Below are 236,693 nucleotides of genomic sequence, written 5' to 3' on the forward strand. Positions count from 1 at the left end.
TAAATTATTCTCCACAGACATATTGGTGTATCCTATCTTTAATTTGTACCTATTAGTTATTTTACTGAAACATACAGTAGTATGTTTTTAGTATGTTACTAGAAATCATAATTTAAGTATACATAATATTTATAAAAGGTAAGTTTGTATAATAAATAAATATTAAAAACCACAGTTTTCACAAAACAATTTGAAAAAATAAATCTCGATATATATCGTTAGTAAAATCTGACTACCTTTAGAATAGTAAGGACAACGAGTTCAAACTGAATTGATATTTATTTGATTTGTTTTTATAATTATCGTGAGGAAATCTGCATGTGGCAGTGTATCCACCAATCCGCATTGGAGAAGCGTGGTAAAAAAATTCCAAACCCGTCTCCTCAAAATGGAGAGGAGGCTTTAGCCCAGCAGTGGGATATTTACAAGCTGCGACTTTACTATTTAATGCCGTATTGACACTAGATAGAATAATGATTCTGATATAATAATATATTAATTAACATATAACAATTACATAGTGTAAAACAAAGACGCTTACCCTATGTATGTTACCCCTTACTTATTATTATTTTTTTATTACTTATTATTATCTTTAAAATTACACAACGGATTTTTTTTAATAGATAGATTGATTCAAGATTGTTTATATGTATAATACATGCACAATATAGTAGAGAAACGCTGATAATTTTAGAGGTTTCTGAAGTAATGTCGTAAATTAACACATTTTTTGCGCTAACAATGCAAACGCTGGCTGAAACCTACGAGATCTAGACACGCGGTAGCGTGTCAGCCAAGTTCTAGTAACAGAACTGGCTAGTAGCACCGTGTGTAATATTACACGAACCATTTGGAGCCACTTTTGACCTCCTCATAACTCAAAAACTATTTGACATAGATGTGTCAAATTTGGCTCATATATTGAGACTCGCGAGATACATATGTTTTCCAAATTTCATAAACGCATCTCAAAGGGTTATTTAGATATTAACGTCTAAAAATCGTCATTTTTATCACTGACTGACCTATAGATCAAAACTATATCCTACTTCCAGGTGACCTAGAAAGTTCAAATTTGGCATGCAGGTAGATAATTAGGCCAATATAAAGGAAAAAATCTGAAACTGGTAATTTTTTATCATTTTATTATAATTTTTCATTTTATTGGGTCTATAGGAAGACTTATATACTTAGTTCCTGTAATAACTGTAATAATAAAAAAATTATGTAAGAACCAGCAATCAAAACTTATGACAGCCGGTCTTCATGTGGATTTTAAGGTCTTCACGTGAATATATAACAAGTTGAATACTACCCTTAAGTTTTTTAAATCCAAATATTTCCGTTTTAGTACTTATGAGTATAGCCGACTTTCGTATTTATTACGTTATTAACTAGCATTTAGCGCACATCAATGGTGCCAAATAATTATACTTAAAAAAATAATAATAATAGGCATTTCGGTACACGGCGCGCGACGCGACGCCGGAGCAGCGGGTTAGGAGCGTTGCGATTAAACCTTACCGCGGACGTGTCTGAGCGAGTGGCAACCGCGCTCATAAGAATTATTTCAATACCTTCCGATGGAAACTGCCTAGTCTATTCGACTGCATATTTTTTGTTTGAGTATACTAGTATACAACAATAAAATAGGTTTCGTGAGATTGTAGTAGAGTATGTATATCGTAACTGGAATGATTTAAGTTTGTACTCTAGCGCTACAAACGGGGATCCTTATTGCTTGGAAGAACAGTATCGAGCAAGCATGCTGATGTCAGCAAAGGACTGATGAATGGGTCCAATGGAAAAATAGAGAAGGTACATTGGGGACGTCGATAACAGCAATAGCGCACGTAAAATAACAATTCAATTTAAACATAATTTAATTTGCGAACTAGAAGTCAAAACCAAGTTACAGATATTAAGTAATGTACATATATGTTCAAAGGAAATAATTCTCTATTTGCTTAGCATATTCTACTATTATACACAAATTACAAGGCCTTCGCCTTGACGGTGCTCTTTTCGACATAGGCTCCTCTATATTAAGTAAAGAGCAGGCTTACGTTGGCCTCTCTAGAGTTAAAACCTTAGATGGAGTACATCTTATCAATTTAGGTCCAATTCAAATCAAGACACAAGAGAGCTCTATTGTAGAGTACAACCGTCTGCGCACGTTATACCACCCCTACTTGGCCAAATTAAGTATAAACAGAAAACGCGTAAAAAAAAATCCGGACACTGAATGGACAATTCACTCGAACATTTCAGAGGTACCTACAAGAAAAATAAGAACGTATCAAAAAAAAAACAATTATACCCCGTAAACGTAGGAAAATAGAATAGCTTAACAAAAACCATTTGGTATTAATTTTGTTAATAATAAGTACCTATTAATAATTTATATACAAAAAGTAGTGATATCCCATCAAAAACATAAACGTAAAAATGAGAGCCAAGTTAAATATTATGATATATACCTTGGTTGTTGACTTCAACGACAAAAGAAGTGAGATCTAAATTTTTGCCAAGTTAAATAGCCCTTCTGAAATTTATTTATAACTACATAAAATAGCATTTCTTCTTATAACTTGGGATAATATATTGTTGCCTAAGGTCTGACTTGGCTAGTTCTTATATGTTTATAAACACTACTTGTAGTTTGTGTTTAAAATAACAAATTATAACTCAGAACATCTAAGAAGAATGGAGGACAGCTCAGTATTGCTTAGTTAGTATATACGTAAATTAAGAGCTGCGATGGTCCAGTCACTAGAAAACAGGAATCTTAACCAGATATTGCGAGTTCATATATAGACAAGTACCATTGAATATTTGCGTGCTTAATTTGTGTTTATAATTCATTTGTAAAGGCTTAGAACTTACGAAGGCTATAATATCATTCTTATATGAGAACTAGCCAAGTCAGACCTTAGGCAACAATATATTATCCCAAGTTATAAGAAGAAATGCTATTTTATGTAGTTATAAATAAATTTCAGAAGGGCTATTTAACTTGGCAAAAATTTAGATCTCACTTCTTTTGTCGTTGAAGTCAACAACCAAGGTATATATCATAATATTTAACTTGGCTCTCATTTTTACGTTTATGTTTTTGATGGGATAGATCATACATTGTGCATTTAATATAGATCAATATGGGTATTTACAGCATGTAATTTGAATTAATATTTTTGAAGATAGTTCAGATTTAAAGCGCAGGGGATAGCGGTTTGTATTGTCTAATGGAGGAAAAAACTGTGAACGTTGTAAGACATTCTGTAGTATATTTAGTATCAGCATTGCACCCGTGCGAAGCCGGGGCGGGTCGCTAGTTAATTTATAAAAAAAAATAAGTAGTTACATAGATACTTAATTTGTTTCTCTCGTATATTCGAAAATTGTCGTAGATGAAACAAAAAAAGAAAATAATACAAGTACATTGAAATGTCCACCGACTCAATTCAAATGACTTTTAAATTCTTAATTTTATATTCAACGAAATAGGGTTAAGGGAATGCGTACGTCCTGTTTTCTAGATCATTGGTAATTCAAATAGCAGTCAACGAATTTTGATATGTTTTTCAATGATCTCTGAAGTTTACAATGTCTTGTTGAAAAGTTAGATACAGTGATTATAGGTAGGTAAATATACTGTCCAACTCAAAATCGTTTACATAAATATATTAGCAATGTTTAAAAAATATATTTTTTTTAAATAATAATGTCCAAAGTCATTAATTTTTAATTCTACTTCTATTTTAATGCTAATGACACGAAAAATTATCTTTAAAGACACTGAAGAAGAAAATTAAACTATGTGGTTATGTAATAGGTGCGTTTGAAAATGTGTCATTTTTTTTTAACAAAAAGTAAATTGGGACCAGAATAGTAACTTTACAACCTAATAATTGAGATCTGCGGCCTCATATCTAGCTAGTGGCTAGGCAAACCAGGCAGTCAAGTCAATCTTTATCCTACGGTGGTATAGCTCTACTCGTCACGAAGCCGTGCCACTCCACGTTAAAATACGCGTAAAACTTTAAAACAAAGGTACTCATATAAACTAATTCGTATTTTTTTTGCTGCCATCTTATAAGGACGATCGTCACTCAATATTAACATAGATTATAAACGGAAGTGAGTTGAGATGGCCCAGTGGTTAGAACGCGTGCATCTTAACCGATGATTCGGGTTCAAACCCAGGCAGGTACCACTGAATTTTCATGTGCTTAATTTGTGTTTATAATTCATCTCGTGCTCGGCGGTGAAGAAAAAAAACATCGTGAGGAAACCTGCATGTATCTAATTTCACCGAAATTCTGCCACACGTGTATTCCACCAACCCGCAATGGAGCAGCGTTAATATGCTCCAAACCTTCTCCTCAAGGGAGAGGAGGCCTTAGCCCAGTAGTGGGAAATTTACAGGCTGTTAATGTAATGTAAGAAAAGGAAGTAATCTTCGGTCAACAGTACCACTATGGTAATAGTGGTAAAGGAATGTAGTCCATCTCTCAAAATTATTATCTAAAACTTGCGGTCGATTATTATCAACCTGAGAACTACGATACTTTAAACACATGTAGTAATTATTCGGAGTCTCATCTAGCTTACCACTTACACACATTTATTTTTGTGAAGATTATCACATTTTTCGTAGTAAATGCCAAAGGTATTCCTTACAATAAATGTAATTCACATGTCACATAAAAGTCGTTACAAAACTACATTTGTATAATTATATTTTAATAAGTATATTGTTTTAATTCTTAGTTTTTTTTTTCAAATAAAAGTATAGTAAGGTAAAAATGTTACAATATTTATTAATATTATAATTAGGTGATAAATAAATATATAAACATTCTCGATTTGTTTTTGTTTAAATACCGATGTGGAGAAGCCTTCTACTCGTTTTCTCACTTAACGAATCGATTTTAATCGTGTTGTGATAAGAGAATAATTACGCCCATTAGATAACTTTAACAATGCTATTGTAGATCTTAAAAGGATATTTAGGTACTATCTGGTGTAAAACATTTTATCAAGATGTTGATTAAAAGATAATCGGTAATTTATTAAAATTAAAGGAAAAAACGTGTTCATGAGTAAAGGGCTCATTAAATATCCACCTTGACCAACACGCTGTAAAAAAAAAAAACTTATGAATATGTATAAAGTATAATTGACTTATCGTCTATATAGAAATCTATTTTACTTTTATTATATGTAACATGTTATTCTAATAAAATAGGGGCGTGGCCAAACTGTTCGGACTAATAAGACACGCTGACATGTTATCCGACTGGACTGATTGCCCGCTGATCCCCGCGTTCGACTGCGGGGGAAAGGGTATGTACATTTCACAGTTGCTGTCGGAGAAAAGTCTCTGGGTTCGCTTATGTCTTTGTATCATATCATGTTTGAGTATATTACAATGATTCGAAATTGAATATCAATTATGAAATCGCAGAAGACAGCAATATTTTCTTTGATTTTTAGGACAGAAGATCCAGATTAACATAAATTCATTCTGATACCGCGTCTGCATCTGATAGGACACTCAGGACTTAAAAACCAGTTCTTAGGAGTTAGTAACCGGCTAAAAAGATCCTCTATACCAATTACTAGGATGTAATGGTGAGGTAAAAAGTTACCTAATTGAATCAAACCGATGACCTTTACAAGTTAGAATCATTCGCGACTTAATCAGTGTCAGTTGTTGTGATACTGTTGTACCAGAAACAGCCTGATCATGTCCTACCGCTAAGATAAGCATTCCTTATCGTTCATAACAAGGCTTGGGAGTATATTATTGAGTTAACAAAGTTTTTTCTAAATTCGATACCAGATCAAGGTAATTGATTTACAAATTTGATCCAGGCTTCGAAATACAATGCAAAAGATCAGTATAAGCAGATGACTACATAATCGTCATTTTTGTGATCTCTATCGAAATATTTGCGAACGCATGGAACCGGCCTTATTGTATAAGTGCATGTGGGCGTTGTTGGCGCTTTCTTCGGCTTAGGGCTCTGACCAAGAAGCGAAATTATAACGCACAGTGACCGACAGAACTTAAGTGACGTTTAACGGTTTAACTACGTACTTTTATATGACTCAATTATACAGTATTGTGTGTTACATATTATACTCGTATAGTTATAAGTGATGAGCTAAGAACAGCCTCGCCTTGATACAAGTTTAAAACAATTTCAACAGTACAATATATTTCCCCATTTAAAAAACATGAAATCCAGATTACTGTTCTAGTATTCTATGAACATTTTCTTGTTATACCTTTCTCCTTCCACGCGTGTATCACAGGGAAACATATGTACAATTCCTTTCATATCTTTACTCTCTGGTATACATCTCCGGAAATTAAAGGAAGAAAATAAACGCTTAGCGTGTGCGTAGCCTTAATACCGGAATTGCCATCGTCACGTGCTTGAGTTTATTACTTGTCGATCTGACAATGTTCTGATAAATTTAACAGAGAAACCATTTTCGGAACGTTCTAAGAGATTCATACTTCATTATACTTTTTATTTTGTTCAATGTTACTATAGAAAATTATGATGTTTTGGGGTTTGTTTTTTATGCTTTAAAAAGTATGACCATCCTTGGAGTACTAGCTTACTTGACACCAATTTTCAAATTCGGTTTAGTGATTTAGCTAACAGACAGACAGATAGAGTTACTGTAGAATTTATAATATTAGTATTGATTACGAACGGTTTAACCGAATTATCCCGATCTCCTTCTAGTTGCGTCGGATAGCCCTCCCAGTAATTGCACGTGCTATATATATATATATATATAGTGGTCACCGTGACGAAAATCCGTCGGCAGGACCTCATCATTAGATATTTTAATTTTCATCGGATAAATTTCAATCGGAACATAATGCTCTCATAATATTTTAATTAAACGATCAAAAAACATTAATAAAGGAAATAAAAGCCGTATTATTTATTAAAACAAGTTACACATTAATAGAGCAAAGCGTTTTTATAAAACAGATTTTAAAATAAAACTTTGAAATCAAATATTTTATACGAAAATACCTATGATTGACTTCGAGTTGTTATCTACGTGTTATTTTAAGAGCGTTTTACTGCTAATTATTTATTAATCATCGTGTTTACTACTTAGTAATTGAATAAACGTCGAGTTCAAGTAGTTACATGACTTTTAATTTTCCTCTTAATACTCGTAAGTAATCACTACATGAGTATATCAAATTATATTCTAAGTGAGCTATTCATTGATATAGTTTATGTCATGATTTGTCCAGAAACTATTTCTTTTTTTTTATTTGTATATAGTTAAGGCTCTCGTGTAACAAATTTTTTTAATTATGAATAACTAGATTTATATATATAAGTTAATATAATCAGGCATTATTAATCTTTTAATATATTTTATTTATAGGTCAAAGTAAATACTATTTGGTTTTAAATAAGGACTAAATAGACTGCGATAAATCGATTGAGCTTAATTCTCATATTATATTACCACCCTTAAGTACAAAGTTTACTTGTCTGATATAGTTCAGTCAATGTTTGCTTGGAAAATGCTTGGACGGAGACGAATAAAATAACTGTTAGAGTAAGTTGATTTAATAAGTTTTATTTACTTATTGATATCTTCTGAAACTATAAAATTATGAAAGTTATACATCAAGCGGATCAATAAACGTTAAATTATTAACGTGATAAAATAAGTATACAGGACATCTTGTAGATGAGGATAATATTTATAATAAGTATTTTAAACTAGTAAGGAACACATTAGTTAATTATTATTTTTTTATTATTAAAATTGTGTCATGTATGTTATTTGCCAATCGGCATCCATAGCAGTCTTTAGACTATTCCAACCACAAGAGAACAAAAGCCAGATAAACAACATTTGACATCAAATTGACGGCCTTCTTTGGTTGAGAGCTGGAGACTGGAGTAATCTATGATATTCATTATGGTTTTTCGAAAAAGTGGCGTTTTGAACGTTGACGAATCTGTAAGAGGTAAAATTAAACTTGATACAAGTAGTTTAGTGGAATAGTGTTGAATTATACTTAAAGATATAATAGTCAAGAACTATTAACTATTTACTGCACAATATAGCTGAGCTAGAAAATCTCGTGGCATACGTAAATAAAAGGTTTGTTTATTTTTATTCCTTCTTCGATTGCAATAGACTATACGTAGACAATTTTTACTGAACTTAAAGAGAAGATAAAAATAATCCATTTATTTCGTCTTCGTCCGTTGACCATTACAATATACCACCAATCACTGTAGGTCGGACGGAGAAGAAAGTTGGTAGCAGATTTGAGCTCCACATACACTATGATAAAGATGATACACAATTTATTCGGATTTTTTTATATGTTATATTTTATGAGTATCTACAAAATGAAATATTTTTTAAGCATATTTTTTTTATAATAACATAAATAACTAGTATCAGTGGCGTGACTTATTATAACAAATAAATATGGAGTAACTCAAAGTAATATTGTGTTTAATTTCAAATAAAGAAAATTTAAAAGCGATGATAAAACAATGAAATACGGGTTTTATATTCAAAAGTCCCACAAAAGTATGCGCATTCTTAAAAACTCTTTTAAACGTATTTTTCCTTGACGAAGCGGTTTACCCACGCGATCCCATTACTTCTTGTTGCAATCAGAATGGCAAATAAATGTGAATGCATTTCATAAATTTTGTCGCTTTTATGTTTTATTTAAAGTAGCAGTCATCGTACGTTGGCGCACGCTGAATTTGCACAGATAACTTAAGTACGCAGTCCCAAATACGTCTTTAATTTATTTTTTAGTAAACAATGGTGACCACGGTCACAACGATATGTTAAATACTACAGCAAATATATTAGTCTTTTTGAAGTCTGCTAAAATACATGAAATGTTACCCCACAGATAATGCAATCAACGCGCTTTATAAAAGTCATAATAAGATGGACAGCTTCATGTATAACTGTTCGCGCCCAAAAAAAGTTTCGCGGCCAGTAACTCATATGTCATGTCATTTAATCACATAATTCAATGAACTGTCATGGCGGCCGTATTTGGCGGGAAAGCAATCCGCTTAAACCAAAACGGGCAAGCGCTGGGATACCGCTTGGATCTTTATTGCATGATACGAGCATTGCATAAGATTTGCATTTTTTTCAAGTAAACCCAGAAGGAGTGTTGATTCTATCTTAGCTTGACACGAGTCGAATAATTATGTTGCTCCGTGTACACTTATAATAAACGTAACTGGTTTTAGATTGGCTAATGCGTGGAAAGATCAGTATCAGAAGACTATTCAGTGTATATTACTTTTGTCAAAATTAATTTGTATATAATTTTTCTAGAAAATATAAAATAAAATAATGAGAAAAACTAAACAAGTTTTTACCGTTCTATTCAAAATATACAATTCTAATACTAACAATAAACTAGACTTCTTAGAATATAAAGTAAAAATAAGTAGAAAAATTGCAAAATATTAAAATCAAAGTTGGTTATAATGTTAATTCTTTACATCGGATTAACTACGTTATTATATTTTTAAATTGAAATTTAAGTAATTGAATTGAATTCAAACAAAAGATTTTCGAAATTCAAATTAACACATTTTTTATAAACTTTGAATATACATATCAAATATAAATTCGATTTGTTTGTATTACCTAATAAAATATGTTTTTGCACTACACGTACCCTACGTGTATTCTTATTTCGTTTTGATTTGTTATGTTATTGACTAAAATAAACAAGTATTAGTTACAGCTCGTAAATATCCCACCGATTATTTTATCAGGTATGTTTCCTCACTATCCTCATCGCCAAGTACGAAACGATTTTTTAAATACTAACTGAACACATGAAAATTCAGCGATGCTTTCTAGGCTTTAAACAGCTATCCTCGTTAAATTCTACGTTTGCTCACCATGCTGAATTCTGATTTAATGAAATTAAAAAAATAATGAAGGTATCATATATACAAGATTGCTCAGAAATACCATAAACCTTAACAATAAACCAAGCAGTAAAATTATTTAAAAAAAAAATTGAGACAGTGCGTAGTGTAATTGTAAGTATTAAGTGATCTGCAATTATTTATTAAAAATTTTCTACACTGAAATGACGATCGTAAATAATATCTTTCTTACTCTTAATATGAATGAATTGAATTGATATTAATGACCCATTTTCAATGAATTTGTAGAACCTTTGTAAATTATTCATACATTTACCAATATCGTTACCTATATATATTTTAATCATATGTGACTCAATATTCTTAGCTGTAATTGCGATTGTTTATTTTAAACAAATGTGTTTAAGGTCATGAGTATAAAAATTTCGATTGGATTTAAAAAAGAAAAAGAAAACAAAATTAAACGTTCTTATAAAAGTATTCAAAGTATGTTAATAATTATTAATTAGGTGCACGTTTATAGTTTATTATACGTAGTTATCTTGGTATAAGTTTTAAGTAACGATATGCACATATTAAGCCGTAGTTAAATAACAGACTACAATAAAAAGGCGAATGCATTAATCTTCCTATCAATCGACAATACAATGAGAGATCAATGCGTGGGCCCGACTGCTTATTACGACAGGGTTTTATCTTCCGTGACGCGTGTCTCCAGGTGGAACCGTGTAGTAGTACATTGCCCACGCTTCCTTATTTACTGGTCGCGTTTCGCATCACTACACTGAGACTATTGAGCAATGTTAATTTTGAACGATTCATCTTATAATGATACTTATTACATTATTGTGTTCGTAAAGTAATGTTCTGTTGAAGCACCAGACAAAAGTATAACAGAGGAATTGAATGTCTTAACTGATTTTGTTAAACGAGTTGATCAAGTGTGTTGCGATTTGTCCGAGTGGCTAAGCAGTCCATTTAATTCTTGGAAAGTTGGAAGAGGTTGGATATTGGCATTAAGAAAGAGTTTATTGTTGTCATTGTTATTTTGATTATCGACAACATCGATAAATCCTGTAATTGTAATCTTGTATTTTTTAGAAAAGAAATTACCTTTATATATATAACTAACTTATTATATTTTACGTCGAAAGATTACAATATTAGGTGAATTGTGTTTTATTATTACACGCATAAAGTTTTTTCTGTTAAATTATTCATAAATATATAAATAATATAACTATCTAATACAATAAAAGACTTCAAATGTTAATCTAAGCAGTGTTTTGATTTAATAAAATGCCGTACTCCATAATAACATCTATAACGTAAACTTTTTTGTTAAATGGGCTATCAAACGTAACTTTGTTTTCTAAATCGGTCTAATAGATAACGAAGCGAAATAAACACACAAACAAACAAACTTCAGTCCAAATTTATAATGTAAGTTCACTTAGCATTTAACAGTATATATTAAATGGAAATCATACGGCATCTTCATTATACAGAATAAAGAAATAATAATAATTAGTTTCCGTGTTTTCCTGGATTCATGGTAAAAGTATGACTACTTATATATACTTAATCATAACTTTTACGTGATATAAGTTTATAATTTATATAATTAAATAAATTTATTTAAAAGTTATAGTTTAGCTGCAGAAAATATGTTAGTAATTTTATCTTTATTTTTATCAAAATATTATCAGAAAGAAAAAGTTTCTATGGGCTTTTTTCATCCCTTGAGACATTTCATCTTCAAGAGAAATGTCTACGACATCGTATTTTTACCTTTTAAAAGAAAAAAATATTGCTTATACTTGTAATTAGAATTAGTAGTAGTTTATGACATATTAAAAAAACGTTTTAAAGAAATAACATTTATAAAAAATCCACGTTGATTAAATATAGATAAAAGGAGCAATAGACCTAGTACTATAGGTACTATAAGTATTGGATACAGGCGGAAAATTCAAGGCTGTATTTAAATAATATAACTATAAATAAATCTGAAAATATACCTACTTACTAAAGTATATAAGAAATTATATTATACATACGGAGGCATGTAAGTATGTAAAAATTATAAATATTACAGATTTGCACAAATGTCACGATCACTACAAAATATAGATCTCACTCACGCCCCCCGCCGACGTTTATAAACATAACATTATATGCTGTTAAATCTTTTATCCCCTGACATTTAATATATTTTAATATGTTAAAATAATCTCATGATTATGACGTCAAATAGCGTTTCATTGATTATCATTTTTTGTTTTTGTTGGACTTTTATACTTTCAGTTGACACTAATAATACAAGAAATAAACAAAATCATTTCTGTTATTCTTACGGCAGACACTAAAACGCTAGTAAGATATTTTAAAACATATATTATATTTCATTTAATATTGCACAAAAATAGTTTTTGTTGTTCAGATATTTTATTAAAATAAGAATATAAAAACATATTTATATTTATTTTTTAAAACCAGATAAAGTCATATCAAATTAAATATCATGTGAAGAAGTTAACGTAAGTATAAGATTATTGACGTACAATATTGAAAAAAATAATTAAGATCATATAAAAATTTGAATAACGTTTATGCTAAGATTTTTTATATATTTAAATCTATGGGGATCCAACGTTAAATAAAATATTGTCCCATTCAACAAAAACAATTTTATTAATAAAACAAATAAATAAAATCTCAAAAACCTCACTCGATAAACTATTTATAAAATTAATTAATATAATTAATATGGCAAAATGAGAATTGAGGAATACCTAATGAACACTCCAACACTTCACTGTCACGAGAATGTCCTGTCAATATACTCGTAGTCGAATTCCGCGAAGAAGGAGTCAAATGGCGACAAGGAGTCCTCAGCGAATTCCGACGGAGTTTCTTGCTCAGTTGAGAATTCTGACATTTCAGAGCATAGTGGTGAGGGCCACCGATCCGGTCGAGAAGAATCGGTCTCGGGGCTCGTGTCTCTTAAAGCAGAAGATAACGCCGTAATGTATCGCATTGCCAAACGCAGAGTCGTGATTTTGGTGAGCTTCTCGCAAGGAACGGGTGTGCCAGTTATTTCTGCAGCGGGAACTGCTCGCCGCAGAGCTTCAAAAGCGCGGTTTATCTCTCGCATCCTGCTCCTCTCCCTCGCGTTCGCTGTTTTCCTCCTGTATTTGCTGAGGGGCTGTGGCGTTCGGCGCGCACGCGGCTCGCGGGAGCGCGCCGTGCGCGGACGCAGCTGATACTTGTCGTGATCGGGCATCGAGTGCGAGCCCCACGCGACGCCCGCGCCCGAATTCCGCTTAAAAAATACGCTCACTCCGCCCACTTGCCCCGCTCCGTTCATGTATACTCGTGATGAAAATTGGAGGCTGTGTAATGTTTACGGTTGTGAAATTGATGCCTTCATTGATTGAATAAAACTGATAACTGTTATCATTTTTATTTATTATTCTCAGTTTTGCATAGTCATAAAGTTTTCTTTTTGATCAAATAAATCGACCTTGGGCATTAATGTAATTGTAGTGTCATTTCCTTTTGCTATAAATTCCTTAGCGAAGATGACAACATCAACAAATCTAAATTAATGTACCTACGTAGGTGTTAATGGTATAAAGTGCATTTAATATCCGAGTTCAGTCTTTTAGAGAATAAGTATAATTTATAGTGATATATCAACAGGACTTCATTTATTATAATAACATTTTATGTTCTTCTAGTAGATCTTTCGCAATGTTTGGTAGATAGATACTTCATATCAATACTTCCTATCAATTTATCTTAAGCACTGTAACATATTGATAAAAAGAATTTAAAGAGATAAATCATGGTTGTTCGACTACGTTCACAAAAAAATGTCTTAAATTTTTTCTTAAAATTTAATAAAATCGAAATAATTAACGCTTAGTTGTATTTAATAATACATATATAACACAAAGTTAGCACATAATATATTTCCATAGTCTAATTCACTTAATCACGCGAAGATACTTAGACACAATGAATGGACAAGGCGCTAAGCCATAATAGTGATCATTTTAACAGATTTAAATATTGGTATCGGCATTTCCGTTTAAAAAGAAATCTCAAATGTTAGCTAATTGTTAATTGACCTTGAAAGAGACCACGGTATTACAAATACTGCGTAGGCCAAGACATTAAGTATACCGTCAGCGTAGGCGCTGTAGCAATGCCTTCAACATTTAGGTTCTACCGCTAATGCAAATTAAATATTAAGTATCGAATTTAAGCGAGGTGTATTTATTTAACATAACACAACATTGAATCGACTAAAGTTACTAAGTTAAATGAATAGAAACAAGGACCTATACCTATAATTATGCATTTTGATATTTTTTTTTATAACATCGTTAGGCGGATGGACAAATTAGTCATCTGATGATAATTGGTCACCACAGCTTATAGATATTGGCGCTGTAAAAAATATAAACCATTGCGCCGATCACTAAAACCTTGGCAGTTAAGATGTTATGTCCATTGTGCTTTGTAGTTAGTCTATTATAACCTATTTAAGGATTAAATAAATAATAGAAGATATTTAATATATTTAACAGTAATTCTTTACCGACGTTGATTTTTCTTCAAAATGATTTTATGATAATACTTTTAGGAATAACTTCAACAACTTAAGGATCGTACGAAATTAAAAAAAAAAATGTTAGTGGGAAAATATTATCTTCTAGTTATTCTGTTCTGCAAGTAAAATATTTTATCCAAGCAAAATGAAACTTATTTTGAAAATTTTGCTATATTTAGAAAAAAGGCGTTTTTTAACTGAAATGAAGAGTCTCTGCGAAGTATTCTTAGGAGATTTGAATGAGAAAACATTACGTAAATTTCCACCGCTTAGATTTTTGCTTGAAGTCGACGTCATAGATTTACTCGATGTTTTCCCCGATGTAGGGGATTTTTTAATAAAAGAACCGCTCAAGTGGCAACGATGTTGTAATGAAATTCTGTTCGCGTGTCTGAAATCTTTAGACAATGACATGATTCAGAATATACAAGCAACACAAGTTGGCGTTAATATTAGATTTAAAAGTATGCCTTATTTCTTGACGAATAAGCATCGAAAATACGAGAATATAGTTTCGTTACGTGGATTGCTTGTCAATATTACGAAGCCTACCAGTTACGTATATCACACGGTGTGGTCATGTCCAGATGAATGTGAAGGCAATGAAGTTATTATGCATTTCATTCCAAAGGTTCCTCCAAAATGTTATTTATGTAGGAATACACTTTTTGAGAATAGTGGTTTAAGAAGATGTGGAGACCAGGTTCAAGCAACTTTTAAATTAAATAATGAATTACTATCTAAAAATTACACTATTGTTGATGATCTTATTCCAAATTTAAAAATAGGAAAAAAATATGTTATCAACGCTGTTATTCTGAAGAAATTAATAGCTATTTGGTCAATCGAAGAATTTCAAATTTTACCTGCACCAATCACAACGCCTGTTCCACGAGACATAAGAGAACTATATGAATCTTGTAAAGGTATTCCTTGGAAGTTCATATATTGTCTCGCTTCTAGCATTGGACTACACGTTTGTCCTTTAAACACCTTCATGAATATTAAAATAAGTCTTTTATTAAGTCTGGTAAGTGTTAAAGCGAACTCATTGACTAGCTCACCTATAATTCATTTTTTGTCGGGTGGATTTGATACAGGTTACATAGGCAAGATAATGGAACAAGCTGCTTTATTAGCAGATTCCTATACTTACTTAGGAACTACTCACAATTCCACAACAACAACGTTAATAGGAGCATCGGGAGGTGTTTGCGTAATGGCCTTACCTTTGCAAGCTTACAGTCAAAATCAAATACATTCTGTATTATCGGCAATAGAAACTGGTGAAATTTCTGACGGAGTTAATAAAACAACATTGCAGTGTGCCGTATGGGCTCAAGGAATGGACTTCAAAAAAATTATATTATATAATGTTGGCAGTATTTTTGGGTTTGTATGTCGTGGTGATTATGGCGAATATACCGATGAGTTAGTTGACTACGCTTTAGAAGAAGCTATAGTTCTGCCACAAACAGATAAGCACGAAAGACAAGCTTTAAAAGACATATCAATTTATATAGATTTGGTAGCTGGTCTTAAGGTTAAATTGACAAAAAGTGCGGAAAATTTATTACGATGCTATTTCTTAACTGCTAGAAGGGAAAGGCCGAAGGTGGTTACAATCGGGAATTTGGGAGCTCTGATCGCTATTTGTGCCACGTCGGCAAAGTTATGCCGTCGAGATATAGCTAAAAATGATGATGCGATTTTTGCAATTTGGTTACATGTGAGTGGTATGCCAGAACCGAGGTTGGCACCTGATGAGTATCTTCAAACGCCTGCGGATATAAAGAAGCTTAAAAAAGTCATAGACAATTTCTATTCATGGCTTGAGCAATTTATAGGTTATAGCATTTCTGATCCAAGTGAATAACTTTATTAATAATGTAGTACATAATTTAGGAATATCAAGAGTTTAAAAGAAAAGACTAAATAACTTATAAAACATGTTTATTTATAAAAATGAATATTAATTACGCAAATTGATTTAAAATACATATTGGACAAAAAATTATATATCTATATACCTATGTCATAAATTTTGAATGCATGACTAGACCGAAACATTGTTACATAAACAATTTAATTTCAATATAAAATTATATTATATTTACTGTACACCGCATAAAAAAATAATCTTCATTTTGACTAAACAATAAACCTAAATTAATTATAAAAAAATATTTCTCACAAAGAAAAGACATTATTTTGTTAGGTACTTCATGATGATGAAATTTATAAAAATCTTTGTATCTCTACTGATTTGCATATATAAAATGATAAGGCACATAATTTTTACTCACAGTTAAACAACTTTAATACTAACAAAAATACAATTGCACTTGAAACATTGTAAAAGTATTCCTATAAACTAAATCTCAACTTTGTTAAATACACATATAAAGTGTATTATATTTACAAACAAAACAATTCAATGATCATTGTGAAGTATCATTTAAAAACGCAAAATCAAAGATTGTTTGCTGCAACATTTTTTTTTGTGAATTTAATTTTTCACAAAGATTTGTGTGATTTTGTCTCAAATTCAAACTCTCTGATATCAAAGACTTCACAGTATCTTCTTCCCTGTGTGCTACAGGTATGCAATGGTGAGACACAGATTCTCCTATTTTAAAATCTCTCTTTTGAAATGAAACAACACTGTAAGGAAGATCGGCCATGTTGTCTGCATCTCTTACGACTACACTTATTGTGGACCAAACACAACTTGTGAATTCATCCATTGAATTTGATAAATCAGTACTCAATATTTCAATATTATCAGTTGCCTTTGTTATAATGTCTGAGATCTTGGCAAATTCTATACTCAAATCTTTCAATTTTAAAATAAACTGTTGATGTTGTAACTCTTGTAAAATTTTACTTCTTAGCTTTAAAACATCATAACAAACTCTCACAATGTCTGGACACTGTTTTTCTCTTTCTCTGTTTCCATTGTAAAATTCACTTTTCTTATGAGAAATAAAAGTTTTGTACGCATTAGAAAATACATTTTGGTAATTATATTTTGCTACAAAGCTGTTCATATCTGTGGAAATTCCATCATTGCTACGTCTTGCGGCAGACTGTACTCTTATCGACAACTGTGACCAAGCATTTTGTATTTTTTGTGTTTTTTCTAATAAAGCATCTATTTCTTTGAAAATCTTGCCGAAACCACCTAAGAAATTTGTCCCTACTTCACTTTCTTTTAACTGCTCAATATGTTTCTTTCCTTCTTCAGTCATTTTCGTGAAAAACTCTACTTTAGCCAGGAATTGACCCAAGTTCTTGTCTACTGAATTATGTTTCACAAGCAATTGCTTACTTTCTTGTTTCAATGATTCAGCTCTAGAGAATATTCCATTTATCAAAGCCTCATAAATGTCCATTTGGTTAATTACAAAATAGAAAGCATTTCTATACAAATTTTGACTATTTTTATAATTGTATAAATCTTTGTGGTGTTCCAAGCACCTTTGAACCGCTTTGGGTACATTTGGTGCACAACTACTATCAATTATTTGATTTTTGTTATAAACATACAACATTACAGCACTGTTTTCATTCCAATATTTCATGACTAACTCTTCATTATCAATATCAGTATAGGATGTTGGTGATATTAATATTTGATTTTCAGTGGGAATATTAGTGTCCTTACTAATCCAAGTCTTAAGGGTCAAGATTGTAGTCGAATCATTTATTTCATAGGCCACTTGAGAAATAGTTGTAACGGAGAAAATTTTGATGATTTTCCTTGCAAGTATCTGTTCCAGTAAAGTAAATATTATTATATTACTTCCTGAATTATTTCCCTTTTCTTCAGAAGGAATATCAAATGTTACTTTTGATGGAGTATTTCTTCCTCGCATTTTAGGATCCCATTCCAATGCAATTTTTAACCATTCCTCAATTAAAGCCTTGAATGGTTTTGATATATGATTTTCAGCAAATATCTCATTTGAGTAACTTATATCACCATGAAAAGTTTCATATACACATATATTATCATGTGTCTTTTTTTTAACAGAAGGCATCCATTCAACTGGGGCTTTAAATGGCAAAAAAGGTCGTGTCCCACAAATAATTTCAAAAGCAAGAAGCCCTAATGACCAGAAGTCAACAGAATTGCTGTAGCTCTTGCTGTAAAAGAGCTCAGGTGCCAAGTATTGCAGAGTACCAACAAAACTAGCGCATATTGAATTTGAATCAATTTCTTTAGCATAGCCAAGATCAATTATTTTATATGTCACTTTCTTGGGAGTTTGTTCCAAGCCTACAACATCGTCCACATGCATTACGATATTTTCAGGCTTAAGGTCACGATGAGTAATTTTGTTATTATGAAGGAATCTCATCGCATTTCCAATATCATTGAGTATTTTACGAACTTGTATTTCTTTTAGTCCGCAACATGCATCTGCTCTTGTTAATACTTGCCTCAAATCGCCACCACTACAATATTCCATACATAAAATAGGTAAGTTGGAGGGATTTGCGCGAGCGAGACCGGCTACAAATTCAGGGGGTAATTCTTTTGTAGCAACGATATTCGGATGATTACAAATTTGCAGCATTTCGACTTCTTTAGTCCATCTCTCTCTGTGTTTGGTGGTGAGCTCATCGCCCCACTTACACGTCTTGATAGCCAATTTCTGTTCATTATTTTTGTGTTTCCAAAGTACAACTATACCAAAACTTCCAGATCCCAAAACTCTGTCCTTAATCCAATCGCCAATAAATACAATGTCATTCATCGCGGAATATCAGTGGATACTGTAATCGCTGATTGATTAATAAGTAATATAGCAAAATTAGACAAAGTTTAAAAATAACTTTCTTTCCCTGTCTTTTGTGTATTCACTATTCAGAGACTTCAGAGAGTATATAAACTTAAGGCAGACAGATTCACCCTTTTAATTGACATATGACAACTAGTGATAATCTTGTCTGTGGGTGTTTACATTTTGAGTAAACTGTAGAATACTAAATTTTTATGATTGTAATTATCATCTAAAATCGCTAGTATTTTAATTGAATTAAAATGGATTGTATGCCTACATTTGATGAACATACAAGATTGCCGATTTCTTGATTAGTGATTTTATTCTACTGCAAATAAGCCCGCCTGCTTTTTTAAAGTAAAAGGTAATACCGGATCAGTGGTAGAGAGTGCTTTTTATCATTACTATTATATTTTTATTATTTATTACATTTTTTTTTCTTACTTAATATGTTATTTAACTTGTCCATGTATTTTTTTATTTTGGCTTTTATTTGTGCCATGAGAGACTCGTCTGTGTAATAGAAAATTTAAAAAATAATAAGACGCTGTATGGTGTATACCTATGTTTTTTTTTAATGGAAAAATATGACAAGTTGTCAAAGGAAGATGTCACTATAAACAATGTTATTTCGATATTTTCATTTTACCTTTTGATAAGTTTTGAAATTAGAAAAACAACAAATGTTTGAATTTTATTAAATAAAAATAAAGATTATCTCTACATTAAATAACTAAAATGATAGATATCGAGAAAACTTGTCGGACTTGTATGAAAAGCGATGTTTCTTTGGTGGATTTGTTTGGTCCTATTAAAATTGAGAATAATAGTACTTTAAAACTGGCAGATGCGTTAATGGAAGCTACTCCTTTACAGGTAATTATAATACAAGTTTATGGAGTTCTAGTGGGTATTATTTTGTAGTTTGACAATTATTAAAAATAACTAAAAGCAATAAACAAAACAACGAATTATAGTCAAAGTTATAATGTTATGATAATTAACCAACGCTAAAGTTTTAATGGTGACTTCATTTATAATCTCTAGATAGCCAAAGAAGACGGCCTCCCACAAAACCTCTGTGACGAATGTGTGAAAGCATTACAAATAATGCATATATTTAGAACGCAAGCTCTCCATGTCGAGAGTGAATTAAGAAAACTAATTCTTTCAAGTGCTGCTATAAAAAATGAAGAAAATGACTATGACTTAAAAAATGAATTTGATTACATGGATGATTACGATGATTTTAGAATTAATGATGTACTGTCGAATGAAGAAACAAAAGACAAAACCACATACAGCTGCAATACATGTAAAAAAAAGTATACAAACTATGAAAAATATTTAAAACACAAATCAGTCCACGAACCGACTAAATCATGTCCAAATTGTAACAAAAAGTTTTACAGGAAGTCTTTATTAAGGGAACATATGAATAAGAGTTGTGAGCCTAGTGATAGTAACATTGAATCTCTAGGAGCTGACATTGAAGAAGATTTAGACATTAAAGTTAAGTTGGAAGATGAAGAACATAAATGTCCAGAATGTTCTATAACTTTTCAATCACAAAAATATTTACTGTTACATTTAAAAGAGCATAAGAAAACGGATTTGGTGGAACAGAAACTCATAGACTCAATACAAGAACACAACGGAACCATAGACAATCTAGAGGCAGAAATAAAAATAGAAAGTTCCACTGATCAGTTTAAATGTTCACAATGCAATCTTGTATTTGAAAAGTATAGGTCTCTTATATCACACTCGAAGAAACACAAGAATCTTTCTAAGAATGGAATTTTTAAATGCAACTACTGTGATAGAGGATTTTCCTCTAAAGGACCTCTCAAGAGGCATTTGTTACTTCACTCCCAAGAAAGACCATTCAAATGCACGAAATGTCCAAAGTGCTATGTTCGCAGGGATGCTCTTGTTGCTCATATGCGTAAACATAGTGATGTTAAGAGGTACACCTGTGAACATTGTAATAAAGGTATTATATACATTTACATAGTAATTTAAGACATTCTTTTAAAATATTAATCAATTGATATATTTTATGAAATAGTTATTTAGCAGATTATACAGCAATGTAACTATTGATTGCAAGGAACCTTTATGACAAAGGTTGAACTATAAGATTTGAAAAATTAGTGCAGTGTAATTTTTGATGACTACAAAAAAATTACTAGGTTATATAACATAGACGAAGCGAAAAAATGATCAACAACATAAAAATTATAACAAAATATTAGTAATAAAAAGTACAAATATTTGTATACAGGACATATCTAATTTAAAAAAAATTATATTAAATACATACAAATAATCAAGTAGATTAACAGTTGATTTCAGTAATAATACTTGTAATTTTTAATATGTTTCAGCATTTATCCAGCTATGTACTTTAAAGGATCACATCAGAACTCATACAGGAGAGACTCCATTCCTCTGCTCTGAGTGTGGGAGAGGCTTTAAAAACAGTTCCAATCTGAGACAGCACTTAGCACGTCATTCGGGACTCAAACCATTTGCATGTAATCTGTGTCCTAAGACATTTTGTACCAAAGGTAATAAATTAATTTACAATTAATGCATCCAGTATTTAAGTTTAAAGGTACAAAAAATGTGCAATACATATAACCAAATCTACTTTTTTGTTTGTTTGTTTGTAAAGATATTATTTTTAAACAGCACTGTACTACTTTGACAAGTGAAAGTTTTTTTGGTTTATTTTTCAATTAAATAAATGCAATTATTTTTAACCTTTTTCAGGCCAAATGAAATGTCACATGGTGTCACACACAGGTGTTCAACCGTACAAATGTAATGAGTGTGGAGCATCTTTCACAAAGGCAAACTCTTTGAAAAAACATAAATTAATACACCTTGGATTAAAACCTTTTGCTTGTGATAATTGCAACATGAGGTAATATGTGAGAAAAGGAGACAATTACTATGAAATAATTATTAATCTACTTTAAAAAACATGTGGTTCTATAAATTCGAAATGTTATATTTTTGGAACATGTTTAAAATTCTATGATAATCTCATTGGATATGTCACAAAGGAGTATTTGATTTGTTAGATTTTTTATTAATATGACAAAATATTTAGTGGCTAGGGCTATGTGAGGAATTGTAGAAAGCGAAAGGAGTTCTTAAGCAAGTCATGTTGTCGCCAGGTTCACGGCGAAGGACCACCTGACGCGCCACGTGCGCACGCACACGGGCGAGAAGCCGTACCGCTGCCCGCACTGCGCGCGCGCCTTCACGCAGAGCAACGACCTCGCCAAGCACGTGCGCGCGCACGTCGGGCAGAACATCTACCAGTACGTGCACGAGTTCATATACCCCCCACTACCCGTCCTACATAGATATATTATTGGAATAAAACAATATTCTGCATAATATACTTTGTTCAAATCCTTTCTATTGAGCTATTCGTAAAGAATTTCACTCTGTTCACATCGTTAATTTCAAAATAGTATAAAAAAAATTAAGTAAAGTAAAGTGCCAGGATTTATTTTTCTAGATAGGGTTGTCAATATCGAAAAATAAAACCGTTAATCTTTCCAGTCTTAAATCTAAAATTCATAAATAATTTTAAAATGTCATTAAATTCTGGACTAAAAGCTAATAAAAAGTCATTAAATTTTGTAAGGTTAAGTAAATTTAGTAATAAATTACATCTATCCTTTCAGATGCACAGTTTGCCAAGCCAGATTCAGGCTAATGAGAGAATTAAGGCTTCACTACCCCGTTCATTACGCCGGCACCGAATCCGCAGCACTCACCGACAAGGAGGAGCCCTTAGTCATACTAAAAGGATGTTCTGATTCTAACATCGATAATAATATCGATAAAACGGCCACAGACGCACAAATAACTATTACGTTTAATAGAAATATTCTCGATAAAGATGGTACTGGTGATATTACTATAAATATTGGGCCTGAAAAGATTAATTAGTGGGTTGCTTTTGGCAACGTATACCAAAGGACATAAAAAATAATGTATACTCTATTCCGATCGAAGGAGTACCTAAACAAACCTTAGATTTACATATTATAAGTTTCTAGGCTCATAAGTATGCTATATTATGCATAACAAACAGTTCTTGATCTTTAATAATAATTGCGACAATATCAACGACAATATCTCACTTTACTGCTTACTTTTTTTGTCAATCCATAACGAATACCATAGATTATTCAAGATCTGATTGATATTATTTATTATGTCAATTGAACACAGATGTTTTTAAATTTTCCTTTAATGAAGTTCACTCCTTCTGTTGGAATAGGCTATACATATGAAATATAGATTAAACTACTACTCATTATAATAATCTGACGTATAGCTTTTAAAACACAGATCAAAATATAAATCTGAATGGTGATTGGTCAGTGTCAGCCTATGACGCAATAAGCGACCAATGATAATTCAGTATTTCAAAAACTGGGGGTAAGTTTCTTAAATCATCCAAAATCGAAATTGACTCTCTTAATCGGATGTTTAGAATGGATTGATGAACAATGTTCTCGGGGAAAATGGAGTGCGATGATGTTTTATTAGACCCAGGATACTTAGGGTCAAGGGTACTTAGTATAAGGATACTTAGTAGTCTTGTTAACGGTTTTCTCCTAAAATTAAACGGCTTGAACAGGCGAAATAAAATGGTACGCTATAAACGAAAGGCGTGTTTTGCACTAGGAATAATATTGCATAGTAGCATTTTAGTTCAGTGTCTCCCAAAGTTTCCTAGAACACATAATCTGGGGACTAGACTACGTACGTAAAATAATATGCATTGTGTTATGTAACTGGGGATATTATAGCCCCAATATAAAAATATTTTTTCAACGTATGTAATCAACAATCTCTATTTATTTCTTCATATGTAATAAGTACAACAATGTCTTTATTTTTTAAGAAGGTATACTGGCAAACAGTTCAACTGACGTTGTGGTCACTAGATATTAGCTCCACGAGGTCTATTAATCCTCCCTTACACAAAGGCCATCAACGTTGGGAACTAGGATTTTATGTCCCTTGCACTTTTATTTAGACTGGTTGAATCACTCTTCAAACCGGAACACAACAATACTAAGTATTTTGGTTTGGTGATAGAGTATCTGATGAGTGGTACCTACACACTACACAGACAATCTTGCATAAAGGCTTTATGCCAGACACCAAGTAGTCTTTATTTGATAGTATTAGTAGTAAAGATTCAGAAAATAATTGCTTAAGAGATAAATATATTAATCGAAGCAGGATCTCGATATAAATATGCATTCCGTGCATATTATGCAAGCTAAGGACCAAAAATTGTAATTTTTTTACATATCCTATTTTCTTATATTATTCTTTTATTTCAAAATTTTTTGAAAGTTACTAAACTGAAATTCCAAAAATATTTCTTTTATTTATAATAATTAATAATAGTTAGCAGTTACATACAGTTTGCATGAAAATAATAATTATAAATTAATATTATGTGTTTATATTATGGTAAATAGTTTTAAATATAGCGACTAATTAGACATAGAGGACTTTATTTGATAAAATATTAATTGATTATGGTATTTCGTAAATGAGCTATAATTTTATTTATTATAGAAACAGTGTTTGAAACTAGTTTTTAGAGAAAAATGAGTTTAATTACCGTCGTGAAACATTTCTACAAAAACTCCTCTCCACGATTGGAATTCGTAGGGAACAAAATACTCGAGCCAATCCTCTGAAATATTTTGACCAACAAAGGTCACGCGCATTAATCAAAGAGAGTACAGTACAATTTCTTTTGGGTTTAGCGTCGTGGAATGGACTTTAGTTCATATAATTCTGTAAAACGCATAACACGTGAAGGCTAACTAGCATGCGCTTTATTTTTTATCGTTATCCTTATTGCCAGTTGTAAACGCATGCTGTCACATTTGCTCCACCAAAAACATGAGAAGAAATGTTTCATAAATAATCCGCCAGGGGCGCTGCATGTTCCTGTATATTTAATTCACGCCCAGGAAAAGTTCCTCTTATAATATTCTTAAAATAGTATAATAATAACGTATTCTATAGTCGATATACCGACAGTGATAACCTGCCTTATATTTTAGCTCTCTAATATATAATTAATATATAATGCATCTTTTATGCCCATATTTTTTTTATAACTTAAATTCGTATTTATTAACGTAACTGTTAAGAGTTAAGTTGTGTAGTTGTCGGACCAAAGGTCGATTTCAGTGCTAAAGATCATCGGTATGAAATTTAAAAAAAAATTTAAATCAAAAAGCGATTTAAGCGCTGGAATAATTTGTTTGATTCAAAATAACGTGTATATAATATGATTATTTTAATGTTTCCTTTTTGCGAGCACGATTTTTGTATTATATTGAAACACGGTTGGTGCTTTTTAATATACTGATTTTTTATACATAATATGCCATAATGTTGCTACTTTTCTGTGTAATCAGTTTGTCATTATTATTGAATAAAATATTAATTTCTTTAAAAATATTTTTCTTTCCTATGATGTATTTACCTGCGTCAGAATTATGGTATTTTATTTACTTCTGTTATTTTCTTCAAGTACTTTTAAATTATGTACATATCATTACTAAATAAATGACTACACCCCGTTTTCTTGTGGCTTTGTCGTCATAGCACGCCAGTTTGGAAAAAAAATTGCGAAAATTGAAATTTGAAATATTTATAGTGGTTAATTTACTAAATTAATAAGGATTAGTATAATGAACATCCTACGTTTGTTTTATTGTTAATGTACACATAATATAAAATGAGGAGAAACGTCAAAGTACCACCGTCAGATTACCGCCATCGCGGTCTTCAACATTGGAAGGATTTTCATACACACCATGTTTCATGTGTCAAGACCGTTTTTTCCGAGCAAGTGTTAGTCATGGAATGATCATTCATCAAAAAATTCCCGGAGCGCTATAATATGAAAGTTTTGAAACATCGAGTATGTCTTCAGGTTCCTTCAGAACCCGCAGCGCTTTAACAACTCTCTTATGTTGCAGGGGTCCAAAGTCTATTGGTTCTGATTATAGGCATACAAAAAGCCCGTATATCCAGATGTTGTCATAAATTTTCCCAAGTACATTCGTTAGTCATTTTCCTTCTATCCCTACCTATCGTGTGGTCGATACTATAAATAACTGGGTCCAAGAAAGGCAAATTTTGATACTCTGTTCTATGAGTTCTTAGTATTATGTAGTTACTATTTATTAATTGTTACTACAGAGACTCCCAGCATCTTCCAACCTAGCCTTCAAATATATCTATCAGAGACAATGAGACTTAGACAATTTTACTAGTTTTTAATAATCTTTATCTAAACAAATTTTATAAATGTGAAAGACTCCGTTACCTCTTCACGATTAAACCTGAACTGAACCAATTTTGATAAAATTTGGTACGGAGGACATGATCATTTTTTTAATTCACCTCAAGAGTATATAGGTTTTTTAAAAATTCGCGCGGGTAAAATTCAGCTAGAATGATATATTCCAAACAAACATTGCATTACAATATAATACATATGTGCCTGTAATGATATTCTGATTATTATAAAACCAACACAATATCACATTTTTGTAACTCGTACTTTAAAATTAGTACACAAACTGTCCAAGTAGATTTTATAAATTACGATTTAGATTTACGATTGAACTGATTCAATATTCATTTTAATCATTTTTGTTAAATTTCGAGGTATGATATATTTTAAGAGGACTACAAGAGCTAAGTGCCCTTGAGAATCGCACGCACACACTTACAAAATCGACAAAAACGGCAATCCCGTGTACTAAGGGTTAAGCGAGGTAACGAGATTACGCCCAAATATTCTAATAGATGGCGCCAAACCGAGCGACGTAAGATCAATCATAAATCTCATAAAAAAATAGATAGGACAACAGAATTATTTTTATTTCTTTCGATGTTAGTTAACAAATGATTATAAAATAAAACTGATTCAATTAAACTTACAATATTTTTATTTATATTTTGTATACAATAAAATAGACAGTTAGTTTTAACCTTTTTTTTCTATTATTTATATTATTATACCACAATTAGTTCTTATACTAAATATTGAAACATACCAATTTTTAACATTTTATAAAAGTTTAATGATCTATTTATATAATAAAATCGTAAGTGTTCGAAATCTGTAGTGTAGTGACCGTGGGGTAACATATAGCGTAGTATTTGTTCGTTTTATTAATATTGGTTCATAAAGAAAAAATATATATTCAATTTAAAAAAAAAAAATCTAAATATTTACTAGAAAAAAATGTTGTCAATTCGATTTGGTTGAATCATTGATGAATGAAAGGTTAATCGTAATAGGTTTAATCATAAATCTCATAAAAATAGATAGGATATTAGAATTATTTATATTGCTTTTGACTGTTATTCGAAAATGATTAAAAAATAAAACTGATTTAATTAAACTTAAAATATTTTTATTTATATTTAGTACTACAAAAAAAATCATTTAGTGTTAATTTCTTTTTTAAATTTTTTTATTTAATTTCACTTGTATGTATTAATGTTATTACATATGTCCTGGAATCTTGGAATAAATATTACACCCACTTTCAGCTGAAAGTTGGCACACATATTTAATCTCGATGACAATGCACGATTCATGAATTGCTGCTATATTCAATCCAATATGGCGGACGTTACAAAAAAATTTAAATTTATGAATTATGTACAAATGACACTTCTAAATATTCTAGTTCTCTGGTTCACAACAATTACATTTTTTTTGTTAAGACTTTACTTTTTTTTATTATTATTAAAATTAGTTCATACATAACTTTAATTCTTATTATAAACAATCGATAAAATTAAACTCTTACGCAATATAAATAGCTTCCGTGTTATTGTTTTCGACTTTCTTTATTCTGTAAAAAATAAGTATATGTTAGTAATTACATTTTTATTAATTATAAAATTATGTATTTAAAAAATATGTATCTTAATATGTCATAGTAGTTATAATGAAAAAAAAATGTTTCGAGTTCATGGGGATCGAATGTAGTCACTTGATCCCCATGAAAGTCAATTGATGTTTTCCTTCCTTTGACCAAATACTCTATCGTAATTATTAAGAATGGCTTGAAAAATCTGATTATATGCGAACTGATTGCACATTTTTCTAATAGATGTTTTCAATATTCATAATTTATAAAAAAAAAATATGTTTACTAATTATATACTCTTACCTTTTAATATCGTTCATATGTATGTTCGGCGCTTGATTTATATAAACGTTTTTTAATTTTCCTCACGCGTTTCACTTTATTTCCCATATTTACACAATTAAAATTTATAACAAATAATATAATAAAAAAACAAATGCCCAATTACTACTACACTATTTTAACTTAATATATTTATTTACAAGAAAGAATAAAATTATTATAAGAAAACATGAAACAATGAATTTACAATTAAAATTACAAAAAAATATCTCGTAACGTAATGAATGATGCGGCGAAAAGATCGACACGTCTGTATAGCATCAGGCCTCGGCCGGCATTGTCTGTACACGGCGTTTACGCACACATGCGTACGCATTTTGTTCGAAAATAAGAATATCGGATTTAAAAAAAATCTATTGATTTTATTAAAAAAGTGACACCCAGGTTAAATAGTATATTGCTTGTAGAATAATCTGACAAAAAACCAGAATTATGGAATGTATATAAGTATAGTTATTATTGATTAAAAGATCTTTTTAGAGGTAACTTTGTGATTTTTTTCTATCGTACCAAATTAATTACATCATGTTTTCAAAATAACAAATACTTAGCATGTATCCTGAAGATTATCATATATTTTTTTCATTTGGTTTACTGCATTGGATCATATACTTTTTTGCATTATAAAACTTGCATTTAGCTCATGTAGTCCCCTTAATCAGTGAGAAATGTAAACACATTTAAGCTATTTGTATATGGCGTTTTGAGAGTTTGTAAGGAGTATGTTCTATAAAAAAATATTATTAGATTAACACTGACAATATTTATAACAATATAGTTTATTTTTAATATGAGAAGTTTTTATGCCATTTCTAGATGAACTGGCCAACCTACCTGATAGTGAGTGGTCACCGCTACCCATAGATATTAGTACTGTAAGAAATATTAGTCTTTCCTCATATCACCATTGTGCCACGAACCTTTAGAACTAAGATATTATCCTTGTATCTGTGGCTCTACAGTACACTAGCTGTTGCGCTCACCCTTCACCTTTTAAAACGAAAAACGACGTATATGAGAGGGGACCTACCCAGACGGGATTGCGCAAACCCCTACCAAGTTCATTAAAACTACGGTAGATAAAAATTAATCTTAGATATTTTTGCTTTTAATTATCATATAACAAAAATATTAACAATATCTTATGACTACGTAATTAACATCTTATAACCCTCGACTCGGCGCAAGTCTATGTAAGTCAATTATATTACAAGGCAAGGCTGCTCTTGTGTTTCACATCTATTAAGGCGACATATTAATTTAAGAGCATAATGGTTATTAGTTGCAGGCATGACACTAAGCTCCTTGATAATAAACGTAGTATAGCGATGTTATGCTTGGTTGTATACATAATGCTTTGTCTTCTTCTTTCAAATGTCAAACTATTGAAAACAGAAAGAGATAAAGGCTGTATGCTTACGCTCTTCGCTTGATAAACGCGGGTTCAATTTCCGGTAAAGGCAATATCTTCGTGTTCAAGATTCATGCAAACGAAATGGTAGCAATGTCTAACGTAGTTAACGTTTATTATTTCACTGAAAAGCAATAAAAAGGTTATTTAGATAATAGACTGATAGGTTGATAGGTTTCGAGATTTAGCAACCATTATACTATATAAAGCAATATACTTAATAAAAAAAGTAACAGTCTTCTAATGCCCCACTGCTATCAAAGCATTTTCTCCACACAAGAAGATTGTTTAGAGCATATCCAACCACGCTGCTTCAATGCGGATTGGGGCATTATACACATGACTGATTTTCATCCAATACACAGGCTTTCTCACGATGTTTTCCTTCACCACCGCACATAATTAAGTCTTATCACAAATTAAGCACATACAAACTTTTTTGTGCTTGCACCTGTCTCATCTGCGAAGCGTATTATTTGGTTAAGAATAACGTGTTGTAACTACGCTATATCGTCTCAAAAAATTAATAAATAAAAATTAGTCGAGATGAAAAGTAAATTTAATATCAATTTCTACACAATACTATAATACATCCCAATCAGTCTTATATCACTTAAGAAAGGTAATATGAGAAGTGTTCTCGTATCAAGGATGCTCTCGTCTCGGCCGACGTGACCCAATAACTGAAAAGTTAGTACGACCCTGGTGCCCGACATTATTTCTATTATTAGGCATTTAAATTTATTTCATTTAAATTATTATTATCATATTTTACATTTAATATATTTTTTTATTTACTATTTATAATAATACCTACATAAGTACATTTTAATTAAGGTACAATATAATTGCTAAAAGCTAAATGCGTCCTATGTTTTGCACTCTTGTAATATTGCTTTGTTATAAATCTTAATTTTTTTTAAAAGCTATTATGAAATTATTTTGATAAAATAAATAGAACTGCAAATATAAAACATGTAAGATACTTTTTTAGTCTTTGACAACTTTAATAAAAAAGAAAATTATATGCCGTTTTCGACTAAAAGAAAAAATGTCTTGAAGAATATTTTATTTATTGAGTTAACTTATCTCAATATAATCTGATTTAATTACTATGCTTTTTATTAATTTGATATGTCTTTCTCCACAGACATTTGCATTCGTTCCTTGGATTCCATTTTTAATTTATTTTGCATCAAATGTAATTTTATTTTAAATACAAAAAAAAATTGGTAGATTGATACCGTGAAGGTTCTACATATTAATCTATGAGGCTTGGTCGGAAGGCGGGCGTGTCGTTATCACAGTGCGCAGGGAACTGCCGTGGGCGGCGCACGAGGTAAGTGAAATTGCATTACAATGACAACACTAGCACTATTTATATTTAACAATAAATCGTTATGGAATAACAGAATATCGTATAGGGTAAATCATGGTATTTTTTTGATTAATTGGTTGATTTTTTATTTGAAATATTCATTTATTGAGACATGTAAAATTGATTACTCGTTATTTATATTGTCCATGGAATAAGGTACTCAACAATGAGTTGATTTATTTTTGCTAAAATTGTGAAGCTCTAACGGGAATTAACGATTATTTATAAAATATCTATGGCTTTTCCTTTGTAATTATTTTAATAATTACATTGTTTTGTTTTTAATTTAATTGCTTGAATGTTAATTGCGTCCTATATTGCGCTCTTAGAAAATTCATATGTTGAATATCTTTACTTTTTAATTAATTAAAATATATTTTTTAATTTGATAAATCTGAAATTAGGTCTGCAGTAATCATCCTCCGAGCACTCCTTTGTTTTTCATTGTTTAAAAAGCTTATCTTGTTATCTATCAAAATTATATAAATATGAATGAAATCTTATATGATAGTTTTTCCTTATGCATATAAGTATTTTAATGTACCGATTTAAGTACTTTTTATTCAAATAATCTGTAGTTATGTACGGCTTATTCGTACATAAAATTGAATATCAAAACGCCTGTCGTATATAAAGCTGTCTTGTAACCCCCGCCTTTATTTTATAAGACAGGGTACGGCTGTCATAAAAACATATTACGTTTGCGTTTCGTTTTTAACTTTTGTATTAGAACTCAAAGTCATTAATATAGTAATAAAGAGGTATTAAATAAACGTAAAATACAATATAAAGACCCGTGAACCTTTCAAATTTTGAAATCATAAATATTCTATTACAAATTAACACGAATAATTAATAATTTAAAAAATATTTTTTGTAACGTATATTTTAATACTGGCCGTACTCAATTTGAGCTCGTCAAAAACATTCTTGCTAATGGGTCGGAACCCCCGGCGTCCTCTTGGAGCCGGTTCAGGATGTGCTAAACAAAAGGCATAGAATACTTTAATTTAAAAATAAAAAAAAAATCTTGATATTTTAAGAAAAATAACTGTCAACTTATTTTTCTTTGTTATATTAATTTATGAAAATTAATTATAAATGCTAAATTAATTCAGCTTAAAGCTTATAATTAAGGAATAAGAGTCTTTAGTGAGTAGTATTCACCATAATAATGACATATTTAAAAGGTAGATATAATTACGAAAACTAAGTAGATACATATTATTATAATAATTAATTAGTAGTTTTTATTTTTGTTTTGTAATTTGCACTGTAATCGTTGATATAATTAACTATTTAGAGTAACTTTAACGGTTGGAGTTTATTAATAAAATCGTGAACTCAATATAATATACGCTTATTTTATATGGCCCCACGATCTGCGACAAAAATTTTCAAGCAGTTTTAATTGTACTTATGTGTTCATTGTTATATTCACAAAGGAGTTCGCCCTTATATTTAATTTTTAGAGGACATAAATTTTATGAAAATAATTGAATACTACTTTTATACTCGATTTAGAAATAAGTTTCAACTGCAAACCTATTTAGCGACCTACATAATATCCAGGAGAGCACAGCTACATTGCCTAGGGCCGTCTCTACGACTTATTCCGTGCCTGGGTTTATCCTTGAGTCAATCAATATAAAAGGTTTTAAAAATGCAAAGGCAGAAATTACCTCTGAAGGTGTGTCGTGATCCTTATTTTTTATTTTTCCTACCGTTACTCAAGAACTTGACCGATTTGAATAATTGAATTTTAAACTTCATTCTATTGAGGGGTCATTTATAATTTTAAATCAACATGTACAGTATGACAGTTTGTAGTACATAGTTAAGTATAAAACCTTTAATAAAAAAACTCAATTGAATTGTTTAGAGTTAGATTTTTGTTTTAAGTCCGTATGTTTTCCTATTAAAATGTCTTGTAATTACGTTTAAAGAATTAATTTCAGATATTATACAATTTGAGAAACTGAAACTCGATGATAAACTTACGTTTATATTTTAGAGTTGACACCGTTCTTTCCCTTCTGGTATGTAAGTGATATTTTAATCAGTTTTTTTTTAAATAATTGTATGCCATATCCATGCGATATTTTCTTGTTCATCTGTAATGCTTCTATTGTCACCACTTTACACGACCCTGAAGCAAACGATCCGTCGCCGAAAGTAATTAATTACGAGAATAACTTGGAATACTGAGGCTCTATTGTAATTTTGAATAAATTAGTTAGACTATATTTATTAAATGCATTAATTTTAGACTCAAATTAATTTCATTTAAATCAATCTCTTTTTGCTATAAAACTTGGCTGGTTTGGTTTAAACTATTGTTATCAGCACATATTATATTATGTTTAAAATATATTGAAAACTAGTTGGCTTGAAAGCTATGCCTTATTTAATTATAAACTTGGGTCTTTCTAGTTTGTTCCACGAGTATACGTCAGCGGTTGCATATTACAGAGGTTGTACTGAATAAAGCCTATTATTGACTTTGTACGAGAAACTTTGATGAAGTGAGCGGTACGCAGAAGCTCTATTCCCTATTTCTTCATCAATTTATACAATTTTCAACCTTTATACATTTTTATTTGTGTATTTTAATATGATGGTTAGATGTATTGATTTATTGAAGTTCAAACACCGGTTTAGTTCGTTTATTTTCAACTGTATTATTCATCGAACATGACATAGTCAGTGTCCTCTTTGTACAAATATAAGCTACTCAGATAGGAATTTAATTGATGTTATTACAGGTTCGAATTCACAAAATATTCCGCTCCTAAATTATTTCTTTATAATTTTACCAAATTCATACTTTTGTGGGTTGTTTATTAAATATTTGCATATGTATTTAAGCTTGGTTTTTAGTATTCTATGCATCCTATTGTATTCGGTTTAGTTCATACTTTGTAGCTGTTAAAGGCACTCATGCAGGCTTTCTGGCATAGTATCATCAGTGTATAGGTAGGCAAAGGTTATATTAGTATACCAAATAACAAAAAATATAATAATCACAAACATTACAATTTAATTAAATGTTATTAAAAAGAAAACTCTTCAAGCGAAATCAGGTTTGCCCAACAGTGGGCAAAGTTCTGGCAGTACAGGCTGATACTGTATTTTTTTACATACGTTATAATATTTTAGACCAATCATTCGATGATCACGATAAAAAGTGTATTACACGATTGTACATTGTATATGTATGTTTTGATAATAATGTATGTTGTTCCATTAGGATCGAAGCTATCAATCTACGTCCAATATTTATACAAGTCCACGGCCCGGTTCGAAGAGCCTTGACCTGGGACCCGGCTTTATTAAAGCTCCCTCCATGCTTTCACGATAATGTTCTTCTAAATTGAAATTCCACTTCGTCGATGGAATTTATCTTTTATTTATTGTTTAGCGAATCTCGAGCCTATATCTGGCTTAGGAAATAATGATGGCTTTCGTTCTTATTCTCTGTAATTAAGGGTTTTTATTGCTTGATATTGAAAACTAATTAATAGACGAGGAATAACGTACTGAGTTGGCTTTAGAAAAATAATTTATTATTATAAATATAATTTCTATATTCAAGCTATTTTTACATGTTTGCATGAATTTATTTATTTCTCCATGGAGTACAAATTTAAGTAAGTTACATTATCATATATTTGCGGTGAACGGTACCTAAATAGATAGATACTGTACATTAGTACAGTATCTATCTTGTATATTGTATTTAAAAAGAACCATACCTAGTCCTGTGCGTTAAAACATCGTTTTTGCCGTTTTTTCTGGCTTCAAGGCCGAACAAGCATAGAGTGCAGAGTTTAATTGTTTATTACTTGTGTTTATAATTCATTTCAAGGAAACCTGCATGTGTTGGGTAAAATTCTGACGTATATAATGTTTTCAACAAAACATTATCTAATAAATAACGCCAAACCTTTAAATGGAGAGAAGGTCTTTGTCAAGTAGACAAAAATTTACGAGTTGTTGTGTAAAATATGCTTTTAAAAGATGTAATGTTTTTTTCACACTTAACAATTTCACTTGTACGGGAAACATAAAACAAACCCCAAAATTAATGCTTTATAATTAAAATGAATCGTATTACTAGTAAAATAAATGGAAGAGCCGAGATGGCCCACTGGTTAGAACGCGTGCATCTTAACCGATAACTTCGGGTTCAAACCCATGCAGGCACCACTGAATTTTCATGTGCTTAATTTGGTTTTATAATTCATCTCGTGCTCGGCGGTGAAGGAAAACATCGTGAGGAATGCTGCATGTATCTAATTTCAACGAAATTCTGCCATATGTATATCCTCCAACCTGCATTGGAGCAGCGTGCTGGAATATGCTCCAAACTTTCTCCTGAAAGGGAGAGAAGGCCTTAGCCTCAATTTTTTTTTACATTATAATAACCTGAAAGGTTATTATAATGTAAAAAAAAATTGAAGATTGTGAAGCGTCAAAAACTATCCATAGCCAGGCTATAATATGATGCACCTAACATCAACTAAAACGAATTCGTATTTTTTTTTTCATATTTCTATAATTAAAAAAATCATTAACACATTTAAAGGGATTAATAAAATAAGTATGTACTTATATATTTTAGTCATGGTGCTTTACACAACGATTACGCCTGAGATGAGCGACGCAGTGCTCCGGCACTTGCGTGACAGTTTCTTCGCCGATGAGCCCCTGAACAAAGCCGTTGAACTCTGCCAACGTGGCCAGCCGCACGCTGCCTTAGAACGGCTGTGTGCTGCCACAATGGCCGATGGACTATCCATTGCTGCTGTTGAGAGAGATACGGTAAGATAAACTTTTCGGTTTCTTTTTAAAAAATATGGCATATATAACCAAACACTTCAATAATTATAATAAATAAGTTGTCGCGGCTTCGCTCGTGTTCAAGGGGTTAGTATTATTTCGTCAGGTGTTAAGTAGAAACTATGTTCTTCATTGGATTTCAAGCTTGCTTCATACAATATCATCAAATTCGGTTCAGTGGTATGGTTGTGAAAGAGCAACGGACAGAAAGGCAGAGTTAATATCGCTTTTATAATATTATTATAGTTTAGTATAAATAGTATAGTTGTATAACATCTCTATCTTATATTTCAAGTTAGTGTTCTGCGTTGAGTATCTAGTTTGTTTTTAGGTGCAACTCTACTTGTAGAAGGTAGGTTCGTATATTGCCACTAAGTATCTATGGAAGTTAGGTTTGCGTTTAAAAAATAAAAAATATTGAAAGTATTATTAAAATAAATATTTAAAAATAATTATAGATGCTAAAATTCGATTTTCGTTGTAAGTTACTCATAATAATAACGTGACAGGCTACATATGAAATAAACCTGGCGATAACGGTCTGTGCGCACACGTACGTACAGATAGGAATTACTCTAATGCTAAACTAAGTATTAGTACGTAAATACTCTATATTACTGTGTAGTGAATAAACTGTTGTCTTTGGTTATCAATATGTCTTATTTTCTAGGTATTGGGAGTAGCCTTAAATGGCATATTGTGACCCGGGGACATCGAACAGTCCATTGAAAAGATCCACCAATCATCTGATGAGAAATACAATAAGGTATATGTTTGTTACGTCTTATGTGTAATAGTAAATTGTGTTTAAAAATATATGATTTTCATTAGCCAACTTTCAAGTATTTCGTACCTCCTTTTTTGGTGGTACTACTGATAGACCAGATCAAGATAATCAATGCTTATTGTTGTTTGGTATGGTGTTCAGTGTATAACGAATAAAACACTTATAGCTTTTTAATAAAGACGTATTTAATATTTTTTATACTATAAAATTATAAATGTTTCCATATTTATGAGCAATGGAACTTTTTTTAATGATAGAAATATTATTTTGTGACACTAACAATACTTATCATTCACTATATATACACTTGGTACAGCTTTCGTTGTGGGGCTTTGTGTTAGCCTGTTTGGGTAGGTACACCCACTCAAATATGTAGAATATACGAAAGATAATATAGATATAGAGTTCCCGAATGAAGGGGGAGTGCACGAGGGACATAACATCATTAACATTGGCGATCTACGGAATTATTAATATTTCTTTGCCAATATTCTTTAAGTGGTAGTAACCACTTATACTATTAAGTGAAACATTTGTCAGACCAAGTACCTTCATATTTTTAAATAAATATATAATTTATAATTTCAGTAGATCAGGCTAACAAAATAAATTCAAGGTTAATAATAATTCTCCAACAAATATCTTTCTCAAGCCCTCACAATCATCCCCTTATTTTTCGTGACAGGACAATCGTTTTTTTTTTTTTTTAAATATACAATAAAATATATTTGTGCCAGTCTTAAATACCTATTATACTACATAAAATAATATTATTCAAGTTTAACAAAATATTAAACAATTAATTACAATAATTATTTTATATAGTATAATAATTTAAAATAAATAGTTTAGTAATAAGTCAATAATTACATACTTATATGTAATAACAATGTGACCATTCATGACCACATCTTATGACATAGTACCGTAAGGCTATATATATATACATATACCTATATTTTTTCATACAAAATACTTGGTATCTTGTCATTCTAGTAACTACAGAGATGATTTTTATTTTTTTAAAAAAATAATGTGAGGTAAGTTTTTATTCTGAAAATAAAACATATTAAAAACAAAATAAAACGATTGTTTGCATAATTTTAAAGTATTATTACATACGAATAAAATAATAGCCATTACATGGCTACCTGAACGCTTCGGACTTATTAAAATACCTTTCTAAAATTTTTCAGATCTTTAGTATTCTTTACACGGTGAGTCGTGACCTGGATCTATTCAACACGTTTCAAGTGGATCGCATTCTTGAATGCCGAATCATATCTGTCTCTCAACAAGCGCGCGGCAAAGGACTCGCCAAGGAACTCATGAAAAGAAGTATAGAAAAAGCTATGGAACATGGATTTAAGGTTTGTTTATGATAATATTGTCTACAATTGATTCTAAATTCAAATTGTTACTTTAACAAATGCCACCAAATCGTTCATAAAATGTTTTATAGATGGCGCTGTTGTAGAACAGTCCACCGTCTCATAATATTTTAAAAGTGGAAGTTTTATTATAAAATGGTCATAAAACTTTCTTAATAAGCATTTAACTGTCTAAATTATCATTTATCTATTCTAATACTACCGGAAATCTAATAGATAATAGAAAGGAGTTTTATTTTAAAGCTTTCCTAGTGTTTTCAGAGCTTACTCACTAGATGTCGCTGTACTATATTCGCTACATTGTACATCGCGCTGGCAAGATTTTTTTCCTATTAGTATATATGCTTCGAAAATTATTTTGATTATTACTCTGGTTTCCCTTCAAAACGTATTAATCTTTCGCCTTTTACTAAAGATTTCCGTGGAGGGGAACACTCAAATGAGTCTAAACATATTTTTGAAGCCTCACTCTAGGGTGAGGTTAATAAGTGATCATTTTATAGAGTCTATTCTGTAGAACTTCGACAATTTGGCCGACAGCCGTCGAGAGTTGACTTCGCAGTTCGCAGGCTTCTCAGTAGATTGATAATTCGATACTCGATAGTACAATAAAAAAAGTAATAAACAATACTACCGACAGTATAGATAGATAACTCTTCGGAGTAATTATAATGATAACAGCGATAATTTCGATATGCAACACTAGTACAGATATTAGATACTATACTTTTAAACATTGTATAATAAACTGAAAATAACCACCATATTGCGAGTTGCGACATTTAGATTTGGATATTTTTCATTAATAAGTATGAACTAAAAAAAGCAGAATGCAGTATCTATTAACGCCATATATTATTATTACAAAAATATTTACTGCTAGAGATTTATTTAAAGTAGTTGTCACTTGTGTTTTTAAACAATTTGTTTTATTTAAAAAACGAATATAAAATTACAGTTTAACTAAAAAATAAAATCAAAGAAACTGTTAAATAATTTAATGTCATAAATAATGATTAAGGTTTCCATAAAAAGTAAATAAATAAAAGGAGCTTGCCAAGCTGCCAAGAGCCCAATATTCGAAGAGTGCGCACTATGCAACAGCTACGCTATGATAAATAAATTTGCACTTAACATTGTACATAATACTAAGTCATAGCGAAACAATTTTATACCTTTTTAGTTGTTATCGTATCTATCCTACAAAATAAGTATTCCAAATAAAATCTTGCCAAAGTCGGTAAGGGCGCTCATCGTGAAATTGTAAACACTAAATGCGTCAATGTAAATATAATTTCCAGCTGTTTAAAGTGGACGCGACCGGCGCTTACTCGCAGCGCATCTGCAGCAGTCTCGGGCTCCGCGTGCTGCAGAAGGTGCGCTACGCGGAGCACTGCGATGCGGGAGGAGCTCCCGTCTTCAAGGTGCCGCCGCCGCACGACTCGCTCTGCGTCATGGCTTTAGAATTGCCATAGTATGACAATCTGAGTTATAATGTCTTATTGAATACATAAATATTTATAAAAAAAAATATATGTAATTCTTCTGATGAGGGATTCGGAACTTAACGACACTTATACGTTGCTCTACCTATACAGTCTTTTCGGGATGTCGTGTTGTCTTGAAAATGACATGACACCAGAGGAAGCTCAGCAGTAGGGTTTGTAGTTTCGTGTGGTGTTTCGATCGAGGATTTGATATTCACCCAATTGTGTTTTTATCTTTTTTATATTTAGCACACTCAACATAGTCATTCTTTTTCGAATGTTAAATTTAAAATGACGTATCCGCACAATAAATACTATCTAACCGTCGCGTCGCTGACTTAAGTCATTATTCGTTCAAGTTCAAAATTTGTAATGACTAAAGGTGGAATCAGACGGCTCATTTTTGTGTTTCATTTTGCATCTTTAACTCAAAGTGACACGTCTAAACACAAAGTGAAACAAAAGTTCCGAATGAATTCATTAGTGAACTGATCCAACGACGTTGGATCGGTTCATTCGGCATCTTTCATTCCCACTCCGAATGAACGAAAAATGAACAGTCTGAACAAAGAGTGAATGTTCACTCGGATTTGGCTATTTTGTCTCGAACGCATTTTTTTAAATCTTTTTTTAGCTCCTTGATCAAATGATAACTAATTAAACTTATTCCAAGAGACACGACTTAATTCGACGCCAAGTTGAAAGAAACTACGGATGAATGTTCTTTTTTACGTCATTCCAGCTAAGCCGTGTGAACATGGAATGAAAGAAAAATGAATCATTCACTCAAAAGAACCGTCTGATATCACTTTAATGATACTTCTCAAACCTCGCGATTGCAATTCATACGTGTCTGAATTGCAATGGGCCCTCATGGTTGTTATATATATGGTCTGGTACTCTTTCCTAAGATCGATTAATGGTGTTAGTAGTTGTTCATAATTAATGTTTTGGAATATGGATGGAAACAAAATCTGTGAAAAATCATTTATCAAAATACTTGAAAAGTTTTTGTAAAAAGTCAAGTTATTGACGTTAAAAAATATTGTAGTTCAAAATTTCACTACAGATAAAATTAAATTGTACGCAATTCGACCGGCATTTTAAATTAAAACATATTTATACTTCCTTCTACAAATTTATAAATAAAATTTTCAAGTTGTTCCAGGAAAGTCTAGTCCTTCCTGAATACGCCCATGATGTCTAGTTTTAAAATCTATTGTGACTTTTTTGAATAGGAATATATCTATATGTCTATTTTTATCTAAAGTAAGAAGGGATACATATTACTGTGAATGTTCTTAATATATTAAAAATGATAACATTTGTAACTCTTAGAATTTGTAATCTGTGGGTAGAATTCTTATTAGAGTCTGTCGCATAAAAATTGATGTCAAAAGGACCTTTGTATTAAATGATTCAAAGTATTTTTTGCGTATATTTTGATCGCATCGCACACAATACATTATAATATGTAACTCTGAAATTTTGTAATATTTTTTTTTTTTATTACACGTGCTTGTTGCCAGCTCGAAATATTAAATTTGCGACAGACAATAAATAAATATAAAAACTAAATGTTAAATAATATTTACGAATGTTTGAATGTATTATTAAAATATGAATAACAAGTTATAACCTATTAACGATAAAAATAAATAAAAAAAGAATATTATAAGTAATTACTTGATGTTTAAAAAATTAAAAAGAGTATTTATGGCCACATAAATATTAAGAAAGCCGCTAACCGCACAAATCTTTAATGTAAAACATAGAAGATTCTTTGCACAATAACGAAAAATTCTATCGATTTTAATTAATATATGTTTAGATGATACAAATGTATATTATTAATCTTTCAATCCTTTGTAATAAAACCAAAAAATGACGAATTTTATTATATTTTTACACTCAATACACTTTTAAATATAATCTGTCTGTATTGCAACACAAAATATTTTCTGTATTAATAATTTTATGAAATACTTTTTGTAATTCCTTTACAATGTTTATAGATATTAAATCGTAACTATAATAAAATATTTATATTCGTATATACCTTAATATATAAAAACTATATACACTAGAAACTCTATATGTGTTAGATGTTTGATGTAGACATTTGAAATTGTTAATGTTGCGTATGAGAATAAATATAACTTATAGAATAATAATTGGTTTATTTCCCTACTCGGTGATGATAGAACATTAAAAGTTTAGTTAAAGTTTTCCTATATTGGATTACAATAATTCCATCAGAGATTGACACAAGGAACGCCCAGAAATAAAAAATGCTTTCTCTGGTACGTTTCCGTGGCGGTTTCGTCCGCCTGTGGAAAGGGGCAGGTTTTAGTGGTTTTTTTTTTTTTGTATAAAAAGTAACGTGTGTGCTGTTCCAGACTAAAGAACCTCTGTGCCAAATTAATTTGAGATGCATTTAGCCGATCTGACATGATTGAATAACAACATCCATAAACTAAACTTTTGCATTTTTTATGATATAGGTTGGCGGACGAGCAAATGAGTTACCTAATGGTAAGCGATCACCATCGCCCTAGCACCAAGAGAATTTATAATATTAGAAAGATAAATTTATTGATATTATCGGTCTCTTAAAATAGATAATATAGACCAATGTGGACTCCAAATTTATATATACCTATGTGATATATAAATGACAAAACCATAAGAGAACTTGGGTTTAGTTAACTTAAAGAATTGTACATAACAAAGTGACAATATACCTATAACATTTGATAGGACGTATATCCTTATGCTCCGCATTTAGGTCTCGATCTTTTGAGTCATAAAAACATCTACAATATATTCTTATTTTTGCTATATTTTTGTATTTGAATAATTTAATTGATCTTCTAAATTTTAATCCATATAGTGTTCAATTGGAGTTCCAAGTGGAGCTAAATTCCGATTTGAAACTGTTGATTCCCGTGAATTTTTATTTTCACAAAAAAGTAATATTCACAAAGAATTACTTTGTAATAGTTCATCTTTTCCAACATATGTTAAATGATACTTTTTGCTAGCAGCCATAAAACAATTTAAGTTTTGTTCATGATCATCTTTATTCGTTCCACACACTGCACCATCATCTAAATAGCGAAATGTACCTTTCAAATATTTTGTTTTAATTATAAAATGTCAACTTCATTGGTGTTGCTACTCCATTTCTAACTCCAAACGGTATTCTGGTAAATTGGTTACCACAAGTTTTGTTTTTTTTAAAATAAGTATTTTTTGCAACTTCGGATATTATAATTTCTGTATTTGTAAGTTGGTAAATAAAGACACTGGTGGCACACACGTATTCATTTCGTTGTATATTTTTGAAGGTTCTCTATTATATCTTACATCTCTTAATATACATTCTAAATTTGAATGATTTATTAGTACGGCGAATAATGATGTCCACACAAAGATTGTTAACCCTTAGGAGTTAACGTTCTATGGATAAATATATTGTTTTATCTTGACCGTTACATGACATGTGCATGTCTCGTATCCTACGAAGGATACATCTGAGGTTATTGTTGTCAACCATGCTAAGATTGTTGTTTGTTCGCAGGGTTTTATTTTAAAATTCATTATTTGTACTATTTTTTTATCGATAAAAGTGACGGAGCTTCCTTTATCTATCAAGGCACCAGCTTTCGTTTGAATATAGACGTACATGTCTGAATGTAGTAAGAGCATATGCATTTTGTTGATTACTGCTTTTTTTTTATTGCATTGGTTGGCGGACGAGCATATGGGCCACCTGATGGTAAGTGGTCACCACCGCCCATAGACAAAGACGCTGTAAGAAATATTAACCATTCCTTACATCACCTATGCACCACCAACCTCGAGAACTAAGATGTTATGTCCCTTGTGCCTGTGATTACACTGGCTCCCTCACCCTTCTAGCCGGAACACAACAATACAGAGTACTGTTATTTGGCGGTAGAATATCTGATGAGTGGGGGGCACCTACCCAGACGGGCTTGCACAAAGCCCTACCACCAAGCCCTTCGATGAACCCTAGCAAAATGGCCTTGTTTAGAACACAGTTGACATGTTATTTTAAAAGCAGGACATTTTATTCTTTCACGTATATCCCCACCGCAAAAGAAGCCGTGTTTCCGTTGTGTAATAAATACGGCTACATTTTGATTGAAACCATTTACTTTATAAGATAATGCATTTAGTTGCAAAGATTTTGTGTTACCAGCCATTATTTCCGAATTTCGTTCCTGAAGTTTCTTATATAACTTGATTTAAAGCTTCATCCAAACTCATTGTAATGTTTTTTAAAAGACACTCTCCAAATTTCTCAAAAGTAATACCACTTTTAAACTAACAACAGGCTAACAAAATATATTGTTTACAGGACTTTAAAATTGTTTCATGAATTAAAAATTCAAATAGAAAGTTTCAGTTTATTATACATAGATGAGCATATTTATATATTTAGGTATAAGTGGTGGAAACATTGGTGATTATTTTTTCAATTATTTTATCTTTCCGCTTTAAATTGAAACAATGAATGTTATAACAAGTAAAAAAAAATTATATTAAAAACTGTATTTGAGCAATTTCAGCTTTACAGGGCGTTGAGATATTTAATTCCCAGGTTTGGTGGTAGATTGGCGATGTAAGGAATTGTAAGTATTTCTTACAGTGCCAATGTCTATGGTCGCTGATGATCATCAACCAGGAGGCCCATTTCCCCATCCGCCTACACATATCATGAAAAAGATACGTGAAACAAATGAGATCGAAATTTGAAAAAAAAATTAAAAGAACTATCTTGACACGAACAATGAGTTATCCTATATCTTATTAGAAAGACTTAGAAACGAACAGAGATCCCATAAAAATAAAGCATTGTACATCATAAATATATCTTATTTCGTCTCGTAATAAAATAGAAGACTCAAATCTCTCAACAGTTCGACTCAAAGACACTAAAGTTTAAAAGAACACTCACCTGCCAATAACTTACTTATGCAATTACAAAAGTTTTATTGGCTAGACATTATATGATTGCATTCGATAGGATTTTGTTTTAATGTATTGGTGTACTATGATATATCGGAACTACGGTGTTATTTATAGATGTTTTTAGCGGTTTATTTGTGGAAATGTTTTATCTCTTGCTGTCAACACTAATTTTACATTCAAAAAAAGAAGACAGAATTGTTTGCAGAAGTACCCAGCGCAATACAGTTCAAATATACTTAATATTCATATAATATCTCCTTTTTGATTCATTCGGTTTCATTCTCTTCCCTTAAAAACATATGGAAAATAACAATAGTATTCAATATATTAAAAAAAGTAAAGTCGCAACCTGTTAATATCCCATCACTGGGCTAACGTCCTTTTGAGGAAAAGTTTCGGAGTTTCCACCACACTCCTCCAAAGGAACAAAATCGATGCTTTCCTCTACCGCCCAGCACGAGATAAATTATACATACGAATTAAGCACATTAATTTAGTGGTGCAAAGTGTTTTAACTCAGAATAATCAATTATAGTTCACGTCTTGTCATCATGGCTCACATTAAATGTATATATTATTTAAATCCCGCTAATTTTCATGAGGGACAAAACGGAAGTAACAAATAACTATCATCCAAAACACTTGAAGCGTGAATTTACATCGTATGTAATTATATGTTTTTTAACTTAAATTATTAACAGAACTCATAATTATAGCACTTTAAACTTGTCTCATTAGTTACCGCGTACTGTTGTTATTATAACCGTACATAACAGATTTATTATTGTATATATTTTTATCAATATTAATATATTGCCTGAACAATTGACGGTCAGAGACTGTGTACAGAAGATAATTATTATGGCAACCTTTCTGGGTAGATACCAACATCTCATCATACACATATTCTACCACCAAGCAGTTAAACTTCGTATTGTTTTATTCCGTTTAAAGGTTGAGTGAGCTAGTGTGGCACAGGGGTTAACATCTTAGGTCCCATGATTGGTGGTGTATTTGGGATTTAAGTAATGGTTAAAATTTATTTTTTCTATTCATATACAATTACGTATCTAATTAATTTGACAAAAAAATAAGACCCTCTGAGTTTCTTTCGCCGGTTCTTCTCAGATCAGATCCTTTTTTCCGAACCGGTGGTAGTGTTTAATTTGACCATCAATAAGTGTAATGCTTCTATGTTGAATAAAGGAATTTTGAGTTTGAGTTTATTACGGCGTCAATGACTATAAGCAGGAGTGATATACCATCAAATGGCGAATTAGCCCGTCTGCCTAATAACTTTATAAAAAAAGTTTGTGAACTGTGCTTAAACAGCTGCATTCAATAATATATCAAACTCAATATCTGATGGAAGCTAAGAGCATGTTTCTACGGAATGGTAGACTAATGTTATCAACTTTTGATAAGCTTGTTATGGACTATGAATCAGAATTTCTTGATTAGTCTGTTAGATAAGATTCTTAGTACAACTGCCACTCGACCAACCAGACTATTTTATGGGTAATATTCATTGTAATAATAATATATTATAATTATAATAATAATATTCATTCCACAATAAACATATTAACTTAAAATTGATAAATAATGGTTTGAGTCAATATAAGAGACCTAGGAGCTTACTCATAGCACCAAAATATTTTAATAGTTATATATTATATAGTAATATAAAAATCAATTTTTGGCTGTGCCTAGCATAAAAATCACATAATTAAAATTATATAACAACACTAGCTGTGCCCGCGGATTTAACCGCAGTTATTTCAGTTTGTAACTGTAAGAGTCTTATTGTTACTGAAATAAAATAAAATGTTATTGCTGGATAATCGGCTCAACAGATTCAGATTTTATCTATTACAAACAAACAAATCTTTATTCATAATATTATTATGTACGACTCGGTCCGCAAATTCTGCCACATGTGTAAATTCTGCCACATGTGTATTCCGCCAACCCGCATTGGAGCAGCGTGGTGGAATATGCTCCAAACCTTCTCCTCAAAGGAGAGGAGGCCTTTATCCCAGCAGTGGGGCATTTACGGGCTGCTAATGCTCGGTCCGCACGGTTCACGTTAAAATATTTTTTATTATTATAATAAAACATCCCTCCTTATAAATATAATAATATATAATAGTAAGTAGTTGATTCAATAATTCCTATACTTAAATACCATTTAAATCCTTCTGCCGTAATTACTTTAACAACATTGGATTTACATACAAGCTACCATCCCTTGGTTTAACCCTGAAAGGGGGTTGATTTCTAAAGATACATTATAAGTAAGCCTCCATACCATCTTTAGAGCATACATTTTAAATTTCAAGTCCTTCACTTAAAAAACATAGGACTTTCATACAAACTTCTAACCCCCGTTTAACTCCCTTTAGGAGTGAAGTTTCGTAAAATCCGTTTTAAGCGGATGTCTACATCCTATAAGAAACCTACCTGCCAAATTTGAAGTTTGTATGTGTTGTAGTTAAATTTCATGATAAATCAGTGAGTGCTATTTCGCTTTTATATATTAATAATAACATAAAAAAAAATAGTTATACATATCTGCATTATATAAAATATAATTTAAAGAAATTAAATAATAATAATATCATCTCATCCTCCTGCCCTTATCCCAATTTTACTTGGGGTTGGCGCAACATGTCTTCTTCTTCCATACTTCTCTGTCGGACGTCATCTCACAAGTAACATTCTTTCTAACCATATCGTCTTTCACACAATCCATCCATCGTTTCTTGGGTCGTCCCCTACCTCTATATCCATCTACATCCATACTCACAACATAATATTAATAATAATTTATTATGAGCCGAGATGGCCCAGTGGCTAGAACGCGTGCATCTTAACCGATGATTTCGGGTTCAAACCCAGGCAGGCACCACTGAAATTTCATGTGCTTAATTTGTGTTTATAATTCATCTCGTGCTCGGCGGTGAAGGAAAACATCGTGAGGAAACCTGCATGTGTCTAATTACAAACGAAATTCTGCCACATGTGTATTCCGCCAACCCGCATTCGAGAAGCGTGGTGGAATATGCTCCAAACCTTCTCCTCAAAGGGAGAGGAGGCCTTTATCCCAGCAGTGGGACATTTACGGGCTGCTAATGCTAATGAATATTAATCAAACCTTTAAAGAAATGGTTGGAAAAAGTTAAGGCTAAAAACAGACTAAAAGTTTATGCCAACAACGACAAAACTATCGGCCGATACAAATTCCTCGATTCACTCTCTGTAACCGGCGCCGTACAGTCGACGGTCGTACCAACAACTGGGATACTGCCAAGAATTGATTGAACGCTGCTAGACTACGTGACGCTGGTTTGTTTATTATCTAACAATGTCGCCGCTTAGTTGAGTTTATAATTATTTCAGTCACGTTTAATAAAAATGCAATAACAACTTGTTTGAGATATTAAGACAAAGGGTTGGGTTTAGTATAATTATTTATTTGTTTGATATAGCATTTCATCACTGCAAATAAAGGATGTACTTAGATATCATATTATATAAAAATGTTTTTCGACTTTAAAGTACTTGAACCAAAAATTACGATTGAATATGACTGTTAACTGCTTCATTATGTTTTTTTGACTTAATTCGAGTGGGATATACGTATCAAATTATATAAATTTCCAACAAACGCTTGTTTCCTGACGAATATTTCTTTCAACATGCACGGGGGGACTAATTGCAAACACATGATGCACTTGACCGGCTTCAACTTTTACATTGTTTTCTCGACTGTTACACAACAAATACTTATTAATTATTATTTTTATATATTAAAAATCATATAAATAAAATAACAGATTTTAAATGTCTTGCTGTTTTCCTTACGATGTTTTCGTTCAGCAAACACGAAAAGAATCATAAGCAAAAAAGTGCGTGAAAACTAAGTCGTGTTTGGGTCCAAACCCAACTCAATCTCCGGTTAAGATTTACGTGTTCTAACTAACGGTATAACTCGACTCTGAAATTAGAAAAAAAAACAGTTTAACGTACACAAATTAAAAGAAATTGTAAAGGAAATAATAATTCATATCAAACGGTGACAAGTTCGCAGCTGGACAAGAAAATCGTACTAATTTAATATTGCGTCTGTGTTAATGTTACTCTTAACGATAAAAGATCATATTAAGCAATATATTATTATATACTTATTATTAGTGTCCGCCGAGGCTAACCGGGCGCAACTGTGGCAGATTCTGTGTTCTGTCAAGCCTCCTTTATTTTAAACATACAATTGTTAATTCATTTAAACAAATAATAAATTATATCTTTTCTAATCTGATAAGTTATACATTGTAATAAATTTTGTATGTACAATAATAGTTCATTGTTGGTTAATTAGAGTGTGTAGCGTTCCGTAGAATCGTAGCACGTCTACAGCGTAGCTCATTCTATTTGCTAACGAAATTAAATCGTAGGTTAATTATTAATATAAACATTATTAATTTGTTTGTTTTATTTGGCTGCGAAATGGCCAGAGATATCCTTTTCTTACTTTATTTGAGTTGATTTGCTATTAATTTGATTGAATTCAAAATATATTTTTTTTATAAAAGTAATTGCTTCGATTACAATTTAAATATGTACTCCTAAATATTTAAATTCATTCATAAACATGTATGAATGTTATTATAGTGCCCAAAATAGTTTTAGTATTTGTGTAAATATTTTAAACATACTTTTTATTATGCCAATTTGTGGTATTATTACATTTTGAATAATCAATATTTAATTTAATAATCAAATAAAGGTAAAAAAAATATATGTAAATAACGTACCGACTTTGACCTCCACGACAAAAATACAAGAATACTTAAAATCTTTATCGAAACGCTAACGATACTGCATTCTTAAGAAATTAACAAAAAAACCCACCCCAGCCAACCGCTAGCCGCAGAAAACTTGCCAGCTATTTGTGAATCATGTCCACCCCCCGGAGTATATAAAGCGAGGGTTTCCCAAGACAATTCAGTCGCGTTACATTCACCGTCGGGGAAGGCTGCTCGTCGCTGTCAATGGAAAACTTTTTACGTAACTCGAACGACGACAATTTTCCTACGTGAAGGTAAGTAACCTTTTGAAAATCACATAACTAAATGATACAAAAGCACTCGCTCTAGTAATTTATGATACTATGAATGCGATACTTTATACGTCGTATTCATTTTTTGCTAAAAACTTTATTGAATAAATAATATCAATCTTTTTAACACATACAAGTAATGAAGTATAATAAAATTATTTAACAATCATATATTATATAAATACTATTAAGTTGTAGACGAATTCAAATTCACTTCGCAGTAAATTTAATTGATCAAGTTTATGTACACTAATAAAAATTTTAACTAAATCACATAGAACTGGTACATCTTTAATTCCTAATTATAAATCTAAATTCAACGTTATAAAAGTTTATGAAGTGAGAGACTTATTGTTCAATATAAGAAATTAATGAAATAAGAAATGCAGTAAATGCTTTAATACAATATTTAAATGAATGATAATACTTTGTGACGTCCGTTTCATTATGTATACATTTCTAATTGTCAATTAATGACACCATACAAATACCCTCTATGTTATTTATCTTCTTAACATTGTAGTATATAGTAATATTTTTTGTTTCACTTACATCCAAAATAACTCATGTACACAATTTATTTGTAATTTTATCATTTTTTTTTACATTAGCAACACTGGTAGTGCACCTCTGACCCTGAAATATTAATTGCATAGTCAGCGATTCCGCTAAAATTCATTACACACTTCATTTCGTATGTAATAAAAAAACAAAGGGTTCTAAAAATATAACTTAAAAATTTTAAGTAAAACTTAAAATTGTTAGGTACACTGAAACTAGTAACGAGCATTTGACATAAATGATTTAAATCTTAAACACATTAAAAAGTTATGACCGTTGCAGAGTCGGATCGCCTAGTCCATTAATAAAATGAAATAGTACGCTTATATCTAATATTTCCGTTCCGAGATAAAATCATGTGATATTATTATAAATAGCGTAATCTCTTCAAACTTGTATAAAAGTTGTGAATTTTGTTTTTCTTTTAACTTTATTTAATTTGGCAAGGAAACGTAAATTTTAATTCAATTATAAGTTTTCTTTGCAGAAATAAATTTTAAATATATGTAGGTTAATAGTCTGCCTTAATACAGTCTCTATTAGTTAGTTTATTTACACGTATGTATGTTTATTTATTTTAAATTACTAGTCTTAAGTAAAGTTTTATTAGCAGCCTGTCAATTTCCCACTGCTAGGCTTCCTTCTCTCTCTTTGAGGAGAAGGTATGGAGCATATTCCACCACGCTGCTGGGATATTCATGTGGCAGAATTTCATGTGAAATTAGACACATACAGGTTTCCTAACGATGTTTTCCTTCACCGCCGAGCACGAGATGAATTATAAACACAAATTAAGCACATGAAAATTCAGTGGTTGAGAAAACCTGCCTGGGTTTGAACCCGAAATCATCGGTTAAGATGCACGCGTTCTAACCACTGAGCCATCTCGGCTCTCTAAGTAAAGTATTTAAAGTTTAATTTATGTTACTATTTCAAGTTGTTAAATTGTTAATCAAAACGATTAAAATATTATATATTGTTTCGTTTTTAGTTTTTAAAATAGAGGTTATTTTATTTTTGTCAAATATGTTTTGGAAAAAACCAACATGGCGAGGTCTAGATGAATATTTTTTTACATAAATTGTGTCAATGCTTATATCCTTTAACATTCAGCCAAATCGCTATCTTTGGTCTTACGAAAAATCACAGGAAATATTGTTATGTTGGATTCTTATAATTTAATGATTACGTATATATTTTTAACATCACGCCGATATTTGTCGGTATTCTGTTGATTTTTTTCATTACTCATTTGAATTCAAAATTCAATTTGTTCACTAGTAAAGTTTTAAAATAGATCAGAATAAATTCTATTTTAAATGAAACCTAATTGTATACATATTACCGGAGCTTAGAAATGTTTCGAAGTGATAATAGTTATATTAGTTTATTTCTTTTAGTTATCTTATTGTTATTAGCAAACTAAGACTAATTGGAATATAACCTTTTTGAAGAAATTGGAAAGTCTTAACAAACTACGTCTAATACTACCAAAATTGTTTACATACTTAACCTTACTTTTTAATTACATATATTATTTTATTCTAAACTATTTAAAAAAAAAATACTCAAATATCATTATTTTCACCAGTTGACAGTATTTCAACCAAATGAAAATGACAACTATTTAAAGGTTTCAAGATATTGGTATATAGATTAATACTAGCTGCTTGTCCCGACTTCGAACGGCTTAAATTCATAAAACCCCTTTATTTAAAACGTCCAAAAAGATCATTTCTAAGAGAATAAACCTATGTTACAAATCTCTGCTTTCTTTACTAAATAATTCTGGCTGTGCGTTGATAGATAGTCAGTCAGGACAAATGGTTTTATAATCATAAATTACTTTACAGATATTGAGCAAAGAGATAAAATATGAATATCTATTATCACAGATATTATTTTTTTTATAAAACTACAAATCTCAAGGGTTTGTTCATTCGTTTGAATGCTATAATCTCAATGACTAAACATTTTGAAGATTAGCTACAACCGACTTGTGATAATAACAAAACACAATTAATAATGATTTATCTTCTTCTTTTAATGTAGGTACATAACTTATACATAAGAAATTCCTAATAATAGCGTTATATATTCTAGAATAAGGTCTTACATTACTTCGTGAAGTTTGTTATATTTTCACACGCCTCTTTATTCAATTGTAATTGTTAGGGATTATGAATAAAAGCCTTTCATTACAGAATATTACAATAGACGCTAAATTAGGTATATACTTTAACAATTATTTTTCTATACAGAGCTGAACATATGTTCCTTCCCGCGCTGAATCGTTATCTTTTATTAAAACTATGTATTGTTTAGTGGACGCAATAATCTTAAAAATGAAATCTTTATATAATATACATGAAGATTTTATTTGGCTATATAGACAAAGTCAACAATGCCTTTATGATTATGTATATGTCTATATAGACTATCAAAGATGAGAACTGAAGCTCAAGTTTGTTTCAATTATTTTGCAGTGCAACAATCTATCTAATAGATTTAATCTAAATAAGTAGTTAAACTTTTTATTTATCTTTTGTTTGATAGTAAATTTATAACAATTTTTTTTTAAATAAGGTTCGAAAAAAAATCTGTTCGATATATGCCACCAGTAACGCCAATAGTATTAAAAATAACTAGTGAATAATGTCACTGTTTATTTTTAATACTTAACGTGTACTCGCTAAAAATAAAGATTAAGATGAAAGGATGAGAATTAATAGAAAAAAATTATAATAAATGTTTTTTTTTTTGTATAAAAAATATACTTAATTTTTTTGTATATAATATAATTTTATGTATATTGTAATTTATATATTTTTTAATTTCAATCAAAAATAGCAATATCAATCGCTATCAAATTATTATATCGTTTTTTTTTTTAAATAATCATAGCTCTTTTTCTGCCAGTTGTATATTTGTTATATCTTTAAACTGAAACCGAGTCCGAACTAGTCTCGGCTTTGGAATATATTATAATTTGGGTACTAATAACATAAACACCCGCCATTCTCCCCTTTAATATGCCTAACTAAATGCCTAACAATAATATGAGAAAGATAATCAGAAATAAATTATTCTAGTATTTTTTAGAGTTCTACGAAGTTTGCCTGGCCTTGATCTAGAACAAAAACATTCAGCCTAAACTCAGGCTTTTATTATTAAAACCGTACTACATCGAATAACATCGGCTGACCCTTAATTCTAATTGAACGATAACATAGCCGAAACTGTGTTAAAATAAGTAATTTTTGATTAATATTTACGTGGAATTAGCATAATATTTACGTTAACGATTTTTTTAAGAGACCAGGATTCTGCTAATTTATAAAGATACCGATACATTCGCGATCGAACTTCGACTTCATAGAAATAATTCTCATTCGAATCGTAACGGTCGCCTAATTCTAGTAGTTTATAATGGTGACGATACACTGCAGATTCTGGAGTAGGTACCACCCACTCATCAAATATACTGCCGCCAAACAGCAATACTCAGTATTGTTAGACAGTCAATGTCTGTGGGCGATGATAACCACTTACCATCAGAATCTGGTATAACATAGCATGTACCTTAGAGTATAAATCAAAATCATCGATAGGAGCGCGCGGAACATTATATTGTTGGATAATTCTCTTATCTTTATTATTTTAGATGAATATCTGATTCAACCTTTGGACAAAATCTTTATAAATCATAACATTTATTAGGTTAGTCAGAATCAATCGTTTTATTCAAGTAGGCTCGCAGTATTAGGCGAAGATTTCTCACCATTTCGGGACGTAGAAACTTACCGAAAGGAACCGACAGGAGACTCAATAGTTATTTTATAAACCGCGTAAATGCTATGGTCCGCGTAGACTTAGATGGATTTAGTAATTATTAGAAATCATCGACACGCAACGCTTTGTATTCACACTAGGCTTTATAATTTTATGTAACAGACAACGAAAACAAAACGGCTTAAAAAAAATTATACGGAGATATCTACATGCGCTTAAGTATTTTATAAGATTGATGTAAAATGAACACCAGAATTTTCTATCATTGTCGCCAACCAACTCAACACAATTTACAATTCATGTATTTTGCATAAAAATCAAAGAATACTAACTCGATACAATTTATAATCTATTCTATAGGAAAAAAGAAATTTTTTATCCTGTACCTAATAATCACATCAACATAATAATTTAAAGAGCTTGAAATCATTATTATTACATAGTATAAAACAAAGTCGCTTACCGCTGTCTGACCCTATGTATTCTTAGATCTTTAAAATTACACAACGGATTTCGATACGGTTTTTTTAATAGATAGATTGATTCAAAAGTTTATATGTATAATTAATGCTTAATATGGTAGAGAAACACAAATCATTTTAGAAGTTTCTGAAATGATGTCGTAAATAAACACATTTTTTGAGCTTACATTGCAAACGCTGACCGAACCCTACGAGATAGATCAAAATGTACTACAGTATTGTACACCTTAAAAAGTTCTTCAAAAAAGTCCGCGATGGTATATGTCTCTTAGGGATAACTCACAATAACCATTTTTTATCCTTTACTTTTTACGAAAAATAATGGCTCATTTTCGAAGGAATTTTAAACAATACAGCATTAATCTTTATCCAATTAAGTAGGTACCTTAAATACATTGTGAATTTAATATAGCCCTTTACAGCATGTAATTTGAATGAATATTTTCGAAGATATTACAGATTTAAAGTGCAGGGACATAGCGGTGTGTATTGTAAAACATTCCGTAGTACATATATTTAGTATCAGCATTGCACCCGTGCGAAGCCGGGCGGGTCGCTAGTATATAATAAAGTGAATATAAAATGATCCGAGTATTTCATTACTCAGATATGAATAGACTGAAAACAATTTAGTTTTAGGTTTCTGTTTTTTCCGAGTTTTTATTAAGGATAATATTACCTGTGTTCTTCTTTAGGATTAAATAAAAAAATCTTGTTTTATTTTTAGCTATTTTTATAAGATATTGTTAACATTAGTTGAAGCTTAAACTTGGAACTTGTTTTGTGATGCTGCCTGAAATAGTGTTTACGTGTTTACGTTTGTGACGATGAGAGTTAAGGGCGTAGTAATTATGTAATATTATAAATTCAAAAATGGGTTTGTTTATTTGGTTATTTACCCTTTCAAGTTTTAACGACTCAACCGAGCATCATAAAAATTTGCATACGTGCTGTCAGGGGTAGGAAAAGGTCATAGGATGCTTAATGCCTCACTTCCGCATTTGTAATACGAGTTTGTATTCCATATTTGTTTTGTATATACTAATATTATAAGAGCCGAGATTGCCCAGCGGTTAGAACGCGTACATCTTAACCGATGATTACGACTTCAAACCCAGGCAAGCACCACTGAATTTTCGTGTCCTTAATTTGTGTTTATTAGTCATCTCGTGCTCGGGGGTGAAGGGAAACATCGTAAGGAAACCCGCATATGTCTAATTTCAAACATTGCCACATGTGAATGCACCAACCCGCACTGGAGCAGCTTGGTGGAATATACTCCTAACCTTTCCTGTAATATTATAAAGAGATAAAATTTATTTGATTGTATGTAGCAAGTAAACTCCAGAATTAATGATCCAATTTTTTTTCACTAAGAAAGCTACATTATTCCAAGGTGCTATATTCCAGAGTGGGTATAAATTACACTTATATCATGACGTTTTCTTTTTTAATATATTTCATCCGTGCGAATCCGGTTCGGATGGCTAAAATTTTGATTTTTTAATCAAAATCAAAATATAATTTATTAAAGCACTTGTGAATCATCATTTAACAAACAATATAATAAGTGAAGCTACCGTATAGTATATGATACTTAGATAACATTAAATCATTTTTATTTGATTAAAGCGTTAGAGGTTTTATTTATTCACATGGTCAATAAAAATGAACATATTCCATTTTTAAATTATTTTTTATCCAATAGAATAGATTATAAATTGTGTCGAGTTAGTATTCTTTGATTTTAAAGTAAAGTTAATTATAAATAGTGTTGAGTTGATTGGCGACAACGATAGAAAATTCTGGGGTTAATTTTACATTAATCTTACATACAAGCGTAGAAATTTCTGTATATTTTTTATTTTTTTTTAAATCGATTTGTTTTCGTTATCTGTTACATAAAATTATAGAGCCTAGTGTGAATACAAAGCGTTGCAAGTCGATGATTTCTAATAATTACTAAATCTATCTAAGTCTACGCGGACCATATAATTCTTCGCGGTTTATACCTAAAAATTAACTATGAAGCCGGAAAAAGTAAAATCAAGACATTTCTAATGGAAGAAGGGAATATGAGTCACGCAACTAAAGGTATTACTATTAACAATTAACGCGAAACGTAAAACTTCGAAGAAAAATAATCGTGATAGCGATCGCCGCCTAAGGTTCAATGGCCTGCTACCTCAGCAATGAATATATTGTGATTATATAATAAGTAATATGATTATATTCTTATATATGTATTTATTGTTTTATGATATATATGATTTCGTTAACTATTTACTTTTCAAATAAAAGAATTAAATGGATAAACAATAAAAATTCAAAAATATAAAAACCGATTGTATTTGTGAAATTAAAATATTACTAGGTCACTTATGCAACTTGTTTCGTATTAACTAGGCTATTTATAATTTAACTTTACTTAAAAAAAAACTTAACATTTTTTTTTACGTTCACCACTAACACATAAAAGTCGTGTTAACATTTTCTTATTTTTTGTACCACACAATATATGTCCAAAATCCTTAAAACCTCTTTAAAAGGAACTTTATTTTATCTTATTATAGTTTGTTATTTGTATGTATAAAGCTAATATGTTAAAGATAAAGTAGTATAGTAATAAATTTTGCTGACTACAAAATCTATTGGGGTCATCTGTCAACCTCGTTAGGTAGGCTAGCTTACTTACACACCTACTGGCTACTTTCAAGAATTTTCGCATATTATTAATTTATATTTCTATTCTTAAGTTTCCTAATAATTAAAACATAGAAGACATGAATGTTTGTATCAGTATTTAAAACGGGAAATTCACCATTTTTTTTATTTTTATTTGGTGGAGCTCGATATTTCGACATTATCTACGAATGTCTTGTTGCGTAAAATCTTATATGAATGTTTGTGTCGTAAACATAATATATTCTCCGAATATATCGAATTAATAAAAAGTGTGTCCAAATCTCACTGTCTTTGATTAGTATTATTATTTTATTAGTATCTTTTGTATTTGACAGTAACTACGTTAGAGAGCTATGTTTGACTACAGTAGGTATAGACCCAAGAACTCTGTCATAGTATTACGTATACATTAAATACCAGTTTGCTTAACTCATATACTTAATAGTGATAACAATTTACTTTCCGAAGTAGTGTAAACACTGAAATCTTTAAGAGAAAAACTCAATAACCTTTTATGGACTCAAAACGGGACTTATCTAGCACCACCACCTTATTGATTAAGCTAGTTAAAATTGATAAATGTTAAATTTTAGTAATATACTTCTACTTCCGAAATTCGGTATAAATGTCGTCAACAAATATTTTTATTTTATTTGTGCAATGGTTTTCATTTTTTCATATAAGACGTTTTTCTACCAATAAACGAATCTCTTATCATATTTTCCTCTAAAAAAAATAGAAAAAATCGTCGAACAGTTCTTGATACACTAAGAGGGAGTACTTAAGAGTTTTGCTATTATAGAATTATTTATTAATATCAGTTAAATCTCTCCACGTTAGATTATTTAACGTAAGCAGTTCGTTCTGAATGCCAATGTTACGGGGCTTACAACCAATGCATAAAGTAGATCAGATATGGTAGTGTACTGCAACTAGCAACGCCAAATGAGATAAAAAAAACAATGCCGTTTTCGGTACAGTTTTCAAACGATAAAGCTGCATACCTTTTTCTCATAACTCTAATAAAAGTAACTAACTAACTAACTTCTAAGGACTCAAGGATTAAGCAGAACTTTTAAAAAGTATCACTTATTTAAAATTTCGCTTGTAACGTTCACTTGCGTAGAAAGTATCTGACTACGTTTGCTCGCTTATATAATTACAGAAATCAGAAGTGAAAAATCAGTTCTCTCTCATATTACTGAACATTTTTAATTTTAAAACAAGGTTCTTTAAGGTTTTCTTTAGATTTGAGTAGAGCATGTATGGAATAATTTATATTCGGAACAACGGCAACTTTTGTTAAGAAGGTTTGCGAAATACCTATTGTAATCGTGACACACTTGACACAAGCGATTTACTATTTTATTAGGCGGAGCGGAAATTGCAAAAAAAAATCTGATATATAAACGAAACTTGTACGGGTCTTACCCATAGAAACGTTTCTATGTGTTGTTGGAGTGAAACGCGTCTCACGCAAATAAATAATTTTAAATAAATTATGTACCTATAATTATATTTAATTCGACTAAAGGGCAATGACCTTAGTATGTTTTATTCAAGGTGAAATGCTGACTTAATTATTGTTTTTATCATGTATTATATATAAAATTTAAACATTAGATACATTCATAACTTTCTACCTTAAACTAAATCGATCACCTTACTAAACTCACCCCTAATGTACCTTGGCAGTAATAATACTGCGTTTGCAATTGAAAGATTGATCAGGCGTAATTTAGCACTTAACTACCTCGCTGAAGACCTATGTGAACGTGCTTAGTTTTCGTGTAAACTAAATTAAAGAGGGCATAAGAATCGATATAGTTTGTTGCATAACATTGCACTAGCGACACGTTCGATCCACTGCCGTGAATTATTCAACCCCATGTAGGTACCATGGCTAATTTTAAACTGGCCAATTGACCGCCTTAGTCTTTACCAAGCGATTTAACGTTGAATATGAAAGGCAAGAGCAAAGTATGATTATTAATTCAGTATTTATTCATAACTCGGCCGCTACAGTCCGATTGATATCAACTTGGAATTGTTTGTATTTAATAAATTTCGTTTTAATTGTGCCAAATAAAGCACAACGAATAAACAGTGCTATTTACTAAACGGACTTCGATAAAAAAAAAATTGAGTCTTTAAGAATTCACGATATTCATTCGTATCGTATCGATTTAATGACAAGACAATTGATTTTGTACAATTTTCGATCATTTAGAAAATTAAACTTTATTTAATCTGTGATATATTTATAGTTTCTTTTGCGAAAATATATAAGCTTGTTGGCAAAGAGGAATCGTCAAAGGCGTTTTCATGGTGTATATTTTTTCATATTGTTTTATATTATAAAAAAGTGAGCAAATATATAAGTCGGTCATATTCGAATTTAGTTAAACTCTTCCTTTTATTGATTTGAAATCGGAAGGCAAAGAATCAGCATTGATCATCCTATTAAAAATAAACAAACACATTTATAGATGAAGGCGGTAAAAGATTTATATTTTAAAATATATTTTTAATGCATTCACAATTTAAATGAAATCTCTCATAACAAGTCTTGCCTAAGTAAGATGTTTATAAACAAATCTTTTACACGTCCTTATTACTTTTTTAAAACCCCTATCGAATTTGCAATAGTATCGTCTTAGTGAGTGACTACGTCATGAAAGGGACCTACTCTCTAAGTCTATGAAACTTACCTACAAACCTTGCTTCAATGGTTTCAGATCTTCAACGATATCTCAACTAACATGTTCTTTAATGTGATAAGAATATACTTATTATAGATTTTTGGACTGAATTACAGTCATAATAAGTAAATTTATTTATAAATGATTAACTGTTGATGAGGATTGTCAGTTCGAAAATTATTATTTTACCTTATATCAACACGCTTAAAGCCGTAGATAGTTTAAATTATATTGTAGATATTTTAAAGTAGATGTCGCCTACGGCTGCAAATACGTTGTAGGCTTTGGTCGTCAAGTATTAGAAAAAAATATCTAGCCTACAACAGGCTTGGAGTTCATGCTGGCTTCATACCATGGGATTTGGTTCAGTGGTTTGGCCATGAAAGAGCAGCAGACAGACAGATAGACAGACAGAGTTACATTCGTATTTATAATATTGGTATAGATAAAATATTTTAAAGCAATTTTTTAATGTTTTTTTTTTCTTTTCAGGCATCACAATGCGCAGATTCGATCGCCTGCGTGGGGTTCTATTTGCACCGTTGGATATTCCGTAGTCAAAAATTTTCATATATTTTAACGAGTATAACAGCTGCTGTGACGGTGTTATTTAAATTATATTTTCCTCCAATCATTAGGTTTTTCTATTTGATGTCGGCGTATGCACGGTAACGCGCACCTGAATCGGCGTGTGTATTCGTGCTCACTTGAACGAGTAGACACGGCGACCGGGCTAGTGTAGCCTACAGCCATAGGCGACAAACGTGCGCACCCGGCCTTACCACTCCATCCTTCCTCACGCCTCACAGCTGCTGTTCGAGTCATTTCGCCTTAGGTAGGGACCATAGGGCCACTTTTTAGGAAACGCATAGAATCGTGATTTGAATTAGAAAGTTTTCTGTTATTAGGTGAGACGCTAAATGGTCAGCGTCTTATCGAGTTCCGACTAGGCCAGGAAGCAGAGTCGGAACAGGGGCTGTCAGTAGCGGCAGCCGAGTTAATGGTGCGCGCTGAAGCGACACCGAAAGCACGCCGTCTACGCTACACGCTCTGGGCGTTCACCGTTCACGGGAACTCGAGCGTAGGCGAGCTCGCCGGCACTACAGAAGCCGGGGGTGCGTTATTAACATTATTATGTTAACCTTCCATATTTACAATGTCTCTTTTCGCTAGGCTAGAAGTTAGATGTCAAGGACAAACGATATAAAAATGTAGTAGGTAGTATAAAGGCTTATTTTACTTATCAAACAATTAATCAAATTAATGCACTTTCAAGAGCCGAGATGGCCCAGTGGCGAGAACGCGTGCATCTTAACCGATGATTTCGGGTTCAAACCCAGGCAGGCACCTCTGAAATTTCATGTGCTTAATTTGTGTTTATAATTCATCTCGTGCTCGGCGGTGCAGGAAAACATCGTGAGGAAACCTGCATGTGTCTAATTTCAACGAAATTCTGCCACATGTGTATTCCGCCAACCCGCATTGGAGCAGCGTGGTGGAATATGCTCCAAACCTTCTCCTCAAAGGGAGAGGAGGCCTTTATCCCAGCAGTGGGACATTTACGGGCTGCTAATGCTAAAAAAAAAAAAAAATGCACTTTCGTTTGTTTCGCGTCCACAAATAAACCTTTAACATATATTTTAAATATACAGTGATATTTTATAAAACAACATCGTTAAGGTGGTAGAAGCGGTCGAGGATGGCAGCGTGTAGACGTAACGGGTGCCGCGCGACGATGGGCGGCGGCGGGCGCGATGGAGCCGCTGCGGTTGCTGGTCGACTGCAGCGGATGCGCGGGTCGCGTGCGACTGCGGTTGGGCGGCGCGGCGGCGGCGCGACCGCTGCTGCGACTGCGGGTCGCAGCTCGCGCGCCTCGACGTCGCCGCGCACTCGACTGCGATGCCGCCGCCCATGGCCGCTGTTGCAGACAGACATACTACGTGAGCTTCCGCGCGCTCGGCTGGGACGACTGGATCGTCGCTCCTGAGGGCTACTACGCTAATTACTGCCGTGGCGCGTGTGAGCCATACCTCAACTATCACTCGCAGGTAAGATTCCAAGGTTTCACTGAGTTGTTAAGGTATATAAATTGTTTTTGTATAATCATATATACGTATTTGAAAGTGTTCTTAACTTATTTCGTTAATGAATGTAGGTGGTGGAGGCGGCACGGCTGGAGCGCGCCGCGTGCTGCGCGCCCGTGCGCTTCTCCGCGCTCTCGCTCATCTACTTCGGTGCCGACTCGAACATCATCAAACGCGACCTGCCCGAGATGGTGGTCGAGGAGTGCGATTGCCCGTAGCGGCTCTGTACATAGCCTCCGCCGCGTCGCCCCGCCTCTCTCCCGCCGCCCATGCGGTAACGCTTTCGCCGCTCGAATCTGATTTAATCCGAATCGATTATAAATAATATTCTCGACTTGTGTAATATTTTGTTCCTCGCGTTCGAAAGACTGTATCCTAAAATCGAATAACAAGACCGTCTGCGGTCGATTCGTGTCTCGGGTGCGGTGCCGCTAAGACGTTTTGCATTCCAGTGCGGTGCGTCACACGCGTGCTATCGAGTTCTGTTGCGTTACGAAAACGTACCTCAATGTCGCAACCTGCCAAATTCCCTCGCAACCACGTGTGTGACGAGCCGTTGCTGCGACCGGCAGCCGCACGCCGCTGGTGCGTATCGTGTGTAGACGGCCTAAATAATTAAATATGCCGTTTTCTTTCACCCCGTTTGGTGATCGCTTGTAATTATTGTAAACTGTATTATAATAATTATTATAATTATAATAATAATAAATCAACTTTTTCATAATTATTACGACTTCTTTTATTTTATCATCACCTACAAAAATATGTTTTGTTTGTATTTATGTAAATATATTAATGATAAAAAATTATTTAAACCGGCCTTATCTTAATCAATTGCCATCTAAAATTATAATCAATTTAAAATAAAATATAGGCAAATAAAGTTTATACAAATTTCTTGTATAAATACAATAATAAAATATAATTAAATACTTATATTATTACAACCTCATAACCTAATACCCTTCCTTTACTTTGAAAAATCAACATCATATCAAGAAATACGGATGATTTCTTGGAAAGTTGATAATGGAAAATTATATCAAACCATTAATACTCACTTACACGAGGAAATAATAATAAATGAGATAAAATAATAGTGTGTTTTATAAAAAAATTAGCTAGATTGTGAATTGTCGATAAATTATAGACCGTGTATATTGTTTTTATAACGGGCTAATTTTAATTAAAATTATAAATGCCCTAAACTAATCTAGCATAAAAGATAAACTGTCGAAATTTTACTTTTACTCATTGTAAATATTTTTTTCGACAGTTTACACTTTCTCTATATTGATTATTTAAACTAACCTTATAATTTTACTGTGAGTTTTGACTTAAACCCTACTTTTGCATGTTATACTTTTTTTCAAGATTCTAAGAGTAGATTTGTAAATAATTAATCGAAATCATCTTCCCAATCCACCAATCCGCATTGGAGCAACGTGGTGGAATATGCTCCAAACCTTCTCCTCAAAAGGAGAGGAGGTCTTAGCCCAGCAGTAGGCAATTTGCAAGCTGTTAATATTGTATGTTGTATGTTCCCAATTTGTTACCGTCTCTCAGTTGTATAGAACTTTTTAATTACTCTAACTTTTATGACAAATATAAATTCTACGTATATCAAAAATACAATGAAAACGATCCTCACAAATAATAAAGACATCTTATTTAATTTTTACATAATTAATACATTCCGAAACCATTATAGCGTCTTGTATCCCATACTTTTTTATGTATTAAGTAGGCGGACTGGCGAATAGCACACGTGATGTTAAGTGATCACCAAATTGGTGCTTTAAGAAATATTAACCATTCCTGACATCGCCAATGCGCCTCCAACCTTGGGAACTAAGATATGATCCTCGTGCCGTAGTTATACTGACTCACTCACACTCAAATCAGAGCACAAGAATTACGTAGTATTGCTTTTTCGCGGTAGAATATCTAACCTACCTGTCGGTCTTGCAAATCGCCCAACCACCAAGTAAAAATTATAGGAAATATATTGAGTTGGCAACATTGTAATAGCAATTATTTGAAATGTCACTATTTTTTAAGATTATTATGTTAATCGCCTCGCGTACTCCTTACTTCGGCTAGGATTGTTCGAGTAAAGACTTTTAGAATAGAACAGAATATGCTTTATCGTCTCACGACATACGCAGGATCGCCGGTAGAAGCTGAAAGAGGGAAGCAGAGGACCGAGCACGTGGCGCGCTCCAGGGGAGGCCTATGTCCAGCAGTGGACAGCAGCAGGCAGATGACGATGATGATGCTTTATCGTTTACACAAAGCATATGAATAATATAACTTATAAACAACAAATATTTATATTTACAGACAGACAGTCGCTTTCCGCTTCTATTCGATAGAACCTACATTCCAAACGGCAGCGCTATGTTACATTTGAATCACTCACTTAAATTACGATTCATAAACTAATAAGAAGCCTAATTGAATAAAACGAATTCAGGTGGTGATATTAAAAAAACACTTTACATAGACAAGTGATGTCCTAGTTTAATAATACACAAGCTTCGTCTACTTCGCTAGGCGTAAATAATAACTCAGTAATTATAGAGTTCGTACTTTATTATTAAAGTGCGAAGTCTTAAATTGTAAGTCGCTTTATTTGGTGGTGGGGCGATGTGGATTAAAACCCTAATAAATTATTAACCATCTCCCATAGTCGCATTATTCTTATTTATAGCAAGATAACAGACGCTGTACAACCGAGCCATCTGATGGAATGTAATCGCGGCCGTTGTCATAGAAATTGACGTTAAGAAATTTTAATTATTCCTTAAGCAAACGTGCCGCAAATGTTACGAACTATGACGTCATATTTCGTTGTGATTGTAATTAGACGTAGTAATACCGGGTTAATATATTTAGGTTAAATCGTTTTTCTAGGAATTCGTTTGCTTCGTTCCGTTTAGTAGAATTGCTTACGCGGTCATAAATTGGATCAGAAGGCTAAGAAACAGATACTAGTGTAAACATAAATATACGACATCCTTTATTTTGCTATTTGATGGTAAAATTATGAATGCCTAGGCGGAATATAAGTCCCCATAAGGACGAATCTTTTCAATAAAATCACAAGTAATACAGCCATAAATTTGTGTTTTATAAATATGTAAATTTCCCACTGGTGGGCTAAGCCCTATTCTCTCTTTGAGGAGTAGGTTAAGAGCATATTCCACGACGTTGAATTATAGTAATAATTATTTGAACTAAATTAACAAATACTAGATTTACGCTTTTTATCACATGTATGTATTTTTCCGATATTAGTAAGTACATCTAAGTCTACCATATCATTTTATCTAACGGTTTTTTAAGTATATCATATTCCTAGTTTCTCGTATAAAGGTCATCGCCCACGCACAAATATCAATCAAACGTAATAGACAACGTTTATTATATGAAAATGTTAATAGAAGTAGAAAATCCCGCTCAATATAATAAATATGTTGGCATGTATCAATTCCTTCCTGAGGACCTATTCTAAAAAGTTATCCGATACTATTCATCACAAAAATAATTTATCATCATATTATTTTCGGCTGAATCGTAACTGGTGACCAACTCCTTGTAGTAGGTAAGGTAAGGACGGAAACGCACCTCTAATCCCCGGTGTTGCAGATGTTGGTCGTCAATTTCAATAAATTAAAAAAAAAACTGCTGTTACAATACTTTCTTGATTTTATTTCGATCCAACTTCGACTGAATCGCAAATGAACTGTTGTGTACGTATAATATTAAAACGCGATTACGTTTCGACTCATTTGTTAAAAATACATTTATAAAAAAGTATATTATTCAATACAAGATTATATAGATGATAAAATATAAATGTGGAGCAAATACTTGTTGACTTTCGGGCAGGATATATTTTACGTTGGCGTAGGTTGTTGAAAAAGAGGAACTACTGAGTTTCTTGCCGGTTCTTCTCGGTAAAATCTACATTCCGAATCGCTGGTAGCTTCACTCAATACAGATTGTAAAATTACGATTACGAAATTTAGGGCTTGCCTACTTGAATAAAGTATATTTTGATTTAGATTCGATAGCGATATAACTATATTTTATTCGTAAAATTGTACTTCATTTTAAGTACAAGTTAGTTAGCTTACAAGCTATATAAGCGCGCGATGGAACATAAGCGAAGTTTTAATAATCATTTTGTTATGTACATAATCTTTTATATTTAAGGTATACATAAATTAATTAATTCGTGTAAAAAAGATTAGATTTTAATGTTTAACAAAAAATATAATTTCACCTATAGTAAGACGTCATAATCAAAATATACAACTGTTTAGAAAATAAATTAAATGTAAATACATAAAAATTGACTTCCGTCACACAATTCAACTTCCTGTCAACATTTCCTCAAGCAAATATAATGCACGGACTTGGTACAAAGTTAGCAAACAATTGTTTACGAACAGGCGCCGGCGTGTCGAGAGTTGTGCGATTCGGGTGCGTATTGCGATCGATGGCTCTTGCAGACGCACCGGCGCCGGTCCGTCCAACTGTCGGATGCGACATTGTATGTAACGGCCTGCCTATTAATTTAGGACAATTTAAATATTAATGCTCATAAAATTATATCATAAAAGAATAGTAAGAAACTATTTCAATCATTTTAAACGCAACAAGATATTGATAATTCACTTGTTATTATATTATAACTTATGTTATAATTCATATTGTAAATCATGGACGCAGCCAGGAATTATTTTCGGAGGGTCAAGTAAAAAAATTTTTTTAAGTTAGAATATTATTTAAAAATAAATAATACATAATTTTCCATAGATACAATTTAAATTCAAAGATAATCTACGACGAAGATGATGAGTTCGACAAAATGAATTCTCTTTAAGGCTTATTTAGTTAGACGCGGCTGTTCAGTGCTGTTTCTCAAAAATGTTTTCTGCCTCCTCAACGCGGTAAAGTATGCTCTAGTGTTGCTGTTGGCGTTACATGTTCACGAGAAGCTTATGAATACAGTTGTCCAGAGCTTTAGTGGTAGTGACTTAGCGGGTCCTTACACAGTAACTATTTTTGACCACTTTGCTTGCCACACTTTATAGTGTGGTGTATACCCCACTTCAAAATTTAGGGCTATTAAAAGTAGACTGCGCTATGCAGGTCACAATGCTGGCTCTAAACTTCTGTGGCATTTACAAAAAATATTATTATTGAAAAAAAAAACATCAATCAAATTGTTGGCCATGTTTAGATTGATGAGAAAATCTTAATATTGAATCGTGACCAGCAATTAGTTGAAGCTTATCAAAGCATGCGTTATAGGCAAAAGAATTTCATTAAATGGCATAAGACTTTTGATTGATTCTATCAGTACAGTCGAACTTAGTGCAAATGTGTGAAATAAAAATCACGTCACAAGTTTTAGTACCTAAATCCTTAAATAGCATTTTTCGAACTAAGTGAATTACAATACAAGTAAAGTACTCGTGGAAAATTTCTTCTTATTACAGTTTAAGCACTTATGAAACTTCTACTAATCGCTGAAGCACTATCATAGCCTTTAACAACACAACTTGTAGTACGTATTCCATTGATTTCTACCCGGTTAATTATGCATGATGTGATTGCCTTCGCCAGTAAGATCAGAAATAAGGAATAATTGTAGAAAGTTCTAACGTACAAGTAACGTAAATCTACAATGTTCAGTTCTAGAAATGTCTATAGTTTCGTCAATCAGTACTGAAAAAACTAACTTCCCCACACTAGATATCTTGAAGATATCCTCGCAGATATTTATAATTTAATTATGCAAAGTAGCTCCTCCAGGCTGTTTCAAACAACTAAAATATACTTATCATTGTACCTACATGGAAAATGGTTAAAAAAAATAAAAAAAATATATCCCGCTGAGTTTCTTTCGCCGGTTCTTCTCAGATCCGAGGTGCTAAATTCCGAACCGGTGGTAGATTTTTGACAATCAATAAGCAAGTGCAAACACTTCTATATTAAATAAAGATTTTTGACTTTGACTTTGACTTTGAGCGCTGAAGTATTAAGCATTTATGCTGTCACTTTTCAAATGTGACTTCAGTGTTTCATATCCTGCTTCCGAAAAAGAGGACCGAAATGTACCGTCATTGGTAATGATTGCTTTTTGTCTAAAATAAATATGGCGTAACATTGGATTGAAAAGAATTTAATGATTCAATTTATTTATTAACAATTTACTACACTTCGATTCTACTATCATAAATCCGACGAAGGGCCGAAAATCGGTAAACTTGTGGTGTAAATAAAATTAATAATAAAGATTTAAAAAAAAACAATATATTTACAAAATTGTGTATTTTTAAATTAAAACAATGATATTAAATTAGTTATAAATAAATTAGTTCGTTTCTAATCATTCGGGTTTAGATAAGATGTACATAACTGTATTACTTTATGTTGAACCCCCAAATCCCCTCCCCTGCCTACGGCTATGTTGTACATAATAAGTTACATAATTATTACAAGATTGTTACTGGGTGTTTTGGTAAGTAAAAAAACAATATTTAATTTGTAACAGTTTTTATTTTTAGATTAGTATTGAGATTATAAGTTAATTTATAAAGATTGATTAAATTGTTCTAATATATAAAGTTCTGAAAGAAATTGTTACAGTTCTGGTTTATCGTCAAGTAGTTGTCAAATGCCAACTACAGACCGCAATGCTTCCCAGCATCCCGGCGCCCGCCGTCCTGTCTACCGTCACGTGTAAACAATCAGTAAGATAATACACCACAAACAGATCTCAGCCTGCCGCCTTGCATTATTACGATTGGTCGTTTGTATTAATGATCTTTTATAGTCCATTTTTCGTTATATTGCACTTTTGCTTCTAGGGATACATAGTGGAAATAATACGTCAATAAATCTTCGTCAATGTTCATATACAGATAAAAATGACAATTTTTTTTAAATTTATTTATTGCCGTTATTTAATTTTTGCGTCAATATGAACCCAAATTTCAGTATTACAAGTTTTTAAAATTGGAAGACTTAGTTTATTGAGACAAGTCTTGTACCTTTATCAATTAATTGATTTGTATAGTTTGTTTTATAATACTTTTTGTATACAATATTGAGTTCAGGTTTCAAACTGTGTTTACTGCTCGTGACTTTAATATTTATATTTAGCTTTTTTTACCTTTTGTGCAATTCCTCGTTTCGCATTATGTATACCAGACAACGACAAGACGTACACGATTATGTTAATTAAACAGCGGCATTATAATCACGATCTTTACCTCTAATTTTATGATAAAATTATTACTAAAACAGTAAACATGTCAAATTCTATTTAATGTATGTTTCATTTAATTCTTATTATTAACTCTTAATGTTTGTGTTCGTCTAGGTTAAGGATTAATAAGGAAATTGTTACTACTGTGCTAGTCTTCAAATTTTAATTGAGTTTGTTACCTTAACCGTACCGATTCCCCATTGATAAGTACACCAACTTTTACATTTTGCACAATTGCACTAAATTTTACAATTTATTATTTATTTATTTTTTTTATTATTCAGCCTAAGATTATTTACGCTAAACCAGTGTACTATGTCAGATATAGCATTGACAATTTTTCGCAAATCCATAATAAATATTATAGATTATTCGAGCTCTCGATCAATTGCGATATTGCGTCAATTCGATGTCAAATGTTGTTTAATAATTATTTGGCTTTCGTCCTCTTGAAGTCTAATTGTGTGTTAGTGTAATAAATTAAAATTCACATAAATAAGTTTCGATTTTGTCCGCAATCGTATTTTTATTATGTATAAGTATTTAATTTAAATTTATAATGATTATTGTAATTATTACAGGGAAGTATCAGTGGGATTATTGTAATATTAAGGGAAATACACAGGGGAACACATAATATGTTGTGGTGTTAATAACTTATTAGTAACTATGTTTGTGGCTAATTGTAAACCAACTGCATTGCATTCCTTGAGGTTTGTGCGTCAGCATAACATTATGCATCCAATGTCTATAGATTAAGTAAAATAAATATATAAGTATTATAAAATATTGTTCAAATTTTACATAGATTATTTTAAAAAATACTTGCATATACGTTCCTCTATACTTATGAAGTGTGTATAAAAAGTTTTATTTATAAATTAAATAAAAAAAATAATAATAATGAACACATACCTAATGTGTTTTTTTATAATATTATTATAGTACTACCTACAATCTACATACTAGGTTTATGTACATTTGACCCATTGATGTGACCTTAAAAAGCCAGTGTTGTTTTAGAAAGTTATAACCGTCTCTTTCGTACTCACTGCGATTAGCTCTATCTCTTTTTATCTTGAATGAATCCATTCTCGGCGTATGTGCAGAGATCTCTGCCCGTACGCATGTTTTGCGGCAAAAAAAAAAAGAAAATTGTGGTTTGGTTAACGATATCGTAAACGGTTTTTTGGTGTATAATATGATTTTAACAATTAATTCAGAAGATGGATAAAATTAAAATGAAAGAGGAACAATATAGGGAGGATGTAAGTTTTTTTTTAATTTGTTTGGCTAGGTTTAATGATAATTATTTTAATGTAGTTGTAATTAAACTACATGAAGATGCAGATTAGCTTGATCACTTCTTAAAAATAGCGCTTTTACGATTGATGTAATATGGTTACACCGATTTTTTATTAAATATTCATTGAAACTAATTTTTTTTTTTACCACATATAATAAAAGTAGTATATCTTAGATTTATTCTATTTATAGAAATATATATTCTGTTATTTTATTTTAATACAATAAGTTATATCTGACTAGAAAGTTTATATAAGACTTTCTAAAGAGTCGTACATCCTTACTCTACTTACATACATAAGTGATTTCAAATGTAGAAAAATTAATAATTAATTAATATCTGATCTCATCCGACGTTGCATTTAAATTTACCTAATTATAAGTCACTGTACCTCGTCAGAATATAAGACCGTCTATAAGGCTTGAAATCCCGAGGTCCGGGTTCGAATTATAGTTGCTTGTTAGTTTCTATCGAATAAATCCTAATAATTAAAAAATAAAAAAAAACCCTAAGTTTCATTTAAAAAATAAAGCAATAAATATTATTATTATTAATGAGTGCCATACTTAGTTGTGGTCCAGTTGGAAGGGTGAGTAAACCAGTGAAACTGTTAAGCACGAACAAAACATTCCCAATGTTGGCGGCGCATTGGGGATGTAAGGTATGATTAAAATGTCATGAAACGCCAGTATGTATGGGCAGTGGTGACCAGTTACCATCTGGTGACCCTTTTACGTGTTCGCCAAAAAAAAAAGGTAAAGGTTTTACCCGTTACTCGAATACAATTCAAATTAAGTTTACTTTATCAAATTGTCTGTTACTAATAGTAGAGTAAATAAGGATAACTTCAATTATATGCCTAGAGATATATAGATAATAAATGACGATTCAATTTTTTCTTATAAGAATCTGTGCATAAAATACCTTAATTTTAATTTAATTTCATAATTTTGTTAATCCATTTAAATAGATATCATCATCATCCAGATAGTTATCCTAACACCGAATTTGATCAAAAAAGACAGACAACGTTTTCTAAAATCAACATTATACTTTCATTCTGTAAAGGGTATTGTTACGTTGTGCCTTAGTATAATATATAGAAAAAAAAAAAACTTAAATACAGAATGACTTACGTCCATCACATTAATCAGCTAATATATCCTTCCCAAAATACCCATTGAGTAATGATACATAATAGACCATTCAACTAATCCTATTAATTTATTTTTAGAATAAACAATTATTAGATCGGAACGAGAATATACCAGAAAAAAATAACGAAAAGGAAAACGTCACGAAAGTATACAAGTATAAAGGAATACTGACAAGAAATGACACAAATACGAATATATTTTTTGTGATATGTATAATAGGTCTATCTTCAGCGATACTATTAGAGATAATAAACGTACAAAATAGAAAGGAAAATATTTACAAAGATCATGAAACGAACAGAAGGCGATATTGGGTGTATTCTGCCTATAATGATGTAGAAAATAAAAATGGATTACTGAAACACGTTCATTTAGTTCTAGAGAGAATTGGTTATGAGAAAGCTACCAATAAAACTCCTTGGTCACTACTATGGTCTCACGATTACCCTTTCAGAGTTCTATATCCAAATTTGCACAGATTAAAAACAAATCAGAAAGTGAATCATTTTCCAGGCACGGGATTCATAACAAACAAGGTTGATTTAGCGACATCGGTTTCCAAATTTATTCCAAAAGCGTTCAAGATTCCAAAAAATACCAAAGAATTTTTAAGTTACGCGAGTGAAAATAGGAATGCAGTGTTTTTGGAAAAGCACAATCAACATCGAGGTGTATATTTAAAGAACGTGACTGCAATTGATTTATTGAGTGGTGAAAGTTTCGTTCAGGAGTACATACAAAAACCTTTCTTGGTGGACGGACACAAGTTCGACATTGGCGTTTATGTGGTACTGACTTCTGTTGATCCTTTGAGAGTGTATTGGTACAAAGGGGATGTACTGTTCAGGTGAGCATATTTAAATAAAAAATTCTATATCAAAGTAATATAATAGATTCAATAGATCTATAAAGGTGAGCCTCTCCACATTAAATTTCTTCATCTTCAATAAATTAAATTTAAAAATAATAGTTAATTTTTTTTTATATCATTTCTCTTACTCCTCTCACGCTCACTAAGTCATATTCTCATAATCTCCATGCTCATAGTAATGCATGCCTATAATAATAATTAAACGTGAAGGCGCGCGTGCGCCTTCCTGAGCTTAAGATCTATAACATCAAAATTTCAAATATAAGTAAGAAAAGAGTTGATTATACTTCTAGGTCCTCCTTTTAATCATTTTTTAACGTAACCCAAGTTCTCATTCACAGATACTTAGTAACAATATGTACTCATACATGTCGAGTTGTGATAACAAACTGGATACTCACACTAGATCACTAATGTGATATTTCACGTTAGTGATCTGCTGTGAGTGTTTAGTAATATTTCAGAAAGTGATATGGCACATAGTCTACAATATTATTTTAACACTTCAAAATAAAGCACCGCAAGTCAATTTTCAATATTTCACGAGTGAGATATGAAATATATTCTTACAGAAGAATCTGCTGAAGTTGAATAAATAATTCATATTAAAAATACTTTTGATTTTATACTATTAATTTAGACTAACTTATGAAGTTGAACCTAAGCCTCATAATACATTGGATAAATGATTAATATATATAATATAGATGTACATATATATATATATATATAAATAAGTGAACATTAACGTGATTAGTAATCTCCACAACAGGATTATCTTTACAACAAATTTAGCTTGCATTATTTTGTATTTATTAGTGATGTTATAGGTCTTATAGGATTTTTTAAATTAAACAAATGATATCAAAAAAAACAACTTCGACCAAAATCGAGCTTCCGTCGAACGCTAATCATGACATTTCGTTTAATTTCACGCTTACTAGAAACCAAAATGTGCTGAAGTTATGGCCGAAACCTATGGTTTGGTTGAAGGTAATTTTTTTTCAAAGCTGGCCGAAGTCAAAAGTTCAGTCGGACAGTAGATATAAATCATCGGCAACTGATCTATTCACCTTTTACTTTGTCTAGAACACTCAGTATATATTTTTCATCAATCAATTTAAATTTTATTCTTAATAAACCGTTTCCTTACCAAGATACGCAAGAAGATTGGAATGTGTAGTGCTCTACCCAAACCATTGGAGTAAGTTTATAAGCCGTGGGATCCTTCTGCGTCTAGGCCTGTTTGAATGTATGTCTGTTTAAATATTTCATTATGTTTCTAAAATGATCGGTTCCAATTGCAAATATTACATTTCATAAATGATGTAGAATATCGTTATTTTCCTTACGTCAAGTTATTGTAATTTCGACATTTCGTCACTATGGCAATAGGAGGGGTCTTCCCGAAAAATTACAAGTATTATATAAAATCATCGATTTCCAGTCTAGAAAAATAATTTTTCAATGATCTAATCATATATAGTTTTTGCTTGAAAAATACGATTGTATAGCAATATTAGGTGTTAGTCTTGTTTGAAACTCGTTGTAATTTATTTATTTACTGTTAATTGATTTCATCATTTTTGTAGGTACCTAAATAAAACACTTTAATTATATTTTAAATGTAGTTTTAACAAACTTTAAATATGTTTTAATTTCAATTTCAACTATTTTTGTTATATGTATTTTTACAGCAGAAATAAATTTTATTTCCCAATTAAATTATAAATATTTAATTCTGTAAAATATTAAGATATAGCTTCACTGCAAAGTTTTTCAAGATTGAGATCCTACTAAGATAATTTACATTATTTTGGCTTCGCTATCATATTTTATTATACCAAATTAAGATAGTGCACAATTTTCATGATACTAATCAATATTATCATATGATAACGCTCCGTATATACCATTAATTTTAACAAGTGTTTGGAAAGAGGTTCATAACCTGATTTAATAAAATGTTGTTAAATATTACCACTTTTTAAAAATGGAAACTGTACTTTCGCCGCTGAGCAAAATATGTTAAATCAACTTCTGTTCACTTTTGTATAAATACTATTTTACATAGTGAACAATTTGGCTTTACTAGGGTTCGCTCAACAACTGATGCTGGAATGACTCTTATACAATATAAACAATGCATGAGATAAATTACAGAATGCTATTCGCGTATTTTGTATTTTATTCAAAGCATTTGATTCTGTAGAGCACGGAATGATTTTGTACAAGCTTAAACATTACGGTGTTAACAGTAAATCTCGTGATCCCATTGCTTCAAACTTAAATATATGAATTCAACAGACGAGTAATGAAATAAAATCTTCTGTATGTGTACTCAGAATGGGTACATAAGGATCAATTTTGGGTCCATTTCTATTATTGCTATATATGTATATAATGATCATCTTCTTGTTTATATTGAAGGTATTTGTGATATTGTATCGTTTGCTGACGATACTTCATTACTTTGCTAATTATGACGATGTAAACGCATTGCATTATCAATGATACAAATTTGGTTTACAAAAAAATATTTATTTTTTAATGCCAAAAAGACAAAATGCGTAGTGTTTGTTTTACTAATGTAAGAAAGTAAAATTTAAAGAATCCTCAGTTTATCGTTAATCTTTAGCTCCATAGCATACGCGGTTAGAAAAGTCAGACTACCTGACGTTGATGCTGCCCAATTATTAAATACAATTGTTATTTTTATAGTATTATGTCAGATAATAAAACTTTCATGCTACAAAAAAGAGCTGTCTGGTCTATTTATAACCTAGATGCACAAGCTCCCTTCGGGGTGTATTTAAATGTTTACACTATATATGAGAATTATTAACAATAAATCCCTAAATCTATACAAATATTAATTAAAATAAGTTACTATATAAATTTGGACCGCGTGGAATGGCGGCAAGAATGCTAGTAGCATTTGCCCAACGGACAATCGCAATTCGCAATTCCGATTCTCTAGGCAAAAATCAAATTAGCCCTTTTGTCACCAATGGGGGCAATAAGGCGAGGTCTTATACTTTTAATGAAGCTTTTTTCACTATTACTTCAAGATCCATAATATGGTCCATACTACAAGGTTCATAACAGGTAAACTTATCCTGGTTTCCAAGTTCGCAGAATTAAAACATTCCATCCCAGGGTATTCGTTTCTATTATAATATCTCATTTAACCTGGATACATAAATTTAATTATACTTTATTTGCATAAATACTAAAGTCTGATAGTCCAGACCAATGATAACTTTAAATTTAATTGGAAACCGTAACATGACGATTCAAAAAAGCTTTTATGACCCTACTTTAATAAAGAATATTTTGATTTGATTAGACTCTAATCTGATCAATGACTGCGTTTTTAATTATCTTGTATTGCAAGACATTATAAAATAGAAGTGATATCATTTGGGAACAAAACTCTTTTACACTAATGCCAATTCTAACGTACCATGAACCTACATACCATAACTTAATTTTCCAAACATCAAGCGCATATTTAAAACACTGTTAATTAAAATTTTCAGATACTGTCCGGCAAAATATTACCCCTTCGATCCAAAAAACCTTGACAAGTACGTGATTGGAGATGATTATCTACCTACATGGGAGGTGCCGTCCTTAGCACATCCGTACACTGCTCTGGGATTCAGTATGAAGGAAGCTTTCGACCATTATGCCATGTCTAAGGTAAATTTGATAATAAACTTTGATGGACTATTTGTACCGGGAAACAACGAGTTAAACAAAATGTTATGCTATAAATTTTATTTACCTAAGATAAATATTATATTATGAAATAAACACCTATTACGATTTTTTTCTCTGTCAAATATTCTCACCTATGACTCGGTCAAAGTTGACAATGTTATACTCCTGTGCATGAAAAGTACGTAAAGTTGTTCCTGCTAGTTTCTCTCCGAGAATGTTGAATTATTTTAAAGTGAGTGAATAGGGACCATTAACAGTACAGTTTAAGATTGGCTTTCATGGAATAAAATTCCGTCAAGATGAATTTCGTTTTGAATTAAGTTTACCTTATTGTCAGATTAAAGGTCTCAAAAACAATTAGGCGCGAAAATTATTGCATTCTGACAATTATTTGGTTTTCAGAGTACAAAAAAAACTTGACAAGTACGTGATTGGAGATGATTATCTACCTACATGGGAGGTGCCGTCCTTAGCACATCCGTACTCTAAATCCGTACCTTATCTTGAACTTTAGTAACAGCTGAACTGATAAGAGAAATTTTGAAAGTATCCGAATAGTGTTAAGTCTTAACACCCTAAGTAGATGACCTACCATTCGTATCATCGCATCAGCTGCCGAAACTTATGGCTTTTGTACATTGTGATCATATATTGTCAGGAAAACTACGCCACGAATTCAGCTTTGTAGACTTTTTGAAAAAATATTACAACGCGTTTTAGCATTTTTTTAATATCCATAACTCACATATGGTTTTATGAATAAATTAACATAATTGTATACAATTAAAGTTGAACATCCAATCCTAATTAAGTTGGGTTAAACCCATAAATCAATTTATGCAACATTGTAAACTTTAGTTCGGATCCAGCCAGCATTTTTCTTTTGTTTCATTTTAATTACTAAACAGGAGTCGAGTGTTTAACGCACTGGCGTTGGCTTTTGCCATGTAAATCCGTTCAGCAGACGATAAATAACTCGACACCATGATACGCACTTTAAAAAAAGGGGAAAATAAGGCCACCAATACACGATGCGTTACATACAAGACGATGTTTTATGTTATATAATTATGAAGTAGCATAACAGACAGGAGAATACTTCAAATGATAATAGTGTAAATTAAGGAAATATGATTAAACGTTAAACATAACATTAACACTTAGTTTAGACTTTTACATTTAGTTATTCAGCGATTTACACTAGACGAGATACTTTAACCATTAAATTGATCACTGGCAACTTTCCTACCTACGTAGTGTACGTAACTACACATACGTACGAACTAGTTCAAATCTTCGAGTACCAGTCGGTGCAAACATAATTTATTTGATGGCGAATACTGGGTGCCACTGCCATTCCATATTTTATCGAACTTTAGGGCCGGAACGCTTACAATTAAAAATACATATATGTAATTGCGATTACTTTGATCGGACCTGGGCTCATACAGGCATGTACATTGTATATAGCCATGTGTGTGCAACCTATAATGATTTAAACGTCGTTTATATACGTATTATATACCCAAAATAAGATTAAAGGATTGCAGACATGAAAAACGATGTTCAACCACTTCTCAACACATTTTTTTTTAATTGCATTTTTATTTTTAAATATATTCAAGTTTTTTTTTTCAGAACACCAACGTACACTTCATATTATTTGACTATTTATAAAAACAAATAAAAATTGAGTATTCGTTTCTAATGATAGGCTTATTAAAAACAAAAGTAGGTAATGGTTTTGAGTCGCTTGGAATTAAAAGTAACGTGTGAAGTCAGCATACGCTTAACCTGGCGCCACGTTTAGCCACTACACGTTAATATGTCGATCACCCCACCGACACGAACGCAATGGGATTAACGAATTAAGCCTTTACCATATCGATTGTCATTCAACGTCGACATCCCATCTCGTATTACCTTGTAGCAACTATGACTATATGATTAGACCTTGCTGACGCGGAAATTCTTTGATGCGATTTTATAAAAAATTCAAGGTCAAATTTCAATGAAATCATTTTGCTTCAAAACTTTTATTTTAATGTGCTAACAGGATTTAACTTATCACGATAAATTGAGCTTTTATTCATTGTATTTTTATAAAGACCTCAACACCTGGTTGATAACACATATAAATACATACTTCATCCGATAAATACAGGTTTCCTTACGATGTATTCTTTCATTGTGCACGAGATAATTTATAAACAGAAATTAAGTACATGTATTCTGTGATGCTTACCCTGGTTTGAGACCGCAGTCATCGATTAGAATTAGGTACGTGTTATTGCGGAAAATATTATTCTATAAAGCCTAATATGAACAGATTTGTTAACATTCTTTATGGGCTTCATACTAGCATTAGTTAGTTTAAAGCTTCCTGATATACAAAATACAGCAGCAACACATTTAATAATCATAAAATATTCATTGACACTACCAAAATAAATGATTTTGGTAGTGTCAATGAAAATGTTAACTGTTTTAAAATGCATCACTTTAAATTTAAAGAGTATAAAATCATCATTCAATCAGGTATATACAAAAAAATGTTGTGTCAGCAGAATACCTTTTTTACTAAAGTATAGGAACGACAAACCGGAATATTAGTTTCGCATAGCTTTACGTTCGTCAAAAACATATAAATATGTAAATTAAAATTATAAAAATGATCACTCATAAAATTGTCAATTATTTGAAAGTATTTTTAATTGCAGGGTAAGAACGTAACAAGAATGTGGGAGGAGGTACAGGAAGCTATAACAGAAGTATTTTTGAAAAAGGAACACTATATTATTGAGGCAGTGAGTAATAACGCTTTAATTCTCTTTCTTTCTTAATCTTTAAAACATGAATAAGTTTCATAATACGTACTTATAGAAAATGAATATTAATTGCAGAAACTATAAATTTATTTAATTACATTTCCGTATATGTGTTTAGATAACCAATAAGAAGTACTAATACATTGTCCACAGTTGAAAAACTACCCGTCAAAAGACAACTTTTTCGAAATGATGCGTTTCGATCTCGTTTTAGACGAAGATTTTAAAGTGTATCTGTTGGAAGCCAACATGTCTCCTAATTTAAGTTCAGCTCACTATCCTCCGAACCAGCTTCTATACGAACAAGTCCTGTACAACCTGTTTAGTCTTGTTGGAGTTGCAAATTTTGTAAATAAGTAAGTATTATATATTAGTAGGACAATAATAATTTAAATATACAAATACATTCATACATTGCGCTAAGCGTTTTGCCCCTGTAAGATAATGACTCCTTCGTCAGTGATACACACATATTCTTCGATTAAAATTCCAATGTGGCCAATGATGCGCCATCTGTCTCTAAGAGCCTGTTCTACATTTAAAATAATACATGCAAAAAAATACGTCGACAAAAAATGTTGTCAGCTATTATATATGATATATAATAAAACCTTATGCGAAACGCATTGCATCTTCTGGTATAAGTTTGATTTAGGAGTTGTTTTCAGATAAGTATAAAAATAAAATAACGTTCATGCATTGATTAATATGAGCCGCTTACAGTTTTCGAAATTCAAAAGAGCTGCTACCCATAATATATATATAACATATATGTTATCAAATTGTTTTAATCTAAAATTTACTTCTAGAATTCCATATTCAAAAAAATGAGGCCAATAATTGTATTTAAATAAATTTCACTTGATTTAGATATTCAGCTGGCCTTTAGTATTTTCGTATTCTTAGTGACAAGCCAACATGTTGTACGCTCGTTATACTTTTATGGTACATATGTCAGCAACAATTTTTTTTATACTACTGACAAAAAATCATGTGCCTACCATGAACATATTCGGAGATAAATATTATTAAAATTACATTACTTATAACATGAAATATTTAAAAATAATATATTAATCATCTTTTAAGATATGGTCGATTTTTATGAATTAGTATTTATTTAATTTACCTGTTAGTATAATATCCGGCCATAAATAAAAAAAAACAATTATCATTTCAGTAACAATGCAGAGGCGAACATGATATCATCGCAAAAAAATATAGCAGTTTACAGCCACGAATGCAGTACGATATGCAAGGACAATTGCGAGGCGTCAGATATTTGCAGACTATGTAAACCATGCCTAGAACCTAAGCTAAAAACAAGTTTACTGAACGCACACAGAGAATACCTGCACAAAGGAGATTTTAGAAGACTATTCCCGCCTCCAACGGTATGCTATAATTCGAAATTCGAATAAATGTCAAAAAAAATAAGTACCTAGTTCAATGTTGGTCTTTGACGCTGGATTCGACTCAAAATTTTTATATTTAAATATTAATATTTATTAAAGACTTATAGGCTTATAACAATCTAGATTCCGTCCGCATGTTTGAGATTTCGTTGAATTCGGTGGTGACAGACATAAAAAGTTAATTTTACATTTATAATATTAGTCCAGATAGTGTGTTATTATAAATAATAATAATAATTTATTTTGTCAGTTATATAAACTGACATTCTTCTAATCAATCAAACGACATAATATTGTTAGTTCAATTTCAAATTAATAATTAGTAATAGGATGGATGCACTCATACAACACTCAACTATATACATTGTATATCTTATTAAAAAGTACTTATAGATATGTACAATTAATTAATTGAATTTGATAGTATTATTTTACTAATTATAGTTGTATAGTAAGTGTCATTTTATTTACAGATGCCAAATTCAAACAACTTAGAACGAATAAAAAACACAAATCGAATGAACAAATTACAGTATTTATGGTTTCAAGGAAAATGCAATAACGACATCACTTGGTGCTTGTAAACAAAACAATTTTTTATTTATTACCCATTTATTAAAGATTTGATACGAAAAATAACATTTCTTACATTACTAATAGTTACTGGACCATTGATTGTAATAATCCTAATATATAACTACCCAAATCCTCATCCTGATTGGTCCACGACACATATATACTTTTAGTATTATCATCATCACCTTCAACTTTAATTAGAACAGATTCGACAGATATATTACCATCAGATATTGTTATTGACCATCCTTGAAGTTTCTCTGCTAGCAATGTTTTCAACTTCTCAGCAGTTTTTACTGCAGAACCAGGATCATCGAAGCGAACAGTACTTGTAAACCTAATGACATGTCTATTTATACCAATTTCATCACAAATCTCATCTATATCTAAGAATGAAAGTCTATTATCTTTAACGCATAAAACTCCATGAACAACTCTACGCCTTTTTGGATCAGGAGGCTGAGCATTGTATCTTACAGCCTCCGCCTTCAATAGCCTCAAAGATACATCAATAGGTATCTTTGTTGGAGTGTTTATAATAGCTGTTTCACCATTAGCGGGCATGTAGCAACTTATCTTAAATTCTTTCTCAATTTTGTCTTTTAAGAATTCCATTTTTTGAGCCTCACCGTGTACTAACAAAACATTCTTTGGTTCACAATACTGAATCAATTGCATAATTCCCTTTGCATCCGCATGTGCAGAAAATGACATGTACTCTACTGCCATTTTAACTTCTACTACTTGACGATTTTCAAATTCAATCTTCTTTGCTCCATTCAATATTTTGTGTCCAACAGTTCCTTGGACACAGAAACCGGGCATAATTAACATGTTCTGCTCATACGGGGCCCATTTCTTAAATATATTCAATGATAAACCAGCATGTAACATTCCAGGAGTAGCAAACACCACCATTGCACCAGGATTATCAATGTATGATTTATCAAATGGTTTGATGTGTTTAAAATCAAACATATTCCTTTGGACAAATGTTTTGCGAATTTTTTGATTTGTCCATGTGATAAACATTTTGTAGTAGTTGTTGGCTTTTTCTGTTAAACCCAAAGCAAAGTAGACAGGATACTTTAAATTCATACGCTCCCAATATGTTTCTAATAAGATACAAAGTTCTTGTGCTCTACCTAGTGCAAAAACAGGAATCAAAACCTTTCCTCCTTTTTCGACACATTCATGAACTTTCTTTAAGAAATCTCTCTCACGGCAACGCTTAGAATCTCTTATTGTTGTTGCATAAGTGGACTCTGAAATTAGAAGATCCGGTCTGCATTTATCAATCCATGCTGCTCCCAAATGTCTATCTGGAGTCATATTGTAATCCCCAGTATACACCACAGATTGGGATCCAACTCTTATCCAAAACATGGCAGCACCGAGTACATGACCTGCATAATAGGCTTTTATTTCCAACTCATTATCTACCATAACAGATTGATGTAATGTTACAGCAGTAACCTTCTTAATACAATCCTTTATCATTTGAGAAGTAAAAAAGTTGGATTCTCCTTTCCTTTCTACTGCAACCTTTCTCATGTCTTCCAATAGAATAGGTGCTATAGCCTTTGTGGGATGAGTCATATAAATTGGACCCGTGTAACCTACCATCTCAGACATGTATGGCAAGGCACCGCAATGATCAAGATGAAAGTGTGAAATAATGACACAATCAATCTGACTTGTTATAGGGCCCTCGGGCACTATGTAAGAGAAATCTGGAAACCGCCTCTCGTCATTGTATCCCATATGCATGCCACAATCCAACATGATGTTTTTGCCGCCCATAGACAGCAAAATACAACTGCGACCAACATCTTGGCCTGCACCCAGAGGGGTTATCTTAATCTCAGGCATTCCAATGGATTTATGCTGTTGTCGCTAGTATTAATATATATAGTAATAATAACAGTATTTGAATTCGCAGGTTATTGCGTTTTAAAGATAAACACTAACGTATATCATGTTTTTATGATTTTTTGCAACTTCACGAATATTATTTGGTCTTATTTAGGATTATTGTCATGGCAGCACGTATTTTTACAAAGTAACTTTTAAAAAACAATTAATCTTGAACCTTGATATCAAAATCAAGTTTACAATAATTAATATTCAATAATGTCAGATTAAAAATACCACCTAGAACAAATGTCAGATTATGAAGTGTAGAGTATCTTCATGTATAAAAAATGTTCCTCAAAATATATAAAATTCAGATGGCGCTACTGAAGGTACAGGTTGAAATTTTAAAGAATTAGCTGAGTTAGCTGATGCTTGAAAACAAGCTTAATATTTAAAGGTAGACATCCAACCTCAAAAGGCCCTATTTTTTAATTATTTTTTAATCAAATTTATTAGGATTTATAATAGATATGCACAATAAAGTTAAAAAGCAAGTCTTATCAGACAGCCTTAAATATTGTTTTATGTTACGTAAAATATAATTACACAAGTTTCTAGCTTAAATATTGACTCCTAATAGTATTCCAATTACTATATTATGCAAATGTAATAAACAATTTTAGTCATAAGACTGACTACTGGTAATATTAAATTGCTTGTTAAATGTAATTAAAATATTTTAACCATTGTTAGTAAAATTATTGTTAATTTAAAATGTAGGCACTATCACCACCGCGACATTTATTTCTGTGCAAATAAAATTTTAGAAAATTGACTATTCGTAATAACTTCACAAAAAACAATGAGTACCTTATCTTATCAAATAACATCAATTTTTTAACTGGACTACGTTTTATTTGTATTCACTATTCAGTATTACTGCAAACAATATATCTCGTCATTAAATGTTTTTTATTTTTTACTTATATTGTCATATCTGTTGTTGAGTTCATTCTATGAAATATTACTTTTGAAATTGTAATAAGCTTTAATAAACATATTTTTTGATGGAAGTAATTATTATTTCTTTTAATATGTCTTCAAAATTCCTGTACATTAATCCAGAAGCAAACAAACAGCAGCAAACCAATTCTTTGTTTATTCGTATATTAAGAATAATTTGTGTAATATTCATATTTTACTTTTATTCTTATATATAATTCGATACGTAATCGTGATCAAATTATGTTTTTGCTTGTTCGTGAACACAACATTTTGATTTTGACATAAGGTTTCATACTGCAGTTTTGTTTATTAAAAGTACTGAAACATCTAATTTCCTTGAATCGTTAATCAAAATACATGGTTTACTACACTCATATTACTTTAGTAATGTTAAACCATACAATCAAAAAGTAAATTCAGTTATATTGCGTGTGTAATTGGTGTCGAGTATGTGTACGAGCGTATGTGATAAGCTTATCATTATTAAACGTTGCCGGCTCGAGAGTTGTGGACGTGTTTTTTATTACGTTCCCCTTTTAGATTAAAAAATATACACACAAAATGTCCGGCGAAGGGTCTAGCACTAACGGTAACAAGAAGGTTGCTTTAATTACTGGAATAACTGGACAAGTAAGTTTTATTGTAAAGTAAATTTAAAAACAAAAATATAGCAGTTTTCGCTTCGTTGGCAAAAAGTGTACAACTTTTTTAAAAATGCAATTGTATGGTGTCATAAAATCTTATAATGATTACATTAAGTAATTCATGTAAAAAATAAAAGGCCCTTATAAAAATTGTAAATTGAAAAAAATTTAATTAAATATCTTTCTTAATAATTGATTAATAAAGCATTTTATTTGTTTATGAATGTAATATATGTTAGGTAGAAATAATAAATTAAATTCTGAATTTAAATGTTTATACAAAATGTCATATTTGTTTTAGGATGGTTCCTATTTAGCAGAATTTTTAATTAAAAAAGGCTATGAAGTACATGGAATACTTCGCCGATCCTCTTCATTTAACACGGGTAAGCTCCAGATACATAACATTGTATACTCATAAATTTGCCTAAAATAATGTGTGTAATAAATATTTTTAACTAGTCGAAATATCCATATTTGACTGTTATTCAGCTGCATTTAATTTATTATAATATGTATCTCATATTTCAGCCAGTCTGTTGTTCTATTTGTAATATTAATGTGTAAAATATGTTGTTTCGTTGAGTACTCATGATTTACTGCCTAACAATGAATACCTATTATCCAATGATTCATATTAAATTAAATATATATGCTTTTGAAAAAACAGGAATTTATTTCAATATTAAAATGAAACCCAAGATGCACACGGAAGAGTATTTAATGGGAATAATTTTCACATTTCATAGGTAGAATCCAACACTTGTATGGACAGCCGGCTTGTCACACAGGTGGACAGATGCACCTACACTATGGAGACCTCACAGACACTACCTGCCTCATTAGTATTATAAATAAGGTATTTTTTAAAGATTATTATTTAACTTTCCGTTCCAAATATAACTGCCAAAAAAAAGGAAGGCTTCAAACACTTTCAATTATATTATGATATGACCTTTTTAAAATTTAGTTATTTAAAAAAATAAATTCGAGCCACCATAGTGCTTGTAATTTGTTAAGTTCTGGGCTAGCACTAATGAATTTTTCATGTTCAATGTGAAGGAAATAATTGTTGGGAACTTGCATGTATCCAATGAAAATGAACCAGCATTACTAGACCCATTAGTAAAATAAGAGGAGGCTTTTCAATAGAAGAGGTCTAAGCCCAATAATGGGACACTAACAGACATTTCATAAATATTTATTACTATTTTTGTCATAATAGACTACTTTGTAGCCATTAGGAGGTGAACACACCATATTATTATGCGTATAATTTATTCAAGGCCTTGAAAGAACAATTGTTGATGGAGTTACTGTGTAATAGTCTCTCTGTGTTTATAGTACAGAAATATATCTATGTACTGATTCATTGTAACAACATTGTCCTTTATATTGGATACAAATATGACATCTCAAAGATGGATAAAATTTAACTAAATAAAAATCATACTCTTACTTTTATAATTACTATATTGAAAGTATAAATAGGTAAATGGTATATGGTTCCATTTTTACCCAGTCACGCATGGGGTAAAGGGGTTGGGGCTTCGATATATATATAAATGAAATTGTCTTGGGGATTGAACCTTAATAATATGTACATGTATGATATACATCGAATACATTTAAAGTGCAGAGTTAGTAGAAATTGGAACTATCGATAATTTATCAATATATATTTGTACCAAGATTACAGATATCGATAAAATATGCTAGCTAGCAGAAATGTCTTAATTTTGATTTATAGTATAGCTATACAATGCCAATTTAATAGCTGTTTTATGCGGTTTCATAAGGACGCCGTAATTCGTAACGTAATGTTATTTAGTATATATCTTCCTCAATATATTGGGCTTTCTACTTGGTAGTCGGGCTTTGTGCAAGTCGAATCTACCGTCAACACTTATAGGTCACCATTTGTCCATCCGCTTACCTATATTATAAAACAAGACCAAAAATATATTTCCGATACATCTTTATATACAATCTATTGAATTAGTTGGTAAAATGTTATATACGGTTCTGATTTGAAGTTGTGTGAGCCAGTGTAATTACATGCACTAGAGATTAAGCATCTTAAATAGCAAATAGATGATGTTTTCTGTCATGTTTCTGGTGTAAGGTGTGGTTAAGACTTGTAATGCCAATATATATGAACAAATGATTACTTACCATCAGATTACTATGATTACCACACATAAATTACCCATCAGATCAAATTGATTGCTCGCCTTTTTAAAATAAATTATAATATCAAATACTATCAATAATAATCTAACATATCAGATACCAATTTTATATATTTTTTAAATTAAAGGTTACATGAAAACTCGATTACCTTTATGATAAAAAAAAATGTAAACCGAAAGCACGAAAGTTATAAACAAATACGAAACCATAACGTAAGGTGTGTGTTTGTTTTATCTGTGAATAACTGAGCGGAAATGACCCGGTAGATATCGATATCAAAAGTGGATCTTAAACAGAGATCGCGAATTAAATTATGGATATTTATCACCTGATTTTCTTTTGTGCCTGATTTGTATTTGATTGATCTCAAGTTCGTTGGTAAAAAAGAAAATTACCAGCTGCATTTGTCGGAAGAGATTCTGCCGTATCCGCACTCAAATGGCAATATTCAAACCTTTAAAATAGGAGATCTTTGCCCAGCCCTGAAACATATATGGGTACTTAATAAACAGCTAATAATATGTATTTATTAAAAATTACGAAAAGCTTATAAATGCTATAATTGTTTCAACATTTTCTTATCGTTTAACAAACATAATACTTTAACCGATAACATATAAATTACTTAGAAATATATTTACCGAATGTTTAACACGATATTAATCTTAAAATAAATTATAATAAGCTTATAATGTTTGTGTTTAATCTTAATCTCGCATTTGGGTATAAAAATAAAATTAAAACTAATACTCCGTCCCAATTTTTTTACGGATAAATTCGTACAAACAAATGTCTCCCATTTTCCCTCTTTAAAGTTGACATTTCCAAAACTCCTTTGTGAGCATCGTCTCGACGTCTCGAAAGTATGCTAAATTTCAAGCCAATCGGCAAACCTATAGTGTTAGGTATATTTTTCGGGATAAAAATGTAGTCGATCTGCTACGTCAAATATCATTCAGATCCGTCGAGCCGTACTGGCTTGATTGTGTAACAAATATTCATCACGTCACCAAGCTAAACATGAAAATTTGTCATCCACACAAAACGAAGGCGTAAAATAAACAACAAACATGGGATTCCTGAGTCAATGTACGATAACTGTACATTTTAAATTTCGTTTAATTTTTTTTTTTTTTAAAGAACAATCGAAATTTCAAATGTCAAATCAATCTTTTCAATACATTTGGTCAGTTTCTCACTATTGGGATTGCCCTCCGTCGTAACAAAAGTACTGCCTCTCCACTTCTGGTTTATGTTTACAATTCGTCTGATGCGTCGAGGTTTCGCTTCCAATATCTTTCTTCGCCGCTGAATAAATGAATTACACAAATGAAGCATATGAAAAATCAGTATTACTTTCCCAGATTAGAAGCTTGTCCTTTCGTCTATCTTAGTTCTTGGTAATTTGTCGAGTGTCGAGCCACATTATGTTCAGTCCCGTATTTATTTCAAATTACAAACGTATAAATTTATTTAGATCGGAAAGAAAATATGCCGTAATATATAGACACAGTAAAGTAATCTTTTTCAGATTAGACCTAAAGAAATATACAATTTAGGAGCTCAGTCACACGTAAAAGTATCCTTCGAACTGAGTGAATATACGGCACAAGTAGATGCTTTAGGCACCTTACGTCTTCTGGAAGCAGTCAGAACTGCAGGATTAGAAAAGGAAACGAAGATATACCAGGCTTCCACGTCAGAGCTATACGGAAAAGTCGTCGAAGTGCCACAGACTGAAAAAACACCCTTTTATCCAAGATCGCCTTATGGTAAGTAATGTAGGCTATAGAATACACATTAATAATTAGAGCAGTAACAGCTATTTTTAGACAATAGATTAGTCAACTTATAGTAGTCCCAGTAGTCTCTTTCGCCCAAAAGCACCGTTGGATTACATAGCAATCTGATCTTACCTAAGAAATATTTCCACAGCGTGTGCAAAACTATATGGTTACTGGATAGTTATTAATTACCGAGAGGCGTACGGTATGTTCGCTTGTAACGGTCTTCTCTTTAATCACGAGAGTCCTCGACGCGGGGAGAACTTTGTGACGAGGAAAATTACCAGGGGAGTTGCCAAGATACAACTCGGTTTGATGAAGCACCTAGAACTCGGTAACTTGGACTGCAAGCGGGATTGGGGACATGCCAAGGATTATGTTGAGGTGAGATAATTGTTTACGTAGTTTTTGTTTGAGAATTCTTTTCTTTGGCACTTTTTAGGTTGGATCTGTTAGGGTAGAAGAGAATAGTCCTGCGAGGCGTCAGGTGATAAAGGTGCCAAAGTGATATTCAGCGATACCAAAGATATTGATAACTTATAAGCGAAATAATTCATAATTGGTAATATTATAGTATTAAGAAACACAAAGTGTGGAACTGAAGTCTCAGGGCAATTAGTTCTCAAATTTGTGGTAGTTGGTGGCGCATTGGTGCTTTATAGGATTGGCTGATTCTTGCCGCTTCTATCCCCTGTAAGAATTTAATATTAATACCATCAAGAAATATACTATCAATTGAAAAATACGTGTCAACTAGTAGCTAGGGTTAGATTTAATCTTGTGTAATGTAAAATGAATATTTAGGCCATGTGGCTGATGCTCCAACAAGAGGAACCGGAAGACTTCGTAGTCGCGACAGGAGAAGCGCACAGCGTGAGGGAGTTCGTTGAGAAGGCATTTTCATACGTCGGGAGGAAAGTAATCTGGAGAGGGGAAGGTGAAAACGAAACTGGACATGATGCGGACACGGACGAGTTACTGGTCAAGGTCAATGCTAAGTACTTCCGTCCTACTGAAGTGGTGAGTAGCCATTGAGAATAGTTGGGACTATTGGTAAGCCCCACGCGATCACAATGGGATGCGACCTTTTAGAATTGAGACACGCACGGTCCTGCCGATGGCTTCGTAACCTCGCAAGACGATATGACGTGTTGTTACTTGCTTGGATTTTATTTCAGTAATTAGAATATTAACTCAGTATGAGTTGAAATTTTGAAAAATCATTACATAAATGGACAAAATTCGGCTTATATCATAACACCTTTGCGTTTTCCCAGAGTCGGTTAGTTATTGTTCGAAACTTCTTTCCTACCGTTCTGTCTGTAATTTTCGATTTGCTTTGTCAAGGTTCCAACGCATTCTGATCACGCGTGGATTACATCTGAGCTTAACGAATTCAATCTTATCTTCTGACTACAAGCTAATATAATAAATTTAATAATAATATCGTATAAACGGTGAAAAGACCAGTAACTCGAACACAGCAGATTCTCAGTACTGGATCCCCTAAATAACTGAAGTTTAGTTACTATTTTTACGGTGTTCGTTTTGAAAGCGACAGATCAAACGTCGATCATAGTCGAATTAACTTATTTTGCTTTAATCTCTTGACTGATGTAGTCTTTTACAAGCGCTTTTAATTCTGATTTTACGTTATTGTATTAAATTTTAAGCGACCACATTGTTTTATGCAACAGATAACTAAAGATTGTTCAAATTATAACCAAATTAAATGTTGTACCAAGTGTTACTGTATGATCTCAGTAAGTAGAATAATTCCTTATGTTCAAAAGTCCGATGTGAATTTTTCCTTTACACATTCAATAGCTTAATTGAATATCTTTTAAAAAAAAAAGTGAAAATATCACTTGGACACTTTTTTGTTTTAAATGTGACACATTAGTAAAAATTAGTAAATTGTCTATGAGAATATTTTATTATCTTTGATAAGATACGAGGTTCGGTGTGAGTGTATAGTGAATTAGTAGTCGAACAAGATTAAAGTCTTAATAGTGATAATTATTCATTTTCCTAACTAAGGTATTACTTAAATATTCAGTCTACTATGAAACTCTGAATTCAAATAAGTTATACTTTGTAACTGTTTATATGCTCACTTAAAATACATAATTGATGCAAAATAAAACTCACCATCCGCCAGGACCTTTTGCTGGGTGATCCTTCAAAAGCCAAACAGAAGTTGGGATGGAAACCTCGCGTGACCTTCGAGCAGCTCGTCAAGGATATGGTGGAAGCTGACCTACAGCTCATGAAGAAAAATCCAGAAGCGTAGACAGATAGACTTGAAAATGCATTATATATATAGCTGACTCTAAACTAAAACTAGAACTAAGTAACACATTGCCTTTATTTTATTGAATTCATAATATATGTGCGTATACATGGTTGTAAAAAGGATTGAAAAATATATTTACTTTTTAACTTTTTTTTTTGTTACATTTTAATGAACATATTCAATGCAAAAGCTGTTTAAATAAGTAAAGATACTTATTTAAACAGCTTCGCGTTTTAATAATATAAAAAAAAGTAAATAAACTTAATTAAACAGATTTTTCCACGGAATTCTCTATGAATATATATATTTTTAGCCCATTTAAATCGCATATGTGTATTGTTACATTTTAATTAAATTACATATTTCACTAACTCAAATGAAGAACCGAGAGAGTCGAGATGGTCCAGTATTTAAAATGTGTCAGCTTTATAATTGCGTGTTCAAACCGAGGCCCCTCTGCAGTTTCGTGTGCTTAATTAGTGTTTATAATTCATCTCGTGCTCAACAGTGTTAAATCGTGATTCCTCACGATGTATTTGCCTGAAATTGGACATTAAGAGGCGAGGACAGCCCAGCACGGTGACATTGAGAGACTTATTACAAATAAAAGCATCAATAATTTTACAGTTGCATTATTTTTACTTTTAAATGAACATCATTCTAATTTGATTTTGTCAATATTTTGTACAATTGACAACATTTAAATGCAAAAATATTGGACGACTACTTTATAGAGTTCTGTTTGGAATAAACAAGAAAATATAAATTGTTGATGTAATATATTAAAATTGTTATGTTAAGATATTTCTCGTTCTCTCGTAGTTCTATTGAGAAGCCTTTGTTCGAATGTAAATGTATTACCGACAATGGTATCAGCTGCTTAGTAATTCTAGGACGAACTTAAACGCTAACCGTTACGTTTGCGTTATCAATTTGAACGAAAATATAAATGTTACATCGGTTAAATAGCGTCAAAAACGTTTCTGCGAACGTTACATCCAAACGTTGCACACAAATAGAATTTAAATCTCGTCTCGCAAACTTGACAGTTTTCGTTTAAAACTAACATATTATTCTTTGCAAAATACAAAAAAGTTTACAAGTTTTTTTTTTTTCGGGGTTATGTGTATGTATATATTTATATAGTGTGTAATATACAAATTTACGTGAACTGGAACTGATAATCAGCGCGTTAAAAAACGTCAAAGTAATTGTTGATATTCTTTGGAGTAATGTAGTTGACCTTGCTTTAGACAAATAACGAATACACTTTGTCTAGTCCGGGGCTCTTGTAGGTCGTCTAGAACTAAAATGGAGCTCAGTAAGTTTATTTTTCGGAGCTTTACGTGTTATACTAACATAGTACTAATATGAAAATTAATATTATATTTTATTTATTAACATAGAATTCATAAAAAACTAAAATGTTTCAACATAACATTGCAGTAAAAATAACATCAAATATTACACAAGACACAATAATAAATATTTATCCTTATTCCTAAAGTATTCAACTAATATTTTTCAAAGAAACAAAAAAAAATACGCTGAAAATATATATAAGTATAACAAGAATAAGTCATGAATTACAAATTATTACTGGCAACTAATGTAGTGTTACCATTACGCGAGTGTTTGAAAATAATTTATCTGTGACAAAGTTAACAAAGTGTAAAATAATTGGAGGGTACTTTCAGAACCACTAAACCAGTTCAAACTAGTTAAAGATAGTTTTATGTGTCTTATAAATATTCATTTATTTTCAAATATCAACTGCCACATATGTTGCTATGCATATTTGCTATCGACCTTCAACAAAATTTATTATTTTTGTTAAATTATTATTTAAAAAACTTTTATTTACCTTAAAAAGCCTTGCTTAAGATATATTAATATCCAGTGTTAATCTTAAATTTATTTTTTGTTAAGTAATTATTTAACAAGTAATTAAGTTAATTAAGTATTAGACCGAGATTTGAGCTAAACACTGTATTAGAAATTAGAAGACCAAATAAACCAATTAGTATGTCAAAATAATATTTACGTAAAGCAGGGATAAAATTGATTATCAAGATAAGTCATATTGATTGACCAATGTTTGCCAAACGTTAAGTGAAAATTAACAACGACAATTTTAATAGTAATAATAACTAAACATTTGCTATTTTTGTTCGGATCGTAATTTTGTAACTCCTAATGGCCTCGACAGGTCGGTCGGGAGAGAGAGTCGTAAATTCTCAGCTTCAAAATATTCGTATGCGTATTAAATATAAATAAAACTTCAAGTTATTTTTCTTGAGAATAACAAAAAGGAGAATTCTTTAAATTGAGAAATGTTTAAAAATTAACCAATGTTATGTTATGTTAAAAATAATACGCGGGCTTCCTTGCAGTTGTATCCTTGATTGTATTGCACGATTCATCGTAACACGTAATTGAGTATCGAAAAAAAAACCTTTGAAATTTTAAACTTTTAAATTTATGGTTGACTGAATAATGAATATATTTAATATTAAACAGAATATTAATTATGTTGTATTTGCATTTAATGATAAAACTTAACTTTATCTTCGTTATAAGAAATGATTACTTCATCGAGAACGTAGTATCGCAGCTGTTCTGCCACTAAGTATCGTCTACAAAATCAGTACAATCTTTACTTGAGACATTGTCACAAGGCCCCCGAAAAATTATATTGTTGCATTATTTTTACTTTTTAATTAACATCGCTCTAATTATCGAAAGGTATACTGTAATTTTATTTTAATGATAACATTTCAGACTGTGTGCTGTGCTGTGCCGAAAAATAAGGGCAGGGCACCATCTAAAAAATTTTTTGAAGTAAAGGGTCTCGAAAGAAATAAAAAATGTCATCAAACAGGTTTCTCATGCGCCCCGGAGCGGGTTAAGACGGCCCTGGGCATTATTACGATTGAGCTATTTGTACAGTATAAATATTTTACAAATACATTTCTATTTATGTTTAAACTTATTTTATTTTCTAAGTGTGATAAAGCTTGTAATATTTATATGTAAATAAATATATTGTGTATAAATGGTTTTTTATTATTATACGATACGCTATTACATAGAAATCAGTTTTATTAATGCACAAGTCGTTTGAAATAATAATTAATTATACATCGGAATCGATTTTATAGGTATGTATACACACTTAAACATGTTGCAGCTTTAGTTTACTATAGTAAATTTGTAATATGATATTTGATTTATCGCTAATTATTTTGATGTTATGTATTGTAACAGTATTCTACAATTAAACAAAAATGTATATAAAACATTCATAAATAAATGTAAGTAAAACATATATAACCTTTCATTTATATCTATTTTTTATTTATTCATGCAAAATGTTATCAACATTATTATTAGTCATGCAAAATGTTGATAACATTTTGCATGACTAATAATATCAGTAAAATATTCAACGTTTAAATCGAATTAATAAAAATTCAATTAGTTTTCCAAAATTACTTTTCGAATGAAACCTTATTTATGTAGCCATTTATTAATAACTCATTTTTTAAATTAAATACTACATTATACTATAACACAACTAATTTGCACATATTTTTTTGTTAAAAACAGCATAGAGAGGAAAATTAAAAGAAAAATAAAGAACGGAATATTTTATTATCTACAGTCAACAAGATTGTGATGATTAAAATTAAATTACAAATAGGTAAAAATAGGTAATAAAATAATAATTAACATATTATATATATAATAGAGATTATTAATTATTATATTTATTGAACATATTTTCTCTATTTAAGTTCAAAATATATAACATTAAAATGCAATAGACGTAAATTTTATAAAGAGGTAAATTTGTTTTTTCTTATGAATATTTATGAAACTTCCATCTTATTTGAATGAAACATAATCAGGGGTTGCCATTATTTTTATTTAAAGCATAGTCGAGAGTGTGATTCTTTTCGATCAGTGTTAAATCTCGATAAAAATAACGTAATTTAATTTACACGGTGTTATTGGATCTAGTAATTTTAGAAATACTACAATTTAGGCAGAAATTTGCATTTGCACCGCTATTTTAGTCGAAGTCAGGTGAGTTAATTATTTTAAAAATATTTTATATTTTGAACTTAATGAAAAAGTAGCACAATATAAATTAAAGTTTCTTTAACTAGAATTTAAAAGAATAGATTGTAATTAGAGATAAGCTAGAAAGAAAATATGACAAAGTCGAGCTTATAATAAAATTAGGTACAATATTATAATAAAAAATACACTGGTATTATTAATAAACAATATCTAGTTCCCTGATACCTAGATCAACTAGATATTAATGAGAGAGCTATTGTACAAAACAATTGTTTTCTCATATACATTTTCTTCTTTTTACACCAAAACACTATTAATAAGTAAATTATTATAACACCATTTATACAAGTGTAATATGACAAAAAACAGTTATCCGAGATTAAACGATTAAGGCACTTTGAGAATTTACAAGAATGAATAATACGACCGAAACAAAATATATGAATGATTAAAACATATTAAAAGATAATAAATACGATATAACTCATATCGTGACTTATCAAGATATATCAGAGTCGGTGCGTTGGAACCCAGTTCGGGTGGGAACTTTGTCAAAGTATATCGAAAATGACGGTTCATTAGCGAAGGAGCGTTAGGAAAACAGTTCGAACAAAAAAAGCAAAACTAGAACATGATTTTGACGAAATATATATATGTCTAACATAAACATTGCATCGGATTAACTGTCGGAATTATGTCGCGTGAACTGTACTTTCAAAGATTTACTGTTTCCACGCTTGATGCGTGAAATATTCCAAAATTATCGTACCAATCATAAATCTCTATAATAATGAAGTGCTAGATGAAACCACCACCAGCGAAAATACAAATTCTGTTTGCGCGCAGATTATATCGATAGATTTAGTTTTTTATATAAAAATATTTAATTCTATGTTCAATAATAAATTGTATATAATTACAAACGATCAAAATTAGTTGTTCGTATTTACATAATCTTATCTGATTTCGTTTATTTTTGCACAGATTTGTTTGAAATGGATTGATTATATGGCCTCTTGGTCATGACGATTGCAACAAGTGTATATAAATAAGATATTCATAACTTACAATAACTTTTCTTATATCTTCTCTTTAGGTAAGTCTTAATTGTTAGGCCAACCTATTCTTGTCTATTTCCACCCTCTGTCGAAGAACTCCCGCCAGAATGAACTCTGTAGATACAATGATAGCGCCTTTTTTCTTAAGAGCTGGCCAGAGCGCCTTATCCGCGTTTGCCGACACACAGATCCAGTTCGGTGCCTTACTCTTCCACGTACCGCCGGAACATTCGACTATTACTAGAAAAAAAAAAACTGTGCTAGCTCGATTTTTGACTAATTAATTTTGCAAATTTTTTTTTGTTAGTGTCATTATCTTCCATAGTCAGAAGTAATACACGATTTTACAGTAGATGAATTTAAATGCTACTCAGAAATATATTTGGTTCTAGGTAAACATATTTCTTTACTAAATTTCAAATATAAATTGATTTATGGTCCACACCCACCGGTCACGTCATACAAAAGCCAAAGTCACAAAAGTGACATACTATTTAAAATGCTTTACCAATTTATCTCTTACTCTATACTTTCTAACCCTAATGTATTTTAAAAAAGTAAACCGTTCACTTAGTGGCTGGACTTTGTACAAGACGTCTGGGTAGACCCCCATCAGATAATATACCGCCAAACGGCAATATTTAGTACAGGTTTGAGAGGTCAGGTAACCAGTGTTACTTCAGGCGCAAGGGACATAACATCTTAGTTCTCATAATAAACATAAACAAAATATTATTAATATGTTACTTCAAAACAAAATAAAATAAAATATTTACATTGCATTTCTTGCGCGCAGGGCGTCACACTGGGGGTGGATGATATGTTGAAGCCCTTGAGGAAGCCGCGACGGACTGCAAGCGAACGATCCAAGTTAAACTGGAATCGCTTCTCGGTTGCCTCGTCCTTGATCAAGTGCAGCCAGGGGTCTGCAAGAGATTATTCAAAAGCAATAACAATTGTATCAAAATTTGTTTTTATTCCACTACAGTGAAATGTATGCCTTATTTTTCAATTACATAAATTATAAAATATAAATTATTTGCCCTCACGAAATTCACCACTCGAAAGTGCACTGGTTTTCAATCTTTCTGAACACTGAACAGAAGACGGAGAAAATTTTATTCCACGTGAAGATTCAAAGTTACAAATGGCCTAAGAGTGTCTCCTGCGAAAGCGCACCTTGACTCAAAAGGTTCTCTGAATGGAAGAACTTCGCAAAGTTCGTGGAGTCTATAAGCAGAGGACCTCGTTTCCTGTCGGCGGAGACGTTGACGTTGTTCGTATCAGTCGAGTCACTGCTGAGGGAGCGCCGGTCGTGTGTCACGGTAGATCCCGTCTTGGGCCCCCTTTATTGTGGACATTCCGGTGTCCAAACCGTCTCGTTCAAAGAGAAAGTGTTTGACATGGGGCACTAACGATTACTCGTCAAAGTTAAATACGTGAAATGGTTTTACTTACCAACAATCATATTCGTGTCTGCACAGATCTGCACCCAAGACGGGCCAACTATGGGTTTTCCGAGCCCAAGTGCACACAATAGTTTAAAGGTACGCTTGATTTGCATCGTCAGTACCACAGTGCACTGCATCACGTCGGTCACTATTTTAGCCCCTTAAATAGAAAATAACATTTGATTTCTTAGCGTAATATTATTAATAATATCTATGAATTTCTACCTTATGGACTAAAATGTTTTGATTGCGATTGTATACATATATAATATAGGCCCAGTGGATAAATTTGGATTCAAAACTGTGCAAGGACCACTGAGTTATTCCGTGCTTATTTTAACACATTTCGCTTTCGAGTAAACACACATACAGGTATGTGGAGAATGATATTCTGCCACACATGTATTCCCTTGTACGACTGTAAGTAATATTAATCATTCCTTACATCGCCAATGCGCTACCAACCTTGGGAAATAAGATGTTATGACCCTTGTGCCGGTAGTCACACTGGCTCACTTACCCTGCAAGCCGGAATACAACAATACCGAATACTACTGTTTGGCGGAAGAATGTCTAATGAGTGGGTGGCACCTACCCAGGCAGGCTTGCACAAAGCCCTACTACCAAGTAAATGACACAGACAGATACGAACAGTTATCAATTCAACAAGAAATATAGAAACTGTTCAACTTGTAGTTCGGTAAAGATATATAGGCATTAGAAATGCAAACTAAAATGGACCGCCATTTAGTTTTTTGGTTGAATTACAACTATTATATTACGAACTCTCAGAAGCTTATTGTTATATCCTTTATATTTGTGAGATATGATAATAATAATGATATTCAGTATTGTTTGACAATTGTATCAAACAAAATAATTAAGTTCAAATATAATAGTTAACATTACCTAATTTTTCTAATTTCACCTTCACTTCCTCGCATGGAAATGCTGTAAATAAAACATGATGAGTTTTGATTTTCCGAGCGGGAGTGGCTCTCAAAGAAACATTATTAGAATTTGTTTCTGTCCTAGTTTTCTTTGCACTTGGAAATTCAATATTTTCAGTAGCTGATCTCTTAATCTTTGCTTTATTTAATGAACCGAAGGAAATGTTATAAACCGCACTTTGTTCAAGATCGCTTTTGGAAAGGTTTGCTTTGGGTATGGTATCGTTCTGTGTTTCTTCTGTTTTTTTAGACGATCTATGTCTCCTACTTCGTGTTACGATTTGTAAAGGTGATTCACTCTTGTCTGTTTCTTTGGTGTGTTGACTTTTCTTATCTGTGCTTTGTTCTCGAGTTTGTGCTTTTTCTTTCTTTTCCACTTCTAATTTTTTGTCATTTATAGCTTCTGATTTTTGGTTACTTCGACTACGCGTCCGTCTGTCGGTAATTTCTAAATAATGTGATATATCCTTTGTATGTTTTTTATTATTTGCTTGTACAACTGTTGATTTTGTTTGCTCTATTATTGGTTCGCCCTTTTCTTTAGTTTTCTTCCTTCCGCGAGACTCATTCTCTGATTTTCTCTTTTCTACCTGTGTTTTATCATATGCTTTTTTGCTATCTTTTGTTTTATTTCTTTCATCAGGTTCAGATTTACTTTTATTTGATTTCTCTTTTACATTTTTAATTTTCTCAGATTTAGTATCTTTATTTTTTTCTATTTGTTTGCTGGTTGAAAGTGTTGTCATAAGCACATTGTCTCCGAGAATTTTGGCGGTTTCATCATTGTTTTGCATCATTTTCATTGTAGGTTTTCTAATTCTTGTTATTTTTCTCGTGGGTATCGTTTCGTCTTCGAACTTTTTTGTCAAACTCGTTTTTGCTTTATATGGTTCCTTTTTACTGTCACGAAATTTGACTGGGGCATTATCATTCCCTGGTTCTGATTCACTCGAAACGTCCAATTTCCGATCTTTATAGAACGATAAACTCTTTTTGATTTCTTCTGTATTTGGTAATATGGTGTTCATTAATGTGACAGGGTTTATTCTTTTTGGTGTTACTTCAGAATCTGAACTGCTACTCGTCATTTTTTTTGCACCTGCAGCATCCTTAATTTGCGAATTAGATAAAATAGAAACAAAGTTATCGATTTTATCGTCAATGTCACTATCATCAGTTGAGTCTTGGCCTAACGGTTTTGAAGTGACGGTTTTATCTGAAGAAAGTTCCTTTACTTTATTTTTTTTACCCACTTTCGGTGCCTTGGAAGGAGTTTTATTTAATACGGGAGAAGGCTCCCTTTGAGAGCATAAATCATTAAATATGTCCTGTGTCGCCGCATAGTACTGTTTATCTTCTATATCAATATTTTCATTAGAGTGTCTTTGCTCATTGTTTACTATATGGTTAACGATTTTTAAATCTGAATTACTTTTTTTTTTATTTTTTAAAGGGGTTGTTTTTGGAACATTAAAAGGAGGCACAATTTCTTGGGAATAAATTTTTTGTGTTAATTCTTCTTCAAAACAAATATCTTTCAATGGTTCTTCGTCTATTATTTGTGTAGGTAGGTCTTCGAAGTCAACAACAGTTTCGTTTCTCTTTAAATCATTTTTATCTTTTTCAACATTATTTAGTGTCCTATTTTTATTATCTTTTATTATTATATTACTGTGTTTAGTTTTCGTGTCCTTTTCAATTATTTGCGTATCTAAATCATGAATTTGCTTTTTGGATACACTCAAAATATCTTCATCAAAATTATCTTCACAATCAGTGACATCGTCATCAATAGCAATAATTTTGTCCTTTGTTGGTTCATTTGTTTTAGTTATAGCTTCGGTTTCGTCTTCACAGTCAGTAATATCGTCATCATTTAGTTCGGGTATTTTTTGGGTCATCGCAATATTTATATCTTCAACTTCACAATCAGTTGAACTATCAGATTTTATTCGGTGTACTCTTTTAGTACATTTTTGACTATGACTTATTTTCTTGGATTCCTTATTATTTAAATCTGGATTGTCATTCGTCAGGCCGTCAAATTCTGGGAGCAGTAATGCTTGTGATTCAAAGTTATCCTGCAATGGTTGACTATCAATTTCTTCAAATAATATTTCTTCATCAGATTCATTGTTTTCATTTTCAGTACTTAAGGTATTAGGCAGTATATTGTTAATAACATTTTTATTTATATTGGGTTCTATCTGTGTTTCAGCATTAAATATATTATTATCATTTTCTTTGTTTTCTGTAGTAAAATTGAAATGAAGATTGTGTTGATCTGCTATTTTGCAAACTTCTGGTAGGTCTGTTGGCACCTGTGTTTCCATATTATGTATTAAAGGTGCTGATGTAGTTTCTATAAACTGTGTATTAGCATTATAAATCGAATCAATTGTTTCATCATGATTATCTGTAATTTGTGTGTTAGCTTCATGTATATTTGTTTGCTCTGACATGTTATCAACTGGTGGTACTTGTATATTGTTATTAGAAATATTGGATTGAGAGCTAAACGATTCCGACTTTTTAGAAGAGCTCCAGAACACATTATCAATTTTATTTGAACCAATTGGTTTGATTGATATTGTTGTGCCCGATGTCTTTATGAATCTGTTGTTTGGACTTTTGAACATATTTGTTGGCTTTGGTTGTGATGCAACAATGAATGAATCATCCTGTAATTTAAAAATAGAATCTATATCAGACATGGTGACATTAAGCAATATTTTAATTGTTTTTCTACGCCAAACATGATTGATCACATCATCATCAAATCAAATCTCTTTTAATTTGGCTTTTAATTAAGAATTCTTGCTTGGTATTAAAACAGTAGTGAGTAGGTTAGTTAACATAATTAAAATAAGTATCAAAATCAAAATATCCTTCCTTACCCTATCACTAACATCAGGTGACTCTGGTATTGTAGTAACATGTATTGTATTCAATTTGGAGATATGTCTACTATGTACTGGTGTCTCTGGAACATCAATTGCTTGTGTCATTGGTAGGTCATTGTCCTCTTCAAATAGCCTGAACACCCCAAAAACTTGCCCAAACTGTACCATATCCCCATTTTTCAGAGGATATGGTATATATGCTTCTAATGTTTTCTGAAATGTTATTAGTTGGAAAGATGAGAGACTCAGTACAGGGTTAAAAATTATTTCCTTTGTGTATTATGCTTTGTGCTCTATGTAAAGTTAAAAGACTGTTAAAGAATGTTCTTGTGGTGAAGTAAAGGTGTAGTAACATTAATAGCTTCATAGGTGATAGCAGCCTTGGGAATTAACGTCTCCAGGTGGTTTCAAAAATAAATAATTTTTCATTGTAAACAAACATTTTAGACAAAATGAAAATTTACTTAGTTCCTTTCTTTGTGTCTGGTTTTAGTCTGAGCTGTTTCTATGTCAGATTCTAATACTATGCCATGTTGAATGAAGATATTAAATATTTAATTTTAAAAATCACTAAAGAGATTGAGTGTGTGCATTTGTGGATATGTGCGGTAGGAATATGAGCTTCATAGGTGATAGCAGCCTTGGGAATTAACGTCTCCAGGTGGTTTCAAAAATAAATAATTTTTCATTGTAAACAAACATTTTAGACAAAATGAAAATTTACTTAGTTCCTTTCTTTGTGTCTGGTTTTAGTCTGAGCTGTTTCTATGTCAGATTCTAATACTATGCCATGTTGAATGAAGATATTAAATATTTAATTTTAAAAATCACTAAAGAGATTGAGTGTGTGCATTTGTGGATATGTGCGGTAGGAGTATGTGCACATATGAGTGAGATTGTTTATGGAAAAATGGGAATGATTACTGTATTTTTTAAAAATCATTTTAGTAAATGTAAAATAATAACATTTTCTACTCACATCACAGAGTTTGGTCTTGTTCGCCGAATCCAAGTCCATGAGCATGTATTCATGGTTGTTCAATATATTTATCACAGCATGCTGCCTTGATATTGACTGCAAGACAATTTTAAAGGTAATTTACCTTTTATAAGAACAATTTAATTGAAGTATTTAAAATATATCTATACATTTATATATATAGTGGTAAATAGTCTGTTTATCAAGGAAGGCAATATACAATTATGCTATAATTAATAAGAGCGACATATCAATGAAAAATATTGCTAAAACTTCAAGAATATTCAAGTAATAAAATAATTTGATCACAATAAAATATATTTTTTTAAATTACATGAGTTAAATTTATTTACTTTGTAAACAAAGCTAATACATTAACTTGAGATTTTATAATCTAGTGATTTTTTTTAACCTTATTTGCATAAGCTATAAGCTATCATTCATATCATTTATTTATGAAATATGTATGCGAAAAGATAAGGATAATTATTTTATAAAATCTATGTTATATATTTCTAATTTATTACCAAGTTGGTACTTACGTTTAGGTTTAGATTAATATTACAAGTGTCAGGATCTCGACCGATTTTATTAGGTCCTTTTTTCAATGGGTACTTTTTCCCGCAAATACCCAAAAATCCGATCTAAAAATTAAATATATACTTTAATATTAGTCAAAAATATTCTTATAGGGTAACAAAATTTTGTAAGCAACGCGAGACCTGATCGGGAAATTCCTTCTCAGAACTGTTTGGATACAATTCTTGTGTACATTCTAGCCGCTGTGTTAACTCCATTGCCAAACAATTTTTTTGTCCATTAGCAGAGCTGTTATATAAAATATTTTTGCGCCAAAAATCGGACCGCAATAAAAACAACAAACACAATTGACAAGTCAATGTGATATTGTGATTTGTGATAGCAAAGACCATAGATAATACATATATTATACTGAAAGACTTAGCAAAGACTAAAAGAGCAGATACTTTATATTTACGTGTCAATGCTATCGATAGTATCGATACTATCGATAATTACCCATGAGCAATACTATTGATACTATCGATAGTTTTGTAAAAACCATTACTTTTAACCTAAACTATAGATAGTATCGATAGTTTGGTGCTGTCGATAGCCAGTAATTTCCGATAGTATTGCTTTCTCAAGATAAGTAATTTAGTAGGCCAACTATAGTGTATATTTAAATAAATCAAATTAAATTTACCACAACACTTGTTTTTAGAATAAAGTCATTTTGTCCGGAATAAGGAATAATGAATAATTTTAATGTGAAAAATGTTGTCAACCTTTTTTGTGTTTGATTTATGAATAAACATTATAAATAATCATAACATTAAAAAACTTTTATGAGGTTGGTGGCATTACATTGAAACTTTTTGTAGTAATCATGAGTCTAGCAATGAGAATAAATTACGAATACATTACTTACATTAAAAAACCAATACTATCAAAAAATCGCTGGCTATCGATAGTCCAAAACTATCGATAGTCCAAAACTATCGATACTATCGATAGTAGCAATAGTATTGGTACTACCAATAGTATTGCTTAGCGATGCTATCAATAGTATCGATAGTATTGCCACAATCGATAGTATTGCTCATGGAGAGCTATCGATACTATCGATAGTATCGATAGTATTGATCAAACCAATACTATCGATAGTACTATCGATATCCTGAATAGTTTACAAGGTCAACTATCGATAGTCAAACTATCGATAGTTCTGCAACGCTGCTTTATAAACTTCCTAGCACAGAATACATAACCACTAGAAGTATTTTTGTGGCAAAATGTATAAACAATAATAATTGGCGTTGGTGAAAGTAAAGTAAAAGGGCAGAATGCCTTAATACATGACAGTTGTTAGGCTAAAACGAATCAGAGAGAAAATATAATTAGCCATCCGCGAAAGGCGCTTTTTTCACATTAGTCTGTTTTAAAACTCTATAGCTTATAGCTATATAAATTTATTTCATACATTTTGGTAGACAATTTAAAGAGACGGGTCCACTAAAGATACCTCTACACTCAACATACAATATCATCGATTAAAATATATATTAAATTCAATAAAATCAATAGCAAAGTTGCATGTGAAAGGCACTTTTATGTTAGAATTTATGCGGACATTAAAAGTCATAGGACTTTAATTCAACTCTATGGAATAACAAGTAAGAGACAAATCAACTCAAAAGTTAAAACATAAAACTCTGTGGTTGAGTTGACTATTTGTGAATTGTGATTGACTGATTGCTTTAGAGGGTTCAAATTGTAAACCTTTGCAAAAAAGGAAACTAAATTCGATCGTTTCAATAGTTTAAGGGTTATGTAAATGTATCATATAATTTTTTTGTTCTACTTATTTGATGTATTTTTACCTCAAATAGTGAATTTATAGTGGCCGTATTTGCATGTTGCAAGTTTTACTATTATTAAGATTTTATACTCTTTTTAGTAGTATTTTATTCGCGTACTTCGGTTTGTACGTAATAATAAAGATTAATATTGTCCTTCAGTTTAATAAATTAAAATAGTATAACCTAATGGAAAATCATAGAGGTTCTTCTGATGGTGAAGATATTCCGAGTGATTTCTTCGATGATTTCAATAAGGAAGAGTTCATGGAAGGTCTTAGTGTGATCGATAGTTGGGACGATGAAGACAAAAAAGCGGTCGGTACACGGGCGCGAAATATAAATTTAGCAGTCGATAACGTTCGGGATTTAAGAGAATTAATAGTTAGACAAGAGGACGACACCAGAGAAGACAGGTCAAAGTGGAGGCGAAATAGATCTCCTTCTCATAACCAACAAAGTAGTCGACATAGACCTGAAAGTGATCACTTGGATGACTATATTAAGCCTGGCAGTAGACGCGATCCAAACAAGACAAACGAAGCCATTAGAAGAGATAAAGAAGTAAAAGTAAAGGAGTACTTAGCTAAGCATTTGGAGTCTGGTAGTGACTTATGTCCACCTGGAACTGAACTTGAAGACTATTTTGAAGATCATAAAACTGTTCAAGCCAGAAAACGTTTATCTGTTAATAAAAGTGATGCCATTTCACCAGTTAGAGAACATCGCTTTAAGCATGCGCATTATAGTGGTGATTCTCCCATGAGGCGACGAGACTCGCCTCCAAGATATAGGCGTAGCCCTCGACGACCACATCATAGTCCACATAGAACAATGCGGTCCAATATACGATATCATAGTCCATACAAAAATATTCGTAAATATCATAGATATAGTCCTCGAAGAGTAAGTCCAGAATACCGTCGAGATCATCGATCAAGATCACCTTACAAGAGATATCGTCATCAGTCACGATCACGTTCACCTGATCGAAGACATGAGAGAGAAGAACATCATCGATCGCAGTCATCAAACAATAAATCAGGGAGAGATGATTTCCTTTACCCCAAGGATTATCTTCCCCCACCTGAATATTCCTGTGTTAAAACTGAAATGCCCTACCAGGTTGAACCAGAACCACAGTACTCTAATCCCGTCCCTGTTAAGTATGGAGATGCACCTAATTATTCCTATACACAGGTTCAAGGGTACAGTGGTTATGGAATTCCATATGAATATGGAACTCAACCAACTCCACCAATTGTTATGCCAGTTCCTCAACCTGTACCACCCCCAATCATTCCCCCGACATCCTCAGATCCATCACTTTTTAACCCCGTTCAACCAACTGCAAGCATTCCTCCGCACCACACCCCAGCAGTTTTACCGGCTATGACAAATCAATCTGCAATCCAAAATATACCAGACTCTATGCAGAGTACACAAATAGACGCCTTAGCAAAAGTAATTATATTTCTTATCTGTACAAATGATGCATTCATTATTCAAATTTACATAAACTTTAACCTTACAGCTGGTTGCAGATGGCAAATTATCACGTGAAGACTATTTGAAGTTGGCTCCTAATAAAGGTATAAATATTTTTACAGTACTAATTATTTTATCTGTAAGTCTAGATTTCTTATTGTTAATTTATATTTAATTACCTTTAAATATTTTGTTTAATTTTAAAGTCTGCATTAAACCGTTTATGTTCAGTAATTTTATTTTAATTTTTATCATTACAGGTTTATGCCAATCTATGGATACCCATGCAAGAGTAGCTGGTGGGTAATAATTTATAAATGTTTACATTTTTGAATTAAATAATAATATTTATTCCTAAAGAATCAATCTTTAATGAAAGAACAGAAATATGGAAAAATCACTCTACAAATATTAATTATTTTATTTTAAATATCTTACCCCAATCTTTGAAAATACTTTTGATAGATGCTCAAACTCACATGCAGTTTATTTTAGGTACTTTTTGCTAAACTTGACTTTCCTTACTATGGCGATAATGTGAAAGTCTTATGTTTTAAATAACAGAACCTGCAACAGTATTCTAAGTGTTACAAAGTAAACATTCTCGAAACTTCTGTGTTTCCAGTTTTGAACCGCTGCCACAACGCCATGTCTAGGCTTGGCAACATTATGGTGCCAAATCAACTGTTAATAAATAACAGTCTTATTGGCCCTGAACAAAAACAAATTGCTCCAAAGTTTTGTTCACCTCTCAAGCGTCAAGAAACTATGGATTTTCACTTCACCAAACATGATTCATCAGCAGTCGCTCGGCAGAACAAACTCATCGTAGATTCTATCATAGCTACGCTCGACATCGAGAAGGTTGTTGGAAGAACGAAAAAGATGCAGAAGGATACAAAGGATGCAGCGGTGCAAACTACAAGGCCTTTCTGTGATGTGTGTGAGATTCGTGAAAATACAAACTTTAGAAATGCCGAAACATCAATCGATCGTGAACAATTTTCATCTACAGTTCATACGCAGGTTGAAGAACAACATTTGGTTAGCTCGAAATCTATGTTCAACCCAACTGGTGGTATAGCTGAAGGTGCGAATATTTCGATTGCTCACATGACTCCTGCGCAACTTGTTTCACAGCTTGCAGCACGAGCCAAGACATTGAAGCAGACAGAACCAGCACACTCATCGTCCCAATTCCGTCATACGCAAGGTTTCGACTACGACGACAGAGGGAGTGATAAACAATATCGCAATCATTACAACTATCGCTATTAAATGTTAAAGCGGAAACGAAGTCTCGATTGTAAGCTTTGTAGCTGATTATTATAGAATCCAATTATAATAAAAGTTTGAGGATTTTATCCTTGAATTAAAACAACGAGATTTTTGTTTGTGCTGAATTTTATTACTCTGTATTATAATTTATCATTAATTCTGTCTTTCGTCACAATATGATGTAATCCTAATATGAATTTCTTTGTATATTATCTTAATAAATTATTTTTATTCTATTTGTAAATAGTTTTTGTGTTGAACATTGATCTGCAAAGACACAGTCATTTATTTCATGGATTTATTAAGATCCATGATCGAGTGTAATTGTTACTTGTTAAAAGTATTTGTCAACTTCTGTAAAATAAAATGTTTTTAAGTTTATTAAAATTCCTTATCTTTCTTGGTTTTATATTTTAGTATGTACTAGTGTCTTTAATTATGGTCTATTTTTTTTACTTAACTTGCATATAAGTGTGGAAGCAGTGGGCAGTGTAAGTATACAAATTTTTAAAGTCACTAAAGTAGTTTAATATTTCTATCAAATGTTTTTTTTCTTTAATTTACAGTTGGGATAACATACAACTTGATACGACCTGAGTCAAGACATTGTTTTTGTGATTAGTAGTTGAATTTCTGTGTTCTTATTTATGTACCTATTGCAATCGAGTGTGTACAGTTCTGTATATTCTATATTAAAGTGATGGTTAATATGCACAAATAATTGTTGTGAAGTGATTAAAATTAAGGCAATACATTTAAAAACTATTGCCTTCGACGTTTTCGCCAGGAAACTAGTCATCGCCTTCAGAAACGATGGGACAGGAAAAAATAATATGCAGACAAGGAACAAGACAATTAGACATTCACTGTGACTTTATATCATAATAAACGTTAATATGAATAAAAGTTGTGATAACAACTACTAAACAATATATTAAATAAATATATTGTTTTGGTTGTTTGTTTTTTTATAAGTGGAGTACGTATAAAAAAAAGAGGTCGCAAAATTATAGCCGAATATTGTAATCAACATTCTAGTAAGTTTAATATTAATAATAAAAAGTCAACGAAGCGATGAATCGTTTTTTTCCCCTAATAATTTATAAGTAATGATATATTTTTTATAACTTTAATTGTACTACATATTAAAATCAGCCTTATAATTTTTGTATTAGTTTCTGTAAAAAACTTTACCTGCGTTAGTATTTTTAAAACAATTTGTACGTGAAAAGAAGAGATGATTTACTAAAACTGTCTATTACGCGTAATTATTTTCCATTTGGGTTCCAATGTCAGAAACCTGACCATCGTGTCTTCTGTAACCGTAATTGCGGCTCGTGATACGTTGCATAATATGATCGGAATACAATGTTTCCTAAGACTGACATATATTTTGTTTAATTCGAGTTCAATTTTATTTAGTGCTCACCACGTTTATTTTTGCGGGATGATATTAAATAAAAAATATCATTACATAAAATTTAATTGAACTAGCTATCCGTCCCGACTTTGTGAGTTCTTCGTGATTCATCACCATTCCATTCACACAGTTTAACTTCAAGGAGAAGTACCCTCGAGTTGCAGAAAACTATGCTAAATTTTAAGGTAATCGGATCTAAAGTTTCGGAGATAACTATGTTCTTATACCGTTCGTACGTTGCTCGATAATTTTTTATATTTTGATTAGACATTTATTTTGAATATCATTTGATTGCTCTCCCTGATATTATTTGTTTTCTAAGTTGGTAAAAGATTTATTAACAGAAATTATTAAACTACGATGCCACTTATAGCGCGGCCCGGGCCTCGGTTTGGCCCTCCCAGATCCTGGGCTGCAATAACTATATATTTTGCCGGGTAATATAGCAGGATAAGTCAATAAAATAAAGGGGTCCGCAGGTTGACTATATATATGAAGATATTTTCCCGGTGAAAATTTCTAATCCTCATAACTTATATATATATGGACTAAATTTGTGTAAGAATGAATAAAAACTGGTAATATATGTTTTCAAATAAAAAGTTATTAAAATGTACAGTGTTTTATTTATATTACCATTATATTAGGTACTAATAACATGACAATAAATAATTGTACAAAACGAATTTAGACATATATAAAGCTGGTGTAAGTTGTATTATGGTTGAACGCGCAATATTAACGCTAAGCTTCAAAAAAGGCTATAAATAAATATCAAACAACTTTACAATGCTAGAAATTAATATTAATGAGATGAATTTTGAATTAAGAGTACATATCGTTTGTTTATACACCTATGTTATCTTTTTCAAATATCACTCGTTTCCCAATATGAATATTTTGATTTCTAGTATGCGAGTATGTACTCGGCAATGAAAAAACAAACACGACCAAAACTGAAATCTAAAGAACCTGGTAAAGATAAATAAACTTAGGCTTTATATATTAAATGCGATTTGTTTATAGCTTTGGTGTATTATGCACTACAGACAGTTCTTGATTAATATATTTTTACATATAAGGCAACACTAAGTCCACTCCACTACTTTTATCCACTTTAATTTTGCTTCTTAAGTTCCGATAACAACTTTGCCGACATTCAAAACGTAATTTTTCGCGAATCCTTAATGAACATCATAGATTATAAATGATCTCGACGGGTGATCCACGGCCTGCATCTGAATATGTTAACCATCCAAGAAATCGTCAAGCCATTTTTCGAGATCTTCGGGAGATTCAATTATTGGATTTTTAGGTGGGTCCTTAGGAAGATTGATTGCATAATCTTTTGGTGCTGCAAAAATAAAAATAATTAGATTTTAAAGCGAAGATACCAAGTATTGGATTCAAACCCATCAAGCGCAGATATTCATGTTCTTAACTTGTGTTTATAATATGTAATCCCATGAAGGCCAGTCAGTGAGAAGAAAACATTGTGAGGATGAGGTGTTTTATGTCGGATATAATTGATACACAATTTTTTTTTGGCAATAATATAGTTGAACAGGAAAAAGTAAGAATTGAGAAAAATCAAGGAAATTAAGTGTATTATTATTTTAAAAGTATGAACATTACCTTTTGGTAGTTCTATAGTCTTTGGCATTAAGTTTTCTTGACTTAATGTAATTTCTGGTTTAACTTTAGTAATATTTTCTTTATCACTAACAATATCCTCTCCTATAACACCAAAGTCACTACTATCTACTTCATTTTCTATAGTTTTATGTTCTTTCTCAGCAACTGTTTCAGTCTCAAGGGGTATGGTGGTATTATTTTCCTCATGTATAGTTATTTTATTTACATTATTTATAAAATCATCTGAATTATTAGGTATATTTTCTTCTACAGAATCTTCTTTTGAATCTTTATTTATATTATCTGTCACAGTTTTAGTAGAGAAAATATTTACTGATTCATAATGTTCATGTTCAGTATTTATAATTTCTTTTTGATCATCAATTACATCATCTAACTTTGTATTATTTTCATGGTTATTACTAGTTTCACTGTTATTGTCAGATCTTGTCAAACTATTTAATATTCTTTCTTGAGCCTCTAGATCTGGTGTTGTGTATTTCTTGTCATTATAGTACTTTTGTTTGAATTTTGTGGCTCTGTGATCCATGCTTTGTACATCACTTTCACTAAATAAACTTTTATCAAAGTCATTTCTTTCATAAAATGGTATTGTTAAGAGAGCTACATTAAGATTTTCCATATTAATGTCAAAATATTTATCATATGGTGTTGGTCCTGTTGTGATGTCCCAAGATTTCTCATGTTTAAATTGGAAATGTCCTCCTACTGAGAAAGATGCTTGAATGAGAGCCTGAAAAAAAGTGAAATTTTGAGTAAGCTATTAAACATTGATTTTAATTGGAAAAGAATATCTACTGATTTTTCTTGATGGTTCTTCTTGGTAAAATCAACCTTCCGAACTAGTGGTAGCTTTTCATTAAACACACTACTGCAAATCGATCAAAGTAATTAATATACTGGGTTCAATCAAGACATTAGACAAGGAATCATATAATGAGAAATGATAAAGTCTGGCAGTGCATATCAATAATAATCAATCAATTTATACAAAATCAAATAAAAACCCATTTTTTAAATTATATATATAATAATATATAATACCTCATAGTCAGCCCCTAGATTTTCTTGTTCTTCAATTTCTTCATAAGACTCAATTGGCATTTCATACTTAGCCCAATTACTTTGAATTTCTTTCTTCTTATATTTTGCATTAGCTTCTTCAGTAATTTTTAGTATCTCGTCTGTTTCCCTTTTCAGGCTCTGGTAAAATTCAGGTCCAGGAGGTACATAGGCGGGTTTTTCAGGCTCTACAACTGTAAAAACAATATTTAACTGAATTATAATTTATAATTGTACTATGGTATTTTTTTTTTAACATTTTGTACAATATTTAAGGGTTATCAAGTTACCTAAACAAATAATAATAATTATTAAAAAAAAATTATACAATGTTGAAGTATTACAGTTTGTTCAGTTCTTTAAGTGTGAAGAAGAATTTACACAATTATATATAGCTATCTGAAAATGGACATACTTTTGTTTTTTTTTTAATCTAGGGAAATAAAACCTAACTACATCTTTTAAAATTTGAATTGAGCAAATGTAGATATCCCATATTAATATATTATTAATAAAGGGTTAAGTTGTATTAATGACTCTAAACTACAGCAAAACCAATATTGAATGGTATACAATTAATTAATTATAGTCATACATTATTTTGTTTGGTGTACAGTTTTTGAGTTTGAATAATTGTCTTTTGTATTGATAGCCAAAATCCTAATTAACAACTCAAAGAATATAATTTTAAATACCCACCGAGTTTGTGTCGTAAGTATGTCTATTTAATAAAATTTTAAATGAGATGTAAAATTTCATAGGCAACAATTTAACTTCAGAATTCTAATAATTTTGAATTGAATGTATAAAATATCAAATTTTAATTGTTTTTAATTTTTATTTATTTTTATTTGGCCTCCCCTAATTAAATTTATTTTGTAGGTTGTCTCGATGTAAATGTTAATGTAATGACATATATATTTTAAAATAATATCTACCTTTTGGTGGTTCAGGTACTTTTTCTATTTTCTTCTCTGCAGGAGCAGCATTATGCCGGCCCTGCCGTTTTCGTCGCTGCTCTTTAGGATCACTCTTGCCTTTTTGTCTGCAATTCGTTTTAGTATTTATCATTTATGGTACAACGCACGAGAAATCTACGTTATTATAAGTATACCTTCATACTTACGAAGTTTTTTTCGTGTCTTCGGGCATAGTGCCTTATTTTTATTAAATTAACTTCGAAGGTATTTCAAGCCTGAAGGCTTTTGTGCAAGGAAATCTTTTTAGAATAATATGAAAACCTAGAAAATGCTAACGTTGAGATTAAACATATGTTATAACTGACGTTTTGATATCTGAAGAATGACAGTGACAGATTGTTGACTGAATACTGACAACTAACATTTTATGTTACATATTTTTTTAATCTATTAATTTGGTTTAACAAGCCAGAAACTGTCTGACGGTCATAAGCCATATATAAAGTTAAATGAAATAAATATATATTTTATTTTATGTTCTACTATATTAAGAAAGATGCAACAAAAACCCTATTGGATTTATCCGTACAAAGGTGTTCGTTATCAACGTTGTTATAGAAGAAAATTAAAAATTCTCTACTTTATGTTTCTAGAGCCTTCCTTGAGATTAAGGTTATTTTTATAGTTACTTAAAATCAAAAATGCATAAACAGCACTCTTAGAGATGTATTCATCATGTACTGGTTCACAGACTTAGCTGAAATCAAATCAAACCAAAAGATATCTCACCGCTTCTTATCATCTTCTATCCTCGAGCAGTATCAATGTAGAGTATGTGGTCATTGGTCGGCGGGGTGGCACGCTTGCTTTATATATTACAGCATTTAATATTTACCTAAATATGCTTAAAATAGTAAATAAATATGCACGTAAACATTACATTGTTATAAATTTTGATCGACTATACCTACCTATTTATATATACATTTGTATTGTTTTGAAGATTACGCCCCACAAAAAGGACTGATGAATTAATAAAAATAATACTTGTTTTATTCTTGTAATTTGCGAAAAGCAAATAGCCAAAAACACAAAAATGCACTTTTTTTGATATCACAGATAATTACATACTTATATATATTTTTTAATTTATATCATTCGTTGAGCTTTTATAAGCTGTTATAAATGAAATAGTATTATTTTTACAGCTTCATAGGATGAAAAACACACAAAGGGGATTGATTGGTAGCCATGTACCGGTTATTTTAAACTAGTTCTTACTTAGTTGCCACCAACGAAGTTCGAAAAGGGCGAAAACTTCGCGTCTTGCGTCGTATCCTACCGGTCGCTAGCGGCCGCTGCCAGCCGCTGCCGGCCTCTGTCGTTCCGGTGTGAATCAGCCCTAATCCTGACACATATTACTTCAAGTCCACACTTTTTATATAATACCGTCTTACAAAGTTTTTATGTGGTTAATTTCTGCTTTCATAATTGACCTTTGACGGTCAAAGAAACATCTTGTCCTGAATGAATTCTGCAACTTGAATTACGTATGACGTATACCAACCTCAAGAAAAATGGTATAAAATGGTGTGTATCTTTATTACAAACTCACATCAATATTAAGCATTGCTGTTTGGCGGCAGAATATGTGATGAGTGACGGGTACTTACCCAGATAGGCTTATACAAAGCCCTGTCCACCAACTTAAGAAAGTATTCGTAAAATCACAATGCCTTAAGTGTTTTAGATTTCAGAACATAGTAAATAGCTTTTTAAGACGTTTACGACTCTAACGACTGTACCATTAATATCCTTTCGTAATAATACTATGCAATTTTATACTGGTTTAAAGATAACTTGAAAAGAACCTTCCTTAAGTATTTGATCAATCTCCAAGAAAAGTGTATGCGAAATACGAACAAACAGAACGAACGAAAGTATAATGGTTTTATTTTTGTTATTTGGCTACGAAACACTAAAAACTTAATAAATGAGCTTAAATAAAAAATATTAGTTCCAGTGATATATATATATATATATATTTAAATATTTATGCTAGCATTCAATACTAAACAGTATTAAATTAACTAAAATATTACTCCTATCACATATTACTTGAATTCCACACTATCTATATAACAACGTGATACAAAGTTTTTATGTGGTTAATTTGTGTTTTAACGATCTCCTTTGGCGGTGAATCAAAGAAACATCCTAACCTAACCCGAATGAATTCTGCCACTTGAATAGTGGTACGTAAGACGTATCCACTATCCATCAACCCGCAATGGAATAAACTCATTTTCAAATAATTTCATCAAAACATTTTTTCTAGCAGTCAATCATTTATATTCTTTGCGTTACTTTATACTAGTCAAAGCCACTAAATAATATAAGCTAAGATATTAAACTTGATTTGTTCGAAGATTAACTAAAACTAAAACGCTTACGTCATCCTTATTTCAATGTTTGAAGACTGATTTTTGAATGACTTATTAAATATAAACTTACTAGTAAAAGGCTTCAATGAAGACGCGTAGGCAAACTGCCTGAGTGCATCTCTAGATCATGTCTCCACCCACACGTGTAAAATCATTGAAGGATTTGGCTTTTAACGTAACCAAGATAATTATTACGTTTTGAATTACATTGCTTCGTATGAACCGCTTTCAATCATTGTGATGCTTACAATTACAGTAGTGCACATTAAACATATTGTTGCTTATAAACACTCGTAAGCTAATTTTAGTAACATAATAGTAACTAATGGCAGACAGCTTCATTGTATATTTATGATGAAAACAATAAAAAAGGGCCCTCAACAAGTAGAGGGGAAAAGCGACAACAAATCATCTATTGTTGGTGGTGTTCTTTGTATTTTTGATTATACACTGAGTGGTTATGAACGTATACTTAGTAAAATACGTACATACCCAAACTAACTAAAGATCAAAAACATTGGGCCTTATTATTGTGCTATCGAAAAATAATATTGCGAGTAATCTATATTTTATTGTAGTTGTTACAATTGTTACATTGAATGAAACTAAAATATTTTTTTCTCTAGGCGGTGTTGGCTAAATCATATAAATTCATTTATTTATTTATTTACTAAGTAAGTACATATTAATGTCATTCTTAGAGAGTCGTCTTGAGAAAATATTAACATTTTTAGGAAACTATTTATAATAAATAAAAATGTAAAGTAACTCCGACATTTACTTATTTCAATGTTAAAAAAAAATCTTATTACTATATATTTAAAAAATCTTTTCAGTTTTATTCGTACTAATTTATATTCGAGGATATCGTTCGTTTCTCAAGCTATGTATCACAGATATCTTCAATAGATATTTGAAAATTTTTGTTTCGTAATTTTTTAATTTAGTACAATAGAAAATTATATGTAGATGTACTGTTTAATACGTTCATTAATCTGTGGCTCGTTGCACCAGGAACAAGGAAGGAAGGATGGGAGCGCGGGCGAGACAGGGGTGACGCAGTGAGCATGCGTCGCACAAGGGCGGCTGCGCGCAGTCGCCACGCGCCCGTCCTCAAAACAACATGGCGTGCCGCGTCCCTCAAGGACATATTTGACAGCCCCGAAAAAATATAACCAGCTGTTGTTTTATCCATAGTGCAGTATAATAATAATCTAAGTGGGTGTGTTATTTTCAGTGCAGTGTGTACCATATATTTATCATTTGGAATACCGGCGTTTTGCACGCCAGTTGTTTTCATAAGGTAAGTAAGATCTAATAAGATGTATAATCATTTAATCGGTTTATATTTCGGAATTTGTGTACACGAAACTATTTATTACTAATTTTTGATGATTGACTCTACCCCTGTTTGAGTTTTACATTTTGCAGTTCCGCACACGCCTATTGCCAAAATCTGACCCTCTTCAATGCCCACAAATTTGATTTACTTGCTTTAATAAATTACATTTTCGGCTTTAGTCATCTATTAAACGTCGGTTCTTCTTGGTAGAGTTTACATTTCGAATCTGTGGTAGCTTTACATTAAATAAAATAAAATAAAATGTAATCGTATAAAATAACAATTAAAAAGAGCTCACTTGAATAAATTGCCTATATTTTGATAGAGATTTCGAATAAAGATAATAAATAATATTATTAAATGAACTAAATTACTAGATAAGCTCACTATAGCAGTATAATCGTAACCAGGAAAATGTCAAGAAAGAAATCGACGTAGCATAAATAACCATATAAATAATTTCATTGTAATCACTTACGACGTGATTGGATTTATATTTAAGCTGAATATTTTATTTGAAAAAATTCTGAATATTCAAGCTAGGCAAGATAGCTAGCTACTGACGCCGAGAAAACAGTAACATACAAATCCAAGAAAGACATTAAAACGATGCAGTACATTTGTATGCAGAATACCTATATAAATAACTAGGAAAAGTAAACACTAATTTAATTTTATTAATAATGTATATTTTAGTTACAATTGCCATGCAATTATTGTGTAAATTCTTAAATTAACTAAATAATGGAATTCGAATTTACGTGATTTTATAAAAAATGTTCTTTTTATTTATATCTTTTTATATCTTTTTATTATTATATTAAAATAATTCAAATTAAATAATTTTAAATAGGTCGATTTACTTTAGATTTATGAAATATTATACGATTATTTTCCTCAGATAAATACTAAAAGTAACAATCTCATTCAGCAACGGAAACACTTATACTGAGGTGATGAATACATATTTACGATTCTCGTTCTAGTTTTTAAAATGAGCAAGATGTGAATCACTTGTTCCTGGTATCCATAATCCAATGTATAAACAGATAACATCCAATCCTTAACACGATTTCACAATATGAACTATGACGAATTCAAGTGGATTAACTAGAAATTACGATTTTCCAACGTCGTACAAAAGTTATAGCCTCAAATATGATACATTTCGTGATGATGTCCTCGTAACTGATGTTGGCCTGTCTGGGTAGGTACTATATATATAACTATATCTACATCTACATCAACATCTACCGTCAAGCAGCAATACTTAGTATTGTTATGTTCCAGCGTAAAGAGAGTGTGCACCAGTGTAACTACAGCCAGAAGGGACATAATATCTGAGTTTCTTAAGGCTGGTGGTGCATTAGCGATGTTATGGAGAGATAATATTTCGAACTGTGCACGCCTATCTGCCTACCTAATTTAAATTAATTAAAATAACTACGCAGGATATATCATAGAATTCGAGTTTGTGCGCAAATTCAGGAAGACTCTCTGTATCTCCATTTTATATCATCCACGAGATCCTACACGACTGGAGAGAGTTTAGGCGCAGGATCAACGGTTTTACGTAATTTTAGGGTCACGGGAGAGTCATCACTGTTAACTTAAAATCTCCTATTCTCTAGAAAGTCTCATTTGCTACTGTTACTATAGTTACTGCAGAGAATTTGGGGACACAAAAATCCAATATTTTTTATCAGCGATTTGGGGTTAGAACCCAGGACAGATCTATAACCTATAACCAAGCATGTAATAATCATGTATAAAAATCACTATGACGAATTAAACTAACTATATTCCAACCAAAACAGGAAAAAAGCCACATAAACAACATTTGACAGCAAATTGACGCGATATCATTGGTTGAGAGTTTAATTAATCTATGATATTCACTATGGATTTGCGAAAAAATGGCCTTTTGATCGTCGACGAAACTGTTATCAGAATTTTGTTCATCATCATTGTGTATCAGAAGTAAAATTAAAGTTGAAATAAGTAGTGTAAGTAGTAAGTGTAATAGTGTTGTATTATAAATAAAGGTATATTAATCATAAACTCTTAGTAATGCACGATATAGCTGAGTTATTAGCAAATCGCATGAAATACGTAAATCTACGGTTTGTTTATCTTTTTTCCTACTTCCATTGGAATAGGCTATAGATATGATGATATTTCAACGTTATGCCTTCGAATATGTACGTATATACAATTTATCGTGCGATGACACTAATTGAGACAGATAAGGTGACACATTGATTATTTTGATGGTGTAGTTCTAGATAGATATTCATTAGCCGCTCGCACTTCAAAGTTACTAATTAACCATTTGAAACATACTTTTTGTTCGGGTTACATACTGAAATTGTATCCTACGATTATGATATCCTCCTGACCTATTTCCGCCAGCTATTCTCAAGGGCACAAGTCCATTCCGCGCGATATGTTATAGTGCAAACACTAATAATCTCTATACCGCCAGTCTCATAATATAGGTCGGCAATCGGACGTGACCAGTAAATTTTAAAACGCAGGACGGAATGCCGTGCTCATAGAGAAACGGGAGACTGCCTATTCCCTAAGCCCAGGCTGCTAACGACAATTCCTTAGCCAGACTGGGAGTTTGACCGAGGATGTGGCTGTCTAGTCAGTTAGTCTTAGGATTAAAAACATAATTTATGAAAAATGAAATTATTGTTTGATAATAAGTATATATATAATATATGTTCTAGCTTGTCGTTGAGTACAGCTTGTCGTCGTGTGCAAACATACACATTTTTAGATTAAGATAAAGCCTTATGAAAATTAACTTGCCGACAGTCTTGTATAAATGTACTTTGATTTTAATATAAGAATTACAAAATTATTAAAATGGCCATTATTTTTTTGTATACTAACGCAATCAAAACTTATTGTACAGTATCGCGGGGTTCCGCCCTTACTGTCCTCCCCTTAATCTGGCAATGCTCAATGCGTATAATATATGCGCATAATACTGCATTCCATTTAACTATTGATCTATATTTTACTCTTCGATGTAGGTTATTAGGACTTTTCTATTTTGCTTATTGCATACTAAAACCTCCGTCAACAATAAATATGAAACTTTTGTCAAATACAAATTAATTTAAATCGAATTAAAAACAGTAAAAATAATTGCTATGTTAACAATTTAGGATAAAGAAGTTTTTTATGTCTTAATATAAAATTCCAAATTATTCTATAATATACCTACGTATACATAAGGAGATATGGAGGTGTTAAAATTATAAATTTGGCGAATGAAATCACATAGTAAACTGTAGTAAGAGTTTGGTATCGTTATAACGTACCTATACGTGTATTTTCTATGATTCATTGTTACTACTCTGAAAATCGTGTCTCAGAGAACGAGTTAACGGCAAATTAGTATTATCCATTTTAGTTACACAATTGAATTGGTTAATAAAATTATAGTAGAATTAGCATTGAAAATAATTCATTTAAATTTTTTAGATCAATTTACATTGAATAGAGCAATAGTAGCTTACTTGGTGGTAGGGCTTTGTGCATACCTGTCTGGTTAGGTACCACCAACTCATCATATATTCTACCGTCGAGCAGCAAGACTTAGTATTGTTGTCTTTGGGTTTGGAGGGTGAGCCGGTCTAACTACACGCACAAGGAACATAACATCTTATTTCCCAAGGTTGGTGGTGCATTGGCGATGGAGGGAATAATTAAAATTTCATACAGCGCCAATGTATATGTACGATGGTGACCATTTACCAACAGGCGATCCATTTAGCCGTCCGCCTACATATGTTATAAAAAAAATTTACAAGTTTTGCTGATGTATTTATTAAGATTTATCTCTATTCTTTTATAAATAAATGATAGATTTTTCAAATTAATCATGTAGATGACTAGTGTAGTATATACGAAATGTACGTATTTTTCAATATGATGACTAATTCTTACGACTCGCATTATTTATACTTACACGCAAAAAGTACTTACGAATATATCTGTATAAAAGTTCATAATGGTCTCGTTTATAATATACACATGTGAAAAAGATAAAGGCCATTTTAAATTGCTTAATTTTAATTGCCTAGAGATTATACAACACTGTAGCTATGGTTATCAATTGTAATTTTGATCACAAAAAACGACTCCCGCATGGCTAAAAAAATTGGAGCGTTTAGACTAGGATATAATGATAGATAATGAGGATATTACTTAAATTATTAAAATGAATCACAACGTTGACTCATCAGTACAAAGGATGCTGAATAGTGCATCTAAGGCTTGCTCAGCCGGAGACATTAATAAACTTGGGTGCATGCCAAACGACAAGACATCCTTGCATAATACTATCTAGTGACTCTATAAAGTATGGTTTCGAATATAAACGTAACATTTAACCATACTTATTACGTAAGAAAATACATTATTATAGGTATATTAAGATATTCACGAATTTATTATTGTTTAGGTTTTATTGAGAGGATATTCATTATTCTTGATTAATTGTTTGAAAACTTTTTATTGCGAAAGTATTTTATTTTGTTTGTTTCATTCAACATTAACGTTAATTATTTCATGTAGGTAAAACTATTATGAATACAAATGTTCTTTTTGCATCGTCTAAATAAAAGTTATTATTTATTTTTGTCAATTATTTTGGAAATATGTTTCATGCAGAGATAAGGCCAATTTCATCTTAATTGCGTGTCACATTAATGTCTAAAAAAAATTTTAAAATTTGTATTAAAAGTATTAAATCCCATATTTTTGAGAGAATAATGATGATTATTGAAAAAACTTTATTAACAAATGCTGTATAGACGAAGAGATTGTATTATATTTGTTTTTTTTTATTAATTCCTTTAAATTTGCCATGAGATAAAACGAAATACAGTAACCGTAGAGTATTATTTTTGGCACGTGCACTAAGAATTTGTGTTTATGTTCCATGTCAATATCAATGTCATTATCAGCCCCTAAACTTGCTTCATCTAAATAAATGCCTACATTATTGAGACACAGGCCGGTTCGCCAGGTCTTTGAACCTCGAAATTCCCCTCCAGTGTTTAAACTGCTATATTTAGAACTGCACGTTCTTACCAAATTGGGACGGTGTTATTACTTAAAATCTAGGAATCCGTTTATAACAAACTTTAATAAAATTGTGTTTACTATGTTGGGTAACCGCTCGGCTATTATAAAATACTCTCGCTTATTATAAAATATTGACGAGACAAGCGAGACATTCTTTTAAAAGCATCTATCACGTTAAAGTCACTTCCAGCAAACCGTTTAATAATGCATGTTTTGTACGCGTTGTCTTTAAGGATTATATTATCATTCCTAAATATAGATTGTCAAGTCTTCATAATCATCTGCATATATATAAGCGTTGTGCCTTGTATCAATTATCTCTTTGTTGTTCGAGTTGAATAATTCTTTACGAGCGCCATACGCATCTTAGTCAACGCCAAGACAATGCGGTGAAACAAAAAGATATAGTCGAGAATATAAATCACATATTCTGCCTCTGTACGGACTATTACTTGATCTCGTTCGTCGATTGTCGGGACAGCTTTTTATTTGAAAATCGTTCTTGCCTCATTGTATCCTACAGATGATCTTGTGTTCGGTCGTCTTTTTGCGATCCTACTGCCTTTGCGATTTCTCTTGTTGCCGATGTCGTGATCGGAATAGTATGGTCTTACTTTAGAACTATGCGAAATGTTCGGAATAGTTTTTGTAAAAAAATCAAGTTCATTTAAATTATTATCGGTTCGCATAAAGTATGAAGCTGATAAATATAACTACATATTTAAAAGATTGATCGGATTGTTTGAAATTTTAAAATCTATTTGTCTCTATTTCTAATCCAAATAATTATGGAGAAACCTTAAAGGAATTTAAAGCATCATATTGTTTCCCCCATAAGGCAATGTAATAGGAAACGACAAACGTACTGGCATATAGGATTTCATTACGTCTTACGTATCAATTTTCGTTCCTCGTGTTCAAGTATGTTTGTATCTACTATGTTGTCTCTTTCGACTCCAGTGTCATTTGCATTAAAAAGAAGTTCGTATTATATTATTATGTTGAATGTTAATTTATTTTTTTGTCGCTTTGAATGCGCGTAAGTGAAGTCATCGAAATAATTTTGTCACATCCGTTATTATTTCCGTTGACATATCATTTGTGTGATTAAATATTTTATTAAGTCATAACTAATAATAAAGTGTAACATTTTACTTAAAGTAGATGATCCTTTGTCGTCTAAAGGACTCCACTCATCTTTAAGAAGAAAATGTGTGGGATACACTTATACATACATTTATAATCATTCGATATCTGCAGGTTTATTTACGACCCTTTCTTACATCCAAACCCAAGATGAATTATAAACACAATATCTAGCATATGAAAAATATGTGCTTATCGGATTTAAATCCATTTTTAATAACTACATGGGTATACTGGTTATATCTCGGCCTCGACAGCACTAATACCACCTGTAACTATCTTTCTTTACTTTTTAACTTTTTGTCGAGAAGTAACAAAGTTATTTAAAATTAGATTTGCATTCATAAAATATCAGCTATGAAAAGTTACCTAGAAGAATTTATTTGAAATTCGAACAGTTGAATCCAGCCAGAGATAAGATTAACCAACGAGTGTAAGCCGAACAGTTGAAATAAATCCAGTTAATCCTTCCGAGAACACGTGAACTCGTGCTAATTGCGTTACGTACGTGTTATATCTGAGAGAAGTTGCAGGAAGCATGCTTCCATATGGCTATCACTGCACGTGCACTAAAGCCTCCATATCATAATGATCCTAAACTATTATGTCGTAACGACTAAAATACAATGCAGTTCTCACGTTCTTTGATACATGTAGCATACCATTTGAGCACAGGGAATTCGACTCTACAGCATTGATTATAAGAAATACAATTTAAAAACTTTCAGATTGCCGGCTTTTTTATTCAGTCGTTGGCGCCACCGGACTTACCAAAAAAGTCGCTATCAATGTATATGTACGAAACTAGGTGATTGATCTTTTATATTTTACCTTTCTCGTCTACGTATAGTAATGTAAAGGGAGAAAGTGTGTGTATGGGTTATAATCTGGTAAGACAAGATTGGTTCAAAGAACTTTTTAAATAATAATAATTCTAATTTTTAGTCCATTCATATATTTTCAGCATAAAAATTAAAATATTTTGTAACCTGATAGAATAAGTCTTGACTAAAATATAAGAACTTCGATAAGTACGACAAAAAGAAATACGTTATCGATCAACATTTTACAAATCATATTAACCTGACAAAAGATTAGTTTCGAAGGCAAATAAATACTAAACGTATAATTATTATTTACCCGTTGGTTCTATCATCGTATTTAAAAATATATACATACTTTATATTATGTGAGGAATTATACAAATTGTAATAGTTGGTTATTTGGATAAATTGCTTACTATGAAAATGGGAAAGGATTTTTTATTTTTACTTACTTTGATTAACGTTTTATTTTTTCGGGGTGATAGTTAAAGAGATTCCTTCAAAGTGAAATCTTTGTGTGTGATGTGTAAATGACTTGTTCGAGCTTGGCTAGTTTACACTGAAGCAAAAACAACGAGGGTAATAAAACGATAAATAGGATAGCGTCGTTGCGTCGAATAATGAATGTACACGTACTTGTTATTGTGACTGACTTGCGTTGCGTACTTCAAGACCTGTGTTTGCACATGACTCACGTGCACTAAGTAAACTTAATCGAAATAAAAAAATTTTTATAATTATTTCATAATATGAAATTGGTTTTTGTATTTAGTTATTTCAAAGATTTGTTGTATGTAATATAGACGTACGTCAGATATTGAATAGAAACATAAAAGAGACTACACTACTATTAATTGAAATGCGTAGTGTTTTATAACATGCGATTCGATAAATTATTCATAATTTCATGTTCAAGTAATCTTAACAGTAAATCAACTGGAACGATGTAAAATGAGCAATATGGAATCAAACAGCTGTGTGATTCACGCAGCTGCATGTTTTTGTTGCGGCAGGAAGCGCCTGCGCACCGTCGAGCTTAACTCTCACTCTCGCGATCATTGCTGCGCTAAAATCGAACGGACTAACAAAACGATCCACCCTGTATTTGTTATAATTGGCGTCAAATATGTGTCACGTTTAATTATATTTATGGGAGATAAAATATTAATTATACAAACACAATATTTTTTATTGAATAAAGTACGTTATTTTTTGCCAAGAGCTAATAATACAATAAAATATTTTGGTTAATTTGTATGTTTAAGTAATGGTAACATAAGGTAGGTATACCTACTGCTACAAATTAAGCGCTTATTATGTGGGTCAGTTTGGGTTTAATTAAAATATTTACGTAATTATGTTGTTATGCTAAACGTATAAAACACGAGAGTTACCACACTTCTATATGTGAGTATATCGTTGTCAGGATATAAAGCTTATCGATTATCAGTAAAATTTTATTGTTACAGTAAAGTTTACTATTCAAAAAAGAAATGTAATAATCATAATTAAACCTAGTTTATACTTTATTATACTTAAATAAAGAATAAAACTAATAATCATTTAGTCGTAATATCTTTATTGAGCTTTTGTTTTGAGCATTTTTAACTAAGGATTAACTAAAACAAATACTAAATAAAAATTATATCATCAATGTAATCAGTTTCGGTTGTTTTTTATGGCTTTTTTTATGAGTCGTGCTTATTATAGTTCCATTTGCATATGTCAATTGGCTAAATTACGTGTGTATAGTGTGGTTTTAGCATTTAGCGCCTGTATAATAGACAATAGAAATAATTTTACTGTGCTTATTGCTTTTAAACGTTGTCAGGTAAATGTTGATTTTTCTTTTGTATAATAATATTAACATCTTGTTAATAATTAAAATCTGGCATATTTTAGTGATGTGAGCTTTATACTATTAGGATATAATACGGTTTAAATTTGTCATATTATAATAAATTTAAAGCTTATATAAAAAAATATATTAATAATGTAAATAAATTAGTAATTATTATCCATATTATTTTGTAAAAGATTATTAAAGTTAGTAGTTAGTTGATTTTTATCCACGATATATACATATATTAAATATTCATTTATAAATAAATATTATTATAGGTAAGAAAGAAGAATTAATGATTTTCTTGCAGATTCATCTCGGTAGAATGTGCAGCAACTGATGGTAGGGAATATCACTTTTAATTATGTTATAATGTAAAATTAAGATTCGAAATTCAAACTTTAAAAGCCTATTGAATGAATTATATTGAAATTATTTTAATACAAAGTTTTAAGTTCTTAAAGACCTTTGAATCTTCTTTCAAAAGTTAGCTATTATCAGGTCGTGAAATTTGTGTTCGCTTAAACTTGTAAAGTTATTAAAATTAATGTTCATTGTGCAAAAGATTAACGATATTAATTACCTTTACTATATAAGGTACAGTCAGTTAATTTACATTGTAATGCACAGATTAATTGAGCAATTATTACTTTGAGACTTTCCCCTTTAAACTACGGAAACAATTTATAAATGTTCTGATTCTAAATCTGTATATGGTTAAAGCAATAAACGTATAAAAACTTAGTGTAATTAGAAGTAAAGTACAAATAAAACGAAACACGTAAATACAAATAATTATGTAAATAATATACGCTAACATTTCGTGGCTTTTTATTTAGAACGTGTGTGTAGTATTTTTATATTTAAAAAATAAATTCAGCGCAATTTTACTCTAGGAAAAAAACGCTTTTCCAATGGAGGCCATACATGCTAGGGTGTACCTAAAAGGTTTGCTTGTTAAGTTGAACTGTAAACCGAAGCATATGTTGCGCAACTTTGCACCGTACCTGTACAGTTTTGGTTTTGGTACAGTATTGGTTCTGTAGAGTTCGATAAAGTTATGCTTTCACGGCTGAACTATTGAACTAAATTTGATGAAATCTGTTATGAAACAAGCTTGAAGGAAGGAAATACAAGGAAACACAAAGACTTAACTTGAATCCCACGAGTCCCAAGTTAGGGAACTTGGACGAAACCTCGGGAAAAAACTAGGAGGATATGTTTTTGTAAACATATAAGGACGCAACTGTTATGTATTTCCAAAATAGCCAAAAATCAAAAGTCAAATATGAAATTTAAACCAAGTGTTGGTCTTAGCCAAAGCAAATCAAATTGAAATATACGTATTTTTGTAAGTATTAACCCTTACACAAAAAGTAATTTATTAAGTATTGATATTAAATATTATTTTTTAACTTTTATTTCAAGGGTGCACGCAAGCAATTTTTGCAGTCGGCTTATGTTATCTTATTTGATAAGCGTTAGCTTACCCACCTGAAATTAAAGTCATATAAAAATGAAAAGTTTGTACGCTCATGCTTGATACATTATACAATTCGATTAGACATGGTGACATATATTAACATAATGCAAGCGGATAGATCGTATAGATCTGTTCAACTTATCGACTATAAGTACAGATTGTATTATAATAATATTTGATATGACATTTTTTTAATAACTTGGATTGGCTGACGAACTAATGGGCCTCCTGATTGATAGTAAGTAGTCACCACTGACCAAATACATTGGCGCCTTAAAAAAAAATCTCTACATCGCTATTGCGTCACTAATCTTAAGAATTTTGTTTCGAACATTTGAACTTTGATGGTGCTTTTTGTGAGCCCACCTCGGTGGGTATCGCCAATGGTAGTGGTGAACTTTTATCATCAGGTGGCCCAATTGGCAGTCTGCCTACCCATGTAATAAAAAAAAAACATTATGTAACGATTAAATTAATAAGGCATTTTAAATAACATGATACTTTTTAGTGACGCATGTCTGACGTGACTGGTGTGTACGTACCTTAATTCGATTCATATAACTTTTAGTATAGATTGAAAGAGAAACTCGAGAAATAAAGAAAGACGTTTTATTGTTATGTTTTATATCAGAAGGAAGCAACATAATTTGGTGAAAGGGGACCGATAGCATGACTACAGAATAATAATTAGTTTAACATCCTAGTACGATACTACGACTTGAACGACTAGTGAGGTCGATAAGGTCTATCGATTGTTAGCATGTGTCATGTCGATAACGTGACATGTATTAGCTTAATCAGAGATAAGACCGCGATAGCTTAATATGCGAGAGAAAGTAACACATGATAAAACTGTTCAGTATTGATACGTTTTATTTATTAAACTTCATGTCGTTCCAAAATGTTTGGTAATTAAATCTTTCAATTTTAAAGCAAATAAAAAAAGGTTACAATGAATGTGTGTATTGTGTCGGAGCAATTAAAATGACCGCAGTCGATATTGGTACAATGGAACAATGCGTTACATCATGCCACAGCGATGTTCGATATTTATACATAATCCTACGAACATGTAAGCCAATTTATGGAGTGGTCATTGCAGTTTTCTTGCCTGCTGTTGTAATATTGTTAACATTGTAATATTAATGGCAGGTCATGATCATTTCTTGTCATAATTCGAGTTTAATAATTACGTAAGTTTAGTTATGTCACTTATAGCTTAATAAGATAAATAATATAATATAATAATAAATCTATAAATACATTTAAAATGGTTTGGGATATTTCCTTCAAAGTTAATTTATAAATACGTACATATTTGCGAATATAATATTATTTTTGTTGTAGTTTAAGTATGATATACTAATCATATGTGAAGTATTAATGGCGCATTTATATATAAAAATAAAGTTCGTTACATTATTTTCCAATTGCAAAATTTTAGTGTAAATAAATTATTAATTTATCGATAAAGAAATTTCACAGCACTATCGGCGCCGTTGAATACGGCTACGCATCGAATGCACAAGATGCAAAACTAACCCGAAGGCCGTCAACTACGTGCCCATCGAATGGGGGTCACAGACGACACGGATGTCGAATGCGGGCTCCGCTTGATACTGATGTTAACCTGAGAAATTATTGTTAAAACAATGCTTTCAAATATCAGTATTATAAGGAACAAAGCCTTTTCACAACATGCTCTTGCTCTTTAGATAATATATTGTATTGTCAGATACAAGTGTTTTTTTTAAGTTTTATCTCCATTAGCGGGGTAGAACAATTTAAAAACCTTATTAATTTGACAGGAATCGTCTTCTTAGTAAAATTAAAATTAATATTTATATTTATATAACTGTTCTCTATGCGTACCTTAATAATTCTTCCGATCATAATGAATCTTCATTGAGTTATTCTGCGTTTTCCTGTGTAGGTTCCTGTTTCAAAAAAAGTGATTTATCTTTGGATCTTTTTCCTTCAACATAAACGATTTACTAATGTAGAACGTTAATCTACCCGTGCGTTAAATGCTTACTACTATGAACTGTATTGTAATATTAGTAACCAATGAGATCGCATTCGGGAATTTTGGGAATGTTACGGTTTACATTGGGATTGATGGGTCCATTCTGTAACAATGGGAGACGTAGTCGTAAATAATATACGAATATGTATATTATATTAGTTATTAATTCTTCAGATCGTGTAAATAAGAGCGTATTATGTAATATTCATAATATTATGTAAGGTGGAGCTCGTACGTGAGTTTGTTTGAATAGCGTTCTACATGATTCAGATAAATAGTATTTTAGATGATCGCTCGTACGCAAAAGATTCACCTATGATTAGATCGCGTTTATGAATCTATAAATACGGCAATGTGGTAGCATAAGGATAAATGAAAATAACGCGGAGCTATTTTTTGTTTTTGTACAATGATAGTAATGGTTGACTATAGCTATAATACTGCCATTCCTTATCGGGACGTGGACTGTGTGGCAAATCTCTTCAACATTTTTGGACGTTATATGGTTAACTCTACGTGGTATAAAATAAATTCGCTTCCCGCCGTCTGTACGCTTCGATCTTTTGAACTACAAAACGGATTTTAATGTGGTTTTTATCAAGTAACAGAGCGGTCAATATGAAGGTTAACTATGTATAATACAATCGTAATAGAGAAAATAGCCCATCTTTTTCAAATTCTTTTTTTATGTTTGTTCTTTAATCTAAAAGTTGTATTCGTGTGAAGCCGAGCTAATATAAATATTTGTTAATATGTATATACATATTTGTACATATTGTCGTCTCCAGTTGATCATGAACATGGTGCTATGGTATGGTTTTGAGTTTAAGTAAAATACAAGTAAGAGTATTTTTATCTCTAGTTTGGCATGATAATTTTTTATACCATTGATAGGCGGACGGTCAAGTCTACCTGGTGGTAGGTGGTCATCACTGCCCATAGACATTGGCGTCTAAAAAATAACAATTATTACATCGACAATGCGCCAACAATCTTGGGAACTAAGATGTTGTGACCCTTGTGCCTGTAGTTACACTGGCTCACTCACCCATAAAACCGGAACACAAGAATACTAATTATTATTGTTTGGCGGTAGAATATATGTATATATAACGGTTTAATCAGTTACACTGCTTACGTTTGTTTTGTAAGAAATTTTGTCAAAACATATAATCAGATCCGCATTCGGAGGCATACCGGACTCAAACTATGAATGGCGCTAATTAGAGAGTTGTATCTTTTCAATTGTTACGTAAGTTAAAATGTAATGGACAACTATTATTCAGATGTTTGACCGGTTTGATCGGAGGACCAAAACTCGATATTTATAATGAACTAGCTGTGCCCGCGACTTCGTGCTCGTTGTTTGAATTTAAGTTATTTTGATATTGTAGCGTGATTTTATTTTTATTCTATATATAATTCTAAAATAAAAACCTAAGCTACTCCTTATTATATCTGCTATCTGCCAGTGAAAGTCCCGTCGAAATCGGTTCAGCCGTTCCAGAGATTAGCCGGAACAAACAGACAGACAAAAATTGTAAAAAATGTTATTTTGGTATATGTACCGTGTATACATACATATGCATTTAGTAAAAATGGGTTATTTTAATATAACAAACAAACCCTTCAATTTTATTATATGTATTGATAGGTTCATGGTTCAAATGTATATATAAATTCGAAAGTGTGTTTGTTTGTTAGTTAGGCTTTCATGTTTTAACTACTTGACCGATCATGATAAAATTCTTCATGTACGTTATCGTGTTAGGTGTGCAAAAAATAAAATAGGCGACCTATGCCTGCTCCTCCCACCTTACAAGCTGAAATTACCTATTTTTCACACAATGCGACATGTAGAACAATTGATTTTTATTTCTATCAGTAGTTGTAACACTAATAAAAGGAAAAAGTCTTTGAACAGCACTGCTGGGTAAAGACCTCTTTTACCCTTTTGAGGAGGATGTAGAGCTTAGAACTAACTCCACCACGCTGCTCCAATGCCGGTGGGAGGTTCTCCTCTACTATGTGCAGGTTTCCACACGATGTTTTTCTTCACCGCCGTGCATGAGATGAATTATAATGACAAATTAAGCACATGAATTCTGTGATGCTTGCTCCAAACTTGAACTCGGAATCATCGATTAAGATTCACGTCTTGTAACCACCATTTTGTTACATACACCAGTTAATACCAATGCTTAACGTTAAGTTTGAATCAGGAGTGGATGCGACAAGAGTCGAATGGGGCAGGATTGAAACTGTAACATTCTCTTATATGGCTAAGCTTACCGCATTTGGTTTTTGTACCTTTAGTTGCTCGTAAAATTTAAATGCTTGATTGTTAATGCGTCAAAGGACACACCTATCTGAATATATGTTGATTTTAGGAAATGTTTACATTTTCACATAGCGTAGGTATAAATAAAGAAAATAAAAAAAGTACTGCTTTTACTAAGATTAATTTAATTTAGACAACTTTTTGTATGTACGGTAAATATGTGCCTACAGTTATGTGAAAGACGATATACAGGCCTATGCTTGGGGGAGGAACTGATAGCTGGCTACAATCTCTTTGTTACTCCTCGCTCGCTAATTGCACCCTCCAAGAGTCTTGTATAGTTGTTTCATGAGAGGTTTTTGAATGTGAAAGCTAGCCAAGTTATTAGCGATTCGATTTACTATTTAACGCGATACGTATCTCGTGTCGAGATATTCCGCATTGATTAAGTGTTATCGAACGCTTGAAAAGTGCCTTAGTACTAAGATACAGGCGATTGAAATAGATAAGCTTATTTTAAGTAATAATTGGCTGGAGTTTCATGCATTTTTAACTTAGTTGGTTATTATTAAAAGAATAGCGATTTCACACAAAACACAAACACAAATTCTTGTAAAGTATGTTATAGCCTGTATAAATTAGGTTGTGGTATTCCGCCAACCCGCATTGGAGCAGCGTGGTGGAATATGCTCCAAACCTTCTCCTCAAAGGGAGAGGAGGCCTTTATCCCAGCAGTGGGACATTTACGGGCTGCTTATGTTTATGTTATGTTATATGTTTTTGGTTTCCCTTTATCGTGCCGCATTGGTTCGTCGAGTTTCAAATGACGAAGATTCTAAAGAAGTTTCAATTCAAATATTTTGTGTATGAATCTAAAAATATTATAAAAATTTAGTATTTTTCTGCATTGAAAAACAGTTACGGTTCAAGAAAGCGTTTAAAATATATTTTATAAATATGTTATTTTTATTTATGAGTCCTGGCATATTTCTTCTTCATGAGAATTGTTATTGTAGGGTTGTCAAACATTTTTATTAATTATTTTATATATTTTGTTATAACATAATAAGTTACAGCTTTGCATTCTGAGGATTTAAATAAAGTATTTTTATTCAGCGAATAGTCAAATATATTTTGCTTCGACGTGTAACATACTGTTTTGTTTTTGTGTATTTTGTTTTATTTTTCAATAACGTAAGATTTACATGGATTGACCGAGGAATAGAATATGTACTATGTAGTTCTCATAGCAATAAGCAATTGAGCATATAACAGATTAAGGAAGCTTTTTTAAAATGTAAACATGACCTTGAAAATGAAGCGCTGGCAACCCTGGTTGTTTTGCATGTATATGTTACAATCGTACACAATGGGTGATTGAGAGTGTTACTGGCGTATGCTCGACTTGCAAGGTCCTCGATTGATTTGTGACACCCACCCATGACTTTGTTTCAGTTGCTTGTTATAGGGTATGAGATTAAGCGAATAGCGGATTGATATTTTGGGGATATCCTCCGTTGGTGATTAGCAATGGCTTTGTGCAAGTTCGGTTTGTTCTATTAGAAAACAATTAAAAAAATTAAGCTACTTAAAAATTTTGTATTTTGCTTTGAAATTTTCGTCAGTGTCACTTAAGAAACTACACTGACTAACCTTTTAAAATTTGTTGTATTTATTAAAGAAGCAAGGAATGCTAAGGTAAACTGACGATTTGTTTTATAATGGCATAATAGGTGGTCATGCTCATATACTTGGATATTATATTTAAAAAAAACTCATTCATGTGTAAGTATATAGAAGACTACATAGAAATCTTAACTATTTTGTTTATAACTATTCTTATATTAAATAATAAAATACACGAGTTAAAGTTTGAAATTGTAAACAAACGTAGGCGCTTTACTAACGTGTTCAACTTGGAAGTTTTAACACATAATATTTGCTGTATATTAAACTCGTTTCGCCTCCTGGCTGGTGTTATTACCGACAACCAAATCAATTTGTTAATCCTACGCACTAATAAACAATTCCGAATACGAGATCTTGTTTGGCAATCAATATAACTGTAATCTGTAGTTAAAATGTACTTAATTCTAGTATTATTTTTTATAAAACTTATGATACAATACCTTTGCCTTCTCCAAGAAAATAGATTTAAATAAAAGAAAATCACAGTCATAAATATTATAAAACAAAGTTGCTTTCTGTTTCTGTCTTAACCTTGGCTTACGTGTTGTAAGCCACTTAACATATTTTCATGTGGTTTTCAAATATAGAAAAAGCGATATATGATTAAGGTTTTTATACATCATTTATAAATATATGGTACAAAATACTTTAACTATTGCGATGTATTATCAAAAAAACGTAGGCACGTGCTTTCGTATGCTTACATGGCTAACGCTGGCTTAACATCAAAACAAAGTGTTAGAAAATTATAGGTCTAGAAATGCCGACATGAAACTAGGCAATAGCATGAGTCTATATTATAAATTACACTCATACTATTTTATATTGGACAACATCACATACATTACTCTGATCCCAATGTAAGTAGTTAAAACACTTGTGTTATTGAAAATCATAAGTAACGACCACAAACACCCAGACCCAAGACAACATAGAAAACTAATGAACTTTTTCTACATCGACTCGGCCGGGAATCGAACCCGGGACCTCGGATAGGCGTACCCATGAAAGCCGGTGTACACACTACTCGACCAAGGAGGTCGTCATACTAGTGGTCGGGGATGGTTGTTCATTTAAAGGCATATATTTAAACATATCAATTAAAATATACTTTTTCAAAATATTGTCTTTTATTGGCACTTTTGTATCGTCATTTTACAGAATAAAATTAAATGTAAAGCTACTAACGATTCCGAAATACCAACGATCCGCTATTAAAGAAAAATTTACAAATTTTTATTTAGTACTAATTATGAAAAATAAATTGATTAGTGAAATGCGTTTAAGTTTGATTTATAAGCTATAATGGTGATTAACATGACTTAACGGTTTCCAAGCTTCAGTAAGTTGATTGGTTTATCGTTTAATTGTTTTATTGCTAGAAATTTAACATTTGGGGCATGATTGTTGATTTATATGGTCACCTACATATTCGGATGGACGTAGTTTTACAGTAAATCAAAAATAATATCATTAAAGTTATTATTTTGATTAGAAGTCCACGCAAACAATGTTTCCATCAAGTTCGTTTAAAAATGTAATATTCCTAATTAGTATGTTAGCTACCCGTCTCGGCTTCGCAGGGGTAGAATAATGGCACGTTTGTATCAAAATAGACATTAAAGAAAAATTATAAAAAAATACTTATATAATACAAATACATGCAGTAATCGAATTTGATATTTTTCAAAATACGTTATATTTTTAAACATTCATACTCATAAATATAATAAAATTATACTGCTGTGTTCGTACGTAGGTACATGAATTTGTTAACGTTAATTATATACATATATTTATTAAAGTAAATAAAACTATTTTTCAATGTTCTCCAATTGTTCATGCACTACATATACGTATAATATAGATATTTGTAATCTATCTTAATCTTCAATAAATAAATATGTTTAATTTAATTTAATTATATTTTTTAAATGTATTTTAATGATTCGAAAAATACTTTAATATTTTAATATGCGGGAATGTCATTTCTATTCCAACACGTATCGGGTACGATGACTTAAAATCTTTAACGTGTATTAACATACTTATTCCAAAGAAAATGTCGGTGATGATTTAATTTTTTTATCCATGCGTTGTAACTTTGTTTTATCCTCAAAATTTCTATAGTCAGAGTCAGTCAGAGCAAGTGTCCTCATGACCGGAGTGCGTCTCTCCTCGTTATCTGTCTGAGCACGTGTGAACTTGAGGACGAAGTGCGTGGATGTGACACCACTTTACAAAAAAATGTTCAACGAAAAATCGTTGCGATGACTCTTGGACTTTCGCGTATTGTCTCAAAGGCACGAGGTAATCTCATTATATGTAAAGCTATAATTGTTTTGTTTCATTAACACTTTCGGACGAAAATTATGCTTTTATCCAATCCATTCGAACCAATATTTAATTTTAATTTTATCAAAGGTAAACATGTGTCATTTTTGGTCGAACTAGATCAACAGAAAAATCAGTGCGACCTTTAAGAAGGGTTGTAAAATTAATTAATAAATACATTTTTTTAAATAATTTCTAAAACATTTAATTACTTTAACAGTATCCATGTAGCTGGTTTGTGTCTCTTCATATAGATGATTTCGTAATCTACATTAAATATTATATGGTTTATGTGCGAAGTTTTAGAACGAACACGACATATATATATATACTGACTGTTTTGTGAATATATATATGTGTGCGTGTTCAATAGCGCAATGGTTAACGGGCCGCCTAGCGTATATCTATGTATATTGAATCCTTGGGCTATTGTCGTCCCCACTTGTCAGCACAAACTTTAAGCTTAAAATAGGGCATTGCTACTACTATTACTACTATTCTTATTAAAATATAAGTACCCTAGTAGTTTAGAAAGTATGATCGTCGATTACTCCATCGAATTGTATCAGAATGTAATACAAAAATCTATAATTTGTGCTTCTGTAAGAACCAAATTTCTATTAGCCCTGCCGTACACACCGAGTCATATAATAGTTCTAAATACAGATAGTAATGTCAACTTTGTATTCATAGTTCAGTGTTGTCTTTGCCCTCAAATTATGTTTCCTTTTCTGTCAGCAATAGTGGCTCATTACTTACTGTAAAGGCTCTTGACACGAGACAGCGCGTCTGCACTCCTCGTTACCAGTTTGAGCACGTGTTAAATCGAGTACGTCGGAGCGAGAGTGTAACTAAAAGGAGTTTCAGTGCCAAAAAATGTGTACAAGATTTTTTTTGCTTATAGAGACTGCTTTGTGAAATTCCTTAAAATAAACATCAGAAGCGAATGTTCTGTGTTACATAATTTAATTTCAAATCGGTTTAAAATAAATTGGATAAGTTTAAAATACAGTAGGTACAGTCGCTTCATAAAGTTATATACTTTTTCAAAAATATTTTTGATTAATTTATAATAATGAAAGGTTAATGTTTAATCGTTTCAACCACAAGCTTGATACATTTTCATAATGGGGTATAATGAAGTGATAATTAAAATTTTATTCTTTTGAATTAATACAAAGTTTAGGATAAAATCGAGGTACATACATCAATAGTGCTCTTAATTTTAAGACTTACTGTACATTGGACAAGTTAAATCAATTTTTTTTATGAATAATTCGTATGTCGATCATTTATCATTAAGGAGAAGGAAAAGCCTGAGGCGGCACTTAGAAACAAGGTCTCCAACGATATTGAATTATGTAAAAGTATTTTTACTGCAATCAATATGATAAATGATATGGGTAAAACTTTATTAATTACCTTTGGTTTTATTGTATCAAGGTATGTATTGATTGAGTGTCTGTGAAAGTTGAATACAATAGTTATATTTCACCATTGAGTCCCAAAGATTGTTGGGATTATTTTATAATTTAAAAAACTTCAAAGAACTCTATATTTTCAATAGCAATATGTTGTGGACTCAAAAAAGAAGGAAAGAAAACTGATCTTTCCATGAAAATAATATTAATTCTGTGTCTTAGTGCTAAAAGGGCCAAAGTACATTTTTAAATAAAAAAACACATTTCATCATTTGACATATAATTTAAAAATAATAATTTTTTACTATTACAGTATAAACTTTACCAATGCCAGCTAGTCTTATTCTTTATTAGTCGAGTCTATTCTGATTATCAAAAGTAAGGGTTATTTATATTGGCCTTTTTAGCACAAGACCACAGAATTTTAGTTGCGTATATTTTATTAGTTAAATTACGTATATTTTATTAGTTTATAATTATATTACTGGCTGGCTCAAGTGAGGCGCGGTCAATACTTAGGGTGACGTAAACATGAAATAGGAGTGTCCAATGACTATTTGTACTAATCACTGACTTGCTTATTACAACAAAAACAGCTGACCCTTCGAGCGATGTGTCCTCGTCGTTAGATTTCTAATTGGAGGAATTCCTAAAGAATTATCTATTATTAACCTCACTATATTATGACTAAATGTTTACTTGGTGGCAAGGTTTTGTGCAAGTCAATCTGGGTAGGTATCTCCCCTCAAATTTTCCTCCAAACAGCAATACTTAATATGGTTGTGTTCCGGTTTAAAGGGTTGTGTACAGGCACAAGAGATATAACATTAGTTCCCAAGATTAGTTTAGCATTGCGATAAAAGAAATGTTTAATATCTATTAGAGCACCTGATGAGCTGTGGCCACATAAGGTGGCCCATTTGCTACATGTATCGTACCAAAAAATTGCATAAGTTGTCGGTAAAATGCATCTCAAGTTCGAAGGAAAACTCTTCTATTATGATTTTGGTTGAATTTAGACCATTTAGCGAACACTAGTCTACAGAAATGTATGACTGCTGAATATATTTTAAATAGATACATCACAGTAAACATATTTATGTTTCATAAAATATAATTTTATTACAATCAATTAAGTGTGACTAACAAAGTCACACTTAATTGATCCTTATCAAACAAAATTAAAATTTATATCTCTCATTAAAAGTTACTATTTACGCTTTGGAATTTAGACTAGTAGTTTTTTAAATAAAAACATGTTTGAATAAACTCATAAAAAGTAGTGCTTAGTTTCTAAATCATTATAAATTGATCTGGGTAAACCCTTTCCCTGTCTTTTCAGTCACACATTTCTCATGGTTCTCGTTTAACTACTGTGTCTGCTCTTTGGACAAAGAACGGGTTTATAAAATTCCATGCAGTAAAACCCTTACTTTACCATTTTGAAGTCTGGACTGGTAAGTGTTATAGTCCGGCTATTATCTCGGTTAAAAATTCCCGAATAGATCGAGATATTAGATTTTTCTTCGGATTCGTATATTGCTTACCGCTAGGTTGCTATATTAATAAATTATACTCAATCTCAGATCCCAATTAAAATAATAAAATCGAAACCAAGTCCCACTGGTTCTTCTGCTCCAAATGCGATATGTAAACCACGTTTAAATATAAATTAAACTAACAGCTCTTGCTCAGGTGATCACTTAATTTCCGATAAGAGAGTCACTTTGGATATAAAAAAAACACTTTCTCGAGCAATTTTTACAATGGAAAGCTTCTGTTTTTGAATACTGGCATCGCACTATACAATTTGGTAAGTTATCAGCCTAACAGTTACCAGTATGGTGTCGTGAAACAATTGTTTAACGAAATACGGTAGAACTTGAAAGGATAAATGCCGAAAATTTAGTTTTTTGTTTTATATTCGGCGGGATATTATCAGGATTCGGCGAAGGTTCGCGTTGTCGAGGCACGTCTGACCAATTAATTCGAGAATGATTTGAGCAATCTTGCGTAGTCATTGTTCCGCTGTCGGTAAATAAACGCACATCAAAGTTTTTTGTCGGGACGTTGAAGACGATGCGAGCGACGATACTTCAAGTTCTTCAGCTCGAGCGAAGAATTCGCAAATGTCCAAGGTATTATATTACAATGAAGTCCATTTTATGACTATTCACTGAAATTCCAATCACAACAATAAACATTTGATATACGACTATTGGTTTCAATTTAGCAGATTTCGTTTCGACTTTGTTCGTTCGTACCAATTGAAATTTGGTTGGACTCGGCGTTATCAAGCCATAAAGTTTTATCGCTACAACGCGAACCTTCAGCTAATAATGTGACTATTTTATTGCTTTCCTCTGATTTATTTTTTAATTTATGTCATAACAGATTGAGCTGAAGCTGACCTTTTTGGTGACAATAGAATCTAGTGTATAATGTAATAATACTTAATACAGTAATTGTTGTTCGAGATAGCCGCCAACTTAAAGCTTGGTTTCAAAACAGGTTTTTTTATATTAAAATATTTTTACTCCGTCTCGACCAACACAAAAACTAGGTTCGTCCAGTCTGTAAAAGAAAGTAATATATTTGTATGAAAATAGGTTATGATAGTGCATCACCGCAAGAATTCCGATAAAAAATATCAGGATAAAAAGTACGTCCGTATAAGTGTTAAACTATCCGTGTGCTTCAAGGTTTAGTCGTTGAGGCGTGAAAGCCGGATAAACCAACAAAGTTTAGCAATTTTTATATGAATAACGATAAGGATATCTTATGGTATTTAGTTTTTATATCTATTAGTTAATGTCCGTTTAGTTTACAAGCATAACTAAATTAATCTAAATGTTAATTTGATAAATGTTGCCATAGCACGCTCGAACGCTTCCGTGTGTTTTTTTTTTTTAATAATTAAAAATATTTGATCATGATCCGATATTTAAGTTGGAATGTTAATTGTATTATTTGTTTAAAACTTTAAAGTACATGTGATACATATTAGGCGATAATTTAAAACTATTTTATACGTTAACTTTATTTATAAAGACTTGAGGTTTTACGATTTAATTAATGTAATGGAGGCGTTTGTTTGAATTCACTTTGAGAGAATACTACACGTTTTCCTTGCTTGTCACTTCCATATCAAAATACAGACATGGCAATCATAGAACAAAGTCTATAGAAATGATAACAACGATTGCAAATAAAAAAAAAATAGGGGTTTACTCCTAGCAATTTTATTCAATATTGTTATAAATAAATATTATATTAGAATCGGAATTAAATCGATCTACCCGCTTGCACAGGGCTAATACATCATAACTATGGCAAAATTATTATTATCATTGTTGTGTTCCGGTTTGGGCGGAGAGTAAGTCAATGTAAATACATATCTCAGTTCCTAAGGTTCGTGAAGCATGCGTGAAGTAAGGGAAGGTTCATATTCCTTACGGCGCCAATGTCTGTGGTCTATGGTGACTTATTTGCCTGTAAGCCTAACTACTATATATTAAAACAGAGAGAAAAAAAAACAACGCACGACACACGTCCTTCATGCGACAGCCATGACAAGACGTAAGTATGACATTTAGAGTTTATTCAGTGTTGCCATTTACGCAATAAATAAACAAAGTGCATTAATCATTAAACTTATATCAATAATAGTTACTCGTGATCTTTCGTTATGCTATTTTCATTGCGTCTTTGTTCTTTTAAATAAACGTCGAATAAAAACTCGTCCTGTCTTTAATCTCATGTTAATTTTAGATCACAATGTATAGGAAATAAGACGATTATATCTATACAGATGAAATGATTCAGCTGTTTAATATATGTCGTGATGAACATGACTACTTTTTATAACGTTTGAAAAGATAATATAAATATTTGAAGTATGAAGAAATATATGTTTGTAATACGTTTATCTGATATAATTGTGTAGACTTAAGTTGGAAAACGGAATTGCAGCGCTATTTTTATTCGAATTTTAAATATCCACATTTCTTAGATTATTTATTTGTCTAAAAAGATTGCCTAAGATGAGTATGCTTTGGAAAAAATTGTGGTCAACTCTTGACCACTAAGTATCCGCACACTCGTTGTATGACGTTTAGCGAGTGTTAGCGCAGCCGTCACACACACCAATGTAATAAAGTTGCTTCGTATTTATTAGTTTTTTTGTAGTGCAACACTCTATCTAAATATATAAATTATCACATTTAATATGCTGCTTAAATTACACCTAAATCTGTAACAAATAAATAATAAAGTGCATGTCGGAACGTTAGATATATTACATTCTCTACACATAAAAACTTTGCACTAAATCTCGACCTTGAAATTTTACTTTCATAGTTTCTAAGAAGTTTCAATGACACTTTTACGACCAGCTCTTTTACTATAAAAATGTCGTTACCTTGTGTTGAAGAGACAATTTTCCCTTCATCCGTGCACTCAATGTCAAACATACATTTTGTTCCATATATTCTTTCTCCTTTTCATATCTTTGGACACGGTAGTGCACTTAGTCTAGTTACAATTCTGTGTTAACTCGTATTGGATGAATATTCATTTAGTTTTTGGAAAAGGGTTAATGGATTAAATGAAAGGTAATCGGCTTGTTTTTATGTCTGTGTAAAATTGTTTTGATATTTTATTTTATAGATAAGAAAGAAAATAATAAAAATTAATTTACATTAATCTTATAATTATTTTCTTTAATATATTTTCCATTATAAAAATATGTAAAATTATTATTAGTTATCATAACGGGCAAATCTTATTCATTTGATATGTTATTTGACGCAGTGTGCTTCAAATAATATATTAAATATCTAATTTTCCTTCTATATTAACAAAATAAAATCTTCCTTTTAGTTTTATTTTTTTAATTCTGTGGAACCAGCTTTCGTCGGCGGTTTTTCAGAACCGATACGACTTTGGAACCTTCAAGAAAAGAGCCTACACGTTTCTTAAAGGCCGGCAACGCATCTGCAAGTCTCCTGGCGTTGCAGATGTCCATGGGCGGTGGTATACTTTGACTTTGACTTTGAAAATAGAAGTTGTTAAGATGTAAGTGATGACGTCATATTTCGGTTGGATGAGCACTTTATTCCAACATAATCCTTTCACCGAAACCTAGCGTGCTATGTTTTATAGCTAGTTTAATAAATAGTTAACGTACTACTTGTTTTCCACGGTGATTAGTTATCGATTATTTTATAAAAAAAAAATATAGCATGACGATAAATACAAAACTTCCGTTGTATTTCCTGACGCATAGCTGTTCTAGTTTAATGTACATATCGTAAGTGGGAAGGAAGAAACGCTCAAGCATCGAAATCGTGCTATTGGGAAATGAGGTGTTTTAACTTCAACTTTAAACCTCATTTCCCAATAGTAATATTTTGGCGCTTAAGCCTTTCTTCCTTTTCAATGAATATATTGGCATTAAAAAACATTGTTTTTTTTTATGCAATAAAATTATTAGGTTAACGCAATAAATCATTTTCCTTAATTACATTTATGGCGTTCCCTGATGATAGCCACGGTGATCATTACGAGGGAGATTCAGAGATTATAAATATGTACAAAGTAATCAAATACAGTATTAAACCCTGGAGACCTCAGAACGTTGATTCTATATAATAATTTTGTCAAGGATGTGTTTCATAATCATGTTAAAAATGCTGTTATCCTAACTAATATTTATCTATAAATGCAAAACCGTTGACCCCCCCCCCCCCTTCCTCCTAATAAACTTAATTAATCTCTCGATTTTATAAGTGACGTTAAGGTTATTTTTGTCTCCTTTTTAAAAATATAACAGGGTATCGTTTTATTCTTAATGTGCATGAGAAACACGATGTAAATCACTTTAAACGGGTTTACGACCCGTGGCCTGGTAATAAAATATTTTATTATGATATATTTTAGGATATCTATACCATATAAAGATAAAGAATTTTTTTGTTCGTTTGATCAAGCTAACATTAAGATACCAAAGCTAACATAACAATTTAAAAAAATGCGTTTGATTCGTCTACGACCCACGGGGGTGAATGAGTGAGTATCGTTAAACGCGGATGAAACCGTGAAGTTAAGCTATGTCATGGTATATCAGATTTATTTGTTTACATTTGGATCGTTTGAGGACTCAATTTTCTAAAAAGGAGCGCTTTATAGTAATTTGTTCTTAGAATTTTAACCGTATTAGCGACAGAAGCCTTTACAACAGGATAAATTCCTGGCTAGGAAAATAAATGTTTTAAAAACATAATCTTTGATTTTGCCATTCTGTTTTTTTCTTTCATTCTTGCTATTGATAGTAAAAGCCTGTTAATGTCTTGTTAATAGTTCTTCTGTGGAGAAGGTTTAAAGGTATAAAGGCAATGAGATTTGGTGGATATACGTAGCAGATTCGTTCAAGTTTCTTCACGATTTTATTTTTTCCTTCATCCCTGAGCACGAGATGAATTATAAATACAAATTGAGCACCTGCATTTAGTGGTTCTTACTCCGGGTTTGAACTCAGAATCATCAGTTAAGATTCTCGCCTTGTAACTGCTGCGAAGGCAAATTTCTAATTATTTGTAATCTCTAATGTAGTCATTTACGGACAATTTAAAAATGACTTAACCTCCTATAGAATAAAGAATACTCAATTGTTTCCGATGCTAAAAGTATTTTTTCATTTTAATTACAATATTTATAATTTGTTTATTTTTTACACATATTTATTATTACGGTACTAATACAAATGCGGAAAGGTTATGTGCTTGGATGTTTGTTACTCCATCACGCTCGAACAACTGGACGGATTGTAATTATTATAGAAGACGATTACGTCGTTGAATAGGAAATAAATAGGTTTCTATTTATTTATAATAAATTAAAAGTATAGTTGTTATATTTCAGTAACAGCTCGTTATCATTATATTATAAATAAATAATAATAATAAATATTTGACAACATCACATATATTACTCTGATCCCAATGTAAGTAGCTAAAGCACTCGTGTTATGGAAAATCAGAAATAACGACGGTACCACATACACCCAGACTCAAGACAACATAGAAAACTAATGAACTTTTTCTACATCGACTCGGCCGGGATCGAACCTGGGATTTCGGAGTGGCGTACTCATGTAAACCGGTGTACACACTACTCGACTACGGAGGTCGTCAGACTTTTATATACACAATATATAAAAGTTTCTTGCTGATTGCCGGTCTTTTAGTAGAGCGGAATGTGCAATCGCTCTAGGCGCCATGGGGCGCCAAATTGCTAATGACAATTTCAGCGAAGTATAATATTTTGTAGACATTTTTTGCGATTAAAATCGTAATCTCAAAAGTCGTAATATTTTACGGTTCAGCGGGTTTACTTACTTTTGATTTACTATCTTATGAGTTTATTTCTAGACTACCTGTGCCTTGAGGTTTTAGTCACGTCAAATTTTTATTATACATGGAATATCATCAACTCCTAAAACAATAATTTTTATTCAGTCCTGGGGGAATTCCGAAAAGTACTGAAAACAGTTTTTAATACTTATAATTACGTACTCTATGTATACGATACGTAAATTATACGTAAATTAATATGTTTATACATAACCTGTATCTAAGATTTATTTAAAATCTAAGTCTAGTCTAGTCTAAACGGCACCTTAGAATGTTCCCTGTAATAATAATAATTATGTATATTTGTGTGTTCGTTTTGAAGATGAGTTTAAAGAAACAGACAAGTTGTTTTAGTTATTTGCAAATAGTTCATATAAATTTGGAAATGAAAAGCATTCAATTTATTTACTTGTTACAAGAAAGTGACATGATTTAGTAGTAATGGTCAAGTCTTGGGAACCAAGGAGCGTTGAAAGACAACCTCAATCCATCACGATTGAGGCCCAATTCTGGAGATTATGATTATTAAATCGAAGACTTTTTATTAAGCCAGACCTGTAAAACAGTTGAAAGTGTATTTGAATTATCGATACATAAGATATAAATTAAGAAAATTTATAGAATATAGATATATATCTATAAACGCTTGATTATTGTATGATATCTTGATTAGTACGACGGAATAGTTTATTGAGGTTGGTTATAAAATTTAACACGCACGATTGCGCACGCTTGCGATTGCTTTTATGAGTAAGTTTTCGTGTACAAATCACGTAAAAAAATATTTGACAATTAATTTTTAATGTATATTAAAATATATGTAGCTATTAATTCGAAATATAAGACCCTCATTATTTTGTTTTTATATTACTCGGGCGGTCGATCACCGGCAGCACTCGCTTGTGACAATATACATGTAATCCGATTTTAAGCATTACTGATTGACCAATACAAGATTCGATTTTGAGTATTCGCCTGCAGTCAAGTCAGTTGTTTTTACAATGTATTGCTCGATTCTTCTTTCTTACTGATGTTTGAAATTGTATCATAACAGGCTACGCCCTGTAACACTCAGTTTTTCTCAATCACTTATGTAATGCTCGAATCTCTATTGTTACAATACAGTCGAATATTTCCAGTCAGGGACCGGTCATATGCTTCATTTGAATTGATTTTAAATTTTATACCTATAAGATTGGGTATACTGCCCTGCTACTAATGCACAGGCCAAATTAATGACTCTAGAAAGCTCAAATCCGCCTCTGTATAAATTGTATCCGTACGAAGTCTGGACGCGTTGCTAGTCAGAATGCTTTTAAAATGGAACCTTTCTGAATGTGACGACTCTTATCTCATATAAATCAACGATTCAAGTTTTTATATTTTATGCAATTTTATAATTTTTTAATTTAAAAATTAAATGTATTTTTATAATTTTAGAAATATACATAAAATGTTATCGGTTTTAAAATTATGGTTTACCTTTTCCAGACAAGGTAATAATTTAAATTTATAGTATTTTGTTTTATCCGTAGTATGTTCCTGGCAGTTAGTGTTGCGTGTGATGAATAAAATCTCAACAAATGCTTCGTCATAGTCTGTGTCGTTTTTATTCTATGATACGGTACGGTACGGAACGGCCTGTCTTTTGTTTTGCTTTATATTTTGATCTAATCTTATAATCTTGCATATATATTTGCTCTGTATATACGATTTATGTATCAACGTGATATATTTATCTATCTATTATTTGATCAGATATATTCTGTTTAGATACGACAGAACACGTTTACTTAGCTGATTGACGATATTCGACGTTAATTAATCCGACACATTACAAAGACTTGATTGGATTATGGGCTGTTATTAATTTGTTAAACATTTGATTTACATATATTTGAATAGATTGCCAAGAATGTGTGATATTGAATATTTAAATTCTTAAAATGATCACGCCTCATCACGCATTTTAGTCTTTTGCATTTATAAAATAAAAAAATGTGATTAGGTTTTTATATTTTTATATTGTGTGAAATGGTCTTGTTAATGTAGTGGGTAGCTTTTAATGCTACCGATCTCGAGGTGCAGGGTTCGGGTCATTAAAATGTTATTATGTTCAGGTATAAAATCTTCTTTTATCTAAAACATTTTTTGTATGTGGTATGTATGTAAGAATTAAAGTATCAACCTGTAAATGCCCACTGTTGGGATAAGACCTTATCTACATTGAGGAGACCGCGCACTGTTTCTGCAATGAGATACTACTAGTATATAAATATACTCGGACGTGCGATAATAATTACTTACAAAATCCAATTTATCGTAAGTTATTGCGAGTTGCCAAAAATACTTTATAGAGGACTCTCTTACTTTAAAGAGGTCGTATTGGACTATGTGAGTCCAATGCCAACAGACTTGTGCCAAATTTGACGATGAAATCGGTTTCCGCTATTCGGAAGTTCACTTGATTGTCATCCAAAGCATACAGTTTTTCTCAAGATGTCCTCCTTCATCGCCAAGCACGAGATGAATAATAAACATAAACACTTTAACTCATAAAAAATCAGCGATGATTTGAACCCTGCATCTGCAATCTTCGATTAAGATGCAGGTGTTTTAACGACTGAGCTATAACGGTTCAAGGTATGTATGTAATGTGATATTGGTTGTGTCATTAGCGTGATCAAAAGCTATAAATTATTATTGATAGTGAAATCATTTTTAAACAAACATGGCGTCTCGTGAACGTATAAAAAATGGTGATTTCGATAAAAAAAACAGCTCGAAATAGAGTGTTTAATCTATTGCGATAATTACAGTTTCATTTCTAAGAAATAAATATTCCTAAGGAGTATTTATATATTTAAGCGTCATAACGTAAAATGCTTTCTGGTTGACATTTTTTTTTTGTTAATAATTCGGTTCTGAAATAATACAATATTATGAATGCGAAAGTAACTCTGTCTGTTACTTTTCACGTTTAAACCGCTGAACCGATTTAGATGAATTTTTGTATGGAGATAGTTTGAGTCCCGGGTAAGGATGCAGGAGGACGTAAAGTGAGGGGGTTTTTGTACAATAGGTAAAGTTCTATATATTACGCGCGAGTAAAGTCGCAGGTTCATCTAGTAAAAAATATACCTGAGACAAATTTAATATGTACTATTATATAGTGGTATCGATTCATTTACGATATTGTAATTCTAGACGCGAGATAGGTAATTACTGACTTGGTTTAGACGTTCGTATCGCGGCGTTAATTATAACGCTGGACATTAATGATACTGATTTGCGTTCTAGACATTCATAAATGTCTTATGGATTTCTAATAAAATAGTAAGCAATTTTTTTTGCAATTCTACAAGGAAGTAATTTCGTTTGTAACCACAGATCAACCCAAAGACCAACGTTTTTTTATTGAGCCAACCTTGGGATATCAATCCAAGAAGTTGGGATCTGCAATCACATAAGATAGATCGTATAGTAAGTAGATCGACGGAGCAATTAGCTATAATATTACCAATAATTATTATTATCAGGGAGATATTATTACCAAAATTAAAATATACTTCAGTCAAGTTTATTTTTACATGCATTTTTGAATAGTCAATTTAAAGGACTATATTAACTACATTAAACGCCGAGATGGCCCAGTGGTTAGAACGCTTGCATCTTAACCGATGATTTCGGGTTCAAACCCAGGCAGGCACCACTGAATTTTCATGTGCTTAATTTGTGTTTATAATTCATCTGGTGCTCGGTGGTGAAGGAAAACATCGTAAGGAAACCTGCATGTGTCTAATTTCAACGAAATTCTGCCACATGTGTATTCCACCAAACCGCATTGGAGCAGCGTGGTGGAATATGCTCCAAACCTTCTCCTCAAAGGGAGGCTGCTAATGTAATTAACTAAAGCGACAATAAACTCAATAGTTACTCATTTCCACCAATCAAATTAAAATTGTGTTATCAGGTCAACTCGAACTTTCTACACTTAACACTTGATGCAAGTCAGCCCAGCGAAGTACGTCGTGGGTGTCCGAGTTTAACATTCCTAACTCATCTTTCGCTGTTAATTTTAAATTTGTATTGGAAAACGATGATTAGTTAATTTTTATGATGGTTAATTGGTCATAGCTGTTCTTTATTGCACTTAAGTGAGGTATTAAAATTTAATAATCAATAATTAGGTAAATATTATATCTTTATATACAAAATTGTATGCACGTTCGGGTATAGACATTTTGTTTATTGACCGATTTTTGATTATTTGATTAGGATAGTTCCAAAGATAAATTAAGTTCAAAGCATTTATTAATAGTTATATTGGAATATTTTTTTTCAAATGATTCAACTCATTAAACTCAAACCCGTCTTAATTCATCTTCCGGAACATTGCTAGCACACGGGCGCTTGTTGAGCTTCAAACGGAGCTGGTTAAATTTAAAGTCTGTATTGCTGTGTCATAGTTTGAAGGCTGAGTTAATAAGGGTAGCAGCCAAATATATGACCAGATGAATAAGGAGTGGTTTATTTTTGTATTCAGGTTGGTAGGTTATTTCAAATTTCGTTAAGTATTATTTAAAAACTTAACGAAATTTGAACATTTAATTATATTAATTATTTAGCGTTTCATGTTTCGTCAGTATAGTTACCTCTTCAACTTCTCGTTATCTAGCTTTTTATACGCTATCTTATTCGAAAGGGCGCTTGTAATCGGAGTAAAATTATGTCTAGTTAAAAATAAGTTTTGCTTGACGATTTTTAAAAAGTAGAGCAAGCCTACAACTATTGCATAGTATATTTATGTTATATAAAGAGGAAAAGTTTAAAATATCGTTTATTCTAATGATAAATCTTCTGTTTAATGTGTTAATAATAATTATTATTGTAATGTTAAATGTTATAGGAATTCTTAGTGAAACACATTTTTTTTATTATACACTAAAGTCAAGTATAATATAAAGTATATTTTATATCTGTAATAAATTCAATTTGATAGTATGATGGGTTTGTACAAAAATTTAACCCTTTGAACCTACGTGACTCGCGGCCTTTGTTGTATGATACTTATCGTAATATATAAAAGAAAGTTAACTTTATATGTTATAAAAGTTTAAGTTTAAAGGTTCACATATAAATACTTTTCCAATGAAAGTAAATAAATGTTTTATATGTGAAATCGAATTCAAAATCGTAACACGGATTGAGACTACAGCATTTGCTATATATATACATTTGCGTCATGTATTTCCTTTTTTGTCTTAATTTTACAATGATTTGCCAATTGTCTAGTTTTAAAAATGTATATCTTTGTTTGATATACACAAAAATATTTATGGTCATTTCCAGTATACAAACATACGCTTGAGGACGATACTACGCAGTTATGAAGTTAACGAACGAAACTATAGGTTTCGAATTTAAATTCGTATAAAAAGTTTGAATATTTGGTTACAATGTTTATTGCAAAAGTATCTTGAATATTGATGCCGTTTATGAGTCTGTTAGTGTATTTTCGTGAATATAATAAAATATGATTGTAATGTATTGGATGATATATTTACATGAACAATAAACATTATTCATCTATCTATGACATATACAGTAGTACAAATTACATTTAATTAATCTTCTTTTGTCTGTGCCAAAATCGCGCGAAGATTACTGTAAATAAAATGTGATATATTGTATTTTTATTTTTTAATAGATTATTTTTAATAAAGCAGAAGAGGGTTAAGCCTAGTCGTGTGATATGTTAAAGTACATAGGATAGTGACATCGCGCGGTTTTTTTCAGCAGATCTCCTACTGTTCGAGTTTTTCCTCTCGACTGTATTCAATAATTATCTGTACAGTATCATGACATATATACCTTGATTCATGTGGTACCATTGTCGTGTTCCGTTATTTGTAACGAACGCGGTGTTCATCTGTGATTCCCACTGAATATATTACCATCTGTTTAATCTATTGAGCTTATGAATGAATGTTAACAGTTTTTAGCTTGTTGTGGAAGAACCCTAGCTTATTTAATACATGTAACTATGATCTTAAAATACTATTATCTACTGAGATATAGTTTTTTTTACCCCGAGATAACTCATTGGGTAGCGTGTGTCTTAACTGATAATTGCGGGCTCATACCCAGGTAAGCATCACCGACTTTTCATGTGCTTTATTTGTGTTTATAATTTATCTCGGCTCGAGAACACATGAGAAGATTAAGGACACCTGTATGTGTTTAATTTCAATGAAATTATTTTACATGTGTGTGCACTGGCGCAGCGTGGTGGAATAAGCTCCAAATATTCTCCTCGAATGGAGTGTGAGTAAGCAATGAGCAATTGCAGGCTGTTACTTTAGATATTTTTAACTTGGCCTTACAATAGATTTAAAACTCACGTTAAAAATACATTTATAAATAAAGGTAGCTGATACAAAAGTGGAGTTAATTATTAGATACATTTTATGAAAAATAATAACTACGAAATTTCTTGCTGGTTCTGATGATTGAATATGTATTCCGTATCGATGAAAGCTTTCAATTTGATTTTATTTTATCGTCTGTTACGGTTTTTATATGCGTCATAAATAAAAAAATAAAAAAAACACAAGTTCTTATAGAAATGTTTTTCTGTTCCAATAATTAGTTATCTCCCGCGCGTCGTAACTATTTGTCTTTCTTTCGTCACCTACTAATAGGATACGATGTTCGTCGTGTGTCTGCTGGGATTTTAATCATCGCTACCATTAAACTTAGTAAAAAGTAATAGGAATAGAAGTAGATAGCAATCGTGATGATCGAGTGGTTAGGTCAGGCGTATCATAACCAAAGATGACGGGTTCAACACGCAAACACCGTTGAAGTTTTATTATATATGCTTAATTGGGGCTTATAGTTCAACACTTTAAGGAGAATATCGAGTGAAAATTAACATGAATAGTATGGACATCTGTAAATTTGAAAATCTTTAATAAAGGATATGGATTATGACACGAAATAATCATCTCTATACCAAATTCCTTCAATCAGTATTTCGAACTTGATTTCGTAACAAACACTATACAGACAGATAAGATAAAACACATTCTAAGTAATATATTCTATTCGTGTTAGTATTAAACTTGTCTATACTTTTGTAGTACTTGTACACGTTTGATTGTCTCGTGCTCCAGAACGACGGTTTATTTAACGGTGTCATGTTTACACAACGAGTCGTAACATCTGTCTCCTCGGTGAAAAAATCCATTCCTTATTTACACGGTCCAGATATAGAACGCGGAAGCCGAGGAAAGAGAGATTCCAAATTAAAATGTATATTTGTTCTCGAACGCATTCGTTTAAATGAAAGTTTGGCAATTCATTCTCGATTTTAAAAGGGTGAACAGTTTTGGCTTTTATGCCCTTGGTTGTTAAACGTTACATATGTGGTCTTGAATAAGGTGGGTTAACTATTACATGCCTTTGTCGTAGGGATTGCTTATTTCGGATTTATATTGAAACCATCAAATTAATACGTGTACATTTTTTATTTAATGGAAAACACTACTAAATTTTTTTTACATAAAACTTGTACCAGAAGTTTAAGAGCGTATTAGCTTTATATTTTTATTTAAATAAAAAAGTAACTACCAAATCTCTTGTAAGTTATTTTTGGTGGAATCTACATTCCGAAACGATGAATCTTTATATTTAATGTATCTAATAAAATTATGATTTAAAAGTGCTTGTACTGCAATAAATAACCCTTTGGATTTTATTGATGAATCGATTTATTAAATATAAATCTTATAAATGACTAGTGTTTAGTCGCAGTAACATTTGTACAGTTGTTGTTACGTACTAATGGGGAATATTAGGACTGGTGTAGATATAGGAAGTATGAGTTTCTTAAAAAATATCTTACTAATTAAATCATAGATAAGTTAAAATTTGTTATTATTTGTTTGTGTTGTTAAAAACTATTATTTAAAATAGATAAATCTCTTCTTATTTAATACAGAAGAAGGTGATAGAAGTACAAAAGTGATTTAAAAAACTGATTAAAACAAACGAGAATGATTTTATGGTCAATTTACAACGTGTTTACTGTTACTGTTTCCTATTCTGAAATAAAATTCGAAATTCACCACAGATTAGGTCGTTGACTCTTCAAATGTGATAAGCGACATTGACTTTAATAATAATTATAACATATTAAGGATACACGCGACAATTTAACATTACACGAGCGACATAGGAAGTGATTTTGTACAGAATAGCACTGCTGACCTGGATGCTCAAGCGCTGCTCTACTTGCCATTGTTGCGTGATTGTTCTTGCACAATTTTATGCTTAGGGTTGACTTAGATGAAGAGTAAAAATGATTAAATAATATAGTAACAACAGGAATAAGACGTTGTGAATGTAGTCGCTGGTTAGCAAACTTTTATTTTCGTAATGTGTTAAAAGCTTTAAGTTTAAATATATATTTTATGGTATCAGACAGACGGACATACAAATGGGCCACCACCATGCTGGTAAATGGTCACCACCGCCCACAGACAAGGGCGCTGTAAGAAATATTAACCATTCCTTACATCACCAATGGGCCACGATACTTGGGAACTAAGGTTTTATGATCCTTGTGCCTACAGTTACACCGACTCACTCATCCTTCAAACGGGAACACAAAAATACTAAGTATTCTAATGAGTGTTTGATACCTACCCAAACGGGTTAGCACAATAATCTACCACCAAGTAAATCTAATTTGATTTTCATTGCTAAAAGCAATTATTTGCTTCTAAGATAATATATTTCCAACTACAAGTATAGTATCCGAATCAATTGACTAGAGATGGTCCGATTTAAAAAAGTAGGAAGTGATATGTCAATGACATAGAATTTTAATCTACGAACCAGTTATAAGCGAATGAAGAAATTATTAATGGACAAATTTTTACTTATATTATCTAATATTTTTATTATATTATATGTAATATTGGTGCTAAATAAAAGCAATACAATACAAATAATCGAGCGCTACCTTAAATTCACGTATACAACATATGTCACTTAAAATATTGGAAAACGTTGAAATGAAAATCGTCATCTTAAGATTTGTTCAACTACGAATTATAACTCTGTCGTGTTTGCTGTGACTTTATTTCACTACTATGTTATCCTACTTACGTGACCTACTTTAACTTGTAGTCTTATATTTTATGACTAATCAAAAAGAGATCAAAGTCAGCTTAATTCCACTTAGGGTTATATAATTAAGCCATACGTTTTTGTATTTTTAATTAACACAACGGTACCTCTATACAATGAACACGTTTTTATGAATATGAATAAATATTTTTCAATACTCCGTTGTCCAGCTACGTGTGTATTGGCATTCCCAGAAAAACAAGTTTAGTATTGAGCTGGGACCAATGACCATAATGGTTTTCGTGACTCCGATATTATTTTCCAATTATTCTTGGTCCCACGGTTAAATAGCTCTTAAAACCTTATTATAACATGTAAATATACTTGCTTCGGCACGTTTTTTTAGTCGTTCTCGATAATTCGAGAACACGGTTTTGGTATATAATACGATCGATATACCACAGTCTTGTTATATTTGGTATAAGAATGGGTTCTTGTTATCTATATTTCAAAGATAGATAACTGTAAATTTTAATGCGGAACCTTATCTATTATTAGTGATTGATATTCATTGATAATGCTACGTCTAATATGTCTGATACTAGCGATATGTTGTGACTAGTGACGTCGAATGGAATTTGTTTCTTTTTTTAAAACACCTAAAGCAAAGGACTAAAAAAGTTATGACTGATTAAAAAAATATTCGATGATTTTAAAGATAATTATGATAAAAATAAAGTAGTATTAACTGTGATGATATTTTTTTTTTATAAAAGTCGTTCGATTTTATTTCGATATGTTTGTGAAACGAATAAATTGTAAAAGTGATAAAAAAAAGTTGCGTTATGATCTCTGCTAAAATATAACTTAGCAGTAAACTTTCCGAAAAAGTTATGTTACGTTCTTTAGAAATCTACTAATGCTTTGCGGTTCTGATTGAAGGAATCAATTACACCTAATGCATTATTATGAGGAATATTCTCAATTGAAATGCCGCAACGAAGTAATCATTACTTTGTAGCGTTGCATGTCTGGTAACAAGAGCACTATCCATATAGGCTTCAATTAGGTTAGGTTAGTTTCACGCTCAGTCTGTCCTCTTAAGCATACAATAACTAGATGAGTCAAGATGTTTTTCTTTTTTAAGTTTGATTTGTTTATAGGCAAACGTAAGATTTTGTTCGAATTAAAAAGCAAGTTTTTTTTTATGTTTAGCTTCAAAATGTTTTTTTTCTGTTTCGTGTCAATACTTTTTGATAGATATGCTCGCAAACTTTAACAGTTGAGATACCGAATGTTTAATAGTTTGTCCTGTAATGTTTGTTTATGTCACATGTTATGATTTAACCCGCGAGATATGATTATGTAATTATAAATATATAATTTATGTAACATGTCAAGTGAAATACTTATTCTAATTAAATGTTTTTAATTTTATACTTTTTGCGAAAAGCCCGATTACATAAATATAAAAAAAATATAAAAACAATTTAAATTAATTATTAACATGTCATAAATTTAATCACGTTTCTTAGTATCTATACATCGATGAATACTATAAACTGCAAAAACTTTATACTACGAGTACTACGAAATGAGTCTTTTTTTCCTATCTTCAACAAACCTTAGATTTACGTATTTCATGCTTCAACTCAGCTATGTTGTGAACTACTAAGAGTTTATGATTAACTTCTCATTTCCATTTAATTTGACTTCCGAAATTCCGATAACAGTTTCGTCGACGTTCGAAACGCCATTTTTTCGCAAATTCATAGTGCATATCATAGATTAACCAAGCTCTCGACCAATGATATCGCGTCAATTTGCGCTCGAATGTTGTTTATTTTTCTGTTATGGTTGGAATAGAGTATATTATGTAAGATTTTTGTTAGCTATGATTGAAGTTTGCATTTCAACCAATGAGTGATCACTATAATTTTATTATTAAATCAATTAAACGGTGTATATCGATATCGCAGGGTTTCAATCTATTGCGGAATGACAACGAAACGAATGCTTCGAATTACAAGTTGAAGTGATTATCAAAATCGGTGCAGGTAACGGGAAGCTTGATAAATAAGTAAATATGGTTTCCTTCAATGTTACTTTCAATAATAACATACGTTTTTTATCAGCGTAACGCTTCCAGTGCGAGGTTTTATAATGTAATACGTCTCTTGCACTCTGTAAAACCATACCGACGCTGTCGAAACTATGTTCATGGAGTTTGAAGAACGCCATTGTTTACGGCGGACGGAATTATTTCGAAACGTCCAAAGATGTTTTTTTAAATAGAGATTTTACGTAAAGATTTATATTATATAAACAAATTTGCGTGAACACTGTTTATGTATGATTTTATAGTAGGTATGATTAGATCGCAGCTAAAACCCGGATATACTATATATATACAAAATTAAAGTGTCTTTTTGTAATGTCAAAGGTTGTACACGCTGAAATTTAGCATCCTCGTATAGGTGGCCTGGAAGTATTAATATTTTTTTTTTAATATATTTTTAATAACATCTAAACAAATAAGTATAGTTAATTTTAAAAACGAAACATCTATATGTTGTAAACAGCGCCCCTCTATAGATAAGGATAATACTTTATCAAAATATAATAATTTAATTTTTGAGTCGTAAATTTACAACCACCTTAATTTACTTCATGTCTTAAGTTGTTCTCCTAAATAGCGCGACCGATTTTCATAAAGTACGAACTCAAGCACACTTCCCTTTATACATAGAGATATTCATCTAATTGAACAGGCTTTTTATATCTCATTTATGCAACACAGTGGTTAGAAATAATTTTAAGAGTAATTATTGATCTTTTAAGTAGTTTTCAACATAATGTGGAATGTATATTGTAATATATATTGCATTAAGTATATTGTAATATATAATTCGGAACATGTAAAATGCATTTAAAAAATTAGCATAAATTGCTCCTTGTCAATTAAAATCAAGGGTAAAAGGGATTGTGTCGGTGTTTTGTGTTTTTTTTTTTATTATTGATATAGTGAATCTTATCCAAAAAGGTAAAGCAGGTATAGCTGTAAAATATTAAAATGCGTAAAACCTAAACATAATAGTATCAACTTTGGCTGGTAGTTCTTAGATATAAGAGTAATTTATGAACATATAAGGTATTTGAAGTCGAATCGAACTTATTAAATGAGATTGTTGATGTGTTTGTCAGAAGATGAGATAAGATAAATATTAGTACTATTAATGCGAACTCATAATTACTAAAGGATATTGCACTGGAGACTGCACACCTTGGGAATGAAATGATCGCCTCCAGACTGTTTTCAAATAACATATAATTATCATTGTACATGCAAAATGGTAAAAAAAAAGAAAAATTCCCGCTGAGTTTCTTTCGCCGGTTCTTCTCAGGTCCGAGGAGCTAAATTCCGAATCGGTGGTAGATATTTGACTATCAATAAGCAAGTGTAAACACTTCTATATTGAATAAAGATTTTTGACTTTGACTTTGACTTATATATTTTAAACATTCAAGATTGCGGGTTCGAAATCAGGCAAGCACATTGAATTTCCATGCGCTTAATTTGTGTTTATAATTCATCTCGAGCTTTGTGTTGAAGGAAAACATCGTGAGAGAATTGAGGGAGCCTGCAATTATCTAATTCAATGAGATTCGGCCACATGTGTATCCCCTGCACCGCATTGGAACACCACGGTGGAATTTGTCCAACATTGGTATTTGTACTGACTGCTACTTTTAGTTTTCAACATATTACAATTAAAAAAGTTCAAAAAAGTTCATATATATATGTATATATATGAACCATATATCAACCTATTTCCAATTCCAATCAGCAAGAATGAGTGAAAGTCGTGGATTTATAGAGAATTATACCAAAATAATTATTCCATTAGGTTTATTATGAACCTGACTCGGCATTTTTTTTTGTACTTACTAACCTCAAATCAAGGTCATGAACTCTACCACCCTCAGTATGAAATCGTAAGCCGTGAAATGTCTTTGACCTGAAAACCATAAGAGATAGTGAAGAATGTGAAAAGTTTTACTTTTATATAATTGACTCGCCGTCTAGGCAACCTTTGCGTTTCAGGTTTTTGTTATGGTTTCTAAGAAAACATGTTTCAACAATGCCCGCTGGAACAGGTGTTCGTGAAACGATTAAAATATCGATACTATCGGTATCGTTGTATTGGTGAAAGTATTTCGTTTATAATGTAAGTGTTGACTTTAAACTTGTATTTTATGCTAACTATTATTAAATCAATTGATTTATTATTATCAACGTATTACTATGCTACCGCTTTTTGCATTTGTTCTTATTTCAAACTCGGCATTATTGTTTTTTAAATATCGAATATAAATAGGATACGTTTTTTAACGAACTCTCAGTAGGAACAGCATGATCGGCTTAAGAAGTGTTGGCGTCACTTAGATGTACTCAAAGCACCATTATGCTTTGTTTAGTAACTTAGTAGTATTAGTAGTACAATCCTACTTCTTACTAATATTATAAATGAGATTTTGGATGGATGGATGTTTGATATCAATCACGAAAGGCTGAACGGATTTTAATGAAATTTAAATTAAAGAGATAGTTTTTATTGTGGTTGTCCCTTTGGTTCTATCCGAACAGAGGCGAAGCCGCCTTTGAAAACTCGTTAAGTATATTTTTTTAATAATGAACCTACTATAGTTTCAATGTAATTTTCATCACGGAGCTCTATATACATTTACATTAAGTGCTGCAAGATCAGTAAAGCAGCAAATTGAGAAGCCTGGCGGCGTTACACTTTGCTGACTTCTTAGTGATATTGAACTGTTATTTGCATTTCATCTAGTGATCACCCAGTTACTAAGAAACCATTTAATCTGTATTATCATTCATGTCAAGGTGTCGTGACATGATATCTAGTCTGTCGTATAACTTTTAAGTGTGATTATTCTGTGACAAGATTCACGTCGTCGCGATTTTGAATTTTACCTCTTTTGTTCTGAAATATGTTTAACAACACAGTTCAATTTCTAGATGACCATTGCTCGCCTACAATTACCAATATCTTTAAATGAAATACAATTTTTTTTGACAGTTGTACGTAGTTTGAATGATTACTAAAGCAAATGAGATTGTATACCTACAGGTCCTAAACAAACTGAAGAATCCATTGTTACTACGGTCACCCTAGTGCGAAATAAACAAAACACAAAGAAGTCGTCGTCCCAATAGGCCAGTAGTAACTTTGTTAAATAATCCAAACCGCTGTTTATTAATGAACATCTCAGCTAATATATACAAAACAGGAATTATTCAAATTGTATTCAAATATAAATCATCAATGCTCATACAAGCAAAACAACAGCACGGCAACACAATAACAATTAATTAAATTAATCTAGAAACCGAGCCTAATGAAGTTATTTATTTCCATTGCAAAACGACAGCCACTCCACGTGAATCGTAATGAAGGCTGATCTTAAATGTTTCGTTTTGAAATAGTTGCGATGCGATGTTTTGATTGTATCATTGTTGTTGGAAAAGAGGCCATTCAAACAGACTAGCTGATGCCATATTTATTATTCTTTATGCATTAAACAAAAATAAACACGATAATGCTCTGAGGTGACAGTGGAGATACCTTTGCTCGACGTCAAAGGATACAAGTTTGATTTATAGTACCAAATATTCGTATGGGTTTATGAGTTTCGTTCATTTACGTAAAAGCATTTAACAAATTTATTAATTTTATCGATGAAATATCAATATAATTTTTCAAAATAACGTTTATCAATTCGATTTAATTACTATATATATAATACTAGTCGTGCTAGTGAATTCGTGCGCATTTAAATTAAAAAAAAAACGTATTAAAATTAATTTATAAAGTAATAATTTTTATTATAATTATATATTAGTTAGCAATGTAAGTAATAGTTCGTGATTGAAAGGTATTTAAATCCTTTGTATATAGAATCGATATTTGCTTTTCAGAGAAGAGGACACTGTCACAAATAGTTATAATGATAATAAAAATGATAACATTATCTGAAAGCTAATACGATATACACGTATTTGCTTTTCGAGTATTGCTTCATTTTATATGCGTGAGATGATTTTGTTTTCCCTAATTGGACATCTTCAGGTTTAAATTTTTTAGAAAGAAAGAAAATATGTTAATCGGTGGTAGGGCTTTGTGCAAGCCCGTCTGGGTAGGTACCACCCACTCATCAGATATTCTACCGCCAAATAACAGTACTCTGTATTGTTGTGTTCCGGTTAGAAGGGTGAGTGAGCCAGTGTAATCACAGGCACAAGGGACATAACATCTTAGTTCCCAAGGTTGGTGGCGCATAGGTGATATAAGGAATGGTTAATATTTCTTACAGCGCCTTTGTCTATGGGCGGTGGTGACCACTTAACATCAGGTGGCCCATATGCTCGTCCACGAACCAATGCCATAAAAAAAAATATGTTTATTTAGAACACGGCACAACTATAAAAAATTAAAAAGAACAAAAATAAAGAACATATTACTTAATCTACACTTTACTTAATATAGTTTGTTAAATGATGAAAAAAACAACAAAACAAAACAATTTAATACATATTAATTAACATTACGTACATTCGAATATGAAACCACTGGTCGATGATATATCGAGACAAGCTGAAGCATCCTAAAGCCCACAGAGACTAAAACATGGTGTTATACCACTCACCAAAAACAAATTCCGAGTCAATGAAGAAGTTTAATGTAAACTCTTTTATCAACTTCCAATACAAAAGTTTAGATTGTGATGCTGCCTAAAATACAAAAATACATATAGGCACATTCAAATTTAAATAGCGTAAATCTAATTATAAGTAATATACAACAAGCGTGTGTGTTCAGATATAATAACAACACACGCACACACATATAATTATATATACATATATTTGCATCCATTGCTTACATTATTTACGAATGCGTAAATAACAATGTAAAAAATGTGTTTGTATTTCGAACACAATTTTACCAAATGAATGTATGGAGTTAAAAAGGATAAGAAAATATTTAATTTATTCATATTATGACACATTATATATTTACTTTAAACTTTCACGATTTCATAATTCTTTATATTATGTAGGAGCTCCTAGACAGCTCGGGACCGAGACAGGTGCAACTTCGGTCGAAACGACGGACAGAATAATAAAAAAGCAATGATCGCGGTCAAATACGAATAAAATTTATAAAAATCCTATTTTCTTCTCTGGATAGAAATAACCCGCTGAAGGGTTTTCCGTTGACTGATTGATATTATTATAATATTCTATTTGAAATATTAATAAATAAATTTGATAAAACATTCAATCTATACTGATATTATAAATGTGAAAGTAACTCTCTACCTGAACCGAATTTGATTACATTTGTTAAGAAGCAAGCTTGATCTACAAGGAAGGACATAGGCTACTTCTTTAAGCCACAACACCTAACATCTGACGTTCAATTCCTAAAAGGCGAGCAAAGCCGTGACAACTAATATTAGATAACGTTACAATTTTTCCAGCCACTGGTATATTATCTCAGTCGGTTGAAAATTTGTACTACCTGTACATAATTATGTTTTAGTATTTAATACGACTGGCAGACGAAATAATCAGCATTTTAACATGTATAAAATAATCTATACTAAAAACGACATGTATTTTGTTATTTATTTAATCTTCGGTACAAATAGTTATGATTGTTTGCGATCCGAAACATTCGATCGAATTTGAAGAAACTCTGTTGAGTTGGAATATCCGAATATAGTTTTTGATTTTCCTTTGGATTTATCCTTTATTGTGAACGTTTTTTTTATGGATGGATAAGCGAACAAATGGGTCAGATGATGGTTGGTGGTCACCACCGCGAATATTAACCATTTCTTACATTGCACATTCGTCACCACTAAAATGTTATGTAACTTGTGCCTGTAGTTGCTCTGGCTTACTCACCCTCCAAATCGGAACACCACAATACTAAGTTTGTTTGGCGTGATCTCAAGAGTGGGTGGTACGTATCTGACGGGTTTTCAAATAGCCCATCCAACAAATGAAGTCTCTTATAATATGTATTATGTATCTATTATGACGTGTGAAGTCGAGACGGTTAGCTACTCTTTTATAAAAAATACTTGTTTTTGTTCGATTCAATTGAGTTTAGCTTTGTAGAGTTGTTTTAACGTTAAAGTTCAATAGCTAGTTCAATCAGAGGTTTCGGAAATTTGTTTACAGAAAATAATTAAAGAGCATTTAATTAACTATCAACTAAAAGAACATTGAATAAACTTCCGACGTTACGCAGAGCATTGGCCGTGAACGTTATCATAAAATATGATGTCTGAATCTCGCTTATCTTGATTGAAAGTCATTTTATCTGTTTGTATCCCAAAATAAACAAAGTTACACGCGGTGAGATTTTGTATACGTAATTTAAATATTGTTACTCTTGTGTATTAGTATCAGTCCTAGATAGTCCTTAATAATAATTTATTAATTTAATGTCGTAATATCCATCAAAAAATTTAAAATGCTTGTTTCATGTTTTAAGATTCACAACTTTAACGTAATAGATAATTTGATATAAATCTAGCATATTTTATAGGAAGTTTTTATGTTTGTTAATTATTCATACTTCAGCGGTAAACTAGGCGAACAAAACATTTGGTATTTATGTTTTAGTTGTTTTAATTGTGATTTGTAGTTTACTTCTTCTTTAGTAGTTGAAATGATAACAAAACAGATATACTTTTTATATGAATACTGATGTTTTTATGTGATTCTTTTCAGCCCCATGCTAAACCGAAACAATGAGTACCAGACACTTCTCGATTTCAATAGTCTTTAGAAACGTCTAAGTCTGGCTTTGTTTTGTTTTTACTGAAATTTCACACCTAAGAGTATTTAGCACGGATTACTTTAAGTAGGATAATCAGCGTAATATAAACCTTAGATCGTTACGATTGTACTAAAGCGATTCTTTCTTCCGCAGGTAATTACTGAATTAGCATTCGATCAACAATGTCAATAAAATTTTAAAGATCGGAGCCCGGTAAGGTAAGCAATGATTGTTTTCTAACTTTTCTCTGGCATACCGCGACATCGCTACCTACTTGTGAACTGCATACACCGGCCTAGTCGCCTATCGCCCATCGCCCACTCGCTGCGAAGCCTCTTGCTCCCTCAGTCACCTGCCGCGTACTGTCCGAGACGCGCGCTCATACGATGAAAGGCACACTCTCGAATGATTCGATCGAATCGAAAATTTAACCGCGAAATTGTGAGGTGCAAGTGATCAGTGACATTTCTTTTGAGGTCTCGATTTTTTCTAAATAATTTTCGGATGTCCAGGTAATGATAAGATCCTTTGAAACAAAGGATAATCAGTGTTCTTTTTATGAAATATATATATAAATATTCCTAAGGCTTCGATCATGTACAGATGAAAATGTTTAATTGTGAAATGATTTAAAATATGAAGTTAACCTAGAAAAATGTTTCCGATCAAGTTTCGAGTTGGCGACCTTTCACACAAATGAGAAAAGTGTCGCGATTAATGTTAATCGTTACTTTGCATAGCTGGCTTCGCGGTCTTGATACTTGTTTATTTATTTATGCATTAAGCAGTGCATCTGTGATTATAATTTTACTTACTCTCTCAATCGGCATCAACATACATTAAAATGTGTACCATTTAGTTTCATATCAGTTATATATCAAAGGATTTTTATCGTGATATAATTCTAATGATATTTAAAAGTAAAAGTAATAGCACGTTTTGTTTATTTTTTTGTCAGTTCTAGACCACAGATTAAAAATATAACCATATACATATATTTTTAAACTCCGACGAATTATTTACATATTATAGTGAATTGCATTATAACTATAACAGAAATTAATTAAGGACATCGCATTTAAAGTTTTTTTTTATTCAATAAATAAAATGTTATTTGTAAAAATGAAATTTACGAACGCGTTTACCTTTTTCATACTTATTTTTAACAAATTTGATTTAAATGGCAAGGTACCTTCGTTTACCTCAGAAAATTTTAACTGTCAGAAAACCGATTCTCTTGTGGTGGTGAAGTTGTACTGCTTAAAATGTTTTATTGTATAATAGTCGGTTGTTGGAAATAATAATAATTGCACCGTGACTTTTAATTCCATTTTTGAAGTAAATGACTGTTATTTGTGCTTGGAACATTCTGCTGACCTATACAAGAAATTAGCATGGTATGAACTCAATCTATTTCGATATCGATAGATTATTCAATCATTGTATTCATTTGTTATAATTAAATTCAATAAAGTCATTTAATGTCTTAATTGTGTTACAGATTTTTTTTTCTTATTTACAAAATAATGTAGGTAGAATTCGAAAACGAAATAAATGATTTCTCGCATACAAACTAAATTCTTTATAAATTAAAGTATTCGTTAAAGTATATTAAATGTTGCCTGTAATTTTTTAATTCATTTTATATAATTTGACTAAAATTTTAGCTTGAGAACTGTTTCTTTACCCATATACATTGTTCTGTTTTTTTTTTTTACGTTTATAATCTATGCATTAACTGAATCAAAAAGGTTAGTTTGATGAGGTCGCATTTGCATGTATTAAACTAATATTAGTATTACTTACAAATTATTTTGTACCTATTGTGTTTTAGAATTACATTAAACGATGGTCGGGCAATAAAGTAAAATGTAGTAGAATTTTGTCATAATATGTACTTGCAAAAAAGTTATGTAATGTAATGATCTTCGTGCATTCTGTATCGTTTTCCTAATTTTAAAGTGATATATCGTAATCTCCCGCTGTTTTTTTTTATTATTATCAAAATAGTTTCGGTAATCCATCCGTGTGATATATTATCTCGTTCTACAAATTACGCGGTTTTGCGTCACATTCGCGAGATACATGCAACATTGCAATTTTACTCTTCATTTACACGTCAGTTCCTACATTAAAACCGTTTTGTCACAATTTGTACCACTGACGTTCTGATTGCTCCATTATTTCGCTTTATGATTTATGCGCTTCATAAGATTGCATAGTCTTTGTAATATTACAGATTGTAATGTAATGTATTAGTACGCTTGGAATGCTTGTATACGTTGTATTGCATTTAAATTTTGTATTACAATTTGACACCGGAACTTTGAACTAGTTCCACTTAACCGATTGAGCTGAGTTATCGCCGTAATTAACTTCGTAATTTTTTTTTTTTTAATTATGACAGTAACTTCTTCAACTTTAATTAATTGCATTAATAATGTTATTATATTATTTATATTAGATTTTTTATGGTAAGTCAGGTCAAGTCTGCCGTTAGGAACAGATACAAGCCCTTCATTGTCAGTTCGCTATTCACCGCAGTTGTTAAGTGTTTCTGTCCTCTGAGATTAATTACGGCTTCTGATGGATTTGTATTTCTCGAAGCATTTGTGTTTGACGATAGCTTATTAAGTAGATGGGTCTTTCAACTTTTTTATATTTCAACAAAAACAAAATATACTTAATTCGATTGATTAGTAAACAGGGATTTGGAATTTAATATACCCTGTTCTACTGTGGAAATGTATAATTATATATGTGCCTATATCTCAAATGTTCTATTAGATTTTTGGTGACTTCTGAAAACAGCGCGCGATGATTTTCAAAATAAATTAAGTTCATAACCGTATCCTTTGATTAAGAGCCAACGTATCCATTCAGCCATCTCGGTTCCACCACCGTTTAAATATAGCATGTTAAGTATATAATTGAGTATGAAAAAAATATATGAAAGTAGTATGATCAGCGTGTTAGCTAATTACGAAAACAATTTGTCGGAAATTTCAATAGCGTTAAGTTCTCTCACTTCCACGGCACACGAATAGCGATATGCAACACCGCGCGATACGTGTACGAGATCAATTCAAGTCATCATCAGTGAGCATTCGTGTTTGTATGAGTTCCGGATTTTTGTACCGCTTTGCCTTGAGGGTTATGATTTAAGGATATAAAGGGCCGCTCGGCGTTGTAAGAAAATAAAAAAAATATGTAGGTTTGAATTTATGTATTTTTCTTTGATTGGATTTACTTTCTGAAGACATGTGACTCTTGAATTTTTAAATTTTTATTTATGGAAATAATTTAATAAGTAAGTCGCGGGTTCGATTTGATATCATTGGAATATGGAATTGGTCCAAGGAACACAACAATGATGTTTCTTTGATCAACTTTTGCTAAGTGATTAATTTTTTATTTGTGTTTCAAATTAGTATTTTAGTAAAAAATATTAAATATTAGTAAATATAACGTTTAGCTCAACGTATTTCACGTTGAAGCTCACTAGTGTAGCTTAGTATAAAAGTAAATGGTGTAATACAGATCTGGTGTAACCCAGGTTTAGACATAAGAAAATTGTTCTTACCGCGAGATTTTTTATTGCTACATCACGCTATTGTACAATTTTGTAAGATATTAGAATCGAATTAATATTATTCTAGTTGCTTTGCTGATTTACTATGGAGTTCATATTTTTTTGCCAATAGGATTAGCTTATAATAATAACAATATAAAAAACTATTTATACAAATATTATAAAGAAGAAAATTTGTTTTATATTAATAGTTCTATTTTTATATTATTATTAAACTCACGCGCAGTCGGAGTGGGTCGCTAGTTGTTCATGTAATAATTGTAATATTTAATAGTTATCATTGGAAATAACATCAGTAGTCGTACTTTTACTGGTCGCGGCTTTTATTTAGAATTAACTGGAAGATGAGTTTTATTTGCAAATAATCTGTATTCGGTACTGATATCAGTATTGCACTCATACCTTAGAAATCTTGATATACCCTGTACAAGGTAGCTTGGTCTTTTTGACAGATGTAAATTTTTCGGATCGACATAACTTTGCAATGACCATTTCCTAAAGATTTCCTAAAGATTCAAGCGTTATCCGAAAATTTTAGGACTTTTTATTGCTTCAAAGTAATATTTAAATAGAAACACTGAAAATAATAGACGCTTGTACAATGTTACACCGGTCGGACGGTAGGGACGCGAATAAGAGGCAGTAACTGCTCGAAATATCGATTACAAAAATCCTTATTAAAGATCATTGTTACGAACGGGGGTCTCTTTGGCTAGTGCTATAGTTATACCAGCTAAAGAGACCCAAACGGGTCTGCTGGTATAACTCTTTTTAGAAAAATAAGTTAAAAAACAATTACGCATTCCATCATTCCATCGACTAATATATGTGTTATATTTTTTTCAAAGTCAAAGTCAAAAATCTTTATTCAATATAGAAGTGTTTGCACTTGCTTATTGATTGTCAAAAATCTACCACCGGTTCGGAATTTAGCACCTCGGACCTGAGAAGAACCGGCGAAAGAAACTCAGCGGGATATATTTTTTTTAACCATTTTCCATGTAGGTACAATGATAAGTATATTTTAGTTGTTTGAAACAGACTTTTCAAACAACTAAAATATACTTATCTTCTGTTTCTCATCACTAGCCCGTCTGTCAAAAAGATCAAGCAAACCTGAACAGGGTGTAAAACATTGCTTTAGTTAATTATTTTTCATCAATTATCTTAAAATTATGTCATAGTGAAAGTGAGTGAAAATTGTAATGTTTAAAAGTTATGCCTTCATGTGAACTTTGTTTAAAATATAAATTTAGTATTAAACGTGGGAATGTTGTAATGTTTACGTAACACAAACAATGTAGAAAATAACTTTTTTTCTCTTTAACTATGATTTTAATGTATCCCATACAATAGAATGAAGTTAAAATAAAAATAGTCGTGACATAAAATGGAACATTCTGGAAACTGTTACAAAATTATGTTTGTAAATGTACTTATCTAGAACGGTCATGTAATCCACCAAATGGGAATATGATGGTTGATATTAGACGGCACCGTTCATTGTGACGTATATCTTCACGTAAACCTCTCGCCATAAAAAGTTCCATCAAGAAGTAACACCGACTTCGATCCTTTTTATGGCCGTCAAAAGGCTTGTAAAATTTGGCTTGTAAGTTTTCAAGTATCGAACATGATAGTTATCCTTGAAATATATTATATTAAATAGTGATACCGTTATTCTTTTATATTTATAATAAAGATCATCTATTTGCATATCATATCTATATGCATTTATCTAGTTACGTATGAAAAACTAAACTAGACTGAACTAAGAGTAACTATTAGAAAAAGATTAATACTTACATACCTATATACTTATGAGCCGAGATGGCCCAGTGGTTAGAACGCGTTCATCTTAACCGATGATTTCGGGTTCAAACCCAGGCAGGCACCACAGAATTTTCATGTGCTTAATTTGTGTTTATAATTCATCTCGTGTTCGGCGGTGAAGGAAAACATCGCGAGGAAACCTGCATGTGTCTAATTTCAACGAAATTCTGCCACATGTGTATTCCACCAACCCGCATTGGAGCAGCGTGGTGGAATATGCTCCAAAACTTCTCCTCAAGGGAGAGGAGGCCTTTAGCCCAGCAGTGGGAAATTTACAGGCTGCTAATGTAATATACTTAGTAGCAAAATAATAGATATGAAATTCAAAAAAAGATAAGATGGAATTACGCAAGCCATATAAATTATGTAATCTTCATACAAGGTTATTAAATGAACACTATTGTTAGGTTTTTTATTTGTGAAAGCGATTCTTCAATAGTTATTAATTTGAGCACTACCAAAAAGGCATGAAATTGCTCACCGTAAAAATCAATGGTCACTGATAGCAGAAATGCTATTGTTTATTGTGAACTTTAAAACCATGGCAATACAGGTGATAATGACTGAGGCTAATAAAACCACTCTCGTTTTCTTTGGAATGTAAACAAGTCGAAAGTTAAAATCATAGGCGCCAATACGAATTATAGCAAGCTTAAAAATAAAAACAAAAAGGTATCGTCGCGTTGGATATGACGTCATAATCTAAATACTTTTTTTTTTTAATAACTATATTCTGATCTTTATTTGGGCCAAGACTGAATGATTTCGTTTACTCGTAAATATGAAACAGGTGTTAAAATTGATCGTCGTGAGTGTTGTTTTATTTTTAAATAAATTATTGTAATTAACCTATCAAATAAAATATACTTTATTCAAACAGGCTTATCAAGCACTTTTGGATCGCCGTTACAGGGTTATATTAAATGTTAGGTACCATCGATTCGGAATGTTATCGAATCGATTTTATCGAGAAGAATCGGCGAGACACTCAGTAATTAATCAGTATGGCACAAGGGCTGCCGTAATTACAGGCTTTAGTTTAACGTCATCGATTATGCGTGGCTCTTATATTGCAACTGAATTTTAAACCAGTTCCCCCGAACCGATTGATCTGAAATTTTGCATATACTAAGTTCTGATAACAATACAATCTTACTGAATTGTATTTTATTTTACTTGATAACTCATTTTGCAATCCCTTCGCCATGGACACGGGCTTGGTCAAATTGTCACTTATTAAATGATATAGTGCCTTATATACTAAAGGATATTATAAATATTATGTTGATATATACAAATTCTAAGATTTTATTTTATTCAGATTTGTAGTAGCAGTATCGAAGATGTTAAATATTTACTACATTCTGCGCGAATTTAAAAAGCTATTTTATGAAGATCTCGTCTCGCTGGTGATAGCGTTGCTCTATAATATCTTTGCTTTTTTTTTTAATTTCTATAATTTATATTGTTCAATTTGTTCGCCGTGGTATATTCATGGTAGAAAACTGTGTTCGGAACGAAAGTGGCTTTAGTTTAGGTACACTTGATACCGTCGTCTCTCTCGACCTCGGGACCTTTCATTAATATTCATCAACTAAGTCGGCACATCAATCGCCATGACTCGATGTTGTCGACAATTGATGATAAATACGTACAACATTGAATATCTTATTAATATTTACTTAGCGAATGTCAGCGACGAATTAGAAAGTAAGTAAGTAAACTAGGTATGGATATTAATCGACTCCAATACAGTGGGTAAGGTTCTCGGCTCAGCTACCGTATAGTTAGTTAGCTAGTTAGGTATTGAAATGTTAAATCACGCCTATTATTGTTGTTTGTAATCCTAATATCTTTGTATAAATGTTGCTTGTTGCCTACTCGCTTCGAACTTCGGGCGTTATGAAAAATAAATTGAATATAAAAAATGTTTGAAATTAATATAAATGTAATGTATTTAGTGAGTTATTTTGACTGTACCTTCATCAATATAACTGATGCGTATTACGTAATCTAGAGACATTTTATTTTCTTTTTTTGAGAATATCTGTGATGGACAAATAAAAGTCCATTTCGATGACAGAATTCGCTTTTTGAGAAACTATATTACATTTTAGTCTTAACAAGCATCAAAGTATATAAGCATGCATTTATAATACTAGCAATAATTATGACTTTATAAGTACCTATTTTATTACCTACGATAAAAGAACACTGCGGTTTTCACAATACGTGTGGCTAATTACGGATCGACGTCAAAACAATACTAAGACGAATTCGTTCCGAAATAATATTTTGAATAATCTGGAAAATTTGAAATTAATTTTAAGACGTTGCAACAAATTTATTAAAAATTTATTTTTTATTTTAATTAAACAACGATTACTATAATACACTTATATAAATTGAATAAGGATTTGATCTTTTCTAGAAAAAAAAAAAAATCTTCTTTTGAAGTCAATCATAAGAATAACGCAAGCATATATATTTTTTTGTAGTTTTTCATTTGTATCTGTAGGATACAGATTATATCGCTAATATCACGTGTGACAAGCATATATTGACTTTCGATTTTTGTACCCTTTTGATCTGAAATGTACATTTTACTTAAATGTAATAAACATATGTCACTGTAAAATTTTAAGCACCGATAGATTGAAATCTATCTCGCTAGATTGTAAACTGTCAAATGGTGGTGAACTATAACACATTGCTTACCATTTAACGCAACATTTTAAAGTTTCTCGAAGTGAATTTCAGTTAAATTATAAAAATTTAATCCAATCTTACCAAACCGATAGATTATAAACTATTTAAATTAAATTTTATTCGTTCCATTGTAATTTGAAACACCGTTTACAATCTTTCTACAGCTTACATCGTCACGAGATTATAATCTAACGATATTAACAATTTTACGGTGATATACATACATACATATATTTAACATCAATCCAGTCTATCATCGATGAATTTTTAAAGTCTTAGGCTGTCGAGCGTTCATCGTAGTCAAACATGTTTGACAGGTTACAGATTATTGTTTATGCAAACAAAACAGGGATGTAAAACAATTAAATCTACGATTTCACTAAAACAATTTAGAAAACATGCAAATCTTATTACAATAACTTGTTCTGACATGTTTATGTAAACATATTTTTTTGCGTGTCTACATAATTTTTACTTTATAAGTTTAAACTTTAATTTGTTTAATTACAATTAATGAAGACATTTAGTTTAAAAATCACTTGAGTGAATTTAAAAGGCAGCATCGAATAAATCTTTTAACATTCGACTTAATTTATTAATATTCAATATTAATATGAATATGTAATAAGATACTGTGTCAAATAATATTCATTTTTAACCGACTTCAAAAAGGAGGAGGTTATCAATTCGTTTTAAGATCTAGTAGATAAAGCTATAATATATTTCCTTTTAATCGTTGTTTAGTGTGTGTTCTTTCTTTGTATCATCGTTGATTCGACATTCGAATGAAGAGTACACATAGTTGTTTAAAAAATCATCCTCTATATAAAGGTAGAGACGAATATCGCTCCCTTATTTGCGCATTGAAAGCAAGCCCCTGTCTCACATATTATCACATAGCGCCTATACATTACACGTATAACATTTATACCAGACTATGACACCGCCCCCCCTCGCACCAGTACAATTAAAAAAAATATAAGGATTTAGAAATATATAGTTAATACCCTATCGCGCTTAGAAATAATGTAGTATTCTGTCAGCTGTTTTTTATCGATTCATTAGTTACTATGATTACAAATATACAAATAATATTATTAAATATATATCTATAGATAGAATAAATTGAATTTCAAATTCAAATTAAACAGTTAATGAAAACTTAGCGATAATCAAATCACAGCGTTTGTTGAATGTGTGGGTTCGGTTGGCAATTTATTCGACGGTAACGGCTAAGACTCTTGCTGTCGTAACGTAATGGTACTAATAGAACAATTTAAATTTACAATCAGGCGATATTGATCGTTAGCATCTAGCCCATGCTTGATAGCTTGACGTGAACATTCCTAATTATTTCGTAATATCTATTTTTTTTGTAATTATAACGGTCGACATATTGTTATTATCTATTTATATTATTGAGGTCTTTTAGCTATTATTTAAAGTTGAACATTAAACTCTCCAAGGTTTTTTTCTGTAACCTATGGTAAACACTTTACCATAACACTCGATGGTGGTATTTATAGAATAAAAGTTGGCAACTAGTAATTAATTTTGACGATATTCAAAACGAAATAATTCGTAATATGTGTTAGGTATAAAATAAATATTGTGTAGATATTTAATTAAAAATCGTGACCTTCAAAAGAAATAGTTAAAGGAAAATGAAAGGAAGAATTCACAATTGATTCAAAGACTGAGAATGACATCTTCGAAAGACATAAGTGACTGATGTCCTAGCAGTGATTGTGAGTAGTGAAAACACCATCGATATCAAAATGTGCAGCAAGGATCAGATAAGTCACATACTTGGAAAGATCAATGTGGTAAGTAGATTTTTATTCCTACGTCGTTGTGACGTGGCTCTTAAGCTATTTTATCTCTTTCCCACGTATGGGCGAAAAAATTGAGGGCAATATTTTTGATTTCTGATAAAAATTTAGATAACATATATTTTTTTTGGATGAATACATTTTTATTTTTTCTTTTAAGATATAGTATAAATAGCATAGGCTTAAATCTTATAGCGTTTCTATTATCAATTCATTTTAATTACAGACTAGTATCGTTTTAAATGCCTATTTATAACGACACGTCCTAATGTCGGCGAACGAATTGATTGCATTTAAAATATATTTATAGTTTCTAATGAAATGGAAAACAGTTTAAATACCCATTCAGAAGAACATGTCAATGTTGCATATATTATAAAACTAAGAGTTTAAATGTATAAATGTGTGTTACTTGGTTACTTTTCATCCGTAACACTTGCATAGGACTCCCCATACTCTTAGGTAAATCCATGGGCAGCAACTAGTTTTCTTATAAAGTTTAAATTACTTTAGAATTTTATAGAAGAATGTGTTTTTAAGTTTAAATACGAGTGGAATACACAATGAGATGTGCAAGATTAATAAGGCGTACTTGGTACTTACGCTGACAAGATGGTACATCATGAAAAATACATTAAAAATAATAACATGGATCGTTGGAAATATTTTTTTCATGACAGCTTGAACATTTGAACTTGATATTAAATCACGTCTATTTTACGAAATACTACAAAAATATGCACAATCTAAACAAACAAATTATTATTATTATTTTATTAAATTACTTTGTTCCTAATTATTTTAAAGTCTATTCTATAATAATATATGAATATATTTGTCTTATCAATAGTCTCTAAAACGAGAAATGTCACCGAAAAAAAGTCACTTAAACGTTTCATATTCAAATTGAGCTTCGGAGCTTTATCACGGTATTTGACTTTCGAATTTTTTTTTGAATCTTCATCAGTTTAAAATTTGATATCACCAACCGTTGTGACTTTTACTTTGATTTCTTTTTATGTTTCATTAAGATTTGGCATGATGGCTTTACTTGATGAGACTCGCTGTGCTTACCTTATACCTTGGTCATCCGATTTAAGATAATGCGACATAAATTCTTATCTTACTGCTCATAAAAGGAAACCACGTTTAAAAGTGAATGCTGAATCATTTGTCCCTTTTTATGCGGTCTTTCCTGTATATAAAATCTCTAAAAAACATTCAAGACTAACGATAAGCGATTCTTTTGCTTGCAGATTTTTTTAGTTTTAGCTATACCAGTAATGCGAGCGCTACCTGCTGGTAAGTGGTCACCACCGCCATAGACAATGACGCTGTAATAAAAATTAACCATTCCTTACTTCACCTATGCGCCAACAGCCTTGGGAACTAAGATGTTACGTCCCTTGTGCCTGTAGTTACATTGGCTCACTCACCATACAAATCGGACCACAACAATACTCAGTACTACTGTTTGGCGGTAGAATACAATTATCAAACAGCAAACAATGTTTATTAAATAATTCTTCAGTCAGCGAACATCTTATTATTGCATCGCAATTAAACCGCGTTTTGCCTTGAAGTGTTACTATCGTTTGAAATCTGACTGAAAGAAGAATGAAATTGTTTTAAGTATGAGGAAGAAGATTCAAAATTTTATACTATAACGTCAAGCAAATTTATATCTGAGGAATATGATTAATCTTGGTAAAAATGAAGTTATAATTTAGATAAATGTTCCCGTAGTCATGTCTCAAGACGATGCAGTCTGGGTACACAATGCTGTTTACATAAGACTCCCGGAACATCTTGATAATAAGATAGTAAGATTACTTTGTTTGACGGACGCATTACTATCACATCTTTATCTCGTGTTTTATTTGTGTATAACGTAAATTCTTTAAAAAAAACTGCATTTTTATATGGGTGTTTTTTTAGCATATGGCGATGTGGGCTTCGTGTCATATACCTATTTTTTTTTTTTCTTTGTGCTAAACGCATATTGATATGCGACTTTAACGGCGAAAAATTCCATTGTTGTGGGTATACCAATGTAATTTACTTTCATTTAAAAATATCATATCCTCAATAGTATAATGCAAATATGTTAATTTATTTCAACGAATAAAAAAATAAATATCACGTTATTTTATGCATATATTGATTTAATTGATTTCGATTGATGATTTCGAAATTATATATTTAACATTTTGGATTTTTGTTGATTGTCTCGGCATGAAATAAATATTTTTTGTTTACAGTTAAAACTGTAGGTAACTTATTTAATAAAACACACACAAACACACTCACGCACACATAAATGGGCACATATAAAAAATATCATTATTCCCCTATATTCTTATATTGACCACATTAACAAAAACATGATAACATAAGTGTATTCGTTTGTCATTTGATCGATGTTGTACATACCGAGAATTTTTGCTCCCGTTCACCGTCACGACTGACCTTTGTGGTTCTGCTTATGTTTTGTACGTCTGATTACATTAAACATATTGTATTGTATGTTGTTCTTTTGATTAAATATATTATAACAATTTAAAACACTAAATATGAATTTTCTGTTTAATTTTGCAGCCTTCGCCAACGTTTAAGGAACTATCATGATTAAGTAACTGTGAAATTATATTAGTAATTAATACTTGAACTGAATACATCTAAATTATTCACTTCCTATGTGTTATATCATAATTTGCAGAAAAAGTAAGTATACCAAAAAGTCTAAAAACATCTTAGAATTGATAATATGTTACTTAATTTATAAGATGCGAAAAGCTTTTCTTGCGTTGTTTATAAGTATTTTTTACCATCATTTATTTCATTGGAAATAATGAAAGAATTTTGAGAAACTAACCTATACATAATATTTATAAATAAGACCTTGGTCATTTTTCATACAAAATGCTCAGAGTCGATTAAAAAAAACACAGATCTTTATCCAAGTTGTGGTGTACGTAATTGGTATTATACGTAGTTTATTAAAATCACGACACGAAGTAAGTCAATCAGACATTCTCGATTGTCGCCTATCTTTATCTTCGCAGGGACACTTCGTCGCTTGCTCCACTTGCTCGATACTTCCGCATACTTTGCGACTGCTTGTCACACTTTGAGATGCAGTTATATTTGCCTTATAGTACTGCGTTAGGTCTGCGTAAAATATTACTAGGATATATACAGATATTATATATTTTTATGTTTGTCTATATTCATAAAACACCCTGTTGATAATTCGGCACAGTTTGTCCTTGAAAGTTGGCGCAAATATGCTTTTTTCATAGATTTTATACTTTTATACATTAACTTCTATACTGGTCAAACGATTACTATGGTAATTGGTATACATTATTTTTTATAAGTTGTCTGATTGTAAGTTGTCATCATTGCCCGTATACATTGGCGTTGCTTGGCATTCCTTGCATCGCCAATGCCACCAACCTTGGGAACGAAAATGTAATGTCCTTTTTGCCTGTAGATACTCTGGCTCACCCTTCAAACCGGATCATGAGAATTCTTAGTACTGCCGTTTGGCGGTAGAATATCCAATCAGTGGGTGGTACAAACCCAGATGAGCTTGTACTAACCCTTCAAACTATAAAAAAAGATCACAAATTTATACGATTCAAGTGTTCACAATGACAACAAGTATACATTCGAACACAAAGAATATTGTAGCACATTTCTTAACGGATAATATTTACAAACAGATTTAAAGAGACATTGAAACGCATGCATGACTTTAGCTGATCTAATGTAAAATGTATGACTATATAATAATGTTTATAATGACGTCTGAAACTGGCTTAAGTATATATCTGTTAAAAAGATTTATTTTCTATGTTTAATAATATAAACAAGTGGTTCTACATTATGTAAGAATGTGTTGTTTTTTGAATTAATTTATATTTTATTCGATATTTCGTAAACTAATTAAAGCATCATTGAGACCAGATTTTAGTTTTTTTTGGGTTATCTGTGCATTATTGTTGATTTGTCAAAGTATAGAAGTTAATAAAATTGAACGTGGTTTCTAAGATGATTCTTGGCCATTACGATATGGTGCTAAAATACTTACAATTTACGAAGATAACTGCATAACGGTTTATTATTCACAGCTACGCTGTCATATTGTCCTTCAAAGTTTATACATAATGCATTATAAGATTTGAAGTGTTTTATGTTAAGTTAGGCATCATGTGTCAAAGGTCGCAATCAATTCCACCTATCGCATCTGTTATTCAGTTATTGTGTTAATTAATCAAACATTTCAAAATTTAATATGTTGACATATGTTGACTATGTTCGAAATTCGAATGTTCTGCTTTATTAGACTTCGTAAGCTTTAACGTTCAGAAGATTGAACCAATAGTTAGTTGCTCAGACTTCAAAAGACGATAGTTTTTTTTTTCTAGTGGAAATGTGATTTATACTGCAACCGATATAGGTATCGGATATGGTCATCACTAAATACTTTTTTTTTATTAATTTAGACTGCATAACTTTCTTAAAACCGATGTGTTTTGTCGAAATAATATTTTGTTCTTTTTATAGTTTCAGTAATTTCAGTAAAAAATAAAATGTATATAATAAATATAGGTATACCTCAGGCCAAAGGTTTGACATTCTACTTACTACGTCCTTAATGGACTACTTATAGAAGTATTTGTGAGACACTTTAATCGAAGTTAAAATTGAAACTAACACAATAGAGCGTTTAAAGTTTCATGAGATGTTATAAGTTTCTCTTTCCTTACATCTATGACATTGAGATGTAATAATAAAATTTGCTTTTACTTAATTAAGTGTTATGATACGTTAATGTAAGCGATGTGATTGATGTGTTAATTAACGCACTACTTAACGAGAGGTTGTCGTAACCTTCGTGTGGGAATGCACGGATTTAGGCATTTGCTATGAGAGCTTAGTATTGTGAAGCTAGCTTCGTTAGCCAATGATTTTAGCATTGATCTCTTTATTTATCTAACCGTATTTATTTTAAAACGTGAATAAATTATTGAAATGCCTTGGTATAGTATCACTTTCGATTTAATAACGATAATATAGTCAGTTCGTTCGCAATGTCGCTTTCAAAATCATTACTTAAATCACGAGTGTGTTAATTTTGAAATATCGAAATCTACAATCGAATTACACAGTTTTAAATACCCAGTTGATACGTTTCAGTACTTGAAGACAAAAGTGAGAAGCGCTCATGTGAATACTCAGTTAAATGTAATACAGATCGCATAATTGTCGTAACGATTACGCGCAGAGTGATTAGTGGCACTGATGTCTTAGATCTTCGTATAAGGCAATATGCAAGAGACTGCAAATGTTGCTCTGAGAAATGTTCAAATGACACAATCTTGATGAAAGCGAATTATTTCCAGTTTAACGTCCCATACATTTGAAGTTAGGTATGACGTTTTTCTGGTTCCGTCGGAGAAAATGAGAGTTATTTTAATTGAATCCGTCGTTGTTTTTGTGTAAAGTTGAATTATTCAATTTAACTGACAGCTTTTTAATTATTTATTAAGTACTTTTAGTTTTTTGTTATTTATTTTATATTAAATCCCATCATTGTCTTTTTCACCTCACTTGGTGGTAGGTCTTTGTATGTATGTATTACGAGCTCATCGCTTATTCTACCGCTAAACAGTACATAGTATAATTTTGATTCTTTTCGAACGGTTATTGAGTCATGGTGATAACTGGCACGAGGAAAATAACTTTAATAAACAACGATATACGAATAAATACTTCTGCTGTAAAGAGCACATAAGTATCTATTATTGGACGAATAAAACTCGTTTTAAAAGTAAATAAAATTCCATTTTCAATTTGTTATTTATAATAATGTATCACGACGAAGGAAAAAAATATTCTTAGAAAACGAGTAGATTTTTTCCAATACAATAGCGTACTATCGTTGAACTAATTAAAGTTGTTTTTAAAGCAAACTGTCTGTTGGTATTTTAATATTTATAGGAACGCGTTTCAATGCCTATATAAATATATTTATAAACGATTATGCGATAACATTGTATATTTTGAAGTCAGAAATTTTCATGGTAGAACTGTGATCGCGGAGAACACGAAAATTAAGCATTCAATGTTATAAAAACAAGTATTTTATTATATTATATTTTATTATTAGTCTTTTGAATTTAAATATTAAAATAATCTATATTTGAAGAACTATTTATTGTTAGAATTTTAAATTTTAACTTTTTTTTTTTATTTATTATTGTCCTCGTTCATTACCATAATACTGACCTGAATTGGTTTCGAACAACTTGGAATGTGATCCACGTTTGGCATCAATAGCACGACGTGGTTGAAAGTAAAGATGCTGTCTAGGTTTGAGGTCACCGAAACCATTGCATATTATAAATTAGTTAATACTATTTTTGTTTCTTTGTTTAAATAAAATTAAGAAATAAGAGGGAAATGTAATTGTTTTAGTCACGAATTGTCCTACATAAGTATTGATTTTCGAAGCTCGCGACGTATTAACACGCAGACGTAGTTTAATGAACAGACATAGGTATGAAAAACCTAGTGCATACGGATAGTATTGTAGTATTTACAAATATATTTATAGTTAAAACAAAAGCGTATCACGTTAGCGTAGGTTTTCTAACATTTGAAAAACTGATGTACGGTATGGCGTCTTGATATGTTCTACTGACAAGTAATTTCGATGTGCTGTCAGCCGGTTTTATGGATGAGCGAGCCAGTTTAATTACAAATTTGACAAATATAGTACAAATAAAGTGACCACCAGACCAAAATTAACCCATATCGCTACTTTGATTACTTGAATACTGACCTACATTAATTCCTACTTATAAATGAATGTTTTCCTCTTAGTCCCGTATGTGTTACCTTCGTGCACTTGTGTTTATACAATGTACGATTTTTATACAAAACTACCATGAAGGTTTCTGATATTATTTATGGGTTTGATTTATCATGTTAAAAAATTTAAATTAAAAAATTTAAATACCTAAATTTAATAGTAATAATTTTCACATTTCTGTTCCAAAGACATGATTGTTGTTCACATACATGATTCTTATGTAAGGTACGTGAGAAAAAGTCTCATTCGAGATTTAAGATGAGAGTTCTCTTCATTAATAAATAGTCTCACAACATCCGCTAAGAAGAAAGTTGTAATGATAATAAATTTTATTCAACAATTAATAAAATTATATTTGTAATATATAGGGCATTTTATTTCGTCCTAAATTATGTTACATACTGAACTTAAGTTTATTTTTATAAAATGTTGTTTGAAAAGTGCTCTTAACAGCACATAATAATAAAGTATATTTTTGTTTAAATCAATTAAAATATGACTAGAAATTGTTTTAGAGTTTGCAAATTTAATATTTTTATTGTAGTTCTGGCTGGTGGTCTTGTTGGTCAAATGACTGCCTCTCGCAAATTATTTTAATTCGGCCTTAATTATAGGTAAAAATGTTAATGTCACTGCCACTGTTGGGCCTACCCTCCTTTTAAAAGAAGGTTTGGAGATTATTCCCCACTGTTCAAAAGTAGATTTGTCGATACGCATGTGACATATTTTCGACGTTCGACAAATGTAATTATTATTACGATATTTTCCTTGAACGAGCACGAACTGAATTATAAAATCCTAATTAAGCAAGTGAAAATTCAGAAGGGCATGTCTGGGCTTGAACATATACTCTTCGACTAATATTTACGTGGTCTATTTGCTGGGCTATTTCAGTTCTTTATGTAGTAATATATTATATTACAATATGTTCGTTCAATTGACATTTAGGTAGAACTGTTAAGTTTGAGAAGGTCTACGATATGTAAGTTGAATGAGTCCGGGTTTATCAGAGGTCATGTTTAATGCCGTCTAATCAAACAATTAATAGAAAAATAAATGAACTGTTTAATTAATCATTAAACGCTATGAAGGCTTCGGAGGCAATTTATGACGCCTTTCGTTCTCGTAAATTCTATAATTATGACATTGGCATGGATAACCTGGATTAATATCCAGGTTATATGCCAATGTCGTCTGTGATTTGGTTGTGATGGTAACAGACAATCGGGGTAAAAATAATGTTTAGTATTAACTTGTTGGTAGGGCTTTGTGCTAACCCGTCTGGGTAGGTACTCACTCATAAGATATTCTACCGCCAAACAGCAATATTCAAATTCAATATTCAATATTCAGTATTTATGTGTTCCGGTTTGAAGGGTGAGTGATCCAGTGTAACTACATGCACAAGGGACTTAACATCCCAAGGTTGGTGGCACATTGGCGATGTAAGGAATGGTTAATATTTCTTACAACGCAATGTCTTTGGGCGGTGGTGACCATTGACTATCAGGTGGCCCATTTGCTCTTCTGCCTCATACCATAAAAACAATATATATGTATACAAAGTAAGGATTAAAAATAAAGCCGTTTAAGATTTTTAGTAGTTTATGTCATAAACAGTTTCACCATCGTTTTAAATATATTAAGACCATCCTACATAAATTTTTGGTGCTTTCTTTTTAATATGACTAAAAACTTGACCGAATACGACGGTCGAATTTCTTAATTAATTCTTACTTTTCCTTACGAATAGTAATAAGTGAAGGTTCTAGTATACTACGTCTTACCAGTCTTTAGTATTCGGCACGCACCTTTTTGTGTGTAGGTCGCGATATTTAAGTATCAAATTGTGTGTAGCAACAATACTGTAAGAAGAATCACTAAATAATTCACGTTCACATTTATGCAGCATTTATTTATTTAGATTTTATAGTGTAAATATATTATTTTTATTCATGAATGCTATGTACACTTTGATGAAGTTTAATTTTATTACACGACTGCAAAAAAAGGTGTGTAATGTTTTCGCGGTTCATGTATTTTCGATTGTATGTGTATATGTCAGTTTCTTGTTTCTCCATAACTTTTAAACATACACAGTTTGGGTATCGTTTGAATCCTTACGTCATCGAATGTCATTGGGTATAAATGAATTAATTAATTCGTTCATTGAGTGCGTGCTTGAGGTATACTTATATATATACATCAGGAGGCTTTAAAGTAAATATCTAAGAAAAAGTCTTGGTGAAACCTATTTGTTATAAAATACGTTTTGTATAAATCTAATATATTATGTAAATTAGGTTTTTTTTTCTTAAGGCAACCTTCGCCTTAAGAAAAAAAACCTAATTCAATTCAATTCAAAAAAAGTCAATTCTATCGTTTAGCTCCACTACTGTGGTAAAATATCATTCGACATATATCGGTTTCCAACATATATTTTTCTTCACCGCTGAACAAAAATTATTATAATACGACACAATGGTCATATAATCTCATTGCAAATGAAAATTCCGAGGTCATTTCTTGGATTTGTAGTCGCAATCTTAATCGGTTAAGCTCCACGTTTTATCTACTGTGCCATCTCGTTTCTGTGTATAATGTTATATTATGAATATGTTTAATTTACATTCGAATGTTGCATAAATATAACACACGCTTAGTTCAAATCGCGTGTTACTAAGATGTGAGAAAAGTATTTTTTTTTCACAGTAATATTGCATTTTGTTTCGCATATCCATTCGTTATTACACCTTGTTAGTTAAGTATATACATTCGTATAAATAACTTGACTGATGTCTATATATTTATTGCGTTAAATATGAGCATGAAATTTCTCACATGGTTTCAAAACAGCTGTTGAAATTTTGTAATTATGGATTATTTATATTTCGTATTATCTTCGAGTTCCTTTCTAATTTGTATATTAATGCTCGGAATTTATTTATATAAATATACGGATAATATGATTTAAAATATGTAATGAAGTTGTAGTATGAAATAGACGTGCAATCGGGTCTCGGGCATATATTTTAACCGTAAATGTTTCTTTAATTGACTCGGGCCACAGCGGTAATTCTCTAGGGAGACTAGCAAACTTTATGGAATATATTTTAGTGGTGAAGTGTATGAGCAAACACAGATGCGTTCTCTATTTTCTCATTTCATGTCAAGCTCAAGACCAATGACTTTACGTCCTTTGCGAGACGGGAGATAAACACAGGTCATATAATAATTCCAGGTTGTTACTTTTTGTTGGTTATTTTAACTTAAGGAAATCTGGGAATTAATCTATAATCCAGTCACTAGACTACGAGGCAGTTAGCGTTAGAAAATGAAGTATTCAATGTTCATTTGCTGTACGAGTAACTAATGCAGTTTGTTTTTGAAATGTCAATACAAGTAGCGAAAACAAGTCAGGTGAAAATAGGACGAGCGTACAATGTAACAAGAAATGTCAATTAGTTTAATAATTGGGGTTAGCGTGAGGTGATGTAACGGTCGATAGATCCGGTTGTTGTTTCCGCGTCTCAACGATTGATTGACTGGACGCACGTGTTCTTACTGTGTTTTTTTTTATTAACCTTTTTAGTGGTATTAACGTTTGGATTGTTTGCGATTTGTACTTTCATTGTTATCGTAATTGGGTTCTGTTGTATGCTTGAAATGTAATGGATATAATTTCGTTTTCCTTAGTAATAAATTGTTTTATTCTTTTGTATCTACTTTCACATATTTACAATTAATATCCTCAACGGGCGAGCAAACTAGGCATCTAACGAGATATATCCCTTGTGCTTATATTTACACTGGCTCACTCACCCTTTGAAACAGTATATAACAATATGAAGTAGTTTAAGATCACACCGTACACATTTAACTATAATTTGACACATTTAGTTGGAAATTACGTTCGATTTATAAACTTGTCATTTATCCTAATACAAGTACTAGTCCTTACTAGTACTTAGCTTACTTGGTTTTGGTTCCTAACCTGTTATATATTAAGTATTGTGTATACATTATTTTTTTATTGATAATGTTAAGAATTTCAACGTATCAATAAAGAAATTTCTATTCTTCCACTTCGTCCATCTCTTGTTCTGATGTGACATGAATAATTCATGTTATGTTCGTCGTTTACTTTCAATGCAGTAAGTTCGTCAATTTATCACTGTTTACGTGTCTCCAATGCAAGTGATGTTTAACCGAACCGGATTCATGGTAGAGGCTTCTTGGTTGATCTACTTATTGATTCCGCTCCAGATTGATTGATTGTTGATTTCTAGACCGGATATATGTATATAAATTTAATTGTACTGTATTTGACACTATGTAATTAAAATAGTGGAAAATTGTGGTTGAAATGCTTTTATGAGCCTACCTGAATAAAGAATATTTTGATTTTGATTTCTTGATTCTACATTTTACGTATTTTTTTTTTTATTTATCGTCGAATTTAGACATTTGATAATGAAGTGTCATAATTATTATTATGTTCAATAATTGCATTTATATAATGTTTTTAATTCTTTGTGTCAATAACGAACGTGTGTGTATAATAATTTGTTTTTCAAAACAAGAATATTTATTAAAGCTTCTTATGAATAGTCAATTTTTGTCCATGCAATTAATTTTAATGGAAACTTCATAGTAAATTGATGAATGACTTGTTACCAGATAATCTGGCTTTAAAATTATTTTATTACATGACTGATTACATTTCGGAATGTCGACAATGTCAAAGTGCAGGCATCGGAGAATGATAATTGTAGTCTTAGAATTTGTCCCTAAAAAGAGACAATTATTGAATAATCCTTCTGCTAAACATTCCACGAACAATGATCAAAAATCAAATTTAACGTGCTTACTTTATTTAATCACTTTTGAAATTATCATTCTAGAATATTCTCTCGTTACTTTTTGTTGACGGTTAAATTAAATAGGTATCTAAATAAATACACTTTTTTAATAATATTATTCTTTTATGTTTTTAAATTTAATTATAATATTTTATCGAGAAACAAATTCTCCGTATTTTGGTTCTCTTAACGCGAGATATAAATTTATTCGTTTGTTAACTTAAATCAGATTAAAAAAAATATCCGATCAATTCGGTTATTTTTAATGCCGATTTTGTGTGGTTTCATAACTTAAAAATGTTATTTAAGATGTTATGAAGTATAATAGCTGTAATAGCTCATGGCAACATTTTGAGATCTCATTAGATGTTAAAGTACGATTTTACTTTCACCTCATTGCTCATCACCATTGCGCCAGTTGCGTGATGTGAATTATTATGATACCATCTTCATTAATTCACATTTGTAACAAAAACTATGTAATTTTTATTAACGTACATAAGAAACTCGTTATTTTTACAATCAAAAGAGCATAGGGCATTAGGAATGTTTACGTTAAATGTATTCTTGATTCTCTGTTTTCTAACATCTATAATGTAGAGTATAATAGTTCGAATTCACTTTCACCGCGTGCATCAGCTCATCTGCTATGGCGACGCGATGTCCATAGTAATGACGACCCCCTGACACACTAGCGCAACCATCGTTCACGGTCAGAAGAAAGTGGTCAGCCATTGTTCAGTTGCTTTGGCGAAATTCGCGCTTTCGACGCCCAATATGCATTGATTATAAATATTTTGTATTATGTTCATTGTTCAATTGTTCTCGCTTTACTGTTTATATTTAATTGTTAATTTATTCGTGTTGCTTCGGAGTTCAATGTAATTATGAACGAAGGTTGGCGCAATTTTTGTTTTGAAAAAATGAATAAGTTTTATAAATTCTAAATGTAAAATGTGTTTAGTTTATCGAAGCTAATTAGATTGCGTCTCGTGTTTGATGATTTCATTTTTAAATTAAGAGGGGATATGAATGTGCGTGTTGACAGCTATTTCCCGACACGTTTTAAAAGTTCACGGTCGATGGGTGGTGATCGATTTGGATCATTGTTCGATTTCATTCAGTGCATTCGCAACACTGGCTAGTTCGTTCGGTGATATGATAATTTATTTGTACGCGATGTGGAAATGGCAATTTGCAAAACAGTACGTCGTCCGCTGTAGCGTATATGAATTGATTAAGTATGTTGAGTAATTATCTAGTCTGTAGTCAATTTTATTATATATTTCAATAATCGCTCCATTGGTGACGTCTCTAGGATAACGTTCAAATTCGAGTTTGATATTTGGGTCACCGTATACTAAGACATAACGTACATGGTAATTGTTTTACGTCACTCACGAGATTTCCTCACTAAAGGCACATTTCAAGTAAACAGATATGGGTGGAAACGCCATCAGTACAAGCTAATCATCCGTTCCGATCTACCGCAATAGTTCGCTAAATGTCGAAGCAAAGTTCAAACGAACAATACACTTAGTTTGTGACGAAATCGTTCCAGTGATACGCTTCAGCCATGACTTAGTATTGGAAATGGGTTGGGATTTTTTAAGGTCATGTCAGCTACGAATATTTTTTTCATTTATTTATATTCAACCTTCAATTATTCTTTACCAGATTCCACTATTTGATTCCATTCAGCGCTATACAATGCACGAAAGTGGTCTCATAATGAGGACGATCTCCTTATTTCAGTTGTGTTTGGGTTTGATTGATGTGCTTTGTAAGTACCTAATATAGATCTAGATGGTGTCCAAGGTCTCATTATTAAACCAAGAGGTGCCCACAAGTACTCCTCATCTGCTCAAAATAACTTCGCCATACTTGGTCTGTTTTTCTTCATATTAGTACACGGCTTAAATAAGAGTTTGTTTTTAAAAGGTTTTATATTTATTTGAATCATTTCGTTAGTAGTGTGTTTCAACAAATTGAATTAAATAATGATCCCTTCAGTGTTACAAAGCAGATATTTGAAGTGGTTTTATGAAAGTTCAGCTTTTTTAAATTTGATACAGTTAACATTTGTAATATCAAAATCAATAATTTAAAATACTTTTTTCAACTTATTAAATTAAAATATTGGTTAATTAAACATGTCCGTCATAACTAAATTAACACATTTCGCGTAACTTGGGACATATATCATTCTCATAAACTTAATACGTTTAAATATTAAAGTCGTATTAAAGCAATCTCCCATAATTGCTTTCTAATTATAGTGATTAGCTTAATAGATCAAAAATTTAAATATAAATGGATGAAATAAAATCGGAACATTAGGGAACTATTGCTGCTCTAAAAATTATGGTTTTATCGTTGAGGAGATTATTAGTAATGGTGCTTCAACAAATGTCAAATCAATACTGACAGAACGAGACAGATCAGTGTTTAACATCCGCAAAAATATTTTTAAGTTACGCCGTTAATCGCCGTTAACCATTAATCATAATAACGTCTCCATTAACACTCCTCAGATCGATTGCGTCAGTTAGAGAACAAGCGAGTTTATCGAAAGTTTTTCCTTTTTCGCGATGAGTGTTTAGGCTTAAAGTTATAATATATTTAAATTATGTGCAAGTCAACGAGAGAGATTGTTTACTTTGGCCGTAAACCTGCTTCTTAACACATAATTTACAATTGGACCATATTATCATAGTTTTCTAAAATATTTTTCTCATATAGGTAACCACGCTCGATAGCTCGATCTGGGATATCCTGTGATTTTAGAAATACGCACGACATAAACATGTGTATGTGTGTGTGTATATATGGGTGTGTGTGTGTACCAACAATCACATGACCTATACCCATATTTATCTCAGGAGATATTTTGCAAATCATGATATACCTATGTTATATGAATGATAGGTCTTATGCCAAATAAATAATACTCAATAACATTGTCGATTTTGTATGGAGAGTTTAAATAAAAACAAATAGTAATTTGCTTTCGGATATATGGTGTCTAGGTTTGAAATTGTAATCTTGGACTACGATTTTAATCGTTTTGACCACTCGGCTACCTCGGTTCAGCTACCGGTAGTGTTTTCTTGAAAATTGCCCGTAGATTTAACCCAGTTTTTGAATAATTAATCATCGAGACTTTAGTCAATAGTATTTCACACGAGTTCACGCAAGCACGTTCACGTAAGCTTACATTAGTTTTTTTTGGCGATAAATCAACTTGTAATCAAAACTCAATGAAGTCAATAGGGTGTGTAATATATTTCACAGCTTAAGCAAGCGTATTTAAATTAGCCCGTGTCATCATTCGCGGTTTCACAAATTATTGGAAAATTGGTCCAACGTAAATCGATTTGATGTTTCAAAATTTGCATTTCAATCGGTTATTACTTGCATACGATTGAGCAAATTTGTATGGAACTTGGTAATGTATTTTATTTTTTATTGATTGATATTATCGAAATTCGTGTTGAAAATGTTTGTGTATAGCGTTAATGGTACCAAGGCTTAAGGAGAAGCTGGCTCGATTGAAGTTCCAATTTCGATCACGTCCATTTTGTATATTGTAGTCCACCCTGCTAACAAACTATAATCTTAATCACTCAAAAATAAATGTTATTAGTACCTACTCTTAAAAAGAATATGTCTATGTAATTTTTCGATTTTTTAAATTTGTTTCGTTACTATTTAACAAATATAATAATATTATATATTCTTATTTGTTTTTTATCATATATATTATTTTGATATGATGATTAATCAAACACGATACGTATAGATACATTTATGACACCAAGTTTTACCCCGTCATGTCTATATATTCTTTTAAGGATAAAGAAATCTTTCCTATATTTAACTTTGCCAAATTATAAATTTAAATCTTATTTAATACAATCGTTAATAAATGAGGAACGATATTGCTTCATAAATAACAATAAAGATGATAAACAAATACGTAGTTGTAATAGTTTAGTGATAGTTTGTAGTTCATTTCCTTGCAGGAATATTTTAACTACATTTTACAATGTACAAATTAGATTTTATATGATACGTACGCGTGTCTTTTTATCTTTTGAAATTATTTTTCCATCTCGGGTGTGCTGGAAGAAATCTCTTCAAGGAATAGACACGCCTATTTTGCTTGGTTATGTTTCGTAATTTTTGAAGTAATACTTCAATTGGCGCGTACTGAAAAACTATGAGAGCGTTTTTTTATGATGTTTATGATGCGCGCGCACAGGGTCACGTGAAAATTATGTGATTAAATTGCTTGCTAAACCGACAATGTCTGAAGTAGCTCGAAATAGACAACTTCACACTTTATCTTGTTTTATTTATATAATTAAATTGTGAATGTTTCAATATATTAGCGAATGTCAAAGTAGTGGAGAAAAAAGAAGAAATTACATTTATCATAATAATATTTGCACGCAATTATCATCATCATCCTCCTGCCCTTATCCCAATTTTACTTGGGTTCGGCGCAGCATGTCTTCTTCTTCCATACATTTCTGTCGGACGTCATCTCACAAGTAACATTCTTTCTAACCATATCTAGTCTTTCACACAATCCATCCATCGTTTCTTGGGTCGCCCCCTATCTCTATATCCATCCACATCCATTCTCAAAACCTTTCTCACAACATGGTCTTCATTCCTCCGCATTACATGCCCATACCAAGACAGCCGGTTTCCAGATAGCTTCTCGGTTACGCAATTATAACAAAATAAATAATTCTTAGACGCACCTTCGTTTTTTTGTGTATCATATTTTTTCGTACCAGAAATAAACAGTTACAAAAAATATTAAATTTACATATAAATATTACAAGTATGATTCAGTTTTAGGAAGAGATTGACTTCTTGTCGATTTTATCTCGTTAGTACATTATAGATTAAATTGAACACTGTGATGATTCTAAAGTACTTGATATTTTTTACTTGAATAATAAAATATTTTATTTGAATATCTGTTCAATAATATGTAGAGAACATTAATTTTAAATTATACTATCAAAACATAATTCATGCTAATAAGAATTTTACAACATTTAACGAGTTCCTGTTTTAAAATTAAGCGAGAATGATCTCGGTGATGAATAGTTAGGTGGATTATATCACAAGTTATAGATTAACTAAGAATTTAATTAAATGTCAATTTTATTATTTCTGCATCGATGAAATATGAAAATTCAGTGGTGCTTGCCTGGGTTTGAACCCGCAATCATCGGTTATGATGTACCTACCACTAGGCCATCTCGGCTCTATTATACTATTCACTAACTTATTTTGTTTAGTTATTTTTTACGTAGTATTTAATAGCCTTTTAATACATTCGTATATTTATAGGGATGAACAATAATTTGTTGTCAAGTTTATTTTCTATTCTTTGTGATATCTAAAACATTTTGACATTGGGAAAATAACAAAGTTAAATTATATTAAAACGTGGGGAGTTATTTCTCATAAAATTTCCTATGTTTTTTTGGGATCTTATCTTCTTTCAATTACTTAATTATTTATATATAGGTAAAGGGAAAAAAGTTCAAAGCCTTTCTCTTCTCCGTTCGTCAACTGAGTTATTTTATTCTGTTTGGTACTATTTGACAAACTTCAGTGTTATCATATTTAAAAAAAGAAATGGAATTAAGAGTAGAAAAAAAGTTCGAAACACGCACCGTCAAAACGTTAAATTCGAATTTCGATCCCAGGGCGAAGACTAGTCAGTTTTATTATAGTATCCGTAAACCTTGAGAATAATGTAACTTTGATTTGTGATATAATTTCGCATACATCAAACGTTATTATTATCCTGTCAAGTATTACCTTAATTTACATAATCTCCTCACATTAAGGCATCGCTAATGGTACTTGTATATGCCAATGCTAATATTAGTTTTTGGTATATTGAACAATAATGCAAATTTAATTTGCAACCAGCAATATTTCTAGGTAAAGACACTAGAATTAATTTAATATTTAAAATTAACACAAAGAATGCGCCTGGGTCCAAGCAGTGTTTTCAGCAATCAGTTTTTTTCCTTAAATATGTGCGATACTTTGAAAATATTCTTGTTGTTATGTTTGACGGAACGGTTATTTAATAATTTATTAACTACATCAATATTTTAAAAATTATATTTCAACAAAGTCTTGTCGAAAAATATTCTCATTCTATTTACTTTCAAATCATACATTCGGGATTCGATGCTAGTAAAATTACTTATAAAATATATTGTACGATAAGGACACAACACTTTTTGCGATTTAGACGGGCAATAAATAAGGTTTTGGTTTTTTAATTATGTTGTTTCATTTCCAGGGTCTCCCATCTTGGTCGCGCGGTCTGGAGGCAGCGGAAGCGGCGCGCGCGCGCCTCGTGCGCTGGGCGTGCGGCGACGCGCCCCCCGAACCGGACCCGCCGCGGAAGAAGATGCCTCACGCCCTGCGCCGCCGGTGGCCGATGTGCCCCTGCTTACAAGTAAGTTCACATTCAAACTTTCAATCAGATTATCTTTACTTGGCACAAAAAAGTATAAATCGATAAAAATATCGTGACACATATTTGTTTATTTAAGTGTAAACTTTGATTAAATAATTCCGCCTGCGATTTTATAGTGAAATGGTTAATATTTCAAAAAATGTATTAGAATGGTATATTACAAATGGTTATTGTGGATTATCCCTAAGAGATAGTCATACAGGTACAATTGCGGCCCTTTTTGTAGACCTTTTTAATGTGCACTAAACTGTAGTGCATTATTCTGATCTATCTCGTTCGGGTTCGGCCAGCGTTTGAAATGTGTTTATTTACGAAATCACATTAGAAACCTCTAAAATTATCAGTGTTTCTCTACTATATTATGCCTGTATTATATATATAACCATTCCTCTTCATCACAATCCGTTGCGTAGCTTTAAAGATCTAAGTATACATAGGGACAGACAGTCAGCGAGAAGCGTTTTTTTTTTGTATCATAGTGATGTACTTATTTAAAAAAAAATGCCTAACCGATATTGGCGCTTTCGCCGATTTTTCTTGCTGCGGTGGCGTTAGTGCGTAGGTTCCTTATTTTAGTTATATTGAGATGATATTCGAAATAGTACCTATGTGATAATAATAAATTTGTTTCGGAGTCGCTTGTCAGTCAACGCTTTATTTAAATGATATTAGTCATATATCATATTGTAACGCACCAATTTGCCATTTGTTGTGGCATTTCGCTGTATTTCACAAACGTTTTTGGCCCTGTTTTGATTGAACGAGAAATGCGAAACGTAATTCAATTATTACCTTTATTACCATGTACAATAAGATGTTTATTCGCTTGGGTTGTCTTCGAGTTAAAAATTAACATATTGATATACACGACTGCCGACTGGTGACCTAAATTGAAATTCGTAAGATATGTTGATGAATGAAGTTGGATAAACAGAATTTGTAATTAAAAAATATATACAATTAGGGTTACATCGTATGGAATTAATTATAAAATTTAATTTATCCTTAATGTCACGAATATGTTTAGAATATCAATATTAATTTTATACACTTGATGATAAAGAAAACCGCATATTAACGTTTTTAAAATGACGTTTTATTTACTTGGTGGCACTTTGCAAGCCCGTCTGGGTAGGTACCGACAATTCTTAATTATGTTCTACCGCCAAGCAGCAATACTGAGTACTTATTTACTTAGTGCGCCAGTTAGTAACAAGGGACGTAACACCTCATTTCCCAAGGTTCGTGGCATATAATTGGCGATGTCAGGAATGGTATTTTTTTACCGCGCCAATGTCTACGGGCAGTGGTGACTACTTACCATCAGGTGGCTTTTTTGTCCGTCCGCCTACCATGAAATTGCAACGAACAAAATTTATAAGATTAATCGAGTGGCAAACTAGTGACCAGTCGCTCGGTTGTCATATTTATGACGTCACAATGTTAATGGTTAACGTGCTTTTGACACGAGTTGTATTCGACTGTTTGAAGTGGCCGATTTAGTACTCTGACGTCACATACGCTCGGTAGCCCTACATCAGTACTCAATTTACAAATACCTTTATAATATGGTCCTTGTAACTTGTTAAATCTATACTAATATTTTAAACTGTCTGGTACCTCTTCACGCTGAAACTGCTGAACCGTTCGAGATGCAATTCGGCGTAGAGATAGTCTGAGTTCCGCGAGAAGTACATAGCCTACGACTTTATTTAATTTAGCCCTCGAGGGGTAAAATAGGCTAACGTTTTGTGTGAAGTTTTATAAATTACGCGTGCGAATATAACCGCAGGTCGAGTTCGTTTTATTATGTTTATATAGTAATATCCCAACCAACTTATACGTGATGGTGTAAAATTGTATTTTAAAAATTCTATGTTTGTGATGTTTTGATTATATTTAATTAATATTATAAATATGACATCGATACATTTTCTTGTCAATTGTTGCGGAACGTGTCATATACACCAGAGATCACGTAACCCGACACCGGATATCGGGTTCCTTTGGGTCGCAGGTTCGTTTAATGTGCCACTTTCACCGCAGCACTTGTTGAAGACTAGCCAATAACTATAATTAGTTACACTCTACATACTATAGATTCTTAATTGTACCATTGTTTAAAGTTTGTATAAAAGTAATGATTTAAATCGTATTTGAATATAAAAAATCTATACTAATATTATTATTGCGAAAGTTACTCTGCCTGTTATCCTTTTCCGTTTTAAGATTTCACTCAACCCTCCGAACCGATTCCGTTGAAATTTTGTATGGAGATAGTTTGAGATCCGGGGACTGTCACAGGTTATTTTTTCACCCCTCTTAAGCGTGTGTAAAGCCGCAGGTTAATCTCGTAATTAAATATACTCGTATTTGTTACTATCTTGTTACTCTTAGTCTATGTCAATTTTTATATTTCTTTATAAAAAATGTGCTTCTTACACGAGTTGTATTTGACTGCTTAAAGTGGCAGATTTAGTACCCCGACGTCACATACGCTCGGTAGCGTAACAGTACTCAATTTACAAATTCCTTTTGCATGTGAATAATCTTATGATGTAATAAATTTTCGTTTGTTGCTCTATAACGGCATGTTTTTTTTCAACAATTTTTTAATTTGATTAAATTCCATTCAATCAATCAACCCCGACTTGGCTTAGTTATAACATTTATTAGTGCATAAAGTTCTTATCTATAATACATTGTTACACTCAGCTTATTAAATAATTAAAATAGTTAATGCATATAACATTACGTCATTTATTTGTGAACATTTTTGTCCAATAAAGGAAAAATACATTTTATTAAATTGATTTGTGAATAAAGATCTTGTTATCGTTTGGGTCGCAATGTAAACTTAGACTGTATAATATATTAATAGTTTGTACATTCTGTGATAATTTATTTTTGTATAAAGTAAAAGATTGATAGATTGATATACAGATGATTATAACACAACACACATTTTAGATGCTGTTCCGATTAAATTAAACACTATTTTCTAACAGGAGTTTTTTTTAATGAATACGTTATTTGCACATTCACTGGGTTCGCTGTATTGACGGTTTTAGAATAAATAGGAATTTAATATTTTATTTTCACTTCACTTTTTATGTTCCCTCATCGCTACTGTTGTTTTCTTTTTAAATGTTCATAAACAATGATGTCCAACAATCACCAAAGTTACAGTGGACCATTCAAAGTGACCATTCCTAAACTAATTTAATGTATGCTTATGATAGAATCTCAGAATAAAGCAATGGTAGCTGTGATTACTGAGCCCAAGGAATATTAATGCAATTTATACTTTAAATAATAATCATAAAATGAATACAAAAGTATAATTCTATGATTTCTCAATAAATATAGCTGAAACCCTTAACGAATATAGCAGAATATAGTGGCAGTCTTTTACAGTGATGGCAGATTTAAAGAAAATACTATTACCATAGTAAAATTGTAGTAGAGTAACAAAACGTCACGCAAGCATTGCTGTATGGCTCTCTCCGCCTGCGTCACTTTTATTAGGAGTTTTGCTATTTATTACTCCAGAATTGCAGAGCAGCTAATGAGAGTTAATGGATGCACATGTGGCAGATTTCCTCACAATGTGTCTCTTCACCGCCACACATGAAAATTCAATGGTTTTTACCGCAATCTTCGATGAAGATTCACGTGTTCTAACCAGTGGGTTGAACACGTGACAATAAAGGCGTTGGAGTTATTCATTTTATTATTTTTCTGTTGGAAAGTTTAAATTTTCGACATTAACTTGGTAATTCGAATGTGGTTGATTTGCCAATGGCACAGTTTGCTCGTCATTGTCGTTGCAGTTTATAATGTTACCAGTCTTACCACAGATCACGCTTTTACTTGCCAATCTATCAGTCCTATTATAGGCAACATTGACACCGACGCGAGTAAAAGTCTGATCAGCTATAAAGCCGACCATCCATTACATGTGTGCTATGTTCAACGATGGGCAGTAAAATAATTTGTAATAATGTCTGGATGCGATGTATCACTTTCTAATTTATGGTTTTTGAGATAATGTTTCTTATACGTTTGCATATTTTTTGTTCAATAAAGGAAGAGAAAAATATTGAAATGTAAGCATATTTATAGCTTATTGATACTTCTTACAAAGGTACTATTTTAATTTGAAAGCAACACTGGTTACACAATTCGAAAAAAACAAAATTGGCACATAAATATAATCTAAGCAAAAAGGTGCACTAATAATACGCAATCAATTAAGCCATATGTGTTATTATTATTACACATCTTTTCTAGTTTAGTAAATCTTAAGGAAAAGTAATTTCCATAAAAGTAAGCAATAAAATGCCTTTATTAATTTAATGTCATATGTCTTGAGTGTTTCGAGTCGATATAATATAGCGTAGTATTGTGAAATTGGTGGAGTTAGACTTGACGTCAATTATTATCTTAATCTCCGTTGTAGGGCCGAAATATACAACCGGCGGTATCTATCGAACAAGTTGTTAGGATTGGAAAGCCGGCATCGATGTCGGTCAGAGCCGGTGTGTGTTTATTGTGGTGAGATATCTGAGTGATGGTCGTGGCATGTGCCGGTGCGGTTTTTAACCGGTAATAATCGGTTTGTTTTATTGCCGGAAACATATTTTTCACTTTGATTTATGTGATTGATTTAATTATATATTTATATTTTATTTTTATTGAAAATGATTAAAATTCATAAAGCAATTTCCAGTCTTCTTCATTGTATTTCAATTATAGGTGTTAAATGAATTTGCTACGACCTTATAACGGTAGATGGCGTTTATTGGATATAATTGATTCTAAATCGCGCAGGGAATGTTTTATTACTGGACCTAATCTAGAAGGATAAACGACAGAGACTACTCCTTGGTTCATTTATCATGAGATCCTCGTGATTGCTTAACGCTACGCTTTCGCAAAGTTTCCTTCTAATTTTATTACCAAAATGCCTTAAAAATTAAATCCGACTGTCATGTTGATAGCGATTTTATAACGTGGTCATTTAATCACATTAAGTCCCATGTCATTAAATCTGCGGAAACAAAATGTGTCTATTGAAGAACGTTTAATTTTTTTTAAATATTATTATATTATATAAGTTTAAGATTTGCACGATATTCATAATAATAGTTTATCTACATTAAAGAAATGAGTAATTTAATTTAAAAAACCTTGATTTTTGACGCGGAAGTACGACAACTACACATCCGTGACCTCTAGGACGCGAGAGTTAAACTTCATTAATACCAATTAAGGGCAACGACAGGACTTGACTGATTGCAGTGCGAACTTGCATCATGGCCTTTGCCGATGGCATCTTTAGATTAAACCAGCTCGGCACCTTCAACTTATAGTAGGGTTTTAAACCTTTGAAGCTAGGCTATACATCGAACTAAGCTTGGAGCTCACTTGCACAATTTAGTGACAGATATTTAAAGAATTCAACATGCTATGATTACTTGATTGAATATAAAACAGTGTCATTATCGCCATTGTAGAATGTTTTAACTCGTTTACTTTAGTTAATTTAGAATACAATATTCAATAAGAATATTGTTTTATGTCAAAAGTCTTTATAGTCTGACTGAATTTCGGATGAGACAGTTATTCTCAAGAAGTTGCCTAGGCAAGGTGATAAGATAGTGTAATGTTTGTGGCAAACTTAGGTCTATTTTATATACGCGCCAATCAATCGATACGAATAGGGAGAGATCAGGTGAACAGACTAACAGCTTTTTACTCTTAAGAGGAAAGCCCAATAACATTGATTTTCAAGACCGTGATCACAGAAGCTTTTGTCATATAATGTACCTGACTCACAGTTAATATATATTTTTTTGTGTTTTTTAAATATGCTCTCAAACGCAATTTTTAATTTTTTGTAATTATTATTTTTATTTTTATCAGTACATCTTTCATCCGTTCTGAAGGAAGATTCTACCAAAGAGAACACTATTTATTATCACTATTTTTGTGTTCATTATGTACAATTGATTATATTTACGTATCCTACATGAATATTAACGAATCACAGTTTACTTTGATCGTTTAGTGGGATTTAATTATACCAGCATGATTCATAAATATTGTAATGATATCAGGTAGAATTTTGAATATTCTGGTCATTGACCTTCTTTAACATAACCCACGCAGAGGAAGTCGTAGGCAAGACTAGTTTAATTTAAGCGCATTCATAATGTTCAAAATAGATCAATTCCATATTTTGATTATTTAAAAATGGAATAAATGAATATTTATTGAATACATACGTATTTAAGTCAGAATTCCACATTTATTTACTTTAATTTAAATACTCTTCTACATGGACAGTAGAGAATAGTTATCTATGCTTCTTTACTAATATTATAAATGCGAAAGCAACTCTATTTGTCTGTCTGATGTTCTTTCACGGCCAAACTACTCAACCAAATTTTATGAAATTTGCTATCAAGCAAGCTTGAACTCCAAGAAAGGACATAGACTTTTTATGCCTACCAGTTAACAACCAACCCCTTTTTATAATTTAAGTAATTTTATTTTACTATTTAATAAGAAGAATTCATTCTAAAATACATTTTATACGCGAACAACAGAAACGATCGAAGCTAACGCATCAATAGATATGCAGGTAGCGAGCGATCAAATTGAACTGCACTAGTAGTTTAAGTATAGAAATCAGAAGGCAAACAGTATGAACTACTAATAAATAAATAGCTCAAGTGTATACGGGCCGTACGGAAGTGTGAATGTCGTAGGATCTACCCTTAAGCTATTGTACGAATTATTTATAATAAAGACAGTAGGTATGTTCTTGAAACGGTAAAATGATAATTATTGTGTTATTGTAATGTTTATGTTCTTGTATAAGATGAACGAAGTGTTCTTGATCGATTTCGGAGACGCTGGCTAAGTCGGTAGTATAGTGCTTAAGTGTGTATGAAAACAAGAAGGTTATCACTGCCGACTTAAAACTTCATGGTGCTACTGGCTGAACTGGATTTGAATCCAGTACCTTGTGATATGCAGGCTTATAACCTACTAAACCAAAGATTCAGTTTGTGGTACAAACTATCCAATGACCTGACGTACTTCAGTCCAGTCGTAGCAAAGTTATGACTAACACAAACTTATCAGTCACGTATGTCAATGTATTACGAAGCTTAAACGGAATATCCTACAATTAATGATCATTTAATTGTTAATCGAATTAGAGCGAGACAATAGGTACGGGTGGAAGCGCGGAAGTAATTACAACGAACATACAACCGCTCGACTGATTGAGATACATTGTCGACCGGTGACAAGACAGACATGTCGCTCGATTGAAGAATCCATTAGTTTTGTTTCATTTTTAAAGTGAAATGTGACCTCTTCAACTTGTACGTGTTATTTATTAAAGCGAGTCTTTAAAAATTATAGACACACATAATTCGTAGTGAATTATCAAGTGAAAATGTTTTCAAGGAAGCGTAAAAATAAGCAGAGTTTCTCGTTGAAGAGAAAATGTTCCATCAAACCAAATGTAAGTTTCGTATTTGAAATTCGAGTCTAAATGTTTCTTAAATATGGAGTAAAAATTTACTATAAAATATATTATATAAGCCATTCCAGTACTGAGAATAGACAGATCGCACTGTGTGGTACAATAATATTATAATATGATCTATTTTGTTTTGGTATTTAAAAATTGTGATATATAATTTTTCTGTCTGCGTTGGTAACAGGATGTTGCTTCTTAGAATAGCTTTTTGTACTGACTTTGTTTATTAATTTGAAATACTTGTCCAAATGTCGTAATTAAGTTTTTAGACGACGATCTTGAATGACGTCTGAGTCCTGGGAACGATTCGCTAATTGTAATTAAAAGTATTTTGCAACGGAGTCTGTCAGAGTAAAATATGGTTAATTCTAACTGGGTTAGATTTGAAAATCGCTTAAATTTTTATTTAACCAAAAAAAGAAACTAATTTTGGTTTCATTTCTGACTTAACGTCGGCTTCATGTGTTATGTGGGGGGCAGGTGTTCAGTATCCTATTTCCTGTTTTCTATTCCTGTCAACGTGTATGCAAAGTTTCATGATGTTGACGGAAAGCGTACTAACAAACTAACTTTAACATCAGTAATATTAGTTAGGATACGTTATAGTGATGGCATACAGGATTTTGGAAAATTATGTCATTTTAAAGTTAAATCGAGTTACCACTGGAACATTTACGAGCCGTTACAAGACCAATCTCTATGAGAAATGGTGGCCGAATGGACGCAGTCTACTATCAAACAATTAATTTTAAAAAAGCAATTTAATAAAAAAAAAAACAATGAAAGTCGTAAATGTGAATAATTTTAATATTATACGTGCATATAAATATATTCATTCTCTCGGGACATCCTCGGTGAAGTCATCGACGAAAATACTAGTGCGTCGTCTTGTATACTTTATGGATCAGGGTTGATACAATATTTACATTCGTTTATTTGTTTTAATATAAAATATGTTCTCGAGTTTGTTTTCTCTTAAGGATGCATGCGTTGAGCGTCATAAACTTGCTGTTTAAATTTTTTTATTTTTTATTATTTATATACAATAAGCCGTAGAAAAAAGAGTTTAATACCGTCTTCTTCTATGTTTGTCAGACGATTTTTTTTAATTGGATATTGTATATATGAAAACAAATTGACAAAAAATAACAAGTTTCTTTCACCGGTTTTTCTCAGGTCGATTTTACTTTCCGCACCGGCTCGGCTGTAGCGTTCAATTTGACAATAAACAAACAGCCGAAGAGAATATTTTGCATTGCATTCATATACTTGTTCTCATAAATTTTGATAATTTCGTTTGAGTTTCGATCAGTAAATATAATCACAAACTCACTTAACTAATATTCTAGATTGGCTGGAATTGTTTAACAGAGACTACATTTTCTTTGTAACACGATGTTTTCCTTTTAAATATTCTTAAAAAGGTTGGTATATAAATATTTAAAAAAAAAAGTTTTGCAAAACGTGTAAATTATTATATATTATATTTTTGCAGTAGGTATAAGGTATATGTATTATATTTTATCACGGTCGGAATACCATGTTGTCATGGAGATTTGAGTATAGTGTATTTGAGATACGTATATTTGTTCATAAAAGTGATTACTGAGTCTAATCTATAGAAGTATAAAAGACGAAAACGTTTTAAAGTAAGTTTTATAGTTACATGTAATAATAAGGATGGAGAGAATTCAACGTGTAACTCGGTCCAATGTTAAAGGATAGCTTATTTCTTAATATAGTATGAAACAAAGTCGCTTCCCCTCGTCTTTACGCCTATATATTTTAAACTACGCAACGGATTTTAATGCGGCTTTTATCAATAATCAAAGTGATTCGAAAGGAAGGTTTAACATATAACATAAAACATATAACACGCCGTTTAATATTTACATGTAAAGAAAAGCCGAGAATTTCAATGTTCAAAAATTTTTTGTATGTTGTACCCGTGTCGAGTCGGGACGGTTAACTAGTTTATAATAAAAACAATTTGTTATTATCCTCATATATAATAAGCAGTAGCGGTTAAAAACAATGTACAAATCCAAACAAGTTGATGTTTAATCTTTAATTAAATATAAATAAAAGATTCAATTGTTCGTCGCTTAAATATTTTCCGTTATTGTTCGTGACTGTATACGTAACGTTTGCATTTGAATTGAGTTTTTTTTATTGAATTGATTATTTAAATTTTTATGCAAATACCTTGGAAATATTACTTTTTATTTTGATTCTTTATCTTAATAGCATCGTCGACCTTCAACGAAATCGAATTAATTTAAACTGTGCGTATTCATCGGGACAATCCTAATTATTTTAACTGCGTGATGATGGATATATTTTTTCTTATTTGAAATTGGAATCTGTTATTTATTTTTTCATAAAACTTTCTTATTTTCGGTGTTTCTCAGTTTCAATGTTGCTTGCAACGACAAATTACTATGAGTTAGACTATTCTTATGTTTTTTTTCAGTGTTGTAATTATGATTCTGGGTAAGGTTTTTGATATATAGGATCATTTGTCTGGTAAAAATACGTTATTTAAATTTTCCTAGGGATGTATTTTTGTGCTGTGGCGTCTGAACAAATACTATCGGCAGTCCCTGTATCGGATGGCAATAAAAATACGGATTAATGTGTCAACATATAGAAACTTCTTGATACACGCTCTGAGAATTCGACATTTTCTCATTTTGAAAAATACGTTTAGTGGATTCATTCAAGCAACTTAACTAAATAGCAATACTAAACAGTTAACGAATAAACATAGTTCTATTTTTAAGAAAAAAATTCATCGTCATAATGAATAGCTTACCAACTACATCACTATTATAGGATTCATTATAATTGGTGAATTATTTTGATATAAGGCCCTGTATTATACAAACACGTTAAATAAATATTTACAAACTGATCTTACTTTATTATTAGTAATATTTGCTTCGGTATGAGTTCACTGCGTGTTATCTATCACATAAGGAAACGTATTTAATTAATGTAAATGTATATAATTATACAAATATTTTTGATGAGTTTTTATCATTAATAACATACACTGTTTTATTATAAATGTCGAATTAAAATTATTATACAATTATTAATAATGTTTTAATATTAATAACTTGCTGACCCTGCGGCTTTACCCGCGCGCAATTTATAAAACACAATCTTCCAAGCCCCGTTTTACCCCCTTAGGGTTTCGTAAAATTCGAAATTCTTAGCGGATGTCTATACCCTATAAGGAACTTACCTGCCAAATTTCAATTTTTAGGTGTTATTGCTTCTCAGATTTTGTGATTAATCAGTGCGTAGTATTTCGTTTTTATATGTACGATATAGATTGTGTGACTAATTGTATCTAGGAGCACTTTAGGTGGGAATATAATTTTTATAATAATCTGTTAAATAATATAAAATATTAACAATAAAAAAAATTGACTTCAAATTTTTCTTCAAACAAAAAAGGAATTTTCTAGCAGCCTATAAATAATGACGGTCTGAATAACAAATTAAAAAAAAATCAACCGAATTGTTCCTTCCTTCTTTTTTTGAAATCTGTTAACAAAAGATTTATGTTTTTTCTGGTGCTAATTAATTATGTTTGAAATAATTTATTGATAATTTTTGTTTGCTAATTAACTACAAAATTTTACTTAAGTATTTACTCTAATAATTTTTATTTATATATATTTAACGTAAGCGAGATGAACTTGCTCACGAAATTGGTAATAAATATTGAGAATCATGTGAATCTGTTTTAGATGTTGAAACAGTGAGTAAATGAGTGAGCGAGTGAGTGTAACTACAGGGCACAAGGGAAATAACAATTTATTTTCTAAGGTTGGCATATTGGCCCTGTGAGAAATATTGCCAATGTCTTAGAATCCAATCCACCTACCTATTTGACATAAAAAAGGGTGTGACAATGATACAAAATAGATTAGCATCTACTTCAGTGGAAGAGAACCTTTATATTTATGACAATTGTAAAATATAATAAAGTTTATCACCATTTAGCAGCCCTATAAACGTCAATGAATCTGCGAGACAGTCGCATGAGTGTATTTAGAAGAAACGGTCGGGACTGAGGCGCCACCCTGAATCAACTCGCCCGCTGACTCACGTCTAATTGTAATGCGTATTTAAACGGACAAACGGACATGCGATTTGTATAGCTATAGTTTTATATTGATATTTTTTTTTTTCAATTTCATATTTCTACCACGTATCGTTCAACTTGTGTAAGTTAATTAAGTATTAAATTGGTACGAAAAAAAAAAACAACGACTTCAACACAATACTCTGAGTGAATGAATAGTTATAAATAATACGATTCCATAAAAAAATCATTCGTACTTTTTCTACAAATTGTTCTTCAAAAACGGGAAGTGTACCAACTAAACAAAAAAAAAAAGAAATTTACAAATGGTTTCGGTTAAATGAAGGAGTTCTGCGAGGTTAAAAAAAATTACAATTGAATTGAGACGCTCTTTTTTTTTAAGTCGCTCAAAAAGAGTTTTTTTTTTATTAATTATTTTTGTGTACGTAATCACTAATCATATATAATTGAATATTTTTAATATAAGGATACGTGTTATATATGTAGTACCTAGTTGTTGTTCTATCAATTGACAGTAAGATTAAGGCAATACAAGACATATAATATATAGACAATTTAACTACTTTTTAATGATTTCATATATTCCTAGTGGTTATTTTCCCCAATTTCTGGATAATCGAAATATTCGAATTGTAAATATACTCATCACAGTCATGAAATTGAAACACCCGCTTCCCCAACAGGTGATGTAACGCACGAATAAAATATTTAATTACTTTCGAATCTGGGAGGAGCGTTTATATTAATGTGCAGTATCTTTTTCCGTATCTTTGTCCGTCCGTCCGACCGTCGTATGCTTCCTCGTGTACCGTATAAGGCGACGATTCAATACAATCAACATTTTTCTTTCGATTTGCGATTATAATCGAAATTCTCGATGCCATGTAAGCTTTCTCTATTTCGATTGAATGAGTCGAATGTGTTATGAAGATACCACCGGAGGAGATCCGGCAGAAATATAAACGGTTATTTCTTTCATTTATAATAAATTACTGCAGTATTATATGAATAAATATTTACTATAATTAAATTTATATTATTATCCTATATGAAAAACAAATTATACTAACTCCACGGATTTTTTTATCATCTTATATACATGAGTAATATGCTTTGGGTATTGATGATCTTTCAACATAATCTTTAAATTTTGAGATGTTTGAGGTAAAAGGTAAAGTTTCGCTGAGTAAGCCAGTGTAATTGTAGGCACATAACATTTAGTTCTTAAAGTTGCTGGCGCTTTGACAATTTAAGTGGTGACCACTTAACATCAGGTGGCCCATTTTCTAGTCCGCCTGTATGATATAAAACATGACAAGAATTGTAGTCCTCCTTTTATAATCAATACTTAAATGAATCTATGTATCTGTTTGTATCTATTTGTTATAATATAGATTCAAAATATCGAATGCATGTGATGTATTATTAGAAAGTATAAATCTTATAAAAACAATTAAAACTTGTTACAGAATGACGAGCCACCCGAGATCACGTACTGTGTGGTGGGCGGCGAGGGAGGCCTCGCGCTGCAGGCGGTCACCCCCACGCATCCCATGCCGCCACAAGATGAGCTGGACGCGAAATTTGCAGAATTGGTGGTAAGTAACATGCCCTACAATTTATTTACGTAGACATGATATACTTATTGAATTATTTTTCTTATAATTGTATTTTTTAGCCGAATTTGCCTTTAAATTTATTACTTATTTAAGTCAGGATCAGAACACGTTTAATCGAAGGTTGCGGGTTCAACGTGCATTTCATATAATTCTCTTGATATTCACTATCAAGAGAATTATATGAAATGCACGGAAAACATCGCAAGGTTATCGGAATATCGTATTCTGGATTCGATTATCCTGTTTTGGATAAAAATCTTCTACATGTGTATCCACCAACCCGCAATAGAACGGCATGGCGGAATAATCGAACCATTTCATTATAACGAAAACCTTAGTATGGTAAAAGATTTTTTATACACCATTTCTAAAAGACTTAATACATTTTATATTTGGAATCAGTAAAGCCGTGTCGTATCGTTAGTTATATTAGTTATTGTCGCAGTAATAATTGCATTACTCGGTGTTTATTTACTCGTATAAGACTAACGACATTGATTATAGCTTCGTGTTAAAACTGTACAAATAACGATTATGTAAAATGAAAGTAATAATAAGTAAGTATTAGTATGTAAGGATAGTATGTTTGAGGAAAAATGTAGGTAAATATAAATATTGTACTTAAAGTATGACTCTGGTAATTAGTTATCATTTAGACAATTACTAATGGACTTAGATATGGTTATTAACAGCGGGTAAAACTTGTAAAACTATGGAGTTTTCCTACGATGACGTATCACTAGACAAACAAGAGCCGAAATGGCTCGATGGTTAGAACGCGTACATCTTAAACGATGATTGCGGGTTCAAATCCAGGCAAGCACCACTGAATTTCTATATGCCTAATTTGTGTTTATAATTCATCAAATTATCTATATATACCTATACATATATCATTAATTATTGGCAGTTTTAAAATATCCTTTTTTTTAATAATAATACATATAAAGAGTTATTTTCCGCTTGGTGACGTCTTTGCCGGTACCGATAGCATGCATGTATAAAAAAATGAAAAGTATGTTTGGAAAAATCATTTATCATTCGACCAACTTAACTCCCATGTTCCACGTCGAGGAACTAAATCTCGGGAACAGCAGCACGTGTTTTGGTAAACTAAAGCTTATAATGATAAATAACCACTGAGACAGCTCAGGTGACAGCGAATACGAGATTAGTTATTAATGGTCTGATTCCCTAATATATGTTGAGTGGGGCTTTTAAATAATTTATCGTAATTTTGATTTATATATTTGATACTAATACGAAAATCACGATCTTGACATTATATTACAATAAATTGTTACAACCTAGCTGTTCTGTCCCACTTTGTCCGTGTGATTTTTTGTTTATAAATTCCGTAATTGTTTTGCTAACGTTCTTCCTTTCAATTTACATACCTAGTGTAGTAATTTCATGATATACGGCTTAGGGAATAGCCTGTTAAATTCTTACTCTATTTTCACACAAGCGACCGGCTCAACTGAACACGGTCCACCTTTATTAATAAAGAAAATGTTATGATATAAATATCATAATTTATACCCTATAACACTCGGGAATTTTCATTTCCCTTAGATTACGCCCTACATACAAAAAAACCATTTACGATTTTCAGCAACTGTTATATTTAATGCAGTAGAAAATAATTTACTTAAATTGATTTAGGTTATCAGGCATAGTTGAGTAAAAATTAAAAATGTTAATTTAATTCCATACAAACGAAACTTGAAAATGCGTTATGAACTACAATCTATTATAACAAGGACGAAATAACTAGCCGTGACTAGTTTTACAAACGAACGTTTAACTCATAGAATTAATGACAGACTCCACATTATAAGTTAAAATAGTTGAATTGTAATTATAATATTATGACCAAGTTATCTTTCAAAGTTTGCTTTTGATAATATTTGAAGTACATAATCGTATATCGTTGTTATAGCAAACAAACTACCCGTCTCGACACTTGTAGGTATTTAATACATAAGAATTTTATATTAAAGAATAATGATACGAAAAAAAAATGTTTATGGTCAAAAATATTTTCACCACAATCGAATAAATGGTTTAAAAAAACATTGACGAACATACAAAAAACATTCTTATCTCTTCATAGTACAAAACAAAGTCCCTTACCGCTGTCTTTTCGCTTAGATCTTTTAAGCTTCGCTATGGATTTTAATGCGTTTTTAATCAATAAACATAGTTGTTTAAGAGGAAAGTTTATATTTATATGGCATACATATTATAGAGTGGATAAAAACCGAGAGTTAAATTTTTATGTTTTTTTTTAAATCTAAAAGTTGTGCATAAACTATAAACGCTTAACGTACTCGTGTAAGCCAGGACGGTGAAGTTAGTTTATTTATCAAAATAATTAATATCAACAAGGGTCTGGTTTTAGTGTTGCCATATCTTCAAACTGCTTTAACTTTATTTTCTTAATTGTTTTATCCATCTAATTGGTCATGTGAAGTTACATAATTCTAGTAAAAGTTACTTATTGGATTCGTCTTTCAAGTTTGTTCTCGATCGTAGTCCGGAGTTTAAAAAAAAGCGTCGCCCGGATAGTACGTAAAGGAACAACGGGGTATTGCACCTGATCTCTCTCTCCGGTCGTCTCGGATATCCGTCCTATTGGATTATGGAAGTGAGAAAATACCTGTGCTTGCCCGCGCACACTTCGGCACTCTTATATGGTCCTGGGCAATCTGCACATCGGCTATCTGGGTATTCCTTTTATAAAAATAGTTAGGAAGACTATAATATATTCGAAAAATAGACGAACATTTCAAACGGACGTAGTAATAGATAACCGGTAGACACAACTAACGTCGTAACATCACTTCCGACGTACATAACATTAAGTACAGTAACCGGTAAGTGAAAACTCGTTCCGTAAAGAAATTGTTTTCGATACGATTAAAATGTTAACAGCTCGTTTTATGTATGATTTATAATTAATTACATTGATGTTGTTTTAAATTAAGCGATTTGTATAACGTTTTATAGCTTTAATATTATTCAATAATATATGGGCTCGGATACGATTCTGGCTGGGAATTTCTAGGTCAGGTCGCGTAACTACTTCCTCTGCCTGTTTAATGGATTGCAGTATAAGTTGTCGCATACTGACATGTCAATTTTATACATTCTAGTGATTCGTAGTTTTTTTTTAAATATAATAGATGCGGTTTCACTTACTTTATTTATCGAGGAATTTTTGACATGTTTCAGAAGACTACGATTGCTATCGTCATAAGGATTATATCTTAAATAAAATTTTCTGATATAATTAAAAAAATGTAATGTAATGTATTTAAATTTGATGTGATCGATTGCATCTTAAACATTTATTAATTATTATGAATTACAACAAAAGTGACAATCTTACAACTTAAATCATTTGAGCTCAACATTAACATATACCGAATATATATGAACATTAACACGACCTTTTTTAATGATATTTTAATTAAAGTTAAAATTAAATCGATAACAATTACAATTTTTCTTAAAGATAAAAAAAAACATAATTTTTCTCTGTATATTTGTACTTTTAGTCAATTACTCAGCGGCAATACTTAGTGTTGTCGTGTTTCGGTTTGAAGGATTAGTGAGCCAGTGTAGCTACACGCACAAGGAATATAACATCTTAGTTCCCAAGGTTGGTGGCACATTAGTGTTATAAGTTATGCTTAATATTTCTTACAGTACAAATGTCTATGGGCAATGGTGACCACTTACCATCATTCCCCGGTGGCCTGGTGGCCTAACCAGTCCGCTAATTTATGTCATAATGACCCTTATTCTACCCGCGTGAAGTCGGGTTGTGTAGCTATAATAATAACATCGAATAGATAATTTTCTTAATTCAGGTTATTTTCTTCTCCGAACCGATTTATTTGATATCAATGGTTCAAAATCTGCTGGATCGGTATCATCGATATTATCGTCAATTGGGGAATTCCAAGTAAGACGTCATTATATTTTAATAACTACGACTTACGAAGTCTGCTTTCTGAAATTCGAGTTATAGAGTATAAATTTGTACTATCAATACCTCGCAGGAAAATATCATTTCGTTTGAGTTATAAAGTCAAAATAATTCGAGTTACCGCGTGTAATATTTAGGTGTTCAGCGGAAGGGAAAAGTGTCTTTCTTTTTACTTACTGATTTCGACTTAACGAGGTTTTAATACAAAAAGTCGTAAGTAAAGGCGTGTGTTACAATATTTAATGTTTTAAGTTACATAAAACATTTGTTAAAAAAACTTTCGACATGAAACTTTACATTAAAATACGATGAATCTTACGAATATGGTCATACAAATAAACACGTGCTCTCCAAAGTAAATACCAGCTGGTAATGAAATTTCACTCGCAAGCGAAACTCGTCCTAGGCTTAGCTTCGGCGCCAAATAAATTAAAGTACTAGGAGCCTAATTGGACGGCCGTTGGAGACTTTCCATTACGGACGGGAATTGAGAGAAACCGTTTGTTGGAGATATTGAAAATGTCGTCTTTATGAAAGGGAGGACTTGCGTCTTATTGCTCAATTAATTCTTACTTACTTTTACCTGTGAAGTCGTTTGTATTGATATTTTTTATTACTGTGCGACGTTCATTCAATCACAAAGAGTATAATATATAAATCCGTTTGTGATGAATAGGATTCGAGCCCAAGAATTTTGGCACATTGTGTTTTTTTTTCTGTGGAGAAGATGGCGCTGTACTACATCAACATCTGTACAAACAAATATATGAAAGCGAAATACCCCTGACTAACTCATCATGATATCCCTGAAACTATAGGTACTGATACTGATAGGCTCTGAATTAGCAGTTACTGCTTTAGCGACATATATGCTCAATGAGAAAGGATTTTTGGGCGGAAGAAAGTGAAGGGGCTAATTTTTTTTTGTACTTTTCCCGTACGAAGTTTGACAATTCACATTAAATTGTTTTTATAAAACGGGCCAGTATTTTGACCAGTAATAGTTGACCTATTTTACAAATAACATTTGTTTTGATCGCGAAGACTATTTTTCTTTTGCTAACTTCAATTAAAATAATGACTTACAATGGACTAATTATAAAAATAACTGAATCGCAAATGATTCAGTCGTTGAATATTAAGGTTTACAATTTTGTTTGCGCCGTTCATCAACATTAGCATAGATAATAGTTCCAATTAAAATGCAAACGTTCTACAGAACGGTTTAGATTAAAAAATAAATTACGTAACGGTAAGGCATCTCACAGACGTTGTGATTATAAGTGATTATGATTTTAGCTTATAGATTTAAAAACGTGCAGGTCTACGATAGACCGGAAACCTTCGTTAATAAATAATGATTTTTTTAGTAAACCACATATTATAATAGCAAAATTCGTATAATTGAGATGACAGTTCAACGGGCGGCCATGTTTGACGTTTACGGGTGCGTTCAGAAAGTATTTTCCAAATAATAATTTCATGCAGGGTACGGTAGACTCGATGGATACTTATCCACAATATATTATAGATCAACGTTTATGAAAAAAAGTAAAGGATAAACCATGTTTGTTTAGTTATACTTATTTTACCCGAGCGAAGCCGGCTTTTCATCTAGATTTTTGTATAAATATCGACATCTGGAAATTTTAACATATATATAATAGATTTTATTTGTAGGAGGTTCATTGGAAATATACTTAATATTTTTAACTTTATGTGAAAATTAGTTACACGTTAGTAATTTTGATCTAGCAAGTGATTGGTCTAACTTCGTGTGTAAGTCGCCTTAAACACCAAATAATATGCAAATCAAGTATTTGACACGATAACTATTAAGTAACAAAATCAGTTATCAATTAATTACAAATAAGTTATATAAAAAAGAAAGTGGCGCAATTATGACGGGTATATTAGCAGATTGAAGTGCCTTCGACGGACGAGATACGAACGATTATTGATATGAATTAGATGTTACATAAACATTGCACGCTACTTTCACCGTGTGATGTGATTGTGATGGATTACTCGTGTACGTTCTGATCGATTTAACCTATTCATTGAGAGCGATCGGTTATGATGCGATGTACTGTTTACAACTTTGAATTGTTTAGTATAATTCGTTTATTTTTTTTTTTGAAAATGATAAAACTTAAATTACATTATTTCAAATACGTTAAAATGACAGTTTTTTTTATAGTGTGTGTTTTATATTGACCATTTCGCTTGAACTTTAAATGAACGACTATATAAGGCTATAGCTATAGTTATTTTCGTTTTAAGTCACACCGTTTCAACTAAATTGCCGGGAAATAGGTATCGGGTGTAGGGATGTAATTACTTATTGCCTTCGTCGTTGTGAGAAATAGTATTTAATATGGTTCCTTCTATATATCGAGATAAAGAGTATTATGGGATGTATATACCAATATACTACCATTATATAGCATTGTATGCTATTTAACTTACTCACACACGGGTATGACAAGTAGCAAGCGCTACGAGTTCATGTAAAAATATGTTACCATTTAAAAAAAAATAATTAAGTTCAAATCAATCAATCGATTTGTCGCGTAAGTTTAATTCATTTCAAAAATCACATAATAATCTAACTAATAGTCAAGAAAGCGGGATTTTTTTTCTTTTTAAAATAAATAAAACAGATTCAAGTATCTTTCCATATTTTTACTCATGACTTGTATATACAGTTAATATATGTGTTATTTTTTAAATTCATAGAAAAAAAAAACGGTCACAACCCGAGTTCTGGCAATTGGAAGTTTAAGTTAGGTCGACATTATCTATGTTAATTAATAAATATAATTATGAATGCTTATATGATCATGTTGCGGTAAATGACAGTTACCTATTCGGAATAATAATGACTTCCGTTTATGATATTGACTCTGTGTTTGAACGTAAATATTGACATATCGGTGATATTATAATGCTTACTTAAAATCATTTTACTTGGAATTTTTGTAATGTGTTTTTTCAAGTCCCAAGATAGCGAGTGATAGCTCTAATAGATTTGTATCGCCGCAGTTTGTCGAACTGTACTTTATATTTATAGTACAAAAATGAAAGCGCTAAGAGAGGTCGCTCGCTGAAAATTAAATTGCGAACATATCGACGACCTCCGAGGTCGAGTAGTGTGTCCACCGGTTTTCATGGGTACGCCACTCCGAGGTCCCGGGTTCGATTCCCGGCCGAGTCGATGTAGAAAAAGATCATTAGTTTTCTATGTTGTCTTGGGTCTTGGTGTATGTGGTACCGTCGTTACTTCTGATTTTCCATAACACAAGTGCTTTAGCTACTTACATTGATCAGAGTAATGTGTGTGTGATATTGTCCAATAAAAAAAAAATTAAACGTTCTATTTATTTGCACAAAGGCGTTATACGATAACAGCCAATGCTTTCCATCTCGCGGCTAATAAATAAATTTGCTAGCATATTTTTTTATATAAATTTGTCTATAATTCGTAGATTATAATACTGACGTATGAATTGGCGTATTCCTGCCAACAGATATTGGTACAATGAGAAGGATAAACAAACCATTCCTTATTCGTTCCATTGCTTGCGCCAACCTGGGCCGTTGAATTCTTGAATGCTACTCGTCCAGTTTTGTCAATGCTTTAGGATACGTTTAGGAATCAAAATATGACTGTAGGTTCGTGCACAGAAATAAAAATATATATTAATAGGAAACTATTATATAAATATTTTTAATATTTCATGATTCTCAATTCTCGGTTTATTAAACTTTCTTATTTTACTGCATAATTTAATGTTATTCGAATAATAATAATGTGTGTAATAATCACCGTTATTTTCTTGCAATAAGGTCGAAAAGGGCCCGTCGTATTCGTCTTCGGTATGCCTATTATAACTTTCTCCGATTCCTTGCTGACAGCGTGATAGGCAGCACTGCCAATTGGAGTTATTAATTATTTCTCTTAATTGAACTTGAAGTTTTCGCCTCTCTCTATATATATATAGTTATATTTACAAGCAAAGGTGTCCTAGTATTTTAATATTGACGCAATGGTTAATGGTTAAAATTAAAGGTACGAGCTGCTGTCACAGGTTCAATACGAATTCGTTATAAACTTTTTTTTTACGTCTTACTGATGACGTCATCATTTTTTGTTTCATGTTCTAATTGATGCTACAAAATGTTGTGATTGTTTTAAGTACACAGGATAAGTTTGTTCGTCTTGTTTTTTAATTCGCTCGAATGCTGTTAATACGTATGAACATGTTAATATTACAAAGTTTTAATGTAATGGAATGACGATTGCATCATAAGTATCGTATACGATTTAAAATTATTGAAATGTCTATTTATGACCTTATTATAACAAAGTTGCATAATTAAGTCATTCTTGTAACGTAATAATGTTCCTGGTCCTTTATCGTAATACGAGCGCGACCACACGACGTCGTGCTGCGGTTGAACAGTCTACGTGACTTAAACAAGCCGAGTGTTCAAAGAAATATTTAAGATCATTTTTATGTACAATTATTGTATTGTACTCGTTATTTCGTTGAATTAGACGCTGGATTTTGAGTTAATGTTTTTTTTTAAATCTCTTATATGAGTTGATATGAGAAAATGATTAAAGGTCAACCAGAACCAAAACAAAGGCGTTGTAAGAAATAATACTTAATCCATATATAAATATTTCGCTACTATAAGAACTGAAGTGTATATCTTAAATGACTTGAAACGAGAACGAGCTAGTTTAAAGTAAATATATGCTGTAAGGAGTATAATGACTACATAGATTAGTAAAATATAGAAAAGTAATTCAGTAACAGCCTGTAAATGCCCCACTGGAAGGACACTCCACCAAGCTGCTCCAATGCGGGTTGGTGGAAACACATGTGGTAGAATTTCATGGAAATTAGACACATGTAGGTATATATAAAGGAACGAGATGAATTATAAACACAAATAAAGCACATGAAAATTCAGCAGTGCTATCCTGGGTTTGAACGGACAATCATCGGTTATGATGCACGCGTTCTAACCATTGGGCCATCTCGGATCTAGGAAAATATATGACTGATTAAAAAAATTTATATATATCTTTTGTTCTGTGTTGAATATCTGTCCTTCAGTTTAATCGTAATTGAGATTTCGTAGTCCACTCTAAACAGATACCAGTTTTATATATTTGTTCAATACGTGATTCGTTTATAAATAAACTTCCAAATGCAAAGACTTTTGTCTGTATATAATAATGTTTCTCACGATCATCTTTTAATAATGCGAGTTCAAATAGCTGGTAACGATTTTTCTCTGAAATTGTAAAGATTGTAATTGGGTATAAGATTTAAGAGCGATCAATAAACATATTTATGGCTTTGAAATCACGACCTGTGCACGAAAATTTATAAATATATTAAAAAAACTGCATCGTAAATAAATATTAGTTTTAATATGTTACGAATATATATAAAATAAATAAGTATAAAAGAGATACACAATATAAAAAACAGAAACAAAAATTCATACAGTTGATTATACACAAAACTAGTCGTTGTCCGCGGGTTCACTCGCGTTTTTGGGGTTAGTCGTAGTCTTTCCTTGAAGTTCAAGCTTGCTTCATAGAGAAATTATCACATTCGTTTGTTTGGCTGGAAAATACAACAGACAGACAGAGATACGTTCGCATTTTAAATATTATTATAGATAAATGTGAAGATCACCTATTGATGGAATCTGGCAAGACTCAGAATCAGAGAAAGTTACTCTTAAATAATTTAAAAGCACGTTTGGTCAATGTTGGATTTGTTCAGAGTATTCTATCAGATCCTTTATCAGAATCTGCTAGGATGCTCCTAGAATTCTATTTAATGGCTATTAATATTAAATGATATTTAAACAAAAAGGGAGAAGGGACAATGGGACTGACGTACCTGTGTAGGACAAAAGTCCCAAAATTAAAAAAGAGAAAAATATATATTATAGATTAGGATAATAATTGATATGTTGGAACAGTAAAAAACAAAAATAATAAATATTATTATGATGTAAAGGCGTATCGTGTATTTATTTTTATTGGATAATTTTAAAGCTATCGCGAATGAATTTATTCAAGTAGCCTTGACACAGCGCGAAGTCACGATCTGCATTCATTGTGGCACCGTCCATCCCGTCACCCATATTTAATCGAGGCAAGACTAGATTTAAAACACGAATATCAATCGGCTCGACGTGGATCTAAATTAAATGACTGTATGAGATACCTCCTCGCTTCGATGTGATGATTCTTGCGTAATCTCATTGAGTATCATTAATGCATGTAACATTACTCTTCGCCCCTGGTAACTTTTCAATGGCCAGTTGCTTTACATGTAATGCGATTTGTTTTTGTTTTAATCAATACATCATTCACGCGCTTGTTGAGAACAGTTGTATAGATACACTTGGTAGTAGATATTTCTGCAAGTCAAACAGCAATATTTAGTATTTTTATGTTCCGGTTTGATGGAACCGGTGAAACTTCAGGCGCAAGGGACATAATATCTGCTTCCAAGATTGATGGCGCATTGGCGATGTAAGGAATTTTTAATATTTTTAATAGCGCTATATATGTGTATCTATTTGATGTAAAGTGTACATCTACCTCTATTTAAGAAAAAGTTTTTCTCTAAAAACTGTATATCAATAACTTATATGCGATATTGCCTATTATTATTATAATGTTTAAAGCACAAATTCGCGTACCACCAAGTTGAATTTCAATATTTCACGGAGATAAGATGCGTAGTGAGTTCTTATAGAATGGTACTGCTATACTAAGTTCAACTCGATCGGATGAACGAGGTGTCAACAAACGTGTATAATACTACTAAAATACATCTGTACTAATATTATAAATGCGAAAGTAACCGAAAGTGTGTTTATGTGTGAATACACGTGTGGCAAAATTTCGTTGAAATCAGACACATGCAGGTTTCCTCACGATGTTTACGTTCACGAGATGAATTATAAACACGAATTAAGCACATGAAAATTCAGTGGTGCTTGCCTGGGTTTGAACCCGAAATCATCGGTTACGATGCATGCGTTCTAACCACTGGGCCATCTCAGCTTGACTTGTTTCAAAATATATAAAATTAAATTATAGTATTTTATCAATAAAATAAATTGTTATTGCTCGAATTCTTTACTAGCGTGCTACCGAGCTTTCTACGTTACATGCAATCAATAGAAAGGAGTTGTAGTCAGTTGTAGTACTTTTCATGTAAATAAAGATATAATTATATTAACTCCAAGGAAACACCAGGTTATGATAGCAAATTATTTTTCACTTTGACTAATTTTTAACAAACATTAAGTTTTAATTTTTAAGTTACCCAATTCCCACTGATTTCTCTATTCCTCTTTTTTAATTTATAGAATTTTAGTGAGACAAAGAAATAAAATAGATAGATAAATAAAAAGTGACATTTTATAAAAAAAAATATTATTAAGCTTCGTTGTTATTATTTTTATGTAATAAATAATAATGTTCATCGTAACACTTTTTCATGATATAACATAATGAGCTTATAAACTGTTATAGGACCTACTTATAGAAAAAAAAAATACTTCTAGAAAATTAGCTTTTGTTTAATCCAGTGTTGCATTTATTGTAGTAATACAGTAAATATATATATATTAATTTGTTTTGCCACCAGTACTAATAGTGTGTTAAAAATTACAGTTCGATTTGCTAGATGCAACTTGAAATATAGTTCAATATAAACAAGAGAAGTTAACGAAAAGGTTGCAAAATTAAATATAATTAAAGATGTTGAATATCTTATTCTACATCTTTATATCTTATTAAAGTTTAAATGATGCCTATTACTTACTACGTTCATAAGTGCTTCTTTGTTTATTTCTACGTAATTTATCTTATATAAGTTTTATTGGTTGTTAATTAGTTAAAAGTTAATTAAATGATCTTTTTAAGGTTATATCTGTTTTAGGTAAAATGGCAACCAATATTGACAAATAATGGGTGAAATTATTACCAAGATTTGTTTGTAACTCTTGTTTGAACGGTGATTTTCTCGCTCAAGTGCAACTTCAGAAGCGGATCCGAGATTTAACACGCCAGTCATGTTTTCGTAAACGAAAGTTCTTGAAAGTCTCCGTTTTAGGTTAATTTCGTTGTACATAATTACAACGAAAATAACTTTACCATAAAAAACGAATCGAAACGAATCGATCATATCTTCATGGTGATTTTATGGCTCATATTTTAGATTTTTACCGTAGAATGCATTACTTAGTAAGTAAATAGTTACATTCCCAATGTAACACCAATCTCGGAATGTCACAGCTACATAAGATACCATTGAAAATCAGCGTTGGGTTTTAAAACCCAACTGATTAAGTAGTATACTTAATTTTTTTTTTGTCACGCGGGTAGTACCTTCTACCAAGTAATGAAGTTTATACTCGGAAAATGATTTTCACTTCCGACCTTTTGCAATGACAGAATTAAAAAATGTTACCAGATCCAAATTTAAAAATACAAATCTGTACTAAAAACTTGGTAACATTGAAAACAAGCGCAGTGACCTGTAAGATATGAGATGATGAGGTGATTAAGGTTATTATTCTAAACGCTCTCAGCATACCCGGTAATTAGCTAACTCGGAGCGACGCGAGTTAAAACATTCTTACTCAACGAAATGTCCTAAAAATTTTAAATATTTAGCTCATAATGTAAAACCAAGTGTCCCAGAGTGGTGCTGATGAAATAACACTAAATCTTGATGTTTTCATATTATAATATATGACAGGGCGGTGTCTGTGTGTTGTAAGTAGTTTTTGAAGATTTGCCAATTTAAAGCCCAATAACAAATTTATCAAATTAATTATTCGTAAAGGATATTTAGGCAATTAAAATATATTTCATATAAAAAAGTATTATTGTTATCTACTTGAGGTTATTAGATGTCGTCACCTTTTAAGTTCGGGAACTGTTCATATACATGTATGTAACTATTCTTTATGGAGAATATTTTTATACTATCCGTTATACTATACGAAAATTGATATAAATTATCTTGACAGGCAACGTTTGCCGGATTTTGCTAGTATGATGTAAACTATAATAAAAATATATTTGGTTAATATACAATATCAGTACAGAAAACAACTTTAATACTTTAAAATTGGGTAAGTCGTTCTCGTAAAGGTCATCGAAGTTAATTTGGTTTCCATGTCACTGTCACTCAAGTGACAATTCCTAATGATTCATTCTTTTCAGGCGTGGTTCTATAGATTTCATAGGCGTGGATGAAACCTTGACATTCTTTAATGACAGACGCCTTGACAGATTGGTACTTCCCTCATTTAAAGTAGGTGACTTATCGTCCAAATTACTGCTTAACAGTTAACAATGTTATACTTAGTTAGTGAGTGTTTAAAGTCAGTTTGCTTAGAAAATAACGGCTTTACGTATAAACTGTTTTTGCGGAGAAAATAATAATATATCTTTCAGTGCCTTTAACGTCAGCTTTTGTTTTTCTTGGTAAAAGGCTAATTTACTCATGTAAAGCATTTTGCTATATTTATATTGCGTCGTTATCAGCAAATCTGATAGACTCAGTATATCTCTCCCTCTAAGACAGTTTCATCTGTATTTAATTATTATTGGTTATTGTTACTTTTTACTTTACTTTAAATTTCCCACTGCTAGGCTAAAGCCTCCTCTCACCATGCTGCTCCAATGCGGGTTGGTGGATACATATGAGGCAGAATTTTGTTGAAATTAGACACATACAGGTTTCCTCACGATGTTTTCCTTCACCGCCGAGCACGAGATGAATTATAAACACAAATTAAGCACATGAAAATTCAGTGGCACGCGTTCTAACCACTGGGCCGTCTCGGCTTGTTATTTTTTATTTGAGTAGATTCAAATCGTTTATTTGACAAGTTACGAGTATGATATATAGACGGTCCTTTCATTCTTAAATGAATATTAAAATGTTCTTCTACGATTTACGTATAAAATCATATAAGGTGCTATGTAAAGATTGTTTTCTAATTTTATTGTGAAATGGTTTGATATAAAATCGAAAGCGTCAATCATCGTCGGATAGTTATGTCATTTGGATTAGATCTGATGACTTGTACAATCGTTTCTCTCTATTTGTTTAATGCTTCCATTACCATTATTAACGGACTTTCTTATAATATTGCATGACGATCAAACTATCCGTGTGCGATATTGTTCTTTACGCGATATGATTCAAATATTTTGTAAGAACTCCCAAGTAAAAAGAACATGTATTAAGATATTTTAACTTGGACTTTTAAAAAATTTTAAGCTCGTATAAAAAAATATTTATTAATAAGGCATATTACTCAATACAAGATTATATTAAAGATAAAAAATTCATTGAGTTCTAGGCAGGACATATAAAATATTGATTGGTCTTTACTGACATAATCTGTATTTAAAATGTTGTAAAAGAGTAACTACTGAGTTTCTTGCCGGTGCTTCTCGGTAGAATCTACTTTCCCAACATGTGTTAGCTTTAAATTTAATTCCACAGTGTAACATGACGATTCAAAAGTGCCTTATGAGCCTACTTGAAAAAAGAATTTTTCGATTTTGATTCTATTATTGCTTTTAACATCAGTATTTGTCTATGGTCATTGGCTCTTGCTTTATTATATAGTAGCTGCTCAGTGCGATTTCATCCTCATTAAACGGTACTCCTTGGCCTCTATGGGTAGTGGTGATATTATTATTATAGCCTTTATTAATAATGTGTATAAAGCAAAAGTATTGCTTCCAAATAGGATTGGAAGATCCTGAGATTACCGCGATAACAACAACCTATTATTCATCATATTAAGGTTTACGGCCATGCATGGCCTTACGGCAGTCTCTCTTCAGATTCGACCACTATAAAAGTCAGTAAGTAGTATTGAGTATAACGGTGCGTAACCTGTAATGATACAATTTCGTCTGACATTGTAAAAAGAAGTAACTCGACTGCAGGCGAATGCTCTTGGATTGTTACATACAAATGTATATTACATACAAATGCTCTCCTCGTGAGCGACCGTCCTTAGTCTAGTAAAGTACACTTCGCCTGACCGAAATGTTTTCGGTTTTTATGTTTACAAAACTCTTCGTACTACGTCAACATTTTTGAATTTTTTGATTTGCCCAGATTTGAACCCACGACCATCGTTTAGGATCATCGTGCTCCATTTCTATGGACGATGACGACTCTGAGTAGTACATAGAGAAAAAAAGTTACTAAAATTAATTTATTACAAAGTGTGTTAATTAGCACGCTGAAGCCCATGATGAGTGAGTTATTTTTTCCATACATGGAACACAAGCCTGACGTACAATTTTCGAATATCGCGGCCAATTTTTTTAAATAACTTCGTTCATAAGTCTTTTCTGTCAACATTTCCTTTCGGTTTCGGGGTATTTGTGTGAAGGTCTCCAAGGGCCTTAGATCCGGTTTAACTTATTAGGCCTGTGGTATTTCTCATCTGATTTAGGACTACTGAATAACCAAATTTATATGTAAATGATTTATAATTACGCCTGTATTTGTCTTAATTAACCGGCGTTCCGTACAAATAGTTCTTATTACATTTTATTTTTTTTCTGTTACTCAGAAATTTTACCGTTTTGAAAATTTGGTTTTGGTTAGAAAAGGAGCTCTCGATATAATCTATTTTAATATATTAAAATAATCAAATAAATTTACACTTATATTTAATTGATTTTTATTTATTGTTTATAAGGATTTGAGATTCGTGTTTGTTACGTCATTAGTTCAAGTAATCATCACAAATTAAGTCATCGACATATCTACTTGGGTAATAAGTAAAGAAATATTTTAAAAACAAACCTGTATAACGAATTAATCTCCTGTATAGATAGTAAGTTGAACTTCGTCCATTAAAAATAAATTAGTATATAATATATAGTTACACAAAATAGTATTGAATATTTATTAAATACATGTTTTTTTTTTAATATTTTTTTTATTTTTATCTTAGTTATACATACTTTTACAAAATATTGATATTATTGTGTATTTTTAAACCATTATTTAACTAGTATTTTGTCGTTAAAATTAGTAGGTGCCTTTAAGTGCGATATGCTGAGATGAACTATCAATACGACAATAGTTATTATTGTTATTAGACATTTTGTATATCCGTTGGTTATATTTCAAAGCGCAGTCTCTTTTATAATAATATTATGTCCTAAATAAAACTTTCTTCGAAACCTGTTAATCTCCTGATAAAGTTTTATGGATATTGGTTTAGTAGTTATTTCGGTTAGGCAACGCAAAAAGATAACGTCGCCTCATGTTTTATGATTGTTTGTTATAGGAAGAGTTGGACTTGACAGCGGTCAATAAAGCGGCGATGATGGAACTGCCCGCGGCGAAAAAGTGGCAGATCTACTGCAGTCGACGACCGCCACCTGGACAAGCGCCCCCACTGGCAACAGCGCCGCAAGTTGAAGACTACATCAAGGCTCTGAACGAAATTGCTGATGTAAGTTTATGGAGTCTGTATATTTTGGGTTTCATTTAATCTGAACTGAGGTTTGAGAATGTATTTATATTGTAAACGTCATAAGTCTAAACTGTTTGGCCCGATTTTTTATAATTTAGTGATATATTAATGCAATACAAATTTGGTTTTTATTTTACATAACAAGCTTAGAATATAGTCTCCAAGCTAAATTTTTGTAGAGTCGTTGTTACACAATAAACTTATTAAATGACGAGGCATTCTTGCCTAAGGAATATATGAATTGTTTAAGGAGAGGTTGATTGCAAGGCCAGTCCAATTTGCACTAAGACTAAACTTTGTTTTCGGTTTAGGCCTTTTCATCATCGGAAGCAATAACACCCACCGAAGCGTGTGCACTAGTCGATGGTTTGAAGACCGCGCTTCGGACGCGAGCGCACAGTTTCGTCCTGCGTTTCATCAAGCAGGGCGGTCTTGCTGCTTTGTTGGAAGCGCTGCAAAGAGCCCCACGAGATGACGCCACCACAAGACACAACCTTATTGCTGGGATCAAAGCACTTATGAACAACTCGGTGAGTATTATTTAGTTTGCCGTTCATTATACATGCTTTATTTGTGGATGAAAATCACTACGATATTTAAGAAGATGTAATTTTTATAGACGTGTTTGTTATTCAGCATTCTTTATATAAATAATCAATTCCATGTTTTCTTGCAGACGGGTCGAGCTCACGTCCTAGCGCATCCTACGAGTATCGATCTGATCGCGCAGTCGATGGACACAGAAAATGTTAAGACTAAAGTTGCTGCCTTGGAGATTTTGGGAGCAGTTTGTCTCGTACCAGGGGGACATAAAAAGGTAAAGTTTCATATTATTGAGTTAAGGGGACTACATGAGCTAAATGCAAGTTTTATAATGCAAAAAAGTATATGATCCAATGCAGTAAACCAAATGAAAAAAATATATGATAATCTTCAGGACACATGCTAAGTATTTGTTATTTTGAAAACATGATGTAATTAATTTGGTACGATAGAAAAAAATCACAAAGTTACCTCTAAAAAGATCTTTTAATCAATAATAACGATACTTATATACGTTCCATAATTCTGGTTTTTTGTCAGATTATTCTACAAGCAATATACTATTTAACCTGGGTGTCACTTTTTTAGTAAAATCAATATATTTTTTTTAAATCCGATATTCTTATTTTCGAACAAAATGCGTACGCATGTGTGCGTAAACGCCGTGTACAGACAATGCCGGCCGAGGCCTGATGCTATACAGACGTGTCAATCTTTTCGCCGCATCATTCATTACGTTATGAGATATTTTTTTGTAATTTTAATTGTAAATTCATTGTTTCATGTTTTCTTATAATAAATTTTATTCTTTCTTGTAAATAAATATATTAAGTTAAAATAGTGTAGTAGTAATTAGGTATTTGTTTTTTTATTATATTATTTGTTATAAATTTTAATTGTGTAAATATGGGAAATAAAGTGAAACGCGTGAGGAAAACTAAAAAACGTTTATATAAATCAAGCGCCGAACATACATATGAACGATATTAAAAGGTAAGAGTATTTAATTTTTTTTTTTTATAAATTATGAATATTGAAAACATCTATTAGAAAAATGTGCAATCAGTTCGCATATAATCAGATTTTTCGAGCCATTCTTAATAATTACGATAGAATATTTGGTCAAAGGAAGGAAAACATCAATTGACTTTCATGGGGATCAAGTGACTACATTCGATCCCCATGAACTCGAAGCATTTTTTTTTCATTATAACTACTATGACATATTAAGATACATATTTTTTAAATACATAATTTTATAATTAATAAAAATGTAATTATTAACATATATTTATTTTTTACAGAATAAAGAAAGTCGAAAACAATAACACGGAAGCTATTTATATTGCGTAAGAGTTTAATTTTATCGATTGTTTATAATAAGAATTAAAGTTATGTATGAACTAATTTTAATAATAATAAAAAAAAGTAAAGTCGTAACAAAAAAAATGTAATTGTTGTGAACCAGAGAACTAGAATATTTAGAAGTGTCATTTGTACGTAATTCATAAATTTAAATTTTTTTGTAACGTCCGCCATATTGGATTGAATATAGCAGCAATTCATGAATCGTGCAATGTCATCGAGATTAAATATGTGTGCCAACTTTCAGCTGAAAGTGGGTGTAATATTTATTCCAAGATTCCAGGAAATATGTAATAACATTAATACATACAAGTGAAATTAAATAAAAAAATTAAAAAAAAAATTAACACTAAATGTTTTTTTTTGTAGTATACATAAGCAGCCCGTAAATGTCCCACTGCTGGGATAAAGGCCTCCTCTCCCTTTGAGGAGAAGGTTTGGAGCATATTCCACCACGCTGCTCCAATGCGGGTTGGCGGAATACACATGTGGCTGAATTTCGTTGAAATTAGACACATGCAGGTTTCCTCACGATGTTTTCCTTCACCGCCGAGCACGAGATGAATTATAAACACAAATTAAGCACATGAAATTTCAGTGGTGCCTGCCTGGGTTTGAACCCGAAATCATCGGTTAAGATGCACGCGTTCTAACCACTGGGCCATCTCGGCTCGTCTATTTTTTGTAGTACTAAATATAAATAAAAATATTTTAAGTTTAATTAAAGCAGTTTTATTTTTTAATCATTTTCGAATAACAGTCATAAGCAATACAAATAATAAATAAATAAATAAATATTAACATTTTTTTCTAGTAAATATTTACATTTTTTTTTTTTAATTGAATATTTATTTTTTCTTTATGAACCAATATTAATAAAACGAACAAATACTACGCTATATGTTACCCCACGGTCACTACACTACAGATTTCGAACACTTACGATTTTATTATATAAATAGATCATTAAACTTTTATAAAATGTTAAAAATTGGTATGTTTCAATATTTAGTATAAGAACTAATTGTGGTATAATAATATAAATAATAGAAAAAAAAGGTTAAAACTAACTGTCTATTTTATTGTATACAAAATATAAATAAAAATATTGTAAGTTTAATTGAATCAGTTTTATTTTATAATCATTTGTTAACTAACATCGAAAGAAATAAAAATAATTCTGTTGTCCTATCTATTTTTTATGAGATTTATGATGGATCTTACGTCGCTCGGTTTGGCGCCATCTATTAGAATATTTGGGCGTAATCTCGTTACCTCGCTTAACCCTTAGTACACGGGCTTGCCGTTTTTGTCGATTTTGTAAGTGTGTGCGTGCGATTCTCAAGGGCACTTAGCTCTTGTAGTCCTCTTAATAGATGAAAACATGAATAAGGATCATAAGTGATTCTCTAAAGTTTACTCTCAGGAATGTTATAAATTTTATTAGAAACATTCATTAAGTGTTTGAAATCATTAAGATAATTTTTCTGATAAGTGCGACGCTTGAAATTGGACAAAGTTTGGTTCTTTATTAGTTTATACTCATTCCAAATTATTATATTACAGGTCTTGGAAGCAATGATCCACTATCAAAAATACGCAGGCGAACGTGCTCGCTTCCAGGGCATTGTGAACGAGTTAGACCGTAGTACGGGCGCGTATCGTGATGACCTAGGTCTTAAGACCGCCATTATGTCCTTCGTCAACGCCGTACTTAATTACGGCCCCGGGGAAGAAAGCTTAGAATTCAGGCTACACTTGAGATATGAGCTTCTCATGTTAGGAATACAGCCCGGTGAGTACTTAATTAGCTTTTTTAGTCTTCTCTATTTTGTTTACTAGCCTTTTCTGTGCTGAGTTCGAATATTTGACTAAATCAATTCTATTAAGTAAATTATGTTCTGTGATTTCTCACATACTTGGTTTTCAATTTATACTGCTCAGAAAACTTTAATTATTTTCGTTTCTATTTAAAACAATATCAGAAAAACTACTCATTTAATATTAATGACGAATATTATACATTCTGGTTACCTAAAATCAGTTTAGTCCTCATTTTTCGTCAATATTTAAAAACAATGCTTATTTCTGTTTATCGGCTTATATCTCTGATACTTATAAGTAATTAAAATAAAAAAGAATACCATATGTCCCAATGCACTACACGACTTGAATTCAATTCCAAGTTTATTAAGGGTAGGTCACACTTGAGCGTTAGTAAGTGTTTGTGCACTTATATTTTATATATGCAAAAGATGTTTCTTTTTGGGATTTGTATGTAGTTTTTATTTTAAGCATTATTATTTATAAGATCATCTTCAATTTCAGTAATAGAGAAACTTCGAAAATACGAAAACGAGACCCTCGATAGGCACATCGAATTCTTCGAAATGGTACGAAATGAGGACGAGAGAGAACTCGCCAGGAGGTTCGACAAACAGCACGTCGATACCAAGAGCGCGGCCGCCATGTTCGAACTGTTGAGGAGGAAGCTCAGTCACACGGCTGCGTATCCACATCTACTCTCCATGCTGGAACATCTCTTATTACTACCATGTAAGTTTGAGCCTTCTGTTTAAAATGTCTGGTATATTCTGCAACCCTGTTTCACTAAGATTATCCACATAGGACAATTTCGTTTGGTACGGGCAGAAATTTTCGTAATATTTGTTTTTTTTTTTTTATAGAACAAATAAAACAATTTAGTACATGAAAACTTAGTGTTGCTGTCCAGAAGAACTCGCGATCTTTCGTTAAGATGTTTTACACTTTGGGCCTTATCAGCTCATGAGCATGATTTACTGAATTCTCGATATTCTGTAAATCCATAGTTCGAGTTTCTATTTTTATTTACCAAAAATTTTGCGATGCAAGTTTTCTTAATAAAAAAAATTAAGGTTTAAACTTAGAAGTTTGAAGAGACCAGATTTCAAATAAGTTAAAAAATAGTTAATTAATAGGTATATTACAAGAAAATTGTATTGACAAAACTAAATCTCACTTGAACTGCAAATCCCTCATACAGCATTATAGCTGTAGTCTAATAAGAGTGTCTGTTTTAACATTAAAGTGGAATACAACCCCCACTCGCAACACTGGCTGCTGCTGGACCGAGTGGTGCAGCAGGTAATCCTGCAGCAGCCCGCCGCCGGCAGCCGCGCCAACAGCGACCGCGACAGCGCCTCCGACACCGGCTCCGATCACGTCAAGGTGGGACTTCGTTTTCTTATTTAACTGGCTCCTTTATACTGGTGATCTCTGCTCAGAAACATTGGCTCTGCAAGAAATATACACCGTTCCTCAGTCGGACTATATGAAAAGTATCAGCGTATATCATGCGTATGTACGTCTTGATCTTGACTGCCTCATTGGTTGGAGTGGCTTGGTGAGTTGGCTACCAACAAAGTTATTGGGTTTTTCTGTCGAAAAATTTTCAGTAACAACCCGAAGTCTGGAAAGGTGTACACTTCCGTGCCTCAAAATATCACGTAAAGCTGTTGGTTCTGAGCTTGAACTCTTTCCGGTCGTGTTGGATTTGCCGTTCCATGGGATTGCGAGAGTGACGGAATAGGGATGTACCTGGTTTTGCGCACACCCTTGTGCACTATAATATGTCCTGCGTAGTTGGTTGGTATCCCATAAGATTAGCCGCCGTGACCGAAATCGGTCGGACGACATTATCATCATCATCATCATAATTTGTGGGTCTATAGTCAGTACTTAAGTTACTCACACTTAAAAGCTGAGCCCAGAAAAATGAAGTATGTTGTTTGGCGGTGATAGCTAATTTAAAAGTTGATATTATCTCTGTATGATGATGAGTCTATTGACTGTCTGTGTGTGTGTGTGTTTATGTCAGTTGTATCGTCATTGTTTTGTCGTGTGTAATTTTAAATATTACGAAATGAAAGTGCACTTTTATTTCTTTAGTGTCTTGGAAATGAAGTAATTCTTCAATTTTTATTTTTATTTGGTTAAAATTTAGAGTCAGCCAAATAGCAGCATGTATTCATTTTGAATAATTTAACAAACTTCAGGTTTATGATCCAGACGTCGCTCCCTTGGAAATAAATGTTGGGGAGATCGTTCACTTACTAGCTAAAGAAGAAGAATTGGTCGCCGCTAGGACTAAAGCTGAGAACTTGGAGAGGGAAAACGTTGACATGGCTACAGAACTAGCAAAGAAGGTATGAGTTACGAGACTTATAGGAAAATGGTACGTTTCGGGTGATTTAAGATGATACAGTATTACTTTTGAATTTTGAAGAAATATGAATAATCTAGATTCGAATGAATTTTATAATAATTTATTTTTACTCCTTTAAATCGAATATCGTCATATTCACTTGAATCGCCCTAAACGTGAGTTGAGTAAGTTTGGGAAGCGGTGACTAAATATCACATAATTGGATCGCCATTAGAGATAATCTCAATAACTAAATAATTTCATCCCATTGGCTTTCATTAAAAGCCCGGGAAAGTGGTTTATTGAAACGAGTTTACCAAAAATCTTTTACTTAATTTAAATAATCTTTTTTTTACATTTAAAACTTTTTATTTTTTCATTTCATTGATAGAGGCTAAGTTAAAAGTTTAACACTTTATATAATCCAATTAAATGAAACATTATTATTTATTATACTGTGAGCGAACATAATCACATCAATAAAGTCCTTAACGACCAAGAATCGTATTTATTATTAAAAATGGCTATTTAATATTTATCTTGAAATTGTATTCAAAATTACTTTTATAATGATCATGATATTTGATATTTAATCTAAATGGTATCGCTCTCAGTACTTCATAAAAATAAACTAACGCTCACAAACCACCGCATGTGCTAACAACTAACAGGAGAAGCAAGTGGACCAGCAAACGCAAGAAAAGGAGGAGCTGGAAGGAGTGGTCTCGAGGCTGAAGGAGAGGCTCGAGAGGGAGACGGCTGCTCACATGGAGTGCACGGAACGGGCCAGGTCATCGGCCTGCAGAGCCCACCAGCTCGAACAACAGGTGAACTAGATAGGGGATTGGGAAATGTATCCATTAGATTTATCCAACTCGTTTGCGAAGTAGTCACTGCTGTTAATTTTTTTACTTATATCCAACTCGTTTCGAATAGTTGCATATAATACACAAGACTTTGTCGTTGTCTAGTGATGTTTGTATCGTGCTCATCGAAAAAGTTTTTTTTAAGTGATAACTTCTAATGGGACGATAAACCGTTTCGTTACGTAACGCTTTACGGCGCCAGTCTGTTTGGTTTCCCTTTCTCTATACGCATACGGCAGCGGTAGGCAGGCTCTCTCTCTCATTCTAACCCACAGCTTTCGAGACGTACACGTAATTTTTATTTAATTTCTTTATCACAACTGTTTTAACAGTTTCAAAAGTGTAATCATTTACAATATTTTATTTGAATATTGATATTTAGTGCCGTATTTAAGTTGCTTTTGCTTATGACTTGCTTGGAAATTAGTATATTGTTTCTGTAGAAACATTGTAGTTGCTATAGCAACTAGTTTGATATGAGATAATATTTCGATGTTTCGAGGTTGGATTTAAAAATACATTTCCAAGACGTACATTTTCATAATTTAGGATTTGTTCTTCAAAAATTAATCTATATTAAAAATACAGAATATGATATGAGTTTAAAACTTTATATTATACTCCGTTAATTTACGTGTTTTTATTTCACTTAGTTGAATCAAGAGCGAGCTGAGCGAGCGAGATTCGAGAAACTGGTCAGCGAAGGTAGCATACCTGATGACGCGAAGGTAGGTCACAATTGCCTTTACGAATACCCCTACGTTTCTTCTTAGCAATTTTTACGAACTTATTCCTATGAATTATTATACATTCAGGTAGCTTATAAATATTATTTATTAACGTCTGCTTTTACTATAGGAATAAATTTAATATTATTTCATCCCTTATTGAAAGTTTGTTCAATAAGTTTTTATATTTTCTTTTTGATTTATTATAATTATTTTGTACTTATTTGATCTTTCAGGTCAGCAATCTGAAGAGCGCAGTTATCGAAACCTGCAGTGTGCCACCACCTCCACCTCCACCATCGCTCTGCCCCCCTCCACCCGCCGCACCGATGCCTCCCCCGGCCCCTCTTGCACCCCCGGCCCCTCTCGCTCCAGTACCCCCGAGACCTAAGAAGAACGTTCCCACCCCCGGTAACCCGCTCAAGAGCTTCAACTGGAGCAAGTTGCCGGATACGAAACTCCACGGTACGATCTGGCAAGAGCTCGACGATGCGAAGTTGTACAACGCGATGGATCTGCACGCGATCGATAAGATGTTCTGCGCCTACCAGAAGAATGGCGTTCAGGTAAATTTGTTTGCTATATAATTGTAATCCTGACAGGAGAAGAGTCTAGATGTCATGTTTTAATATTATTTAAAAAAAATATATAAAATGTCTTATGTTGGACATTAATCTAAGAATTGAGGAGCCCATTAGGATTTTTCGGTTCGTAGTGGTTTCTTTATAAAATTGCGTTTTCCGATCTTTATTTTCTTTGTCGTATCGTATTTATTACTGAATATAATATTCAGTTATATTTTATACATATATACAGTTAACAGACATGATGATATTCGAAATGTAAGTCTAGTCGTTCACGTTAGTAACAGATTTTCGATATTACCATCATACACACAGTCATAGTTGATCTATGACACTTTTCGGTTGTCACCTGTTCTTCTACGTCATACTGGTGTGGCGGCTAGTCTAATCCTCCCGTCTATATCCTGTTAAAATAAATAATTTATTACTAAATTTCAGAACGAAGGATCCGTAGAAGATTTACGACAGCTAGGTTCCAAGCCGCGCACCAAAATCTTATCTGTGATCGACGGTCGTCGTGCCCAAAACTGCACGATCCTGCTTTCGAAGTTAAAGATGTCTGATGAGGAGATTTGTCGGTGAGTTTTAGTTAGCTTTTATTACTTATGTTTTCGTTTATTTTTGTTACATTTTTAAAATTGAATAAATTTACGTCTGAATTCAAGGTCGATTGATACATTTTTATAACGCGTACTGTTTTTTGTAACTCATGTCGAAAGTAGATGACAATACCTTATCAGAATCGTAATGATTTTTAATCAAAATCTAATTGGAGTTGTATCCTATTTAAAAGGATATACCATAAATTGTTATACATAATGCATATTTTTTGTATGGTAGAGCAATTCTGCGCATGGACAGCGGAGAACAGCTTCCACTTGATATGGTGGAACAGCTGCTGAAGTTCACACCGAGTGCTGAAGAAGCTGCTCTGCTGGAGGAACACCAGGATGAGCTAGACAGTATGGCGCGAGCGGACCGATTCCTCTATGAAATTTCCAAGTGAGTGGCAAAAAACTACTAACGAAATAAATCCATTAGATGGTGAGAACATTTACTTTGGTATGTTTTTAAATTTAATAGATCTCCGAATAGTTTGCCTCTGCCCATATACATTGGCACTGCATGTATAGCGTACTGACGTGGTATAGATATATATAGAAGTATCTAAGTACAACGTCAACGTCTCACCAACCACGGGGTTTCACGTGTTTTATCCTCTATATCGATGGTTTCAACGGTTCAATCACTATTTAAATCGGAATACAGAAATTTGGAGTAGTGATGTTCAATCGAAGAGTAAATCGAGATCGGGTGCTGCCGGCTTGCACCAAAAGTGTACTCTCCTCTGCTCCCAACTCTATGGCATTCGTCGCAGGATCCCCCACTACTCGCAGCGGGTGCGCACGCTGCTGTTCAAGAAGAAGTTCTCGGGCGCCGTGGCGGAGGCCAGCAGCCGCGCGTCCGTCGTGCTGCGCGCCGCGCGCGACATGACGCGCTCGCGCCGTCTGCGCGCGCTGCTCGAGATCGTGCTGGCGCTCGGCAACTACATGAACCGGTGAGTGGCCTTACAATATATCATAAAAGTGGGTTGCACAGAACTGATTGTCGGATATTATCGGTCCTCGGAGCCGGATACCATTTTGTGGCCTAACTATAGTAGCTTAGAGATTGACTTTTTTGTAACATATTATATGATATTCTATTGCTGATGTTTTTTATTTAGTGGCGCTCGAGGAAACGCGTCGGGCTTCCGATTGTCATCTCTAGGAAAGCTAGCAGACACCAAGTCTAGCGTTTCGCGAAACACAACGCTGTTACACTATCTCGTTGAGCTGTTGGAGACGCAGGTATGTCTGAGAAAGTTGAAGCTTATGCTAATTGTTAACATTACAATTATCATACTATATGTACGATACGTATCATAGCATATCGCCAGAGCAGTAAATCGGCATTTTTTTTTATTTGTAAGTTTAATATTAATTAAAGGTCAGCCTTTGCCCCCTTTTTTAAGAAGGAATAATATTACTATAAAAATAGGCAATTGTCTCGTGTTTTCTCATTCCAAGTTAAATGAAATTCTTTCCCATGTTGAATATAGAAACCTTCCGACACTCAATAGAGCAACAACTACACCAATTCATCAACATTGATGATATTATGATATTGAACTTATAAATATATTTTAGTTTTAGTTCCAATATTGTATTTTCAAAAATTACAGTTCAAAGAAGTTCTTCTACTCGAAGAAGATCTACCCCACGTAAGAGCAGCTGCTAAAGTCTGCATCGACCAACTAGAGAAGGACGTCGGCGCCTTACGCAATGGTCTACGCGAAGTGTCGAGGGAATTGGACTATCACGCGTCTTTACCAGCTCCAGCACAACCGAATGACGCTTTTGTACCAGTCATGAGGGAGTTCCACGCCCATGCTGTCTGCTCCTTCACCCAGTTAGAAGATTTGTTCCAGGTTGGTTAAGATAAAATACATGTTGAACTTTTTTGTCATAAGATTGTAATAAATCAGTATCTTCCAACATAAAAGTTGTAATAAAATTAACCCAATGTTGGAATATAACATTATTATACGAAATTACATTGTGTGTATTGACGAAGTGAAGATTATTTAAGTATTATTTAATGGAATGGAGAATTCAGTTATGTCAATTTTTTAGAATATTTTTATCCGAATGGCAGTTCCATTAAAATAAAGATCTGTTTGACATACGATCATTTTAAAGTATAATTTAATTAATATATAATATTGTTATGAATATAGGATATGAAGAGTCGTCTGGAAGCTTGCGCTCATGCCTTCGGTGAGGAACCCAGTGCGTCTCCAGAGCAGTTGTTCGGTGCTTTGGATGCATTCCTCACTCAGTTGGCAGAGGCCAGGGCCGAGTGTGACGCAGCCAGGAGACGGAGGGATGAGGAGGAGAGGAGAACCAGGCACGAACAGGAGGTAATAAGAGACTTGCTATTCAAAAACTTGCTTAAAAAATAGTCTTTTGTAGTCTGTCTCATTAACAACACTCCATACGAAATAATAAAAGTGTCATGATATTTCATTTAAAATTTAATCTACGGACAGATTTATTTTTTGTTAATTATTATTAATAATAGTTGAAACAATTTCAGGGGATTATATCATTCGATGTTTCTTTTTTGAATGATACTCTATTGAACTAAATGTGTTTCTTATTCTAAGAGTTTTTAAAATTCCACAGCTCAAGAAACGTACAATGGAAAGAAAACAGGGCTCCAGCCTCCTCAGTTCAGTTGGTAGGTCACTCGGTAAATCCAACGGCACCACCGATTGCAACGGGCACTCCGGTGACAATTCCAGAGACGGCACCTTGACCAATGGACAGAAAGGGGAATTCGATGATCTCATATCAGCTCTGAGGACCGGTGACGTATTCGGCGATGACGTAGCCAAGATCAAGAGATCAAGAAAGGCCGCTAAGGCAGGGTACAAGGGCAGAGACTCCCCACCACGAGGAGTCTGCAGAGAAGATTCCAGGGAACGACAGAAGAACTGAGCTTATCCAGATATGATGTAATGGAATTCCGAGTGATCTGTTCCCTGGAATGTCGGGAACATTAAATATAAGCGTTTTAAGTGATATTTCCAGTGTTGGATGTAGATTAGATTAAAATAATCGAGTCACAAATAAACGTGTTTACTTAGAGAAATAGTAGGTTGATTGTGCCAATATTTGGTTTGTTCGTGCAGGACGTCCCAACCAGTGTGACACGTCTTAAGGGCGTAAATATATACAGACAGGTCGTATTGCGTCGGACTTTTTAACGAAAACTATTTGGAATCATAAATCTTCAAAGACGAACGACAAGTTATGTTACAACCTATAGCGTGACAGTGTGATATTTTTTTGTCACATTAAATTTAAAATCATAAAATTACCTTTAAAGTCCGGGAAGTCGTGCCGCAAAGGTTGGGATTTCATGCTTTATCCTTTATTGTGGTTCCCACTTTGTGATCTGTGACGAATTGTAAAAAGATCCATAGACAATATGGATGATATTCTTTATGGTATACGGATCTTTTTTATCTATGATCAATTATATTTATAATTTTATTTAAGTTCAATAATTGAACGAAGATTGTTGCTTAGACAAAGTGCTTGTATATCAGCATATAATTCTCCATTTATGAAGTTATTAAACAAAAAAAATAGCTAATAAAGAAATTCAATATTATGAATGTTAGTGACGTAACCAAAAAAAAATAAATATAATTATATAATCAGCTGTTTTGATTAAAACAAATGTTTCTATGGAACTTATTTCGATGAGTAAAAAGAATATCTGAGAAACTTTAGAAGACTTATTTAATTATAACGGGGTGAAAAAGAAATGTTTTCGATAGGAAAATAAATAAATTTATTCGAGTGAAGTAAGACTGCATGATATTCCTTAATTTTGATTTATTTATTTCAGATTTCGTACCACACTTCGGTAATCAAAACTTATTTACATTTTATAATTTGTTTCATTTAAAAATATGTCAGATTATGAGTTATGATTCTATCTAAAAATCTATGGTTTTGGTGTTCCAGAGGATATACCATAGACATTATGTTAGCAAGTTTTACGACTTATGAAACTTTACGGTGTGGACCTGAATTAAATTAAACGTTTTTATATTTGTGTAAAACTCAATACTGAATTTGATTTTGAATTTATCTAAATATTTATGGCAAATGAAACAACGGAATAATATTATTATTTCTGTCTGTCTCAACATATACAATGTTGGAATAAGGTGGAGTTATTAATAATTAGGGTACTAATATTTTTTACGTTCCATTTTGGCTAAATTATTTCCATTATACCGCCAACCCATATTGATGCACGAAACTCCTTGTAGGAGCATACGCACAAGACATTCGGTAAAAAGTCTATTGAAAGATATTCGGTAAAATAATGAACTGAGGGTTCAAATGGAGGGGTAAGCACCATTGTCATATCACATGGCACGTTTTCTAAGCAGGGAGAAAATTTACTTAAGTATATGTCAACGGAAACTCCTACAAGTGATTTCTTAAACGTATATTTTTATTCTGTGTTGTGCCTCGTTGTGGGTCGGCGGTTCTCGTACAACACATTGCTGATTAACACGCTAATAGTTTAGAACGTGCACATATTATTTATAAAAATGAAGTATAAAATAATTAAAAGGACGTAAGTTAAACTCTTGGTTGTTCGTCGTACGCAATGTGGTGACGAGGTAGGTTTTGAATGTGACATTTTGGAATTGTAAAAACTCGCAGTCGGACGAACCGTAGAATAGGAATTGATAATCTATGCCTAAATGTACGGCGTAAATTTTGAACATTTATAATGTATAGTATAAACTTATGCCATATTTGGAATTTTCGAGAAATTTACATTTTGTAATTTTACATGTTTCTTATATTTCGATCTGATTTCGTGATTAATATATATGTATGTGTGTAGTTTATTTTAATACAAATAATTGAGAAATGTTTTAATTTATGTGACGATTTATGATAGTTGAATAATTATGTAAATATTAATTTTACTTCGATACAATCTGTTACCGTAATGAGATGGATTTTTTTTTTAAAATAATTTATTCAATTACATACCTATAGAAGTTTGTCATATTATGTAAATTTTATTGTTTTGTTCAGTATTGCTTAAGCCTATAGTATATTATATAATACCTTGAATAGAAAATATTTAAATAAAACCTTGAAATTATTATCTGTCTCATTAATACCTTTTCTAAAAAGGGCCTGAAATATTTAAAAAAAAATTTAAGTGTTCAGTCTTATTTTCTGGTTGTGGATCACTGATATTTGACTTTACTTTACTTACTTTATAATATATAATAAACCCGATCACCTGGTCTCTTGACTGATATCAAATCAACAGCGTATAATTGATATATGAATCTAATACAAGTGGTTGTAGTGTGTGTAAATACAGCAAACGTATAAAATATAAACATCACATAGAAGTGCGTGTGTTTGTATGTGTGGGTTCGTATATGTATATATACACCTTTTTATAAACCTTTTTATAATCATATCAGATAAACCTTTTTATAATCATATCAGATTATTTAGAAACGTTTTAAATTTGACACCTCCGCGACTATTTTAAGAGTTTATAAATCGCAATCACCTCCGCCTGACCTTTAACTACGTCTAAGCTGTTGTTGGAATCCTTTATTTTTAATGATTGCTTAAAATTTTTCATTTTATAGAACTTTATTTTAGGTTTTGTATAGCGTAAGTAAAATTCTTTATTATTTAAGTTTGAAGATTTCTTGTAGGTGACTTATTTTTTATGCAACTGGTTGTCGTCCCAGCACCTAGCTTTCATTAAAAATAAAATAAATAAATATTGGACAACATCACATTCATTACTCTGATGCCAATGTAAGTAGCTAAAGCACTTGTGTTATGGAAATCAGAAGTAACGTAAAGGTACCACAGACACCCAGACCCAAGACAACATAGAAAACTAATGAACTTTTTTTTCTACTTCGACTCGGCCGGGAATTGATCCCGTGACCTCGGAGTGGCGTATCCATGAAAACCGGTGTACACACTACTCGACATTAGCATTTTAGGGGTTGGTCGTCAGGCGTAAAACATCTTATTACTTCCTTATATATATTCCTTATATATAGCTTATGCTTGCTTTGAACCAAATTACATTAAAGTAGGTTCAGTTGTTTGGCCTTGAAAAAGCAACAGACAGACAGGCAGAGTTACTTTCGCATTTATAATATTAGTATAGATTGAACAGATTATTGTATAGTGTTATGTCATGTCTAATAGAATGCCGTTTATATTACAAAAATATGCGTTTGATCACAATCAACATTTAGAAATTAAATTATAAACATTTGAAAAATATTACGACGTTTTTCCAGGCCATCACTATTATAGTTCATAGTAACACATCCTTACCAGCTGAGTACCATATCATACTAGCAGACTCAGCCTCGTGTTGTATTAGCTACGTTATACTTACGTTGAATTATATTGTATGATGTTATGCATTCGCGAAACGCACTGAACATAATGGTAAAAATTATATGTCAATATATTTTGGTTTCAGAAAACATATATTTTTATATATAGAAGAAAATATAAACTTCCGTTATTTGACTATCGAACTTCGGAAAACTTATCGTTGTTATTTTGAATATTATCTTCTCGAACGATATGTTGGAATAAAACAAAAACTTTCCTCACAATCAATAGTTTATTTATTCCGTGTTTCACAATCAATACTGATACAAAATTAATTCTGTGCTCGATCCTTCCATTCGGACAATTAAAGTAGGCTCATGATATTTTTAACTTTGCCTATTCATAGTTTCAAAAATAATCTTAATACATCAATAAAAATAATATAATAATAGATGATAGAAAAGCGCGGAGCCAATACTTGTTGACTTGACGACTTATTATATTATAGATATGTATATAATTGTATTTAACTAACATAAATTTGTATTTTAAATGCAGAAAAAGAGTAACTACTGAGTTTCTTGCCGGTTATTCTCGGTGGTACCACCATTCAGTTTATATTGTTTGAAAAATGACGATTCAAAAGTGCTTGTACCTAAAGGCAACTTGAATAAAGCATAATTCGTTTTTTTTTGTTAAAATTTAAAGTTTAAAAATAACACAATAGTCTTTTTCTGCGAGACAAAGGTCGTATTGATCAGCTGTGTTACGCCAAAGTAGAATATCGTAGATCATTATCATGTAGAAGTAATTAAATTCAACTGGTTAGTCGTATCCATACAGTCAACAGTAATTTTGTTTCAACGAATATAACAGCGAATGCCGAAGAGCTGATGTACTCACTGACCGATTAATATGAATGCTTTACAGCTTAGTTTTATAAAGTATTTTAATTTAAGGTAGTCTTTATGTGGCTACCTAGAACTAC

The 236,693-nt window shown here is 31.6% G+C and overlaps 12 protein-coding genes, 1 non-coding gene and 1 pseudogene across 20 annotated transcripts; 9 read left to right on the top strand and 5 right to left on the bottom strand.

The window, feature by feature from the left end:
* Window positions 1-12,631: 12,631 nt before the first annotated feature.
* Window positions 12,632-13,242, bottom strand: LOC125068739 (helix-loop-helix protein delilah-like). Its single transcript, XM_047678039.1, has one exon. It carries the CDS (start codon window positions 13,240-13,242, stop codon window positions 12,778-12,780), a length of 465 nt encoding a protein of 154 aa, XP_047533995.1. The 3' UTR covers window positions 12,632-12,777.
* A 1,480-nt stretch (window positions 13,243-14,722) lies between these two features.
* On the top strand, window positions 14,723-16,453 carry LOC125068967 (minichromosome maintenance domain-containing protein 2-like). The gene has a single exon (XM_047678373.1). It carries the CDS (start codon window positions 14,723-14,725, stop codon window positions 16,451-16,453), a length of 1,731 nt encoding a protein of 576 aa, XP_047534329.1.
* Window positions 16,454-16,727: 274 nt separating this feature from the next.
* LOC125068838 (inhibitor of nuclear factor kappa-B kinase subunit alpha) lies at window positions 16,728-19,481 on the bottom strand. The gene has a single exon (XM_047678170.1). It carries the CDS (start codon window positions 19,338-19,340, stop codon window positions 17,019-17,021), a length of 2,322 nt encoding a protein of 773 aa, XP_047534126.1. The 5' UTR covers window positions 19,341-19,481; the 3' UTR covers window positions 16,728-17,018.
* Window positions 19,482-19,987: 506 nt separating this feature from the next.
* LOC125068698 (gastrula zinc finger protein XlCGF57.1-like) lies at window positions 19,988-24,197 on the top strand. Its single transcript, XM_047677981.1, has 6 exons — window positions 19,988-20,243; window positions 20,415-21,363; window positions 21,758-21,940; window positions 22,146-22,299; window positions 22,556-22,702; window positions 23,075-24,197. Exons 1-6 carry the CDS (start codon window positions 20,106-20,108, stop codon window positions 23,340-23,342), a joined length of 1,839 nt encoding a protein of 612 aa, XP_047533937.1. The 5' UTR covers window positions 19,988-20,105; the 3' UTR covers window positions 23,343-24,197.
* A 7,213-nt stretch (window positions 24,198-31,410) lies between these two features.
* On the top strand, window positions 31,411-40,368 carry LOC125068780 (annotated as a pseudogene).
* Window positions 38,850-38,966, top strand: LOC125069050. Its single transcript, XR_007119824.1, has one exon. It is a non-coding gene; the product is annotated as a U5 spliceosomal RNA (small nuclear RNA).
* Window positions 40,369-61,220: 20,852 nt separating the features above from the next.
* LOC125068969 (inhibin beta chain) lies at window positions 61,221-62,985 on the top strand (the record flags this gene model as incomplete). The annotated part of the gene is made up of 3 exons (XM_047678374.1): window positions 61,221-61,431; window positions 61,997-62,364; window positions 62,472-62,985. Coding segments are annotated over 3 exons (726 nt in total), but the record flags the coding sequence as incomplete, so codon positions are not given.
* Window positions 62,986-70,806: 7,821 nt separating this feature from the next.
* LOC125068917 (probable tubulin polyglutamylase ttll-15) lies at window positions 70,807-81,696 on the top strand. The gene is made up of 7 exons (XM_047678295.1): window positions 70,807-70,956; window positions 72,229-72,998; window positions 76,565-76,727; window positions 79,469-79,555; window positions 79,730-79,932; window positions 80,757-80,970; window positions 81,465-81,696. The coding sequence occupies exons 1-7, from the start codon at window positions 70,915-70,917 to the stop codon at window positions 81,573-81,575; spliced, it is 1,590 nt and encodes a 529-aa protein (XP_047534251.1). The 5' UTR covers window positions 70,807-70,914; the 3' UTR covers window positions 81,576-81,696.
* On the bottom strand, window positions 81,576-83,716 carry LOC125068916 (integrator complex subunit 11). Its single transcript, XM_047678294.1, has one exon. It carries the CDS (start codon window positions 83,437-83,439, stop codon window positions 81,652-81,654), a length of 1,788 nt encoding a protein of 595 aa, XP_047534250.1. The 5' UTR covers window positions 83,440-83,716; the 3' UTR covers window positions 81,576-81,651.
* A 1,012-nt stretch (window positions 83,717-84,728) lies between these two features.
* Window positions 84,729-92,792, top strand: LOC125068919 (GDP-mannose 4,6 dehydratase). The gene is made up of 7 exons (XM_047678296.1): window positions 84,729-85,059; window positions 85,375-85,459; window positions 85,823-85,932; window positions 88,798-89,038; window positions 89,202-89,434; window positions 89,855-90,070; window positions 91,212-92,792. Exons 1-7 carry the CDS (start codon window positions 84,991-84,993, stop codon window positions 91,341-91,343), a joined length of 1,086 nt encoding a protein of 361 aa, XP_047534252.1. The 5' UTR covers window positions 84,729-84,990; the 3' UTR covers window positions 91,344-92,792.
* A 2,382-nt stretch (window positions 92,793-95,174) lies between these two features.
* Window positions 95,175-103,647, bottom strand: LOC125068915 (putative uncharacterized protein DDB_G0282133). 2 transcript variants are annotated; one of them, XM_047678292.1, is made up of 8 exons: window positions 103,496-103,647; window positions 103,316-103,417; window positions 102,774-102,869; window positions 101,789-102,007; window positions 98,851-101,572; window positions 97,949-98,101; window positions 97,267-97,416; window positions 95,175-96,730 (listed from the first exon to the last, which is right to left on the bottom strand). In XM_047678292.1, exons 1-8 carry the CDS (start codon window positions 103,568-103,570, stop codon window positions 96,543-96,545), a joined length of 3,705 nt encoding a protein of 1,234 aa, XP_047534248.1. In that variant the 5' UTR covers window positions 103,571-103,647; the 3' UTR covers window positions 95,175-96,542. The 2 variants fall into 2 exon arrangements, with proteins under 2 accessions (XP_047534248.1, XP_047534249.1); XM_047678293.1 differs by lacking the exons at window positions 103,316-103,417; window positions 103,496-103,647 and having other exon boundaries at window positions 101,789-101,874.
* Window positions 103,648-105,025: 1,378 nt separating this feature from the next.
* Window positions 105,026-109,928, top strand: LOC125068874. The gene is made up of 4 exons (XM_047678231.1): window positions 105,026-106,615; window positions 106,686-106,743; window positions 106,900-106,938; window positions 107,265-109,928. The coding sequence occupies exons 1-4, from the start codon at window positions 105,341-105,343 to the stop codon at window positions 107,915-107,917; spliced, it is 2,025 nt and encodes a 674-aa protein (XP_047534187.1). The 5' UTR covers window positions 105,026-105,340; the 3' UTR covers window positions 107,918-109,928.
* Window positions 109,929-109,952: 24 nt separating this feature from the next.
* Window positions 109,953-113,363, bottom strand: LOC125068875. Its single transcript, XM_047678233.1, has 5 exons — window positions 113,182-113,363; window positions 112,994-113,100; window positions 112,038-112,249; window positions 110,973-111,726; window positions 109,953-110,691 (listed from the first exon to the last, which is right to left on the bottom strand). The coding sequence occupies exons 1-5, from the start codon at window positions 113,205-113,207 to the stop codon at window positions 110,585-110,587; spliced, it is 1,206 nt and encodes a 401-aa protein (XP_047534189.1). The 5' UTR covers window positions 113,208-113,363; the 3' UTR covers window positions 109,953-110,584.
* A 3,145-nt stretch (window positions 113,364-116,508) lies between these two features.
* On the top strand, window positions 116,509-233,012 carry LOC125068872 (disheveled-associated activator of morphogenesis 1). Of its 7 annotated transcripts, none has more exons than XM_047678224.1 (21): window positions 162,661-162,855; window positions 172,095-172,303; window positions 190,401-190,559; window positions 203,731-203,859; window positions 220,271-220,438; window positions 220,771-220,989; window positions 221,136-221,276; window positions 223,934-224,162; window positions 224,696-224,923; window positions 225,438-225,577; window positions 226,405-226,554; window positions 227,225-227,380; window positions 228,073-228,147; window positions 228,384-228,713; window positions 229,170-229,309; window positions 229,572-229,733; window positions 230,110-230,289; window positions 230,458-230,581; window positions 230,956-231,201; window positions 231,511-231,693; window positions 231,959-233,012. In XM_047678224.1, exons 2-21 carry the CDS (start codon window positions 172,256-172,258, stop codon window positions 232,271-232,273), a joined length of 3,522 nt encoding a protein of 1,173 aa, XP_047534180.1. In that variant the 5' UTR covers window positions 162,661-162,855; window positions 172,095-172,255; the 3' UTR covers window positions 232,274-233,012. The 7 variants fall into 7 exon arrangements, with proteins under 7 accessions (XP_047534186.1, XP_047534180.1, XP_047534181.1 ...); XM_047678225.1 differs by having other exon boundaries at window positions 172,126-172,303; XM_047678226.1 differs by having other exon boundaries at window positions 172,132-172,303.
* The last annotated feature ends 3,681 nt before the right edge of the window (window positions 233,013-236,693 follow it).

Source organism: Vanessa atalanta, chromosome 14 (genome assembly GCF_905147765.1).
Source record: "Vanessa atalanta chromosome 14, ilVanAtal1.2, whole genome shotgun sequence".
Taxonomy (NCBI): domain Eukaryota; kingdom Metazoa; phylum Arthropoda; class Insecta; order Lepidoptera; family Nymphalidae; genus Vanessa; species Vanessa atalanta.

What these genes read in the sequence shown, in the direction of transcription:
- LOC125068739 (XM_047678039.1), bottom strand. Translation starts at nt 13,242, where the DNA reads ATGCCCGATCACGACAAGTATCAGCTGCGTCCGCGCACGGCGCGCTCC.
- LOC125068915 (XM_047678292.1), bottom strand. Translation starts at nt 103,570, where the DNA reads ATGGAGTTAACACAGCGGCTAGAATGTACACAAGAATTGTATCCAAAC. An exon ending in GGTGAAATTAGAAAAATTAG is followed by an intron (nt 98,102 to 98,850) that starts GTAATGTTAACT and finishes TTTCTATTTAAG; the next exon opens with GGGCTAAAATAGTGACCGAC. An exon ending in AGACACGAATATGATTGTTG is followed by an intron (nt 97,417 to 97,948) that starts GTAAGTAAAACC and finishes AATCTCTTGCAG; the next exon opens with ACCCCTGGCTGCACTTGATC.
- LOC125068875 (XM_047678233.1), bottom strand. Translation starts at nt 113,207, where the DNA reads ATGCCCGAAGACACGAAAAAAACTTC. An exon ending in GAAGACACGAAAAAAACTTC is followed by an intron (nt 113,101 to 113,181) that starts GTAAGTATGAAG and finishes AACGAATTGCAG; the next exon opens with ACAAAAAGGCAAGAGTGATC. An exon ending in ATCTAGGGGCTGACTATGAG is followed by an intron (nt 111,727 to 112,037) that starts GTATTATATATT and finishes ACTTTTTTTCAG; the next exon opens with GCTCTCATTCAAGCATCTTT.
- LOC125068872 (XM_047678224.1), top strand. Translation starts at nt 172,256, where the DNA reads ATGTGCAGCAAGGATCAGATAAGTCACATACTTGGAAAGATCAATGTG. An exon ending in TACTTGGAAAGATCAATGTG is followed by an intron (nt 172,304 to 190,400) that starts GTAAGTAGATTT and finishes TTTCATTTCCAG; the next exon opens with GGTCTCCCATCTTGGTCGCG. An exon ending in CTCGGCAACTACATGAACCG is followed by an intron (nt 230,290 to 230,457) that starts GTGAGTGGCCTT and finishes TTTTTTATTTAG; the next exon opens with TGGCGCTCGAGGAAACGCGT.
- LOC125068698 (XM_047677981.1), top strand. Translation starts at nt 20,106, where the DNA reads ATGATAGATATCGAGAAAACTTGTCGGACTTGTATGAAAAGCGATGTT. An exon ending in TGGAAGCTACTCCTTTACAG is followed by an intron (nt 20,244 to 20,414) that starts GTAATTATAATA and finishes TATAATCTCTAG; the next exon opens with ATAGCCAAAGAAGACGGCCT. An exon ending in TGTGATAATTGCAACATGAG is followed by an intron (nt 22,300 to 22,555) that starts GTAATATGTGAG and finishes TGTTGTCGCCAG; the next exon opens with GTTCACGGCGAAGGACCACC.
- LOC125068919 (XM_047678296.1), top strand. Translation starts at nt 84,991, where the DNA reads ATGTCCGGCGAAGGGTCTAGCACTAACGGTAACAAGAAGGTTGCTTTA. An exon ending in ATGCCAAGGATTATGTTGAG is followed by an intron (nt 89,435 to 89,854) that starts GTGAGATAATTG and finishes ATGAATATTTAG; the next exon opens with GCCATGTGGCTGATGCTCCA. An exon ending in ACTTCCGTCCTACTGAAGTG is followed by an intron (nt 90,071 to 91,211) that starts GTGAGTAGCCAT and finishes ACCATCCGCCAG; the next exon opens with GACCTTTTGCTGGGTGATCC.
- LOC125068838 (XM_047678170.1), bottom strand. Translation starts at nt 19,340, where the DNA reads ATGAATGACATTGTATTTATTGGCGATTGGATTAAGGACAGAGTTTTG.
- LOC125068916 (XM_047678294.1), bottom strand. Translation starts at nt 83,439, where the DNA reads ATGCCTGAGATTAAGATAACCCCTCTGGGTGCAGGCCAAGATGTTGGT.
- LOC125068967 (XM_047678373.1), top strand. Translation starts at nt 14,723, where the DNA reads ATGAAACTTATTTTGAAAATTTTGCTATATTTAGAAAAAAGGCGTTTT.
- LOC125068917 (XM_047678295.1), top strand. Translation starts at nt 70,915, where the DNA reads ATGGATAAAATTAAAATGAAAGAGGAACAATATAGGGAGGAT. An exon ending in AACACTATATTATTGAGGCA is followed by an intron (nt 79,556 to 79,729) that starts GTGAGTAATAAC and finishes CATTGTCCACAG; the next exon opens with TTGAAAAACTACCCGTCAAA. An exon ending in GTTGCAAATTTTGTAAATAA is followed by an intron (nt 79,933 to 80,756) that starts GTAAGTATTATA and finishes TTATCATTTCAG; the next exon opens with TAACAATGCAGAGGCGAACA.
- LOC125068874 (XM_047678231.1), top strand. Translation starts at nt 105,341, where the DNA reads ATGGAAAATCATAGAGGTTCTTCTGATGGTGAAGATATTCCGAGTGAT. An exon ending in AAATAGACGCCTTAGCAAAA is followed by an intron (nt 106,616 to 106,685) that starts GTAATTATATTT and finishes TTAACCTTACAG; the next exon opens with CTGGTTGCAGATGGCAAATT. An exon ending in TACCCATGCAAGAGTAGCTG is followed by an intron (nt 106,939 to 107,264) that starts GTGGGTAATAAT and finishes CTGTGTTTCCAG; the next exon opens with TTTTGAACCGCTGCCACAAC.